The sequence below is a fragment of the Meles meles genome, chromosome 1 (genome assembly GCF_922984935.1).
Source record: "Meles meles chromosome 1, mMelMel3.1 paternal haplotype, whole genome shotgun sequence".
Lineage (NCBI taxonomy): Eukaryota > Metazoa > Chordata > Mammalia > Carnivora > Mustelidae > Meles > Meles meles.
In genome coordinates, this window is record NC_060066.1 from 199,529,763 (window position 1) to 199,813,887 (window position 284,125).

The following is a 284,125-nucleotide window of genomic DNA, read 5'->3' on the forward strand; positions in this document are numbered from 1 at the left end:
CTCTCTCTGCCTGCCTCTCCACCTACTTGTGATCTCTGTCTGTCAAAGAAATAAATAAAATCTTTAAAAAAAAAAAAAAAGAACTACATTTTTTTAAAAAGTGGGATAGAGGTTACTAAAAGTAGGATAGAGAATGGGAGGAGAAAGGAATGGGAAGGTATTGTTTACGGGTGTAGAGTTTCTATCTGGGATGATGAAAAAGTTCCAGAAATAGAGGTGACGGTTATATATAACATTGTGAATGCACAATGCTACTGAGCTATACACTTAGAAGTGGTGGGAGTGGTAGATTTCATGTTACACAGATTTCACCACAATAAAAAAAAAAATCAATTTAAAACCCAACCATTTCAGACAGCAGCATGTGAACAAGGTGAGGCCGTAAGAGACCAGGACTGAGAAGGGAGTTATTCTAGGTCGCGTGTCAAGGCAAACCTCTAGAGGGTGACATTTGAACTGAGACTTGAAACGTGAGAGGTGTCAGCCCTGTAGAGAATGTCCCAGGGGAAGGATCCTGCAGGCAGAGGCAACAGCAGAATGAGGTTCTCTGGCAGCTGAAGGAGCCAAGGGCAGCAGGGACATTGGCAAACAAGGGGTGAGTCCTAGGAGCTGTGGAGAGGTCAAGAGCCCTGAGGCCAGGAGACTGGGTAAGAGGCCACTCCACTGTCCAAGATCTTCTCTTTCCTATCCATGCCCTCAGCCCAGATTATTCTCCCAAGTTCTGTGGCCTTAAGGTCCATTTAGCTGCTCATCTTATCCCACTTACAATCTCCCCATTTGTAAACCAAGTTCGCAAGTTCGCATGCATCATAGATCCCACTCAGGACCAAACCCTGCTACGTCAAAGCATACAGCAACCAAAGGACATGCACAAAACATTCCTTCCTTGGGGAAGTCTGAGACCATCAACGTAGCTCCCATTAGTACTTCCCCACCCACATAGGAGACATTGTGATTTGGATTTAACATGTAAGTCTTAAGCAATTAAATGTGCCATCACTTAAGTGAGGCAGCCATATTGGTTATGGGGCACCTTCTTTTTATGCCCCATGAAGTACACAGCATGTGTAACATTTTCCAACAAGCAATGCCCCATAAATTCATAAACTCTGAGTTTATTTATAATAAACAACCCAGGCAGATCAAATATATACTGATAAATGCATTTTACAGATAAAGCCTATTATCTTTCTACTAGTACATACCATTTATTTGCTTATCAGGAGCTCTGGGTTTGTTTGTTTGTTTTTTAAAGATTTTATTTATTTATTTGACAGAGAGAGATCACAAGTAGGCAGAGAAGCAGGCAGAGAGAGAGAGGGAAGCAGGCTCCCCGCTGAGCAGAGAGCCCGATGCGGGGCTCGATCCCAGGACCCTGAGATCCTGACCTGAACCAAAGGCAGAGGATTAACCCACTGAGCCACCCAGGTGCCCCCAGGAGCTCTGGTTTGAATACAGAATATTTGCAAGGGGATCTGAGTGGAGATCCTTTTTTGTCCCCCCAAAGGGTCCTTGGTAAAAAAGAATAGGTTACAGGTCTGCTGCTATAACTGTAAATGGAAAGTAACTATGTTCTCACTGTAAAAAAAAAAAAAATGTAAACAGAACAAAATACCTAAAATAAAAAGCAGATGTCTCCCATTCCCCTCTCCGATGTCATACACTCAAGACCTCCCTTCCCAGAGATAACTACTGTTAGCAGTTTGGAGTGTATCCTTCTAATCCTTGTTCATACATTCATATACATACAGGTATATATATAAAATATATAAAAATATAACCACCTGTGCATTTCTTTTCATATAAACAGAATCATACTATTCATATTTTTCTACTTGCTTTTTGAACATAAGGGTTGAAGAGTTTTAATGACCATTCCTCATCCTTTTTAACCAATGTATAGTATTTTTTAAAGATTTTATTTATTTATTTGACAGAGATTACAAGTAGGCAGAGAGACAGGCAGAGAGAAAGAGAGGGGGAAGCAGGCTCCCTGCTGAGCAGAGAGGCCGAGGTGGGGCTCCATCCCAGGACCCTGAGATCAGGACCTGAGCCAAAGACAGAGGCTTAACCCACTGAGCCACCCAGGCACCCCAGTATTTTATTTTATATCCGGAACTAAATAGTGTTTAGCCATTCTTCCATCAGTAGACATTTAGGCGGTTTCCTATTTTTTCATGGTTACAAACAATGACAACAGGCATTGTATGTGACCCTTATTCACACGCCATTGGGCCAGGTGCCATATTTCTAAAGAATAGAATATTTCTGTAGGATAAAGTATTTCTGTGGGATTAAGTAACTAGAATTGGAACTGCTATGTTGAATGGGAGGCATATTTAAGTTTTTGATAGATATTGTCACGTCTTTCTGGCCTCCAAGAAAGTTGATGCTAATCTATGCCCCAGACAGCAGGGCAAAATATACCTATATCCCAGCACCAGTAACCAATCCTTGCTATTACCAAACTCTATAATAGTTTAGTAGTCTAATGGGCTTAAAACAACAATCTCAATTACTCATGGATTTGTCCTACAAGTATTTTTCATACCTACTGTGTGCTAGTCTCCAGGGAGCTGTGTCCAGCAGGACAGAGAAGAGAGCGAATACCAGCAGGTCATTAATTAAAAGGCATCCCTCAGGGGGAAAGAGAAAGCTCTAGCACAGAGATGGGCATATGCACAGCACGGGTAGGGATCAATGGCTGAACTAGAGAATGGGATAGGGGAGAGTTGGGAGCGACAATACGTGGCCAATTACAGATGGCATCCAACCAGGGAGCAGAGTCTGGACTCTACTCAGTGGATGGCAAGGAGCCAATGCAGCTTTTTGAGTGGCAGAATGGAAAGACTGAAACAGGTGAGTTCCCCCAAAGGCAGTCCCCAAGACAAGGATTTGAGTATGAGTGGTTTATTTGAGAGATGATCACAGGAAGCACCAGTAGGGGAGTGGACAAGTGAGATAGGGAAGGGAGGAAGACAAGAAAGAGGGGGAACCTGGGTGGCTCAGTGGGTTAAGCCTCTGCTTTTGGCTCAGGTCACAATCTCAGGGTCCTGGGATCGAGCCCCACCTCGGGCTCTCTGCTCAGCAGGGAGCCTGCTTCCCCCTCTCTTTCTCTCTGCCTGTCTCTCTGCCTACTTGTGATCTCTGCCTATCATATAAGTAAATAAAAGCTTTAAAAGAAAAAAAAAAGAAAGGGTGTGTTGATGAGCAGGCTACTGCTGTGGCTAGGTGGGGCCCAATCCCACTGCGAATCCTCTGAGAGACTGTGTGGAACAAAGAATTGTCCACTCAAAGGGCACGGGGGCTGGGGTATTTATCCCCAACTCCACCCCTTATTAACTGGGGCATCCATCATCTGGGGCACTAACTCCCCAACATTTCTAGTATTCCTATGCAGGAGACAAGCAAATTCCTGCAGCCTGCGGACATCTTCAGGCAGGGAGAAACAGGAAGCCATCATCACACAGTGATGATCTACAAGTCATCTCCAGGGTGGGCCTAGGCAATGTGAGCTGGGCACTCGTGGTATCTACGACCGAGTTCTAGGACAACTGACTGGCCCTAGTACCATGACCACAGAAGAACCTTGAGAAAGAGCAAGTCTTGTGTTAAAAGAAATCTGATGAGAATGTTTTATAACTTAACCTACCAGCACCTTTATATCCAAAGTCTAATCTAATAATCCTAACTGTAGTAGTTAAGACAAATATGGAAAAGTAAGTCAGATGATCTCTCCATAAAACACAATGAACTACAAGTAATTAGCTATTTCCAAAAAGTCACTTACAACTGTCCCTTAATAATTTTCCCTGTGCCTCATGAGATCCCACACGCCATGTAAATAACTTCAGATTCTTTATGAAGACATAAAGTTTCTTCCTGACTTCACCAACCACCATCTACCAACTACCTTCTAGTTCCAAAGAGGATTTCAATGAAATCTAGCAAGCATATTGGCAAGAAAACCTTGATGATCATCCGAAGGTTCATGGTAAGCTTAGTATCATTGTTACTAAGGCTAGACTCTTTTTTTTTTAGTAGAGTAGCAAGACAATGTTAGAAAGTCACCTTGCCAGGTCACCTGGTAGCTCAGTCAGTTAAGGGTCTGCCTTTGGCTCAGGGCATGATCTCAGCAGGGAGTCTGCCTCTCCTTCTGCCTCCCCCCAGGCTCAAGCTCACTCTATCTTCCGTGCTCTCTCTCTCTCTCAAATAAATAAATAAAGTCTTGAAAGAAAGAAAGAAGAAAAAGAAAAGAGAAGAGAGGAGAAAAGAAAGGAAACGAAACGAAACAAATTCACCTGGCCTTTGCAGTTTCCTAGAAAATTTTCCCCAGCTAGGAGGGCAATGAGGGCCTCAGAACAAATCATGGTGACAGGGGTAAGGCTTGTAAAAGCTATACTGGGACTTAAAGTCCGAAGTCCTAGATCTTAAGGCCCCATTACTTATTTGTTGCAAGTCCCCCAATTTATTCAGCTAATACTTAATTACTTCATCCAAAAATCATTTTTCTGAGCATCTATTTTGTGCTAGGCCCTCTATTAGGCACTAAAAATACAAAAAGTAACAAATGGGGGGATCATATGATCACCTCAACAGGTGCACGAAATGTATTTGGTAAAAGTCATTATCCTTTCACAGTAAAAATTTTCAGTACACTCGGATAGAAGGCAAATCATTTAATCTGATCGTTGATATCTATTTTAAAATAAAACCCACAGCATACATCATGCAATGGTGAGATGTCTTACATTAGGAATAAGACCAAGATGCCCAGCATCACCGTTTCTTCTCAACATGTACCGAAGGTCCTAGTTAACACGATAGGCCAATTAGGCAAAACAGAAAAACAAGAGTTACAAGGACTGGAAGTTGTCAACTCTGTCATATATCAAGGGTCCATAGAAGTTTTGGTCTGTTTCTTGGATCTCTAATCTGTTTCGTTGGTCTATTTACCTACATGTTATATACATAGAAAACTCAGAACAACTTCCAATAAACTATTAAAGTTAATCAGAAAGTTTAGCAAGGCTCCTGAATATAAAATATATATACAAAAATCAATTTTATTTCTTTGCACAGTTACAAATAGAAAATGAAAATTTGGGGTCCCTGATTGGCTCAGTCACAGCATGTGACTCTCCATCTCAGGGTTGTGAGTTCAAGCCCCACACAGGATGTAGAGCATACTTTTTTTTTTTAAACATTTTATTTATTTATTTGACAGACAGAGACCACAAGTAGGCAGAGAGGCAGGCAGAGAGAGAGAGGGAAGCAGGCTCCCTGCCGAGCAGAGAGCCCAACGCAGGACTCGATCCCAGGACCCTGAGATCATGACCTGAGCCGAAGGCAGCGGCCCAACCCACTGAGCCACCCAGGCGCCCCTGTAGAGCATACTTAAAAAAAAAAAAGGGGGGGCGCCTGGGTGGCTCAGTGGGTTAAAGCCTCTGCCTTTCGCTCGGGTCATGATCCCGGGGTCCTGGGATCGAGCCCCGCATCGGGCTCTCTGCTCGGCAGGGAGCCTGCTTTCTCCTCTCTCTCTCTCTGCCTGCCTCTCTCCCTACTTGTGATCTCTATCTGTCAAATAAATAAATAAAAAATTAAAAAAAAGATCAGAAAATGAAAATTCATAAAAAGATGCCACGTGAATAGACACAGTGACCACAGGAACATTATAGAGCCTGGAAACATACTTGAACTTCTAAATAGCCTTGAGAGATGATAGAGTGACATTATCCACCAGTCAGAGGACAGTCTTTCAATAAATGGTGCTAGACACTTGACTATCCATTCAGCATTCATCAAAAACCTAAATACGAAAAATAAAAAGTATAAAAATTTTAGAAAGAGTGTTCCTGGCTGGCTCAGTCAGTACAGCATGGGACTCTTGATCTCAGGATCATGAGTTCAAGCCCCACATTGGATGTAGAGATTACTTAAAAAAAAAATTTTTTTAGAAAGAATACCTTCATGACCTCAGGGTAGGGAAGGATTTCTTTAAACAACATAGGAAGAGCAATAATCATAAGAAAAAGATTGATAAAGCTGACAACCCTAAAATGTAAAGCTTCTGTTTGTCAAATGGTATAACATAGAGTGAGAAGACAAGCCACAGAGTGAAAAAGATATTTGAAATACAAAATACCTACCAAAGACAAGTAGGACATAGAATAAATTAAGACCTCCTACAAATCAGTATGAAAATGACAGACAATCCAGGAGAAAAATAGATAAGAGACTTCAATATAATGTCACCAAAAAAGGCAACACCAATGGCCACGTTTTAAATGCCAGTTAAAATCATGAGATACCATTACACATCCTCCAAATTAGCCAAAAATGTATTCATAATAATAATAATAAATTTTGGTCTGGTAATGACAAGTATTGGGTGCGACCGTAGAGCAAGAGAAATGGCATCCCTATTTGGATGGAAATGTAATTTGGTGCAACCACTGCGGGAAACAGTTAGGAATTCTCTAATGAGGTTGAAGATACCTAAATCCTTTGACCTAGCCATCGCACTTCTAAGTATGTGCTGTAGAAAAACTTGCCCAGTCATGACTGGACACCAATTCAAAACTATTCATAGTCACATGGTTCCTCATAGCTAAAAACTATGGAAAACTCTGTTGTCCTCCACTAGTAAAACAGAGACACTCTGTGTCACAAATTCCCACAATGAAATACTATACAACAATCTAAAAGCAAGGATAGTGTCATTATAAAAGCCAGGCTAGTTATCTGGAGTGGGAAGAAGGGAACTGAAGATCGAATTGTGAATGGGGAGGGCGCACGCTGAGAAATTTCAGGGTGCTTACAGTGCTGTACTTCTTGACTTAGGGTGGGAAGATACGGAAGTGTTGTCTTTATCATTAAAAATTCAGGATGGCTAGGTGGCTCAGTCAGTTAAACATCAGCCTTCGGCTCAGGTCATGATCTTGAGGTCCTGGGACAGAGCCGTGCTTTCCGCTTCTCCCTTTCCCTATGTCCCTCCCCCCAACTTTTGTACTCACTCTCTCTCTCTCAAATAAATAAAATCTTTTTTAAAAATTAACTTATACACATGTAGGGGTCCAGTCGGTTAAGCATCTGCCTTCGACTCAGGTCACAATCCCAGGGTCTTGGGATCCCTGCTTAGTGGGGAGCCTGCTTCTCCCTTTCCCTCTGCCTCTCCCCTTGCTTGTGTTCTCTCTCTCTCTCTCTCTCTCTCTGTGTGTGTCAGATAAATAAAATCTATTTTTTTAAAAAATTGCACGTGTGACGGGGCACCTGGGTGGCTCAGTGGGTTAAGCCTCTGCCTTCAGCTCAGGTCATGATCCCAGGGTCCTGGGATCAAGTCCCGCATCGGGCTCTCTGCTCAGTGGAGAGCCTGCTTCCCTTCCTCTCTCTCTGCCTGCCTCTCTGCCTACTTGTGATCTCTGTCTGTCAAATAAATAAAATCTTTTTTTAAAAATTGCACGTGTGTACTTTTTTATATAAGTGAGAGTCTGGGGAAAGAGATGTGACAAATACATAACATAGTATTAAGATTCAGAATATACAAAAAAATTACTAAAAATCAATAGGAAAAAGACAAATGTGTTAGTCCGGGTCTAGTCAGGAGACAGGAACCACACAGTAATTTGAACAGGGAAAGCTCAAGAGCTAAGAACAGGGGGTTAATTACTAACGCTGACCTTGGGCGCCACCCCCTTCCCAGCCTTTGCCCCAGCACGCACTGGAAAGAACAAATGTGAAAGAGCTTCAGACCTCATCGCAGGAGGTGAGTCATGGCCCACTAGATGGCAGAGAAGTTTGCCGAGATGACACAGGCCAGGGCTGGCCGGCAGAAAACTGCCCCCTTGAGCATCAACCAGACTCACTAGGACACCACTTGTCCAGAAAGCCGCCCACTAGGGGCCAGGAGCACTCACTTAAGAAGATGCTCACGGGAGGCCCTTAACACTCAACCAGGAAGCCCACGGGGGTGACTCTAAAACTCACTAGGCATAGCAGCCCTCGTCCCACGTGCAAGTGGTCACTACGCATCACAGGAGCGAGAAAAGAAGAATACAGGCATAGGGAAGGGAAGTGTCCCTCCAGTGTGCCCTACACACAAGGCCTAACATCATGGCGGCCGCACAGGAGAACTACCTGCAGGGTTCCAGCTTCCGTAACACAAAGCAGGGCATTAAAGGGTGGCTTTAGGGCCAAGATGCAAGGAATGGGTGACTGGCATCACAAACAGTAACCCAGACTGTCCTTAGAGGAATAGAAAAGAAGCTGGTAAAGGATTTATCGCCAGGGAGAGAAATTTAATCTACAGCAGGGTAAAGGCTCATGCTTTCCAATGGCAGACCCACAAGGTTTGAGGCCCCAAAAAGAAATCTGATGGAGAAAGTTTCCTGCCAGGTGCCATCAGCAGAAAGAGGCTGGATACTGGACCACCAAACCCTAAAGCCAAACTGGGGTGGCCAGCCGGAAGAGGCATTCTCCTCTCCATGGAACTATAAGTGGAAGTCCACAAAAAAATGTGAGAGGACCTCAAAAAAACCCCACAAAATCAGTTCACAAGAGAGTCATCCTTGGACTTCCATCCAGAGACACCAACACCAGATTCCTACTAAAACCACCAAGAAAAACCTTTCCCTCCCCCTATTCCCACCCTCAAGGAACTCAAACCAGCAGCTGGTGAGTGGGGGAGGAAGTGGAAGGAGAAAGAGAAGATGCCTACCAGACATCACACCCACCCTGAAACATTCCAAGCCTCGGGAAAGAGGACCTTTTTTTTTTCCTGGAGAGAAAGAGAGAAAGCGAGCACTCTCGCGGGTGCACGGGAGCGAGCAGGTGCGTGAGCAGGCTGTGGGGTGGAAGGCAGAGGGAGAGGGAAAGAGAGACTCTCCAGCAGGCTCCACACCCAGCGCAAAGCCTGACCCAGGGCTCAATCTCACAACCTTGGGATCATGACCTGAGCCAAAATCAGGAGTAGAACACTTAACTGACTGAACCACCCAGGTGCCCTAGAATGAGAAACTTTAAATTGGACAAGAGTCTTAAGTTTTAAGTCTGGTCTTTTTACTACTCCATGTGTTATACCCACAATGAGGGTAAACCCATCGAGATGGTGTCTCTTGGTCCCTTCCTGCACCTCCAAATGACATTCATTCAATTCATTCAATTTCTTAAGGTTGATTCTTTTTTTTTTTAAGATTTTATTTATTTATTTGACAGAGATCACAAGAAAGCAGAGAGGCAGGCAGAGAGAGAGGGAGAAGTAGGCTCTCTGCTGAGCAGAGAGCACGACGAGGGACCCAGTCCCAGGACCGTGGGATCATGACCGAGCGAGCAGAAGACAGAGGCTTAACCCACTGAGCCACCCAGGTGTCCCTTAAGGTTGATTTCTATCAATCCCTTTCACAATTAAATGAGGTGGCTTGTTTTTTATTTCCCCTCCTACGCATAAATATTATCTGTCTTTGTTGCTAAGAAACTTAATGATATTAGTCCCCACTGGAGACCAATCCTCTCCACTTCAAGCAATAGAGGTGCTCATTTCACTTGAAAGATCATTTTTTTAGGGGCGCCTGGGTGGCTCAGTGGGTTAGAGCCTCTGCCTTCCGCTCAGGTCATGATTCCAGGGTCCTGGGATCAAGCCCCGCATCAGGCTCTCTGCTCAGCGGGGAGCCTGCTTCCTCCTCTCTCTCTGCCTGCCTCTCTGCCTACTTGTGATCTCTGCCTGTCAAATAAATAAATTTAAAAAAAAAAGATTAAAAAAAAAAGATCATTTTTTTAAATATCAAAATTCTTCCTGATTCAACATAGCGTATACAGTCCCTGTGCACCTCAGACTTCCGAAGAAATGGAAAATTTTTTCCCAAAACACAAGTTTAGCTAAAATATGAGCCACAACAAATAGTAAGTGGCCTAAGTCATGCTGCTTTGGTTAATAAACATTGCAGAAACCCAACATGTAAATTAATCCGAATTTGTCAGAAGACATGTAAAAAAATAATCCTGGTTTACCCCAATTATTCTGAATGAAAGAAAGAACACAAACAAACAAACAAAAAAAGACCTTCAAAAGCACTCATGGGCCACCCAGGTGCCTCAGTGGGTTAAAGCCTCTGCCCTCAGCTCAGGTCATGATCTCAGGGTCCTGGGATCGAGCCCTGCATCAGGCTCTCTTTTTTCTTTTTTTTTTTTTTTCTTTTTTGAGATTTATTTTTTTGACAGATAGAGATTACAAGTAGGCAGAGAGGCAGGCAGAGAGAGAGAGAGGAGGAAGCAGGCTCCCAGACAAGCAGAGAGCCCGATGCAGGGCTCGATCCCAGGACCCTGGGATCATGACCTGAGCCGAATGCAGAGGCTTTAACCCGCTGAACCACCCAGGCGCCCCTGCATCAGGCTCTCTGCTCAGCGGGGAGCCTGCTTCCTCCCTCTCTCTCTGCCTGCCTCTCTGCCTGCTTGTGATCCCTCTCTCTGTGTGCGTCAAATAAATAAATTAATTAAATCTTAAAAAAAAAAAAAAAAAAAGTACTCGTAAAGTTGTAAGCTCCTGCCAAGTTCTTATGGGGTTTGTGCAAATCAAGTCACAGCACCACAAAACATTTCCACACATCCTTCCCTACTTCAGCCATTGGTTTATACCCTGGATGACAGATCCGTTTTCTTTTTTTTTTTTTTTTAAGATTTTATTTATTTATTTGACACAGAGAAAGAGAGAGAGACAGTGAGAAATGGAACACAAGCAGGGGGAGTGGGAGAGAGAGAAGAAGGCTTCCCGCTGAGCAGGGAGCCCAATGTAGGGCTAGATCCCAGGAACCTGGCATCATGACCTGAGCAGAAGGCAGAGGCTTTAACCCACTGAGCCACCCAGGCACCCTGATAGATACATTTTCAAGACTACCAAAGGAAAAGTTCAGATGCATTCCAGAAAAGACCATACCTTGTTCTCCTGAGCCCATAAACTGCAGCAGAGCTCCAGAACTTTCTGGCATAGCTGTATGAGTCACTCTATACAAAGATACCTACTTCGTGCAAAGACCCAGCAGACCAGACTCTTTTCTTGAAGCATTTAATGGACATAATCACACTAATGATGACAGACGACAGCCAACATCCATGCGATCTCCCTATAAGTTAAAATACCACCCCCCCAAAAAAAAACCTGACCCAAATTTCTTCCATCATCCCAATTTTCCTTGGGAAGCCAAAACTTAAGGCTCTATGATCTGTGCTGCTGGTAAGTAATACATTTTCAGACTGAACTGTCCCTGAGGTCCATGACAGTGTTTACGATGCTGTAAAAGTAGACAGTAAAATCTTAAAAAGAATTTTTGGAGGTGCAAACCAAAAGTCAGACTCCACCTGAGACTAGCAAAAAGACTAGTGAAAAAATTATTTCCACAAACAGTGACTTTCTGAGTGTCCCTTCAAGACACTGTTGGATCCTGGCCACTCACTTGTTCTCTGATCCCAAGGAAGACCCTGCAATCGTTCTGCTGATTGGACCAAGTGCCACCGTGACTTCATGCGGTCTTGGTGTTTCTTGCTGGAGAGACTGATCTCTATTCCTGTCCCCGTCTCTAAGGTTTCCAACAGCAATCCTGCCCTGACAGTAAAACACTAGATTCCAATGATTGCCTTAAATATATTCTGTTCAATGTACTGATGCCTGAGTGGACCACTCATTGGAGTACTACTCTGCTGTCCCTATCGTCGGCAGCCTTATCCTGCTTTTTCACCTCCCAATCCATGGGGCTCCTCAAAACTTCACTAGATGAAATTTAGGTCGAAATACCCAGGTTCTGGGGACTGCTCATATCTCCAAAAAGAACATGCCACTCTCTCCTACTCAAACCTCCTTTTACAATTAATCTGGACTCAGACCTAACAAAAACCTAAATAGAAAACCCCGTCAAACAAATAATTCAAATAAAATCGCAAACCAACAACCATCCACCTACCCGTTCATGCAGTCCAGTAACATCGTTGGAGCACTTACAAAGTGTCAGGCAGTTTATTAGTTTTAGAGTAGCTCAGTGAAGGAAAAGACAAACTCCCTTCCCTTAGGAAGCTTCTATGGGGGAGGGGGCAGACAACAAACAATACACTGACTGTTTCAAGAGACAGAAAACACACCAGATATTGAAAGAGAAGTTAGGGGGCGTCTGGGTGGCTCAGTTGGTTAAGCGACTGCCTTCAGCTCAGGTCATGATCCCAGAGTCCTGGGATTGAGTCCTGCATGGGGCTCCTAGCTCTGCGAGGAGTCTGCTTCTCCCTCTGACCTTCTCCCCCTCATGTTCTCTCTCTCTCTCTCTCTCTCTCAAATAAGTAAAATTTTTGTTAGGGTCCGTGATCAAAGGAACGAGACTGACACAAAGCGAAAATCAAGCAAAGTTTTATTTCGCGCCATGCATCAGAAACCAAACTACATTAGAAACCAAACTGCATTAGAAACCAAACTACATTAGAAACCAAACTGCATTAGAAACCAAACTACATTAGAAACCAAACTGCATTAGAAACCAAACCGACTGGTAGGTGCCCGAGTCTTGCTGGGGACCACCACCTCCCAGTCGCTGGGGTCCCCCCTGGAGGCTCCCTGCCTCACCCTCACTGTACCACAGACCCACTCCCGGCATGGCTGCACCGTTGGCTCTTGAGAGGCTGCTCCTGATGGCAGCGCTGCCTGAGGCGGCGTGGCTGCTTGCGGTGGTGCTGCTGCTGATACTCTGGCTCAGGGTGGCGTCGCTCGTGGCATCGCAGTGGCGCGGCTGCCACTGCTGCTCTGGTGCAGTGCTGCTTGCGGTGGTGCTGCTGCCGCTGCTGCTCTGGGCGGTGCACGGGGCGATGCCGCTCGCTGTGGCGCCGCTGCCGCTGCTGCTCTGGGCAGTGCACGGGGCGATGCCGCTCGCTGTGGCGCCGCTGCCGCTCGCAGTGGTGCACGGGGCGATGCCGCTCGCTGTGGCGCCGCTGCCGCTGCTGCTCTGGGCGGTGCACGGGGCGATGCCGCTCGCTGTGCGCCGCTGCCGCTGCTGCTCTGGGCGGTGCACGGGGCGATGCCGCTCGCTGTGGCGCCGCTGCCGCTGCTGCTCTTGGCGGTGCATGGGGCGATGCCGCTGGAGTTGGCGCCGCTGCTGCTGCTGCTCTGGGCGGTGCAGTGCAGGGGGCTATGCCGCTTGAGGTGGCGCCGCTGCTGCTGCTGCTCTGGGCGGTGCGGTGCAGGGGGCGATGCCGCTTGAGGTGGCGCCGCCACCGCTGCTGCTCTGGGCGGTGCACGGGGCGATGCCGCTCGCTGTGGCGCCGCTGCCGCTGCTGCTCTTGGCGGTGCATGGGGCGATGCCGCTGGAGTTGGCGCCGCTGCTGCTGCTGCTCTGGGCGGTGCAGTGCAGGGGGCTATGCCACTTGAGGTGGCGCCGCTGCTGCTGCTGCTCTGGGCGGTGCGGTGCAGGGGGCGATGCCGCTTGAGGTGGCCACCGCTGCTGCTCTGGGCGGTGCACGGGGCGATGCCGCTCGCTGTGGCGCCGCTGCCGCTGCTGCTCTTGGCGGTGCATGGGGCGATGCCGCTGGAGTTGGCGCCGCTGCTGCTGCTGCTCTGGGCGGTGCGGTGCAGGGGGCGACGCCGCTTGAAGTGGCGCCGCCACCGCTGCTGCTCTGGGCGGTGCACGGGGCGATGCCGCTGCCGCTGCTGCTCGCAGTGGTGCACGGGGCGGCGCCGCTCGTGTTACAGTTCAAGGCGGCGCCGCTGGAACTGCTGCTCTGGTGCACGAGGCGGTGCCGCGTGCTGTGGCGCCGCTGCCGCGGCTGCTCTGGGCGGTGCATGGGACGATGCCGCTGGCTGTGGCGCCGCTGCCGCTCGCGGTGGTGCACCGGGTGGTGCCGCTACCGCTTCTGCTCTGGGCGGTGCACGAGCGATGCCGCTCGCTATGGCGCCGCTACTGCTGCCGCTCGCGGTGGTGCCGCTACCGCTTCTGCTCTGGTGCACGGGCGATGCCGCTCGCTATGGCGCCGCTACTGCTGCCGCTCGCGGTGGTGCACCGGGTGGTGCCGCTACCGCTTCTGCTCTGGGCGGTGCACGAGCGATGCCGCTCGCTATGGCGCCGCTACTGCTGCCGCTCGCGGTGGTGCACCGGGTGGTGCCGCTACCGCTTCTGCTCTGGGCGGTGCACGGGCGATGCCGCTCGCTATGGCGCCGCTACTGCTGCCGCTCGCGGTGGTGCACCGGGTGGTGCCGCTACCGCTTCTGCTCTGGTGCACGGGCGATGCCGCTCGCTATGGCGCCGCTACTGCTGCCGCTCGCGGTGGTGCCGCTACCGCTTCTGCTCTGGTGCACGGGCGATGCCGCTCGCTATGGCGCCGCTACCGCTTCTGCTCTGGGCGGTGCACGGGGCGATGCCGCTGCCGCTGCTGCTCGCAGTGGTGCACGGGGCGGCGCCGCTCGTGTTACAGTTCAAGGCGGCGCCGCTGGAACTGCTGCTCTGGTGCACGAGGCGGTGCCGCGTGCTGTGGCGCCGCTGCCGCGGCTGCTCTGGGCGGTGCATGGGACGATGCCGCTGGCTGTGGCGCCGCTGCCGCTCGCGGTGGTGCACCGGGTGGTGCCGCTACCGCTTCTGCTCTGGGCGGTGCACGAGCGATGCCGCTCGCTATGGCGCCGCTACTGCTGCCGCTCGCGGTGGTGCCGCTACCGCTTCTGCTCTGGTGCACGGGCGATGCCGCTCGCTATGGCGCCGCTACTGCTGCCGCTCGCGGTGGTGCACCGGGTGGTGCCGCTACCGCTTCTGCTCTGGGCGGTGCACGAGCGATGCCGCTCGCTATGGCGCCGCTACTGCTGCCGCTCGCGGTGGTGCACCGGGTGGTGCCGCTACCGCTTCTGCTCTGGGCGGTGCACGAGCGATGCCGCTCGCTATGGCGCCGCTACTGCTGCCGCTCGCGGTGGTGCACCGGGTGGTGCCGCTACCGCTTCTGCTCTGGGCGGTGCACGAGCGATGCCGCTCGCTATGGCGCCGCTACTGCTGCCGCTCGCGGTGGTGCACCGGGTGGTGCCGCTACCGCTTCTGCTCTGGGCGGTGCACGGGCGATGCCGCTCGCTATGGCGCCGCTACTGCTGCCGCTCGCGGTGGTGCACCGGGTGGTGCCGCTACCGCTTCTGCTCTGGTGCACGGGCGATGCCGCTCGCTATGGCGCCGCTACTGCTGCCGCTCGCGGTGGTGCCGCTACCGCTTCTGCTCTGGTGCACGGGCGATGCCGCTCGCTATGGCGCCGCTACCGCTGCCGCTCGCGGTGCTGCACGGGGTGGTGCAGGGCTCTTGCTAAAAAGAAAAAAAAAACCCTATCCAGTCTTACAGACCATCTTTTATAGAGGTGGCTGAGCCCCGCCCATACACAGGTGGCCAATCGGATTTCAACCTACCACAGTTAATATATGCACACCCCTCTGATTGAATACGGCTATCTGGCCTGGCCCGCCCCTATATCCGGGGTTTACAGTTCCTCTGCCTAATCAGGCCCCTACAATTTTAATTAAAAAGAGAGAGAGAGGGGCGCCTGGGTGGCTCAGTGGGTTAAACCTCTGCCTTCGGCTCAGGTCATGATCTCAGGGTCCTGGGATCGAGCCCCGCATCGGGCTCTCTGCTCAGCAGGGAGCCTGCTTCCCCCCCCCCCCCCGCTTGCCTCTCTACTTGTGATCTCCCTATATATACCAAATAAATAAAATCTTTTAAAAAAAGAGAGAGAGAGAGAGAAGTAAATAAAGCTGTTCGCCAGGTAAGTAAAGGGTTAACATGCTAAAAGACTTTCAAGATATCCTGGAGGTTGCCACTGCGGGAAGCAGCTCCCACCCCTAGGGCAGCTGGAACACAGGGTGGAGGTTAGGCCCACAGAAAGAAAACTCAGACGTCTGAGGAGGAGGTGCTGCCTGGCGGCTGCTGGAACCTCAACAAGGTGCAGGGAACCTGCTTCTGGAAGGTTTACAAACACCGCAAAGGACCTGCCACACTGGGGTTATGATCTGTTACTAGGGAGAAGCTCAGGAAATCAGGAAACAAACCGGAGGCAGCAAGTCCCCCCTCCGTCCCCCTCCCCTCTCCCCCTCCCCCTTCTCCTTGGCCGCCCCCTTCCTCCAGCTTCCGCAGAGTCTAACCAAGACCAGCTGGCAAAGCGGGAAGGAAGGTCCTAATTCAGAGTCCCAGCACCGGCAGCGGAAAGAATACGGGAAGGTGGATTAGGCAGAATAATATATAAATTAAACTATGTTCCAAGATGGTAAGGGCTATGAGGGAAAATAGAATAAGATAAAAAGGATCAGGAATGTGGGGAGGAGGAGGATGTTACATTTTGAGTAGGGTAATCAGGGTGGGCCTCACTGAGAAGGTGACTTTTGACTTGTAATTGAGAGTAATGAGATTTACTACTAATCTAACGTTGATGTCCTCGAGGTAGCTGTTGCACTGCCAGTAACTGACCCGGACCAGTGAAATTCATCCTTCCTAGGTTTCTATTTAAATCAGAGCTGCTCCCATGTCTCCCTTGTCCCTTCTCCATCCTATATAACAGGCTCTGGACAGCGTAGAATGTGAGCTTACAAAGTCCTTTCCTGAAACTGAAAAGATATTTAATCTGAAGAGTTTATTACAGGTGAAATCCCCTGGGATGACTCCATCTGCCAAGAACATTCTAGAGAAAGCTTGTTCTCAGAAACAGACACCTACGAGATATAAACACACACACGTACACATGCACGCACACACACACACACATACATTCTTCAGGCTATGAAAATACTGATGGCCAGGCTGGGAATAATCAAATTGGTAAAAGCACTCTCATCATCTCAGAAACCCTCTTAAACAATTGGACTATTCCACTACACAAAATGTAAGGGCTTTCAGACAAAAAGTCAAACCCTGAATAGAGTGACCCACAGACTCAAATAGCCTAGAACTACAAATGAAAATCACAAGGATATACCACAAAATACCCATCAGAATGATTCCATTAGAAAGATTGAAAATGACAAGTGGTAGCAGCTCATCCAGAGCCACCAGAACGCCCCTATCTTGCCAGTAGGAATATAAAATGCTACCGGCTCTCTGGGAACCTGTTTAGCAAATTTTTCTAAAGTTAAATACATGCCTACCTTCACATTCTGCAATTCTAACCCTAAGTATACACCCAGGGGAAGTGAGTGCACAGAAGGACCTACAAAAGAATGTTCGCCAGCAGCCTGAGTGGAACTAACCAATGACCAGAAATAATTCAAAGGCATCCAGAGATAAACGGATAACAAACTGGCGTGGTCACGGGGTAGGCACCACCCAACAGCAACAAACAGCCATTGCACACTCACCAACACAGGCAAATCTCAAAAATGTGGAATATTAAGCAAAAGGAGCCACACCCAAGAGCACATACTATGTAGACAAGAACAGGCAAAACAGAGGACAGAAGTCAGAACTGTAGTTACCTCCAGGAGGGGGCTGGCGTGGACTGGGAAAGCACGCAGGATGCTGAGTGGGTTGCTGGAAACCTTCTCCCTCTTCATGTGGGTGGTGGTCACATGGATGTGTCCATAGGTAAAAAATGTAAGGAGAGGGAAGGGGAAGAGCCCGGGACCAGGAGCCATGGGTTAACTGTGGATCTTCTGGTTGCCCACCAGCCCACCAAGCTGTTCCACTGCTCGGGGGTTCTATGCACGTCAGCTCCTTACAGAGAAACCATGAAGGGGGCTGATTCCCCAGTCCTGGGGGTTGTAGAAAGAGGGAAGAGTAAATGATGCTCCCGCTTGCACGCTAGCCCTTGCAGGGTTTTCGCACCTGTGCGGGAGGAACCTGAAGATTTGTTCTAAGCCACTCAAGGGACAGGCGAGGTAGACCCATAAACCAAACCAAGTTAAGTCCTGGTCACAAAGGCAGTCATCCAAATAAGTCCCGAAAAGGAAGCAAATTGTTTTCCTCTAGATGTCCCCTCGCCCCATGGCAGGCCTGCCTCCCCCACCCCACCCCCATCCCAGCAGGCACCTCCCTCCCTCCCACGTGCAGGTTCAAGGCAGCCTCCATCCCTGGCTGGCTGGCCTCCATCCAGGGCTGGCTGGCGGAAGGGGAGGGAAGCCTCGTTATTTTCCACTGGTTCTGGCTTTGACTTGCATAGTTTCTCCAGGGTTGATTTTAAGGAAGGGAGCTCACAAAACTGGTCACCAAGGAGTGACCGGGAGAGGTAAGCGCAACAAGCTTTTTCCCATTTCTGTCTCTTCTCAGAATGCCATCTGCCACCACGTCCCTCTAAGATAATATTCTTGCCTGATGCCATGATAACCAAATGTTAATGGAATTATTTTGTAGGAAATCAAGCTCTCATCAAGAAGCCACAATGGGGTGGGGGGCTGGTGGCCACGGGAGAAGCCACATTGGGGGCCACTTGGCTGGCTCAGTCCTGGAGCATGTGACTTTTGATTTCAGGGTTGTGAGTTCCAAGCTCCATCTTGGGGGTAGAGCGTACTTTAAAAAAATAAAAGCAGGGGCGCCTGGGTGGCTCAGTGGGTTAAAGCCTCTGACTTTGGCTCAGGTCATGATCTCAGGGTCCTGGGGGAGCCTGCTTCCTCCTCTCTCTCTGCCTGCCTCTCTGCCTAGTTGTGATTTCTCTCTGTCAAATAAATAAAATATTAAAAAATAAATAAATAAATAAAAGCAGCAGCAGCAGCCAGACTGAATTGAACCAGTCAGGACCACTGACCTCCCCTTTGAGCTCAACAAAAGAAGATAACCCTCTTCTACTTACTGACTTCTTTTATCTGATCTTAAATCACGTAGCTCCTCTCCCCTTTACCCAGACCCTCTTCCACTTGCCCTTAAAAAATCTCTGACTCTGCTCTTTGGGGAGATGGATTTGAGGTTTGTGCCTCCCTTACCCATCTCCTCTCCTTTCTCGGCTTTTCGAGTAAATTTTTCCTTGCCTCACCCTCAGCATCTCTGCAATGAGCTTTGCTGCGTTTCCGGCACAAAAGAACGTGGACTAGCAACCCAAACCAGTTTATCATTTAAAATTTGGAAGCTTACAGCATCTTTTAAGGTTTTTAAAAAATTATTGTTGAAGTATAATTTGCACACAGAAAAATGCACAGGTCTTTTTTTTTTTTTAAGATTTTATTTATTTATTTAACAGAGAGAGAGATCACAAGTAGACAGAGAGGCAGGCAGAGAGAGAGGAGGAAGGAGGCTCCCAGCTGAGCAGAGAGCCCGATACAGGGCTCGATCTGAGGACCCTGAGACCATGACCTGGGCCAAAGGCAGAGGCTTAACCCACTGAGCCACCCAGCGCCCCTAAAATGCACAGGTCTTAAGTGACGAGTTTGGACAAATACATAAAACACTTAATACCAATACCTAAAATGAGTATAAAGAGTTAGGAGTCCCCAGAAAAAGAAAGATGAGACATAGCTTTCTTGACATAAGAAAAGTCGTGTTAGGCCTCTGGACATCTTGCATGATCTATGCGTAACCCACACTACTTGCCCAAAGCACATTTCTTGCAGAAATTCCTGGGATATGTTGAAATTGCAGAATAATCAACCCCAACAGTCAGTGATTTTAAGGGACAAAAGAATATAAGAATAGCCACTATCCGGCCAGGAGATAACCTAATAATATCAAGGACAGTAAGTCAGTGGTAAAACTCCCAGTGCTGGTTCAAAAGTAAAGATTGACCTGATCCACATTCTTGAGTTATCTCTGCAGAATTTGAACCCCTTTGAATGCTCAGATACCGGCCCAACGAAAGCCAGGGAACAAATGGTGCTGACCCTTGCTGGCCTCATGAGTTCGATCTACTAAGACCTGGACTCTGTCATGTGAAGATGACTTTTGCCCCAAAGCCAGGCTGCATTCCCCATCGTGCAAGTCCTTTCATGAATCTGTGTGCTTTTGTGCTCCCTTGGCTTCCCTCTTCCCCAGCCTTGGTGTTGGAGACACAGCTCCGTGGTATTCTCCTTTACTCACTGCAACTAAAACCCCTCCTTTTGTTTTTGTTTTTTATTTTATTTTATTTGACAGAAAGAGACAGAACGAGAGAGGGGAACACAAGCAGGGGGAGTGGGCGAGGGAGAATCGGGCTTCCCGCAGAGCAGGGAGCCTAATGCGGGGCTCGATCCTAGGACCCTGGGATCATGACCTGAGCTGAAGGTAGACGCTTAACATCTGAGCCATCCAGGTGCCCCAAAACCCCTCCTTTTGCTATTCTTTAGCTCAGTTGTGTCTTTGGCTCAACATCCACCAAGAGGTAAGCCCAGGTCTGGGTAACAGTAGGAACTTTTTCTCAACCATGAACCCTCGTGAACCTTTGCCGGACAAGCCCCTTCAGAGGTGACCCCTGTTCTGACTTTTACAGCCGTATATTAGTTTCTACCTGCTCACGAACTACAGAGCAAGTGCAATATTATATTATCTTGCTTATTTCCTTCAACCCTAAATATATTTTTAAATCTAAAAAAAAGTTTATTTTTGATTCTGGTTGAGAGGGTGGCTGAAGTTACCCAGCACCTCTTGTGTCAGCCAAGTCACCCCTTCTTTGGGGTCCCCCCCTTCACTCAGCATGTGCCTGGCTCCACTTACCTAGGACTAAAATCTGGAACGACACTTCATCTCAACACAAAAATATAGAAGGAAACATCGTCAACTGCAGGTAATATCACAAACATTAAGTCCACACATACATATTGAATATTACTCAAAATCCAGGTTTGAAATCCAGTTGGGGCAACTGGGTGGCTCAGTGGGTTAAGCTTCTGACTCTTGATTTTGGCTCTGGTCATGATAATCAGGATTGTGAGACCAAGACCCCACACTGGGCTCTGCGCTCAGCAGAGAGTCTGCTTGGGATTCTCTCTCTCCCTTTCCCGCTGCCCCTCCCACCCCACCTCTCTAAAATAAATAAATGGTGGAAAAAATAATAATAAGTAAAGAAAAAGAAATTATCACTCTTGGTCCCCACGAGGCAGGTGGGAACCTCTCCCATCTATAGAACAAGGCAAAAGGCCCCACAGTGACCACAGACCCAGATGCAAACAGGCTCATTAAATGACCCACTTCAAAATAGCCATAGGCCCTAGCTGACCAATTACAATCAAGAACAGGTCCTAAGATTACCAAAAAAGGGAAAAGTCCATACTTCCTCACTCACTGCACCCTGTTAACTGTTGGTCCCTCACCACTGCCTCCGGGCTGGACAGTCTCTCCTTTGCCTTCCTACCTGCCACTCCCTGGTTGTGTGTTCAGTAAACTTTGGTATCTTTTGTTCTGCCTGGGGTGAATTCTTTCACAAACACAGAGCCAGCCTCTGCTGGACCCAAGCCTCCCCCCTCCCCCAATCCCAGATGAGCTGCCACATTGTCCTGGGTTCTGGGCTTCCTACCCTGTTTTTCTTTTTCTTTTTTTAAGATTTTATTCATTTATTTGACAGACACAGCGAGAGAGGGAATACAAGTGGGAGGTATGGGAGAGGGAGAAGCAGGCTTCCCGCTGAGCAGGGAGACCAACCCATGTCTCAATCCCAGGACCCTAAGATTAGGACCTGAGCCGAAGACAGCTGCTTAACGTCTGAGCCACCCAGGCACCCTCCCATACTGTTTCCAGCTCTCTTTCCCCGACCCTCAATGGAGCTTCCTTAATTTCCCAAAAGTCTGACCTCACCCTGAGAGCCCCCTTATATTTGCCAAGTGCAGGCAAAGCCTTCCAAATCATTTTCCATTTACTAGAATGTTCTTTTCACCAATTTTTTTTCTCCTCAAAAGGAACTTGTCTCTCCTGCTGGAAAAAAGAAAAATTCTTTCAGTTAAAAGGTCAGTGACCATGACCCTCAGAAACTGTACGCAACAAAGAGATTCATGAGTGAACAGGAATGTCCCAGAATTGCCACAGTGACACATGGGACAGGGGGTGTGTCGTTTGCTTCTGTGGTTTGTGTGCACAGATGAAGTCCCATCAACAGATAGAAAGATTGTGGGTTTCACCAGCTGACACGTGGAAGGGCAGGAAACCAACTGCCTCCTCCCTGGGGCTCCTGGCCCCTTCTGGATCTCTCCAGGGGGGCTGCCAGGAGGTATCTCCCATGCTCTCTGCCCTCGCCGACCCACTCCCACTACACACCTTGCAGCTCCCCCTAGGACCAAGGCCCCCGTGTACCGCTGGAATGGCCTCTAATGTAATTGCCAACACTGCCCAAACCACTTCTGCCCTCAGACACCCATCCCAGTGGTCACCTCCCTCATGCCACCAGCATCACACTGACTTGGACACCCAACTCAGCTCTGATTGCCCGGCATCTGGCCTGCAGCTTTGATTTCCCAGAAGCTGTTGCCACCTCCTTAGCAACTGTCAAGCAAAGCTGGACAGGAGTGAAAGCAGTAAAAACAGATTCTGTTCCGTGACTACTGACGGTTGGGAAAATTGCTGAGCTCTGTTCCAATTTGTGCAAAGGTGACTGGGTGTTTTAAAAGGAAAGATGAGGGAGGAGGAAGGGGAGAGGCTGGGAGATTATCCTTCCTGACAGTGACTTTGCAAAAGGAATGGCTCTTAGGACCCTGGGAAAGCCACCCCTGACTTGTAGCAGATAATGTGAACATCGGAAAAGGACAGAAGAAGGAATTCTAACCCCCTTTAAGTAAATGGTCTAAAAAAGAGAGGTCAGAGCCTATGCCAGGTTCCGGCTAGAACAGTGTAAGTTCGTTTGACAGTTGAGTTTTTCCAGGAAGGACCTCAAAAGGGGGCTGGGTCAACCCAGAGACTCCTCCATAGGCTTCTAGAAGCCCTGCTGGTGTTGGTCAGGTCTCTTAGTGCTGGGCAGGGTAGGGGATGTGGGGGTTGGACAGAGTCATCATGTGCCAAAACATCTTGCAATTCTCACTACCCATTGCCCTCATCCTCCCCCTTAAGCTACTGACCTTGCCTTTGCTACTTGCCTACGTGACTCCAATCTCCATTCCTGCCCATAAGCTGCCAACACCACCACCAACTGCCACTCATGTGTCTGTCTCTGCTATGGCCTATGTGCTGCTGGCAGGGGAAGAACTCCACTTTCTCTGTTGCCTGGGCTCCTGCGGCTACAACCCTCCCAGCTTTCCCGCCCAGAGCACTAACCTTGCCCAGTGTCACCAGGAGGCACCGCCAGCTACAGACTCACCCTGGGCAGAGAGCCACTGCTCCTATCCCACCCAAGGCCCCATGTCTGAGTTCAGAGAGGCCCAATTCCTTCTTCCCCATTATCACCTTTCTCCCTGGAATTTAATCCACCTACAGTTGGGATTATGAGAATCCATTCATCCCACCATCGCTCCACCCCACCCCACCCCCACCAAATATGCTCGAATAAATTCTATCCCAAGTGAGAGCAGAGTTCAAATTATTTCCCCTGGTGCTCTCAGGCTTATGTAGATAAACAGCTCTAATGCAGCGGGTTCTTTTTTTTTTTTTTTTTCTATTTTACAGTGTAATCCGATGTGGATTTTATCTTTGAATCCTTCCCCTCATCAAGAGGCAGCTAAGGCATTTGAAGCTCTCCCTCTGGGAAGTGATGGAGGATATAGCGGAACAAAGAGTCCATTCTTAGCTTTTGAGTTTCAAAATAGACCTTGAAATTCATGGCCAAGGCCATATTTGAGGTGGTGGGGTGGGGGAAACAGGGGGAGGAAGGCAAGGGTAGAAGGATGTTGAATTTTAAAATCTAAGTCATGAAAGATTCAGTGCATAAAATTTATGTCTCAATAAATTCAGAAGAATGTACAATAAATTAAGAGGAGTTTTTCCAGCCCCAGGATTTCGAGGAGAGCAGGGAAGCTTAGTGCTGGTGTGGCTCTGAGAAGGGGCTCTTCTCCCTGCCACCCTCACCTGTCCCTTCCCAAGAACAGGAATAACAGTGGAATCCATAAAGGCTCACAGAGGGCACTGTAAGGACCTATTTTATATTTTTATATTTTAGCCAGAGGTTTCCATTGAGGTTAAACAATAACCTTGTTGTTTAACCCTTAAACTATCCCTGCTCCCCTTCCCCCAGGGGACTTACTTAAAAACAAGTCCCAGAAACCCGCCTCAGGTAACAAAGCTCAAATACAAGGGTGAGTCAGGCCAGGTGGAGACATCAGATCAGTGGGGGGATGCATACTGTCTCCCTAGTTACCAAGGAGTATGGGCCCCACCCTTTGGGCACATTTTGGGTGCCAATTCTGACCAAGGTGATAGGCTGGTTCAAGGTAAATTGTAATTCAGTTGGTCACCTAGCATGACTGCGCAGCTTCCTCTGTGTGTTACAGTTTTAGTGGCCACCTGTGTGTCCAGGTCCAACCACATGGCCTTTGCCCTTAAAAGGTAGTCTGTGAAACAGAGAAAGGTTGTCCTCTCTGTAAGGGGCGGCCCCGACCGGTCTATTTGACGGTCAGTCTGATTCTTAATGCTTGGCGCGAAATAAAGCTTTGCGTGACCTTCGCTTTGTATCAGTCTCGCTCCTTTAATCGCAGACCCATTATTAGGGCATAACAGGCACAAGAGCAGAGAAGACCCGAAGTGGACGCCCTAGGGGACTCATGAAGCTCAAGGTGCTGACTTCCAAGGTGCTATACCTGATTTTAGAGTAGCAAAATCTACTGAGAGGGCCCCTGGAACTGTATATGCTCCAGGATCTGCCCCTGAAGGGCCATGAGCCTCACTTCTGAGCAGAGCCAGGGAAAGCAGCAGGCCTGGGAGGACCTGACCCTGCCATCCAAAGAAACCCAGGCAGCCTATTTGAAGACAAAACCACAAGGAGCAGAGTGACTCATCCTCACTGAGGCCCCAAGCAACCCACCAGCCAACTGAAGTTGTAGAGTGATCCCAGCATAGACCAGCAGAAGAACTGCCCTGCCCGGCCCACAGAAGTCTGCGCAAATAAAATGGTGGTTGTTATAAGCCACAAAGCTTGAGTGTGGTCTATTACACAGCAATAGATAGCTGATAAAGGGAATTTGGACAGAACATTTATTGGTAAAAAGAAATTTAAAAAAAATAATAGTTTCTGTAGCATGAGCCTTCTGTTTTTGAAGATGTGTATACCCGTGTATTCTGAGGATATGCAGAAAAATTGTCTGGAAGATCACACAAGAGACTGACCAGTGGTTGGAAAAGGGGGCTGTGGGAGAAGAGAGGACACTTTCCATAGGTTTAGGCATTTACAAATGTGAGTTACATTTAAATAAAAGGAAATTCACTGAATACTTGGCTATGTACCAGGCACTGCACTAGACATTAGGCTCCAAAATGAGCTAGACATTGTCCCTGCCCTCAGGAAATTCCCAGTCTGAGTGTGGCAACATGCAAACAGTGGAGCCATGCAGACATTATGATAGCAATTTGGGAGTTGGGGGGCAGGCAAAAGAAGCAAATGACCAATGCCATGGGGCAGGGTGGGAAATGATAACACTGGGACAGGCTGAAAAAGTTCACAGGGGAGACTAAAAAATGGCTAAAGTCTGGTTGAACAAACTCAAAGAAGGCCTGAGCATTGGGCAAGAGGTGGGGGTGGCACTTTCAGATCTTCATTCCAAAATGAGGGAATTAGGCTAAATTATCTCAGGCCCATTTCTAGTTCTGAAGCTATAGACCTTCACCTTCTCTCTCTCTGCACAAGTAGCATACAGTACAAATTACAAAACTAATACCATTTTTAGCGGGGGCTCAACATGCGGACAGAGCTAGAAATCAGGTCTCAGGGATGTGAGCAAATACTAGTTTGTGCTTCCATGAATCAGATGACATATGTGTGGATTTCCAGTGTCAGGTATAGTCCAGGAAAAGTTTTCCCTCTGCCATCCCTCTCATCTCAAGTTCTCAGCTAAGACTCTGTAACAAAAGACAAATTAACAAGAGAAAAACAAACAGAACTTTATTAACATGCATATCTCAGGCATACATGGGAGAAACTCAGGGCTGAATAACTCGAAGAGGTCGCTTAGAACTCAGGCTTATGTAGCATCTTCAACAAAGAACAATACATTTCTAGAGAAATGGCAGCACACAGGAAAGTGGTTTCAGGTTTCCAAGGTTAGAAAACTGTGTGAAAACAAATAAATGAGGGAAATTAATGGAGTAAGGTTTGTTTGAAGATTACTCTGGTGCCATCTCTGGGCTGATAAGAGTCTAAAGCAAAGGAAAATTTATATCCTGTCTTTAGGCAGAAAGGGGGAAGGTATAGAGACCTTTCCCTGCATTTCCATTTTCTTTTTTTTTTTTTTAAGATTTTATTTATTTATTTGAGAAAGAGAGAATGAGTGAGAGATAGAAAGACAGCATGAGAAGGGGCAGGGTCAGAGGGAGAAGTAGACTCCCTGCCAAGCAGGGAGCCTAATGCTGGACTCAATCCTGGGACTCCAGGATCATGACCTGAGCCAAAGGCAGTCGCTTAACCAACTGAGCCACTCAGGCACCTGCATTTCCATTTTCTTAGTTGCCTTCGGCTCAAAATAATTCTTACATTAAAAAGGCATCTTTTAGGATTACATATTCTGGTGTCCATCACAAGTTATATGAACCAGGCATCCATCTGCAGATGGAATCACTGAAAAAGTTGGGATTTACAAAACAAAAGATGATGTATCCAAGTAAGTTCCTAGAAATTGTTCAACCCTTGAATTTGGCTCAGGTCATGGTCTCAAGATCATGAGATAGACCCCTGTGTTGGGCTCCATGCTCAGCAGGGAGTCTGCTTGAGTTTCTCTTCCTCTCCTTCTTCCACCCTCCCCCCAGCTCTCACTATCTCTCTAGAAAAAAACAAATAAGTTAAAAATAAATTAAAATTTTTTAAAAATCTGGATCCAGATGTGTGATCTTGGGTAAATTATTCTCTCTCAAATCAACTGTTCTCTGTTTCTCCATTTACATGTAACTCAAATGTAACTAAGCCTCCTTGGACCTACCCAACACTTAAAATCAATCTCACACATAATCACATTAATATATGCACACACATACAACATGCATACAACACACACGCAACTGCAAAGGCAAAGATGAGTAACGTGTGTTTTTCCTTAAAGTTTGGAGGAGGGAATTATAGTGTATATCATGGAGAAAACTTCCCAAAAATCTTGGCTCTGTAGGGGAGGGAAAAAATTTTTCCCTTTACACTTCTGAGTTCCTGGCTGAGATCCCTAAATGAAAGATTAACCAGAGGAAAAAGCCACCAAAGAGTTAGCTGTAGACTTCAGGATTAAATACCATCTTAACAGGGAAAGGGGAGAGGGGATGTAGGTCTCTTAGGGGAGAATGAGTGATTTTCACTAAAGCTGAATGGGCCCTTAGAGGAATACAGGGAGATGGGATAGCTTTTTCGGTATGGAGGTGTTACTTCCAGTCTCCTCTCCTGTGGTAAGAGTCTGGTTCATCTTTCAAGTGCCTACAGTTCAAAATAATCACTCTGCCAAAGCAGCGTATTTGGGGGCAGCAGGTCCTGAACTCCTACCGTCATATATTGGGGTAGCACATTATGCTGGCCTTCAGCTCCTTTCTCAAACTTCTCCCCTTCCGCAGACCACGAGTTTCCTCTCTCCACCTCTTTCTTTCTCTCCCTCTCTCTCTCTCTCTCTCTCTCTCTCTCTCTCTGTCTCATCTCCCAGCCTCCCTCCATCCTCTCAGCTACTGATACCCCTCAAGCCTTACCCCCCAGGCTATCCCTTTGCTCAGAATAACAGTGACTCCACCTGGCACCCTCCTTGGAGGATTCTCTGTAACCAATTGTTGAAATACTTTGGTTTCAAAAACCAGAGGATGAACACAGCCTCTACCCAGTCATTGAGAGGATTAAATGAGATAAGTATGTCAAGCACCCTGCATGGAGTGGCAAATGCATGGTTTTGCCTTCCTTTCTCCTGGACAGTAACCAAGAGATAAAGTAGAAAATGGGACAATAAAGCAAGCTGCCCTAAAGAGAATTGTTAATCACTGAAAACCAGAATTCATGCTGAGATTTTGGTGTATGTGACCTTGAGCCTCCCTCTCTCTACCACATCTTTCTAAAGTCCCCACTATCTCCCTTCACCCAGTCATCCCATTGTCTTCAGATGTTACTTCTTGTGGCCACTTCCCTACCTGACTCTTACCCTGTTCTCAGCTACCTCCCAGTAGGTGTCCACGGACTTCCCTAAGTAAGCAGGTGAGTTATGGATAAAGGACCCACTCTCCCTCCTGCTGCTTGGAATGCCTTCTACATTCTACTCGGGAGCCATAGATTGTTCTAGTCCCGGGCAGCAAAACCCAACTGCCCCCAGGTCTGCCTCCAAACATGCAGTTTGGCAACTTTTTAAAAAGTGAAGCATTCCTCTATTACCATGTGACCCAGCCCTTCCACTCAGAGTGTTACCCAAGAGAAATGAGAGGATCTGTTCACACAAAGACTTATACACAAATGTACATAGCAACTTGATTTGTGGTAACCAAAATCTGAGAATAACCTAAATGCCTACCAACAAGAGAAAGGACAGACTACAGTCACTCCACACAATGGAACCGGCAATGGAAAGGAACGAAGGGCCAGGCTGAGGAGCTGCTCAGATGAAGCTCAGAGAAAAGAAGGCCACCCCAAAAGTATACATGCCAGACGCATCCATTTATATGAACTTCTAGAAAAGGCAAAAGTAATCTGTGGGGACAGATGAGGGATCAGCAGGGGCCAGGGACCAGCGGTGGGGGAGGGGGCCTGGGGGAGGGGGGATGACTGCAAAGCATCAGGAAGAAATTTTGGGGGGTTGACAGAAAAGTTTCATAACTTGATCACAGTGGTCCTTCCCCGCATGTATACACTGTCAAAACTCATCACACTGTACGCTTGAAGTGAGTGCATTTTGTCATGTGCAAACTGTCCTCAGTGAAGCTGAGCTCTTAAAAAACATTCTGTTTCAGGGGTGCCTGGGTGGCTCAGTGGGTTAAGCCTCTGCCTTCGGCTCAGGTCATGATCCCAGGGTCCTGGGATCGAGCCCCGCATCGGGCTCTCTGCTGGGAAGGGAGCCTGCTTCCCCCTCTCTCTGTGTCTGCCTCTCTGCCTACTTGTGATCTCTGCCTGTCAAATAAATAAATAAAATCTTTAAAAAACAAAACAAACAAAAAAAAAAAACAACATTCTGTTTCAGCAGGGCTCTCAGTGGCAGGCTCTGAAGAGAACAACCGAAATGTAACAGCTGGGAGAAGGAGCCATCCCTGTAACCTAAGGAAAGCCATTCCCAATTCTAAAGGGGGCGGGTACTGCAGTACCCTCCCCAGAAGGCTTTGTCACCTAGGGTCCAGTTTTTCCTAATTCGGTTCACCATGCCAAAGTTCATCCTGCTGTGGGCTGAGAGCAGGCCCGAACTATTTCAGGTCCAAGGGCAACATCCTTGAGAAGTTCTATCTGGAAAGAGTGGGAGATCACCATGGCAACCTGTCCGAGGCCCAGCCCTGGCTGGGCTCCAAGGCACACAAATAAAGCCATAGGAATGTGGAGCAGGGCTGGGGCTGGGGCAGGGCAACTAGGAAGTTGCCAAGTTTCCATGAAAATCAACTGTGGGAGGCCTCAGCCTCTAGAAGGTGTCAGTAGGGAATCTTGGGTCCAGATAGGATCAGCCCAGGGAAATGTAACACATTCATACATATATGCATGCATGCGTGCGCACGCGCACACACAAACACACACACACACACACACACACACACACACACACACCCTGCTTGGAGGGCAGCAGTGCTGTTTCTTTTTGGTTTTTTTCTTTTTTTAAAGAATTTATGTATTTGACAGAGAGTGAGAGAAGGAGAGAGAGAACAAGCAGGGGGAGCGGCAGAGGGAGAGGGGGAAGCAGGCTCCCTGCTCAGCAGAGAGCCCAATGCGGGACTCAATCCCAGGACCCTGAGATCATGACCTAAGCCGCAGGCAGAGGCTTAACCCACTGAGCCACCCAGATGCCCCAGCAGTACTGTTTCTGGAAAAAGAGACCTGATAAATAAGACCACTGACTTCTGAGCCTGACCACAGTGATTCCAGTGCCCTGGGTCACTTCCTGGTAATCTCAGCGAGTTTCTGAACTAGTTACCCACACAGCCCACTCCCTGCCCCAGGCCTCCTTGGCTCACCTCCTCCACAAGACCTCCCCTGATCACCTTAAATCAAACTGCAGCTTCCCTTCCATCCCCTACTCCTGTTCTGCTTTATTTTTCTCCAGGGCACTAAGCACCACTTGACATAACCATGGTTTACTTTATCTGGTTTGTTGCCTTGTTAATGTCAGCTCTGTGAGGGTGGGGATTGTCTGTTTGGTCTATGGCCTCTCTAATGCCCAGAACGGGGCCTGGCACGTGGCAGGTGCACAAGGAATATTAGAGAGTAAATGTGTGCAGTTCTCTGAAGATGAGTTTTCTCATCAGCAAAACGGAGATAGTTCTACCTCCAAGGCGTTCACGTGAAGGTAAAAGGGTTTCAGGCTGTAGGTCAAATACCCAGCCCTTAGCAGGGGCACTAGTATGGTTCACAGTTACAGCTTTCCTTCGGTGAGATGTCATCATGAACCGGCTTCTCATTATCACCCCTTAGCCTTTGGTCTTTATTTAAGAACACGTTTCACTGGGTCTTACCTTGCCTCCCTGAACCCTGAGCCCAAGCGCTTACCTCTGTCCTAGTTCTACCAAACCGCTCATTGGTAAGGACAAGGGAACCAGAGATTGGGTCCTGTCTCCAGATATTGGTTAGGAAACTGAGTGAATGAACTAATCCATTCCTTTTAAAAATAGAAAGGCAATTTGAACAGGCAGGCAATGTGTCACCTATAAAAAAAGAGAACAGGTATTTCTCGTATCTGTAACACGTGCCGGATGGCGAGTTAGGCACCTGACATGTCTTATGTTATTTTACCCTTGGGTCAACCTTACCAGGAAGGTATCTAAGGAAGAAAGAAATTGAGGCTAAGAGGCTATGACACCAGCCTGAGACCTCACAGCACTCAGCAGTGGGGCAGGAACTAAAACCAGAGTTGCTCAAGCCCCAGAACCTGGGTTCTTCCTATAGCCTACGCCACCTTCTTTGAAACTTCCCTTGGTAAGAGGTCTCTCCGCCAAGCTAGGGAGTTTGGATATATTCTGCAGGCAATTCTAAAAATAAAAAAGCTACTGAGTAGAGATATACAAGAACTCCTAGGAAGGAAGAATTAATTTTGCCTGCAATAAATCAGAGAAGTTACAGAGCGGAGCTGCCAAGGACTTGTATTTCTGGTTCATTAACTCCTCTTTGTGGGGGCTATCACTGGCGTTGGGTTCCAACACATGACAATGAACAGCCCTCTCTTTTCACACGAGTCTTCCATCTTGTCCTATTTTCAGCAGATCATTCTTTTGGGATTTTTATCTACAGCCTTGTGCATCATTTCATTGCCAGAATTCAGCACGTTCTGGCAACAGCTACTTTCTGAGGGGCTGGGACCACCCGCGTTACAAACCTGGAAGAAAAAGCAGAAAGCAGAGACTCTGAAGCCTGCTGGAACCAGCTCTTCATGTTCAACAACTTCAGGCAGGAAGCTTGAAGTCAGCCATGGTGAGAGTCTTTACTCCCCAGAAACTGACAAATTCTACAAATTGAGGGGGTTTTTTCCCCCTGCTCTAGAGTGCCAGTTGTGAAACACAGCACCAACAGGTGACTGGCGCAGCTATTGTCAAAGGAGTCCGAAAACTTGAGTTTTAGCTTCGTGTCATTCACTAACTCACTGGAAAGCTTACAAAGTCATTTCACTTCTCTCAACCTCAATTTCTTTATCAATTAAGTAAATGCAGGGAGATTGAGCAGATTAAAAAAACAGACCTCCTTAGCAATCTGTCAAGCAATTTTCAGTAATAAAAAAAAAAAAAAAAGGTGGGAGGACACCAAGGTGGCTCAATCAGTTAAGCATCTGCCTTCGGCTCAGGTCATGATGCTGAGATCGTGGAATCAAGTTCCACAGGCTCCCTGCTTCTCCCCCTGCCTCTGCTCCTCCCCCAGCTCATGCTCGCTGTCTCTCTCTCTCTCTCTGTGTCTCTCAAATAAATTTTAAAAATATATAAAAAGAGAGAAGAGAAGAGAACCATTCATTAATCCCCCGAAAAGCCCAAACAAGTTAATGTAATAAATAAATTGTGTCTAGCGGTGAAAATCTTTCAAAATCTGAAATCGGGGGGAAGAGCAATTAAAACAGTCAGCCCTCCGTTGCCTTCAGCCAAATGTGCGGAGCATCTGAAATGGGGCAGTCACTGCGAGACACTGACACTATCATGAAGAAGCCCCAGTCTGCCAACCCCCACCCCCACCTCGGGAACTTACAGGGGAGGCAGGCAGAGAGACAAGCAGGCATGCATCGTAATAAATGGAATCTGGGACTCTGATGGGGTCGGAACCAGGCTTTACGACGGCATACAGCAGGGGCACTATCCAAGTTGGAGAGCTGAGCGTGGCTTGGGAGAAGGAACATCTAATGGAAATTAGGTCCAGAGGTCAAACACCTTAGGAACGTTAGGGATTTGCAAGTCATCAAGACTAGCTGGAAAGCTTGGTACAAGTCATTCCTGGAACATTGCGTAGAGCCTTTGGTATCAGGTAGAAGAGTTCAGAATTTATCTTTAAGTGGAGTAACTTGAGCTTTAAAAAGCTCATTCATGCTGTTATGTGGAAAATAAATGGAAAGGAGGCAACGTTGGAAGCTGGGAGACCTCTTGTAGCAAATGAGAGTCTGGGGACCTAAGGCAGAAAATGAATGGATTAGGGCCTCGAGATACTGTGATTTATAGTAAGAAATCAGTATTTGGTCTTTGTCCCCAGTCCCTGACACAGGGCTCCCAAAACCCTCGTAAATTCCTAAGTGAGAAGAGTGCTAGGAGCATCTTTTATTTTATTGAAGGGACTCTAAGTGAGCTCCTGATGGTTCTGGGTAGGGGTTGCTCACCAAAAAGACCAAGCCATCATTCAAAGCTTAGAATTTCCAGCTACCCACCTCAGCTACCACTTCTCCAGACAAGGGATAGGGGCTGAAAATGGAGTTATAATTGATCGTGGTGTGCCTGGGTGGTTCAGTGGGTTAAAGCCTCTGCCTTTGGCTCAGGTCATGATCCCAGGGTCCTGGGATCCAGCCCTGCATCGGGGCTCTCTGCTCAGCAGGGAGCCTGCTTCCTCCTCTCTCTGCCTGCCTCTCTGCCTATGTGTGATCTCCATCTGTCAAATAAATAAATAAAACCTTTATAAAAATAATAATAATAATAATTGATGATGTCCGTGTGTGGAAGCCTCCATGAGACCCCAGTAGCACAGGATTTGGAGAGCTTCCAAGTGGGTGAACGCTCCTCACCTCCACAGGGACAGATGCTCCAGTGCTCAGGATCCTCCCAGACCTCACCCTACGTATCTTTTCATGTGGCTGTTCATCTGTATCCTTTATCATATCCTTTAATAAACTGGTAAGTGTTTCCTTCACTTCTGTGAGGTATTCTAGCAAAAAATCAAATCCAAGGAGGAAGAAGTCATGCAAACATCCAATCTGTAGCCAAGTCAGACAGAAGATGTAGGTAACTTGGGGACTTACACTTTGGGGTGGCATTTGAAGGGGGGGGTAGTCCCTTGGGACTGAACTCTTAACCTGTGGGATCTGACACTATCTCTAGGCAGACGGTCTCAGAAGTGAGGTAAACTGTAGGATGCCCACCTCGTGTCACAGAATTGCTTGGTGTTGGAAAAAAACCCACACATTCTTGACCAGAAGTGTCAGAAGTGTTCTCTGCGAAAGCAAAGGATAAGACACTCAGGTTTTTCCAATACAGGGCTTTCTGCTTTTTGGGTCTTCATTTTCTTCGGGGGTCTCTCATGTCTACGTAAACATCTGTGTGCTTTTCTTGTTCGTCTGTCTTGGTCAGTTTTATTCTCAGATCCAGTCAGAAACCCAAATAGAATGGAGCAAAGCTTTGTCTCCCCTACAGAGCCTTTACAGCTCCAGACCTGATTTTTTTTTAAAGATTTTATTTATTTATTTGTCAGAGAGAGCAAGCACAGGCAGACAGAGTGGCAGGCAGAGACAGAGAGAGAAGCAGGCTCCCCGCCAAGCACAGAGACCAATGTGGGACTCAGTCCCAGGACGCTGGGATCATGACCCGAGCCGAAGGCAGCCGCTTAACCAACCGAGACACCCAGGCGTCCCCAGACCTGATTTTTATTTATTTATTTTTTAAAATGGGTTCCACACTCAATGTGGGACTCAAACTTGGGACCCCGAGATCAAGAGGCAGATGCTCTACTGACTGAGCCAGCCAGAGGCCCCGCTGATTTTTCCTCTGGATTCTGCCAATCGTCTTCTCAATTTAAAGGTCTTTGTCTTGAGACACCCAAAATAATAGGTGGGGAGGATTGGGGTAAGGAAGGAATTATCATTAATGCCCTCCTTGCTGGTAGACTTACTCCCTTGAACTGTCAGGTAATTCTTAGAGAAAATCCTCTTGAAAGACCTGACCCTTTCTTGAAGGACTTTGCTAAAAAGGGCAAGAAATCACAGAAATTCAGCAGAAAATAAGAGCACTAAAATGACATCAAGAGCCCACAGAATCTGTGTGAAGCTTAAAAAAAAATTATTCAAGATTAAGCATCCAAGATAAATATGTAAAACCAAAACCCTGGCCTCAGGAAGAAACTGCCGCCATGTTGCCTCATGCCGTCATTGGCGCTGTGGCCAGCATCTCTGCTTGATGCCAGCCACTACTGGGCCAGTTAATGTTGTCCCTTCCAGTCAAGAACTCAAGTCAGCTTGCAACTCCGGCAGCCCTGAAAGCCATTCACCTCTGCCGCCACCCTTGCCAGGAACATGGTGTCCACTCCAAGCCTTCTTCCTCAGATCCCTCCGTCCTGAATCAAAGTCTCACATGACTGGGTCTCACTGGCACAGAATAGTTCACGGGCTTGAAGCCTTACCACAAAAAGACAAGGGAAATACCTTTCTGGGTGCCCCCTTGGGGAAATGGGACTCATGGGGGCTGGAAATTCCCCACACAGTGAAAAGTGCTGAGAAGCCAGAAAACAAAGCGTCTAATACAAGGTTTACATGGGGCACTCAAGGGAGCAATCCCGTAGATGATGTACATGCGTATCTGTAGTTCAGGAGAGCCAGGGAACATAGAGATGGTGTCACCGGTTCAACTGTGTCCCTTACCCCCATATTCATATGTTGATGTCCTAACCTCTAATACCTCCTTACAAATGTGTCCTTATTTGAAGATGGGGTGATCAAGTTAAAATGAGATAATTAGGGTGGCCCTAATCTAATATGACTGGTGTCCTTATAAAAAGGGAAAATTTCAACACAGGAAGAAGACCATATAAAATGAAGGCAGAGATCTATAAGCCAAGAGCAACAAAGATCACCAGGGAGCCACCAGAAGCTGGGAGAGAAGGATAGAACAGACTTTTCCTCGCAGCTCTCAGAAGGAACCAACCCCTTAGAACTTCCAGAATACGAGACAACAAATTTCTGTTGTTTGATTCACGCAGTCTGGTGTTTTGTTACCGCAGCCCTAGGAAACGAATACAGATTGTAGTGATGCAAAAGCATAGAACAGGGAAGGCCAGGGAGGACCAGTATCTGGGGGACATGGTGAAGAGAAACCAGCTCTTCTTGGTGATAAGAGGAGGAAAAGCTGGGCATGGATTGTCTGAGACTGGATTCCTCCGAAGAGGATGCCTGTCCAGGGATTTACTAGGAAACATTCCCAGGAATAATCTGTAGGAAAGTGGGAAGAAGGAGCAGGAAGGAAAGGGATAGAGCAAAAATGCCAGGACAGCAAAGGGCCCGAAGGGCAACTCGATGTGGGTTCAGCCCCCAGGGGAGCTCACGCCTTAGCGTTGTCCCAGTCTGAGGGTAAGCTTGCTGGAGTAGCTATCCTCCCAGGCCGCAAGTCAGAGGTTAAGGGCTGCCCCTTGGAAGTGGGGGGTGAGGTTAAATTTCTAGCCACTCTGGTTCTCTGCCTCAAAGGACTTCGGGTAGCCCGAGGGCAGTCCTCAGCCAGAGACAGGGGAGCTGGCTGGGCAGCGGAAGCACAGGGAGAGTTGGTGTGCCCCCAGGCTGTGAAAGAGTCCAAGGCTACACAGATATGGGTTGGGAGACCATTAAGACGTTGACACACGAGAGGTTCTAGATCCCCTTCTGCTCTAATGAAGGGGGTTTAAAGTATAAAAAGAGAAAACGGATCAGGAAACCACAGAAAGATCACCAGGCAACACTGAAGACCCAGCTGCGAGAGACCATGTCCTTGTTATAGCAACAAACACCAACAGCAAGCAGGTGTGACAGGATAACCCGGAAAAGAGGAACTTAGAACAGAGAAAGCGAATAGAGACCCAGAGGGGACCGGTGTCTGGCAGTTTTAACCAATTTGAAGAACAGGTCTAATGGGAACAACTGGGTGGGAAAACAGGGAGGGGGTGAAGGCGTGGCCCGCATTTGAGAGTTAAGAAAGGAGTGCTGCAATGGAATACTACGCAGCCATCAAAAGAAATGAAATCTTGCCATTTGCGACGACGTGGATGGAACTAGAGGGCATCATGCTTAGTGAAATAAGTCAATCGGAGAAAGACAACTATCATATGATCTCCCTGATATGACGACATGGAGAAGCAACATGGGGGGTTAGTGCGATAGGAGAAGAATAAATGAAACAAGATGGGATTGGGAGGGAGACAAACCATAAATGACTCTTAATCTCACAAAACAAACTGGGGGTTGCGGGGGGGAGGTGGGGTTGGGAGAGAGGGAGGGGGTTATGGACATTGGGGAGGGTATGCGCTATCGTGAGTGCTGTGAAGTGTGTAAACCTGGCGATTCACAGACCTGTACCCCTGGGGATAAAAATACATAATATGTTTATAAAAAAAAAAAAACATATTTTCTTGGGGCGCCTGGGTGGCTCAGTGGTTTAAGCCTCTGCCTTCAGCTCAGGTCATGATCTCAGGGTCCTGGGATCGAGCCCCGCATCAGGCTCTCTGCTTGGCGGGGAGCCTGCTTCCCCCTCTCTCTCTGCCTGCCTCTCTGCCTACTTGTGACCTCTCTCTCTGTCAAATAAATTAAAAAAACAAAAAAAAAAAAAAAGAAAGGAGTGCTGGGTGAGTCAAGGCCCAGCGTGTGGCCACAGCGGGGGAGGGGGGGTCCCTTAGGTGGAGCAGAAGTGAAGGTCACTGGCGTTGAGGAGGTCAAAGAACTAACGGGCCACCCTTGCCACGTCACTGGCTGCCTGTGCTGCTCACTCCTCCTCATCTCTCCTCCCCCTGCAGAAGCCCGGGACCAGAACAAGAACCCAGGACCGGGTCACAACCATGTCACAACCAGGCCAGCCTCAGCGGCAGCAAAGATGACACGTAACTTAGAAACTTCATTATGTAACTCAAAGACTTTATTATATAGCTTTACTATTTAGCTCACAGGAACTCAGACTCTGCAAGACTGAAGACAGAAGTAATTTAAGAAACATCCACAGCAGTGATGGGTCCAGTTTCTTTGAAAAGTATCCCAGAGATGTTAACCGTCCTTTCAAGATTCAAGATGGGCAAGAGTCAACAGACTGTCTCCTTGGTTTAGCCATTGGAATTGAGGATGGAGAGAATGTTGAAAACTACAAGGACTTGGTACCAGATAATGCAAAACATATCGACAGTGAATGAAAAATGCAGAACCAGGGGCGCCTGGATGGCTCAGTGGGTTAAAGCCTCTGCCTTTGGCTCAGGTCATGATCCCAGGGTCCTGGGATCAAGCCCCGCATCGGGCTCTCTGCTCGGTGGGGAGCCTGCTTCTCTCTCTCTCTCTCTCTCTGCCTGCCTCTCTGCCTATTTGTGATCTCTGTCTGTCAAATAAATAAATAAATAAAATCTTAAAAAAAATAAAAATGCAGAATCATCGATCAGTCTGGATGTAAATAACCCGGGTTTTCAGGCTGATGTGATGGTTTTGGCTAAGCTTCTTCAGGAAGTCATGGTGAGGACTCGGTCATGCTTAAGGCAATTTGCGTTTTTGTCCAAGAGCTCCTGGAGCATCTTGGAGGTCCTGGAGGGAGGATGCAGTTGCCAAAGCAAATCAAACAATAGGAGGGCTTTGTCTGGTGCCTTCATCAAGAATATCTCAGGACAGGAGATCCAGTCTTAAAGAAGCGGCTCAAATTCCACCACTGCCACACATTAAGGAGCTCAGGCCAAGGGCGGGGGCAGGGGGACAGACCAAGACTGGGGAGACTGGGGAAAGCCAGAGGATGAACACTGTTAGGAGTTCAACTTCTCGCCTGCTTCATACAACTGGGAATCATGTACGCTCTGGCATATGCCTAGAAATCAAATGCCACATTTTCAAGGGAGGTTACCCGAAAGATTGATGATGTTCTAGGGATTTACCGTCATTGCTTTTAATTTAATAAAGTTCAGGAAAGCGTGGAAAAGTAAAAGGAACAGGAGCCCCTGAGGGGCTCAGTTGGTTAGGTGTCTGACTCTTGATTTCAGCTCAGGTCATGCTCTCAGGGTCCCACGTTCCAGCCCCATATCTCCCTCTCTCTCTGCCCCTCCCCAAGCTCACACTCTCACACTCTCTAAAATAAGTCAATAAATCCTAAAAAGAAAAAGGAACGAACAGATGGATATGGGGTGGGTCATTGGCATGAACACTGAAGACTCGGCGGAAGGTTGAGACCAGGTGCACAGCACAGCAACACTAAGGGGAATAATCATCACTAACATTTGCTGAGTGCTCCCCATGGGCCAGCGCTGTGCTGAGTGCCCCCACATGTCTCTATCCCATATCGCCTTTCTTCTCTTCCGTCAGGTCTCAGCTTAAGTGGTCCCTCCCGTCTAGGCCCCCTCCCCAACATATGCCCTCTTTATTCTCTACCTCAAGCCCTTCATAGAATATACATCAATTTATAATTACTTCAGGCTGTTTACTTTCTAGCCGAATGAGTGTTGGATGCCAATAACCCCTCGACAAGGCGGTTGCTATTACTATCCCATTTTACACCTAAGAAAATCGAAGCTCAGGGGCGCCTGGGTGGTTCAATCAGTTGAGCGTCCGCCTTCAGCTCAGGTCATGATCTTGGGGTCCTGGGATATGGTCCTGCATCGGGCTCCCTGCTCGGTGGGGTGGTCTCCTTCTCCCTCTCCCTCTGCAGCTCCCTCTGCTTGTGCTCTCTCTCTCTCTCTTGCTCTCTCAAATAATTGAATAAAATCTTAAAAAAAGAAAGAAAGACAATTGAAGCTCAGATATTAAGTTGCCCACAATCACATAGCTACAAAGTGGCATGCCTGAGGCTGGAGCCCAGGAATACATGACTTCGTAAGCCACATTCTTGATGATTCCAGCTCCACAAGATCAGCAGTGAGCAAGAGGAGATAACCAGGAAGTGGGGAGAGGACGGGGCCGAGCTGGGCATAGTGGGTGATACAGTAGTTATAGGAACAAGGCCTTCATGCTAGAAATGGTTCAGAAGTAGCCCTCGGGAGGAAAGAGTTCTCCTAACCCACCTCCTGCCCCCCGGGTGTTGGAGAAGCCGGCAATGAGGATGATCCTTTGGAAAGAGCTGCAGGGAAAACTTTTAGAGGAACAGTCAAAACCCCACAGCTTAAAGGTTAAGGAAATGCCAAGCTAGACCAGGCTTCCTTTCATGATTTCACAATACTCCACTGGGAGCAATCCATATTTTATTTCCCAAATGCATCTTGTATATTTCTCCCTCCAAGACTCGGAAGCTTGTCATTCTTCCCACCCCCCCAAATATATTCCCCATCTCTTCTTCACTCCCTCCTCGGCTGCAAGTCTACCTAATTTTCAAGTCATAGTCCAGGTTCAATTCCTCCACTCGCCCTCTTGTAAAGGCACCAGCCTCAATTGGCCTTGTGACTCTTTCTATTCTGAGAATGCCACTAACCTGTGCCACTGACAGGGACCAACTAGCCTTCCTGGCGTCCCTGCAGTGCCGAGCGGCATATTGCTTCCCACAGATCCATTTCCTGGCTGATACCTGGCTGTGGAGGAAGGGAAAATGAATTGGCAGTGCATAGCTGGCTATTAATTGGAAAAGGCACTTACCGCCCCATATCTGGCTTCTAGCAGTCTCCCATAGGCCCCACTAAGTTTCTGCCTATTTGTTTCTGAATTATAATTTGAAGCCATTTATCAGTTTTGCACAGCAAACTTCAAAGGAGTTCAGCTGGCCTCCAGAGACACTGTTCTCAGATTAATACCAAGCTAACAACCTAGCGGGGTGTATTAGTAAACTGTGTAGTTTGCCAGCTAATATCAAGTCAAAAACAGAAGCAAGCAGAGATCAGGGGCTGTTGCTCAACAGGGACCATTTCCCGAGAAAACTTCCAAGACACTGAAGTGCAAAGATCCAGAGCTAAATAAATTTCTGCTTAGCCATCCTGAGTCTGTTCCTGACAAAGTTTAGAAGAAGGAAAGCAGCTATAAATCTTTCTCTGTGGAAGTTTTAAGACACGGTGCAGCATGGTAACTCCTATTCACAAAGAAAATAATTCATAAACACAAAGGGCAATTAGTAAAGAACGTGGAGACATGATTCTTGTTCCAGTTCTGCCCTGGATGATGCTCGTTCCTTTCCCTCTCTGGATCTCAGTTTCCACACCTGAAAAATGAGGAAGTTGAGCAATATATCTCTAAGGGACCTGCCAACCATAAAATCCTTTAACTGCTTTCTGTTCTCCTTATTACAAAATGTCCAATTATTCATTGAAAATCATCAATCATAGGCTATCCTCAGGGCCACCACATATAACTGTCCAGGTTGTACACTGAAAAATTCCAGAGGTCACCATTCACATTATAGTCTGTGTAAGCTATACCCTTGTGTTGGGTGGTGCACAACCTAAACACCCATACATCACGACCTTGATTACGCTCTTCAATCTTGTAAATATTTAATGTTTCACTTTTTATTTTCTTAATACCCATCATTTCCCAACCTTGAATTCCTAGCAGCAGAGATAAAACTACGTTAATATCTGGTACTAAGCAAAGTACTCCCTCACAGATTAACTCTTTCTTATGGACAGGAATTGAGGACAGTAACATTAATACACTCTATTTATTGATCCCGTACCATGTGCAAGACACTTAACATCTATTACTACATATACATATTTAATCCTTATGAAATCCTATGAAGTATAAATTATCATCTCGATCCTTGGATTAAGTAAAGGAGATTAAGTAAGCTTCCCAGGGTTCATAACCATAGCTAGAAAGGGGCTGGGACAAGGATTTGAACCCACCTCTGAGTCCAAAGTTCATCCTCTTTTGATTCCACCATCCATCTCACCTGCTACATGCTTTGGAACCCTGCCCCGCCCCCCGCCACAAACCTGATGGTGTTGTGACATCAGTGAACAAGTGCAAGTAATTAGAATATTCGGTTAACTGGAAACAGCAGTAACGGAGCATAACCACACTAGAAAGAAAGCCGGCGCTCTCCAATTTCCATCGTGATGTTGTCACTAACTAGCGATGTATTCATTCGGTTCTCTCGGAACCTCAGTGTTCTCATCCGCCAAATAGGGGTGATGGCTTGGGTCCTTTTAAGGCTATTGAAGTACCAGCAATTCCTATAGCCACAACAACTTAATTATTTGCATTCTCTGACTTTTAAAGTTTATCAGTCTTTTTGGCCCCAATTAAACTCTTGACTCTCTCAATCTATGACCACTTTAGCCACTGGAGAATTCCTCGTGGTCCTTGTTTCTTTGGGCGTCCCTAAGGGCAGTGGTTCCTGTACTTCCCCCCGCCTTGCTCTCAAGACCCCAGATCTGAGAGTTTATTCCATATAATTGTAGCCTTTTAGACACTTGCTTATTACCATCACTGCCCTTGTTTGCTTCCCTCTCAGGTCTCTAGCTTTTAGGGGATCTTCCTAGTGAGTCATACACTGCATTCCTAAAGAGGGTTGGTGTGAGAGTTGTGGTCAAGCAGGGGTGAAAGGCAAGAATGGAAACTGTTTGCTCTTCACAGACCCTGTCTTTTGACTCAACATCACCCAACAGAACTAGAAGACATCTGAATGAAGAAATGCACAAACTTCGGATGCAGACCGGTTTTCCCAGTCACTCCAAATAGTCGGGTCACTGTGATGCTGATTAGGAGGGTGGACGAAAGCAGAGATTTAAACAAAATTATAACCTGTGCATTATTTTCCAGGTATAGCTAACATTTTATGCTTCATAATACTTAGATGCAAGATATACTCTTTTCTTACTTTTCTATGCCAAATTCTATCTGGCTCTGAACTCTTACCTGTCTGGATAGAAAAATTGTAATCCTAATTGGAGAGAGGCCTGCATCCTTTCCAGAACTGTGCTTGGGTATCAGGGCCTTTAGGCAATCCTGAAATTTGGGGGAAGATTCTCTGATCTTCAGTCTATCCAAGTTGATGATGAGATGCTCGCTACCCAAAACCATATGGCCCATTAAAAGATGACAGCCCATAGCACCCACTGCTTCCATGTCCAGCCCAGCCATGGAGACCCCACTCACCCCCAAAACTCCCATGATACTTAGGGTCTGAACCTCAGGGCAGAGTTGCTGTCTGTCCTGAAGTGCCGAATGATGGCTGGCAGGCACTGGTTTCTGCCACTCTTGGGACCACCACAGCCACCAGGGAGAGTTCTCTGTGGTCCCTGCTTCTTTGTGGCTCCAGCCCATGCTATCCAAGTCTTGAAAAGAAGGGTATGATGGGTGAAGCCTAGAGCACAGTTTCACACTTTAGCTGCAAGGAATGCTGGGAAAACAAGTGTTAGGCTTTATAGTAACTAAACTGAGAGGCAGGCTTTGCCTCTGGCTGAGACACATGAAGTGGGGAATCCCCTGAACAGGGCATGGGCAGGAAATAAGAACAGCAAATGTCTACACAGCTTCAACCTGTGGATCCTGGGGAAATCCCTGTCCTCTCTTAGCCTCAACTCCGTCCGCCAGAAATAAAGACAACAGCACCTACTTCACAGGGCAAAAGCCCAGGAGACAAGGCAAACCTAGGGGATCTGGCCTCCCCGTCTTATGGGTATGGCAAGACTGGGGAAAAGGAGACTGGATCCCAGGAGAGGGATGAGCCAGCCATAAGGAACATAACTAGAGGTGATTGTGTTTTGATCATCAGGGCAAGGAACTAAGCCAAAATGCCCATTAAAAGTGGGTATGGTATGGGCCAGGGGCACCTGGCTGGTTCAGTCAGTAGAATATGCAACTCTTTATCTAGGGGTTGTGAATTCGACCCCCTTCTGGGTGTAAAGCCTACTAAAAAAAAAAAAAATTTTTTCTTTTTTTTTTTTTTTTAAAGAAAGAGAGATCACAAATAGGCAGAGAGGCAGTCAGAGAGAGCGGGGAGAAGCAGGCTCCCTGCTGAACAGAGAGCCCTATGTGGGGCTCGATCCCAAGACCCTGAGGATCATGCCCTGAGCCGAAGGCAGAGGCTTAACCCACTGAGCCACCCAGGCGCCCCTAAAAAAAAAAAATTTTTTTTTAAGATTTTTTTATTTGAGAGAGAGGGTGAGAGAAAAAGAGCTGGGGAAGGGGCAGAAGGAGAAGAAGCAGACTCCCCGCTGAGCAGGTGAGCAGGGATCCCAACTCAACCTGGGGCTCAATTCCTGGACCTGGGGATCAAGACCTAAACCAAAAGCATATGCCCAATCGACGATCACCCAGATGCCCTCCCCCCAATTTTTTTTCAATAAATAAAAGTGGAAAGGGTCCAGAAGTCATTCCTTTCCAGCAGTTACCAGTGAGCAAAGAGAACTCTAGAAAGAGCCAGACTTAAAGAAAGGAAAAAGAGAAAAAAAGAGATGCTCCAAAGTGGGACACACTGTGCACAGGAGTCAGGACAGAGAGGAAAGTCAAAAGATGGGGCAGAGGTCATCTTGCCCTAAATCAGAACGGGGTAACACCTTCAACTTCTCATCAAGGGCTCCAAGTCACCGGATCCTCCCCCAGGCCAGCAGGCTATGAGGTAACCAAGTCATGCAGCTGTGAGTACAATGAGAATAAATAATTAAATCTCTGTGTCTTTGCTTTTTGTGTGTAAGGTCTCCCCGTGTGTCGGAACTAATGCGATTTTTTTCCCCATAACTGTGTGCCTCCTCCCATGTTCCAGGTACGAACATAAATAACAATGGATTATGAAATACAGTTCCAAAAAGAATAACAAACTTGTTTACTAGTATTTTTTGAACCTCTACCATAGCTTGAACCTAAAAGTAATAAAAAAACTATGAATACATACAATGAGTGTCTTTATGTTGTATTTAAAAAAAACTCTGCACAATTCTCTGCTGCCATATATTTATATGCCATACTGAGAACATATGCAAACACATACAAACACATACGTGTATTATGTATGCATATACACGTACATATATAAATACTTGTGTATACATATACATACATGCATATGTATAAACAAACTGTACGTTTTAAATCACTGAATTGTATATTTGTAATGGGCATTATTTTATAATATGTAGATTAAACCTCAATAAAGCTGTTTTAAAAAACCACCATGCATGAGATCTGAAAGCAAACCACAAACTAGCTGAATATATTTGCCATGAAAATAACTGGAATAAAGGCATCCTTACAATAAAAAACCCCTCAGGGGCGCCTGGGTGGCTCAGTCAGTTAAGCAACTAACTTTGGCTCAGGTCTTGATCCCAGGGTCCTAGGATCAAACCCCGAATCAGGCTCCCTGCTCAGCGAGGAGCCTGTTTCTCCCTTTCCCTCTGCCTGCTGTTCTCCTTACTTGCACACACTCTCTCTCTCTCTGTCAAATAAATAAACAAGATCCAGAAAAAAAAAAAAAGATCCCCTCAAAATACTAAGAAAAAATCTTTATATCTCAGTAGGGGAATGGGCCAAAGAAGAAATACAAATGATCAATAAATATGAGAAAAACCATCTTCTCTAGCAATCAAATGTGTAGGTTTTTTTTTAAAAGATTTATTTTTAAATGACATTAATGTTCTTCTAAAAAAGAGAAAAAATAAAAAAGATTTATTTTAGACAGAGAGAGAGAGAGAGTGCCCACATGAGCACAAGTGTGAGTGGGGGGAAGGGCAGAAGTAGAGAATTTCAAGCAGACTCCTTGCTGAGTTCAAGCCAGAAGTAAGGCCTGATCCCAGGACTCATACGATCATGACCGGAGCCAAAATCACCAGCTGGATGCTTAATGGACTGGACCCAGGTGCCCCTCAAATAAACATGGTTTTAAGAAGCAAAAATTTGGAGACACCTGGCTGGCTCAGTGCGAAGAGCATGCGACTCTTGATCTCAGGATTGTGAGTTCAAGCCCCACGTTGGGTGTAGAAATTACTTAAATAAGTAAATAAACTTTTTAAAGATATTTCATTTCTTTGAGAGAGAGAGTGAGAGAGCGCATGAGTGGCGGGGAGAGGCAGAGGAATGGAGAGAAGCAGACTCCCTGCTGAGCAGGGAGCCCCATGTGGGGCTCGATCCCAGGACCCCAAGATCACTATCTGAGCCAAAGGCAGACTCTTAACCAACTGAGCCACCCAGGTGTTCCATTAAACTATTTTTTTAATGTTAAAAAAAAAAGAAGCAAAAGTTTTAATTTGTAAAAATGGCAACTTCTTTTTTAAGGTTCTATCCAGAACTGGGGAGGGTAACTGGCCCAGGCTGACAAAACTCCTGGGTCTACCAGATATTCACCTCCCTTCCCAACTAAGACTGAATTAAATTCTCCAGCTCACACTTTCGTGTCACCCGAAATTTGTATCTATTATGCCTTCTCGTTACTGGCTGTTTACATGACCGCGTCACCTAGTTAGATTTCAAAACCCTGAGACTGTGGCTTATTCTTCATTTTATCCCCGGGCACAGAACATAAACCCCATATATATTCATTGTATATTTATTGAATAAGGAGGATAAGGGAGGGTGAACTGGTATAAGTTTTCCAAAGGGTATTTCAATCAAATATATTAAGTCCTTAAAATTCATATTCTTTGACTCACCAGTTCAACACTTAGGAACATGTCCTAACCAAAATGTACACAGAAAGTTGTATATACAATGATGTTCCTCTCAGGGTGAGTTTTAATCATGAAAATTTGGAAAAATGCGAGTGTCCAGCATTCAATAATGGATTAAATTCTTTTCTATCTTTATAGTCTGTTTTTTAATCATGGTGAAATGTACATAATATAACAATTTATCATTTTAACCACTTTAAAGCGTACCATTCAATGACATTTAGCACATTCGCAGTGTGTAACCATTACCACCATTTAGTTCCAGAATATTGTTATCACCCCCAAAAATCTTGGACCTGTTGAGTAGTCACTCCTCATTTCCCCTTCCCCATTCCCTGGCAACCACTATCTCCTTTCTGTATAGATTAACTATGCTGGATATTTCATATAAATGGAATTATACAACATGCGGTCTTTTGCATCTGGCTTCTTTCCCTTAACATGTTTTCGAGGTTCACCAATGTTAAAGCATGGATTGGTACTATACTTCTTTTCACGGCTGAATAATATCCACTGTGTGAATATACCATATTTTATTTTTCATTCATCAGTCGATGGATATTTACATTGTTTCCACTTTGGAGTACTGGGAATAGTGCCGCTATGAACATCCATGTCCAAGTTTTTGGTTGAACACCTGTTCTCGGTGCTTTGGGGTATATACCCAGGAGTGGACTTACTGGCTCATATGATAATTCTATGTTTAATTTATTGAGAAATTTCCATACTGTTTCCCACAGTGGCTGCACCATTTTACATTCCCATCAGCCATGCACAAGGATTCCATAGACTAAAATTTTAGTTCACAGTTTTGCAGTGCAAGACCCTCCTGCCATGAATAAAAGAAAAGTCTCTGCTTTTAAGAAACTGACATTTGGCCTAGGGAGTCAGGGAATAAACTAGAAAATCAATATTAATCTTCTTCTGATTTTTTTTTTCAGCCACTTAAAAATGTAAAACCCAGGGCGCCTGGGTGGCTCAGTGGGTTAAAGCCTCTGACCAGCTCAAGTCATGATCCCAGAGTCCTGGGATCGAGGCCCACATGAGCTCTCTGCTCAGCAGGGAGTCTGCTTCCTCCTCTCTCTCTGCCTGCTTTTCTGCCTACTTGTGATCTCTATCTGTCAAATAAATAAATAAAATCTTAAAAAAAAATGTAAAACCCATTCTTAGTATGCAGGTCACACAAAAACAGGCTGCAAGCCCAATTTGGCCCAAGGTGCTATGGTTTTCTGACCTGTGGCACAGATTCCCACTTACCAAGGCTGATTTGGCTGCTGCCAACCTGCCAGGTACAAAGATCAAAGCTGACCCCTGACATGATTCCTCACCATTGGTTACAATCGACACTATCAGTAGGAAGAGGTAGGATTATTGTTCCGCCATGGGGTTTGGGAAGAATATGTACGGAACCCAGATGATCTGGTAGATGCCTCTGGATATCCCTGGACAGTTGTATTGTGAAGGGGCAAGGGCTGTAACCCTGGCCTGAGAAGGGCATGGTGACCAGGGGCTCAGACCACCACTGGGTAAGCTATCGGGATTTGACGAAATGCTAGTGAGGATGAGGATAGAGGAGGAGGGAGAGGATGGTACCAGCTGTGACTACAGGGGCCCTCGTTCATTCCAAAAGCCTGCCTCCTCCAATTTTTCCCCTTAGTAAGAGACACCCGTGGGACCTATGAAGGAGCTGCGACTCAGTGATGTACAGAGAAGGGGATGTGCTTAAGGCTTGAACTTTGGCCACCACGGAAGGGTACCACTCAGATCTTCCATCGGGGTGATCCTATCCAAAGGGTGTAGTTAGCTGGCAGTCTCGGCCACAGTGCCTTCAGGATCCACTGCAATGTTTGATCTGAGGCTGTGCTCTTCCTAGGCAGACCCAACCAAAGACTGAGCACAGGGGGGATCCTAGGGTCTGACCATTTCTATCCAACAAAGGACTCCTCAGTGCGCAATGAGTTGGCAAAACTCTCTGAGCTGTACTGCAGTACGAGCTTCTTCCTAGCCATCTCTCTTCCCTTCCCCTTTCTTCTCACAGGTTGAGATCTGGTCTCAAGACCTTCCCTGCCCTCTCCGGCTCCGTTTCCTCCTTTTATTTCATAGACATTAGCCTCAAGAAATCACTTGCATTTTTCACCCCATCTTGGTATCTGCTTCCTGGAGGACAAAACATATAACCTAGCAATTCCCTTTCTAGATATTTACTCATGAGAACTGAAAACATATATCCAAAAAAAGACTTGTGCACAAATGTTCATGCAAGTTTCATCCCAAAACCAGAAACAACCCAAATGTCCAGCAACAGGTGAATGGATAAACAAATTAGAGTATAGCCATGCATATTAGTCAGGGTTCTCCAGAGAAATAGAACCAACAGGACGTGTGTATGTGTATTTATCCATTCATTCATTTATTCATTCATATAAAGAGATTTATTGTAAAGAATTGACTCATCTGATCATGGAGGGTGAGAAGTTTCAAAATCTGCAGTTAGTAAACAGGAGACTGATGAGAGCCAATGGTGTAAGTTCCAATCTAAGAGCGAGAGAAGACCAATGTCCTAGCTCAATCAGACAGACAGCAAAATTCCCTCTTTTCCAACTTTTTGTTCTATTTCAGTCTTCCACTGAGTGGATTCCATTGTTCTATTTCAGTCTTCCATTGACCCACATTAGGGAGGATAATCTGCTTTACTCAGTCTACCAATTCAAATATTGGATGAGAGGGTCCAAAACACCTTCACAGACATACCCAGAGTAACGTTTGACCAAATGTCTGGCATCCAATGGCCCAGTCAAGTTGACTGTGTTTGCTTTCTTTGTGTGTTTCAGTGTCTGACTATAGCTTGGTGATACTCAGTGATACTCAGTGTGGAGTCTCCTTAAGATTCTCTCCCTCTCCCTCCTCCTCTGTCCTTCCCCCTGCTTGTGCGCGCGCACGCACTCTCTCTCTCAAATACATCTTTTTTTTTTTAATCTATATTTATTAAAACTATTTAATGGCCAGGGAAAATATTCTTTATAAAATATTTGATGGGTTGGGACGCCTGGGTAGCTCAGTGGGTTAAGCCTCTGCCTTCAGCTCAGGTCATGACCTCAGGGTCCTGGGATCGAGCCCCACATCTGGGCTCTCTGCTCAGCAGGGAGCCTGCTTCCCCACTCTCTCTCTGCCTCCCTCTCTCTCTCTGCCTCCCTCTCTGCCTGCTTGTGATCTCTCTCTCTGTGTCAAATAAATAAATAAAATTTTTTAAAAAAATAAAATAAAATATTTGATGGGGAAAGAACACATTATAAAACTATATGTACAGTATTATTCCAATTTTAACAATTACACAAAGGCATAGAAATACATAAAGGTTTAATAGTAATTAGTTCTGAGTAGTAGGATCACAGGTGATATTTGTTTTCTTTATAGTTTTATTTCCAAAATTTTAGAAATAAACACTGGACATTTATAACTAAGGAAAATGTTATTTTAAGACATTAAAATGAGGCCAAGATAGAACAAGTGATTTTACCTTAAGCAAATTCAAGATAGCAATTTTTGTGCTAATAGATCATCTAAGGAATATAATGAACAAATGTGTGCATTCACAGTGAATTTACCCACTGAGCAGGACTAGCAAGAGCCAGAGTTTAAAAGAAACTTGAACACAAGTAAATGTGTATATTATGTTTGTGCTGCAAAATTTCCAACCCACAAGCAAGAAATATCTAAGCTAAGTCCTCCTCAGTCCAGAGAACTTGGCCTGTTGCCTACTCATTAGTGAAAAGCCTTATAGGAAACATCAGGCGTGTCTTATTAAATAAACTTAAAAAGCATGCTCCTAAATTGATTGTTTGCCCATGGAGACAGAGACACAGTGCTGAGCACTGTCTGTGACAACTGCCTGAATTAAACGGTCGTACCAGAAAAATTAATCTTGATATATAGCTCAAGGTTTTGGTTCTGCTTATGGAGACAGGCTCAGAAGTCCAAGGTTTTAACGCACAGAATTCGCACCAGTGAGTCTCCCTCTAGCAAGTAGCACAGCTCACTCAGGCACGATGTCTGTGCTATGGCATATAAATTACAAAAAAAAAAATCTGTTTCAGAATCAAGGAAATTCATAGTTATGTGTTTTACATTTTGGTCTTCGTGCGGTTCTGAGAATACTATCCAAGGAAAGTGGTTTTCTGACATAAATGCCAATGAAACATAATTTCTTTAAGAGGAGATGCAGTACCAACAGACCATTCTCAGAGATGAACATGTGGCCTTGGGGAAAATTACCAGCCCTGGTATTGTGTTCAGGGTGAAATGTACCTCTCTTAACCACAATGGGCAGCACTTTGATGAGGGAGTGTTGTGCTTCCATGGTTCCTCTGTGTAGCTTCCTGCTCTCCCACCTACACCACTTCTATAGTTTGGTAAAGCTGCAGCTGGCTACAAGGGGCTCACTCTTTCTATTTTCCCCAATATCATCTTTTTCAAGGCTCTGGGATCCTAAAGCACAAAAGATCATAGGAGCATTTGGTATGTGAAGCAGAAAGCAATTCCAGTTAGTAAATATTTGTGCCTCACTTTTTCCTTTTATTTCTCAATCATTATGAGTAAGAACAGTAATTGCTAACATTTAGAACGGACTTCATGAGCATGCCACCTGTGCAGGTTACGCGGGGCACCAGACTCCAAACAACCCTGCACTTGGCTTAGTGTTTCGTTACTGCCATCTTCATAATTTTTCCTTTTGCCCTGGGCCCCAGAGATTATGTAACCAATCCTATTAACATTTGGAGGGCAGACTCTATTTATAAACCTTTACACACACTAAACTGAGTGGCTGGAGTACCCCCTGTGTAAATTTCCTCCATCTCTTAAAGTAATCTACAGAAGGCTGTTTTCCAGTCACTAAAAAATGTCTAACTCAAGAGGAGGGAGTGCTCAGCAAGTTCCTCTTATGCAACCTACACAAACTTCTGGTTTTGTTTGTTTGTTTGTTTTAAAGATTTTTATTTATTTACTTATTTGACAGAGAGAGATCACAAGTAGACAGAGAGGCAGGCAGAAAGAGAGGGAGAAGCAGGCTCCATGCTGAGCAGAGAGCCGGATGCAGGGCTCCAGATCCCAGGACCCTGAGATCATGATCTGAGCCGAAGGCAGAGGCTGAACACACTGAGCCACCCAGGCACCCTACAACCTCTGTTTAAAAAAAAAAAAAAAAAAAAAAAATTGTACTTTTTGCATTACTGTCTTATATACACAAATCCACAATTACTTCAGTTGTTATTTGCTAATTTTTCTATGAAAACCTAAGTTTCATGCTTTTCATCACTGAATTTCCAGCATCTAGCACAATGTCTGACACATAATGGGTAATTAATAAATGTTTTTATAAATTGTGTGCAAAGCTTCTTGGAAAACATAAACATAGAAAAACAACAGCTCTGGGGGCGCCTGGGTGGCTCAGTGGGCTAAAGCCTCTGCCTTCGGCTCCCGTCATGATCCCAGGGTCCTGGGATAGAGCCCCCGCATCAGGCTCTCTGCTGCGCAGGGAGCCTGCTTCCTCCTCTCTCTCTACCTGCCTCTCTGCCTACTTGTGATCTCTGTCAAATAAATAAATAAAAATCTTAAAAAAAAAAAAAAAAGCTCTGCTATAGAGCACAACAGACCATCACCACCCATGTCAAGTCATGTAATTGCTTGATGCTGACCAATGCAAAATAATGCTTTTATGGCCCTTTGTAAAATAAAAGCTCATTTAAATAAACAGTGCTTGGGTCCTGCTGTCTGTTTGGTATTGTGCTATATGCCAGAGGCATTTCAGTAGGTGATCCCTCATCTCCAAAAGTTGAATCTGATAGAGCAGGGAAAGATTCTTAATCTGTGGTCTGGTTAGGGTCCCTAGGACCCTTTCAAGGAGTCAAAACCATAGTAAACATTATTTGCATTTTTCACGGGTAGTCTCCCACAAATATAGAGTGGAGCTTCCCAGAGGCCACATGACGTGTGATGAAGGATAGTGGAATGTGTGCCTGTGTGTCATTACGACCTAAAACTTTCTCCGTTTTAAATTCTAGTTCAGTAAGTATTAACAGCTGTAACCCACATAAGCAGAACTCTTTGGAGTCTTCCATAATTTGTAAGAGCTTTAAGAGGGTCTGAGACCCAAATATTGGAAGTACCCTTTGCTACATAGGCCTTTGACAACAAAGAACAGCTGTGGATGACTATGGAAACGAAAACGTGAGGTCTGGGTTCCAATCGAAAGATTGAGAGCGGCCTTTAATCAGGAGGAAATAGGATTGACAGGTGGAGAAAATGACCGAGAAGGGTTTGAGCGCGGGCAGCCCCCGCACAGGTCCTCAGGGAGTGCTTCCACGACGCGCACAAAGCCCTGGGGAGGCAGGCCCACCCCTCGGCAAGGACACACGCCTCCTTTCCTTTCACACTCAATACCAGAGGCTGCAAATTCTTCCCTTACTGGTCAGCGATCTAATAAAAGCCAGAGCATAACTTGGCCGAGACAGGAAATCATATGGCAGTCTCTAACGTTTAAAACTCTGGGTAGCAATAACTGTAAAGTTCGGCGTAAGGGTTAAAACGTCTGCTTCCTCTCTTGGAGGGGTAGCAAGGGGAATACCCCGGCAAGGCAGAAAAGGGCGGGAAAATAAAGCACTAAAGAAAGAAAGCGCAGGCTTGGGGGAGGGGAAGAGGCCGCGCAAAAAGCCAATGAATGAGAACGAGGCTGCGGCAAGTAGCCCCCACCGCCCGCCTGCGCAGGCGCACGCCCGGCGATCTCGCGGGAAAGAACCGTTGCCGGTCTCGGCGTTGAGCCCAGCTAGGAGGGGGTGGAGGCGGGAGTGAAGTCTCGCGAGAAGAGGCGGTTTCGTAGCGGAGCCCTCTGGCTGAGAGTGTCTGAGGATCCGCCGCCGCATTCGCGGACGGTTTACTGAGCCCGTTAGTGCCCCTGTCGAGCGAGACTCCCGTCGCCGTCATGTCCCGCTACCTGCGCCCTCCCAACACGTCTCTGTTCGTAAGGAATGTGGCCGACGACACCAGGTGTGTACAGACGAGGGACCCTGGGCCTATCCGGGGAGGCCGCAAGCTCTTGGGGAGGACCCGTGCGGCGGCGGCGGCGGCGGCGGCGGCGGCGGCGGCGGCGGCGGCGCGCTGGGCCGGGGGAGGGGAAGGCGAAGATGGCGGGTCCCGCGCGGGCTTTCCGGCCCCAGCTAGGCCGCGCCGCCGGCTCAACCGCCGCGGGGGAGCGAGGGCGGCTCCCCTGGTCTTCCCAGGCCGCCGCGGGGAACGCGGGCCGCGTGGCTGGGCCTCGGTCCCCCTCCCCCTCCGCACTTCCGAACCCCGTCCTTCGCGTTTCCTCTCGGCGCGTCCAGCCCCCGCCGAGGCCGAACATCCGTTCCCCATTGATTTGAAGTTCACGTTTTTTGGGGTACACGCCCCCTCGGCCCAGGGTTTTTGTGTTTTGGGGTTTTTTGGTTTTTTGGGGGTTTTTTGCTAGGTAAAGAATTGCAAGGAAATAACGGGATCGGGGGAGGGGCGTGTATGGAGAAGCATTCGCAACTCTATTTTTTTGTTGTTGTGTTATAGTTCTGATTTTTGAAACGTTGGAGATGTTTGGGGAGAAGGAATGTCAAAAATTGGTAGATAAAATTATTCCAGTTAGACGGTGCGAACTAGTTCCTCTCATTTCCCGGAAATAACTGGTCACCCTTTGAGAAATGAGGCTTAGGAAGTCGCTACCATTTGGATGTTAATCTAAATTGGATTAATCCAGACCGTGCCTTTGTTCTCACCAATTGTCTTAATTGCTTGTAGTTGCCGTCAGAATTTCTTGGAAGAGATCATATCACTAGAAGAGACGTTCTGTTTCACACAATCACTCTAACCCCCCAACAGTCAAATTTATTTTGGTAGCCTTGTGTGATTTACATTTTACCGTCCTTACTTTTCCTAAGTAGGAAAGTAATTCGTGTTCTAGCATCTAGAAAATTTTTCCCTTGTCTTTTTGACCTTCCATTTAAGGAATTATATATATTTGTGACTTCTGTTTTTCAAACCTTTATCTACCTTCTACTAGGTGTCTAAACCTGTCGCTAAAATTTTAGGATGAAAGTGCTTGGTATTCAGAGTACTAATGTTGGTTTGATCCTTTAAAAGTAAAACATTCGTATATGCAACCTAATACTATTATGCCTTTTATGAAAAATTAAAGGTGTGATTAGAAACTAGATAAATTTGTGATCAAATTTCCTTAGATGTCCTTAACTGTTAATGTAAAGTAATAGATTTTATTACAAACTGCATTATCTTCCAAAAATCGTGGATCTTAGCATTTCTTTTTCAAAAAGATAGGTTGCCTGGTTATTTTTCCTGTGCTCTTAAAGTTGGCTCTTGATGTTGAGATTTAGAAAGCTTGTCTGTTTCTGGTCACCCAGGGATACAGCACATTACCTGTCATTAATTGACAGATTACAGAAAGTTGCCTGTTTCTTACAAAGAAATTCTTTTAAAGAAGTGAATGTAAAAATTGGGGGTTTTTTTTATGATGTTTTAGGTCCGAAGATTTACGACGAGAATTTGGTCGTTATGGTCCTATAGTTGATGTGTATGTTCCACTTGATTTCTACACGCGCCGTCCAAGAGGATTTGCTTATGTTCAATATCCTTTCTTCAGATGGCTGATTAGTGAGGGGTGTTGAAGTTTGAAATTCAAGTTTATGTAAGAGGTAACATCTAAAAAGTAGTTTACTTTTGTCCTCTAATGTTTAATGTCTTCAGATTTTTGAAAATTAATTGACTCACACATTGCTCTTAACTATTTCTTAAAGTTAATCCAAAAATAGTAAAATATTTAAATTCCCATTCATGATGCTGAAACTCAAATCAATGATGATAAAATGTGATTTAAATTTGAATACACTCTGGTTGCTACCACCTTTAATGTAAGTCAAATTAAAAGTTAATATGTTCTTGTGCTTAGCAATTAAAGTTTGGTATTGTCTGTTAATTTGAATCACTTGATCAAAAACAAATTGTATAACAATGAGGTAAACTTCTTTAATATTGTCCCCTAATTTGCTGTCCTCTGTTGTTACCTCAGAGAATGTAAAGCTGTACAGTTATGGCGACCCCAAAGAGAAAGCATGAAAGAACCTTTAGAGTAGAGTTCAACACTTAAGGCAAGTAGACAAGCCAAAGACCTCTTAAGGATCAGGCTTGAAGAGAAGGGAGAGTTTGGGAAAAGAAAAATTAAAGAAAAGCTGGAAGAAGGACAAGCCTAATGGGAGACAAAGCCTCGCTTTATCTACAAAAGGGGGAAAAGGTTGTTTTTCAAAGTTAAAGATAAAGCCATCTGTCATATTTGGCCAAGCATCTCATGACAAGTCCTTCTGACAAGCACTTAAAGAGTTAAAGGTCAAGATGAAGTTGAATGATGGCCAAGATTAAAGGAGTCATACCTGATGTATCCTACAGAATAACTATTTTCCTTTTTTTTATTTTTTTTTTAATGTTTTCTAAGCAGTTAATTTTCAAAACTATTCTGGTTTGGTCTAGTGACAAAACCTGTAAGTTGATTTATGTGGGCCTTTGATGTTGTGATTGTGGTCTTGTATAAATGCACTCTCTCAGCTTGTCAAGTTAAAGTGTACCAGGATATAATGTTGTTAAGCTTAAACTCGGCATATTTCTGTTTCGGACCAGATGGTCAGATCCCATAGGGTAGAAGGCAGTGTGCTTTGGAATAGCATGAGGTTCTGGGGTCAAGCTGACTCCGCATGAGCCATGCTTAAACGGGAGAGAGGTGCTAGCACTGGGAACTACCTAGAAACAATCTCTGGTGGTCTTGTAAGGTCAAATCCACTGGACATAACTACCTGTTTATAGATTTTAAAGTGGCTGTGGGGGGTGGGGGCGCACACATACTCCAGACTTCTAAACTTAGCTCTGTGAAGCCTGCTGGTCCTTGCACTGCTTTAGCACATACCATCAGTTAGCCCTGAGTGGATTGCAGAAGGCCTTATCCCTTGTATGGGTGCCTAATCAGGATCTACAGAAAGTCATTCCCTGACCCAGAATTTTAGGTGACATTACTTCTTCAGTGAGACAGCAAAGGTTTGGGCTGTGGGCATCGGGGGAGGAAAAATTGTTACTGATTAAATTCAGTGGGTCTCTTGAAACTTAGGAGGGGTCCTAGTGAGATCTAGGGGAAATGTTGAAAGCTGGTACTTCAGCAAAGGTAGTGATCAAGGACAGTTGGGGGAATTGGTTGCAAAGCTCTGTTAAAGAGAGGATAAGAGCTATATTTGGCTTGCTTTAAAAAAAAAAAAAAAAAGTGATGCTTTCTGGCTTACAACGTTGACCTGATTTTACCTGGTTTGGGGTGGCCTGGGAATCAAGATCAACAGTAGTTTGACTCAAAAGCATGTAGTACTTCGGCCAGAGGAGAGTTGTCATCTAAAGGAGACTCATATACTTCTTATACACAGTCTTTCCGTGGTCTTAAAATAGTTGAAAATGAGTAGGTCTCAGGATTTTGCAAAAATACCGAATACTATTTTCTCTATAACTAGCATCCAAGTGATACTTGACCCTATTCCCGGTTAACCTTCTCTTAACACGTGTAGTAGAACTTTGCCGTAATTCCGTAATTCATCCAGCCCAGGTCTGTTTTTGAGGGTAGAGCCAAGAATGAGTTAATCTCAGTAATTTTTACACCTTTTAATTTTAATCCTCTAAAAAGTAAATTATATTCTGTCTTCTGGCATAGTAAGTAGTATACCATTAAGTGAACTTTTAATATTTTAAAGCCCATCTACATTAACCTTGAGGGGTGTTCAGTTTATAGCACTCAAGGTTCTAAACTCCCCATCAGCCTTTGCCTTTTCATGTTGAAAAACGCCCCATGATTTAGGACTTGGGGAAACCTGTCTTTCATTAACATATACATAGTAGCTTCAGGAAGAGAGAGCTGGGAACTTGCTATTGTCTTTAATTCCTTTCAAAACAAAAAATAAGAAATCTGGTGAGGCAGACCTTTTAATATCTGGAATAAACCGTGGTATCAGTCTTGAAGGAAGTGTGTCTCTTCAGGGGTGTTTTTTAATCCGCTCAAGATCTGTACTCTTGTCTCTCAAATTTGAGAAAAAAATGGATAAGTTGCAAGAGTGATTTTTAGGATAGAATGAAAAATCTACACTCAAACTTAACCCAGTTCCCTTTCCAAAGCTTTTATATCAACCACTGCTCTGAACATTTGCTTGGCTTCATCAGAATGGTGGTTTTAGGAGAGGAGCTAAATTTGGGCAGAATAACTTTGTGAAGCCTAGAGTTCTCATACTTAATTGCTGACAGTGAGGGAAGAGGGCAGGCAAGACAATCGCCTCTCCAATCAGAAACCGGTACCAGTAGTTCCTGTGTCAGATTTACAGATGTTATCTTGAAATTCTCAAGTTGAAAACCAGTGCCAGACCCACTTCTTTGTGGAGAGCTGTATGTTTAGTACATATGGTTAGGGCTTTCCAGTCCAGGAATCTTTAGAAATAGTCTGTTATTTCTTGACCGCATGCTTCTATAATCTGTGCATGGGCGTAATATGCTTTTGGTATAGTGATATCTTCAGTATTTAATGCTTGATTCTGTTTGGATGTCCACAAGTGGATAGCATACCTGTATGGTATAAGGAAGACAACTACATGAAATAATAGTTTAGATACATATAGCAGAGCATAACAGCAAAATAAACTTGAAGTTAATGTTTTATCTCTTGTAAGGTAAGGTATATTCTGCTTGCTTACACAAGAACTATTGGCATTTTCTTTTTTTCCTTTGAAACAAAAATATGAAAAACAGTTTTTGGTTTTATTTTCAGAAATTTTTGTTTTAGTACACAACATAGAACTGACATTTGTTTTTCTTTTTTGCTTCTGTAAAACTTGAAACTCAGGAAGAAAATTTTTGATAGGATTACTTGGTAGTTCAGCTATAACCAGTCCTATTTTAATAACTTTATAATATGTAGTTATATGTGTTTTCACATGTATACTGTAGGAAATCAAAGTGCTTTAATGCTGTGAAGTGTCTATAGCTGAATCCACCAACCTGAGTAAGTGAGGTCTGGATGATTTTCTGGAATAATGAGAGACTGTGAATTGTTCCAGACCTACCAACCAAACGTTCATTTGTTATGAAAATATGCAAAACTTCCCAAGCCCCTTAACATTTAGCACATTTGAGGATGTCCGTGATGCTGAAGACGCTTTACATAATTTGGACAGAAAATGGATTTGCGGACGCCAAATTGAAATACAGTTTGCACAGGGGGATCGAAAGAGTAAGTACTCTTATGCTCAATACATATTTACGTATAGTATGTCATTTTTAAACAGTGCATTGATACCTCTTTTTGGAAGTATTCGCAATTTGTCTATCTGTTCAAAATCTAAAAAGAGTTCTCACATACTTTGCAAAAAGTTAGAACGTGAAGATTAGAATGCCTGAAATGTGTTTGGACTTAAAAGAATGTGGATTGATACAGTCTGCTGTGCCATGTTTTTAATAATTGGGGGTGGAATTAAAAGGGAAATAATTTGGAAACTGTTGGGTCTTTTCAGCCATTTCTCTTTATAAAGATCTTCAAGGTATAATTGGGTATTTGACTGCTTGGCTGTGGAAATGAACAGAAAGAATTAAACTGAGAAAGATTACAGGCTAAACCTAGAATTGGTTTTATATTAGTCTGTGGTTTTTATTATGTGAGTAAACACCAGGTGTTAGCCACATACTAATGACGCAAGGGTATAGGCTTTGGAGTCAGATAGACCTGGGCTCAACCATTTTGTTACCTTGGGCAAGATACTAAAAGATAGAGATGAAAACAGTTGCTGAAGAGAGGAGGAACATAGAGGTTGACGCTAGCTGCCAGTAATTCTCTGGTTCTTGGGTATTTGCTGTGGTATTTATATAAGCATGCATACTTCCAGTATCGCTTTGTAGACTTGATAAGATAACAGGAATTCAGGACTGTCCAGGGATGCAGCTATGTCTAAGGCATCCAATAAGTGCTCTTTTCCACTTTTATTGTGATCTCTCAGAACCGTTTAACCATATAGCCCTGCATTTTAATACTAAAATATTGTTCGTAGGCTACCAGTAAGTGTTTTGTCATTGTTAATTATGTTCCTAATAAATGAAAACCACACAGAATAATTCCAAGTTAGCATATGGTTCAGTGGTTCATATTTTAATTTGGAAATCTTAAAAATGTGAATTTTTTTAATGTTGAAATAGTTGGCATATTTTTGGACAACAAGCTAGATGGTGAAAAAGTCTCTGACAAAAAATAGTTGGGAAGATGATTGAGAGTATCATTTTTAACATAAAACGGTATTCTGATAGACACCCTAGAAAACAAATACCTTTTCCAAGACTAATAGTCACAATTAACCTTGACACAATTTGGGGGTATAAGGGAAGAGAATATAGAAATTTTTCCTGTAATTTAAAGACTTAAAATACTAGGTTTTAATGTTTCTAAATATTTGTTCTATGTATTTTATTAGCTCCAAATCAAATGAAAGCCAAGGAAGGGAGGAATGTATACAGCTCTTCACGCTATGATGATTATGACAGATACAGACGTTCTAGAAGCCGGAGTTATGAAAGAAGAAGATCAAGAAGCCGGTCCTTTGATTACAACTATAGAAGATCTTATAGTCCGAGAAAGTAAGTGTGATGTGTAGTACAGTAATCCGTCAGAAAAGATAAATGTTTGTTAGCATTTAATTTTCTTTCTGTACACTTTAATTATATACATTGTGTGCTTCATTGAAACTAAAAATATTTTAGTGCTTCATTTAAAAAGTTTTATGGCTCACGTTTTTTTAATTAGAAACTTTAGAAGACCGTAAATAGACATTTGTTACTGTTTGCTCTTTCTGATGTACTTTTTAGCAGTAGACCGGCTGGAAGACCACGGCGTAGCAGAAGCCATTCCGACAATGATAGGTAAATAACTTTGCTTTGAAAAAGACTTCTATGTTTTTCAATTTCAGAGTGAACTTTTGCTCTAAAAATAACAAATTTGATTAATATAGAATCTAATTTTTACTCTAATTGTATCTCTCCTCTGTTTTGAAAGATTCAAACACCGAAATCGATCTTTTTCAAGATCTAAATCCAATTCAAGATCACGGTCCAAGTCCCAGCCCAAGAAAGAAATGAAGGCTAAATCACGTTCTAGGTCTGCATCTCACACCAAAACTAGAGGCACCTCTAAAACAGATTCCAAAACACATTATAAGTCTGGCTCAAGATATGAAAAGGAATCAAGGAAAAAAGAACCACCTAGATCCAAATCTCAGTCAAGATCACAATCTAGGTCTAGGTCAAAATCTAGATCAAGGTCTTGGACTAGTCCTAAGTCCAGTGGCCACTGATACTATAAACCTTGATATTTTTAGGCATGTATCATTCATTTACTCATAGTTTGGTTTACTTAAATTATCAGGAATACAATGTTGCAATGATGCTTAAAAAACACTTGTCAGTTTTCCCTGTACCAGGCAAATGGTTATAATTAAAATGATATGCTGTTGAGAAGCCACTCTTAAGAGTCCAGTTTGTTTAATGTTACGGGCAGCTACCAATTTGTGGTGTCTCTGTATATTTTTGTAAAGATTCTCATTTTTTATGCTTGAAGTATTGGTGAAAAGATGTTGGTTGACCATAATTTGCAACATTGTCTTATTAAAAATAAACTTTCATATCCATATTTGGTAGAACTGTTAACCTAGAAATGTAGCTTGCTAATAAGATAGAATGATACAAAAGTGAAGTTGTAGCCACAGTACAGCACTGACTGATCAGACACATTTAGGTTCAGGGTGGACCTTTTTGTCTTGTTAAGGTGTCTAGGCCCGTGATAATAGTTAATTTATGACAGAGCGTGGAATAGTTCTTTTGTTAACCCCACCGTCTTGGGGAATGATGCCAACTGGGTTAAGTAGCATTTGGGGGAAGATTGAGTTTCTGACTGAAACATGGAGCCTTCACTGCTTTTTTCTGGTTTCTGTGAAGATTTGAAACATATAAAAACATCAGAAGAACTCACCTTAAAATTTAAGCAGGTCAATAATGGCAGAAATAATTTTAAGGGAAAAAAATGCTCTCAAGTAGTTACTCTCAACTTTAAGGAGCATTGTTGGTGATAACTGCTTAGTTTTCTTACTGCTGTTAAAAAGCAGCAAGTAAATTGTTTCAGAGTAGATTTTGTTTATGCATATGCGTAGTGTAAACTGAATTTTGATGCTTATAGCACTTGGTCTGTGCATTTGTATCAAAATTTGCCTCCCACTTTATGAAGGAGGCTTGTTCTTCACACGTCAGCTTATTTCATGTGAGGCAAGTTGAAAGAGAACACTCCCATTCTAGGTGATTCTGTGGTGCCATGAAATTTAAAATATTTTGGAAAAAGAATTTAGAGTCCCATCTCTGAGTTTGATTGATTATCAATGTAGTACCTGGCAGTACCTGACTAAAAAAAAAAAAAAAAAAGACCCTAACCGTTTATAATTTCTAGCATTTCTCTGAGAGATTGTTTGGGGGGGGGCAATAAAAGGGACTTGTCCAATCTCATTTCAGAATAAAAGCTAGCATCTTTAAAATTTTTAGATTGCTTGCTTGCAGGTATAAGTAAGAAATATTGTGGGGAAACGATTCCTTTTAGAGGATTACTTTTTTCCAATTTTGGTTTTAGTAATATAGGCCTTGCCTGTAAAGAACAAAAAAGATGGTTTTTAAATACTGTTGTGGAATGTGTTTAAAGGATTGATTCTAGAACCTTTGTATATTTGATAGTATTTCTAACTTTCATTTCTTTACTGTTTGCAGTTAATGTTCATGTTCTGCTATGCAATCATTTATATGCACGTTTCTTTAATTTTTTAGATTTTCCTGGATGTATAGTTTAAACAACAAAAAGTCTATTTAAAACTGTAGCAGTAGTTTGCAGTTCTAGCAAAGAGGAAAGTTGTGGGGTTAAACTTTGTATTTTCTTTCTTATAGAAGCTTCTAAAAAGGTATTTTTATATGTTCTTTTTAACAAATATTGTGTACAACCTTTAAAACATCAATGTTTGGATCAAAACAAGACCCAGCTTATTTTCTGCTTGCTGTAAATTAAGCAAACATGCTATAATAAAAACAAAATGAAGGAAATAATGATTAACTGGAATTATTATAGTTTTGGATGAGATTCTAAAATAACAATGGAAACAATTCTTTGTAGATTTAGGAATATTTTAAATCAGTGTTGCACTAGGCACAACTTTTCTTTGAAATGATAGAATTTGCCAGAGAGGTACATCTTTTATATACTACTTTAAAATTCCTTATGTGATGTCAGAGTTGTTTCATGATTGCTTATTAAGACCCTTGGGGTTAAATAACATAGAAATTACTGGTAGAATTAAGATAAGCATTAAAATGAAATCTGAGTCCGCTAATTGTAAATTTATATTTTCATTATTGGATGGACCAATAATTCTGCTCTTCCCGTCCTAAACAAGATGAATTGGGCCTTATATTTATGGCTTGATTTAAAATACTTTTGAATTGAATGTCAGTGAGCAGTTTAATATACTAAGTGATAACCACTTCGGGGAACTGGTTTAGGTATTTTATGGTTTGAATTCTAGCTGTTTTATAATGACAACAATTATAGCTGATACTTAGTATTTATGATGTGCCAGACACAGTCCTAAAACTTAATGTGTTAACTCGTTTACTTTTCACAAAACCCTAGGAGAGAGAGATACTTTGGTTTACCCCATATCATAGGTGAGGAAATTGAGACATAAAGAAAAGGCTATAAAAGGCAGATCTAAAATTTGAGCTCAGGCCTGGTCCTTATTGATTTTTTTTTTTTTGTAATGGACTGTGTTTTGATGAAAGTATACTGAGGAGATAGCCCATTGAAATTGTTCTCAGTCTTTGTGTAGAAACAGAAGGCCTGATGATTTCATTTTTATATTTATGTCACTTAATATGACTCACCCTATTTTCTTGAGAACTTTATAGTTATTTCTAAAGTGACATACCTAACCGCTTCGAAAGGACTAAACTATAGTTGAACCATGATAGGATCCTATTCATACTTGATGAGGATCCTTAAACAGTGCTTTAATTTTGGGCTACGTAGTTCACAACTGTGGATATCTGCTATGTGTCTGGCACTGTTGTCAGTAGTAGAGCAGATCATACGAAGACTCAAGTGAAGACTGACACTTCACCTCTCTTTTACTTAAGATCTCTGCGTTTTGTTTTGTTTTGTTTTGTTTTGTTTTGAAGCCAAGTAAGCAAGAAGAAAAATGACAGATAATGCTTCAGTGAGAAAGGAAAGGTGCTACATAGAGTATGAGCTGTTAAGTTTACAACCCAGGGAAAAGACCTGGGAAATTGTACTATTCTCTTGAAAATTTGGCCCAGTAAGCTGCTACATCCAGTTCAACTAACAAAATCCTGTATACCACAGAGAAGAATAAAGAAAACCAAACTGACAAACATCCTTCTTTTATTTAAGACCAAACTGCAGCTGGAATACCCAGTACAGTTCTGCTTACTACACTTCAAGAAAGATCTGAGAAAGCGGAAAAAGAACCAAAGAAGGGCAGTTCAAGCGACCAAAGGGTGGGTGGAAGGTGCTGCAGTATGAATACTGTACGAATATTTTGACTCTGGTCTGAAAAGATAAAAGAATGTTATCGAAACTACATGGAATAATTGAAGTCCCTTCAAGTTTGAAAGTAAGCATTTTAGGACAAATAAAAGGAAATTCAACTTTGTTCTTGTGGAAAACTAATCCCTAAATCTGAATAGGTTTATATTGATTCATGGGTAACAGGTCCGTAATAAATACTGGAAACTAGGATGTCTGAATATCAAGGAAGACAGCCATAGTCTCTTACAGTGCCTCTATTGGTCTGTCTCAAACTGAATTGGTGAGAAAAGGTATGGTCCAATATAAACTTTTTCTTGGTTATCTCTTAAAGTCAGTTCCATTTTTGCTGTTGGCAGATCTTGCCATTGTTTATTGCAGTGCCAGTGTTTTTCTGCTTAATGATTTGCTCTGTTGGCATCTGAGTTTATTTACTTGTATGCCATGTGCAGTTTACATCTTCCTTACACTCTCCCAGATAAATTCCGATTATAATACTTGACATCTAGCTAAGAGGGTCCATCTCTTCTCACCTCGGTCCTAAGTCAGTATATTCAGCAAACATTTATTTACGGAGCCCTTACTGTGGGCAAAAATTGTACTGGGTAATTGGGGAGAAAATTCACTTACTGAATAAATGTCTACTGAGCACAATCTAGTGAATCATTACAGTGTGGCCTCATTGTTTGAGGCGTATTCGTAACTCTTTTACACCATTCGTATCTTAATGTGATTAGAAAACCCAGAATACTATCAAAGATAATTTTGTGGTTATCTGCCATTTAAAAGTATCCAGTATTTCTGTTTGCATCCCATTAATACAAATAATGAAAAAATGTTTTAATCTGTAATAAACTGATTTATTGTGCAGTGACTGTAATATACTAGAGTCATATTAAATTGTTAACTCTGCCTCCTCAAACACATACTAGGAAATAATCCCCAAAATAAGTATTTAACTTTGCAATAGGTATAAAGGAGACTCTGGGTGCTATAATTAGATTATTTTGAGGCAGACAGAGAGCTGTTATCCCAGCTGATTTAGTATGTTCTGTAATTGAGAAAATGTTCACCAGATTATACTTTTTAGTGATTTACATGTACATTTTATAGGGGACATGTTCTGTGTATAGTGAATAAATAACTTTTATAGTATCACAAAAATGTTTTGGATTCCTTAGTTCCTTATTAGGATATGAAGTTTGTTTATCTATACGTTGATTCTTCCATCACTCACATTTGATTTTTGTCAAATTTCTGCCGCATATTTTAAGCCTTTTATGTAAAGTTATTCATCTAAAAATATGGAAGTGTTTAAGCCTTTATAAAAAATTTTGAAAATACTGCAGAATACACAACTGGGAGAAAGAAAGGGAGGTATTTTTACCCCCATTTGATTAAAAAAATGTTTTCAAACTTGCTTGACATCACACAGCAAGTAAGTGGCAGATCCCAGGTTAGAGTTCATGGTTTTTTCATTTGATGGTTCCTCTTTACTGTTTTGTGCCCTTTTTTTAAAAAATAAAATGGGAAATTTTTTATAACAATAAAAGTAATATAATGGAATATAGAGTTCGCATGGAAGGAAGAATTAATAGATTTATGAAAAAAGATTTAGTATCAAAAAATATTTTGTTTGTAATCTTTCTGGATGAAAAAGAGGTTAAATACAACATGAGATGTCACAGCTATTGTGACTTGGGCTTTCTATCCTGGCTTTCCAAATTTCAGTCTTGTATTGGTTTTTGACCATATTCTTGTTTACAAAATCCTGAGATACTTTGAAAAAGGGAGGCTATGACTTAAGACAGCACAGTGACAGCTGAGGAATATCTTAACAGCATTTCTACCAGGAGGTCAGAGCTTTTTAGGAGTAAACTGCTCTCATTGATAAATGAAGTAAGCAGCCTATTTGTTGTCATTTAACTACTGACTACACATGTCAGTAGTTGCTATAGAGAAGTTTCCTTCTCTTGGTTTCTTTTTCCTCTGCCCACACCCCCAACAGTGTTGGTTATGTTTATTGCATTGTATTTATGTATTCCTAACAGTTGTTTCACCCTATTGAAGTTGGGACTCTTTATTTGGAATAAAAAGCAAGGCATGTAAATTCCTTTCATTGATAACTGACAGAGTAGTTTGTAATGAAGTAAAAGCCTTTGTGTCTAGTATTTTGTAGATCCCATCTCTTTGAATGCTAGAGTGAAATAAACTGGTCTAGGAGCCAAAAAATTTGGGGTTTTTTTTGTTTTGGTTTTTGGGGTTTTGTTTTTTGTTTGTTTTGTTTTGTTTCTCCTTGGGTTTAGCTCTGCCTTCCATGTTTGTGCTGGGTAGGCTTTCCTCATTTGTGTAAGAGGCTTTAGAGATGTACTCTTCCTCCTGTTTTACAGAGTAATTGCCAATGAGAATGCAATTAAAGAAACTAGAAAACTTAACCCAAAACCCTTTGTGCTTGCTTTGGGGAAGAATAGATCTTAACCAGAAATTAAATGTTAAGAATAGGTGATGTACCCAGATTCCCATCATACTATATACTGCCATCAAAAAGATAATGACAAATTAAAATTCTAACACTGACTAAAGGCTCACGCTGTGGCTGACTTCAGCCTTAGAGGATAGAAGTTGGTTCCCTTTAATAACTTTTTGGTTCTCACAAGTAAAAGTAGTTTGGGAAAATCTTGTAGACTAACCAGAACTATTTATTAGTTGTTGAGGAATGAGATGTTGTTCTGATCGTTATCCTTAGCTATTGAAAACTTTATGGTTAGGTAAAAGCCTTTGGTACTTCCATCCTCAAGTCTGAACACTGGCCACGTGACTCAATCCCAAACCAAAACCTCATACATAACGAAGTCCAAAACTAACATGCCTGGGCTGCAAACTGTGAAATTCCAGTGCAGTTAAATAAATTAACAATCCTTGGCATTGTTCATAGACTTTACACTGGGAATAGAAAACTCAAATTTTGATTTCCTCCAAATTATCTCCTGATTTGCATGCTAAAGTAATGGCCTTGCCCTGGGGTTCACCTATTGAACTAGTTGAAGCTACCCCTCACTTAGCAAATATAAATATGGCTCTTGTGATGCCCTCCCCCACCCCCCAAAGATCCCTGGTGTAAATTATGCTTTTATATACAGCAGACAAATGCAAGGGTCTTACAACTCAGAGGAATTTTTGTTTTCTCTAAACCTCAATCACCTTAGAATGTAGAAAAAGAGAGGCAGGTAATTAGTCCTGAATTTGACTTGATAATGAATCAGAAGTTTAGTTTCCGTTAAGTATTCTGTGGCCTTTTAGAGTTAAATCTGCTGGGGGTGGGTGGATCATAACCCAGTGTTGTCAGTCAGCACATTGATTGCCTCTTAAAAACCAATAGTCCTTCCATTTCTCAGTTGGGTTAATTTACATGCATTCTAAGAATCAATGTTAAAGATAGTCATAACAGTTCTTTATGAAATACAATTAAGCCACTGGGGGGGGGAAGAAGCAATTTTATTTTTTAATTTCATGCTAAATTCACATGTACATTAAGTACTATGTAAACTTGAATTTAGGTTAGCATTATTTGACTTGAGCAGTTATTACCTCATCTCAGTTCACTTGGGAGAACTACAGCTTGGCCCTTCTGCTTTAGAAGGTCAAAAAGTTGCCAAATTGGAATAGGGCACTTATAATCAAATTTTAAATTGACTCTCCCACACACATTTGTAATTTACTGTGTTAGCTGTTATATTTAGGTAAAACGTGTTATCAAGGTTACTGTGCAAGAAACTACATCTTTTGCATAAATGGTCCCCTGGGTTGCACTTAGACTAGTAACAAAAAATATATATACTGACAAACACTCTATTTATAGATTACAAAAGTTATTGAAAGCCAGAATGAATCTTCAAGGTTGGAGGGACCCTTTAATAGTTAATCTTTGGGCTTAAGGAAGAAAAAAATTAAACAGTCCCATACTGCATTTCACATCTCTTTAAAAATAGGAAGTGTTTTAGCAGCTTAAAACCTTTACAGTTATATAAAACTTATTACATTAGGATTTACTTTGAAATATAGTTTACAACCAGATCAATTATACATACACTGGCACTTTAGCACAAGGGCAAACTTTAAAAACAAATTATTCTGGACCTTTAAAATCAGGCCATAGTATAAAAAAAGAGTCCATGGTCTTACATTCAGCAAATTCATACTAAAATATTCTATTTTTGTAGGATAAATGCCAACAAAGCTTTACATATGCTACAAGTTTATTACATATATTTACATGGCTCTTTCCTAGGTACTTAAAACTTTCACATTATACAGCTTTTAAGTTTTATAGGGAATGATTTTGAGACCAGATCACTGTCAGAATAGCTTATGCAGTGCTATAGTATAAAAATGTATTCTGAAAGCTACTCAGTAACCACCAAATACTGTTACCGTAAAAACTGGTTTTGGTGCATTAGTTAGCAGACCTACTGCATGAAAGAAATGGCCACTGGGTATATGGTCTCATTCTAAACTGGAAAGCCTCTGGTGCCCTTTCCACATTCACCAGCATACAGTTCACTAAAATGCAACTATTCACTAAGAAAAATTCACATTTTTTGGCAGTGCATCAGGTTGTTGGCATATTACTGGTCTGGATGTTTCTAGGACTTCAAACTGTCAAATACTCAACTACCTTTCAACCCCTACATGTATTTTTACTTGGATGCTCATAAGCAGATTGACTAGCTTTCAACAAGTAAATCTGATCCATGAACAATACTCTTAAATTAGTATTTCTGCCCAACAAACAACAGGAAAAGTTGATTACCATTCCCCAAATCTGAATTTGACAGGTTTAAGAGTTACGCAGTTGAGAACACAGTATGAACGTACAATTATCAATAATTTAGTTAAAGTTGCACTGATACTACCATTACGTCACAGTGCACACAACACGTAAAATAGGTAAGATGAAGTCCAATTATATTTTCTACATTAGCAGTTTTACAAATAGATTAATTCCCTAGTGAATTTGGCCTGAAACAATGGACAACTACCCTGAAATATAACTAAATTTAAACATTAGTATTTTATCTTATTTTATACCTGTACTTTAAGTAAGGTTTTAAGTTGAAATGTCATTATCTCCTTATCAGAAGGATTAAAGGAAACTGGAACCCAGTGGCTTGGTGGTTTAGGAAGAACACTTGGTGATGGTGGCTCACTAAACTTGGCTCCAGCATAGTTCTGATTAGTTTGAGACTTAAAAAGTAAGCTAGGACTTGATAAGCTAGAGTTCCAGTTTTGATTATTTGGAAAATTTTTGTTCTTCCCCCCATTTTGCATGGCCTGCCGTGCAGCTGCTGATGAGGTGTAAGTATGTCCTCTTTCTTTTTTCTTATGAACAATCTTCATTTGGGAATTCTGATCCTTGGTCTTCTGTCTGTTAAGCTGTTGCTGGTTCTTACTAACGTTTCTTGACTGAGGGGCTGGAATGTTGTATCTCTCTCCGCCACCCATCTTCAGCTTCTTTGTCACCTACAAGTAAAGGGAAATAAAATACTTAGCAAAATAACATAAGAAGAGTTCAAAATTTTAAGAAAGTTCTGTAGCCCCAACTTGTAACTCCAGAAATCATTTTGGAAAGACTCAAAACTGCTATCCAACTGCTTTAATAACTTCACTGTATGTTCACAATTATGTGCATAGCCTTTATTACCTTAAGAAAACTTATCTGCAAATGTGAATAATCACGTGAAAAATAAAGACAATCGGTTGTTAAAAGGATAAGACATACTTATAAAATTGTAAAAATAATTTTATACCTTTCAGTCTGTTTTTCGGATTGCAGGATTTCCACTACCTGTCCCCTCCCTTGCTGCCAAGCCCAGGATGATAGATGTTGCTTTCTGCTGGATCCTTTCCTTTGTCTCAATACAGAAGTTTTCATGGGCCGATCTGCTGAGTTCAGCCTAGGAGCTGAGGCCAACATCTGAGTCTCCTCAGCACACAAGTTTGAGAGAAGTCCTAGCTAGGAAAGAAAAGATTACTTCAATTCAAAAGCACGGGGAAAGTGGTCGCTTATATTTACTACGGAAATACAGTTAAGAATGGCTACTTCCTGAACTAATAAGTAAGATGGGAAATAATCTGGTAACTGTCGTCTTTAAGAAGTCTTCTCGGCTCTGCGATCCAGGAATGGGGGGGAGGGGACACGGGAGTCTGCAAGTGCCACAACGAGTTCTTTTTTTTCCCCGGAGGAAGTTTTGTTTTCAAAGTCTCACACGGATTTTATCACTAAAACGTTCAAACCGGGGAACCATTAGCTTTTACAGCCATCCCAAGAAACGGGCTAAAAATGAGTTTCCTAAAGAGACGTTTTAAAAATCTTTTTCGAAATTTCCAATCTTGCGACACAGCACGTATCCTTTTCCGAAAAGCCTCCTCTCCCAACACGTCTACGTCATAAAAAGTGTCTCCTTCAGTTATGAACTCTCGACTCCTCCCCATTTTGAAGTTTTCACAGGCCATAACCTAAGCCGATTTTCATCTAAAATATACCCAAGAATGCCTTACAGTGAGCATTATACACCCCAGGTTTCATTTACTATCCCAAGAAGTCATTTACCAAACAAATACGCCCTCTTTTTGGAAGGGTTAAGGGCCTGGCACACTTAACAGGCCCTGAGTCATTCACCGCGCGAGCCCAGAAAGTTCGGGTCTTCCGACGGGGCCTGGCTTCCGAAAAGCCCACGGTTCTCGAGCCCGGCCCGGGTGCTCCCCGGTCCCCCGCGCCCGACGCGGTTTCCGGGATCTCGCCTCCTTCCCCCAACAATGGGGAGTGCGGCCACCAACATGGCCGCTCCCGCGGCGCCGCTGCCACTCACCGACTTCAAGCTCGGACGGCGGCGGCTCCTGCTCGGCGTCGAAGCCCCCCTCCCTTTCCAGGGAGAGACGAGGCACGGAACGAACAAAGCCCACGGGCACCGAGGAGCTAGCTGCTGACCACCTCTGCGTCCAGACCCGACCTCCTCCTTCCGCCTCTACCGACAAAATGGAGGTGGCGACGGGCGCCGAAGCGGGGCCGGGAGGCACGGCGGCCAATCAACAGCGGCCGACGCGCCGCCCGGCCAATGATACGCGCGCCACCGCCTGTTGCTGGGGCCGGCGGGGGCGAGGGAGGCGAGCTTGTGGCCCGGGGTTTGAAATCCTCCCCGAGAGGAGCATGTCGGGAACAACTGCTGCGGTCTTGCCCACGGCGCCAGGTCCCCGGACGCGCCCGCCCCGCTGCCCCCGGCCCCGCAGGGTGCGGTGGCGCCAGCGACCCCCGGGGCCCGTCTTGCCCACGCGCCCTCGGTGCCCGGGAAGGGGCCGTCAGCCCGGGAGCTCTGCGCGCGGGTCCTGCGGCACCGAGACCCCGACTGGTCCCCAGCCCCCCGGGGGCTTTACCGAAGCGGCTTCGGTTCCCGACTTGGGTTCGTTGGGCCGCGTGACCAGTTTTTAAGGCCGAAAGACGTGCACCAAAGTTGCCTCCTGAGGCCTGGCCTCTGCGCACTTTGCTCCTGACGCCCCTCTCATTCTCCTCGGTCGCGGGAACTTCTTTGCAACCCCCAAAGCTTGCGATTCCCTCTCGTGTCCCCGACCCCAGCCCCCAGACTTTCCGAAGTGGCCTCCCCTGTGAAGGCGTTTCCCACACATGCGCGGATCCGGTCAGTCAGTCCCCACGGGTCCTTAACTTCAGTGAGAGCCCTTCATCGTCTCGCATGGCAGCTGCTGGTGTCCCTATTTGTCTCCCCTCTTCCCCACCAGGACCACCACACCCTCAAGGGGGCGAGGCCGGGTTTTATTTTTCTGAACACAGTGTCTCGTACATTGTAAGTGCGCAAGAAGAGTTTGCTGAAAGAACCGGGGCTCCCTGCCTCCCCTTTCCGCCCAGTTGTAAGTGCGGAGGGGAGTAAAGCTGTAGCTCCGTTGATGATGCCGGCGAGGTGTAGGGAAGACGGAGAGGGCAACTTCGCTGAGGTAAACGGATAAGCGACCCAACGTGCGTGTTTTAAAAGAGAACGCCAAATCCCATGAACGTGGAACGTGGTCACTGCAGAATTTATATATACTGTTAATAGGTCCCGAATAATTCGTTATTTAACCTTCAGTTTTTTGTTTCCATCATCCCCCACCCTTGTGTCTTTCTGGCCACGGACCTTGTGTTTTCTTAAAAAAAAACCTTCTTTAAGCTACTGAATTTTAAAAGAGAAGTTTGTTAATCAAATTAATTTGATGAAATATATAGCAGAGATATTTTTGAGCATGGGGCTTTCTGGTGCTAATCATATTATAGTCAAATAAGATGTGTATAATAAGCATCTGCTAGCTTACTGAAAATGTAATGTGTTTCCTAAAAACTCCAGAAGCTGGCTTAGACGTCAGATAGTAGCCAGGCTGTATTCAATTAATGAGTTCAAGACTTGAACTTCGGAAAAGACCCTTACTGTGATTTTTTTTTTTTTAATATAACGGTGTGGTTTCAGTCTGAGCACTTTTTTTCTAGTTCTTTTTTTAATAGCCAAGATTTATGAAGTGCCAAGTGTTTATCGCTGCATTTTACATATTCTATCTGGTTGGATACTTGTATGAAAGTGTATTTTATATCTCTAAATGTTTCTTTTTTACTCAAATTCAATTAGCCAACATATAGTACCTCATTAGTTTAGATGCAGAGTTCAGTTACTCATCAGTTTCATATAACATCCAGTGCTCATCACATCTTGTGACCTCCTGAATACCCGTCACCCAGTTGCCCCATTCCCCCACCCAACCTCCCCTCCAACAACCCTGTTGGTTTCCTATAGTTAAGAGTCTCTCATGGTTTGTCTCCCTCTCTGATTTCTTCCCATTCCATTTTCCCTCCCTTCCCCTATGATCCTCTGTGCTGTTTCTTATATTCCACGTAGGAATGAAACCATATGAAATTGTCTTTCTCTGATTGACTTATTTTGCTCAGCATAATACCCTCTAGTTCCACCCACAACGATGTAAATGGTAAGATTTCATCCTTTTTGATGGCTGAGTAATATTTCATCACACACACAGCCCACATCTTCTTACCAGTCATCTTTCTCTGAGTATCTGGGCCCTTTCCACAGTTTAGCTATCAGGGACATTGCTGCTGTAAACATTGGGGTGCACGTGCCCCTTCAGATCACCACATTTATATCTTTGTGGTATCTAGTAGTGATTGCTGAGTCATATGGGATCTTTATTTTTAACTTCTTTTTTTTTAAAGATTTTATTTATTTATTTGACAGAAACCACAAGTAGGCAGAGAGGCAGGCAGAGAGAGAGGGGAGGCTGAGCAGAGAGCCCAACGTGGGGCTCAATCCCAGGACTGAAATCATGACCTGAGCGAAAGGCAGAAGCTTTAGCCCTCTGAGCTACCCAGGCGCCCCTATTTTTAATTTCTTAAGGAATCTCCACACCGTTCTCCAAAGTGGCTGCACCAGCTTGCGTTCCCACCGGCAGGATAGGAGGGTTCCTCTTTCTCTGCATCCTCACCAACATTTGTTGTTTCCTGACTTGTTAATTTTAGCCATTCTGATTAGTGTGAGGTGGTATCTCATTGTGGTTTTGATTTGTATTTCCATGATGCTGAGTGATACTGAGCATTTGTCATGTGTTTGATGGCCCTTTGTATGTCCTCTTTGGAGAAATGTCTGTTCTTGTCTTCTTGTCCATTTTTGAACTAGATTATTTGTTTTTGGGGTGTTGAGTTTGGTAAGTTCTTTCTAGATCTTGGACACTAGCTCTTTATTTGATATGTCGTTTGCAAATATCTTCTCCCATTTGGTAGGTCTAATTCTTTTTTATTCATATCATCCAAATACCATCATCTCCACCATCAAATTCAGTCAAATTCATCTCCACCACACTCCGTCCCCATCCTCCTTCCTCTCTACACCAATTTGATTGTGTTACTATTTATTTATTTTAGAGAGGCAGAGGGAGAGGGAGAAAGAAACCTAAGAGCAGTCTCCACACCCAGTGTGAGCCCGACACGGGGCTTGATCTCACGACCGTGAGATCATGACCTGAGCCCAAATCAGGAGGCTGACACTTAACAGACTGAGCCACACAGGCACCCAAAACAAAAAACAAAAACAACAAACAAACAGAACCCACTTCACTGGCTCCAAATTGTATTACAGAATTCAGTCACCCTGCTCTCTGATTCTTACCTGTGTAAACACACAGGTAGTATTTTGGACACTTATCAACACACACAACATAGTGGGTACTTTCTCTGCCTTCCCCTTCCCTGTACCACGTTGTTTTTTGCTTATCTGCACCAATTATGGGGTAGTTGCGATTTTGATCCCTACTGTGCAGATGAAAAATGTGAGGCCCATAAAATTTAAAGCTGAGAGCTACAAGCTAAGTCTTCAGAGCTCGTGCTCTGTGTCCCCCTGAAGCGTTTGTGTCTGAGTGCCCTCTGTCTTCCCCAGTGCCTGAAAGGTGCTCTGCCCAGAGCCCATGCTGAATGGCTGTAGACTGGACTGGTAGAACTGCTAGGGTGGTATGAAACCTCCATTTCTGCCCGGTCAGAGTCCGGCTGTTCTCAGGAGAGCCCTCTTAAAGCCTTTACTATGTCCCAGACTCCCAGCAGCCTCCCAATAGAGCTCCAACCTCAACCTTCATTAATATTTACCAAGCGCTGGTAACAATCAGAACTGGAGAGCAGGAGCCAAAAACACTCCCTCTTCAGAACGTCTAATGCAGCCTCTCCCTAGCCCCTCCCTGCCCGTCTGTAAAGTCAGGGCCACCAACACAATGCAATTAGTGGTTCTCAGTTCAAAAAGGAAAGTGGTGATACAAAGAAACAACTCTCGGGATATAAATCAGCTACCCATGCTGGGAGCCAAACTCATAATAAATGTGTGGGTGTTTAATACAAAACATTTATTTAACCAAGATTTATCTGGTGCCTTCTTTAAGGCAGGCACTCTGCCAAGCCCTGGGGCTACAGCAGTGAAAGAGGCTCCATCCCAGCCCTAAAAGAACTCAAAGACTTCCCTTGACAATTTATCAGAGAATAAAGTGGTGTGTCTGGAGAGATTCATTTCCTCAGTTATCCCCGAGAGTCAAGGTCAGACAATGCCAACTGTAAACACAAAAATTAACCTGCTGACATTGCTACAGAGTTCAGGTTACAAGCATTGAACCTGGGCTCCGTGGAATGGAGGGAAAAAGGAAAGGGATTTGCACACTCACTAAAATCCTCCCCCAGGAGGATGCATTTTGAATTACATACCAGTGGGAGCCAAAATCAACAGAATCTTTTACATCAAGTTTACCTACCTAATGTGTAAGTACAAGTGGGACAAAAAGGTGTTTCAGAGAGTCTGGCTTTGCAGGATTGGCAAGTTGCAGGCTGATACTCGTACTTTAAACTCCACGAGTGGCAAGGTAGTGAGGCAATCATACAGGTTTGCCACACCTTTCAAGCATGTCTCTTTAGTCGGACCCACTGGCTTTCAGGCTGGATCATGCACCTCCCAGTTTGTTTAACTCAGACTGGTTTGGTTATTGGATCATGCACCTCGCAGTTTGTCTACTCAAGCTGTTTGGTTATTGATCTGTGAATTCAGAGTACAACTTTGAATGCTGGCAAGCCGGTCAGTTGCTGGCTAATTTCAGTTAGGAGAAGCAAGTTCTTGGAACTTGCCAAGAAAGCAAAGTAGAACACCTGTCTGATGTTTTGATGTGCCTTGTGGCTCTAATCTTGTTGCCAGACTGGTATCGAAACACACACACACACACCCCCTCCAACACACCCTGAATGTGTTTCCTGGGGAAGCATCTGCCCCGCGTTCCCCAGTTGCTCATACATTCCCAAGCCTTTGCAAATCAGTCCTCGGCCATTACAGCCAATTCGGTGCAATCACTAAATGGGGTACAGGAAGTCAATGCTAAACTCCCACACTTCCTGTGACTCTGACCCAGGGCTTCTTAACCTCCGGGAACTTTAAAGGATTCTGAAGCATGGACTGCCACCCCAGAATCAGGATCTTTGAGGATGGCTGCTTGAGTGCTCCAACCCCAGCTAAAGGGTGGCAGAAGGCTTATTTTGAACTAAAGACACTTGAAAAACAGCAGGTACAAAGGTCACTCTGACCTCCCCTCCCTTTTTCTTCCTGAAAACAAAAAAGAATATTCCCATGTGAAAGACATCCTCCTAGGCCAGGAGGAGAGAAACATTCTTACCATCAGAGATGGGGGCAGAGGCCAAGAGAATTCCCTACAAACAGACCTGATTAAAATAACTCTTATCTTACTTTAAACTCCCCACATATTTTAGTTACTTTTCCGCAATTGTATCTCTTGTTCAACCTATTATAAAAGCATTTAGGCTTTGCCACGTCTTTGGGTCTTTAGGTCCTTATCACTTAAAATTTAGAAATATATCTGTATGCTTGGGGCATCTGGGTGAATCAATGGGTTAAAGCCTCTGCCTTCAGCTCAGGTCATGATGCTCAGGTGGTGGGGTCAAGCCCTGCATCGGGGCTCTCTGCTCAGCGGGGAGCCTGCTTCCCCCTCTCTCTCTGCCTGCCTCTACAGTACCTACTTGTGATCTCTGTCAAATTAAGTGGAATCTTTAAAAAATAATATCTTTATATTATATATATTATATAAATAAAATCTTTTTTTTTAAATCTTTTAAAAAAGAAAAAGAAATATATCTGTGTGCTTTTCTCCTGTTAATATCTTCTGTCATTTTAATTCTCAGGCCAGAGACCCTAAGAAGGTAGAAATAAGGTTTTGCTTCCCCTACACAGCTCACTCTGTGTTGAGAACTAGAGGACCCTGTGTGTCCTCTGTAATCCTCAAAGGTAGTGATTATACCAAACAACCAGCAAAAAAATGAGCACCCAGAGTTATTTTAGATCAGTTTTTAAAGTGTTCATCACCCAGGTGGACACCCAGGGTCTACCCTCAGTTTCCTTGCTAGTCTGTTGATCCAAGCTCTCCATATCTTGGCCCGCTCCAATGTCTGAGCTCTCAGTACTTCAGGCCAGAAGCTGTGTGGACAGTAAGATGGGCAGCAGCCTTGAGAAGAACAACCCAAACAGGTTCATGCTGGCAACCAGATTGATAACCAAAGGAAATCTGGAACACTCAATACTCACTGAAAAAAATAGTGGAACATGGGAGCCATCTAATTCTATTAAGACCATGACTATACCTGTCTCCCAACTATTCACACTCATGGCACAAAGAAGAAACGCACTATCTTTAGGAATCATGGAAGGCTCTAAAGAGAATCCAATGAGATAAGAAGCCAACTCAAACTCCCACTGTGTTTCCTCACAATCGCTGAATTCCTGTAGACATTTTTCTCTTACTCTGCCTTCTATTGCAACACCTCACATTTTTAACATATTCCAAATCTACAATAGGGTTTTTCCACATCCATTATCACACTCAATCTTGGCTCTAGTTCTACAGGATCAGCATTATTACCATTCTGTAGGTGGAGAAACTGAGGCTCAGAGAGACTTGTCCGGTTAAGATTTTTTTTTTTTTTTTTTTTAAGATTTTATTTATTTATTTGACAGACAGAACTCACAAGTAGGCAGAGAGGCAGGCAGAGAGAGAGGAGGTAGCAGGCTCCCCGCTGGGCAGAGATCCTGATGTGGGGCTCGATCCCAGGACTCTGGGATCATGACCCAAGCCGAAGGCAGAGGCTTAACCCACTGAGCCACTCAGGCGCCCCAAGATCTTCTATCTTAAACATTTTTTTTTAAAGATTTTATTTATTTATTTGACAGAGAGAGATCACAAGTAGGCAGAGAGGCAGGCAGAGAGAGTGAGAGGGAAGCAGGCTCCCTGCCAAGCAGAGAGCCCGATGCGGGACTCGATCCCAGGACCCTGAGATCATGACCTGAGTCGAAGGCAGCGGCTTAAACCACTGAGCCACCCAGGTGCCCCTATCTTAAACATTTTTATTAGAGTGTGTCTTTTACATATGTGCATGTATTAACCGTAGAAAAGGCAGGTCAACAACAACCCCAAAAACAACAACAACAAAAAATCACTCCATGTCTTACCTCCCAGAGACGAGGTTTTGAGGGAATGTCCTTCTAGTCTTTTTTCCATACCGAGAGGCAATGTGTGGTGGGAAGAGCACAGACCCCAGAGCCTGCCCTGGGTCTAAAGCTCTGCAGCTCGCTAGCATATGATATCGGCAGGCTTTTCAACCTCTCAGCATGTTAATTTCTTCATCTGTCAAATGGGGATAATACCAGTGCCTAACAGCGTAAGGATTAAACAAATCAACGTCTTTGAAGTCCTTAGAGCAAGTACTAAGAAAGCCCTCAATTACTGAGTTTTGGGGGTTTTATTTTCATAAAAATGGTAATGATAATAAATGATACATATTCTTTTGTTCCCTGGCTCTTATTTTTCATGTTTTAAACTCAATATACTGTGAACCTGTTTCTGTGTATATATACCTATATACCTACATCACTAATGGTATTTTTTAAAAGATTTTGTTTATTTGACACACAGAAAGAGATCACAAGTAGGCAGTGAGGCAGGCAGAGAGAGAGGGGAAAGCAGGCTCCCCACCAAGCAGAGAGCCTGATGCAGGACTTGATCCCAGGACCCTGAGACCATGATCTGAGGCGAAGGCAGAGGCTTAAACCACTAAGCCACCCAGGTGCTCCCACTAACGGTATTTTATGTTATGGCTTATCTGTCATTAATTTCACCATCCCCAACTGTTGTTGCCAGTTCTTTGCTATTACACGCTGAGCTGAATATCCTTAGATAAATCTTCCTTTTCTTAAATAAATTTCCCTTAAATAAATTCCTAGAGGTATAACTACCACGGAAACATTATAGGTTAGGACTTTCGATTTACACCCCCATCATTAGGGCATCAAAGTCAAGTCTCTGGCTTCTGGATCTACAGACACTATTCTCCCTCCTAGTTATTTATAGCTGCTTCTCTGACATTGGATCTGTCAGAGAGAAGGGTGAATTAATGTAGGAATGAATTAGTCAAAAGAATTTTAAAAGTTTTGTGGTTTTTTTGTTGTTTTTTTTTAAAAGATTTTATTTATTTATTTGATAGAGAGAGATCACAAGTAGATAGAGAGGCAGGCAGAGAGAGAGAGAGGGAAGCAGGCTCTCTGCGAGCAGAGAGCCCGATGTGGGACTCAATCCCAGGACCCTGAGATCATGACCTGAGCCGAAGGCAGCGGCTTAACCCACTGAGCCACCCAGGCGCCCTTTAAAAGTTTTGTTTTATGGACCACAAGTTATGTATTGCCCCCAGTTTTAAGAAATATGTCTGTGGGCCGGCTCTTTTTCAGGGAAACTTGATGCTAGTAAGATCTACTTACTTGGGGCGCCTGGGTGGCTCAGTGGGTTAAAGCCTCTGCCTTTGGCTCAGGTCATGATCCCAGGGTCCTGGGATCGAGCCCTGCATCGGATTATCTGCTCAGCAGGGAGCCTGCTCCCCCCACCCCCACCTCTCTGCCTACTTGTGATCTCTGTTTGTCAAATAAATAAATAATCTTTAAAAAAAAAGATCTACTTACTCATCACAGCTAACAATCTCCATAGCTATCCACTTGACAAACATCTGGACTTTTCCACTGACTCACACAGGCCAGTGTTTGTCCTCTGGTTGACTGCTTGGGTCTGGGAAGAAACCTTGAATTAAGCTTCTGTGGCACAAGAGACTGGGTTTTGCCACAACAGAAAAAAATGCACAGATTGGCATAGTTTTCGTAGATGATTAAAAGTGCTTGGCCTAACGGACTCCATGGAGCAACTCCCCCTCATGAGAACAGCAGGCTACAAGGGTGTGTCTGTGAAAACCATAGCTTCTAGGCCATGGTGAGAAGGAACCTGCCCAAGGAAAGCCTCATCTCTTGACTCTGGTTCCCCAGGGCTGAATTTTTATGTCATCTCCTTGCCTCTAACTGATATCTCTTTATCTTATTTTGTTATAACCATTACCTTGTAGGATCCAAAGATACGATCTTTGGCATACTCTAAATGCACCCCTCATTAGATAATAGTATTACCTATCGAACACTTTGTTAAGGGCAAGATACTATGTTACACAATTTATATGCATTACCTTTTTTTTAAAGATTTTTATTTGTTTGAGAGAGAGTGATCAAGAGAGAGAGGGAGAGAGAGCATGAGTAGGGGGAGGGGCAGAGGGAGAATCAGGCTCCCCGCTGAGTGGGGAGCCCGAGGCGGGGCCTGATCCCAGGAACCTGGGATCATGATCTGAGCCAAAGGTAGACGCTTGACCAACTGAGCCACCCAGATGCCCTATATGCATTAATCTTATTAAATTCTCACCATAACCCTACAGAGGTCAGTACTATTTCTATCCACATTTAACAGATGATAAAACCAAGGCTCAGAGAAATAGGTTAAGTGATTTGCCCAAAGTCATACACAGAGAACTCCAACCTGCGTCAGTGTGATACCAGAACCTCTGCTTGTGGCCCCTCTGCTGGACTCTCCAGGGCCCATATTCCTAGGGAGGGCTCAGAATATGGCTTTCTGTGGGATGGGAGGTAGCCATGTTTCCAGGCTGTAGCAGCCAGGCTATTAGCAGCCCAGTAAACTTGCAATATGTTCTTAATGCCTTCTGGGGGGGGGGGGGGGGGGGAGGAAAGAAAACCCAGAGCATTTATATTCCTCCCTATATGGTATTTTTTTAAAGGCATCCTACCCACAAAGATGCCTGCCTACAAGTGGGGATCCTGCCATAAAAGGATACTGCGAAGAGGCAGAAGCTGAAGGAGGTCCTACAGCAGTGAGCCTAAAGGGGGAACACTGCCCCCTGGGAAGAAATTGCAACCAGGTGAACTCATGAGGAGGGGTTACTGAAGAACCCCCCAAAGTGCCCATGGTAGAAAGAGGCAGCTAGGAAAACACGAAGCCATCTGACAAGATTTGGGGTCCAGAAGAAACTTATTTACTCTCCTTCACCCTTCTTCCCTGACTACAATCCCAGAGATGTCAAAAAAGAGCCAGCTGTGGAAGGCAGAATAAGGAAGAGCAGAGCATTCAACTGTCAACTTCAGAGTCGTGATTACTACCTGGGCTGACCCAGTTTAATCACCGAATCAAAATTGAGTTTAAGATTTAAAATGATGTGGGGCACCTGGGTCCTGAGATTGAGCCCCGAATCAGGCTTCCTGCTCAGTGAGGAGTCTGCTTCTCCCTCTCCCTCTGGCCCTCCCCCTCCATTCATGCTCTGTCTCTCACTTTCTCTCTCTCAAATACATAAAATCTTTTTAAAAATTAAATAAAATAAAAATAAAAATAAAATTTAAAGTGACATATCCAAAATCTATTAAGAACTTATCGAACTCAACACCCAAAAAACAAATAATCCAGTCAAGAAATGGGCAGAAGACATGAACAGGCATTTCTCTGAAGAAGACATACAAATGGCCAACAGACACATGAAAAAATGCTCAATACCACTCGGCCTCAGAGAAATACAAATCAAAACCACAACGAGATACCACCTCACACCAGTCAGAATGGCTGAAATTAACAAGTCAGGAAACAACAAAAGTCATCAAGGATGCAATGAAAGGGGACCCTTTCTACACTGTCAGTGGGAATGCAAACTGGTGCAGTCACTCTGGAAAACAGTATGGGGTTTCTTCAAAAAGTTAAAAATACAACTACCCTACAACCCAGCAATTGCTCTACTAGGTATTTATCCAAAGGACACAAACATAGTGGTATGAAGGGGCACATGCACACCAATGTTTATAGCAGCAATGTCCACAACTGCCAAAATATACAAAGAGCCCAGATCTCCATCAATGGATAAATGGATAAAAAAAAAAGATATGGTACACACACACACACATACACACACACTGGACTATTACTCAGCCTTCAAAAAGAATGAAATCTTGCCATTTGCAACAAAGTGGATGGAAATAGAGGGTATAATGCTAAGCGAAATAAGTCAGAGAAAGACACATACCATATGACTTCACTCATACCTGGAATTTAAGAAATAAAACAGATGAATGTAGGGGAAGGGAAGGAAAAATAAGATAAAAAACATAGGAGACAAACCATAAGACTCTTAACTCTAGGGAACAAACTGAGGGTTGCTGGAGGTGGGGTGGGGGGATGGGATAATTGGGTGACGGGAATTAAGGAGGACACTTGATGTAATGAGCTCTGGGTGTTACATACAACTGATGAATCACTAAATTCTACCCCCGAAACTAATACTACACTGTTAATTAACTGAAATTTAAATAATTTTTTTAAAGATTTTATTTATTTATTTGACAGACAGAGATCACAAGTAGGCAGAGAGGCAGGCAGAGAGAGGGGAAGCAGGTTCCCTGCTGAGCAGAGAGCCCGATGCGGGGCTTGATCCCAGCACCCTGAGATCATGACCTGAGCGGAAGGGAGAGGCTTTAACCCACTGAGCCACCCAGGTGCCCCTAAATAATTTTTTTTAATTTAAAATGACCACAGGATTTTATCACTCCAGAAAAGGGTGGTAATGAAAATATCAACTAGTTTATTATACACAACATCCAATCAGACATTTGATTAATCAACATTCTACAGCCAGTAGGGCCATCAGAAATATACTGGTTAAGGGGCACCTGGGTGGCTCAGTGGGTTAAAGTCTCTGCCTTCGGCTCAGGTCATGATCCCAGTGTCCTGGGATCAAGCCCCACATCGGGCTCTCTGCTCCGCAGGGAGCCTGCTTCCTCTCTCTCTGCCTGCCTCTCTGCCTAGTTGTGATTTCTCTCTGTCAAATAAATAAAATAAAATAAAAAAGAAATATACTGGTTAAATGTCACCCTTCCTTAGGAATAAGCAAAAGGTCATCTCACCATGAAAATGAATGTTTTGTCCATTGGCTGGAGAAGAATTATCAACCTTAAGTGTATGTAAGAGAAGGATAAGGGCACCTGGGTGGCTCAGTCAGTTAAAAATCTGATTCTTGGTTTCAGCTCAAGTTGTGATCTCATGGGTCATGAGATTGAGGCCCCCCCCCCAGTGTGGGTCTGCGTGAGATTCTCTCCCTATGGCCCTCCCCCTACTCTCTCTCTCTCTCTCTCAAATAAAAAAATAAATCTTTAAAAAGAAGAAGTTTGTGGCACCTGGCTGGCTCAGTCAGTAAAACATGTAACTCTAGATGTCTGGGTTGTGAGTTCAAGACCCTTGGTGGGTATAGAGATGACTTAAAAAATAAAATCTTGACAAAGAAGAAGGAAATGGAAGAAGAGGAGGAGGAAGAGGAGGAGGGGAAGTTGTTTATGAAACTAGTAACAGATCATTAAATGTGTGAACCAAAAATTGATAGAACTGAGGGGAAAAAGACATTTCAATAATAATCATTTGAGACTTAATACCATACTCTCAATAATGGGTAGAACAACCAGATAGAAGATGAGTAAAGAAATAGAGGATTTGAACAATATAGTAAACGAACCAGATCTAACAAATATGTAGAGGATACTCTACCCAACTACATATATTTTCTTCCCAAATGTACATGGGACATTCTCTGGGATAGACTATCTTTTAGGTCACAAGTTAAATCTCAGTTTTTCAATACACTTAATAATATAGGCATTATTCAAAGTATCTTCTCTGACCACAGCAGGATGAGTTTAGAAGTCCATAACAGAAGGAAAACTGGAAAATTATCCAAACTGTAGAAATTAAACAACACACTTTTTTAGCAAATGCAAAATTTATTTCAATTGCACATAACAGATTTTTAAAAAATAAACTCTTCATTGCCATAAACAACTACTAGCAATAATACACATACAGTACAATATGGTGCAAGATTTAGCTATACATCCAACTGAGTCTTCAAATGGCAGTCACCCACTAAAAGTGGCTTTCCCATACACAGAGGAAAAGCACAATATATAGATTTTTTTTTCAAGGTCCTATACCATCATACACCATCACTGTGTTTTGGCAATTTTATGCAAAACACATAATTAATATAGTTTATATACAATGGCAAGTTTAAATTCAGTGTTAATAACATGTAGACTTCTTGCAAAAGGTCTGGAGATGGTTTATAACTTCTGGTTCAGGGTCTTCACCTTCCCACTACAACACTAACTATACACATGGCCATGACAGATGAACAACACACTCTTAAACAACAAGTGGGTATATATCATATGGGAAATTTAAAAATACTTAAAGTTGAATGACTATGAAAGTACAACTTACCAAAACTTTTCGGACCCAGTGAAAGTGGTGCTAAGGGGGAAAGGTTTATATACAAACACATTAAAAAAACAAGACAGATCTCAAAACAACCATGTAACTTGACAACTTAAGAAAATAAAGAAGAACAAACTAAACCCACACCTAGCAGAAGAAAGGAAATAATAGAGATTAGAGCAGAGATAAGAGAAATAGAGAATTTAAAAAAAAAAGAGGGAGAGAAAGAAAATCAACGAAACCAAAAGTTATTTCTTTGAAAAGAAAAATCAATGAAATTGACAAACTTCTAACAGATTGACTAAACAAAGAATACTCAAATGACTAAAATCAGGAATGAAAGTGAGGACCTCACTAACCAATTTTACAAAAATAAAAAGATTATGAGAGAACTATGAACACTTGTACTCCAAGAAATTGTATTACCTAGATGAAATGGAAACATCCCTCGAAGTAGAAAACCTACCAAGACTAAATCATGAAGAAATAGAAAATCTGATTAGATTTATAACTAGTAAGGAGATTTAATCAGGAGACTGAATCTCTTGAGAAAGGAAAGCCCTCCACCTAATGGCTTCACTGGTAAATTCTACCAATATTCAAAAACTAACACCAATCATTCTCAAACTTTTCCAAAAAAAAAAAAAAAAAGAAAAGGAAAGGAGGGAACAAATCCTAACTCATCCTTTACTATCCTGATTTCAAATCCAGAAAAAGACACTGCAGGAAAGGAAAATGGCAGACCAATTTTCCTTATGAACATTTCTACAAAAGCCTTCAACAAAATACTATCAAATTGAATCCAATAGCATAGTGAACCAATTATATACCATGACCAAGTGGCATTTATTCCGGGAATGCAAGGATGGTTCAATATACAAAAATCAATCAATGTAATACAGCATATTAACAGAATGAAAGAAAAACACATGATCATCTCAATTGATGCAGAAAAAACGTTTGACAGAATTCAACAATTTTTCATGATAAAAACACTCAACAAACTAGGAATAGAAGTAAACTATTTTTAACATAATGACAGTCATATCTGAAAAACCCACAGCAAACATCACATTCAATGTGAAAGACTAAAAACTTTTCCTCTAAAAGCAAGAACAAGGCAAGGATGTTCACTTTCACCATTTCTATTAAGCATAGTCCTACAAGTCCTAGGCAGAGCAATTAGGCAATATAAATAAATAACATCTAAATTGAAAAGGAAGAAGTAAAATTACCTCTGCTCACAGATGATATGATCTTATATATAGAAAATCCTAGGGTTGCCTGGGTGGCTCTGTCGGTTGATTGGCTGCCTTCGGCTCAAGTCATGATCCCAGGGTCCTGGAATTGAGTCCCCCATTGGGCTCCCTGCTCAGTGGGGAGCCTGCTTCTCCCTCTCCCTCTTCCTCTGCCTGACTCTCTGCCTACTTGTGCTCTGTATCTTTGTCAAATAAATAAATAAGTAAGTAAATAAATAAATATTTAAGAAAACCCTGAGGTTTCCATCAAATGTCTACTGGAACTAATAAATGAATTTGAAAAAGTAGCAGAATACAAAGGCAGCCCTCAAAAATCAATTGCATTTCTCTACAGTAACAATGAAAATATGAAAAGGAAATTAAGAAAACAACTCCATTTATAATAGCACTAAAAAGAATGAAATACTTAGTAATTAAGTTAATCAAGGAGGTGAAAGACTTGTATAATGAAAACTACAAAACATTGCTAGAAGAAATTAAAGAAGACATAAATGAGTGGAAAGATATCATGTTCATAGATTGAAAGATTTAATATTGTTAAAATGTTAATACTGCCCAAAGTGATCTACAGACTCAATGCAATTGTTATCAAACTCCCAATGACTATTTTTTTTTTCAGAAATAGAAAGATCCTTCCTAAAACTTATAAGGAATTTCAAAAAACCCCAAACAGCTAAAACAATCTTTCAATAAAAGCAGAAGAACAAAGTTGGAGGTCTCATACTTTCTGATTTCAACACTTACTACAAATCTATAGGATTCAAAACAATATGACACCAACATAGAGAGAGATCTACACATCAATGGAATAGAATAGGGAGCCCAGTAATAATCTTCAGGGGCACCTGGGTGGCTCAGTGGATTAAAAGCCTCTGCCTTCAGCTCGGATCATGGTCCCAGGGTCCTGGGATCAAGCCCCACATCGGGCTCTCTGCTCGGCAGGGAGCCTGCTTCCCCCTCCCTTTCTGCCAGCCTCTCTGCCTACTTGTGATCTCTGTCTGTCAAATAAATAAATAAAATCTTTAAAAAAATGTTTAAAAAATAAACAAATAAAAAATCTTTTAAAAAAGAAAGAAAGAAATTCTCATGTGTAAGGTCAACTGATTTTCAACAAGGGTGCCAAGACCACTTAGCAGGGGAAGGACAATCTTTTCCACACATGGTTCTGGGAAAACTGGAGATCCACATACAAGAGAATGAAGTTGGACTCTCATCCTATACCATAGACAAAAAATAACCCCATAGATAGATAGAGTTAAACAAAAGAGCAAAAATTCTTGGGAAAACTGGGAATAAAATCTCACCACATTAGATTTGGCAATGATTTGTTGGATTCTGACATCAAAGGCTCAGTGAGTTGAGCTTCTGACTCTTGATGTCAGCTCCGGTCATGATCTCTGAGTCATGGGCTTGAGCCCCATGTGGGGCTCCATGCTCGGCGTGGAATCTGCTTGAGATTCTCTCTCTCCCTCTGCCCCTTCCCCCACTCACTCTCTCTAAATAAACAAATAAAGTCTTTAGAAAAAAGGCACAGATAACAAAAGAAAAAATAGGCAAACTGGACTTCATGAAAACTAAAAGCTTCTGTGCATCAAAGGACACTATCAGTAGAGTGAAAAGGCAACCTATGGAACAGGAGGAAATATTTGCAAATCATATATCGGATAAGGGCTTCATATCCAGAATATATAAAGAACTCTCATAAATCAACAGAACAACCTAGTTCAGAAATGGGCAAAGGACATGAATAGATATTTCTCCAAAGAATACAGATGGCTGATGAACACTTGAAAAGATATTCATCATAACTGATCGTTAGGGAAATACACATCAAAACCACAATGAGATATCACTTGACAACCATTAGGATGACTATTATAAAAACAAAAACAAAAAGCAGAAAATAAGTTTTGGCAAGGATGTGGTAACATTGGAAACTTTGTGCATTGTTGGTGGGAAAGTAAATTGATATGGCCACTGTGGGAAATAACACAGTGGTTCTGGAAAAAATTAAAAATATAATTACCATATGAACCATCAATGTCACTGTTAGGTAGACACGCAAGCAAATTGAAAGTGGGGTCTTGTACAGATATTCGTTCTCAGCAACATTATTCACAACAGCTTATTTGTGGAAACAACCAAGTATACATTGACGAACGGATAAACAAAATGTGGTGTATATAAATATATAATGTAATATTATTCAGCCTTAAAAATGCAGGAAGTCTCAACATGGAGAAAACTTGAGGACATGATGCTAAGTGAAATACACCAATCACCAAAAGATAAATACTGCTTGATTCCACTTACATGAAGTTCCATGAGTCATCAACATCAGGGAGAGAAAATAGAATGGTTCTATATTCCTACCTTGGCAAATGGACAATCATAATGACAAAAATCAACCTCTCTGGTCTGAAATAAGAGATGATGTATCTGCTTACCTATCCCTAAAATCTAGTAGAAATGCAATCGGGATCTACAGGATATCCCACAGTCCTGTGGCCGCTATGTCCATCAGAAGGACCCTGGAGCAGGCAGCGAGCACCTAAGGGCCTTGCATCGCCTTTCATCCTATCGATAGTGTCATTTGATGTACGGAATTTTTTAGTTTTTATGAAGTCCAATTCGTCTATTTTTTTTTTGCATTGTTTGCGCCTTTGGTGTCAGAATCCAACAAATCATTGCCAAATCTAACATGGTAAAGCCCTTATTCCAAGTTTTCCTAAGAGTTTTAGCTCTTATATTGAGGTCTCTATCCATTTGTGGTTCTTTTTCGTCTGTGGTATAGGACGAGAGTCCAACTTCATCCTCCTGTGTGTGGATCTCCCGTTTTCCCAGCACCATGTGTGGAAAAGATTGCACCTCCCCCGCTGAGTGGTCTTGGCACTCTTGTTGAAAATCAGTTGACATTACACATGAAGATTTATTTCTGGACTCTCTATTCGATTCCACTGATGTGCAGATCTGTCTTTATGCTGGTATCACATCGTTTTGAATCCCATAGATTGGTAGCAAGTGTTGAAATCAGGAAGTTTGAGACCTCTAACTCTGCTCTTTTGTTTTCAAGTTTGTTTTGGCTCTTCTGAGTGCCTAACACCTCAACGCTTTTCGCTATATTCTGTTTGTTAGAAGCTAGTCACTGAATCTGGCCCACAGTCAAGAGGAGATCACATAAAGGTTGGGAATACCAGGAGGCAAAGATTACTGGGAGCCCTTTTAGGGGCTGCCTACTACAATAGCTGACATTTATTGAGGACTTCATACTTAAGTGATATGTATACATACTCATTTCATCCTGACAATAACCCTGGGAATCTGGAACTCTTATTATACCTAATTTTTACTAGAAAGGATTGAAGTTGAGAGAGATTAAATCATTTTGCCTGCGGGTCCAAGGCTACAAATGGTGGAGCTAGGATTCAGACCCAACCTGTCCAAATCCAATGCTATGCTCATAAGTGTTGTCCTTACTACTCACGCACACTCGGCCGCTTCAATATTTCAGATGAATATAAAATGTTATTAGTTATAATTAGAGCTTACGTTTACGACTGGCTAAATCTCAGATGACTGCTCATGAGTAGAATGAACTCTTTTAGCTGCATTTAGCACTAGTCAAATGAATTTGAGAAATCTTTCCATTTTGGTTCAGTGTTAGCGTGTTATGGAAATTTACTACCCATTGTGGAAAAGTGGGTAAAAAACTCAACACAGACATGCTGAAGAATTTCCCATCTTGCTACCCTGGAAAACTTTAGATTCTCTAGGCTTCTAGAAGTAGGACCTCAGCTTGAGGGAAGCTTCTGGAACTGATTTCATGGGCAGCTGCTTCAAAACATCAAATTTCGCCTGAACTTCCCCAGAATTTCTGGGTCAGGCCACACACAAGAGAACTCTGTGAAAACAAGTTTCCACAGAACTTCTTGGCCTGAGAGAATTCTGCTTTCAAATAACCTCACCTCCCGCTCCTCCCTAGTCAGATTCTGCCTCTTGTGATGGAAGGCCTCCTTCCCAGTCTGGGAAATGTGTCAGGGGGTGTCTGATGGAGTCACAAAGACTCTTTGCTTCTCATTCTCCCCTTCTTTTGTGACCACATTTGCAAACTCTCAGAAGGAAAACACTGGGTTGTGTTTTAAAGCCCAGGATAGAAAGCTTGGGTTAAAAGTGTTTCAGAAATGTCAAGAATGTTTTTAAACTTGGTCTTAAAAGATGTTCTTGTTTTCGTTGTTTTTAGAAATAGGTGTAAAAAGGGAACCCACGCTGTCCCCATTTTTATCCCGGAGGCCCAGTAAGGTGCCTGGAGCTGGGCTGGATGCAGCGCAGGGGCAGAGACAAATAAAGACATTGGGTCTTGCCTTTAAGGAACTTTGACAATAGTATCCAGACTTTGAGCGACTAGTCCTGTCTACTGCCAACATGTCAAGGAGCCTCAGACCTTGCATACACCTTCCTAACCTCAAGTCACACCTCTTTTCACCCAGGAGGATACCCAGACGTGAGCAGGGCGAGGATTTTTGTCTATTTGGGTTACTGGTGTATCCCCAGCACCTAAAACAGGGCCCAACAGGAATTAGAACCTCAGTAAACAGTCTTGGAATGAATGAGGCAGTTACGGGATAGAGGTTAAGAGGGCTGAGTCCAAGGTGGTCTGGGTTCTGGGTCTGAATCTCAGTGCTGCCCCTTGCTGGGTGGATTACACTGGGTAACTTATTTAACCTCCCTCCGACTCAGCTAATTCATTCATTCATTTCTTCATTCAGCAAATGTTAGCTGAACACCTATTACGTACCAAACACTGTTCTCGGCACCAGGGATGTTGTAGTGACCAAAACAGACACAGATCCCTGCCCTGGACTTGGGGGGGAGGGGGGTGGTATTTCAAGGAGGAGAAACAGACAAATGTACCAATAAGTGAAATATATAGTGGGTTTCAGATGATAAGTGCTCTGGAAAGACCGGAAGACGGGGAATTCTGGGATGAGGTGGGAGAAGCTTTGCCTCCTGGCCTATGGAACCATCCAAAGGCAAAAGGCCAGGGCACAAAGGGCTTACCCAAAGTACCCAGAGCAAAAGATACAGAATAGAATACTATGCTATGTTTCCATGTATAACATCGCACACATAAAAAAGATCCTGACTGCTAAGTGTTGTGAAGATGAGATGAGAAAACATCTGTGATGAGTCTAGCTCTGTGCCTGGTACACAGCTCACCATGGGGGGATTATTATAATTTTCCTCTCTACACTCCATGCGCATTTAAGTACCGACAGAAAGTCAGACCTGAATTGTCCATTCCATTCTCTAATTTTACGGAAAGAGGGAGCTAAGGCCTAGACTTGTCCAAGTCTAGGACAAGGCCAAGCCAGAACTAGAACTTGGTCCCTCGTGCCATGCACTGTTCCTTCCTCTTCCAGCCAAGGATTCCACACACCCCCTGCTTGTTGACTGTCTTGCAAGCTCTTGTTAAAGAAAATTATTCACAACACTTATTGAAGGTGATAAGGGGCTGCAGGGTTGGGGCCCACGGATAAAAAATAACAAAGAAACAGCAGGAGTGAGGAGGGATTCTGGTTATCCTGATCTAAGGAGATTCTTGCTACAACTGGACAATGCAGGAATGAGCACAGAAATCCCAAAGTTGAGGGCCTAAGACCTTCAGGGGAGCCTGAGGAGAGCTTGGTCAAGGGGAGAGTATTTGCCACTGTTCAGCTGACAATTTAATACCATGAAATAACTTTGTTTTCCTGGAAGGCTCACGATAAACCGATCCATACTTCTTGAGCCAACTCTGGGTCAGGAGTATTCAGCCAACTGGATGATTTGGCCTCCATCCAGAGTGGAAACAGCAGCTGCTGACCCCCCCGGTTGCTTAATCATCAGCCACACAGCCAGCCAGGCGGCAGGAAGTGCCTCCCTCTGACCCATTTCCCTTGACCCCTGCACTGGGACCTTGGATGCAGGCCCCTCTTTGTTCAGGGGACAGTTCTTCCTGCTCCTCCCCCAGCCTAGTGGTTCATTTTGTCCCCAACCCTCTGTCTCCTGTTCCTCCACTCCCCTGAATTCTTTCAGGCAGGGGTGCAGTTGGAGAGTGCAAAGAGGTAGCCCCCTCCCGGGGGTTGTCACCCTGTTTTCCCATGGTCTCTATTCGCTGCATCGTGCTCTCTCCAACTCAACACCTGGACCCTGAATGTGTCTTTGGCCTTTTTGACTCCTCCCCTGTCCCAAGCACAGGTGGAAACACCTGAGTATGCAATTGGTAGATAAGACCCTTTATGAAAAATGAACCAGACTGAGAAGTGGGACTGGTGCTGTGGCACAGAAGACTCCCTGTGGGAGGAAGGACTTGGGTTAGGCCTGGAGGAGTCAAGATCAAACAGGTCAGCAGGAGGGATGGGCCTGTCACTGGCAGAACAGCAGAATCCAGATGCGGAGGCAGGAATACATGGGCAGCCTCGAGTTCAGACGGAGACGGGAGGCCCTCTAACGAGTGGTTTGCAAATTTCAGATTGTGACCCAGCAGTGGGTGATGAAAATTATTTCTTTGGCTACAAAGAGCATTTTTTTTTTTTTAGTATATGTGCTGCCGAAGCGAGCACCAAAGAGCATTTTTTATTTTTTTTAAAGATTTTATTTATTTATTTGACACAAACAGAGATCACAAGTAGGCAAAGAGGCAGGCAGAGAGAGAGAGGAGGAAGCAGGCTCCCTGCGAGCAGAGAGCCCGATGTGGGGCTCGATCCCAGGACCCTGAGATCATGACCTGAGCCAAAGGCAGAGGCTTTAACCCACTGAGCCACCCAGGCGCCCCCAAAGAGCATTTTTTAAAAATGAGGTAGAATAGAGTAGAAGTAAGATAGAAATGAAACTGTCAGAGGGTATCCCACATCGTAAGGATTATTACCATTTCCTGAAACTGACATTGCGATTTTATGTACAGTATGTAAGTGACCGAAGCGGACTGGGTCATGATGTAAAATGAATTTGTCACCGGTTACACTTAAAAAGAGTTAAAAACAAAAACAAAAACAAAACCTCTACCCTGTTCATTTTACAGCTGAGGACACTGGGGCTCAGAGAGCCAGCTCGGGCAGAGGTAGGGCCTGGACATGGACCTCCTGCCCACGGGCTCCTTCTCTACACACCGTCCCACCTTCCCAGGCTGAAGGAACAGACAGAACTCGACTCTTTGACACTCTGGCCTCTATTAGTTTTACCCTCCCAAGGACATTCACTTTTTTTTTTTTTTTTTTAGATTTTTCTATTTAAAACCCAGGTAGTTATCATACAGCATAATGTTGTTTCAGGTGTACAACACAGTAATTGCTACATCACTTCCCTACATCAGCCTGTGCTCACCACAAGTACCCCCTTAATCCTCATCTCCTGTTTCCCTGTCCCTCAACCCACCTCCCCTCTAGTCTGTTCCCTAGAGTTAAGAGTCTATTTGCCGCTCCCTCTCTCTCTGTCTCTGCCTCTCTCTTTTTTACCCCTTCTTATTTGTTTTGTTTCTGAAATTCCATATAAGTGAATTCCATATAAGTGGAATTCCATATAAGTTCCATATAAGTGAAATTATATTTAAATTCCATATAAGTGAACGAGTGAAATGACACTTGTTTTTCTCTGATTTATTCTGCTTAGTGTAATACTCTAGCTCCATCCACATCACTGCACATGGCAAGACTTCATTCTTTTTCATGGCTGAGTAATATTCCATTGTCTATCTACTATCCATTCCTCAGACATTTGACCTATTCCCATAGTTTGGCTACTGTAGATAATGCTGCTGTAATATCGGGGTGCATGTATCCCTTTGAATCAGTATTTTTGTATTCTTGTATTCTATGTATTCTATGTGTATTCTATGCACTAGGGTAAACATCTCCTAGTGCAATTGATGGATCATGTGGCAATTCTATTTTTAACTTTTTGAGGAACCTCCATACTATTCTCCAGAGTGGCTGTACCAGGGCTCTCATGCTTGTGTTCTCTCTCTCTCTCAAGCATAAATAAAATATTTTTGAAAAGTAAAAAATAAACAATATGGAAGACTTTTTTTTTTAATTTATTTGTCAGAGAGAGTGCACGAAGCAGGGAGAGCATCAGGCAGAGAGGGAGAAACAGACTTCCCACTGAGCAGTGAGCCCACTGTGGGACTCGATCCCAGGACCTGGGGATCATGACCTGAGCTTAAGGGACTGAGCCACCCGGGCATCCCAGTAGGGAAGACTTTACTGAAGAATACTGCAATAGGGGAGAGACATGGGGCTCTGCTCCCAGCATAGCACAGACAGCTAGGAATTCACAGCCAAGGAGCAAGGTAAAGGGTCAGTGGACAGAAAGTCACTCATGGGAGACCTCCACCATAGGGGCACTCTAAGCCAACATAACAAGGTTCTTGTTGAAGGCAGGCCAAGGTCTTGGACATCGGAGGTGAGAGATGAGGAACTTAATGTGTTTCAGAGGTCGGGGTACAATTTAGTGGGATTTTTTGCTAAGACCTGGGTGGGCAGACCTCAGACAGGATAGGGACCAAGGTCAAGGCTGACTTGGAAAAAGGGGCTCAGAGGAGCCCAAAGAAAGTTCCATCAGAGTCTTTGTCAGCAACAATATCTCTCTCTATCTTATAGATCCTCTGTTTCCACTTGTCCCTGATATTTATATGATACTTTCCAATTTTTGCATATAAATGCTAGGTAGTATTAGTAGTTGGGAAAACCAAGATTTAAGGAAACCAAGTCCCTTGTCCAAGGTCACACAGCTGTTCGCAGGCAGAACTGGGAATAGAGGCCCAGGTCCATCTGTGTTTAGACCCCAGATGCCTATTATCCTGCTTCTCAAAAATCCAAAGCCAGCGTTCTGTTACTGAAGATGCCCCAGCAGAGTGCTATCTTGGAGCTGGGGTGCTGCCCCGCCTGTGTTTGAGCAGTTGTCTGAACCCGGTCATGAGAGCCCGGGCTATTAATGAATGCTTCAAGTCTCAGATCTGAGCTCACCCCAGCCCACAGTGCTATTTATAGCATATGGGTTGTTTACTGCTGGGGCTGAGCAGGCCACAAGGAGAAAGAACAGACTGAAATACTCCCTTGCAGTGGCTGGGCACCCAAACCCAAAGTTTGGCTCCAAAGTCCAGTTTTGTTGATCACCCCATAAGGTATCTTTTCAACTATCCTCTGTCCTCTGTTCCCAGGGCCCCAATGGGCATGCTGAGTCCCTCAAACACCTCTGGCCTGGATGCATGGCAGCCTAGAGGGAAACACCGTGAAAGGTCAGTGATGGCCACCTCCTCCCTGCAGCAGGTTCTGGGGGCAATTTTTGTATTTTCCTGAATTTCAAAAATGTCTTTCTTGAAAATTATTGCTTGCTCTGGGGGACCCTTGGGTGAGTTTAGTCCTAAGCAGACCCCTTCGGTCTGTAGCTCAGCATTATTGCACTCTGGGCCCCTCTCCTGCATCAATTTACTAATGTACTGAGTTTCTTTTCTCCGCTTTCCTCCCTCCCCACCACAGGTAGCCCCTCTGCTTTACCTCTTGGATCCCTAAGTCTCCTTGACTTTAATGTATCCTTGCAAACTACGATGCACTGCTTTCTAGGAGTGGGTGTTCTTAATCTACAAAAATAGTGGATTAGATAGTAGAATAGATCCTCGCTCCCTGTCTCATTCCGGGTCTTCTCTTTTGTAATTGACATCTCCCTCTGTGGACATCCTCCATTACTGCTATTTACTTTCATAATCAGAGAAAAACCCTCACAACTAACCAAGGCTGAGTCTGAGGGATTTCAAGGGGAGCTGGGGAGATACGTGAAGTCACACGTTTCCATCTTCTGAAACACAAAGGCTATGCCTTGGAAAAGAGGAGGTACCCCTGTGGAGGGGATGTGTGGGTATTCATCTAGAACTTTCCAGCTATCCTCACTGGGAGGGGCAGGAGGGGGAAGCAAATGGGTCCCAAGGGAAACGCCAGAGCCTCACTGTATTCGATTACAAAATCAAGGAATTCCACTTCTTTTGAGAAGTCCTATAGTTTGGCCACTTGAGCCCATTCCCACAAGGAGCAGTGAGCAGAGCTGAGAGAGGCCGGGGCTCGACTGCCAGCCTCGGCTCTGAAGTTACAACCAGCTCTCCACCTGCCCCTGCACAAAGCTGTGTTTGCAATACTGGCCTTAAATTTTAGCAGATCCTTCAGCCTCTTCAAGGGTTTAAACACTGACACCTAAGAATTACATTCCAAGGATGCCAAAACCTGGCCTGCAGACTACCGCGACGTCTTAGCCACCGCAGACCGCCTTAATGGATCAGAGACATTTTCCTACTGAGCTCATACTCAGCTTCAGAATTCTTCTTGACCCTATGGTCGGGTCAACACACCGGACTTGGCACTAAAGCTAAAATCTAACTGCCACTACTAGAAACCCAATCAGCTCATCTTTTAGAGGAGATTAAGACCCAGCGAGGGGAAAGGACTTGCCCAAGGTCTGTAGAGCTGGAGGACAGCCTAAGGATTAACATGATGCTGACCAAGTCTCCTGATTCCAATTGGCTTCCAAATAAAACTTGAGTGACTTCACCTAAGTCGACTTGGTCACAAAATTTTATTGAGCACGTCCTAGGTGCCGGGCATGACAGTCAGGTGCGGAGGATACAGCAGTGACTATGATAGGGAGACCTGTGCTGTGATGGGGTGGACGGTCATCTGAAAGGGAAGGACAAGAACTATAATGTAAGACGTGTTTATGACGGTGGGGCTTGACCTTGCCTGGGTAGTCAGGGAGGGCCTCCCAGGGGAGACAATGGCACTGCAGCTGACATCTGAATGATGAATTAAGAGGGAAGCGATTTCTAGTTGAAGGAACAGCAAAAGACTCTGAGGATGGAGAAAGTAGGGCATCTTTGAGGAACCGAAATAAGGCCCCAGACCCTAATGGCTCAAATATAGAGGGGAGAGGGGATGAGGCATAACCCCCTACCCCAAATCCCTACCTCCCACCCCTACCCCTGTTGAGCACCTCTTCATTTATTTAACATGTGGATATCGTCTCATAATATCCAAGCCTTTTTCTCTTTTCTCTTAATATTATATTGTGAGCATTTTCCAAAGTGATTGTGATTTTTTTTAAAGATTTTATTTATTTGACGGGCAGATCACAAGCAGGCAGAGAGGCAGGCAGAGAGAGAGGAGGAAGCAGGTTCCCTGCTGAGCAGAGAGCCCGATGTGGGGCTCGATCCCAGCACCCTGGGATCATGACCTGAGCTGAAGGCAGAGGCTTTAACCCACTGAGCCACCCAGGCGCCCCTGATTGTGATTTTTTTTTTAAACTCCCTTTCTAATAGCTACCTTACATTTCAGCGCATCAATTACCATAATTTGTTAAATAACACCTCTATTATTGGATGCTTAGAAGGCTTCCTGGTTCTTACTATCATAAATAATACCAAGGTAGCCATCTTTGATCACCTTTGATCATATGATTAATTTCTTAAAATAGATTTCTACAAGTTAATTACTGTTTCAAATGCTGTGAGCATGTTTAAGATTCACGAGAGCAGCAGCCGAAATAGCTCAGTTGGAAAAGCGTTAGACTGAAGATTCACGAGAGCAACGGCAGCTTTGTGCAGTGCTCTCTCGCCTAACTAACTAACACCTGCGATCACCCTTTGAAGATTCTCAGGTGAGGAAGCTAAGGCTTGCATGACCCAGCGGTCACACAGGTGACAAGGGAGCTGGTTAAGAAACGTGGACTGTGAAGCCCGCCTGGACCTGTCAAATCAGCATCTCTGGACTGTGAGCTCTTCCAGCTGTCCTGCTGATTCTGATGAAGTTAAAGTTTCAGAATCATCAGGCGCCTGGGTGGCTCAGTCGGTTAAGCGTCTGACCTCAGCTCAGGTCAGGTCATGACCCCGGGGCCCAGGGATCGAGCTTCTTCCGGGGGCTCCGCACTCAGCAGGAAGTCTGCCTCTCCCTCTACCCCTCCCCCCACTTATGCTTTTTCTCTCTCAAATAAATAAATAAAAATCTTTTTTAAAAAATTAACAGTAAGAAAAAAATAAAGCTTGAGAAATATCCACCATATTCAAGATCCTCATTTCCGGTTGAGAAAATTAAGACCAGAAAAAGAAAGTGCTTTGTCCCATGTAACATAGCTTCTGCCTGGGCCAACGATGAAGCCTTGGTCTAGACGACTTCCAGAACCTGTACTCAAACCTCCATCCTACACTGGAAAACCCGGTGCCGGCTTCCTTCCTTTCAGGCCACGCTCCCACTAAATATATGCGCGTTTCTGTGTCAGCACACGCTTGCCGATGTGCTATTGGTCTGGGTTTATTTTCTTAGTTTGATAAGTGAATCACCACAATTTAAACGTGCCTTATGCAACCCCCCAGAAGAGTACTTGTAGTAAAACTTTGTAAAGATAATACGATCTTTTTTCATATAAACATCACCACCAATATTTTTGTTTAGTAAATTAAAGGAACTGGACGTCAGGCCTTTAAAAGCTGAAATGAGTAACAGTTTGGTGAAAACTTACCCACAGGCTTGCAAGCGAACGCTGTTTTCACGTTCCTAGGTTAATTCAGGCACCAGCGTCTATATGGGAAACAGAGTCACCTGAGGGAGTCAGATGACCCAGATGTTAATGATTGCTTCCCCATGGCCTGCTGGGAGAGATGCCATCTGAATATTTCTCCCTCGGTTGGGCGCTGGATACAGCCCTGCCTGAGGCCCAGCATGGGATTGATGCCTCCAGTAGATGGCGGAGTCTCACAGGACACGGGCTGGTGAGGCTGGCTGTGCCACTGGGAAAACCAGCTGGAGAAAATCAGCTGCACCCTCCCTCTCTGGGGAAAGGGAAAAAAGACTTCCTGTGTGGGTGGCATCAGCCCTGCCCAGGGTACCTGGGGAATCCGGAGATCCTGGACCAACCCAGCAAGAAGAGCCTTTACCCACCATCTCATCCAGACCACCCAGGGTGTGTCCAAGGACCAACAACATCCCCTGGGAACTTGTTAGGAAGGCAGATTCTCAGGCCCCCCTCCCCCCACCAAGCCGACTTCAGTCGGGAACCTAGGGTGGGAGGAGCAGCAATCTGTGTGTTAACAAGCACCCTAGTTGATTCCAATACATAAGGAAGTTATAGAAACACCAATTAACTCCAACTTCCTCATTTTAGGAATGGGGAAATACGGGCTAGACAAAGGAAGTGACGACCCACAGCCGGGAAGTGGCTGAGACCCCACTAGCACCCAGATTCCTGGTGTTTGGTGCCCCTTCGTCTTTGTTGTCTAGCATCCTCTGCCTCCACTCCCTGGAGGTCAGTAGAACCATCCCGGCTGTGCCATCTTCAGACGTTGCCCTCTGTGTAAGTTTGCTGGAGAAAAAACAGAATGCTCAGTTAAATGTCAATTTCAGAGAAACAACAAATAATGTTTCAGCCTGCGTATGTCAGATATTGTCATCCCATATTTTTACTTGCTGAATCTGGCAGCTCTCTGCCTCAGGGGCAGAATCTCCCTTCCTGAGAACCACTGGCCCAGGTCCATTCCTTGGGGTCTGGGATGTGGGGGTCGTAAGTAAAAATATCAGATGAAATGATCAATTGCCATTCACTGGGAGGGCAGAAACTTTATCAGACTCATCTCTGTACCCCTAGGAAGAAGTAGATTCTCATTTTACCTATCTGATAAACTATAAAACAGACTCTTAACTACAGAGGACACACTGAGGGTTGCTGGAGGGGACGTGGGCGAGGATATGGGTTACATGGGTGACGGGTAGTCAGAAGGGAACTCGTAATGATGAGCACTGGCTGTTCACCTGAAACTAATATGACACTGTAGGTTAACTAGCTAGAATTTAAGTAAAAACTTGAATCGATCAATCAATCAATCTTCTCCCTGATAACAGGATTGAAAACACTTTTCTCGGTACCAGGTACCTGAGTACTTACTAAGCCCGGGACTGGGCATTAGGGGCACAATGCCTGCCTTCAGGCAGCCTGTGGCCTGGCAAATAGAAATGAAAAATGGGGTTGGTTTTGACCCACATAGCATTGTTTAAGAGATTTGACTTTGTGGTCAACATTCTAAAATTGGAAGCCATTACATAAAAGTCAGGATTTCTATTCTCTCTTGGAAAATGGGGCACATGTTCCAAATGCTTGGGACAACTGGCCCTTGGGCCTGCATTCCCATGCAGCAAGGCCAGAGAGGCCAGCTGCCTTTGACTGGGTCATGTGTCCCCGTCCCCCCCCACAGTCCCCCACCACTCTATCACCCCATACCTGCACCCTTCACCCATTTCTGTTATCTGGCGGGCGCGTATAGGCCCTGGATTTCAAAGCTCTGATCTGATAGGCGGGAGGGATTGGAATGGAATGTCCTTCCAGGTGATCTGTGTAAGGCTGATGCCGTACCTCCATTTCGCAGAGGAAGAAACTAAGGTTTAGGAAGATTGAGTGAATTGCTCAAGGTCCTAACAGCTGCGTTGGATTAGAACCCAAGTCCCTTGACTCCAGGCCCTATACCTATAGCCCACCCTGGCCAGAGTTCCTTGTGAGAAATAGCTCAATTACAGGGACAAAAATGCTGTGGCACCAGGGACCCAGAGGGGAAGTGGTGACGGGGACGGAAGGCCAGACCTCCTCATGCTCACTCATCTGTGAGAAAGAGTAAAAGCGAGAGAAAGCCGACTTGGGTGGCTGAGAACAGGAGTTCTGACTGGTACCCAGGGCAGCTCCCAGACACAACCACCAGGACTCCTCAGTACCCAGCAGGGTCTGGGAGCTCAGCCACAGACCACGGTGAGTAACTTTCTGTTGTTATTTTATGTGGGGCCTCTTCCTCATTTCAGAGAACCTGTGTGTTTTGTGAAACCTGTGTTCCTACTTTACCCTTCCCCCCAGGGATGTCAGAAGCTGGGGGGAGTCTGTCCAGGGGCGGGAAACGGATCCCTATGGGGAGGACTCCTAAGGTGTGTGAGGACCACTCACAGGAAGGCTCGGGGCTGTGTGGTCCTCACCCTTGGACAGGACCACGAATCAGCACTCACGGAAGGAGGTAGTCACCTACATGCCGAAAGCCGGAGCAGAGCGGCTCAGGAGTGTGTTAGTGCCACACTAGACCCGGGGGAGGCCAGGGGTCCGCTCCCTGGAGGGTCCCGCTCCCTGGAGGGTCCCGCTCCCTGGAGGTCCTCTCAGCAAGCCAGCACCCAGGTGACTCTCGGCGCTGGTAACTCCATGGACTCAGGAAAATCCGTCCCCCTCCTTCCCGCTTAGCTCGCCCTTCTGAGAACTTTGGGCCCAAGACCAGCACTCATGGGCCCGTGGGGAGGCCTGGCTGTGGTGACACCAGCTGAGAACCCCGGGCTGAGCAAATGGCTTTAAGGCGGCAATTCTGATCTTCACGCCATCTGCCGCTCCTTCGGAGTAGAGATAAGGAGGAGGGGGCTGCAGGCGGTTTTTCCCTCGAATGGGTGGCAGGTAGACACCTTGAGGACCCAAAGGCCAGGACTGAGGCAGAGAAGGGGCACAGGAGGAATTGGGGCAGGCCCTGGGAGGCAGGACCCCAACGACGCTGGCCCCAGCATCAATTTCTACCAAAGAACCACTTCCTTCACCTTTGGGTGGGTCGAGAGCAGGTAGCTACGGTGGGCAAAATGGGAGCATGGCTCAGCTGAGCAGAGCCCTCCGGTGTGTCTCCTGTCTTCCCTCCCCGTCTTTGTTGCACCTGCTACTCTTACCCTGAGCTCTCAGATGTACATGGAACGTTCTTTGGGTCTTTCTCATGAAAACACGTTCAGTAGGACTCTGAGCTCTCTCGCTCTGCTGGACTGGTCAGAAAAGGAGTCTCAGTGTGTAGTTAGCTTCTCTCCCTTGCCAGCATTGCCCGCTGAATCCTAGGGGCTCATACAGAGCACAGAACAAGGGGGGCACCTGGCCTTCATGCCGCCCTGGCTTCTCCTATGATGGAAGCCTGTTGTCCAAAGGGGTTGGATCCCCTGAAGTCCAGCCCTCTCCGCTTCCCTCATGTGCCTGGAGTCCAGATTCTTTGCCACGATTTGAAACCACTGTGCCTTGCGTTTAACCTCAGGATTGGGTTACCACCCGGTAACTTCACCCAGAGGCCCCACCATCTCCCCAAGACAGCAGAGTCCAGGATGTGAAAACTCAAGGGACGCGGGACCCTGGGACCACCTCTCCTGTGTCCTTGGCTTTGGATCACAGATAAAGGCTCTTCTCCCCACCCACCTGGGACCCCAGCTTCACCTTCTCACTGAACTCAGGCTTTCACAAAGAACAGAAAAAAGGGCTCTCTTCAGACAGTTTCTGCTTTCTACCTCAACCCCTGTAAAACGTCCCTTGGCCGGGAGACACCAAGGCTGCTTTTTGAAGGGAGACAGGCAGCTGTACCCAAGTCCTCCTCACTGATAGGTCAGGTGGCCTGGGATGAGCCGCATCACCCCCCCCTTTTTTTTTAAGATTTTATTTATTTGAGAGAGAGAGAGAGCACGAGTGAGGTGAGAGGCAGAGGAAGAAGCAGACTCCCCTGTTGAGCGGGGAGCCAGATGCAGGACTCGATCACAGGACCCCGGGATCACGACCTGAGCCGAAGACAGACACTTAACTGACTGAGCCACCCAGGTGCCCCTCATGTCACCTTTCTACCCCGTAGTTTCTTCAGCTCCAAAAATGAAGCCCAACATTACCAACCTGTCTCAAAGGGAAGCTCATTTATTTTCTGAAGTTCAGGTTTACGGAGTGTTCACTGTGTGCCGTAGCTCTGTTACTCTGCTGCCTTCTCTTGCCTGGTGCTCGCAACAGCCCTGAGAGAGGCGCACAGTCAGCACCCACATCTGAGAGGTGAGAAACTGAAGCTCATGCAGGATTAAGACCTTGCCCAAGGTCACAGAGCTGGTGGAAACCCCGGGATGTCTGAATGCAAAACCGGCTCTATTGTCCTAAGAACCAGCTAGCGACCCGGCTATGGAGAGCTCCTTGAAAGCACAATGGCCCAACGCAAGCTCGAGGAACCATCAGCTCCCTTCCAGCTGAGCTCAGAAAAGAATTTAAGACCCATTATTCCCTGTTCCCTCCATCTCCTCTGGAGAGAGAGGGTCCACAGAGCATGGGGTGTATCCTGTCCCACCCCCATGCAGTGAAGACCCCAAAGGTCAAGGAAAGAAAAGGACAGATGAGTGGGGTAGACCAGAGGGGCAGGATCCCCCCGGGGTCATTAAAGCCAAGTGTGGGAAAGAAGGCTGCAGGGATCCCATCCAAATTGGAAGCATGTAGGTGAGACCTCTGGGCAGAAATGGGTTGGTCAGATGTCTTATGGGGTTTGCTGCCTCTCCTCTCCTCCCCCACCCACTCCTACCCCTACAGGGAGCCCCTCAGTCTTCTGCTCACATAGTGAATCAGAGGCAGCCCCTCCCACCATAACTCCCCTCTCCCCTCTGCCCTTCTCTCCCTGGGGGGTTGGGGCCACCCCAAAGTTCCTCTGAGAACCACAGCTGCATTCACGGTGTTGCCTCTGCTAGACAGCAGATCCACACTCTGTGGGTCTCCGTGGATCTGTCTGGGTCCTGGGGGGATCTGACGGAGCTAAAAACAGGGGACGGGAGCCTGCTGAGAACCGGGAGGTGGTGCAAGGTGCTTTATGGACCTTCTTCAAGACTTCACATGGGTCCTATCTTAATGGTACCTACTTGGCAGATGAGATCACCAAGGCTCAGTCACATTAGGTAAATGGCAGAGACAAGCCACAAACCCAGGTCTGTGTTTTCATTACTTTCCACCAGCTTTGCCTAACAGGAAGAGAGGTGTTCCAGAAGGTTCACACCATTAGAAGGTCATGGAGCTTGGTTCCATTTTTTTAAAAAAATTAGTGAGTAATTATTTTGCTACTTAAAAGGTATTTTTCTCAGTGTGAGAGCTTCTTAAGATAAACAGAAGAATCAAAAGCAGAAGTTAGCAGTGATCAAACAAATGATGATCTAATTTCTTCCAACCAGGATGTTTATCATTTGGCCACTGATACACGGTTTTAGGTTGCCCTTATTCTTCATCATTTATTATTTAATTTCTACCTTTAATGAACCAGATTCAAGACAGGATGCAAAAGGAACGCTGATATCAGAAACACGAGGAAATAAGGAGACGGAAGTTGATCTCTTCCCTGAAAATTTACCTCAAGCTTCATAAATCGTGTTTATCTGATCACATTTCTTATATAGCTTATCAGGGAAATTACTGCACATCCCAAAATTTCAAAGAGTGTTAAAAAGAGAAGGGCGCTTGGGTGGCTCAGTGGGTTAAGCCTCTGCCTTCCGCTCAGGTCATGATCTCAGGGTCCTGGGATCGAGTCCCACATCAGACTCCCTGCTCAGCCTACTTCCCCGTCTCTCTCTCTCTCTGCCTCCCTCTCTGCCTACTTGTGATCTCTGTCTGTCAAATAAATGAATAAAATCTTTTAAAAAGAGAGAGAAAATAACATGCACTCTGTCTTCGCCTGTGTCGGGCATACAGGCAATCTCCACTTGCAGGGGGCATGCAGGGAGACGCTTGCCAACAGGAACCTGAGATCTATTTTCTCTTGCTTAAGATTCTTCTAAAAATGTCCAAATCGGCTGTCTAAGCGTCAAATGCCAGAATTTTAACGCTCCGTTCCCAAAAGTGATTTCCCTTCTCTTGTTATATTTCAGCCTATTTTTTTAAAAGATTTTATTTCTTTATTTGACAGAGATCACAAGTAGGCAGAGAGGCAGCCAGAGAGAGAGTTAGCAGGCTCTCCGTGGAACAGAGAGCCTGATGTGGGGTTCGATCCCAGGACCCTGAAATCATGACCTGAGCCGAAGGCAGAGGCTTTAACCCACTGAGCCACCCAGGCGCCCCATATTTCAGCCTATTTTAATGTCCATTTGGTCCCCCAATAAAACACCACTTCAAAATGTGTCCACCCACCAGGCTGTCTCTTCTGTCCTGAATGTACAGAGATCAAGAACAGGTGCCCCTTGGAAAGTGAAGAGAAGTCAGAATTGCTCTTCACAGATCATGCACGTATTATAAATGGTTTAAAATAAATGCAAGGGAAAATTTTGAACAGATTCTCTTATTGAAAATAGTACATTTGACTTAAAATCTCTTCCTTCTTCACGGGCCATACAAAATCATGAAATGGCCCAACTAATTGCCACTGGGGTTTCTAACATGATATATTACTATGAAACAGTTCCTGAGTCGCAAGAGACTGGACACATTCCAGTCTGACCCCCTCATTCTATTGTATTTTACTCTTTCCGTTTGGGGCACGATCCTCAGAGAGCCCTGCACATAGACAAGAACCATAATGGTTAACATTTACTGAGGGTAGACAGTGCCAGCGAGGCACTGTCCTACGCATCTGCAACATGCCGCCTTCCCCATTTACTCCTCACAATAGCTCTGAGTGGAGAAACTCTCATTATCCCCATTTTACAGATGAGGACACTGAGGCTCAGGGAGGTGAGGCCGTTTGCCTAAGAGACCACAGATCTAATAAGAGAGGCAGCAGCAGAACTCACAGCTGTGACTTGGGGCTGCCTTTTAAACCTCTGTCTATACATTCCTTTTTTTTTTTTTTAGATTTTATTTATTTATCTGAGAGAGAGAGAGAGAGAGAGAATGAGCAAGGGAGGGGCTGGGGGAGAGGGAGAAACAAACTCCATACTGAGGACAGAGCCCGACACCAGGTTTGATCCCAGGACCCTCAGATCATGACCTGAGCCGAAGTCAGACACTGAACTGAGTGAGCCACCCAGGTGCCCCTGTAAGTTTCCTTCTTAGCCTCCGTTGGTCCTGATCTGTTTATCACCTCTCTTTACGGAAGCAGGAGATGGAAACCCAGGTCTCCTTGCACGTTATGTACCAAGGGAATCAGTACACTGGGTCTGATCCCAAATTCCAGGCCAGAAATGAGAACATGCCTTCCTTCCTCTTCACCGCCCCCGGCCCCAAAGCAAGCAGATACACACGTGCACATTATTCGCTCTGTCACAAAGAGGCAGGTGGAGTGAGTGTGAACATCACCTCCCCCGACGTCTGGCTCGTCTCCGGCTTCTCCCCATCTCTCCGTGGCCTGACGGCCCACTCCAGACTCAACTCACTCATCAGCCTGCCTTCAGCTTCTCTGTGACCTCTAGCCACTCTGTCACCACCCAGACGTCAGTGGCCTCAAGCCTGTGCATCCGCCCCCTCGCAGGTCCCAGTTTCCTCAATTATAAAATGGGGCTGCTCCCAGGGCCCTGGTTGGCTTCTCTTGCAGAATGTTGAGTTAATATGTCAAGTGCACAGAATGGTGTCTAGCACATGGTATACAACAAGCGCTCATTCGGTGCTATTTCCTATTACTGTCATGCTTACCGCTGTTTCAGGAACTGGCCCACTCTGTCACCCCACCACTCCCACCTGCTGGGAGAACCAGTCCCAATCGCAAACCCCACCACGGCAACTAGAAAGAACCAGAATCAAGGTTAGGGCAGGGACCCTGCCCTTTAGGATCCAGGGAGCCAGGAAGAAGTCGAGGAGGCTGGGGGAACGGCACATGATTCCCAGTGTCCGCCACTCGTTTAAGCCTTGCCTACTCTCTGCTGTATAGAGAAGCCCCATAAAAAGTCCTCATCATCATGGTTTTAAGGCCTTGTTTGCCCTATAGAGAGCACTTCATGGTCAGAAGTGGTGACCAGCCATCTCTAGGTATGATTTTAGCAATGCTCCCTAACTGGGGCGCCTGGGTGGCTCAGTCAGTTAAGTGTCTGCCTTCGGCTCAGGTCCTGAACTCAGGGTCCTGGGATCCAGCCCTGCACTGGGCTCTCCGCTCGGCGGGGAGTCTGCTTCTCCCTCTCTCTTTGCCCCCCCTCACCTCCCACTTGCACTCTCTTTCTCTCTCTCTCAAATAAATATCTTTAAACACACACGCCCGCGCACACACACAGACACACACACACACCCCACACACCTTTCCCAATGACCGATAACCAAGCTTTCACTCGCAGCAGGCCACCCGCAGGGTCAAGGAGATCTACGCGCTGTGATCAGTCATTTAGACTTTACTGTGACTGAACCTTCAAAGTTTTCTGTAGCAGGTATTCTTTGAAAGAGAGGTAGAGACCTTTTAATTCCTATTGTAAAGATGAAGGTGAAGGGCAGAGAATTGGAGCGACATGCCCTGAATCACAGGGGAGCTCCCTGTTGGGACAGAACTAAGACACACGTCATCAGACAGCCCATCCTGAGACCCTGAACCCTGGGATCTGATGAGGCAGGAAGCAGGGGACCTTATGCTACTCACAGAATTTCAAGGAAACCACCAGAAAGGACAGAAGTCCCCAGGAGAAGGCTGCAGGAGCCGGCTGAGCAACCGGGAGCAGAAGGTCTGATGATTACAGGTCTGAGCCTGGGTTCAAATTGGGCTCTGCCCTTCTGTAGGACCTCAGGCAAGTCACTTAATCTCTATGTGCTTCGATCGCCTTTGTCTGCAAAACAGAGGCAAGGATAACAGTACTGCCTTCCCTCGCTTCTTGTGAGGATTAGCCAAGTTCACAGGCAACGCCATGCTTGGCACACAGCAAGCGGCGTGTATTAAGGTGCAGTGGCCCACGATCCCACCCTCCCCCGTTTACAGCAGGGCAGGTGAAGCCCTGAAAGACTTGTCCTAAGTCCTCTTGCCATCGAGCCTTTGGGAATCACTTCTGAAATGCTAAGCCTGGGATGACCTTCTTGCTGATACATCCTCCATCAGCCTTCTTTCCCCCTGTAAAGTGATCCGTTGCGTCCCCTTTGGAAATCTTGAGGAAGGTCACCCTCCTTGAGGATTTTCACAAGTATCGGTAAGAAGTCCTTCAACCAATTCATTCGGCAAATATTTACCGAGTAGCTACCGTGTGCCAGGCTGGGTGCCAGGCACTTGAGACACAGTAGTGACCGAAACAGACGACGAGCACCTGCTCTCTTGGCGCTGAGATCCTGGCAGCTAACAGAGGCACTGGAGTCCCTGGATGGAGCAAACAGTCCAAGGAGGAAAGGAGGAAAAGGAGAGGGAAGAGATTGTTGCCCAAAGTAGGGGGAAAATGCCCCTCCCTCCAGGCCGGCCACCAGCATCACGGCCTAGGTCTGAGTTCTGACTCTGCCACCTGCAAGCTGTGCGACCTTGGCTAAATCCATCTAGCTAAGCCTCAGCTTCCTCATCTCAAAATAGGGAAAGCGGTGCCTGGGTGGCTCAGCGGGTTCAGCGTCTGGCTCTTGATTTTGGCTCAGGTCATGATCGCAGGGTCATGAGATTGAGCCCTGTGTCAGGCTCTGTGCTGGAAATGGAGCCTGCTTGGGATTCGCTCCCTCCGCCCCAGCCCTCTGCCCCTCCCACCCACCTCTCCCTTTTAGAAAAAAGTTGGGGGGGGGGGGTGGATGAGACAATCTATCCGAAAGTGCAATTTACAAGATAAAGGAGACTGTGTAGGTAAAAAGCCTCTTAGAGTGCCTGCCACAAAGCAAGTATGACAGGACAGTTACGAATTCATTTTCTTCACCTACTTTAACCACAGTGACATATGGCCACAGGCTGAACGCAGAAGCAGAGATGAAAATCCAGCTGCCAGACCGTTAAGAGGTTCCCCCAAAGAAATTCTCATGAGAAATATGTTATCTCTATTAGCATGTAATAGGTGCCTTCAACACATTTTTTTAAGTTTTCAATTTTATTTTCTAATACAGTACATAGTAAAAGATGGAACCTACCTCAACAAGAGCCCTTTAGGGTCTGGGTAACTTTTAGGAGGGTGAAGGGGTGCTGAGATGGCAGAGTTTGAGAACCGCTGCTCCCGGCTTTCATGCCAGCTCGTCTGCAACCTAACAACGCCCCCTCCCCCACTGCGTCCCGTGGGGTTAATTGCACAGCTTCCAAGCTCGAAGGACCCTTTGAGGTGTCATCAAAAACCCATTGGTGGTGCAGATGGGTGTACAGAGAAGAGGACGGTTTGGTCTGAGGTTACCCAGCCTTCAGTTCCATCCCAGACTGGAACCTGTCTCCTTGGCCCAGGGCTCTTGTCTGGACTGCAGGCTGAGAGGTTCCGACTTCCTTAGCCCAGCCTGGTTAATAATCTGTCAGATTCCTGGCACTCTCCCTTTCACTCCCATTCACTCAACACCAAACATCCTGAGTGGAAACGTGATCTTCTCCCTCTGTTCTCCTAACATTGTCCCAACCCCCTTCCTGACTCTCAACCTTTCTCCCTGACCCCCTTCACCAGCCCAAGGGCATGACAGAGAAGCTGTTGTCACTCTCTTTCAGTGCCAGTTAGCAAAGAACCTGGGGAAGTCAGAAGAAAGTTGTAATATGCATGTGTATTTTATATATATTGTCTGCTACTGCATATTATATATATATAATCTGCCATCAATGGAGGGCTCACTGCGTGCCAGGCACCGTATTAAGCATGATGCTATCTCAATTAATTCTTGTGCCTTACCACTACCGACGAAGTGTGTACTGTTTGTTACTCCCATCTTACAGATGCGGAAACTGAGGAAAACAAGTGAATAAAGTAGTGACTTCATCTGAGGACATAGAGCTAACGTTTGGCGGTGCCAGGACTGGAAGTCAGGTCTGTCTGACTCCAAAGCCCAAGAGCCTGACTGGCAAACCCTTGGGGGTGAGGAGATGAGGACTCCACCAGGTTGGAGGGGATAAGACTAAAATCTAGACCCACTAATGTAGCCAGGGAGGCGTTACTGAGTGAAATTGGTCAACAGAGGAAAAAGCCAGAAAGAGAAATAATGCAATTTGCCTCTGGGGCTAAAGACCAAAGATGGCCTGTGTCTGTTGTTAGAACCATCACCCTCGGCAGGGTCCTGCATTAGATCCTATCCCATTACCAACCTGACTTTGTCAAAGCACACGGGCTCAAGTCCTAGTTCTGCCCATCACTTGCTGCGAATTTTGGGTGACGTGCCTTCTCTGAACTTGTTTGCTCAAGAAATGCTAACTGCCGCAGATAACAGTGGGGAAAATTATGCAAACTGTCAAAGACGATATGGGCATTAGTAGTTGTTGCTGAAGTATAAGGTAGCTGAAAAAAAGGAAGAAGCCATTTGAAAAGACTCCACAAAACTGTCCTGTGGGGAGATTTCAGATCAGTTAGTTGATTACCAAGAATTAAAGAACGTAAAACAACAGGATGGACCCTGGGGCTTCAGAGGAATGAACAAGACTGCAGGTTCCCGGGGCCCCCAGCAAGTTTCTTAAATCTCTGGGCCCCAATTTCCTCATCTGTAAAATATGGAAACTAATTATACCAGCTTTGCAGGGTTGTTTGGAGGTTTAAATGAGATAATGTGTGGCAAGTGCTAGTCCGGTGCCAAGCCTCATCATCCTTATCCCCCGATCCTCTTTTCAGACGGCAGTGCAGGGGAGAGGGAGAGAAAGTGACTTCGTGCTAGAACTAACTGGTGTCAGAGCCAGGCTCCAATCCTGAGCATTCGATTCCTAACCTGGGACCCTTTTCTTTCCACCGCGTCACACACAAACACACTACAGCTCACTCAGACACCCACGCGATTGCTTAATTGTTTTAAATCATTATGTAATCTGCACATCAACAATGCAGGTAGTAATCGTGTCCCCAGCCACAGATGAAGAAGGCTCAGAGAGTCTTCTTCATCTGTGATGAGGCTCAGAGAGTTTGAGGAATTGGCCCCCAGGTCACACAGCCCACACGCAGGGCTGGGATGTGAAGCTAGCAATGTTTCATTCCAAAACCTTGGCCCTTAACCTTTGCTGCAGCGCAAAGAGACCTCAGGCACCATTTAGCTTAATTCCTCCCAGGAGAGAGGCTGGAGCTGATACAGATAGATGAGGAAGGGAGGCCCAGGGAGAATGAGTGTTGAGACAACAGGCCGTGGCCACAGACTCCTGGATGGGAATGGCGAATGGTGGGTGGACAGCCGACTTGGGATGGAATCGTCTAGCTCTACACATGGGGCATGAGTTTCTTTGCCAACCACTAGACATTTAAGAACGGCCTTAATGATGATCCTTTGTGCCAATTCTATAAATTACAAATTTTTTCCTTAAAGGACTGGAGGTGGCCTATATTATGAATTAGGGCAGTGGAAATAAAAGCAAAACATTAGAAACCACTTTTTTAAAAAAAAGAAGAAGAAGAAGAAGAAATGAATCAGGAACCAACCTTGAATGACCCAGGATGGCAGGTTTACATCAGATTTAGTTCTGAGCTTCCTGGCAGCTGAGGGAAAAGAAAACACAGAGTCTCTCTGTAAAAGACTGCTTTTTTCCCCAGTTTACATTTGTTCGTTCATTCACTCATTCATTTATTCAATAAGTTGATTTTTAAATATCTAAGTGCCTGCTTTATGCCAGGCCCTGTGCTCCAGGGCTGGAAATCCAAAGAGAAAGTACTAAAGAAATCAACCTTGGGGGTGCCTGGGTGGCTCAGTGGTTTAAGCCGCTGCCTTCAGCTCAGGTCATGATCTCAGGGTCCTGGGATTGAGCCCCGCGTCGGCCTCCCTGCTCAGTGAAGAGTGTGCTTCTCCCATTCCCTCTGCTGCTCCCCCTGTTTGCTCGCTTGTTCTCTCTCTCTGTCAAATAAATACAAATCTTAGAAATCAATCAATCAGTCAGTCGGTCTGGGCAGCCCTTTGCTTCTCTCCCCTAGGACAATTTCCGTATTTTGCCTTGCATCAATAAACTTCTCCTGGACTTATACCACAGAAGGGATTTTAGGTTCCTTCACCTACATGCGGTCCCCCCACCCCTCGGATGACTACCATAGTTGGCTGTTTACAAGGTCAAGAGTACAAGGTCAAGAGCAAGGACAGTTGCCAATCTTTCGGTTCACTTTCTGCTTTTGACCTGCTGTTTGCAGTTCCCAGTCTTTTTTTTTTTAAGATTTTTATTTATTTATTTGACAGACAGAGATCACAAGTAGGCAGAGAGGCAGGCAGAGAGAGAGAGGAGGAAGCAGGCTTCCCACTGAGCAGAGAGCCCGATGCGGGGCTTGATCCCGGGACCCCGGGATCATGACCTGAGCTGAAGGCAGAGGCTTAACCCACTGAGCCACCCAGGCACCCCTGGTTCCCAGTCTTTCCAGAAGTCTGGTTCCCTGGGCAAGCAGTGCTATGGTGAGGAGCTCATGGTGAGGCTCAAGATGAGAGGGACTGGGACCAATGGGCAATGTCTGTCATGGTTTGGGAACAGGGAGTGGAGGCTCAGAGGGCCATCTAATTGTCTCCCTTCTCAGGGCTGACTTCCACCTCCATAAGGGCTGCTTAGCTTAGCTTGGAACCTGTCATTAAAAGAATTTTGTTTCAGTGTGAGGGGAACTAGAATACAAAGATATCATCACTCCTTCACCCAGATTCTACTCTCAAAACTAGAAGCTCACAGTCCAGGAAGCAAGATGAGACTTATATTATTGATACAAAGAATAGAAGGTAGACAGTGATCCATGCAGCAGGACTCAATGAGTTTCATCCACCTGGAGGGACTGGGATAAATCCAGATAAATCCAGATAAAGCCAGAGAAGGCTTCCTGGAGAAGGTGGCCTTGATTTAGGACCTGAAAAAAATAGATAAGATTTGGGCAAAGGACAATAGCCTACAGCCCGAAACTCCAGAGAACTTCCTTACAATTTGCAACCAAGTGCTGTCAAACACCAAGGGGAACTGGGAGAAGGATTGTGGAAGGAAACCCCCATGATTCCCTTCCTACAGCTGGACACAGCACCAAGAGCCCAGCCTGCTGGGAAGCAGGTCCAGAAATTCATGCAGGTCAAAAAAATTTTTATTTTTATTTATTTTTTAAAAAGTTTTATTTATTTAAGTAATTTCTATACCTGATGTGGGGTTCAGACTCACTACCCCAAGATCAAAAGTAACACACTGTTGCATCTGAGCCAGCCAGGCCCCTCCAAATAAGTTTTTAAAAAACGTGATGGCTTGGACTTCATGGTAGCAAAGTGTCAGCTGAGAATAAATGGAGAGATTTCTATCTGCCTCAATTTTCAGGTGTGGGTCAGACAAGACTCAAGCACAGAATCCTGTAAAATCCTATAAACTAACTCAACGAAGCCACTTCCTGCCTTTCACTGGACACGTGCTGGGAGCCAGGCACAGTGCCACAAATTTAGTAAACTTCTGTCACTTGATCTGCACAACAATGTGATAAGGGTGGTATTTCTCCCAGTTTACAGATGAATGAGACAGAGGCCCAAAAAGGTGAAGTAACTTGCCCAATCACACAGCCCATAAAGTAGAGAGCTGGATTCGAATCCAGAGAAGTCTGGTTGCAAAACCTGCAGCACTGGGATTCGATTTGGTGAATATCCGGGAGGAGGCCTAAAAAAAATCACCCAGTCTACCCACCTGCTTTAAAGATGAGAAAAGAGGGGCGCCTGGGTGGTTCAGTCAGTTAAGCATCTGCTTTCAGCTCAGGTCATGATCCCAGGGTCCTAGGATCGAGCCCCACGTTGAGCTCCCTGTTGAGCAGGGAGCCTGCCTCTCCCTCTCCCTCTGCCTGCCTCTCCCCTTGCTTGTGATCTCTCTCTCTCTGTGCCAAATAAATCAATAAAATCTTTTTTAAAAAATAATGAAAGAAAGAAAGAAGAAAGGAAGAAAGAAAGGAAGGTAGGTGAAAAAAGAAAGACCCAAAAAGGAGAAGGGAGCTATCCAAAGACACTCAGTAGCAGAACAGGAACTGGACCCCAAGACCGCACCCACCCACCCCACCCCCCACTCCCAGTCAGAGAGAAAAATGCTGGCTCTTGGCCTCTAATCTCAGCTTTTCACTGTAGGTGTAGTGACCACAGTCAGAGAGTCACGTTCTTTTCACCTCACAGGTTGTCCCTGGCTTTAAACACTAGGAACGCGGGGGCAGTTGTTACTGTGGCATTCATTTTCACTTCATACTTTCAGTTCAGGTGGAAAAACCCCCCAGGGGCAACCCCCTGCACCTTCCCACCACCACCCCCTCACCTGAAGGTTCCCTTCCCACCCACTCAGCCTAAGTCCGGCTGCAGGCTGCAGGCTGCGGCTTAGCTGCCGAGCACCAACATGCTGTCTGACCAAAGCGTGTCAGGTAGTTCTGGGGCTTTGGCTTGTTCTAAGGCGGGGTGGCACTTGGTTGGTGGGTCGGTTCTCTTTCAATCGTCCTTTTGTACAGAGTCAGTCACGAAATGAATTTGTCTGCCTCTGTCCTTCTTACTATTTGGAACTCCCCGGACACAGGATAAAAAACAGGAGCGCTTTCCCCTGACAAATGCACAGGTGTGAAGTCTTACACACACCTGGAAAAGATGGAGACCCCATCACAGTGGATCCAGTGAAAAAGCCTCGGTAGAGGCCATCCGCCAATAGCTTTTTCCAAAGAGACTGGGACAGGTATTGGCCTTGTCATTTCATATGTGAGAAAAGGGGTTCAGAAAGTTGAAGGGACTTGCCCAGGGTCACATGACCAGCCATGGCAGAGGGTGGAACTAGTGGACCCACAGAGTCTCCCTCTGTGCCGGGCACTCAGACTTCCATCCTTGCCCATCTAGATGGGAAGGAGGCCCATCTAGGAGTCAGACACTCTGATTCCAGAAGGATTTTCTATCTGCCCACAGGCGAACCAGGCAGGGAACTGGGTTTCCTGTTGCTCTCCGCATCCTGTTGCAGTCGGATGTTGTCTCGTTAGGCCCTCCATCCAAAGGCCTGCGTTTCCTGCCCTTATCTAATTTGGACGATACCACAGGTCAGTGGCCAGACCAGACCTGGGTGAAGCTCAGCATGCCGACGGCCACCACACTGGCATCCCTCTTCTAGGCTGGACTCTGCGTGGGGTAAGCCATTCTCTGATGAGAGGGGACAGTTTCCTAAGGGAAATATGGGGACAGGGGTGTTTGGCTGGGGCAGCAGCATGCAGGGAGGAAGCTTCCCAAAGTGACAGGGTGGGGACATGGGAACTGAGAAAGCCTTGCACTGTCACTCATTCGTGACCAGTGCCGAGAACGAAGCTGGCACCGTTTCCTGTCTCAGCTCTCTGGTGTGGTTCTGGCAACACTTAGCACCTGCTCTCTGTCCCAGGCAAATGCCCCTTCCCAGCTTCTGTGCACAGGGTCATCTCAGCGCCTCCAGACCAAGGGTCTCGTCTTGTGATTTCAGATATGAAATCTAGTTCCAGCTCCGCTGCCCTTTTGTTGGGTGACCTCAAGACATTATATCCCTACCCCTGGACTGTTTTCTCAATGCTGAAATGATGGAGCTGAATTAGATGAGAGGTTTTTGATCTCTTCAGACTGCCTTGAAGAGAGGGCAAAGGTGATATGAACACAGATTTTACCTGAAGGAACAGGGGTTCCAACAATTGTAAAAATTGTTCTGCTCTCTTAAAATTTTTAAAACAGGGGCCTGGGTGGCTCAGTCAGTTAAGTGTTTGCCTTCAGCTCGGGTCATGATTCCAGGGACCTGGGATCAGGCCCAACATTTGGGCTCCCTGCTCAGTGGGAAGCCTGCTTCTCCTCCTCCCTCTGCTTGTGGACTCACTCTCTCGATCTCTCTGTCAAATAAATAAATACAATCTTTTTTTAAGATTTTATTTATTTATTTGACAGAGATCACAAGTAGGCGGGGGTGGGGGTGGGGAGCAGGCTCCCTGCTGAGCAGAGAGCCCCACGCAGGGCTCCATCCCAGGACCCTGGGATCATGACCCAAGCCGAAGGCAGAGGCTTTAACCCACTGAGCCACCCAGGCGCCCCTACAATCTTTTTTTTTTTTTTAATTTTAAAATACCAGATTATAATAAGCGCTGCCATTTACCGAGCCCTTCGGATGTGTCAGGCGTATTATTCTTAACAACCACACACAGTAGGTGAATTATCCTCATTTGAAGATGCTCAGAATCATAATAATAAGCACAGGTATCATATTAATTTACTTAAACCCTCACAAAACCCATCTTACAGATAAGAAATGGGAAACCTGAGGCATTTATTATCTTGAACAAGACGACCAGGCTGGAATTTCAAGCCATAAGGTGTACTGCTCTCCCCCTTACACTCCTACTTGGGGTCCACTCCATTTGAGGCAGCTCCTTTCCATCCAAATGGGTTCATTCCATAGGGAGTTTTTGAGCACCTACTGTGTGTAGGCATGTGCAAGGCACTGAAGACCCAGAAATAATGAAGACCCAGTCTCTGACCTTGACAAGCCGTGGGGCCTCTGGCAAATGGTTTAATGTCTCTGAGCCTGCTTTGTCTGTGAAATAACAATACCCATAATTTTAATTTTATTTTATTTATTTAGAGAAAGAGAACATGACTCAGGGTGGGGAGAGGCAGAGAGAGAGGGAGCAAGAGAATCTCAAGCAGACTGTGCTGAGCGAGAAGCCGGACCTGGAGCTAGATCCTAGGACCGTAAGATCATGACCTGAGCTGAAGTCAAGATCTGCTGCTTAACCAACTGAACCACGCAGGCACCCTTTATTTTTGAGCTCCGTGCCCCATGTGGGGCTCGAACTTCCAACCCTGAGATCGAGTCACAGGCTATACTGACTGAACCAGCCAGGCACTCCAATAACCATTAGTTTCGTATTATAAAGTTATACGGATTATATTAAATTGTGGCTGTGGAAATTATTCTGTAGAATTTAAATTCCTTGCAAACGTTGGTTAGTTCCGTTATTAATTTGGTTGGAGGAAAGCCGAGTGCGGGACTGGTTACAAACTAAGCAGAGTAGGGTTGGGAGCTTCCTGTGTGACGGGGCATCAGGGAAACCTTCACAGGTTGAAGATGAGTTCAGAAGTAGGGGAAAGAAGGAGGGTCAGCCAGAGAAAGGAACCTGGGCGGGAAGGTGTGGGCAAAAGTGCAAGAAAGTAGAAGGATCTGGGAAATGGCGGAGGATCCGGGGGAGTAGGGGAGCAGGGAGGGGCTTCTGGCAATGGCTGCTAAGCAGGGCGCCCTGCCCCGGCTCTCCTGGAGCAGTACACCACCTTGGCTTGGGCTAGCGCTGTTCCCCTGAGGACACGACGGGAGACACCTGTCATTTACAATTTCCTAGTTGCCACATTATTAAATAAATAAATAAGGAACAAGAGAAGGAAATGTATACTCTTGTAGCCCTGTGTCATCGGCGACACGTGTCAGGGTCCCTCGGGAGCACATTCCCAGGAGCTGATGCCTCCGAGGGCGGGGTCACATGGACCAGACCAGATTTCGCTGAGCTGCTCTCCAACGTGGTTGTGCCAACTTGCCCCCCTCTCCTGGAGGCGCTGAAAGTCCTTGTTGGTCCGCGCCTTCTCCAACACTCTGTCATATAAAGGTTGAATTTTTTACCAGTCTGGTAGGAGTGAAACTTGCATTTCTGTGGTTGCTACTGAGGTCTTTGCAAAGGATTATCAACCATTTCTCTTTCATGTCTTTATTCTTCTTCCGTATGGGTTCTCTTTTTTCTTCAGAAATCTAATGTGAGGTTTGCCTCTTTTATTACCTTTTGAAAAAACTGGCTTCAGTCTTTCCAGTTTTTTCTAGTCTCCTTTGCTTTCCTATGTCATTAATTTCTGGTCTTATTACTTCTGTCTTCTGCCTTCTTTGTATTTACACTGTTGTTCTTTTTCTAATTTCATGATGTTTAGGACATTTGTCTTTTTTCTTCTCTAATATGAGCACAAAGGGCTATACATTTCCTTTTTGGTGCTGCGCAGATAGAGCCCACAGGCTTTAATGTTACAATTCTAAGTATTTCCTAATTCCCTTTAGGATCCTTTGACCCAAGAATTATTCAGGAGTCTATTTTTAATGCTTTCTACTTATGAAGTTTGTTAGTTATATGTTTAAGTTCTTGATTTTTTTAAAAAAGATTTTATTTTTTGACAGAGAGAGAGAGATCACAAGTAGACAGAGAGGCAGGCAGAGAGAGAGGAGGAAGCAGGCTCCCTGCTGAGCAGAGAGCCCGATTCGGGGCTCCATCCCAGGACCCTGGGATCATGACCTGAGCTGAAGGCAGAGGCTTTAACCCACTGAGCCACCCAGGTGCCCCTATTATTATTGTTTTATACAGACATTTGTTATTTGCTCATGCGTTTAGAAACCTATCTATTCACAATTCCTTCTTGCCTTTCTGTTCTTCCCTCTGTGAAGAATTTCCTTCTGCTGATGGCATACCTTTTAGATGTTTCTTCAGGAAAGGTCTGTTCGTCGACAACTTGACTTGTATTTCTTTAGTTTGAGTTAAAGTTTAGCCCCCCTCCTTTCTTCTGGGTTTTGTTGTTATTGAAAAATCTGCATTTAAGTTTCATTATGATTCATTTGCTGGTATTGTGTCCTTTCTCTCTGATTGCTTTTAATTTTTTCTCTTTGTCTTTCGTGTTCTGAAGTTTTTTTTATGATATATGTGAATATGGAATTAATTTGTTTTTAAAATCCTGCTTGTAGGGGCCCTTGGTGGCTCAGTTGGTTAGCATCTGCCTTGTACTCAGGTCATGATCTGAGTAAAATCTTGATCCCATCTTGTCATGGGATCAAGCCCTGGGACAGCTCCCTGCAAGCAAGGAGCCTGCTTCTTCCTCTCCCTCTCTGCCCCTCTCCCCAGCTTGTGTTCTCTCTCTCTCAAGTAAACAAAAACTTTAAAAAAAATAAATAATAGGAGCACCTGGATGGCTCAGCCAGTTAAGTGGCTGCCTTCAGCTCAGGTCGTGGTCCCTGGGTCCTGGGATTGAGCCCAGCATCAGGCTCCCTGCTGCATATGCAGCCTGCTTCTCCCTCTCCCTGCTTGTAGTTTCTCATGTTTTCTCTCTTGCTCTCTCTCAAATAAATAAATGAAATTCATAAATAAATAAATAAATAAATTCTGCTTGTAGTGCACTGTGATTTCTGAATCTGAGGAGGATAAGGAGAATTCTAGACAAGTCTCCACTCTCCGCAGCCCCTTCTATGGCTTCCCCAATGCCCACCCCCACTTCTATTCTTCCCTTCTGAGACTCCAGTTAGATATAATTTAGGACTTTTCATTCAGTCCTTAACCTCTCTTTCATCTGCCCCATCTCTTTGTCTCTTTGTGCTGCGTTTTCCAAAATATCCAGATCTACCTTTGGGATCAATGCTTTCCAACTAATCTGGTCTGTTCTTTCAGCTACTTTTAAGGGTTCTTATTTCAAAGACTTTGTTTTTCACTTCCAGAATTCCAGATATTCTACTTGATTCATTTTCAAATCTGCCGAGGCAGTCTTCCGTTATGTACTCATCGTTTTGATTCCTTATGGTTTAATTATATTAAACATATTCCCAAGAATGACATGAAATCCTTGAAAGTCTCATTCTACTGTCTGACATTTCTGCGAACTCTTATTCACATGTCCTTACATATTTTGTTATTTTACATTGGGAGTTCAAATCCCATGGGTCCCTTCATGTGGGAAACTCATGTGCCGGCTAGAAGGTATATTCCTCCAGAGAAATTTCAAGTTTGCTTTCTAATAGTATCTAATGATGTCCCATATGATATTTGAGTGCTCTGGTTTGGTGTTTCTCAATATTTAAAACATACGTATACAAAAAAAAGATTAATTATCTGACATTCAGGTTTATCTGGATTCTTATATTTTATCTGGCAACGCTGCTGATGTGAAGACAAAGTTTTGTCTTTGTTGTTAAAACCTCAGCATCCTACTTACCAAAACAAGCAAACAAAACAAAACAGAACAGAAAACCAATGGAAAAATCCGCTCCATCTTAGTATTCTGGATTCCACTTTTTCTTGGTTTTGATTTCTTAGTTATTGGCCCTTGAAGATTTCTCTTTTAAAGGGAAGTCTCAGGATTGGTCTTTTTGGAAACAAAAGACTGAAAACCTCACAGGCCACTTCTGCATCTTGAATTCCCGCATACCTCTCCTAAGGCAACCGGTACAGATCTAGTGACCCAATAGAATGGAAAGAGGGCAAAATATAAAGGAACAAAATATAAATTGCTATTTCAACATGTGATTCCTCAACACAGGTAAAGGGTTGGTCTAGAGCTATATTGACTGTGTGAAGTCATTATTGCCTGATTGAAAACGATTCCTTCTTCTCATTGTACTACAGCAAAGGCTTCTTGACAAGCCCAGCGGGAGCCAAGGGACCCACCTCATGGAGAGACGCTGGGTGATGGAGGCAGCCAATGGCTGTAAGGATGGCTTGGATTTCGACCCCATGAAAGAGTACATGGTCCTGAACAGTTCCCAAAGGATAGCTGTTGCCGTGCTGTGCACCTCTCTTGCCCTGCTAAGTGCCCTGGAGAACCTGGCTGTACTCTGCCTGATCCTGTCCTCCCACCGGCTCCGCAGGAAGCCCTCATACCTGTTCATTAGCAGCTTGGCTGTGGCTGACTTCCTTGCCAGTGTGATCTTTGCTTGCAACTTTGTGGAATTCCATGTCTTCCATGGCATGGATTCCAAGGCTGTCTTCCTACTGAAGATTGGCAGCGTGACTATGAACTTCACAGCCTCTGTAGGCAGTCTACTACTGACTGCCATTGACCGCTACCTCTGTCTGTGTCACCCACCCACATACAAAGTCCTACTCACCCGTGGGAGGGCACTGGCAACCCTGGGCATCATGTGGGTCCTCTCAGCATTGGTCTCCTACCTGCCCCTTATGGGATGGACTTGCTGTCCCAGTCCCTGTTCTGAGCTATTCCCCCTGATCCCCAATGACTATCTGCTGGGCTGGCTTCTGTTCATTGCCTCCCTCTTCTCTGGCATCATCTACACATATGGGCATGTCCTCTGGAAGGCCCATCAGCATGTAGCCAGCTTGGCTGAACACCGGGACAGGCAGATGCCAGGAATGGTGCGAATGAGGCTTGATGTGAGGTTGGCCAAGACCCTGGGGGTGGTGCTGGCCGTGCTTTTCATATGCTGGCTCCCGGTACTGGCCCTCATGGTCTACAGCCTGACCACCACCCTAAGCGACCAGGTCAAGAAGGTCTTTGCCTTCTTCTCCTTGCTCTGCCTTGTCAACTCCATGATCAACCCCATCATCTATGCCCTGCGGAGTGGGGAGATCCGCTCCTCTGCCCACCACTGGCTGGCCCACTGGAGGAAACATCTGAGGAGACTTGGTCTTGAAGGAAACAAAGAAGTCCCAAGGTCCTCAGTCACTGAGACAGAGGCTGATGTGAAAATCACCCCATGGTCAGATTCCAGAGGACTAAACTGCTCTGAATGCTGATGAGTTTTCACAGTTTTAAACAAGCTGAGTCAGAGTCATTTCACTCCCTGGAGGAGCAGCCTTCACCCTATTGTCTTACTTGAGCCAGGCCCCAGAGGCTTGGACTCTTACCCCTTTTCGCTGATGACTGATGGCCCTGACCCTGGCAGGTAGCCTGGCCATGCATGTTTGCATGCAGACTGTTGGATACCTAAGCCCTATGAGGAATGGCAAAGTGTGCAAGAGGCTTGAGGAGGCTCAGTGCACGTTCAGGTTAGGAGAACCTCTCCTAACAAGAGGGCTCAGTGCCTGCATCCTCCAGAGAGCACGGGAGCCAGATGGAGCCTTCAGGCTCAGCAGTGAGGGACTCAAAGGACATCTGAGAAGATGAATGGATTTTTTTCCCGGGATCTCAAGATGTCAGAGGGGATGGCTGGCCAACCCCGTTCTTGCTTGATTGTTGGGACCTCCTTGGTTCTAAGGCTATAAAAGACCCCACTCTCTTTCCTACTGAGGACCAAAAAATTTGATACAATGAGGATCAAGGGTGTTGATCCTACCTCTTTCATAGGTAATTGACAAGCCTCTAGTTCAAGGAATCTTGTTATTAGGGCAATGGCCCCACTAAACTCCCTGATAATCTCTACTCACAGCCACTGTGACTTCCTAGGTCCCTGGGGAACACAAGGGAGGCTGGGACTGGCTGACACAGAATTTTCAGAGACTTTTGTGACCCCTTTGAAGTCCTTCCACTGGAAGCAAGCAATGGCTCAGTCTAACTCCAAGAAAAAGGAAGACATTCACTAAGATTTTATAAACCCCCAAATCGTTCCCGGTTGCCCCTCAGTTCAGCTCCATTGTCTGTTTGCAAGACAAGGTGCCCGCTGTCCATTCACTCATGCACCCATCTCACAAATACATGCCAGCCTTTGTGCTAAGTCCTGGTTGTGTGCCATAAATGAGACTCTGCCCCTGTCTAATGGGGTTTACATTCTACGTTTTGGTGGGAAGACAGCCACTAAATAAAATAATTACTGTTGGTACAATGAAGGAAATCATCAAGGTCATGTGACAGGGATTAATTGAGGCAACTTTAGGTAGGGTAGACCTACTATGTGCTCTGATCATAAATGCCAGCTGGTTTTTATTGAATCTTTACTATGTGCCACACACTGGGATAAGTGCTTTCAAATGAAGTATTTTATTTAGTCTCCAGAATAACCTGACCGAGAGGGTCTTGGTACCTTCATTTTTTTTTAATAAGGAAACATTCAAGAGGCAAAAATCACTTGCCTGAGATCACGCTGCTGATATGTACCCAAAGCTGGAGTTTCCAAAGCCTGCCCCCCTTTACCACTAACGTCTTGGCCTAGTTCAGTCAAATTCTGCTTGATTAGGAATAATACTCGATTTCTATAACATCAGATTGCTGCAATCTTAACTCAATGTTATTTCTCAATATACTTCATTTTATGTCCTGTATTAATTTCTTGGGGTTCCTGGCTGCCTCTTTCGGTGGAACGTGCCATTTTTTACCTCGGGTTTATGAGTTCGAGCCCCACGTTGGGTGGAGAGAGTACTTAAAAATAAAAAAATTTTTTTTAAATTTTTTTCCACCAAGTGGCTTTAAACAACAGAAACTTACTCTTTCATGGAAGCTTCTGGAAGCTAGAAGTCCAAAATCAAGGCATCGCCAGGGCCATGTTCCCTGCAAAGGTTTAAGGAAGTATCTTTCCTTGCTTCTTCCAACCTTTGGCAGCTCCTGAAGTTCTTTGGTTTGTAGCAACATAACTCCAATCTCTGCCTCCATCTTCATATGACCCTCCTCTCCTCACCTTATCTCTTGGTGTCTTCTTTCAAGGATGTTAATCTTTGGATTAAGGCACATTCTAATCCTGTATGACCTCATCCTAATTGAACAAATTATATCTACAAAGACTATTTCCAAATAAGGAAACATTCACTGGTTCTGTGAGTGTACCTGAAATCTGGGGGGACATTATTCAACTCAGTACAGCCCCTCCAGGACAAAGTCAACCCCTCAATTACAGCCCATATCATGGACTGTATTAAGTGGCAGTCACTGGCTAGTCTTTCCCCATGAGATGACCTTCATGTTCACGTCTTGGTCCCCAGTTCTCCAGACAATCTAGCATAGAGACTTTTTTCCCCCTAAATTTTTATTTAAATTCTAGTTAATTCTAGTGTTCAACGTGACAAGTGCCCTCCTTAATATCCATCACCCATTTAGCCCTTCCCCAACCCACTTCCCTCCATCAACCCTGTTTGTTCTCTTTTGTTAAGAATCTCTTATGGTTTGCTTCCATCCCACTTTTTTTTTCCCTTCCCATATGTTCTTCTAGTTTGTTCCCTAATCATACCATATATGTGTGTGTGTGTGTGTGTGTGTGTGTGTGTGTGTGTGTATATCTATATCTATCTATCTATCTATCTATATATATATATATTCCCCCCCACACATCTGTATCCATTCATCAGTCAATGGGACACTTGGGCTCTTTCCATAATTTGGCTATTCTTGATAACAGCCTAAAGTCTTTTTTTTTAAGATTTTTTTTTTCTTTGAGAGCAAGAGAGAGAGAGAGAGAGTGAGCGCCGGTGCACAAGTGGGCAGGGGAGTGGGGAGGGGCAGAGGGAGAAGTAGACTCCCCACTGAGCAGGGAGCCCCTTACAGGACTGGATCCAGGACTCCAACCCAGGACCCAGTGATCATGACCTGAGCCCAGTGCAGACACTTAACCAACCAAGCCACCCAGGTGCCCAAAAGCACAGAGTCTTAAGAGCGCTGGTCAACATCTGTGGAACAAAACTGCTCCTGAAAAGCACTTTGGAACATCAAATTTCATTTTAATCCAGATACGTATCTTTTTGTAAGGCAAAGACATGGCATGAGGGTTTTTTTTTTTTAATGTCAATTACACTTTTTTTTTAGATTTTATTTATTTATTTAACAGAGAGGTCACAAGTAGACAGAGAGGCAGGCAGAGAGAGACAGAGAAGCAGGCTCCCCACTGAGCAGAGAGCCCGATGTGGGGCTCGATCCCATGACCCTGAGATCGTGACCTGAGCCAAAGGCAGAGGCTTAACCCACTGAGCCACCGAGGCACCCCTGGCATGAGTTTTTTAAGGTAAATTTGTGACTCCTTAAAGTTTGGACATAACCTTTCTTTATTCGTCGGTGGGGTCTTTCTCCCTTTAGCAAATAAAATGCTTAAGTTCCTAGAATAAATCAGTAAATATTTAATGTTTAAGGAATAAAACTAGAGTTTAAAAATGATTGAATTAAATGCCTTCATCACTTTCTACCTTTCTCTTTTCACATTCATGCTTCATTTCTGCCCTAAGTAAAGCACTAGGTTATGGAGGAGGAGAGCAAGCAGAGAAGGAGGGCCCTGGATGGGAGAGAGCTGCCCTCATTGTTTGGATGATGGAACAGGCCCATTCAGTGGACAAGACTTGCCCAAGAAGACCCAACAAGATGGTATCCAGTGCTAGAAAGGCAGGTTTCCCAACTTCCAGCTTTGTCCACTCTGTCGTCATGTCTCTTGCATGTCCCTGCAGATTTACATGTTGATTATGAGGATAAGGAGATGTGAAGGCCACAGTGTCCCATTTTATCTTCCCCATGATGAGTTCTCTAACACCAAAGACCATTACTCACTCTGATCACGAGAAGATGTGTGCAAACAAAATGGGTTTTGTTTTAGTTTGTTTTTTTGAGGTGTCAGTGCTTACGGTTCTGGGGACTATTTCAACATAATCTTGCAGAGAAAACACTAGAGATAAAACAGCTCAGCGAAAGCTACTGGGTTTCCTTGCGGCTCCTAGAATGAGGAAGTGCTTGGTTCTGTCAACACAGGTCCCAGCCCCTCCCAGGGTGTGAGAGAGGAGCAGCTTGTTCAGAGATACAGATTCCCCACCAGGAGACCTGGATTCTTGTCCCATCCCTGCTCAAACGAGCAGTGTGATCTTGGGCGACTCCAGTCCCTTCTCTGGGCCTCAGTTTCCTCCTCTGTAAAATGGGAATAGGGAAAGGGATAGCATCCACGATCTCCAAAGTCCCTTCAAACTCTGATATGCTGCAGTTCTCTCACTGATAGGCGGGGACTGACTGTGTGCCACGTGGGGTCATTAGACATTCCCCACCTGATGACCTCACCTCCTGTTTGAGCACACAGCATATAAATTGTAGGGCAACCGGTGACCTCCCTGCCAGAGAAGGTTGACACAGGCACTTCTTCGGCCTGCGGCTCTCAATTTCTCACCCTGCTACTCTAAAAACGTTCCTTTGGAGCAGCCAAAGGGTCTTATTTTCCCAGTTAGACATTAAGCTCTCTGTATTGCCTCAGAATTCCCAAAGCAAGCTCAATAAATATAAGACAGACAAAATGATCACAGAGGCTCTTCCTCATTCAATGCTCACGCTTCTCTCTCCTCTCCCCTGGTAATACTTCCTCTCCCCATACCTCCACCCCATATTTCTGCTAGGGCTATCACGATGCCTTCCCATCTGGTATTCCTGCCTCCTGGCTTGCTCTTCGTTTTACTACAGTTCAAGAAGTCCTCTATGGCTCCCAATGCCAAAATGGACTACTCTCAGCTCTCGGCTCTCACTGGGGCTTCCATACCCTCACGACTGAACCCTGCGGTGATGTCCCTTCGCCAGCATTCATTCCTCCGTCCGCGGAGCGCGGTCAACGACACTTTGCGTTTTTCTCCGTTTGAACGCCAGGGGGCGCTGCAGGATCCGGAGGGGAGGATAGTCTCCAAGCAGCCTGGGTTGGCACGCCCCTTTTCCCTTCCGAGCCAATCATTAGTGAGGGTGGGCGGAACCGCGCGCCGCGTACCTGCGCGTTAAGAGGCGGCCGCGTAGGCTTGGAGGCAGCGACCTGGCTTCCGACATGAAGTCGAGGCCGGTGCCCGGGCCGCTGCTGGTGCTGCTGGTGCTGCTGCTCCGAGCGGCGTCCGTGCGCGGGATCCAGCGTCCGCGCCGCTACACCCCGGACTGGCAGAGTCTGGACTCCCGGCCGCTGCCGGACTGGTTCGACAAGGCCAAGTTCGGGGTGTTCGTGCACTGGGGCGTGTTCTCGGTGCCGGCCTGGGGCAGCGAGTGGTTCTGGTGGCACTGGAAGGGCGAGGGGCTGCCGCAGTACGAGCAGTTCATGAGCGACAACTACCCGCCCGGCTTCAGCTACGCGGACTTCGGGCCGCAGTTCACGGCGCGCTTCTTCCACCCGGAAACCTGGACCGACCTCTTCCAGGCGTCCGGGGCCAAGTGAGTGTCGCCACGGAGCCCCCCTTCCCGGCTCCGGCTGACGTTAGGCAGGTGGGAACCGAGCAGGGGCGGGGGGGGGGGGTGCGCGCCGGCTCGCCCGGGGTCGCTCAGCTGCCCGTCTGACTTCCGGAGCCCCCGGGTCCAGTGATTTGCCTCCTGAAGGATGCAGAACTGAATGTGGCACGCCAGGTCACGCGGAGGAGGCGTGTCTGCTTGAGGGTTAGAAGGAAATAAAGGTTTTCGGAAAGGCGGTGGGCTGGACAGGTGTCTACGCCTGTATATCGAGACGATCGAGCTGGGTGATACCTAATGTCCCTTCCAGGTCATCAAGACAATCAGGATTCCAGAATTTTCATCCAGTAGTTTGGCATTTTGTCACCTCCCTGAAGCCTCCTTCCATGGTGATAGAAAGGGATTGTGTTCGTTCCTTTCAGCTTTAACATCTCCCAGAGGAACAGGGAGGGAAAGAGAGTTCTGGTGCACAGTGTATTTGGACAACGGGACTGATTCTCACTCACCTGCTCTTCTCAGTGCCTTGCACACAGAGAGTGCTCAAGAGATGTTTCAGCTATTTTGAGAGCTGTCGGAGCTTGGAGTGTGGAGAAGTGAAAGTGTGGCCTGCTGAAATGGGGAAGGGAGAGGCTGTTGAAGGCTGAGGCCAGTCCGGAAGGACTAATCCTGGAGGGTGGTATGTTGCCAGGCGTGAAGTCAAAGAATGGTTGCCCGCAGCTTCTAGAAGAGTTAGCTTGACGGCCAGGAAGGAAGTGGGTTGGAGGAGGGTAAGAATGGAGGCAAGGAGGTTTTCCAGCTCCTGGCTTAGAGCAGCCTTCCATCCTTACCTTGTCTCCTCAGTCATCTCCCTGGTTTCCGTTTCCCTTGGACCTTGTACTGAAGAAAATTTACAGCTGACGTTTAGTGTTTGCCGATAAATATATGGAAATATAAGGCTCAAATAAACACATGTGGTGGTCACTGTCTAACAGGAGCCTTAGAGATCCCTCGTTTACAAATAAAAATTGAAATCTTGGGAGACCTTTGTCCAGACCCCTTATTTTGGGGCCCAGGTGACAAGCCCAGATGGAGGAAGGGAACTAAAGTCCTACGCCCAAATCTCATGACTCCAAGCCAAAGGTTCCTTTCACCATACCAGGGGTCTGCAAACCGTGGCCAGAGAGAGAGGTCCTCTGCCGTTCCTGTAACTTCCATGAGATGAGAACAATTTTTACATTTTAAAAAGGTGAAAAAAGAAAAAGAATATGCCACAGAGAGGGATGGAGCCCTCGAAGGCTAAAATACTGTCTGGCCCTTGAAGTCTTGGAGCTCCCCACACCAGCCAGTGACTAAATGATCACGTGCAGGTGTCATCAGTTTCTCTGCTGTACAAGCAGATGCAATGTTGAGTGTTATCTCAACACCGCACTTTTCTCCCCAGCTCTTTTGGTCTCTGGTCACCTCTGTAAATGAGAGGCAGTTCATGTGACCTTTTCTTTTACTTTTCTGTCATCTGCTATTTCCAGAACAAGAGAGCTAAGGGGCACTTCTTTTTCTTATCTACTCCTTCCTTCCCTCTGGGCCTCCTCCTTGGCTGGGGACCAAGGATTCTGGCTTTCTTAAGTTTGCTTCCATCCCTAGAGCAGTATCCACGGGGAGATATGCCCTTAGCATCTCCCTGTGGATCACCAGCACAGTCACTCATGCAAGTACATTTCCTGTGGTCAAGTTCTCCCAGCCTTTTTTAAAAGCCTGGGGCAGGGGCACCTGGGTGGCTCAGTGGGTTAAAGCCTCTGCCTTCGGCTCAGGTCATGATCCCAGAGTCCTGGGATGGAGCCCCACATTAGGCTCTCTGCTCCGCGGGGAGCCTGCTTCCTCTTCTCTCTCTCTGCCTGCCTCTCTGCCTACTTGTGATCTCTGTCTGTCAAATAAATAAATAAAATATTTAAAAAAAAAAAAAGCCTGGGGCATGCTGGGTAAGTTCATGCTTGTGGCCCACCACCTCCTTTCTTTGCTGTCCACAGGTATGTCGTCCTGACGACAAAACACCACGAAGGCTTCACAAACTGGCCAAGCCCTGTGTCTTGGAACTGGAACTCTAAGGATGTGGGTCCCCATCGTGATTTGGTTGGTGAGTTGGGAAAAGCCCTCCGGAAGAGGTAAGGATCTACAGATGGTTAGTCTGTCATCTCTTTTCACCTATCATTCCTCTTTGCTCTTGTGTGTTTTCTAAGTTTGCCTGTAGTGAGTAAACCTAAAAGGCCCTGGCCTTTGAATTAGCAGTGTTTGATGCTCGGCACTTTACAGGTGACCAAAGGTGACATCATCAGAGAAATTCATGGTCCTGTTTAGGTGAGGGATACCCAATGTAGCCCACAGTGCTTCGTTTGCATTCTGCGAAGGATTCTTTCTGGAAGGCCTTCCAACCCGGAGCCTTTTCCAGGGTCTGTTGAAGGACTGGTTCTGTCATCTTTGTGTCCCCCTTAGCTGTCAACCTGCAGCTAGAAGGTTTGGATGAATGCTAGGTCAAGAGGGAGCTGACAAGGGCAGCAGTTAAAGGAGCCAGAAAGTGAGGTGAGGAGCCGCTTAGTTGATTCTAAGTAAAGTTCCCTAATATTTGCCACTTAATAAGAAGTAACTTCCCAAGATCAAATAGCTTAGAAGTGGCAGAGGTAGGATTTGAACCCAGTTATTCTGGTTTTGGCCCCTACAGTTCTGGGTATGATTGTCTATAGAGAGGAAAAGTGGTGTTTGTACCTTACCCCATCTCAGCTCTGTTGTGATTTGGTAAACTTGATGCCCTGTTTAAGGGGTAGGCCAGCTACCTGTTTGTATAGATAACATTTGACTGGAACACAGTTATGCCCACTTAGTTATGTGTTGTGTCTATGGGTGCTTTCAAGTTACAGTTTCAGAGTTGGACTAGAGACCGCAAGGCCTGCAAAGCCTAAAATGCTACATGGCCCATAAAGAAAGTGTTTGCTGTCTTTGGAGACCTGCTCAGTATTCAGTTTCCCAGTGCGGTGCACAAAGTCCTTCAAAGAAAACAGTCCTGCTGTAAAAGTCAGATGTTGATCAGGCTGGACTTTACCATCCTTGATTTTTACCTTCTTTGTATCTATTTAGTCCCCAAGTCATATGATGAAATAGCTAACTCTGATTCTTTCCATCTTATCTGTGCTGTTGCAATGTGATCCTTATTTCCCGCTGCACTAAGGTGTTTCTGTGACACTCACCATTCATAACTCAAAACAAGTTTCATTGTGTACGAGAATAGGTCACTTGGACTCTTTCTCATTTTGGTTGGGAATTCTTAACATTTTAATGTTAAGAACTGTTAGCAAATCTTAAATAAATGAAACAATAAACCCATGTTCATTAATTTCAGCTACATAGAAAATGTTGTGATTTTCTAAAATGTTGTGATTAAGATTTGGGATGTTGTAGTCTTTATACTTTTTTCTATTTTCCAGTATCTCTACAATATGTATTTTTACAACTGACAGAAAACAGTTTTTTAAAAGGACTGTGTGTCATTACTGAGATAACTGGCATAGATTTAAAAAAATGGTTTAAATGACATTTGAGGGGCACCTGGGTGACTCAGTCGGTTAAGTGTCTGCTTTTGGCTCAGGTCATGATTTCAAGGTCCTGGGAAGGAGTCCTGAATCAGGTTTTCTGCTCAGTGGGGAGTCTGCTTCCCCCTTTTTTCCTCCCCCACTGCTTGTGCTCTCTCCCGCTCTCTCTTTCTCAAATAAATAAAATTTTTCCAAAAAATGACATTTGGTGCTAAGGCACTCACATATAAAAAGTAGTCCTGCGTGTGATCAAAAACCCAGCAACTTTGTTTAAGTTAATGATAAGAGGTAATATAAGGAAATGGTTTGTGGTCCCACTTGCCCTTGCATGCCCTTACTGGTAAGTTTCACTGAGATGTAAACATGCTGCCACTGATTTTTCTTAAACGACATTATTTTTTCTTTGTTTGATGGACATTTGCTGTTCTGTTTTTCTATTTAAGGAATATACGTTATGGACTCTACCACTCACTTTTAGAATGGTTCCACCCACTCTACCTACTTGATAAGAAAAATGGCTTCAAAACGCAGTATTTTGTCCGTGCAAAAACAATGCCAGAACTATATGACCTTGTTAACAGGTAAAAAAAAAAAAAAGTTTTTGTCCTTACGACTTTTACTAATGAAATCAGAACTTCCTATAGGATACTGTTAAGTTAGGGGAAAAGGAAGGAATGTGGAAAAAAAAAATCTATAAGACGTCAAAATGAAAATAGTGGTTTGCATTATGACAGAAAATATTTTTTCTTCCTACTATTCAAAACTCCCATAATGTGGTCATATTGCTTTTATAGATTGAAACAGACCAAAGATGGGGGTTTTTAAGTTTTAAAGTCAAGACTTCAGTCCCGGGCACCTGGGTGGCTCAGTGGGTTAAGCCGCTGCCTTCGGCTCAGGTCATGATCTCAGAATCCTGGGATCGAGTCCCACATCGGGCTCTCTGCTCAGCAGGGAGCCTGCTTCCCTCTCTCTCTCTCTGCCTGCCTCTCTGTCTACTTGTGATCTCTCTCTGTCAAATAAATAAATAAAATCTTTAAAAAAAAAAAAAAAAGACTTCAGTCCCTCCTTGCATGCTGGTTTCTTTGTCAGGACCTTGGAGAGAGGCAACATGACCCCAAGGACCTTGCACTGGATTTGGGATCTGGCAGATTTGCATGTGAACCCTGGCTTTTGTTACTCACCGGCCTTAAAGGAAATGCCTTCAATACAGGGCTCAGAATGACATGTGAAAAATACTTGTCACCTTGCCTGGTACAGAATAAGGGTGTTGTTACCATTATTTTTCTTAAAATGCTCACTTTCACATTGGGACTCATCGCCAGTCTTCACCATGCTTTATTTCTGGTTTGCCCTTCTTGCACCTGGTGGATCTTAAAAGCTCTAGGGACAGCCACCTCAGTCTGGACTCTCATTTTAGACCAAAACCAAACAAAGTTCCTTGCATCCAGATGACTTCCCTAAGGAAACAGTAGGTCCTAAGAGACCAGCAGAGGCTTGGAGTCAGACAGAACTGGATCCGAAATCCACTTCTTTTTCTTGCTGGCTGTGTGGCCTTGAATACACTCCCCAATCTTTCGAGATCACAGTTTCTTTATCTGTGAAATGGGGATAACATAGACCGCAGTGATGCTGTGAAGACTAGGGAGGTGCTGAGTATAGAGGGCCTCGCACAGTGTCTCGTTCACAGTAAAACACAGACCGTCTGCATATACTTGCCTCTTAGACAGGCAGTCTTTTCCTTAGAATCTGCGTGCCGTCCAGATTACAGAGGACAGCCTAGGACCAGGCATCGGCCGATGTGCATTTGAGTTCCAGCTCCTATTACTTGGAAGTTTTGTCACCTAAAACAGATTGCCCTGCTGAGCATCCAGTTCTCACTCTCTAAATGGGAATAATCATGCTTGCCTTATAGGTGTGTATGAATGCACGTGCGTGCACACGCACACACACACACGCCACGTAGAGGTCAGAGTGGAGTATGTGGAAGGTGCGGCTGTGTGGCTCAGGGGGACTCTAAAGATCCTTTGTAGTGGAAGCTTTGGGCAGTTGTCCAAAACAGTGCATTTCCTGGATTAGTTCAAGCTCTTAAAGCTTTTTTTTTTTTTTAATGAAAAACAGATAATTTTTTTAATTTAAATTGATCTTAGTAACTAATGTATTATTAGGTTCACGGTAGAGTTTAGTGATTCATCAGTTGCATAGAACACCCAGTGCTCATCACATCACGTGCCCTCCTTCATGCCCCTCACCCAGTGACCCCATTCCCCCACCCATCTCCCCTCTGGCCCCCCTCAGTTTGTTCCCTAGAGTTAAGAGTCTCTTACAGTTTGCCTCTCTTTCTGTTTTGATTTCATTTTATTTTTGCTTTCCTTCCCCTATGTTCTTAGTGTTTTGTTTCTTAAATTCCACATATGAGTGAAATCATCTGGTATTTGTCTCTCTCTGACTGATTTATTTCACTTAGCATAATATACTCTAGTTCCATCTGCATCTTCGCAAATGGAAATATTTCATTGTTTTTGTTAGCTGAGTAACAGTCCTGTGTGTGTGTGTGCCTGTGCTCACGTGTGTGCTCAACATCTTCTTTATTTTCCGTAGTTTGGCTACTGTGGACATTGCTGCTATAAACATTCGGGTGCACATGCCCCTTCGGATCACTACATTTGTATCTTTAGGCTAAATACCCAGTAGTGTGATTGCTGGGTCATAGGGTCGCTCTATTTTTAACTTTTTGAGGAACCTCCATCCTGTTTTCCAGAGTGGCTACACCAGCTTGCATTCCCACCAACAGTGTAGGAGGGTTCCCCCTTCTCCACATCCTCGCCAGCATCTGTCATTTCCTGACTTGTTAATACATCTTAAATGCAGAAACCTTAAGTCTCTAGTTCCGGAGCACAGAAAAGAGTTCTGGACTCTTTTCATTGGAATTAGTTGCTGCAAGGGGACCAAATTACTTATGTGCTGATTACAACCCTGTTTTTTTCAAAAGACACTGAGAAAAGATTAGGAGGAAATGTTCCAAAATACTGTGTACTAAACAGTGGTTCTGTGAGTGACATTAACAGAGCTATGGTTGTTGTTTTGTCTCTTTACTTTTCTGCATTGTCTGGACCATGGTAATTATATGGCACTTTCAGAATGAGAAAATCTCAAAGTATTGGTTACAAAATAGATCCATGACACTTTACTGTGAATAGATTCAGATAACAGACATTGTCCTAATCGCGTGTCTTTCAGATATCAACCTGACTTGATTTGGTCTGATGGAGAGTGGGAATGTCCTGATACTTACTGGAACTCTACGGAGTTTCTTTCTTGGCTCTACAATGATAGCCCAGTCAAGGCACGTGATTGTACGACTTCTCTCTTATGAACCTATTATGAGAAAAGAAAGAGTAAGGAGCCAAGATCCAGAGTAATAACAGTGATAACAGCGACGATAATAAATACTAGTAGCAACATGGAGGTGGTAGGGACCAGGGGATTTCATGGATGTTAAAGGTTTCTCCTTTAATTCTTTTCCACACCTTCCTTAGTATAAGCTTTCTTTCTCTCCTTTAATTCTTGATTTCAACAACAGAGGTTTAAAGCTTGTTAAATTTAAGTAATAGAATAGAAGCAGTACATAGAAGTCCAAGAGAGTTAGAGAAAGTAAAATAAATATTAAGCATGCAAACATTATAAATGAGAAAAACATCCCAAAAAATTAATATGCAAAACTATACAATTAAATGATGGCAATAAGATGCAACTATTTATGCCCTCATCTATCTGTGCTGGTAATGCAGCTTAACTCTTAAGAGGGAATTTCATTTCTCTTACATCCACAGTAGATTAGGTGATGTCACACCTCGGTCCTACCCACCGGGATCAGTGTTCCCCACTTAAGTTAGATAAATAACTCTGATGTGATGCCGTATTGTCCATATACCTGTCTACTCAGCCAGTCTCTGCTGGATCTCTAAGGGCAAGAGCGGTTTTATTCCCCTTGGATATACCAGTACAAGAATCATAGAAGTGTTAATCATTAACCTTAAGATATTATGTGGGGCCCCTGTGTGGCTCAGTTGACTACGTGTCTGCCTTAGCCTTGGGTCACAATCCCAGGATCCTGGGATCAAGCCCCACATGGGGCTCCCTGCTCAGCGGAGGGTCCGCTGCTCCCTCTGCCTACTGCTCCCCCTGCTTGTGTTCTGTCTCAAGTTTTTAAAAATCTTCAAAAAAAAAAAAAAAAAAAGATACTTTGCATTATGATTTCCCATAGTTCAGCCAAGATTTGAAGGAAAGAAAATATTTGCTGACTTTTCTTTACCTGGGAAAAAGTCAGGGCCATGCAGTGGAAAGCAGTCAGGTTCACATACCTGATTGACAGTCCCAGCTTCCTGAAACTCTGCCCAGGGGTGTGACCTTGGGCATGTCTTCTCCTCCCCATTTCTCCTTTAATAGAAGAAATAGTTTACCAGATGATCTTGCAAAGAGGCTCTTCCAGCTCTCACATTACATGTGGCTTGACCAAGGTTTCTCAGCCTCAGCGCAGTGGACATTTGGGGCTGGATATTTTGCTGTGACGGGGCCGTCTTGTTTGTCCTAAGACATTTAACAGCATGCCTGGCCTCTACCACTAGATGGCAGCAGCACCCCCACCGTGGCGACCAAAGTGTCTCTAGACTTTGCCAAAAGTCTCTTGAGCACAATAGCCCTCAATTGAGAATGGTTCTAGACCAAGTCCATTCCTTATGTTCCCAAACACAACTTACCAACCTGCATTACATAAGGAAATGAAGTGGTTTTACCCCAGATGACCCAGTACTCTCTTCTTTTAGGAACAGGTAGTGGTAAATGACCGGTGGGGTCAGAACTCTTCCTGTCACCATGGAGGATACTACAACTGTCAAGATAAATTCAAGCCAGAGAGCTTGCCAGATCACAAGTGGGAAATGTGTACCTCCATAGACAAGATCTCCTGGGGCTTTCGTCGGAACATGGTGATGGGGGACATTGCAAGTGAATGTGAAATCATTTCGGTAAGAGTACCTGTGAGTTACTTGTTAACTACTGTCTCAAATTACCCTTCTAACTGAGCACTCTGAATGGAAGTGCAGGTAGATAGAACCCCCTAGGGTCATTGAACATAACCACAGACACCTGTCCTGGGGCATCTGGGTGGCTTAGTTGGTTAAACATCCAACTCTTGGTTTCGGCTCAGATCGTGATCTTGGAGTTGTGAGATTGAACCCCACATCAGGATCCACGCTCAGCGTGGAATCTACTCGGGGTTCTCTCTCTCTCTCTCCCCCACTATCCATCCCCCTCAACTAAATAAATCTTAAATATAAAAAAAAAACCTGTCATAAGGAAATAATTATAATTACAGAAGAAAGTCTTACATATAGAGATGTTCTTCCCAGAATTTTTTGCAGTTGGATATGTGGGTTGTTTTAATTTCTTGCAGCCATAAAGGGATATTTAAGTAGATCTAGGGATTTTCCTTAACCATTAAAATTTTTATGAATGCAGTATAGGTCAATGCATAGGGTTTGAGTAAAAAAGTAAGTTACAAATTATCACAACTGTATAAAATATATTTCCATCGCACAGGGAAAAGACCAGAGGGAATATCAAAAGTTGATGGTGTGGTGTCTTTGGGGTACTCCAATCCATTCTTTTTTAAATTTTCTGAATGCAATTTTTCTGGGTCCATTTGAAGCATACCTATTCGAGGTCACAGTAAACACACGCACGCGCACACACACGCACATACACACCAGGCACACCAGAAGCCTTGAAGAATATATCCCTTTATAGCATGTTTTCCCAAAGGGACAGCATATACATTTATGTCGCCCATTTTGTACAGAGTGTTCCAAATCCTGCATTCTCTTCTGTGTCCCCCAAGTCTCCCTGGCACCCACTCACAACCTCTCTCCTCTGTTCCCCATACTCTTTCCTCCTACTTCTCAGCTTCCCTGATCACACTCTGTGCCGCCGCCGCCTGGCCCATCCCACTGCATGCCGCACTGGGGGAAGTGTAGGCCAGGCATCAGTCCATGGAATTCAAATTAGTATATTCCTCCACTTTGTAGCAGGATTTTCAGTTTTCTCATTAAGCCCGTCTTGCTTTCATGATAACAAAAAAATGGACTTTTCAGAAGGATAAAGGCTATTCACCAAAGGAGAGAATGTGCCCTAGATTCTTTTTCTTCTCTTCATACCTGTGTGCTCAAAGCATCCTGCGGGACTTGGCACCCGACGCTAGGATTCCGTTGTTCTGCTCTCTCCAGGAACTGGTGCAGACCGTGAGCCTGGGAGGCAACTACCTTCTTAACGTTGGAGCAACTAAAGATGGACTGATCGTTCCCATCTTCCAAGAAAGGCTTTTAGCTGTGGGGAAGTGGCTGAGCATCAATGGGGAGGCGATCTATTCCTCCAAACCATGGAGGGTACAACTGGAAAAGAACACGACGTCTGTGTGGTGAGCTCGTCCTGTCGCGTACGGGACCAGGACGGCAGCCCCTCCCCGGCTGGCGTCTCCTCAGGTCCACAGTGTTACAAGCCAGGGTAGAAGCCATCGGGAGGAAACCCCAAAGCTGTGCTTTTGCTAGTAAATTTGTGCCCCAATTTATGTCTTAAGCCACCAGGGTATCTTTGACTAGTAAGAGGTGTGGTGGCTTGGTGAAAGGAGGAGCTACCAAGTGTCTGAATATACTTGACCTTGTTACCCTGCCTCCCCAAAATAGTACTAGCCGATGCTTGCACAGCACCTCCAGTGTTTAAGGCTCCAGTCAGATTCTTTCCACTCACTGAATCCCCTCAACAGTCCCACAAATGGATACCGTTAATTATCCCCATGTTCCAAGTGAGAAGGGGGACCCAGCGCAGTGCTCTGCGTCACCTGGGATCACAAACCCAACTCACGGAGAAGTCGTGATTCAAACTTGGCTTTGTGGATCTAGTGATTTGACCTTGGGCCTGTGTGTTTCAGTCTGAAATGGGGTGATGATTCTTAGCTTCCTGTGGTGGTTATGAAGTGTGGTAATTTACATAAAGCGCCAAGCAGAGCACCAGGCACGTGCAAAGTGCTCGGTGAAAGGCCTCTGTGCCTGTGATAACCAGCGGACGGAGCTCTTTGCATCCAGGGAAACAAGTTCATCCTTCCGTTTGGGCTGAATTCCTGTTTAGGGTTTTTCACCCTCTTGTCTGTGCACGGCGAACTCCTGGAACAAATCCCTCTTCACTGCACATCTTATTGGAGCCTCTGCCGTTTTCCCATGGATTTGGAGTTGAAAAAAAGATTTGAATAAAAAGGCAAATGGCTTCAGTGTGCAATAACTAGTGTAAGCATTAAAGATATTTAAAGAAAACTGAAGCGGTCCCCAGAAAGAGTCTTACCGGGCTGCCTTCTTCCCACAGAGCTCCAGAGGTAGTGAGTTAGCGCACTTCCTAGGGCACTGACAGACTCAAGGCGTTGGGGTCGGTAGCTAATTGAAAAGGGCTACGTGAGGCTTTGTGTCAGGGTCTCAAGCCAGGTATTTCCAACACTGACGTTTCTTTTTTCCCAGGTACACCTCAAGAGAGACAGCCATTTATGCCATTTTCCTGCACTGGCCAGAAAATGGAGTCTTAAATCTTGCATCCCCTGTAACTACCTCAACTACACAGGTGAGGAGCCTCAGCCAGTCTGTTCCGAGAGGCACCTTTCCTAAAGGAACTGGAGGTCTTCTCTACTTCTTCCTTCCTGCCCCAGGTCTCCCCTATAAGGTCTCCCCTATATTGCACCACCCACCCCCCGCTTCTGGACTATCCACCCTGCCCCAGTGTGACTGCCTCCCATCACGTTCAAGCCATATTCCGTTCTCAGTGCGCTGATGTCTTCTCCGTTCCCTTTTGCTTTCTGCAGATAACGATGCTGGGGATCCAGAAAGATCTGAAGTGGTCCACAGATCCAGAAGAAGGTCTGCTCATTTACCTGCCCCAGCTGCCACTCTTCACACTGCCAATTGAGTTTGGCTGGACTATAAAGCTGACAGGAGTGCATTGATCGTTGGGAGTTGAGGCAGAACTGCCTCCTCTTTGCTGCTTTGGTTTTCCTCTTATAGCACCAGCATTGTAATAAACTACTTCTCTACTCAGAGATGGCTTTTCCAACACATTTTAATCAAAGGAACTGAGCGCATTATACTGATGTCTCAGTGGATCAGAGATCTGAGATCCATTGCTAGCATACCTCTCCCTGACCAGCAGGAGGCACTAACCTGTTAAGCTCTGAATTCATTCCTCTGTTCCTAACCGGGGAAATTATCTACCCCAGAAACTTCATTCCACTCTCTGTTTGAAACTTGTCTCCTTAATCAATGACTTCAGATTAAGGAATGAGCCAAGTCACCCTACTGCCTATGGAAGGAGGTGGAAAGGATTTGGCAAGCTCAGCCATATGCTGTGTACTTAGCGTCAGTTGTCCCAGCACCCCTCAGAGGAGGAGAGCCTAGAAGGGAAGGAAAAGGCTTGGTAGGACTGCTAGTGGTCAGCCCTTTGGAAGTTTCCAAAGCAAAGTAGGGGGCTCAGAAAATCAGTCTGTTTACAGTGGTATTTTGAAGAAAATGAATGTGATTCTGCCCTGCTTTTTAAAATATGATCCAATAAATAAATTTTTATGTCAAATCATTTCTACCAAAAAACATGTTGTAGTTTTCTTCTCCCAGTTTCTTAAGGACTGCTTATGAAAAGTTTTGTTTCTGTTAAAAACAAAAAACAAAACCCAAAGGACTTGTCAAGTCTCCTTAATGCCTAACAAAGAACATAATTCCTTTGGTTTTTCTGCTTCTCACTTCTAGTACCATTCTTTTAGTTGGCTACCAGTTCGGCCCCTTTGATTATTATAGATATAATCAGATTTTCTCTTTCTTTTTTATTTAATAGATATAAATATTTACCCAACATTTGAGGAATATTTGTTTTTCTCAAGCACATGGAATATTTACAAATGTAAATACCAAAGGAGCACTATCATACAGATGTGTATGTCTGCAACATAATTAAAGGACCATAAAAAAATAAAAACTTGAAGGAAAAAAATCTATATATTTGGAAATTTTAAAACACACTTCAGAATAACTCACTGATCAATGTCACCATACAAGGAATTAGGAAATACTTAGGATAATAATGAGACCACAGTGTACTGAACTTTGTGAGATGAAGTCTTTAGGGAGGATTCTGGAAAGATGGCAGTGAGTAGGCACCAGGAATCTGTCTCCTGACCTCAACAACAATTACACTGGCAGAATTTGGTGGAACTCTTGTACAAGTCCAGAGTCTACCAAGGCTCCAGTTCCAGAGGAAGATTCAGACGGTAAATTGTGGTTTGGGTCAATCCACCTACCTATCCCCTAGCCACAGCCATGTAGCCGGCAGTGATGAACATGTTCCTGGAGCAACTTGCACATAGCCTGTGGGAGTCAACATGGGCAAAAAGGATGCTGTCCAAATATCTGGGATTCGAGCTCTGATCTCTGATTGCTGCTTCCGATCACAGAGGTACAGGCAAAGGGATGGGCAGCCATTGTTGGACCTCTCCCATGGCTGCAAACCCTGCCGCTGGCTGAAGTGACTTCCAGTGGATTTGGAATGCCCCACCCCATTCAAATATTCCCCCTTTTGGGAGCCAGACATTAAAAATTAGGACATTCAAAAACAACTGCATGTATGAGGAAAATTAGAAAACAACCACACAGGCCCATGGAAAGGCTCAGAAAAGAGCCTCAGTTTACACTTCTGGCTCATCTGCAGCCCAGAGACAGCTGACAACAATCAATATGCAAAAATAAAAAACCCAGCAAGCCCTGGGGAGTGGGTAGAGAGAGGGGGTATCTGATTTCCAGAGTTACCACATTATTAGAGTCCAATGTCCAGATGTCCACAAAGAAATCACAAGGCACAAAGAGAAACAGGAAAACACGGCCCATTCAAAAGAAAAAAAGTGAATCAACAGAAACTGAAACAAGCCCCCGAAAAAGACCTTGTGGCAGATAAACTAGACCTTAAAACACTGCCTTAAAGGGGCACCTGGGTGGCTCAGTGGGTTAAAGCCTCTGCCTTCAGCTCAGGTCATGATCTCAGGGTCCTGGGATGGAGCCCCACATCGGGCTCTCTGCTCAGCAGGGAGCCTGCTTCTCTCTCTGCCTGCCTCTCTGTCTACTTGTGGTCTCTCTCTGTCAAATAAATAAATAAAAATCTAAAAAAAAAAAAAAAATTTAAGATCTCCTGACAAAGAATAGCCCTGGAACCAATAGCTTCTTTGGTGAATTCTACCAAACATTTAAAGAACTAACGTTTCCAGAAAAGTAAAGAGAAGAGAAAACTTCCTAACTTACTCCATGAGGCCAGCATTAGCCTGGCACCCAATCCAGACAAAGACACTACCAGAAGACTACAGACCAACATCCCTTATGATCATTGATGCAGAACTCTTCCACAAAATACTAGCAAACCAAAAGCAGCAAATATTCAAAGTATTACACGCCATCACCAAGTGGGATTTATTCATGGGATGCGAGGACGGTTCAGGATACAGAAATCAATCATTGTAATAAACCACATTAACAAAATGAAGGGAAAAAAACCATGATTGTCTCAACTGAAGCAGAAACACATTTGACAAAATTCAACACCTTTTTGTGATAAATATGCGCAAGAAACTAGGAATAGAGTGGCACTTAGCTGGCTCAGTCAGAAGAGCAATGCGACTCTTGATTTCAGGGTCGTAAGTTCCAGTCCCACACTGGGTGCAGAGATATTTAAAAATCTCCCTTAGGGAGGCCTGGGTAGCTCAGTTAGTTAAGCATCTGCCTTCGGCTTGGGTTATGATCCCAGGGTCCTGTCAGAGAGAGAGGGTGCGCTCCAGCAGCGAGGGGGAGGAACACAGGCAGAGGGAGAAGCAGACTCCCCGCTAGGCAGGGAGCCCAATGTAGGGCTCCATCCCAGGACCCCAAGATCATGACTTGAGCCAAAGGCAGACACTTAACTGACTGAGCCCCCCAGCTGCCCCTAATTCCTGTCTTCTTTAATTTCAGGAAGTGTTTGTAGTTTTCACTATGCAATTCTTGAAAGTCAAAAATAATAGTCATGAACATCACACACAAATATTTTGAAATAAATGTCATGCTAGTAGTTTTGGGTCGTGTTCAGTCCTCTAGCTGCAGGTTTGAGAATTCTGTGAGTACAGGTCTGTTACGACGGAGGGAATTTTGGGTGCTGCAGAAGCAAAACAGAACACTTATCAGGTCTTGTTCTCTCTGTAGCTAAAATCTGAGCCCCCTGGAGGCAGGGACAGTTACCCTCTTTGCTCCCCTAAGAATGCCAGTCAGTGTACTTAACATTTGGATATCCACCCACCCAGTAGCCACAGTGACTAATCACGAAATGAAAATTTGATCATCTCTTTGCTTAAAATCCATTAAATGAATTGCTATGTGTTCTCCAAAGTCGGTGGTATGGTCCCTGTCAATCTCTCCCATCTTAATGGGAAGTCTGTCCCTACTCCCTCGCAGCTCTGCAATCATTCTGGCCTTCTTTCCATCTTCCTAAAACAATTTTTCCCCCAAACATTTCTAATTGCAGCCTACAGTAAGCCTACATTGCAATCTGGTTGACAAATAAAACAACAAACAAGATTTGCAAAGCAATACTTAACTTTATTACTTACGCAGTACACTCCAATGCTTTTTTTTTTTTTTAAGTTGGCACCCATTAGATTAATGTTATAACCAGTTAATGAGGTACAACATGGCTGAAAAACACGCTCTAAGCATTCAATTGCTTTGCCTCAGGGTCTTGACATATGTTATGTTCTCTGGAAAGCTTTTCTTGTGTCTTCTTTACCTGGATAAATCTTACCCATTTTAAAAAGGATGAAATCAAAGGATGTTTCTCGCTCACTAGAGCGCGCGCGCGCTCTGTCTCTCCCTCCCGTCGACTGCCTGCGTTTGAATCCTGGTGATCGTGATGGAAGAGTTAACACGGCCGAAGAGCTCAGAACAGCGCATGGCAAATAGTAATGCTCCGTCTTTTATTGCGAAAGGTGGTAATTATGCAACTAATTGTGTGATTATTAATGTCTTCCCAGAGCTCCCAAACTCTAAACCACTTGATTATTTTTTGTTCATTTTCATAGTCCTCGCTTCACTTTGCCATGGCAAGTAGAAAGCACTCAGAAAAAACATAATGGATGAAAAAAAAAACCTGCCCAAAAGGAATGAAAACCTAGAAGCAGGAAACGGCCCTCGTAGGGCGTCATCTTGTTGCTCCAGAAGCACCGCCCCCAAACGCGGGGCACGCCCACCCGGCTGTCGGCGGTCACGTGGGACTCAGCTGGGGGCGGTGGGGGAAGCTGGGTCAAGATGGCGACAATGAGGAACGCGCTGCCGCGGAGACTGGTGGGCTTAGCGTCTCTCCGGGCTGTAAGTGCCCCGGCCCGCCGAGGGGTGGCCCTGCAGGCACCGTGACAGTCGGGGTCGGGGCCCTGCCTGTGGCGGCAGCTCTCTGAGAGGCGAAGCCGGACAGTTGCCCAGGCCACTGTCGGGAGGGCCTCGGAGTCTCGGATCTTTGTCCCGCCCACATCTCTTGAGGGTCATGGGGAGAGTGAGGCTCAGAGATGGGGAAAGACTTGCTCGGGTCGTGGAGACCTGGGGCGCCACCCGAGGTGTCTTGATTCCGTCTAAGTCTCTTCGCGGCGACCCTGGCACCTTCTTCCTCTGAGTTCCGAGCTCTCCAAGCTCCTCAGTAGTGACACGTACAATCTTCCAGTTCCGAGTGGAAAAAGCGAGGCCCTCCCCCTCCCTAGGCCTGCATTTCCAGCTCTTGCTGCGTTTGGGGACTTAGGACCATGTGCGACTGATTGCCTTGGAATTGTTCTTTGGGCATGTTGGATCCTGATGTTTCCCCCACAGCTGCTCAGTGACTGGAGGGAAAGTGTAGGAGACCTAGTTGAACGAGGGGTTGAAGAAATGGTTTTGGCTAACGCTGAAGCTGTGGTGTCCCCGTGGTTCTGCCACTTTCTAGGTCGCATGACTGTTGTTTGCTCTCTAAACCTCAGTTTTCTCGTTTATAACATGGGTAAACATTACCTGAGTTCTTTGGAGGTTAAGGGAAGTGGAGGTAAAGCATCTGACATTGCTTTAGCTCATAGTAAGTGATAAATGAGGTGCGTTATTTTTGCTTTAATTTAGGAGGCGTTGTTAAGTGTGTAGTGGGGAGATCACAGTATCTTGGCAAGTGGGCCCTCAGAAAACCACTTTAATATCTACTAGGCCACCCCCCCTACCAAACATCCATTGCGCCACTGGCCCTCCTTCCCCCTACCAACCATTAATGTGTAAAATAAAGATCGTACTTCCAACTTGGAAGACTTAGAAAATTACATGAGATGGTGGATATTAATATGCTTTGAAAAAATTCCTGGTGTAATGAGGTGGTGGTCACAGACTCTCCGTGGAGTTCCTAGCAGAGGCTTGGTGTCAGAAACAGGTGGTTCAAGGCCAGACGTCACTTGCTAGCTGTGTGATTTTGGAGAATCTTTTGGAGGCTGTTTCTTCCTGTATGAAGTTGAGATAATAATAGTCCCTGCCATGTAGGTACTAAATGAGGTCCAGATCCTGAAGTTAGCACTGGGCTTTAGTTGGTATTAGCTATTGGTGTAGATAGGCCATAGCTCAGGAGGCTTGGCCCTGGACTTCTGTGGTAGAGGAGATCATCTGTGAGCAGGGCTGTACGGAGGGAATGAACTGGGTGTTTAACCAAGACAAGAGAATACTGGTGGTGGGGAGGAGGGTGCGGAGGGCAGAAAGGTGGCAAAGAGGCAACGTGGCCCAGGGGTTAAGAGCCAGCGCTGTAGATCAACACTGCCAGGTTCAGATAATGACTCGTGACCCAGCTAACCATGTGATCTTGGGAAAGTTACTTAATCTCTGGGCTTCATATTTTTCACAGTAAATGAAAGGAGATTGTATATGGAGATTGTAATAGTTCCTACCAAATAAGGTTGAGAGGTTGATGAAGGTTAATGTATAAAAGGCTCTTACGAGTGCCTGGCTTAATAAGTGCTTAATAAATGTGATTGTTTTATTATTATGTGAAGAGTTGTTATGGGGAAGGATGTGGAATTTTTTTTTTTAAGATTTTATTTATTTATTTGACAGAGACACAGTGAGAGAGGGAACAGAAGCAGGGGGAGTGGAAGAGGGAGAAGCAGGCTTCCTGCCAAGCAGGGAGCTCGATGCGGGGCTTAGTCCCAGGACTCTGGGATCATGACCGGAGCTGAAGGCAGACGCTTAAGGAACCTAGCCACCCAGGTGCCCCATAGGACATGGAATTAAGTTTGTTCCGTTTTCGTAAAAGGAGCTTGGAAGCAGGTCTTGCGTGCTTTTGACAACATCCAACAGTTAACTCTCAAGCCCCTGTTACGTCCCAGGGCCTTAGAATTACAGCAATGGATAAAACAAAGTCCCTGCCTCACGCAGATTACATTCCAGTGGGATCGACTTAGGGCAGTGTATCAGCAAAGGCTGAACAACCCTGTTATAGGGACATTCAACTGGCAGGGACCTACAGCCTAGCCTGTTGACTTCATGCAATTTAATGGCTCATCATTTTAGTCTCTAGGAAGTTTTGCTGGCTGAAGGCAAGGCCAGTTCAGGTGAGTTGTTCAAGTTCCAACTGATCTGTAGCAGGGAGCGCTTCCTTAAGGGTTTCAGGAGTTTGGGATCCTTAGTAGATTACCGAGTGCACTTCTCCCCTTGTCCCACTGCAGTATGTTTATCCTGCCAGATTTACCGGATTAAATCTGGTAAAGCAAAGTTAATTTGAAGAGTTACAATATTAAGAACAGAGAAAAGAGGGAAAAGAAGCTTCATATTGCTTGGGGGTAAGGTGGAGAGGATTTGGGGCAGACTTTTTTTTTTTTTTTTAAAGATTTTATTTATTTATTTGTCAGAGAGAGAGACAGAGAAAGATCACAAGTAGGCAGAGGCAGAGGGAGAAGCAGGCTCCCCGCCGAGCAAGGAGCTGGATATGGGACTCGATCCCAGGACGCTAGGATCATGACCTGAGCCGAAGGCAGCCGCTTAACCAACTGAGCCACCCAGGCGTCCCTTGGGGCAGACTTTAAATGGAAAAGCCTTTTTTTTTACTGTCTGCAGCTGTTGGTGTCCTCTCTCCCCAGACGCACTCCTTGTCATCACCCAGCCTGTGACTGTAACAGAACAAGTCCTCCTCCTTCCCCCAAGCTCCACAAAGTCCAAGACTAACTACTGCTTCCCATACCTAGGAATTGCCCTTCCCCCGGGGTGGCTATGCCCTTCATGCATTTATTTGCTATTCCTGGACAGGGCATCTCAAGCAGGCTCCATACCCAGAGCGGAGCCTGATGCAGGGCTCAGTCTCACAACCCTGAGACCATGACCTGAGCTGAAAGCCCCGGGAATTAGAGTTTTGAAATAGAAAATGTTGAGGGTCAGGGAATCGGCAGCTTTACAAAGGGCAGTCAGAGGAGGCCCATCTGGCTGAAAGATGAGAAGGAGCCAGATGTGGAAGAGCATTCTGGGCAGAGGGAGCAGTAAGCCTTGGGGCCCTGCTGTGGGAGAAAGGCCACTGGGGCTACAGTATAGGGACCCTCAACTGGCGGGGGGCGGATTGTGAGGGAGTCAGGACAAGTAAGGAGTTCACTGGGAGATGTGGGACAGTAGAAACAAGTCATGAGTTCACTGAGATCAGCAGGAACCAAATGATAAGAACCTTCCAGCCCACGGGGAGTGGGGTAAGGGGATGAGTCAGGTTCTGGCTTAAGCAATAGAATACATGTGTGGCTTTTTACTGAGAAAGCATGAAGCCAGACGGGCTTTAGAATTTAAACAGTTCTCTTTGGGGAGGTGCAAATAGGTTTGTGGAAGAAACAACCTACATGCTCAGCTGGCAGACGGGCCTTTGGAAATGAGCCGGTACTAGGATCAGGAATCTCCTGCCCATTCCTCAGTGAACCCTTTTGTTCTTTATGTTTTTCCTTCTAAAACTGACCAAATGTGAGAGATATGTCGTGCTTACAGTGAGAGATACTGCGTCCTGTCTCAACGAAGATGGATCCGTCCTTTTAGATTTGTCTCCTTGGAGAATTGTGACAATCTTCTCCCGTCCCTTTTTGTTTCCTCTTTTAAACCAAAGGTCAGCACCTCTTCTCTGGGTACTTTCCCAAAGCGAGTGAAAATTGTGGAAGTTGGTGCCCGAGATGGACTACAGAATGAAAAGGTAAAGATGGGAATCAACCAAAAGAGGTTTTTCGAGCAGTGAGCGTTGCCTGTGGTGGGCGCAGAGGGAGGGACAGAGCTGTGCCAGATCAGATCGCCCCAGCTGACGCCAAGCAAAGTCGAGAAGTCGAGGAGGCCAGGCGGGGCAGGGTGACAGACAGTACAGCAATCTAAGACGGTGGCACATCAGGTGTGGTGTTGCCCCGTCCGTCTCAGGCCCCGTGCGGCAGGCCAGATGGGAAAGGCCGCAGGAGAGTAGACAGAAGGTGAGGGGATGCCCTTCATCTGGCAATTCCAGTTCCACATGAGGGGACTTATCCAAAGGACGTCATAAAGGCCACATGCAAAGACTTAGCCTTAGAGATGCTCCTCACAACTCGTTGTAATAAAACAGTTGGAAACCACCTCAGTGCTCAGTGTGGAGAAAGTTAGCTCAAATGTACTTTAATGACTTCATTAAATGGCTTAGGAAGCTGTACTAATATAAGAGTATGTTAAATGACTGAACAGATTATAAAATCATAGGCATTTTCTTTCTCTTGCACTTTTATGTAAAACAAAAAGCTTATACATCTGTGGGAACATCTGCCTAGAGAAGGATCTAGAACAGTGCTTTCCGGTAGCACTTTCTGTGAGGATGGAAACGTTCTAGATGTGAGCTGTCTTGGACACGTGGGTTTTGAGCACTTGAAATGTGACTACTGTAGCTGGGGAACTGAAATTTTGTTTTTGGGGGGTTTTTTGGTTTTTTTTTTGTTTTTTAAGATTTTATTTATTTATTTGACAGAGAAAGAGATCACAAGTAGGCTGAGAGGCAGACAGAGAGAGAGAGGGGGAAGCAGTGAGCAGAGAGCCTGATGCAGGGCTCGATCCCAGGACCCTGAGAACATGACCTGAGCCAAAGGCAGAGGCTTTAACCACTGAGCCACCCAGGTGCCCCTGAAATTTTGTTTTTATGTAATTTAAATTAATGTAAATTTAAATAACCACTTATGGCAAGTGTCTAATATATTGGACTGCACAGATCTAGAAAGTCACATTATCATGATGTAACTAGTTTTATCTCTGGGAGATTTTAAGGATGTTTTTATTTGTTTTGGGCATGTTTTCTGAAATAATTGTGCATTATTTTTTCAATCAGAAAAACTTTTTCTTTTTTTGGAAGGCGTAGCTTCCATAGTAATAACTTATTGATAACAATAAACTAAAAGTTCTGTGAGGGCTGAATTGTGTCTGTTCTGCCCACTGCTGTATCCCTAGCACCTAGCACCATGCCTGGAACATGAAGGGCTCTCAGAAATTACTTATGGGATGGATTAAGGTGAAGTAATGGGAGAGAAATTGATGGGGTTGGTGTGAAAGGGCCTGGTGAGAAAGACTTTGAGTTCTTGGAATTTTTTTACCTAATCCTGTAAGCACTAGGGAGCCATGGAAGGCTTTTGAGCAGGAGACTGAAACAATGGAGACTGTTTTAGAAAGACTCCTGTGTGAGATGAATTGGTAGAGTGAGACCATGCCATAACATACAGGGAGGAATGGTAGTAGATTTGGAAAGAGAGAACGGTAGAATCTAATGAGCAACTAGGCATGGTGGGGGAGGGAGAGAAAGAAACCGGAGGCCAACCATGGGAGGATAAGGTCTGGTGCCAGTTCGGAGACGGAAAAGGGGACCCAGACAGAGGGTTAGTCATCACTGCCCTTTCAGGCCACGGCACATGGCTCTCGGTTTGTTTATGATGGGGTCATAAATCAAGAAACAGTTAAGAAAAAGGCTTTATGATAGAAAACTATTGTTTACATATACACATTTAGTCCTCTCCAGGCGAGAAGCTGCCTCCACTGCAAAATGCTATCTGTAGAACTTGAAGCTGTCCCCCACCTGTTGGCCTGAATTTCACGTGGATTCGTGCTTGTCTGGAAGTCGAGATAGCGAAGTGCACACTGTAGCCAAGCTTTGGACTAACAGGCACTGTGGCTGAGACCATTTGATTCCCACTTCACTGACCTACCTTTTCTGGTGTTTGTTTCTCCATCACAGAATATCGTATCTACTTCTACAAAAATCAAGCTGATAGACATGCTTTCTGAAGCAGGACTCCCCGTTATAGAAGCCACCAGCTTTGTATCCCCCAAGTGGGTTCCCCAGGTGAGCCCCAGCCCTCAGTAATAAGCCTTTCTCAGATGAGACAGATGTGAAGTTTTGCATTTGCATTTTGCATTTGCCCTGGAAGTAAGTAGGCGTTGGGAAGCCAGACCTCTGGCTTGCTCTCGTGACTTCTGTAAGCATGGGGCAGCAGAAGACCATCACCCAGAAGGCAGGAGGCTTGGATTCCGTCTTGGCTTTGGCCCTGACTTGCTTGGGGACCTTGGTGAGGTCTTCCCCTCTCCAAGCTTAGGGTGGCCTCTCAAGCCTCTTCTGGCTCTGGAAGTCTAGAATCTCTAGCCCTGTCTAGAGATGTGGTGTCTGTGTTTGTAAAAGGGAAAGACAGATGATTCCTGGTTCACAGAAACAATCAGGTGGGAAGAGAGATCCTGTTTCAGCTGAGCCTTAAGTAACACAGAGTTTCTCAGTAAATGGCTGGTAGTGGTGTCGCCGCTTGTGAGAAGCTATCAGTATTAGCCGTAGAGAGAAATTGGGGGGCTTGCTGCACCAAGGAGCCTTGGGCCCATCAGCGGTCAAAGAAAGAGTAAAAGCACTGGAGAGAGACAGCTCTGCAAAAAGGACTCCTTCTCCAAGGGTTCTAGACAACAGAGATTGTGTGATAAAAACGTTTTTTCTACCTGAGCGCTCTGCCTGCCTTGGCAGTGACCTGGTGATGTCTCCTTTGGCTCCCAGATGGCTGACAATGCTGAAGTTTTGAAGGGCATCCAGAAATTTCCTGGCATCAACTACCCAGTCCTGACCCCGAATATCAAAGGCTTCCAGGCAGCGGTAAGAGACTCGCTTGATGGCAGGGGGCCCCTGAAATGAGATTGATGATGTTGGTCCCTGTCTTGTTGCTGGGCCTAGTCCCTGTCCTGGGCCGTCTGTCTGAAGGGCTTGCCTCCAGTAATGATGAGCACTGTCAGACAGACCCAAGGCAGTCCTGGCCCTGCCACCCCCAGCTCTCTGACCTTGACCAGCTGTTTAACCTCTCTGAGCCTCAGATTATGCCTATAAATTAGGGCTGATCATAGTACCTAATGCTGGAAGGATTTCAGAGGCTAGAATGCACCTGTATTACTCACCGAGAAGCTTGGAGAAAGTAAGTGCCCAGTAAATATTAGCTCTTGTTGTTGTTATCCATTTCCTCTTTAGAGAAGATTGTGCTCCCCATAGTGGTTGCTAGTATCTGCCATCTTTCCTGGAGTGTTGCACCAGAACGTCCCTGGGGATGCTGATTCTGAATTTAGGCAGAAAGCTGTTCTATATATATATATATATACATACATGTGTATATATATATATATATATATATATATATATATATATATATATAATTTTTTAAAAGATTTTATTATTTATTTATTTATTTGACAGAGAGAGAGATTTATCACAAGTAGCCAGAGGCAGGCAGAGAGAGACGGGGAAGCAGGCTCCCCACTGAGCAGAGAGCCCAATGCGGAGCTCGATCCCAGGACCCTGGGATCATGACCCAAGCCGAAGGCAGAAGCTTTAACCCATTGAGCCACCCAGGCGCCCCAGAAAGCTGTTCGTAAGAGTGACACCCAGGACGGTGAGGACAGCAGCAGTGCCGGGCCCTGGAGGAAGGCGGAGGGTGGTTGTGTTCTTCGATGGGACTAGAATTCACTGTGTTCATTCCTAGGGCTGCCATGAGAAAATACCAAAAGCTTAGGTGCCTTAAGACAACAGAAATGTATTCTCTCACAGCTCTGGAGGCAAAAAGTCTGAAACCCCGGGGGTACTTGGTTCCTCCAAATACCACTGGTCCCTCCGGAGGGCTGAGAGGACGTGGCTGTCCTAGCTTCTGGTGAAGACTGGCAGCCCTCACTCACCTCACTCCCGTCCCGCCTCTGTCTTCACTGGCCTCCATCGTAGAAGGATGCCAGTCCTACTGGAGTCAGAACCGCTATGACCTCATTTTAACTAGTTACTTCTGCACCTCCCCTGTTTCCAAATAAGGCCACATTCGGAGGTACTGGGGATTAGGACTTGTACAGACCTTTTTTTGGCGGTGGGGGGTGGCGCACAGTTCAACTCATGATATTTGTGTGTTATAAAATTCACTGTAAGACAAGGGTTTTTGCCACTTTGCCAACGCTGGTGTTCCTCAAAGAGAAAAAAGCTGAAAGGAATTCACCCGGCTATTGGCAGATTGCGGCTGGAGCCAAGGAGGTGACCATCTTTGGAGCTGCCTCAGAGCTGTTCACCAAGAAGAACACCAATTGCTCCATTGAGGAGAGTTTACAGCGATCTGACGAGATCCTGAGGGCGGCTCGGGCCGCCGGTATCCCCGTGCGCGGGTGAGTCAGCCCCTGTCAGTGCCGCCTGCCTTCTCCTCAGAACCATTCTGGAGAAGTGGCCAGGCTCTGACTCAAGCCACCTTCCCCCTACAAACTCCTTATCCTGAGCACAGGCTGCCTACACTCCACACCTTGACTTCTCTCCTCGAGTAGATGTGGTCAGAAGAAATCCTGGCAAGTGCTTTCTCCAAACCTGGTTTTGGGGTCTGTTCCCCAGAGGAATCCAGCAGGACAGGACACTCCCCGGAGTCTGTGGAGGTCAGATGAATCCCGGCTCCAGCACCCCCATCCACACAGGTCTGAGGAACCCTCTCGGCTTCTAGGTCTCCAGCATCACATCTTTCACACCAGGAGTGCTAGGCATCGTCCCTGTGTTATCTGACTGTGACCCCATGGTCACCCAGCAAGCAGGGCTGTACCTGCTTCCAGAGGACAGAACTGGCTCAGGAAGGCCGAAGAGTCGGCTGTGAGGTCGTACACCGTCCACACTGCAGCCAGCGTGCTCTTTCAGAAAGTGCACGTGTGATCACCTCACTCCCTGGTTAAAACCTGTCAGTGATGCCCCGACTCTGGACTTCCCACCTGGCTTCCGAGACACTGCCTTTGTCTGCAGCCTCGTCCGCTGCTGCTAACCGTCCAGCCCTGCTTCCTCAGCTCACTGCATTCCACCCTGACTGGAACTTCAGTCCTTACTTCCATGCTCCCACTCTCTTGCCTCTGGGCCTTTGCACGTGCTTTCCATAGACTCAGTGCTCTCCTATCCTACATCCTACTTGTCCAGGCTAACTCTCCTCATCCTCTGGCTTCTCCAGGAAGCTTTTTCTGGCCCTCAGCTGTTGTTAGTACCCCTCGTTGGGCTCTCAGGGCCCTCTGGATGTCCTCTGACAGAGCGTTTGGCTTCATGTTAACGTCTTCCCTGCCTCCCACTCCCGGTGGACCCTGCGCCCTGTGAGGGCAGAGCCCACGTGCGACAGTTCATGGTGGGTTCCCTCCTGCAGTGCAGGGCCAGCCCGCCAGGGTGCTGGGGAAGCAAGGGGTGGGTGGCTGGGGAGGGGGGTGGTACATGGAGAAGCAGGGGCCCGTGGGGTCTGCCTGACTGAAGCCTGTGCTCGTTATCAGCATCTCCCTTCTCCTTGCTCAGCAGTGACTGGAGAACAAGGAGGAAAAGGAAGTTGGGAAAACACTCAGATCTTTGGGCCCGAGATGATGTATCCAGCCAACATTTGTGATGCTTCTCACATGCTGAACAGTTTGCCAAACTCTAAGAGGTCTCAGTGGGGCCTTAGCTCCAACAGGGCAGGTGGGAACAGAAGCCCACCAAGATCCAAAGATCCTAACTCCTTCCCATAGCCGGCAGGGCGCCGTGATCGGCCTGCGTCCACCTGTCCAGCCACGTGCTGTGTTCTCTGTCGCTGGTTGTCTGTGCCCAGCTCTTCCGTCCTTCTGAGGCTTGAGCACATCCTCTCTACCATCCCGGCTCCACACTGCTCTGCTCTCTGCCTGGGATGCTCTCCTAGTGGCTCCTGCCACCTGCTCCCCTCCTCCGCTCCCGTGTCACGGCCTGGAGGTCTTCACCGGCCACCCTGGCTACGGCCAGCCTCCTCTCCTTGCTCCCGCCGCACTGCCATTCTTCCCTTCATGGCGCATCTCTCTGAGATCATCTCACCCGTTCGTTCTTTCGTTTGCCCTTCCATCAGCTCGCTCTCTAACTGGAAATAACCTCCATGAGCGTAGGGACCTTGTCCGTCTTTTCACTGCATGGCCCAGTGCCGGGCACATAGTGGGCAGCTCTCTCAGTATCCGTCGAATAAATGAGTGTGAATCCTCGGGCAGCTCACTGGAGCAGCCGATCCTTGGCCCTCAGGCCAGCCCAGCCCTTTTGTTCCTGCTTGGTTTCATCTGTCCTCCGTGCCCTCCTGGGAGTAGGGGCCACAGCTACCCTGTGGCACATGTTCTGCTTTATCTCAATGCCTTACGGCTCGGATGGCTGCTCACTGTCCTCTCCGGCTTGCTTCTCTACTCAGGCCTGTGCAGCCCCAGCTTCCCCAGCAAGCAGCTGAGGCGGCCCATCCCTTCCCTGCCCTGGCTCTCCGCGGCCCCCTCCTGGCCCTGTGTGCGCTCCTTGTGTGTTCTGCCCTGCCTCCCCCCACTAAGGGATCTGCCTTTCCCCCAGGCATTTGAACTTGCCGGGCTTCAGAGATGACTGTCAGACAGCTACCCGGGTCAGCCCTGCGGGCCTGGGAGCTCAGGGGCCCTGACACCATCCCTCCCCTGTCCTCCCGCAGGTATGTTTCCTGTGTGCTTGGATGCCCCTATGAAGGGAAGATCTCCCCGGCCAAAGTAGCTGAGGTGTGTGTATATCGGGCCAGGGGTTTTCCAAGGGCTGTCTGCCTTGCCTGCTTGTGAGGTTCCCCTCACCACCCTTTCCCGGTGGGTCACTGATGTCATTCGTTCCCGCAGCTCCTTCATCGCACCCCTCTGGGAGCACCGCCCAGCACTTGCTCCTGGAGGCCCACCTCCTAGCACGCTTGAAGCCCTACCCTCTGCCCCAGCCCGGAACGCCTCTGACTCAGTTTGCGGTCTGGTCAGTGGACAGGATAGTTGAGGTGGTCCGTGGAGGGGCTCCCTGCCCAGGCTCCCAGAAGTTCCTTGCCCTCGCTGTCCTCCGAGCAGGAACCAAGTCAGCACTGAGGAGAGCGCAGTGTGGGAATCGGCTCTGAGCAACCCAAGGGCATATGCCCCTTAGTTGTCAAAGTCACCGTGCAAATTTGGTGTTATTGTTAGTCCGTTTCTCAAGCGAGGAAACAGACCCCCTCCCCCCGCCCTTCCTGCATAGCAAGGAGAGAGCGGTGCTCACAAGGAGTGGGTGCTCCCTGAGAGTGGCCCCTGTGCCCTGTCCCAGCCTCCTGTTCCGCCTGCCCTCCCTGCCGTCCCGCAAAGCCTCGCCACTGCTTCTTGGAAGGAGAGATGGAAGCTCCAAAAGGATCAGCCCTTTGCGGGCACTCCCCAAGCCAGGAAGCAGCCAAACTGGGATGGGGCCCCAGCGTGTGTCGCTCCCGAGTCGGCCCCTTCCCTGTGGCTTCTGCCTCCACCCGCTGTCCTCAGTCTGCTGCCCGGGCAGTGGGGTGCTTGCCAGTCCATGTGCCTGGCAGGCCTGTGCTGAGTGTCCTCTGCATCCCTGCCCTGTCACACCGTCCACCTGTGGCAGCGCTGTGTGGGGCAACATCTCCTCAAGAGGGGCACACGTTGCACTGGTTTCTGAGTGATTTCAGGGATTTGCAGATGACCTTCTGAAAGTTTAAAGAGTTAGGTACTTCTGTTGAAAATAGCTGCTCAGACCCACGAGGTCGCAGATCTTACTGAAGACAGTTCTGTGAGAGGAGTGCACTTTCCCGATTCTGGTTGTTGGCTTGACGCAGGGTGTGGAGGTGACATGTGAAGTCAGAGGCCACGGGGGTCGGGGAGGGTGGGAGGAAAGCTCGGGCTTGCAGGCCAGGCTTGCTCTAGGGGCCAGCTCTGTTCCTTCCATCTCTGCTTCCTAGTGAGTAGAGTGGGGGTTTTCGTCCCCATTCAGAGTTGTAAGGAGCCTACGATCAGACAGGAATTTAGCGTTTCAGACAGGGAGATGTCCTGCACAGGCCCAGGACCCCTGCTTCTGAGGTCTTGGACTCCTGGCTTGAGGAATCTGATGTCCTCCAAGTGCTTGCTTGCTTGCTCCCCCAGGTCACCAAGAAGATGTACTCGATGGGCTGCTATGAGATCTCCCTGGGGGACACCATCGGTGTGGGCACTCCTGGGGTCATGAAGGACATGCTGTCTGCGGTCATGCACGAGGTGCCTGTGGCTGCCCTAGCTGTCCACTGCCATGACACCTACGGCCAGGCCCTGGCCAACACCTTGATGGCCCTGCAGGTAAGGTGGGTCCGAGGAGAAAGGCGCGTGTCCATCCTCCGGGAGGACATAGTGGCAGTCCAGCTAGGGTTCTTTCAGTGAGCGCTCACGGATACCTGTGTGCCGGGCCCTGGGCAGCCACAGAGGACACAGACACGTGACCCCGGCCTGTATAAGTGTGTGAGGGGGACAGTCAAGGGAGTTTCGTGGTAGTCCTCATGCGTTAGGACAGGTCACTTGCAGGGAGGAAGCACGTGACTAAGGAAGGCCTCCGTCCCAGCTGGGGTGGTCACAGTGGATTTGCCACGAGAGACCCGAATGAGGCCTGGAGGATGTGAGGAAGTGAAGCAGTTGGAAAAGGGGAAACAGGAAGCTGACTGGGCAGCCTGGGCTGAAAGGCTGAGGTGGGGTTTGGGGAGGACACACCCCCAGGCCCAGCGAGTGCTGTGACTGCACATGGGCTTAGGGAGCGGGCAGGGGAGGCAGAGAGGCAGCCAGAGGTCACTCCAGGGGTGCTGCTCCCCAAAGACTGAACTGAGGCTTCAGATTGGGTTTCCCTCGAGTTTTGCTCCTTGTGGGCTAGGAAGGAGGATTCTGTGAACTGGCCACCCCTTAGAAGGAAAGTTCTGTGTCTGACCACAGGCTGTGTCTGTCTTGTATCTGACCTTCCTGTCACATTGGTTGAAGTCTGGCCTGTTGCCTTGAGGTTTGCTAAAGCAATCCTGGGTCGTCTTTGTTCTTAAGGTTTTTTTTCCCCCCCTTTTTTGGTTGTTTGTTGTTTTTTTTTAATATTAAGTTATTTCCTAGAGGCTCAGGTCTCTAAGCCACATGATTCTGTAACTTTGTTTTCTCCATTGTAGCTGTCCAGGTTAAGGTCTGTGAGAGGTTTGAGGGGAGAGGAGGAAGGGAAACGTCATTAGGAAAGTGGGCGGCGCTGGCCAGGGAAGTGGGATAGGCCGCCTGGGGTTAGAGGCCCAACTTGAAGTGAGAGCAGCCTTACTTAGGTGGGGGTGGTGGGGAGTAAATGAATCACAGGCAACAACAGAGGCCTGAAATCTGAACCGTGGGTAGTGCTTCCTTTAGGTTTGTGATCAGGAAGGGCCTGGGGAGACCTTTCAGGGTGAGGAGTTGAGCATGAAAGGAACCAGGGAAGATAACCCTGACAGAAGAAACTGTGTCCACAAAGAAGACTCACATTATTCCAGGAACTAAAAAGAACCATTGAGGGGCACCTGGGTGACTCAGTCGTTAAGTATCTGCCTTCGGCTCAGGTCATGATCCCAGGGTCCTTAGGACAGAGCCCCATGTCAGGCTCCCTGTTCAGCAAGAAGCCTGTTTCTCCCTCTCCCACTCTCCCTGCCTGTGTTCCTTCTCTCGCTGTGTCTCTCTCTGTCAAAGAAATATAATCTTAAAATTAATTAATTTGAAAAAACCAACATTGACAGACTCCTTAACCAAAGGAAGGAGTAACTCTCAGTGGAATTTCAGGCAGTGATTGATTGGGAGGTTTGCAAGGACCTCCTGGCTTTGTAGACTCTTGTCCCCACAATGACACCCATGTTTCACCATCCTTGTGATTCCAGATGGGAGTGAGTGTCGTGGACTCTTCTGTGGCAGGACTCGGAGGCTGTCCCTATGCACAGGGGGCATCCGGAAACTTGGCCACTGAGGACCTCGTCTACATGCTGTCTGGCTTGGGCATTCACACGGTAAGCGCACCTGCCCCCTGGTGGCAACAGCCCTGAAATGACTAGAACTCTCCTTGAAGCCGGAGGACAGAAGCGGATTGTTTTGTTGACTGGTTTTTTTGGTGATAGCGAGGAGAGTTAAGAGGTAGCAGAGGCGGCACCAAGGTGTAGGGAAAGGGCCACATCCGTGACCTGAATCAGTTCCCTCTGGACCTCTGTTTCATTCCATGTAAAATGAGGGCCGGAGAAGGAGACAGCCCTCCCCAGGGCTCTGTCAGGGTCAGTGAGGACCCTCCGTGGTGGGTTGGAAGCAGTATCGCGTCTGAGCTTTGGGACCAGATGGAACTTGGTTTAAAACCTAGTCCTGCCACTCACGAGCTGTGTGACTGACAAATGACTTCACCTCCCCGGACCTAAGAAGCGGGAATGCCGGCGGCATCTCTCTCACGGGGCTGCGATGACTAGGTAGCAAAGTGCAGAGTGCCCAGCCCAGAGCTGAGCGCACGGTACACACCAGTACATGTGAGCTCCTGGCACGAACAGGTTTTCGGGATGGTCCTTTTGGTTGGGGCTTCCCTCCTGGCTCGCTCTGCCTGGCAGTCTTCATCACTTCAGTCCGCACTTGCTGACTGCTGCAGGCCGGGCCCTGCGCTGGGTGCTGGAGACGGGGACGGAACAAGACTGGCGAGATCCCTGCCCTGGTGGCAGCAGTAGAAACCATTCCACAGACGGAAGCATCTTACATCGGGGAACCTGGGGGGTCACCCCAGATGGCAGAAGGCTGCAGCCTTGCAGGCAGGGGCTGTCCCAGCACAAGAAGAACAAGAACCCATCTGTCTTCACCATTACTCTCTCAGGACTGGGTTTGGGTCCAGTCCAAGGTCTCCCTGGATATTGCCGGCATGGCATAACCTAGAGCATCCTCTTGTTTCTCGAAGGGTGTGAACCTCCAGAAGCTCCTGGAAGCTGGGACCTTTATCTGCCAAGCCCTGAACAGAAAAACCAGCTCCAAAGTGGCTCAGGCTACCTGTAAGCTGTAAGCCCCTTTGGGGGACTCATTGGGAATAGGGGCACTCGTGAATGATTCAGGAAAGGGCATGTGGAAATGGGAATGAAATCGACTGGAGCGGGCACCTCCCTAGCATGTCCACACACAGGTCTCCTGCAAAAGGGAGGTAAGGGACAGGAACTGCTTGGCCTCTGGCCCTCCCTGCTAGACTCTAGTCTGAGTGAGAAGCCTGGAGGGCTGTGGGTCTCCCTTCCCCATGAACCCACCCGCCCAGGAGTTGAATGCCCAGTTCCCTGGTGCTCAGGCCCCATCTCTGGGTGAGGTCCGTCAGCAAGCTACACAGCCTGGCCCTGCTGTGGCTCTGGGGCCATCGCTGACTCCGTAGGGCAGAGGGGCCTGGAGGAGTTTTTCCCCAAGGTGGCAGAGGACATTTGCAGAAGGGGTGAAGGTTGAGCTGCGCTGGTGACCACCTGCCAACGCCAGCGTCTTTGGAAAATGCCCTCTCTGAACATGATTTCTGAACACAGCTTGTGTAATTAAAGGTCTAATGACATAAAAGCGTGTGCCAGTCTGTGTTGTGCAGCTGTGTGTGCAGGAACGGGGGAGACCGGTGGGGAACAAAACCTCTCCACAGCAGGGCATTCTGAAAGGAACGTGTACACCTGGAACTAGTCCGCACGTCTCTGGATCTTCTCTGATTCCGGAATTCCTAATGACTGCAAACCCATGGCTTTGGGCCCGCTCCGGCCTGGCCAGAACACCCTGGAGAGGTGGTTGCCTCGGGCCCTGGCTCTGTGGACAGGGAGGTGCGGGTATGGGCGCTGCCGTCTGTCCCTGCTGGACTCCGGGCCGGGCTCGCAGGCTCCGGGCTCATCAGGATGCCATCACTTGGCCCCACCTTTCCTTTAAACCAAAGCACCGCCTCATTTTCTAGCCGACTCTGGGAGGCGGGGTGCGGACACACCGACCATCCCCGGCGGTTCGCGTGGGGGCTGAGCGCAGTCGGCAGCGCGATCTCTACCTTGGCCGCAGAGCTTCCCCGGCCCCGCGAGGAGGAGGCCAGGGGAAGGTGCACGACCTCCCAGAACCAGCTTCCTTCGGTCAGCGCCGCCCCTGACGGCCTCTGGGGCCCGCGGTCGCTGATTTCCGGCGGAGCAGGGCTCGTCTGCCCCGCCCCTCGCCCCTGTACTGAGCCGCGCAGGCGCCTTAACGCCACAGCGCCCTTGGTCCTCCCGGCGCCCGATAGCAAGCTCCCAGGTGACACGTTTCCTTGGGGGCGTGAAGGGGGCGGGGCCAGGGGGCAGTCGGCTCTTAAAGGGACCCAGACGCGGGGCGCAGGAGGCGGCGCCGCTGGAGGCAGCGCGGGGCGCGCGCGATCTGGAGCAGGTTCGCGAGGCGAATGGGTGGGAGGCCTGGCGGGCTCGCGAAGGACTGGGTGCACCGCGGAGAGCGAGGGAGGGTTTCAGGGATCCACGCCGCGTCCTGGGTAGAGTCCCACTAGGGCAGGCTCCTGCAGCTTTCAGTTCCCGCTGCCTTGGCTAGGGCGGCCCGGGTTCATTCATTCCCGACCCGGGGACTCCGAGTTCGGCCCCCTCGGAGCCACGGCCCAAATCCCAGCCCGAAGCTCACCGCCTCCTCCCCTCCATTTTGCGGACTGGGAAAGCCGAGGTGGCGGTAGCCGTCCGAGGTCACCCCGTTGGTCCGGGGCGAGGCTGGCCTCACCAGTCTTTCCGCCTCCTGGGACCCCATCCGTGACCACTTCTAGGGCTTCCGCACGGGGCTGGGGGTAGGGGCGGCCTCTGCGTCCGGAACAAAGTCCCTCTGAAAGCAGTGGTGAGGGGGAAGGGTGAACGGATTGGCGCGAGATTAGCGAGCTGTGAGCCTGGAGATCCGGATTCTAGCCGGACTATCACATCTGTGTGTCCTCGGGCAAATTACTTAACCTTTCTGACCTTAGTGTCCTTCTTGGTGAAGTGCCAGCCATAACACCTGGCCCATCAAGATGTTGAGAGAATCCGGGAAAATAATACAGAAGTGACGGGTACAGAGTCTGGCACGCAGCAGCAGCTCAGTTAAGTGGGTGGGAGTGGATAAGCTCAGAGGGGGTATTGAGGCAGCCAGGAGGAAGGCGGCTGCCGGCCAGGCCACACCGAATGAAAGACCTGAATGTCTGGAACCTCCTCCCCCCACACCCTCCCACCCGCCCGCAGAGTTTGTTCAGGGCGGAGGTGCACACCTGGCAGTGGAATCGGAACCAGGGCCACGTCTACACTGCCTGTCTCTGTGCGGCCCAAAGTTGGGTGGGATCCTTAGCTCCTAGTGGGCAGTGACCCAGCTGGCCCTGGCATGCATTGGTAGAGGCTGAGCCAGCCTGATTGACCTGGGGTGGAGCCCATTCCAGGACCTTGGTGCTGCAGCCCCAGAGTTGGGCTTTGCCTGCCTGGCAAAGCACCCACCCTGGGGCCATTTGGTATATTTCCTGCTTCCTCCCAGCTGACTGTTGAGGGAGAGGGAGTCCTGGACTCTGCCTAGAGCAGGAGGTATTAATCACTGGCCAGTTTGCACCTAGTGATGGCAGAAGGACTGGAAGGTCTGAATCGGAGCAGGCAGAACCTCTTGCTGGGCTCTTGGGAGGCCCTGTGCTGCTGCGATGTTTACTTCTGGCCAGGACTGCCTAGTCCCCGGACACTTTGGAGGCTTTGGGTTTCATCTCAGTCCCAGGAAAATTGGGAGTAGAAATTGTGGTGCCCACACATCAGTCTCCCCACCTGTGCGGCGTGCCAGGCCTTTCAAGGCACCTACCACATCACGTTTGTACAATTACAAGCTCCAGCCTTTAGAGCTAGAAAGTGAGGTCAGGAGAGAATAAGTGATCTCCAAGGCCTACAGCCAGAGATGGCCTCCAGACATGGAGCGGGGCCGATTCCAGAGCCACGCTGTTCACCAGGACACACTACCACTGCCCTCCGCTGTGAGCCAGAGGCCCCGAGCGGGCAGTCTCGGCCCCCTCTGACACTGTGTGTTCTGGGCCAGGTACAATGGCAGAGAAGGTGCTGGTGACGGGCGGGGCTGGCTACATTGGCAGTCACACCGTGCTGGAGCTGCTTGAAGCCGGCTATTTGCCCGTGGTCATCGACAACTTCCACAACGCCATCCGTGGTGAGCACGGGGGTGGGGGCTCAGGCTTCAGGCGGGGATGGAAGGAAAACTGGGTTCCACACTTCCTATGGGTGTGGGTCTCCCTCATCACTGGGGAGCCCAGGACCCACGTCCTCCTTTGATGGCCTCCTGTGCTCAACCAGGAAGGGGCTCCATGCCTGAGAGCCTGCAGCGGGTTCAAGAGCTTACAGGCCGCTCTGTGGAGTTTGAGGAGATGGACATCTTGGACCAGGCAGCCCTACAGTGTCTCTTTAAGAAGGTAGGTGCTTGGCAGGCAGGGAGAGGGCACTGCCAAGGGCCAGGCCTATACAGCAACCTCTGACCCTGGCTTCACCCCTGCAGCACAGCTTTACGGCAGTCATCCACTTCGCGGGCCTCAAGGCAGTGGGAGAGTCCGTGCAGAAGCCTCTCGATTATTACAAAGTTAACCTGACCGGAAGCATCCAGCTGCTGGAGGTGAGACAAGCGGCAAGGTCACACACCGAGAGGCCCGGGCTCCCACCCGGGCCCCCACCCGGGCCGGCAGGACCAGACACTGGATGAGGGCCTAGAGGGGGCAGTCAGGCGGGGCCCAAGCTGTACCATTCTAGACACAGGTCTCTCCACCTCTCCCTACCTTTCCGCCCCAGCCTCACCGTCTGTAAACAGGAATGCCCCAACCTCAGCCCCTCTCCCCTGTGGAGGAGGAACAGGGGTGGAAATAATGTGCCAGGCAAAGGCCACTGACACCTCCCCTCCGTGGCCAGATCATGAGGGCCCACGGGGTGAAGAACCTGGTGTTCAGCAGCTCGGCCACTGTGTATGGGAACCCACAGTACCTGCCCCTGGATGAGGCCCACCCCACGGGTGGCTGTACCAACCCCTACGGCAAGTCTAAGTTCTTCATCGAGGAAATGATCCGGGACCTGTGCCGGGCAGACAAGGTGAGGGCCCTCCTTGACCCGGCCCTGGTTCCACTTCAAGGGCTCAAGGCTTCCTGTGAACCTGAGGGTGGGATCCTGAGCACCACCCACCCCGGAGGAAGGATGACTCTGGAAGCTGCAGTGACTCGCCCCATGTCCTGGCCCTGGGTGGGTGGACCCAGCTACTTTCCAGGGATAGAGATCAGGCATGGCTGGGGAGCTGGGGGTGCAGGTAAAGAGCTCAGGATTGCGCCTGCGTGGGGCCTGCACCCTCACCCCACCCCCACACGTCCCCTGACCTGCGTCCCACAGACCTGGAACGCGGTGCTGCTGCGGTACTTCAACCCCATAGGTGCCCATGCCTCGGGCTGCATTGGCGAGGATCCCCAGGGCATCCCCAACAACCTCATGCCCTATGTCTCCCAGGTAAGGGGAAAGGGCGGGGGCGGGGCAGGGCTAGGATTGAAGGGTGCAGCTGGTGCCAAGGGCCTGGGAAGAGCTGACTTGATCTCCGCTCCAGGTGGCGATCGGGCGCCGGGAGGTACTGAATGTCTTCGGCAGCGACTATGACACAGAGGATGGCACAGGTGAGCCGAGGACCAGGAGGACCCAGGAGTGGGAGCCGGGGGAGAGTGAGGGCTGACAGACACGGTACTGAACGTCTCCCATACCCAACACCTCTCTGCAGGTGTCCGGGATTATATCCATGTTGTGGATCTGGCCAAGGGCCACATCGCGGCCTTAAGGAAGCTGAAGGAGCAGTGTGGCTGTCGGGTAGGGAGAGAAGGGAGAAGCGAGTCTGGAGAGGGAGACGGGGTCCAGAGAGGGCAGTTAGTCCAACCCGCTCCACCAACCGTCCTCCTCTCCTGGGCAGATCTACAACCTGGGCACAGGCACGGGCTATTCAGTGCTACAGATGGTCCAGGCCATGGAGAAGGCTTCTGGCCAGAAGGTAGGCTGGCTGTACTCCAGCCCCATGTCGGCCCCCCCTGCCCTGGCTTCCACAGTGACCCCGGCCCTTCCCAGGGCCAGCTCAGCTAAGCTATAGCTGCTTCCTCTCTCCCAGATCCCATACAAGGTGGTGGCACGGCGGGAAGGCGATGTGGCTGCCTGTTACGCCAACCCCAGCCTGGCCCTCAAGGAGCTGGGCTGGACAGCAGTCTTGGGGCTGGACAGGATGTGTGAGTTTTTGCCTTGATGCCTGACTCTGGGTGCTGGCTTGACCCCTGGGAGGGAGACAGGGGCAGGGCAGGGGCTGCCTGGGTCTGAGCAGGCCCACCCTGGGCTGCCCAAGATGGTGGGGTCCTGCATTCCAGTATGGACCCTCACTCCACCTCCCCCATCACAGGTGAAGATCTGTGGCGCTGGCAGAAGCAGAATCCTTCAGGCTTCGGTGCGCAGGCCTGAGACCCTCCCCTACCATGCACCGGGAAAGGAAAGGACAACTGCCTGCTCTCCAGCCTCTGGTGGGAACCCAGGGCCTCAGCCTCCCCTACCTCAAACCCCAGCTGGGCCTTCTCAGCCTACCAGGCATGAGGCCAAGGGTTCCACTGATCAGGAGCTGGGGGGACCCGTAACTCTTCTCTACAGCAGGGTCCAGGAACCCATCGGGACCACGAGACGTGAATGGGGGAGCAAGGGGCCCGAGACAGGCACTAATTTATACTGCTCTGAAAGAACTTTCCGAAGTATTTAAAATAAAAGTTTTCTAACACTGAGATTCTTGCACACAATCAGTCTCTACCCCTTGAATAGAATCATCCAGCCTGAGAGTTGAAGCAATTTAATTTTATCGGAATCCAGGACACAACAAGAAAAACACCCAAAACCACATGGAGACAGAAGACGAGACACAACTCCTCCCCCACCAACCCCCCTGGCGCTAGAGTGGGGACAACGTGTGGGGTAGGACAGCTGGGGGAGACCTTGAGCCTCAGTCCAGCCCTGCAGGCTCCAGGCCTGCGGGGGAGCAGGTTAAGGGGAGGCAGGGCCCAGCCCCCACATTGGGGAGGCTAAGGGAAGGCCCCCTTCAAAGGACTCTGCCCCCCCACCAATACCCCTGCCCAGGGGCAGGTAGCCCACAGGAGCACAGGGGCCCAGGGCCATGGACACATTCATGATTGAGAAGCAGCTGGAGAGAAGGAGGAGAGACACACGATTATCTGGGCAGAATCACTTGGGGGTGAAGTGGTAGGTGGGGCCTGGGAGGGCCCCATGGGCCAAACCCTGAGGTCACAGGAGGGGGCCCAAAGCGGGGCTAGTGAGTGAGGTCCTGAGTGAGTGGGTCAGCGGCTGGGCCCCTTTCTCCCGCTGCCTACAGCCCTGCCCAATACTGCTGCCAGGGGGGCCTGCCTCCAGGGACACGGGAGAAGAGGACACCCCACCCCTTGCTGCAGAGAGCCAGGAGGCTGAGGCCAGGAAGGAAGGCCTGGCCAGGCCTCAGCCCACCTGCCCCGGAGGCCTATGGAAAGAGGATAGGTCAGGGATGGTGGGGACGGGCTCGACCGGCTCAGATCCAAGATGGTGCCGCGCGTGCTGGGCCCCCCAGGAGCTGGGGGACTGCGCTGGAGGCCAGCGCCTCTGGTTAGACAGGAGGCAGCAGCTTCTCAAGAAATTCCTTCACAGCTGCCATCTCCTGGGGGTGAGGAGGGATTGTGAGAGGCTCCCAGCTGGAGGGAGGGGAGAGAGGGCTCAGAGCAGGAAGGGGCCCCTCATCACTGACCTGAGGACAAGAGCTGTGCATGACACCTGGGTAAGTCTTGAACTGGACCCTGGCAGGTGTGACAACAGACCGGAGCTTCTCAGCCGTCAGGGCCCCGAACCGTACTGGAACCATGGGGTCCAGCTCCCCATGGCACTGAAGGATGGCCAGGTCCTTGGCACTGCCATTGGCTGCCTGTGGGCCAGATAGGACCTCCAGGGCAAAGCCAATGCTTCGGCACAACTCCCAAGCCACCGGAGCCTCAAAGGGCAGGAGTAGGGTCGCAGAGACACTCACCTGGGGGAAGGCCCGGTGCAGAGGCAGCCAACAGCTCAATGCCACGATGCCAGCCAGAGGGTGGGGACAGGTAAGGGCCGTGTAGAGGGACAGGGCCCCACCCTGGAGGGAGGAGAGATTGAAAGGTCATGAGGGCACAGCTCACCTCCCACCTCCCACCCCCTCTGTCTCCCCTCACCTGTGAAAAGCCTCCCAGGACGATTCGATTGGCAGGAATCCCATTCTTCATCTCGTGCTCAATCAAGGCCTTGACTGGGGGAGGGGACATGACTGGGTAGGGGAAAAGCCGCTGGGGGGCCCAAGGAAGGGAGCCAGACACTGCCCAAAGCTTTCTTGGGGGGGGGGGGGGTTGTGGAGAGAGGAGGGTGGGTGCTGAGGAGGAGCTGGGTGGGGACTTACTGTTCTCTGCTGCCTTCTTGATGCCAGCCTCGTCCTCGGGGGCATCTGGACTCAGCCCCATCAGGTCAAACCTGGGGGAGGAGAGAGGTGTTGGCTCCTGGAAGGCCCTGGCCAGCCCCCTGCAGCTCTCTCCATTCCCATCCTTTCTCCCCGGCCCCCCGCACAACACACCCACCAACTCACCAAGAGGGCATCACCATCTTCATGTTGAGGGTCACAGGGATCCGGGGTCTGGGGAGGGGCAGCAAGAAGGGTTATCATGTGCAGAAGGGACGAGAAAGCCACAGCAGAGAGCCAGGAGGGGGCAGAGTAGCCCCTGGGGGCCCCTCCCAGCAGGCAAGGCCTGTGTTTAAGGTGTTGCCAGGCAACCTGCCACGTGGGGCTGGAGGCTGTGGCTGGGGCACCAGCAGAGCAGCAGAGCCTGACACTCGGTGCGACGGGGTTCCAGCTCAGTGGGTGAGTACTTGGGGAAGGGGCCCAGGATCTCCTGGGTCTAGGAGATCCCTCTAGGAGGACCTAGGGCTGGGGGCTGGGGCTCCAGGCTCCACGGGAGTGAAGGCTGAGAATGGCACCTCTTACTGCTCTGGGCCCAGACTGCAGGATGCAGCTGGCAGGAGAGAACAGGCCTGAGACCACAGGACCACCCCCCGCCCCCAGCTGATCCCCAGCCTCAGCACCTCCCTTGCTGGGGTGACACTCACGCATGGGGACAGATGTACTTGACGTGAGGGAGCCGGATGGTGGAGAGGGCGTCAGCCCAGCTGTGCCTGTAGGAAGGGGAAAACAGCACCGATGTGGGGAGGGAGAGAGGAAGGGCGCGGACCCCCCCCAATCCTGCCCATTGGGCCCTTCCCCACCTTCCCAAGGAAGTACCCCCTCCCTCTCCAGGTCACTCACCCTGTGTCTCCAAGTCCATGTAAAAAAATAACCTGAAAAAGGGTCAGATGGGGAGGTGGGAAGAGGGCAGTCACCACCCTGCTCTCATTTCCCTTCAGTCCTCCAACTTCGGGCCACCCCCTGCGCCCCCAAGGACCTGGGGGGAACTGTGGCAGCAGCCAAAGAAGCTATTAACCCATCACCCCCGGCTTCAGTTTGCTCCCTTCTCAACCGCATCACCTCCATTTTTCCCCACACTCCTTCCAGCCAGTTTCCCCGGCCGGGCTGGGGGCCAGGATGGGGGCCGGGCTGGGGGCTGCTGAGGGCGGTTGCAGGTGGGGGGCCTTACCGCGGCCGTTTCCCGCTCAGCTCCAGACACGGTGGCAGCATCGGTGAGCAGGGGCACAGACATGGTGTTACCACACATACACTGCAGGCTCCACGGCTGGGGCCTGTGCAAATTCAGGGGGAGCGGTCAAGAGCAGGACCAGGCAGTGGGGAAAGACTCCTGATACAGGAGAAGAGCCTCAAACTGAGGGCCCAGACTGTCAGTGCCCCGTAACACCCTAGGTTCTGTCCCAAGGTGCACCAAGAAAAGACAGGCAAGGCAAGGCAAGCAAAAAGTCTCAGGCCAGAGCAGGTAGGAAGTTTGCCTCCCTTCCAGGGCTGAAAAGCAGAGGAAGCCACCCTAGTGCCCCTGGTTCTGGCCCACCACATAGCCTGAGCTTGCTGGGGATCCAGAGGGGCAGAGGGAGGGCTGAGGGGCTGTGGGGGAGGGGAGCCAGGGCATCCCCTGCTGTTCTGGTCCCCCCACTAACTGCCTCCTTCCTGCTCTCTGATCATCGTGCCTCTAACAGAGCCCCGGGTTCCCTCCTCCCCAACTCCCAGCCCTACTGGGAAATGAAGGGGAGAAAAATGCCAGAAAGTGTGCTTTCAGACCCTAACCCCAACACCCCCCCCCCACATACACATTTTCTCCAACCTCCCCCTGCCCCGACATACAGCCCCCACCCGGCCTTCACAAGCAGTTTCTGGCTCAGCCATTCCTAGAGCCCCCGGGGCTGCTCATGTCCCCAGAACGAGGCAGAGACTCCCATCCACTACCCACCCCATAACTGGCACCCCACACCCCACTGAATGCCCCATGCCCCACTGCTACTGCTAGTGCCCACTGAATCCAACCAGGTCCCCCCGTTTGACCATGCTCTGGGACTCCCAAGCGCACAAAAGAATGTGAGGCTGGCTGGCTTCTCCACATATTCAGCATCCTCCAAAGTCCCCAGAAGCTACCTGCCCCTAGGTGCCTAACTTCCCAGTGGTGTCCACCCCCCCCAACCCTTCCCACAGCTTCAACCTTCCATCCCTGACCCCGAATGTGCCTCTCCATGTGGGATCCCTCACCTCGGACCCTGGGGTCCTTCTTCCCACACAGGGATGCACCTTTCGCCCCAAGCTGGGATTCCCTTCCTTCCTTGCTGGGAGACTTCCACCTCTCACCCCGGTTCCCCCTTCTCAAAGTGATGCCTTCCCCCCTGAACAGGGAAGGGAGCTCCCCACAGTAACTACTTCCACCCTAAGCCAAGGGCTCCCACTCTCCACACTAGGAACGTCTGTTCTGACCGAGGGTCGCTCCCTCCCTACAGTGACATTTTCTACCCTGAGCCAGGACCCTCTCTTCTGCCCACAAAGGGGTGTTCTACTTTTGACCCCGGGGAGCCCCAGCCCCACAATGGGATCTTCCAGTTCCGACCCTAAGTCCCTCCCATCCTAGCCGGACGCCTTCTTGCCCCTCTCTACCCGCAAAGTCCCCAAGACCGGCCAGCGCCTCTTCGCACATCACTCCCCACCCCCATCCCTCACAACCGCGGTCGCCTCCCCACTCGCCGGGACCCCCGCGGAGATCCGGTCTCCTCCCCCCACCCTCCCTCTGTCGGCTGGCCCCGGACAAGGGTACCTCCACTCCCTGGGGGTTTCGAGACCTCTCGGGCGATTCTCCTCTTTCTCCTGCACAGACACACTCTCTTCCCCCTCGGCCGCCCCCGCCGGAACTTCCGTTCGAGTCCCGGGAACCCAGCCATCGCGCTGCCGGAAGTAGCCTGGCCAGCGGTACGGAACCCGGAAGTGGGCGTCGGCGATCCGCCAGATAGGAGCTGCCATGTTGGGTACGGTAGGGCCACTCCCCATAATGAAGCCACCGAGTCCCCGGCAGGTTCTAGGCAGCGCGTCGGTAATTCCCGCCTGCTACCACTGCCCATGCGCCTCCTGAAGGAGAGCTATGCAGAAGAGCCAGCGCTTACACTAGCATAGTTTCGGATGGATCATACACTGGATGGAGGGCATCATGCACTGAAGACATCCTTAGTGGCCATCTCGGCCTCCAGTCTTATTCTAAAGATGAGCAAACCAACGCTCAGGGAGGGTAAGGAAACAGCAATTTCAGGATGACACTGTACTGCTGCCTCTCTGCACCTGCTTCCTGACCTGTAACACGGTGATAAACACCACCCTGCCTACTTCACAGCTTTACTGTTAGGCTCAAATGAGGCCGTGTGGAAATGCTTTATACACTGTAAAATTACAGCGTGAGGACTTAATGACTAAAAAGAACCCTGGGAAAACAACACATATCACATCAGGACAGCTGGAAGGAAGCGTTGTCTTAGCTCTGCCCTTAACAAGCAATGCCTTGTGGACAGGGCACAGAATACCATCAATGAGCTCCCGTTGTTAAGAACAAAAGGGCTTCATTTTGTCCCTTGCTACACTGACAAAGTGGAAATGGGCTCCAGGACCACAGAAAGGCTGGAAAGGGAAGCTAACTGGGTTGAAGGGCTATGTCCCTAAGAGAACATGTGGGCATCTACAAACAGGAAATGAGTGATGCTGCTACCTCAGCAGCTTAGGACTCATTCTCCCAGTATAACCTACAGTAGTTCTCTTGAACTGAAAGAAAACAGCAAACTTGGTACTTTTCCAGACTGAGAGGCAGTTTGTCTGAAGTGCTCAACAGGTCACAAAAACAGAGCCTAAAATACCAGGATTCTGAACAGGAAATCTTTTGAGTCCTGAGGACTGCAACAAGCCGAAGAACCGGACTGGATGTCAGAAAGGGATGAGTGTGCCCAGACTACGTAATTGCCAGCCACCCACCCCCTGCTCCGGGAGCTCTGCTAGGTCTGCTTATAGAAGAGTAAACAATTCCTCCTGTACCCCCAATTGCCTGGGACCCTGGGGCACTTCAAGTTCTTGTACAAATTCTTCAGAGTGAAGTTTCAAATTCAGAAGCCCAGTCCCAGGGCCTGCCTGCAATTAGGCTTTAATTAGTGGAACTAATGAAGGGATAGTCTGCTCTAAGATTTCCTCCTACTCCAAATTTTAAAACATAGCCTTTATTTTTTTATCTCCAATATGATCCAACTGAAATAAAGAGGCTGTGGCTGAGGAGTGGGACCTTTAGAGCATCAAGAATTGCATTTGCACCCTGGTTGATTTCAGGTTACATTTTAGAAATCTTGAGGCTTGACAAAGCTTGGTGGTGGCAGGCTTTCCCTTGGACAGGCTGGAGAAATAGTATGGGCCAACACTTCAGAGGAATTTTCTCAAGAGGATGAGATTCAACACTAATTCCCATTATTCACTGTTTCTTTTTCTGCGAAGGAAGAGAATACTGACCATCTCAAATCCCCTCATTTTAGATACTTAAACTGTCTCCAGTTGTTGTCTTGACTTACAAAATTTAAGTCCAGTCTTGGGTCCGCATACGCTGCTCACTTACTTTCTTTGCTCTCATTTCTTCTGGTGAGCTCCGGAATCTGTTCTCCCTTGTTTTGTAAATGTCACTCCACAAGTTACTTCCTCTCATGAGAATTGGACCATGGTTTGTAACCTCACCTTCCTCTTTACAAAGTGTGTGTGGGGGGGGGGGGGGGCGGTGCAGGGGTGTAGGAGTGTTTTTAGTCCACTGTACCTTTCCTGGAGAAAATGATCTAGTCTTAAATTGTGGCACTATGACCTACTTAGTACAAAACAACAGAAAATGTCAAAGTTCCATACAGTTCCCAGTAAAGTAAAAGTTTCATCAGTACTACCGAGAAATCAAAAGAATATACAAACATTAAGTCTGGCAAAGATTTATTAGGAAGCTTATTGGTTACGGTGAATAAAAACCCATGAACAGAAGAACTGAGATCTCCAATATTGGGCATTGCGCTTACGACACTAGTTAGAAGCTAATAAACATTAAGGATGTCCCAAGGGGAATCTTACATAAGTCCCAATCTTATCCAACCAGGATAACTCACAAACACTGAAACGATGCCCATGCTCTCCCCAGACTGCTTACCTAGGCAGTAAGAAAAAAGACCTCCTCAAGCTATTAAGCATCATCAGGTGATTCCTGCTCTTCTAGCTCTAACCATGGGACACTAGTACATGACAGACAACTCCAAGCTGGGCAACTTGACAAGAATGCTGAACGCTGACAGGAAGAAGGAGCAAGCAGGGACAAGTATTTCTAGCTGGAGACCCTCGTGATGGCTAACAGAAACACAATGCTGAGGGCTTCAGAAAGTTTACTGGAGCCCAGGAAATAGTTTCCATTTTTTTAAAAAAACAAGTCACACAAAAATCCTGCCACAAAGCAACAAGACACTTGGGATCCCATGGCCACACTGACTGGAAAGACAGACATTACCCAATGACTGCCAGGTGCTGACCAGCCCAAGATAACAATTTCTAGGCCCTAGAGAACCATGATTGTCCTCAGCACCCACACTACCCTCAGATACCCCACGGTGGCGTGGTATCTTCCATAGGCCAGGTTTCTGCAGCAAGCCCCAAAGACAAAGCTTGGCAGAGGCTGTGGCACCAACTCTCTCTGGAACCCTATCTCTCTGTCCTCCCCAACAGGATGCTGTACATCTTCATCGACACAGCGCCTCTGTGGGAGCCCTGGCCAGTCTTAGGAAATGAAGTGTGTCTGTGGGGTAACCTGATGGACCCTGTGGTCTGCTGGGTTGGCTGATGCTTCGTAATTGCAGATGGTCACCTCATGTCGGCGAAGCTGGAAGAAAAGTGAGAGTCTGGGTCAGCTGGTCATTTCCCAGACCACACACTGGAGTAGTCCTTATTCAGGTTCATTTCTGGAAGTCATCACCTTCCCCCTTCTGAAACTTTTATCCTAGGAAGACTGCAAAGATCACTATCAATGATTCACCCCTAACTCAAAAGATTTATTCCCCCACTATTATGGTGCCATCATGAAGAAGAGGACCTTATCTATCTTGTTGATTGTCTTATCTCTGGGTACCTGGAACAAGAAAAGTTATCAAAAATGTCAATGAAGAAAAGAATCTCAAAGTGAAAAAAATGAACTGATATCAACTGTATTATTTTAATTCCCTTAAAAATACCTATGGCCTGTCAAAAAAGAGATGGACTGTTTACAGAAACGAAACCAAGAAAAATTATACACAGATTGAAAGCAAGTGGTATCTCACTTGCTCTTTTTTCCTTTTCTTAGAGCATCCGTATCACAGCAAACAGATGTAATCAACTATATGTACGTATGTAGGAGGCGGTGGGGGGGAGGTTAGGTATGCTTCCTGCCCCTTCTTACCTCAGTCCATTCTCCTCTCAGACCAATATAGAAGACCTTGGTGGTATCAGCTCCAAAGTTTTTTGAAATATGAATTGAGAGATGATAGACGTTTGAAAAACGAGAAATTCTAGACAATGAAAGGAATGGAGAGAGAAGACACAGGTTAAAATTCAATGACTATCTCACCACCAGGACAAAAATAACAATTTCAGCTCCAATTTGTGGTTAAAACCCAGGTAAATGTTGGAGAACATTTGGACTCTTATATATCATTCTTCTCTTCTGGACAAGAATTGATTCAGTGGAAACTGCCTGAGTATCTACCAGGTCCTGCTCCAAGCAATAGGAATAGAAAAATGAGTCAACGCTGCCCTGCCCTCAAGGAGCAGGAATGAGAAATGCTGTCTGACCAGGCAAGGATTCTAACCCAAGTTTGGTGTTGATCTCACCAATCTTTCCGTTAGGAAAAAGAACCAGGTGGTCTTGGGTAATGTGGCCTACTGTAAACCCACTATGCAAAGAGGAATTCTGAAACCATCTTTCCCAAGACCCGAGGAGATCACTCAGAGCCGTCAGCTTACAGGTTTAACAACTATGGATAGCACTCCTATCTCTGCCAAAAATTAACCAAGCTAAGGATCAAGTTTCCTCCACTGTTTGAACTCATTTCTCATGCTAAGAAAGCAGGAAATGGGCCAAAATTAAACTGCAAGCTCAGTAAGTGCTAATGCATGTATGTTCACTGCAAATGAACACCTGCTGTTCCTCAGGAGACGCCAGAGAGTGGAGACAGGCCAAGTGCTTACTTTGTAGCATACTCTAATTCTCCCGTAAGATCCCGATTCAGACTAAAGGTCTGATCTGGCTCCCTGTCTGTATCATCAAAGGACATCTGTGGAATGTTTTTGTACCTGAGAAAGAAAAGGGAAAAAAAATCAAGAAATGTGCCTTATCACACTGTGCATATTTTTCAGCTTTTCAAAACTCCTTATTGACTCAACTGCCTTCAGTTTTATCAAAAGGAGATCAAATTTTAGGAATGTCATTTTACTGGCATTTATACACAAATATCTTTAAACCAACAAGAAAAGAGCTGAGAAATGCAACATAAGCCAGTGGCATCTTTGAGTGGGTTAAGATCACATGAGAAGCAACACACAAAGAGGAGGCTCAAACCAGGTCACGTGCAGCAAATGCATGGAGAGAATCAGCAACTCAGCACATTCAGACCAAGCTGAGGAGGTTAAATAAAACAGCTTACTCATGGGAGAAAAAATACTTTTGGCGGAAATCTATTAAACAAAGTTAAGAGGTAAGAGCAGGTAACTTAACCCTTGAGCAATTTTTGTGTTCAAAATTACCCTATATATTGAGTCCTCTTACAGTTCTTTAAAAAATAAAATAAAATTTGGGGGTTTCCATTCTGAAAAGAGCACAAAAGTCTGCCAACTCACAACGAGCTTTGGAAAGTCAAGTAAAACTGCTAGTGAAGAAAAAGTTTTTCAAAGAAATATCTAAGAAACAGCTGTCTCCTCCATAACTCACAGTTTCTAAAGACCTAAGCCACACCCCCACCATCTCTACAGTGTTTTATTAACACACCCACACAGGAGGGGCCTAGACATTAGGGGCAACAAAACACATGTAATTTAAGAAACCAAATGTTTGCTTCAAAGTGTTTCTAAGAATGATGCACAGAATAATAACAGTGAGCATTTATGAGTAGCATTACGACAGGCAGTGTAGCACTGTAGTTAAAAGCAGTGTCTCCGGAGCCAGACTTCTAGGTTTGAAGCATGGCTCTGTCACTTACCAGCTGTGTAATTTTGGGCAAGTGATTTAACCTCTTTGTATCTGTTTCCTCACTTATAAAGTGGGAATAGTGATAGTATATATCCCATAGAATGATGAGATTAAACTGAATCAATTCTAAGATATGTATACTTTAAAATTTTATGATGGAAATTTTCAAATATATACAGAAGCAGAGAGAAAAGTACAATGAATACCCATTTATTTATCACTCAGCTTCAATAATCAATATTATCCCTATTTCCTATCACCCCCATTTTGTGCTTGATATTTTAAAGCAATCCCAAACATTTCATTCATACTTTAGTATTTCTTTTTTTTTCTCTTAAAAGATTTTATTTATTATTTATTTGGCAGAAAGAAACACAGCAGGGGCTCCTGGGTGCCTCAATGGGTTGAGCCTCTGCCGTTGGCTCAGGTCATGATCTCGGGGTCCTGGCATCGAGCCCCACATCGGGATCTCTGCTCGACAGAGAACCTGCTTCCCCCGTGCCCTCTCTGCCTGCTGCTCTGCCTACTTGTGATCTCTCTTTGTCAAATAAATAAATAAAATCTTTAAAAAAAGAGAGAGAGAGAGAAATACAGCGAGAGAGGGAACACAAGCAGGGGGAGAGGGAGAAGCAGCCTTCCCACCGAGTAGGGAGCCCAATGTGAGGCTCGATCCCAGGACCCTGGGACCACGACCCAAGCCAATTTTAGTATATGTGCTGCCGAAGCGAGCACACCACGACCCAAGCCAAAGGCAGACACTCAACGACTGAGCCACCCGGGCGCCCCTTTAGTATTTATTTCTTAAAAGTAAGGATTTCTTAAAATACCACTCTTAAAATGATACCATTTTACAAAAATTAACAATGGACAATAATTCCTTAAAATCATCAAACACCTAGTCTGTGTTCAAATTTCATTAAGTACCAACTTAACCTTTCTAGATGTGTCAGCGGCATGTCACAGTTGAATAAGCAAATTTTTTAAAATTAATGGCGTATAAGAGAATTACAATGAATGACACCTGAGATCTGATAAAGTGTAATATACGTAAAGGACCGAGGTCTCAGAACCAAGGACTATTTAAGTATTTGTACCTGCCCTACCATAACTGGACATTTACTATATTCCAGACTTACTGTAAACTCTTTACATGTTATGTATCATTCAATCATCTCCACCGTCTTAAGAGGTTCACAGTATTACTATTGTCATTTTACAAATGAGAGCACTGAGATAAAGAGAAGGAATGCCCCAAAGTCATGCAGCTCACTGGTGGTACAGCCAGACTTTGAACCCAAGCTGTTTATTCCAGAACCCACTCTTCACCACAAGGCAACACAGACTTCTAGTTTTCTCAAGTCTGTCCATCTCCCCAGTAAACAAGTCTCCACAAGCATTAATTCAAACGTACTGTTTCCTTAAAATGATTAAATATGTGGGTTTGGTTTCAAATTCATGTTTCTAACTTTCAAAGACAGTATCAATTGCTTAAATTTCTCACTTAAATTGACCAATTTTTCAGGAAGAAATTTTTTTTAAGTATAAAGTTCTTCTGGTATTTCTTTCTCTACCACTCGAAAAAGTTACCCCCTTCTTTTGGGAAGGCTATGCTGGACTGAGGCAAGCTGTCAAAAATGGAGTACGAACCCTGGCAGCAGCAGATCCAGTGTTACAAGAGGTTTACAGAACTTTGCTAACTAAAGGACATGCACATGCAGATGGAGAGGTAATTCCGTGTCAATGAAACACATGCTAAGATTTTAACCGTGTGAAATAACAAAGTAAATTTGGAAACTAACCCTGAGAGTAGAAACCATAAAGATCATTGAGATCTGCAGCTGGGTTACTAAGAAAACAGCAAAGTCATCAACAATTGGCATTTATAAGATGCTCTCTCGATGAATGGTGTCACAGCAAGTATTTTGAAAAGACACAAGCTACTGGCCCTCAAGATGCCTTAATCTAAAAAAAAATCGTTAAATCAGGAAGAGAGAAGTGTATTCTGATGCAGAACAAGACCAAGATTTGAACGTAGGGGGATATTTCACCCAGTAAAAAGGAAGAAGTGTATCATTCTGGAATAAAGTGCTACCAGAGAAAAGAGAACTAGGAGCTTCCTGAGGGCCTCAGCCTCGCCACTTACAGTCTCATCTCAGAGGGGTGTGAGTCATCGTCTTCTCCCATTATAATGATGCCTTTGAGCTTGACATTGCCTGTGAATCTGCCAGAATGCAAAAGAAGTTGTCAACCTGGGTATGAACTTTTGAATAGCTATGGGACCCTGGACAAGACCCTTCCCCTTTCTGGGCTTCAGTTTAACGCATGTGTCAGACTTGTACGAGAATATTTCTAAGATCCTGTCTGCCTCTGGCATTCTGCAGTTCTAAGATATTTACCTTGACTCCACGGTTATCTTTCAACAGATACATCTTTATGCTTTCCTCCTCAAACCCACCACTGTAATTTCTCCCATTTCTAGAAACAGATGTGTGGCCTCGACACAACCAATGAATGAATCCTAAGAAGACAACTGGGTATAGCCTATCTAGCCTGAGGCAAACACCAAGGAGATACTTACGGAATATTAAACAGAAGCTCTTCATCTGCATCACTTTCAACAAACTGGAGGGGACGGGGAGTGGGGAGGAGAAAGCAACAAATATTTGCTGAGAGCCTACAATTTCAGGCGTCTTCCACCCTGTTCTATGACTGGAGTTCAAGGCCAATAGTCAACCTCCCTGGCTGACCTCTCTCTGGGAGGGTTCTTCAATGGGGAGCCCCTGAATGAACTTCCAGACCCAACTGCTGAAATTGTGTGTAAAAATCCGTGCCAGAGCGTTCAAACAGCTCCGTGACCCCACAGTGGTAAATGCTCTAGAAAGGGTAACACGCTTCTTCCGCCTCGCCTGTCTTTGGTCTGCATCAGGTGATATGATTAGGCAGTCATTGGGACTAGCAGTTAAACAGTAGGGAAAACGCCCTCACGGCCAGCCTCCGCTACCTCCTGAAGCTCTGGAAGAGAATACTGACTGTGTAAAGCCAAAGCGCCCCTTCCCCTCTCTGGGCCTCAGTTCCTCTATCTGCAAAACGGGAAGACTCGACCCTGTTTTCTTCCCAGGGGCAGGGCAGGTGACGGGCACGGGAAAGCGCTTGGCAAGCGGGCTGTCGTTATTTTTAACAGCAGCACTGAGGCCGACAGAGGAGACGGGAGGCCCCGCGCGGGTCCCCGCCTCGCCCGCCCGCCCCAGGCCCCGGAAGGCCCACCTTGGAGCGGTCGGTCCGCTCCTCCCACGGCTTGAAGACGCCGCGGCCGCTGCCCTCCCGACTCTCGTTGAGGCACTGCAGCCGCTCCAGGTCGATGCGCAGGTAGAGGCCGTAGGCCAGGCCGCGCTGTTCGGGCGGCTCCTCCCGCTCGGCGGCGCAGCGACAGCCGCCCCCGCCGTGGCTGTGGCCGTGCGACATGGCGACGCCGCCGCCCGCGCGTCCCCTCAGCCTCGCCGCCGCCGCCGCCGCCACCCGCACTGCGTTCAGCCCGCTCCGCTCTAGCCGCCAAGCGCGCCGCGGCCGCCGCGTCGTAAAAGGCGCCCCTGTGCGGCGCATGCGCCCGGAGAGAAAGGGGGCGGGGCTCGGAGAGGGTTTGACGCTTGACAAGCGCTTGCAGGTGCCAGGGCGTCAGACCTGGAGGGGGATGGTATGGCTCTCCCCGCTACTCAGGTGTGGAAACTGCAGCTCAGAGAGATTAGTCTCCCGTTCCGAGTAAATGATGGGGTTGGGATTAGAATCCTCCTCCTCATTAGGCTAAAGTCTGTGCTCTTTTGCCACCAAAGTTTTTTGGGAGTTGGTCGAGGAAAGCGTGAGCAGTGATAAGGCACGGAGGGTTGGGAGCATAACGTTATCGCCGCTTCACATGTGCACCAGCAGGCCTGTAGACTCACAAACTCACTTTCATAACCACTCTCTTCATAGTGGGCTTAGCGGTCGAGAGCAGGCTTCACGGACGACCGGATCTGGAGACAAGTCCTGGGTCTGCTGCTAACACTGTGACGCTCTCAAGTCATTTTCCCCATCTCGAGACTTCGTTTCCTCGTCTGTAAAGTGGGAACGATAACATGTTTCATAGGATCACAGTGAGTATTACATGAGATAATGAACTTAAAGAACTCTTCACAGTGGCTGACACATGGTAAAATTTCAATAGCTGAGTCAGATCTTGGTTCAAATCTAAGAACCGTGGACTTTCTAGCCATGTGGGCTTGGGCAAGTGACTTAACGTCTCTGAGTCTCAGTTTACCACTGTAAAGTGCAAGGATCGGACTAGATGACCTTTAAGTCCCCTTGCCATGTGACATGTCAGCGCAGTTTTTTCAAATGGCTGTTTGTGACCCATTAATGGGTCTTAAAACCCATTTAGACGGTTGTGACTAACATTAAAAAAAATAAAATAGTGTATGATTTTAAAATTCAGAATATATCACACAATTTATAGAATTTTGGTTCCAGTTTGGGGTTTGTGTACTCAGGTGCAATGTAAAGTGTTTTTCATATTGTGGGTTGAAGTCAAAAGAATTGGAAGCCAGTGTTTAGAGTTGAAATGATTTTGGATTCAGAGGAGAGAGCAAGGAAGAAACCTCAACGTGTTTTATGTGCTAGCTTAGAAATCACATATTGTCAATTCCCGGATATCCCATGGTTCCACAGGTCAGCCATATTCAAAGTGTGAAGAACCTGTGTCAGGGTACAAATAGCAGGAGACAGAACTCATTAAAGGTTGGCCACCACACTACCATCCATGCTAAGTGACCATGGACAATGTCTTTCATTTTCTGTTATACTTAATTGGTAATTTAAGTGAAGATAAAATTCATCTCGGATTTTGAAGATATTGCTGTTTTCTTCTAGCTTTGAGAAGTACACTGCCATTCTGATTCCTGATTCTTTGCATGGGTGTCCCCCTGTTCCCTTTCTGGAAGCTTTAAAGCTTTTCTCTTGGTCCCTGGTACTCTGAAATGTGATGATGTTGTGCTTTGTTGTGGCTTTTCTGTGAGTCACTGTGCTGGAGACCTGATGGACCCTTTCAGTTTTGGAATCTTAGAACAAACAGAACGTGAGCATACAGGTTAGGACATCTGCACACAGGTGCACAAGGCCCTTGCAGAAGAACGCACTTAGGGGTATGAAGGAAAGGGGGCATGGGGCTACCGTCCTGCTTTTCTACCTTCTACCACCCTCTAGAGCAGAGCTCTGAGAAGCCAAGAAATTTGAATGTGGCCTTCCAGGTCATTGTGAAGGTTTATTTTTCAAGGTAGCCCAATAGACTGTATTTCATTTAACAGTTCATGAAACCCATTTGCAACTTTTTAAAAAGATTTTATTTATTTGGGAGAGAGACCGAGAGCACCATTGGGGGGAGGGGTAGAAGGAGAGGGAGAAGCAGACTCCTCACTGAGGAGGGAGCGCCCTGGGATCATGACCTGAGCTGAAGGCAGACGCTTAATTGACGAGCCACCCAGGCGCCCCTCATTTATAACTTTTTTTTTAATATATATATTTTTTAATTTGACAGAGAGGGAGAGAGATCACAAGTAGGCAGAAAGGCAGGCAGAGAGGGGGAAGCAGGCTCCCTGCTGAGCAGAGAGCCCTATGCGGGGCTTGATCCCAGGACCCTGAGATCATGACTTGAGTCGAAGGCAGGGCTTAACCCACTGAGCCACCCAGATGCCCCCATTTATAGCTTTTTAAGTATGCCTCCAAGGTGTGTACTTTTACCCCAGTCCTGCAAATACTAGGTATGGCTTGCTGGGCAAGTTGCTTAGTTACTTAGTTGCAAGTTACTTAGTTATTATTGCCATTTGTCATACCTAAAATGGCAATAATAATAATAATAATAATAATAATAATAATAATAAATTCTGTAGGGTTTTACTATCAGAGTAATGTGAGATCATGCATGGAAAATGTTTGGAACAACGTCTGTAGGAAAAAAGTTAAAAAGTAACTCACGGTTGCTAAGAGCAAGACTTTGGCTTAACGCCCCCTTCTGGTTGAGTGGGAAAACTGCAATTGCTTCAAAGGGCCGGATTTGGCGGAAACCAGGAGTTGCAGAGTAATTCAGCTCTGATTTGGGAATAAGGCCCTTTTGCCTCTGCTTACTGGGCTTACTCTGCCTGTCCCTTCCCTTGAACGCCTATGCTGCAGGGGTGACTGAGAACAAATGGAAATTCTCACTAACTTCTAGGACTCTGTGGGATAGGTAGGAAAAGTTTCCAATTTTTTTTTCTTTCATTCTCCGATTCATTGGGGATATTTCTGTGGTTCAAGGACTGCTAAATTTGTATCTTCTCACCCGTCTTAATTAGGCTGGGAGGAGAGAACCGTTTTCTTTTGGTTGCCTCTGTGTGGCAAGCTGAGAATGTGGTAAAATAATCTCTAATAACCACATGGCACTGATAATATGCCAAACACTTGGCCACAAGGTCCCTAGGGCTTTACTTATATTGTGTTTTAAACTTCATAATTGCGGGTGTCCTATTATGATCCTCACATAAAACTGGATAAAACTGGAGCACAGAGAGGCTTAGTGACTTGCCCAAGGTCACACGGCTGATGAATATTGGAACCAGGACTTAAACCCAGGCTGTCGGTACTCTTAACCACACTGAACCTTTTCCAAATAGTAATTACCATTATTGAGTATTTCTGAGTGCCAAGGTGAGACCCCAGAACTCAAGCTCTTAACCACCAGGCTATACTTACCAGCTGGGTTACCTTGGATATTCATTTCCCTCAAAGCTTCAGTCGTAACAACAGTCCTTTACTAAACGCCCATTCCATGTGGGGTACGTCAACTTATTCATCATCAACATCCTGGCTAACATGTCCTGAGCGCCTTCTATGTGCCAGGCACTGTCTTTGGCATCTTTATACGTTTTAACTCATTACATCATTGTATAATAGTTCTGCAGGGCTGATGTATTTTCCTCATTTTTGGAGGAAGAAACAGACACAGAGAGGTCAAGGGACTTGCTTAAGGACACACAGCTAAGTGTGTGATTTGAATCTGAGTGGCTTTGTAGATTACCTGGGGGTCCAGGCTGTTGTAATTGCTTTGGGAGTCTTTGATGCTGTTAGCAAATATTTCCAGTTCTCTGTGTCCAGGCACATGGAGGGGTTGTACTTCCTTATCTCCTTGAATTTCGGCGCAGTCAGTGAAACATGGTAGAAATGACGGCTGTCACTTCTGGACGTAGCTTAGCGGCCCCTGCAATATTCTTCACACGTCCTGAAAAACATAGCAGCACAGGTAGTGCCCCCCTTTGCCTGGGTCCCTGAGAAAGGATAAAGCAGAGCCCCATCAGACCCACAAAGAACATGTAATGTGAGAAATAGACCCTGTCATTTGGGGCCACTGAAATTGGGAGTTGTTACTACAACACGACCAAGTCCAGGGTTCCCCATCCTCGGTACTATGGACATTTTGGGGCCGATAATATGTTGCTTTGGGAGGCTGTTCTGGTGCTGTGGGATATTTAACATTTTTTTGCCAAGTGTCTTGTTAGGGGCAAAAGTCAGGAATGACCTCCAGCCTAGCCTAACAGTCTGAGTATCCTGCCAGTCCTAAGCAGACCCCATTTAGGCATGATTTCTTTGTTTTATTTGTTTATTTATTTAGAAGATTTTATTTATTTATTTGAGAGAGAGAGAGAATGAGCATGAGAGAAAGGGAGACTCTGAAGCAGAGTCCACACTGAGTGCAGAGCCCGACGTGGGGCTGGATCCGTGTGATCACCACCTGAGCTGAAGCTAAGGGTCAGACGCTTAACTGAATGAGCCACCTGGGGGCCCCTATTTATTTTAATATGCTGTTAGATTCTGCTAGTACTTAGGATAGTCACGTCAATATTCCTAAATAAGATTGGTCTGTAATTTTTGTTGTTGTTCAGTCTTTATCCAGTTTCGATGTCGGTGTTATACTAACTTCAATAGCATTTTCCTTCCTTTGGTTTGCCTTGGAATAGTTTAAGTGGCCTTGGTATTATCTGACTTTAAAGTGGGAAGAATTTCTCTATGAAACCGGCCATCAGGAGGCTCTACAATTACTTCCCTGTTTCTTCTGTAACGACTCTGTTTCTACTTGACATCTCTATAGGAGTCAATTTTGGCAAGTTTACACACACACACCCACCCACCCACCCACCCCCCGGAGCATTATCCACTTCATATAGGTTTCCTGATCTGTTTCATGTATTTGTGGCCCAGGACTTTAAAAGCTGGGAAATTTTACAAAGACGTGTAGATTTCCGGGGGCACTTGGGTGGCCCAGTCATTTTCACATCTGCCTTCGGCTCAGGTCACCATCCCAGGGTCCTGGGATAGAACCCCTAGTTGGGCTCTCTGCTCAGTGGGGAGCCTGCTTCTCCCTCTGCCCCTCCCCCTGCTTACACTCTCCTGTCTCATACAAGTGAATAAAATCTTTATTATTTTTAAAATTTAATTCTTTTTATTTGAGAGAGAGAGAAAGTGAGAAGGGAACACAAGCGGTGGGAGAGGGAGAAGCAAGTTTCCCACCAAGCAGGGAGCCCGATGTGGGGCTCGATCCTAGGAAACTGGTATCATGACCTCAGAAGGCAGACACTTAATGACTGAGCCACGCAGGCACCCCAATAAATAAAATCTTAAAAAAAAAAAAGAATTCTATATTTCTGTCTTTTAAAAAAAAATTCTAAAGATGTGGCAGCACTGGGCCCTGCCTTCCTTCCACCTTGAGACAATGGGAGATCTAGATAAATAGCTTTCATTTCCTGTTTCCGTCCACCCCCACTATTATCTTGTACCAAACTCCTGGCATATGAGTTTGTGATTCCTGAGATAAGAAGGAATTAGGAAGAGTCTGCTGTTTCTGTGGTTGTTAGGGACTATAGTGTAAGGGACCTGAACGAACAGATAGGAGTCCAAAAATAGAAAAGTTGAATGACCCTGTCTGGGGCAGCACAGGCTAGGATTTCAGTTATCAGGAAGGACTTGCTGACCTCAAAGTTAGTGCTCAGCTTGTGACCCTAAAGCTTCAGTTTCTATCAATAGGAAATAAAGCTTTTCCTTTCATTCCGCATTTCAAGGGAATAAAGGAAGGACATTTAAAAATAATATTGAGGGGCACCTGGGTGGCTCAGTCATTAAGCAGCTGCCTTCAGCTCCGGTCGTGATCCCAAGGTCCTGGGATCAAGCCCCACATAGGGCTCCCTGCTTGGCGGGAAGCCTGCTTCTCCCTCTCCCACTGCTTGTGTTCCCTCTCTCACTGTGTCTCTGTCAAATAAATAAACAAAATCTTCAAAAAAACAAACAAACCAAACCAGTTCTTATTAAAAAATAATAATAATTAGGGGCACCTGGGTGGCTCAGTGGGTTAAAGCCTCTGCCTTGGGCTCAGGTCATGATACCAGGGTCCTGGGATTGAGCCCCAAGTCGGGCTCTCTGCTCAGTGGGGAGCCTGCTTCCCTTCCTCTCTCTCTGCCAGCTTCTCTGCCTACTTGGGATCTCTGTCTGTCAAATAAATAAATAAAATCTTTAAAAAATAATAATAATAATTAAAAAAATAATACTGAGTTCCCTTTCTCTCATTGAATCCTTAACAAGAATTCCCGTGGGTTGTCATTATGCCCATTTTACAGGCGAGGAAACAAAGTCAAAGAGGTGTCACAAAGCTAAAGGATGGTGGAGCTGGGGTTCGAACCTGGACCTCTCTTCAAAGCTCATGCATAGTTTTTCCACTATGCTAGGCATTTCCAAACCAGGCTGCTCATCACTGGGGAAGGCCCTTGAAAAGTATACTTCCAGATCCGACCTCTGATCTATGTGAAGATTTCTGCAGTGGGGCCCCCCAAAAATCTGTATCTTAAATGATGATTGGTGCAGTCATCTGATTACTGTCTCCTCTACTAGATGGAAGCTCCAGGAATGCAGGGACCGTGTCTGTCTGATTCAGTGACACAGGATGGGGGCAAAGTGTGGACTGTGTGACGGAATGTGCAAACTTCCCAGCTCTGACCCATGGGTCAGCTGCAAAGAGCTTGTAAACTATCTGCGGCCAATGAGCCAGAGCAGTTCTCGAACTTTTTAATGTACATTTTAAGAATTGCTTGGGTTTTTTTTTTTTTTAATTTTTCATCTTTTTCAATGTGCACATTAGGGCCCCATCTCCAGAAATTCTGCACTTGAGAAACACAGGTGTAGCTATATAAAATTTTCAGTGGCTTGCCCTTTCCACAGAGGATTTTGAAAGAGGTTGAGACAGTAGGCATCACAGAAAGAGAAGTCTGGGGGCCTGTGAAGACAGACTGCCCATTTCACCATTTGGGCAAAGAATCAAGAGAACCGAGTGGATGTGGAACCCTAGGGGAGAGTGTCTGTGAAGGGGGCATCTTGTCAAGGTGATACACCAGCCAGAGCGTTGTTATGGGCATTAGTTACGTGCAGCAGAGAGATCACTGTTCGCAACGATTAGGGTGTTTTTTGGCATTGGGGTTTGGCCTAACGCGGGTGCGTGTGATTGTAGAGATGGTTAAATGTGACTGACAACCTATGCTTGGGAGTCCGGCCAGCACACAGCACCTTGCTCACCGACTGTGTGAGCTGGCACGCATTCTTAATTCATGCTTCAGTTTTCTCGTTTTAAAAATGGGGCCCTGACCACCTACCTGGAAAGATCACTATGATCACTGAGACAATGTGGGTGAGTCCGAGGGTGTCTGCCACGTGCTGGGTGGTTACTCTTACCTAACTGCCTGCCGGACGTGTGTGCTTCTCTGTATCCCAAGGTCTCATCCAGGTTCTGGCTCAGCAAATGTTGAATTAATGAGTAAAGAACAAGGTGCTGACTTACAAACTCCGGGAAAATCATCCATCAGATACCATGTTCTATAATTTACTTCAAATGCATGGTAACTTCTTAACAGTGAGCATTCGATCCAGTAAAGGTTGGGGAAAGTTAAGGCCATACACCAAGAATGCCCTTTAGAAGAGAAGGGTAATAAAAATGTGCTTCTGGGAGATGATGTAGGTTTGATGGAAGATCCAGTCCAACACAGGGGCACCTGGGTGGCTGAGTTGGTTGAGCGTCTACTCTTGGTTATGGCTCAGGTTCTGATTTCAAGGTGGTGAGATCGAGCCCCGTGTTGGGCTCCCTGCTCAGCGCGGAGTCGGCTTAAGATCCTCCCTCTCGCACTGCCACCCCTCCCCAGCTAGTGATCTCACTCTTCCAAAAAAAAAAAAAAAAGGTAACAATGCAATGTATGCAGGGGCTGCAACCAAGCCCCGGCCTCCACTAGCCAGCGGCTGAAGCTCCTGCCAGCCAGGGCCTGAAGTTCTTGCTGATGTGGCCTTTCTGCATCAGTTGTCATTATGCTCTCACTGGGAAGTCCCTGAAGACATAGGAGACTCACCTGGGTCCTTCACACGCCCGAGGCACTGACAGGTGGAGTGGTACCCACTCTGCAGCCAGAGAACCTGGGTTTCTCCCCTTTTCCTTTGCTGCAGGTGGGCTGCATGATCTCCCCCGAGCCCCAGCTTCTGTTGTAATACGGGGTTAATGTCTCAATCCCAGGAGGTACTTGTCATCTGAGGTTCCTCCCTTTGCTCAGGGGTTCTCCCCCGCGCCCCCCCCCACCCCGGAATTCCCATCCCCAGTCCCACTTCGCTACAGAAATCCAACATCCTTTACAGAGCCCCGTCCAGGGAATAAGCTCTCTGCCCCAACAGCCCAGGAACCAGACACTTGGTGACCAACTATTCTCAGACATAGTAAGGGAGAAAGGACAGAAACCACAGTATATGGGGGTTTTTTTTTTTTTTTTTTTTTATTTAGACATGGAATTTTCCTTCCTTTTCATATAACTTATCTAATTAAAATATTCATCTTGGTAGTTACCACAAAAAAGTAACATAGAAAATTGTATTTACATTTTGGGACCAAAATACAAATGAAGAGCAGGATGATACCTTGCTCCTTTCCCTCCCACTTCCCAGAAAGAGAAAGCCCCAAAGAAACTGCTCATTTACCAAGGATCACAAAGGGTTAATTTGTAATTTGGTGATCTGTATGTAGTGTAGCACAGGAAAACAATTGCACACGTTTTCACAAATGAGACCAAAGGTTCGACATCGTCCTGTGTGTCTGCTCTGCAGCCACTTCGATAACCAGGTGAGAAGGTTGCTCAGAAATTCGGCTTTTCCTCTGCCCTCCTCACTCTTCTCACCAAGTCACATCCCTGATGCAGACACGCTCGGAGGGGGAGGAGGGAAAGATCTGGCTCTAGGCAAACAGGGCAGATCAAAAAACCTGTATGTGCTAAAAATGGGCAGCGACGGTGGCAGGAGCAAATGTGTCCTTCCTTCCCTCCCTGCCTACAAACTCCTACGAAGGGACGAGATCCCGCACAACTGAATCTGCAGTAGGAGAAACTGGTTTCAACGACAAAGACTTGAACACACAGCTGAGAGACAAATCCGAGCTGGTGGACACCCGCAGGGAGCTATTCCAGGCCGCAGCTGTCTGGCCCCGACCCAGATGTTCATTTGGCTTTAGGGAAGAGGCTTCCGGATGCCAGTTTTGCACAGCGGGCCAGGGCTGGGGGTGGAATGGTAAGACAGACAAGCAGGAGAGAGAGTGTTTCACCCAATTCAGAAACACAGCAGATGGAAACACGGCACTACTTGTGTCCTGCTGGAACAGGCAGCCTGCGCACCACGCACACCGTCTCTGCTCGCTCTGGAGTCTTCAGTCAGCCTGAAGTCTGCGGGACGGTTCAAAGCAGTGGACTTCCTGTTCTGGGCTGTGAGGGAGCTGGTCAAAGGGACTCACTGCCGAGCTCCTGAGGCTGTCCTGTGAACCATGCCCCCCGCCTAGTGCTTAGGCATCTTAAAGACGGGCACCTCAAGTGTCTACAGCACGTCTTTCCCCCTGGGTCACAACCAAGTGGGTTCCTGCAAGATCGGTGCTGTCCGCAGCCGAGAGGGGCACTGACGCTGCCCTCCTGAGGACTGATCTCTCCTGTGTCAGCTTCAAAGTGAGACTCCCTTCCCAAACCTAGTGGGTGTCCTTGCGGTTCTCCCCCATCCTGACACTACAGCTCAGACACTTTCCCTAAGTTGGCCATTCCCCCGCCTCAAGTTCTGGCTTAAACACTTAAAAAGTAGAGAGCGCTTCATCTGCAAAGTTCTCTGCAAAACATAGTGAATTCTTGTGCTCTTTCAATCACATGATCTTAGCTTTTAAAGAAAGGCAAAACAAAACCAATTTTGAACACAGCATTACAACTTTTAAAACCACTCACTTCTGCTAGCAGTGAAACAGGGAACAGGAGATTAAAGTGCTGGCTTCTTAGACTTAGTTGAATGGGGGGTGGGGGCACAGAAAGCCCTGCCATGTGTGCTCCCCCTGCTGGGGGGAGAAGGAAAAACAGGGGAGGAAAAAAAGTCCCTAAAGTTTTGAATCAGAAATTGTAAATCGTAAAAACGCTGGGGTTCTGTGCAAATCGATCCCCCAAGGCTCTGTGTCCTCTAGTGAGCCTCTAAAAAGTGGGAACTGGCAAAAAGGATGGGGAAAAAACTCTAGACCTTTACAAATAACCTCCTTTAATAAATACTATTTAATGAAGAAGAAAGAGATGCACCTGCATAGGAACTCAAAGCAACACTGAGAAGGGCCTCAGAGGCGAGGGGTCTGCCTTGAACACTTCCGGTCTCTATATCGAGGCGCCCCTCCAGGACAGGCAGCCCAGGACCCACTCTTGGCCCTCTGTGCAGCAGGTACCACACAGGCTCTGAGGACGCCCAGCCCTCCCTCTGGACCACAGTCCACTCAGGGAGGCTGATCTGGGACAGGGGATGGCTTTCACTAGGTTTTTATCTAACTTTAATAAAGGACCCTGAAAATAAAAGGCTAAGTGTATGGTAGAGGACCTAAAAAAAAAAAAAAGAAAAGAAAAAAAGAAAAAAAAATACTGGGGTAATATAAATACAATCTGGGGGCAATATTTATTAATTAAAACTATGTCTTATAGTTTACAAAGAAGCTAATTAACAACAAAAGTATAATTGACCTTAAAATCCTCAGTAAGACTGAGGCTTCACATCTTCTTCAGAATTCTGAAGTGTTCTCCAGGCCGGGAGGCAGTGGCTGCAGCGCACACAGGCTCACAGGGGCAACACCTGCGGGCCGGGCGGGGTTCCGAGACCAAAAGGTGCCTCCAAGCAAAGGATCCTGGTCTCCTTTGGAAGTTCCATTCCCCAACCCCCACTGTCCTCGTACTCCCCACCAGTTTCATCTCCCAGGCAAGTCCTCAGTTTATCGTCGGGAGAACCTGTTCTTGAAAGCTTTAATCGTCTTGGCCATCATTGGGGCAATTTCTGTGAGAAGAGAAATAGTTTAGACACACACTGTCAAGGCCAAGCCCTGCCGCGCTCTGCTCCGCACCAGCAGACAAAGGGTACGCGGTTCTCCTCTCCCAGCACAGCAGAAGAACAGCACAGAGCTCTGCTTCCACAGCGCCCACTGGACCCAAAACCATCCCCAGCTCTACCTGCGACCACCCCAGCAAGCCCCTGGTTGCGCAGCAGGCGGCAGAACTGGGATTCACTGCCTCCCGACTCTTGCCACCATTCTCAGACACAATTTCACTCTGCCTCACCAACACCCAAACCAGCAAAAAGCAGCCCTCTTAGTCGTCTCCGCCCAGGGTAGCAACAGGTCCACGAAGAGCTCAAGGTAGACCCCACTTAAGGATGCTGGCCTGCCCTCCTAAGTGATTCACCTGAGCACAGCCAAAGCTCAAGCCAGGACCTCTACCCGCCCAGGGACCCTGGTGTGCACACACAAGCCTGCTTTTAGGGAGGAAACCCCCTTAGAATACTGGACACAGTCTATGGTAATAACACACTTAATAAAATACAAAATACATGCAACTAGATATAAAAAATAAATATTTGGAAGCTGGGGGTTATAGGCCATACACCTTCCAGATGGAGAGTCACTCAGCAGTTAACAGTACTAGTTATGAACCCCACGTTATTGCCTGGTGAAACAGGCTTATGTTCAGGTTAAAAAAAAAAAAAAAGGAATGCCAAAATGAATATTCACTACAATCGCTATCGGGAAGATATTCGTGCACCAGGCACAGAACAGGGGAAGGAGGCACCGGCATTTAGAGAAGCTGCGGCCAGAGCCTCGGACACAAGCCTACTTGAGCACACAGAGCAGGATGCAGCGGCCGGGACCCCAAAGGCCTCAAACACCAGTTCTGAGATCCCTGAGCAGGAAGGCCGAGTTACTTACTCTTCACAGTCGGTTTCCTAGGATCGTAGGAAACAGTGCTGAGCACGGGAGCCAAGTGGGCCCCGCTGGTGCTCGGGCCGTCGTAGGCCGGCTCCTCCGGGCTGGTGCTAAAGCTGCTGCCGCTGCCGCTGGCTGACGGGGCGTGGCTGTTCCCGGAGGGGTACGGGGCCGGCTTGATCCTGCAACACAGCGCCAGCGGGTTAGGCCCGAGCGTGAGAAAACTGCCCTCTGCACCAGCGGCCCGTGGCTGGCCTGTCTGAGGAAGACCCCGTCCTGGCTTAGCGCGGCCAACCCGCGCGCCCCAGATTCTGACGGTGGCACTTAGAGGACGGAGTCAATCTGAAAATGCTAGTGCGACTGAGCTTATGCAGTCCTCGCAGCAGCATGCTTTACTCTTGTTATTTTTGGTTTCAAGTAATCTCTACCCAATTCATGACCCCGAGATCCGGAGTCACATGCTCCAATGACTGAGCCAGCCAGGTGCCCCAGGAACGTGGTTTGTTTAAATGGAGAAAGGGAAAGCCCAAGGGCGTGTCTCCCAGAAGCCAGGTCCTGATCTCCATTTCATCTTAACCCTCCCGGCGGCAGGAATAATTATCGGCCAACACTGCAGTCATGGAAGTGGAGGCCTGGGGCGGGCTGAGGTTGGGGGGAAGGCGGGGAAGGCAGGCAGTGTCAAGGGCTGAGCTGGCCAAGATCGGCCTCCAAAATCCACTCTGCAAGGCCAGGCTCTCACCCCCAAAATGAATTGCTTCCTGCCCCTGGGCTGCCTTGTAGGGCTGAATGACAGGCTCCTGGGGCTCTTTTCCCCTAGCACACAGAAACCCTAAAGCTGCCAAGAGCTTACCTAATTTTCTCAGGCACAGCTGCTCCTCCGGTTCCAAACTTCTCCTGTCTCCGTCGAACATCACGAGGCGGTTTGGCCACAGAGTTGACAAAGGCCATCTTTGCTTGTCGGCCTGATGAGAAATAGAGACATCAGGACCTCCTTTTTGAGCGGAGATGCTACTGTGATTTTACTAATCTATGCTATTAAGAGCTAAAGGCTCTTCAGGTGCCCCCAAAGCCAGGGGATTATTAACCCTGAAAATCCCTCTAGACAGTATGTGTGGTGGCAGAAGATACAGCTCGTCCCTGCCCCATTTCTGCACAAGCAAGACAGATTTAGGACCTGGAGGCTACCTCAGCCCAGCCTGCTAAGGCCCCGCAGTCAAGAGGAGCCTAGGGCTCCGTGTTTCACCAGCCTGCCCCATCCTGCCGGGCTCCCCTTGCCCATCACCTTTGGGCTTATTGGCATGTGCAGATCTGATATTCTTGGTCAGCACTCGCAGCCGCTGCTCCCGGGCATCCTGAAGCCGCAGGTACATCTCCCGCCACGACTCATACTCTTCAGGCCTTTCTTCCTTAAAGTCTCGGTGACAATGAACTTTCCATAATTGATCTGTTTCTTCAATTAATACCTAAAATCAGAACCAGGGCATCATTTATACGCAAGCCCTCTGACAGAGCTCTTTTCCATCTTTATCACCTTCCTCATGGTATTTTGGTCCTCACAGTAGTAGTGTTACATTAAGATACCACAGTTCTAGAAAAAAAAAATCACCATATTAAAGAACTGTTAAACGTGAAGTGCTATACTGGCTGCTTTTGGCGGGCTGTGGGGTGAGAGAAGACAACCCAGAAACCAGCTGAGACCAGGCTCTTCCTTTAGGAAACCAGTGACAGGGAGGACTGAAATGATGACACATCCAGAATGAACCCCCAGAATTGGAGACAGCTCCCTCATGCAACCAAATGACTGTGTCCCAGCACTGTCAGAAAGACATTTGGTTACACTGGGATGTCTCTAGGGGACTCCTAGCAGATCTGTGTTTTCTTTCTTCTTTTTTTTTTAAAGTGGGGAGGGAAGGGGACAGAGGCAGAGAGAGAATCTCAAGCAGGCTCCATGCGTAGCACAGAGCCCAACATGGGGCTCGAGCTCACATCCCTGAGATCATGACATGAGCTGCAATTAAGAGTCGGCCGCTCAACCGACTGAGGCACCAGGTGTCCCTGTGCTCTTTTATATTCCCTGGCTCACAAAGCTCTGTCCCTGCCCTGGCTCCCAAGGCTGTGCTGCCCAAATTCTCCCCTGCCCTCTGTGACTGATTCTCTGCTCCTTTTGAAGCCCATCTTGATTGGATGCCAGGAGCAGGTGCTAAAAATATGCATGTTTCAAGGCCCGCAGGCAAACCAGCCTGCCCAGGACAGTGAAGCAACCACTGCTGCCTGCCCTTCACCCACTGCAGACTCAGAGGCGAAGCTATTTCTGGAGACACGGGCCAGAAAATGGCCTTCCCTGCCCCAAACAGGATACTCACGTGGTTGTACTCCTCTATGCGGTACAGCTGATCAGGCGTACACCTCTCCAAAACGGGTTCAAGAACAGAATACGGGACACCACCCACTTCAAAGATTGCTGCAGAGAATCAAAGGTGCAAAGTGCTGAATGTTGGCCAAGCCACCCAATGGTGAGGCCCCAGTGCCACAATGTGTTTAAGAGCAGGAGAAAAGCATGCGACTTACAATCGATGTTGTTCTTAAGTACCCGGATGCACTGCTGGTGCAAGGTCATCATTTTGGGGAGACAGGCACATTTGGAGCCAGAGTACACCTGCATCTTAGAATTCATTCTTCGTCCAGTGAATCCAGCTTCCTCCTCTTCCTGGGGTGAAGACAGCGCTACAGGGCAAGGAAGACAGGACTGCACGTTACAAAGGGCACTGATTCCTGCAGGGAGCGCTCTCTTTCTCTCGCCCTTCCATGGCTTCCCAGTGGCCTTTCTCAAAGGCAACCAATGCTACCAGTTCTGTGTATTCCTCCAAGTCTGTGCAAAAATAAACAAATGTGCATTTTATTCCATTTTCACCAAGAACACCCACTGTCCTTGTTCTTTCATTTACCATATTCTAGAAATCTTCCTGTATCAGACAGACTTTCCACACTTATCACAGCTGTACAGGAGGCCACTGTGCGGATGAACTACAGTTTAGTGATTGTCTCTTGCCGAGGGACACTTACTTACGTGGCTTCTAATTCTTGTGCTATTAAGAACAGAACTTTTTTTTTTTTTTTTTAAGATAAAAAGTTCATGCAGAACGTAATAGAATAAAGGGCAGCTAGTAACAGTGCAGCTAAGATTTACCAAACACTCCCTATGTGGGAAAACCCAAGTTAAGAGCTTTACCAGCATCATCACTTTTAATCCGCTGAACAGACTTGTGAGGCAGATACCATTACCATGCCCACTTCTAGCACATGAAAACTGGCGCGTCTAAGGAAATTATTACCCCAGTTCACAGAACCTATAGAAGCCAGAGCTGGGATTTAAACCCAAGCCATCAAACTCCAGAGCCGGGAAGGCTATTAAGTGCACCAAAATCTCAGGATACTGTGAATAAATTGTTAAAATCTTTTCCCAGTTAAAAAAGGATGCAGAAAATTACCTTTTCGCTTTGGTGGGAAGGAGGACATCAATTCCAGGGTAGGAAGTGGCCGGTAATTGGCCTGTATCATGGGTAATGGGAGGTCTGGCAACACTGGCAAGGCGTCCATGGGGACCTGCAAAGACAAGACCAGTGAGTGGACAGCCCCTGTACAAGAGCACAGCTCTCTGCCTTACAGCCCATTCCCAGCAGTGCGGACAAGGCAGACAACTTCACAAGCAGACCCAGGCTGGAGAGGGGCTGCCAGCTAGGTCCGATACCATGGAAGGCAGGAAATGGAGAGACAGGCCCAGCATGATAGAACAAATGCAGGAAATACGCACCTTAGCGGCTAGCTGCCCTGCCAGAGAGGCCTGGAAACTGAAATTCAACAAGCCACGTAAAAGCCAGCCAAGCTGAACAGAGGCGAGGTAGGTCCTGGGAGCTCTGTGGGGCCAGATGCTCCAGCTGGGAAGCCACCAAGTGGCTGAAGGGCTTACCTTTTTCAGCTTGGCTGAATTGGCTCCAGCTGGCTGAAGTTTCTCTGACTTGTTTTCATCCACTTTAGGTAATTTCTGAACTGAGTCCAAGTTTTTATTCGTGCTTTTTGAATCATTTTTTTTTAGTCCTTTTTCTCCAGGAGTGGTGGCTGAAGTTTTCACAACCTTTTTCTTTTTCTTCCGGGGCTGGTCATAGCTGAGGTATGACTCAAAAGACATAGTGGGCTGCTCAAATTCATCGTCCATCTCTGCCTCCTCGACCTTAGCAAGGGAGCCCACAGACTTTCTGTCTGAATGAGAAGATTTTATTTTCCCTTCTGAAGTCTTTAGGTTGTTAGAAACCCGGTCTTTCATCTTGGGCAACGAGTCTCCCGCCCCCTTTCCTATGTCTAAGCTGTCGAGACTCTGCTTGTTTTTGTCCGTTTTGGTTTTCTCTGCATCTTTGTGCTTTGGCTTGTTTTTAAGGTGGTTGTCTGAAGCAACTTCCAAGGGTGGTAAAAACTTCTTCTTGGAGCTGCCCTCTTTCTCCTTCTCTTTCTTGACACCACTGGAGGGCAGCTTCTCCTTTGTGCTGTCCCCTGAGAGTGGCCTTCTGTTTTCCTCTTTGGAGATGGCCTTGTGTGATTTCTCTCTGCTCAAAGACAACTTCCCATCTCCCTTAGCCTCCACTGGACGTTTTTCCTTGTAAGATCTGTGCTCCTTGTTCTGACTCACAGCCCCTTTCCCCTGGGGATCCCCCACGTGTCGGTCCTGACTAATCCCCAGTCTGTCCTGAAAGGCATTACTATGGCCTTTCCCAGGTTTCTGGTGTGGAACAAAGGGCTCATGGTCCTCCTCCAAGGATCTGTAATGGTCCATGGTCATCTGATGGGGACTGGCAGACGATGGAGGGGACTGAACATGGCCATAATCAGAAGATTCGTGGTCTGAAGAATAAACTGGTGAAACTCTATGGCACCTCTTTCTCTCATCTCTCCTCTCTGGAACATGGGACACTTTGTGAGTTCTCTCGGGTTCTGAGAGTTTTCTGTGTTTTTTCTGCCTGTGATCAGGGCTATAGGACTGGCTACTGGAGGCTTTCCAGTTTTCCTGGTAGTCTCCCTCTATCTCCTCCTCCTTCTGAACCGCATCCCTGGGGCGCTTTCGGGAATTGCTCTTCTCAAAGTCCTGTTCATCAGGCTCAGTGTTTCTACAATTAAAAAAAAAAAAAAAAAAAAAAAGTAGATAGAGCAGATATAAATCTCAGTGTAATCTTTGTTCAGAGGACAAAGTCACAGAACCTGAACTCACAAAAAGAGATGTAAAGGATGCAGTGTTAGAAACAAGGTCTTGGGAAGAGGATGAATGGATCCTGCTCAAAGATACTCAACTAAGGTTTGAGATTGGGAAAACTCAAATAATTCAAAAAACAGAAAATGATGCATTTAACTGCAGGACAAAAAGATCAAGTATCTTTTTTTTTTCCCTTAAGATTTTATTTATTTGACAGAGACAGACACAGCGAGAAAGGGAACACAAGCAGTGGGAGTGGGAGAGGGGGAAGCAGGCTTCCCGATGAGCAGGGAGCCCAATGCGGAGCTCGATCCCAGGACCCTGGGACCATGACTTGAGCCTAAGGCAGATGCTTAATGACTGAGCCACCCAGGCGCCCCAAGATCAAATATCTTGAGGACATGAAAAATGTTTTAAAAATTTTCAACACAGAGGAGCCTGGGTGGCTCAGTTAGTTAAACGTCTGCCTTGGGCTGAGATCATGATCCCAGGGTCCTGGGATCAAGCTCTGTATGGGGCTCTCTGCTCAGTAGAAGTCTGCTTATCCCTCTGCCCCGCCCCTGCTCATGCTCTCTCAAGTAAATAAAATCTTTTAAAAAATTGGAAAAAGAAAATTTCAACATGGGGACATATTTAACTTGTTACCTAAAAAAAGGAGTGGTTGTTATATAGTTTGTTCACAACTATATGAAAATGTCTTTTACAAAGAGGGTAGGGGGCCTGAGTGGCTCAGTAGATTTAGCGCCTACCTTCAGCTCAGGTCATGATCCCTGGGGTTCTGGATCAAACACCAAATCCAGCTCCCTGCTTTCTCAAATAAATAAAAATCTTAAAAAATAAATTTAATTAAAAATAAATAAAAAGAGGGTAGAAAGAAACATATCAAAATGTTAATAATGCTTATGTTTGGATGGCAGAACTGTAAGAAATTTTTATTCTATTTTTTAGTATTTTTTAAAATCCTGTAATGATCACTGATTATTTTTATAATCAAGGCAAAATATGTATTTTATTTATTTGTTTTTAAAGATTTTATTTATTTTAGAGAGAGTGAGAGAGCATGAGCAGCGGTGGAGCAGAGGGAGGAGAGGGAGAAAGATAATCTCCAGCAGACTCGTGCTGAACACAGAGCTGGAAAGATGCAGGGCTCAATCCCGGGACCCTGAGAGCATGACCTGAGCCGAAACCAAGAGTCAGACACTTAACGGACTGAGCCACCCAGACACCCCCAAAATAAATATTTTAAATAAGAAGGGTCTATAAACACTCCAAGTACCAGATTTAATCATGAAGTTGAACAAACCCACAGAATAATATTCTTACCGTTCCACAGGAACCAGTTTCTTCCACTGCGCCACCAGGTCCCTGGCAAAACTTCCAACATGCTCGTGTTTTCGCAAGCTATTTACTGTTTTCCCAACTCCGGTCTCCTACAGATTTGACAAAAGAATTGTTACAGGGTTGTACAACTTCGCTCAACAACTTTCTAAGGAAATAAGACCCCTTGCTTGGAGACACTCCTTTCTAAAACATACCTTGCAAGTCTCAGTACAAAATTACTTTGTGTTTATGCCTCAAACCTCTAATGACACACAGTAGCAAAGCACACCAACCTCAGAAGTGGAAAACAGTGTATTAAAACACTTCTACAACTATAACAATAAATAACAAGAGTGATTCCAGCAGGTGTCAGGCACTGAGCAGAGAGTGTCTGCATACAAATCTCAGTGAGTCCTCACAATAACTCTGTGAGGCAGGAATCTGGTCTGTTTGACATGGAAGAACAGCCTAAAGTCATAGAACTTGGATCTGAATCCAGGACTAGTGATGCCAAAGCTGATTTTTTTTTTTAATTTTAAGATAAAATTCATCATTTTTACCATTTTATTTTCAATTAGCAGTAATCACACCTTGGATAAACCTCATTGGCTATAATACGTCACTGCGCAAAGCTCATTTTAACCTTTTATTGGTTTCCAAGACACTCACAATATTGCACAACGATCACTACTAGTTCCAGAACATTTCCATAACCCTAAAAAGAAATGCCGCTCCTCCCCATTTCCCCCACCCCTTACCGTCTGTCTATGGATCTGCCTATTCTGGACATTTCACCTAAATAGAACCATACAATACATGGCCTTGTGTCTGGTTTCTTTCACTTTCAAAGCCCATGCTTTAAACTTATTGTACAATCTCTCCAGTGGGAAGGGGATGGAATATAATTATACAATATCTAACACTTCTTACCGCAAGAATGTCTACTGTAATAGGCAAGGTGGAGAGTTTCTTCAAATATTTCAAGAGCTGCAGAGAGAATAAGATAAATGTTAATTTCTATAACCTCATAATCATTCACTGGAACAAATAATAATATGATGGTTAAATGCTTACTGAGTTCTATATGTTGTACAGTAATAAGTATGCTTATTATCTCTATTTTACAAGCATGAAAACAGGCTCAGAAAAGTTAAGTTACTTGCCCCAGGATGCAAGAAGGGCCAGATGTACTCAGGTCTGGGACTTTAGATTCCCTGCTTTCAACTACTATGTAACATCGGGGAGGGGATGGAGGGTGGAGGGTGGGGGGTGTGGCGGGGGTTAAGACTTAGAGAACCCAACCTACCAACTCTAATAAAAGTCATCAACAACTATCATTGCTCCAGTTGAGACAGAATTTCTGAGAAAGATGTTAATTTAGGGAAATCACCCGTGGACCCACCACAGAGGAAAGTGAAAAGGAGAAGAGGTTTCTCTAGGAAAAGAGTATCCTGTTTCCAGGAAGAATCACAGTTTAACAGAATTGGGTGTTTGTTTTGTTTTGTTTTTTTGATACAAGTGGGAATTTCAAGACCAATTTCTAGTTGGCAGAATCAGAGGTTTGCTGGTACAAATTGTGAACACAAAATGTCTGGGTAGATTAGAAAAGTGATCTGGGATTGGCCACATTTCCTTTCTAGAGTCCTAAAACTAGGTCAAAATCAGGAGAGCAGAGCTGTTGAGACAGAGTTCCGGAGTCAGAGACAGGCTTCAGTTTGGTCCTGTCATCTCCCTGCTGGGTGATCTTGTGCAAGTCATTAACCAGCTTGAACCTCAGTTATTTCATCTGCAAAATCGGAACTGATCCTGTCTCTTTACAACTTTACAAGCTGTGAGGATTCAGAGACAAACCACGTGCAGTCCTTAGCCATAGTGCCTGGAACACTAGAAAAGCTCACTGAAGTTGTTTTTTTAAATAAATGATTATTTTCATTTCATTCATCAACTGTGAGCTCTTCAAATGTCTACCCTTGATCATCACCCAGACAGTCCCCAGCTAATTCCTACTTACTCCATTCCTACCCAAAGTCCTGACAGGCTATGACTCTTTTCAGGAAATGTTTACATGTGTAGAAACATACTTACCATTCAAGGAGTGGTGCAAAGTACAAATAGTTCAAAATAGATTAACTGTGACTACTTTCACATTTAAAGCACCAGATAACAAGATCTGTTCTTTTTCCATGTGCAGCCCGGGCTATAATTAGTATGCCATATTGCTATTACGTGGAGTAGCAAATATGTTTTTCTGGTCATTCTACTTCAATAATTACTGAACTTCATCTCTAGGCAGAGCAATTGGATCACAAGTGATAATCTCATTTGGTTGGGAACAAATGAGAAGCCAAGTAGTATATCCAGGGAGTTTCACCTTCATAGTTGAATGAAAATTATCCTCCACTTCAAATGTGATCACCACCACCACCAACCAACTCAGGATAAAATTTATGTGTTTGTCACTCGAGCTATGGGTGCAAAAATGAATGCTAATTCCTTTTCTTAGAGGAAAATTAAGGATCATTGTAAAGGTTAAAAATGGCTGATTTCACTAATGCCATTCCCTGGAAGGCATTTATAGACCACCTACTGTGTGTCTGTGACTACGCTAAGTTCTTACATGCGTTACCTTATTTCATCCTCATTAGCCAACTCGATAAAGTGGATATTTTTCTCCCCACTTCAGATATTGAAAAAGCCCAGTAAGGTTAGGTAACATGACATATGAGTTAGTAAGTCAGGTGTGTCCACAACAGCATGAACTACAATGACGGGAGAACCATCCAGCACAACACTATCCTTAGAAAACAGGAAAAGAAAATAGAACAGGAGCTCATATGCCTGGAAACAAAGCAGAGGAGCTCTTCCTCAGTATTACACTGCTGGATGGTTTAGAGTCCAGAGTAAAGGAGGTCACCATGGGACAGAGAGTCCCAGGACCTCTACAAAGCCAGCATATAAGGAGGGGCCAGAAGTCATGGAGGGAGTGTTCATCTCAAAGACTAACACTAATTGGAAGTATAAATGCTGCCTTTCTGCTTTGCTTTGGGTTAGTGAGGGGGACTTGAAAGCAGACAAAACTAAAACCCTGGAGATTTCAAAGTGACTTAGCACAACATAAGAGAAAAAGGGCTTCAGAGCCCCTCTATTTTCAAAGAGGCTCAAGAAAGTACAAAGCAGTAACAAGGTAAAAGCACTGTGGGCATCTTCAGGTAGGTCGGAACTTGCTGTTATCAAACCAAGGGACCAACTGCAGAGTTTACAAGAACTGGTAACAGCTCATTGAGAAAAGCCAAACATTCGCATGGTATACGCTCAGGAATCTCAGTAGTCCTTTGCACTCCTTCAACCCAGAGAGCAAAAGATGTCCATAATGTTGACCCCTTGTTCTCCACTTGCTATCCAACTGTGTTCCTGGTAGTTTTCACATTCAGAATGTACCAGAGGGCAAGTAACTCTACCACCCATAAAAACTGGTTTCCAATTAAATAGTAGGAGCCAAGTGACCCTGGTCTGATACCTTTTCCCCAAGTAAGTCCAGATCACTGATGGACTTAGAGCTAAACAGTTAAATGCCCACACTTAATGCAAGGAAATCCACGAACATAGGTCTGGAATCAACCCTTTGGCTAATAATGGTTTGAAATCACGAGTTAGTTGCAAATTCATTACTGCCATATAATCATCTTGTAATTTCAAGAACAACCTGTGGGAGCTTGTTGGGTTAAAACAAGGCTGAGGAGAAAGCCAGTGTGCCAGCTTGCAGTTTTCCCTCTGCAGTTAGCTCACTTCTGAATGTCAACTACTGTACTCTTTGCAAAAACGATCTCCCAGCATTTTCTCATCTTCATAATGCAAAACCACAAGTTTAGCATGATTTGCTACCTGGCAAGTGAAAGGCCAAGTAGTCATAATGATCACTAATAATTCAAGTAGGATGAAATCCCAACAAACCTTTTCCTAATTTGAAATTTCATGCACATCAATTACTAGAAAGACTACTTCAAAATTTAAACTGTAATGGGAAAATGACTATGGATTCTACCTGATCCTTTTTCTTTTTTTTTTTTAACCTCATAGTATTAAAGACCAGACTGGTAGGGGAGGGAGTAGAACATAATACTGCTTTAAGGCTTTAAAAATCAGTCATAAACCTACAAATGTTAAGGAAAACCAACCAGTGCTCAAAAATAATGACCACTGGGATGCTGGGTGGCTCAGTCGTTTAAGTGACTGCTTTCAGCTCAGGTCATGATCCTAGGGTCCTGGGATCAAGTCCCGAATCCGGCTCCTCACTCTCCAGGGAGCCTGCCTCTCCCTCTGCCTGCTCTGCCTGCTCTGCCTGCTCTGCATGCTGTTCTCCCTGCTTGTGCTCTCTCTCTCTCACTTTCTCTCTGATAAATAAAATCTTTTAGAAAAAAAAAATAATGACCATTTATTAGATTCCACAAAGGGTTATTGTAAAAAGAAACATGTAAATGCGTCTGGCCACTAGGTACTGCAGCTGCAATGAAATATATAACAAAGAATGAAGTATTTAAGTTTTCAGATTTAAAACTAAAATGGCTTCCTGAAGAAGTGGCTCTAGTTATACACGAAAGAGTTAAAAAGTGGCCTGATGGTGAGATGCTTTGCACAGCCTTTAGAAGTAGAAGGGGAAAACCTCATCTATGGCAGGCTGGGAACAAGGTGAAGGGAGAAAGGAGCCCTTTAGGAAACAAACAAACAAGCAAACAAACAAAAAACCCTGTGAAGATTGGTGATTAATATCAACGGAGCACTTCCTATAAGCCTGGCCTTCCCCCTCTGACTTGGGTTCTAGGAAGAGGCGAGTGAGCTGTTTAAACAGACAGAGCAAAAAACGTCCATGTCTGGTAAATGGATGAGAACTCAGATCTCACCGCCACTTCACCTAGTCTGGCTCCCTCCATTACTTCCTCTTCAGAAGGCACGCTGGGGCTCAGAGATCCAACTCTCCCAAGTGCACACTGAGCCAGAGTGCTCCCAGAGAATGTCTAACACCTAAGTGTTTTCATCAGGGTATTCCGGTAAAAGAAAAAATTCTTAACATCCAGACACTCTCCCAGACACCGAGAAGCTGGATAAAACAAAGTGGGGAGGGGAGAGGAATGCGTTCAACTTAACAAAAACAGTTAAAAAAAAAAAGCGGAGTACAATTAAAAATGGTTGCCCATCACTCGCAGCAACGAGAAAAGGTAGCTCTTACCTGTCTATCAAGGCCGAAAGGAAATCGAACTGCAACTTCTAACCTTTTTTGTTTTGGTTGTTCCGACTGCAACCCAAGTTTTTAGGTGTACGTACAGCTAGGGGACGTAAGGTTTATTCTGTTTTGTTCTGAAAGGGATCTACTGAGAAAGCGAAAAGGTCCACGTTCTGCGATCAAGTCGAAAGCCCTAAAAACGTCCCTCGGAGACGCAGGACCGCACACCGAGCCTAGACTCCACCGGAGCGCAGCACAACCGGCTCCCTCTCCCTCGGACGAACGTCCGAAGACACGCAGCAAGCAGGCGCGTCTCGCAGGGCTCGGACCAGCTCCAGCGGGCTGGCCCGCGGGAAGCAGCGGGCCCGGGACGCCGAGGGAGCGGCTCCGGGGGCCCGGGAGGCCCGCCGCGTCCGCACGGAGCGCGCCCCAGCCGCCGGGAGCCCGCGGGCGCCCCCGTCCCGGGCCCGCCGAAGCCCCGCGCCCGCCGGGAGCCCCCCGCCCCCCTGCCCCACGCGGGCAGCGGCCCATGGCCGCGAACTTGCCGACCCAGGCCGCAGCCCGGCGGGGCCTGGCTCCGGGTCCGAGCCCCCGCGGCCCCGGTCGGTCGGGAAGGGGCCGCGCCCGGGCCCGCGACCGTTACGGGGCCGCACCGCGGCCAACGCCCGTCCCGCTCCGCGCCGCGCACTCTCTCACCTTCTTCGGGTCCGGGTTCGCGGCCAGGCGCGCCTGCAGCTTCTCCACAACTTGGAGCGCCGACTCCGCCGCCATCGCTGTCACTGGCGCGGCCTCCTCGCCGGAACTGGGCTCGCGTCGCGTCCTCGGGCCGCAGCTCCGCCCTCCGTGCATCCCCGGCGGAGACGGAAGCGACTGGCCCCTTCCGGGCCTCGGCGGCGGCGGCGGCGGCGGCGGCGGCGGCGGCGGGGCGGGGCGGGGCGGGGCGCGGGGCGCAGGAGGAGGGAGGGGGCGGCCGGCTGCAGGCCCCGCCCCCAGGGCCGCGGGATGGGGGTGTCGGAGGGTGGGGGGCCGGGTTCTCGGCGGCCGCTCGCGAGGAGCTTGGACGCGTGGTGCGGGCGCCCGGGCTCCGCGCTAGCCGCCGCCGGGCCGCGCAGCTTCGGTCCTCGGCCCTCAGAGCCCAAGCCGAGCGGACCTCGCCGCGGTCCGGTCAAGACCGAATGCTGCCCCCGCGCCGGACACTGGCTGTATCAGTCCTACTACCCTCGCCACGCCCTGCCTCCCACCTGTCAGCAGGTCTGGGGTCTGCCCGCCCGCAGGGAGTGGGCCGAGGGGAACCGCAGCGACCACCCGGGCTGAGCGCACGGAGCGCCAGTGGCTGGGCTGTCTTTATCTCACCCTGAGCGCAGCCCGATGAGACGAGTTCTGTTGTCCCCATTTTACAGATGAGGAAACAGGCTCGGGAGCCCAAATTAACCTGTATGTGGTCACCCAACGGGAAAGAGATGAACTTGGAATTTGAATCTAAATGGTTTAGGTCCACTGTGAGGGCTCATCTCTGAATAGGCCCATCTTTGATATTGAGGGCCAGAGGGAGAAAGGGATTTGTCAAAAATCAAACAGCCTAGCTGCGTGAGATAATAGTGAGCCTGTGTCTGTGTGTCTCACTTTCCCCCAGAATAGTGTCGGTACATAGGCGCCAAATAAAAACATCTTGAGTGAACGGATGAATGAATGGCTGTTTCCTTGGAAGCACTAGGGCCTGAATCACACCAGCCCAAGACATCATCCTAGAAGCACTAATTCTGTAATACTAGTAAAAGAACAAGGAAACAATCGAAAACTAAAATGTCACTAAATGTCACTAAAAATGACAGCATTGATTACATCTGGATTGATTAGATCAGATTAGAGCCCAATCCAATCTCCAGCAGCAACTTGGCAATGTACTTAGCCTGACCTGTCACCCTCTCGCCCAATGAGGGAAAAAGCCCAGAGATTCTTCCAGATCCCAGTTATGGGCAAAGGAGGGGGGAAATATATATATATTTATTTATATATTTATATATATAATATATATATATGTAATATATATATATATTTAGTAGGCATTCTCTCTCTGTCTCTCTCTCTCTCTCTTTCTCTCTCTCTAGTTTCTTCGAATGAGCTTTCATTCACTCACTATGCTGAGAAGCCCTCCCGCCCCTCAGCCTGGAGTGCCTCCCTCTGCAACTGACCCCTTTCAGTGCATAGTCAACTGATTCTTCTGTTTCTCAAGTGCAGAGACCAACCTGTTCAGTTTTAAATCTGCTGCACAGCACAATAGAGATGACATAATCAATACTGGATAAAAAGTCCATACAAGATTAATGACCACCCACTTGGTGCCCTAAGACTCAACCGTGGGGTGTAACAGAAAAGACATCAACTTGGGTGTGAGGAGACTTGGATTCTGGTCCTGGTCCTTGAGTATCCCTCTTCTCCACAGCAAATGTTTTTACATTTTAAATTCCTTCCATTTTGAAAATGTACCATTGGTGTAATGGAAAACAGGCCGATTCTTGAAGCAGAATTGCTGACTAACCGACCTGGCATATACTCGGGGCACATGGAACATTTTGCGCATGTTACCTAGGGAGATCTCAACAACCAGACTGAAAAGAAACAATGCATGCAGCTAGGGATGACTGGGGAGGATGCACCCCACTCCTCTGGCCCGTCTGTGTCAGCCCAGGCCAGGCTTACCTGCAAAGTAAAGAACTCTTACGCTTGAATATATGAACACTTCTCTGGTTGTAAATTATGTGTCATTCTGATTAAAAAGAGAAAGTTTTGAACCCCTCCTAAAAATGGTATTCTGCATATGTTCACTAGGGATTACCATTGCAATCCTTGGTTTACACAGGGTGTTGAACAGCAGAATGAGGGGCACCTGGGTGGCTCACTGGGTTAAAGCCTCTGCCTTCAGCTCGGGTCATGATCCCAGGGTCCTGGGATCAAGCCCCGCATCGGGCTCTCTGCTCAGCGGGGAGCTTGCTTCCTCCTCTCTCTCTGCCTGCCTCTCTGCCTACTTGTGATCTCTGTCAAATAAATAAATAAAATCTTTAAAAACAAAACAAAACACCAGAATGAGTTCCCTAAAGTCAGAGACTATTTTGTCCATCTTAGATCAGGAACACCTAACACACAGCTGACATTCCATGAAGGTTTGTTGAAAACTGAACTAATTATTATTAAACTAAGGCCAGCCCAGATTATCATCTGAAAACTTTCGGGGGACTCCCTAGCTCTCTTACCTACCCTATAGATCCCCCGTGAGAGAAATTAAAAGACCCATCTTATTCTGCCCAGAAGGCAATTTAAGGCTATACTGTGGGAGAAAGATGGGAATCTTCTGCGAGGCACACTTTGAGTTTTTGCAATAAGTAGGGTCTGCTTTTATAATGAAAATAGATTTTTAAAAAGATTTTATTATGTTTAAGTCATCTGTACACTCAATGTGGGGCTCAAACTTACAACCCCAATATCCAGAGTCATATGCTCTACCAACTGAGCCCCTATCATGAAAATAACTTAAAGGTATTTTAATTTTGGAAAAGAGCAATTTCGGGCTGACGGTACTTGAGTCATTTAAAACACTGAAAAACAAACAAACACACAAACAAAAAAACCAACCATCTTGTTTTCAACAGCGGAGAGGAGTCCTTGCCTTTCATGGAACGGTTAGGGGAGGTTCTGTGGGCTGAACTGCATGTTGAGGGAGGACGACTGATGGATGGAGGGCCTCCCCCTTGCAGCGCTCCTGGTCTGGGTCCTGCCACTCTATCTTATCAGGGAAGCAGCATCTGAGGTTGGTTAGATGGTGAGTGTAAAGGATGGAGGATTGACACTCAGTGACAACCTGAGCCCCAGTCCCCAACTCTAGAAGTGGTAACAGTGGCTCCTGGTCAGGTTCCCTACACTGGCTGAGACGGTTTCCTCCTACTTTATATATTTCTTGTGAAGCTTATTAATATGTTATGTTAAGCAACTGGTATAGAGTAGGGCTTCCCCCCCCCCTTTTAAAGCAGCAATTATTGGGGGAAATTCATTGCTTTGGTTAAGAGAATATTGTGTTCTGCTGTAAAGGAAAATATAAAACCCTCCATCTGGGCAGTTTCATTCTGTACAGCTGTAGCCACTGTTTCTTCCCCAATGGCTCATTTTTTTCTGAATTGACTACATTCATCTTTGTTCCACATCCTTCAAACATGCTCAGTTGGTTATCTACTTAGGGATGGCATCTTTCTTGGTTTCACAGGCTAGATTTGCCTTCCTCAAATACAGCAATGCAAGCGGAGAGGGCCCCCTCCAGGAAATGGTCCAGGATTCGAAATCCACATCTCTCACAGACTGCCGTGAAGGTGGATTAAACCCTCCACTAATAATGTAAGAATACCAGGCCCAGAAACTCTCTGAGGCCCTCTGTCTACCCGGCTGAGCAGCATTCTGTAATGGCCTTGGAGAACAGTCCGCGGAGACTCTGTATTTCCCAGGAAAAGAAACAACCCTAAAAAATTTAAAGTAACATGTATACACTTTGATATTTTTATACAGTATGAATTTTTATAAACTGTATCTAGGTAGTAGCCTAAATGCCTCTTCTTAAGTCTTGGTTTTTGTTAGAGCATTTATCACAATTTGAAATTACCTAATTTAGGGCTTCATGTTTTTATAATCTCTTCCCATTGTGTACATGCCATGAGGCATTGCTGTGGCTGAAACAGTACTTAGAGCACAGTAGGCACTCAGTGAATACTGACAGAGCTCTGCCTCCCAGCAACACCGTCTTGTAGATTAAGTGAGATTGTGTATGAACATACCTGGCAGAGAACTATCGACCAATGATGTCATCTTTATTAATCCTCATGATACATTTCACAGCTGAGGACACTGGTGCTTAGGAAATGTAAGTGCGCCTGTGCCCTCAGCCCCTGGAAGTCAGAATGGGGTTGCAGTCCTTGCTGAAAATGCCCTTGGAAAAAATTTGTTCAAAAACATGTACACCAAAGGCAGTGAGCCTGGAACTGCCAGGGCCGGACACTACAGAGAGAAAGTGGAGGAGGGCAGGCGGTGAGGAAGGAGGTACACTGACTGGATTAAGTCTGGATTGATTACATTATAAATAAATAAAACCCACTGGGTTAAGTAGAGATTAAGAAGGCAGCGCCATGGCAGGGTGGGGCTGGGAGATCCCCTCCTGGCATTCTAGGTGGGTGGGCCCAGCTCTGTGTCACTCTTACACCTGTCGTCTCTCCACCCGCCAGCAATCTTGTGAGGCTTTTTAAGGAGGGAGAAGGCAAGGCTCCAAGAGGCTGAGCAACTAGCTCAAACGTGGTAAGTGACAAATCCCAAATGGGCTCTGCTTAGCTCCAAAGCCTACCCTGGCCTGCCCACGTGTCCGAATACCTAAAGCTGGTCACCTCTCCTCCACCCCTGACTCACTCCCTGCCCCTGGCCAGCCCTGGTTCCTTATCAGTTAACTGAGGAGAGCTGATCAAAGCGACAGCAATGATGATGATAATAATCCAAATTCTTGACACTTGCGATATGCCAGGCATTATGCTAAACAATTTGCCTGAACTATCAACTTTATCCTTATTCCTACAACAGATCTCATGCACTCTCCATTTCACAGATGAGAAAACTAAGGATTTAGACCTATGCAAGGTCACAGAACCTGTAAGCAGCACTGTCAGGCGTCAAAGCCATGTTTGTCCGGCAATAAGGCTCAAGCTCTTTGACCTCACTGCCTGTTGTGAGAGAAGCCACCTGGGAGGACACCATCCAACTGACACACTTCATTCATTCAATCCATCATTCATTCAATCAATCAATTTAGATTTGGTAAGTATGTGGGAGTGGAATGGGAAGGAGAAGATGAACTTGATGAGGAAGGCAGATTAGGAAGGGTCTTAGAGGCCATGGCAAGGAATTTGTATTTTACTGTAACCTTTCATGGATTTGAGGTAGGAGAGTGTTAAAACCTATAAACTAAGTACTTTAACACTGTAGACAATGTGCCAATTAATCTGATACTGTCCTTTAAAACAAAATCATCAATCCCTTTTAAAAGTCACTCAAGGGGCACTTGGGTGGCTCAGTGGGTTAAGGCCTCTGCTTTTGGCTCGGGTCATGGTCCTGGAGTCCTGGGATGGAGCCCCACATCGGGCTCTCAGCTCAGCAGGGAGCCTGCTTCCCACCCCCCCCTGCCTGCCTCTCTGCCTACCTGCGATCTCTGTTTGTCAAATAAACAAATAAAATATTTTTTTTAAAAGTCACTCAAAAAAATAAATAAAGTCACTCGATTGGGGCACCGGGGTGGCTCAGTTGGTTAAGTCTCTGCCTTTGGCTCAGGTCATGATCCCCGGGTCCTGAGATCAAGATCAAGCCCCACATCAGGCTCCCTGTTCAGCGGGGAGTTTGCTTCTCCTTATCCCTTTGCCTGCTGTTCCCCCTGCTTGTGGTCTCTCTCTCTCTCTCTCTCTGCCAAATAAATAAATAAATAAAATCTTTAGGGTAAAAAAGCCCCTCAACCAGAGACCTTATCTAATCACCCCATATAAAATGGCACATGTGCACATGTACACACATCTGTCACTGTTTTCAAAAAACTTACATCCGCCTGGTGTACTTGTCCATAGTGTCTCTCTTTCTCTACCCTTAGAATGTAAGTTCCATAAAAGCAGGGACTTGTATTCACTGCTTTACTCGTTACCACCTAGAGTAGTGCCTGGCACACAGGAGTCAATAAATACTGAGTGAGTAAGTAAGAAAGTTACATTATACCTCCCCCAAAATACAGTCTACATTTGTCCATGCTTGTTCATCTCCTCAATGCTGTATGAATGCTGGTTTCTATTCTCACCACTCTGCTGGAGACAACTTTTCTAAGGTCACCAGTAAAATCCCAGTTGCAAGCTGTTTTTATGGTGGCAGACCTCTCTGCTACATACAGCTGACACCAGGGATGTCTCCTCTCTGGGAAACTCCAGGCTTTGGGCTCCCGTGACACTTCTCTCTCCTGATTCTGTTCCTTCTGTCTCCTTAATGGTCTCCTTTCCCACCACTTCTGTCCCTTAAATAATGTAGTTCCTCTGGGTGTAGTACTGGGCCTGCTTCTTTGTTCATACTACAGTCTGGGTGTTCTCAACCTCTCTCATGGTTTCTACCACTTTCTATAGGCTAGTCACTCTCAAATCTATAGGTTTAGTCTCAAACTTTAGAGTGCCCGGATGGAATTCTGAATTTGTTGGGATGGACATTTCCTCCTGGATGTCCCCCCGCAACCCCCATGGCCCTATGACTCAACAGATTCAAGATGGAACTTGCCATCTTCTCCTTAAACCTCCCCTCCTCGCCCTTCTCCTCCTAGGAGCTCTTGAGGCAGAGATGACTAAGAACACCGTTGCCCTCTGGAAACTCCAACACTCCTCTGTAGGGGAGGGCAGAGACCTGTTCTCAGGCTGGGGGATTTGTAGCAAAGCACAGCCACCCTAGCTACTCTACCAGAGGGCTTACACTGTCAGCTTCCAGGACTGTCTGTACCCAATAGTTCTGTTCCAAAACCTCACCCTGCTGTTTGTTGGGTATCTCAACTGCAAGATGTGCAGAAGTGACCTTATCCACCCACCCCCCCCCCCCTTCTAAATTTGTGTTTCACCACATCTATAGCTGAAACCACCATCTACCCTCAGCCTTCCAGGCTAGATATTTGAAAGCCATTTTTTTTTAAAGATTTTATTTATTTACTTGACAGACAAAGATCACAAGTAGGCAGAGAAGCTGGCAGAGAGAGAGGAACGGAAGCAGGCTCCCCACCGAGCAGAGAGGCCGATGCGGGGCTCCATCCCAGGACTCTGAGATCATGACCTGAGCCGAAGGCGAGGCTTTAACCCACTGAGCCACCCAGGTGCCCCTGAAAGCCATTCTTGATTCCCCTTTTCTCTCCTACCACATCTCATTAAACACAGTGATTTTCATTCCCAAATATTTCTCGATTCCGTCCTCTCCTCAAAATCCCTGCCATGATCTTTCTTGGGTTCTTAAATGATGTCCACTCTCTCAAGACTTTCCAGCGGCAAACTTCTCTAACAGTTGTAGAGACCTCTCCTGGAGGCACAATTTTTAGGCAGAGCATGGCGGCAAAAGGATCTAGCAAGAGTTTTGTTTTCAGAGCTTTTTTTTCTGTCAAATGATTTATATTTTTTCCATCTTGACATAAAGTTTCCTTTTTTTCTTTTTAAAGATTTTATTTATTTATTTGAGAGAGAGAGGATGAGCAGAGGGAGGGAAAGAGAGAAGCAGACTCCCCACTGAGCAGGGAGCCCGACGTGGGGCTTGATCCCAGGACCCTGCTTACCTTTGTTCTGTTCACACCACATTACTTCTTTTCTCTGTGCCTTTGCCTGAGCCAGTCCCTCTATTTGTACACCCACACCCTCTTAAGACTCAGGCCACCACCTTCAGGAAACCTCCCTGCCATCTGTCCCCCAAGGCTGGTGTGGTGCTCCTCATCAGTCCTTCCCTAACACAGTCAGCTTCTCTGTCCCCATGTTTGCGTCAGTCTCTCCTGCTGGCCTGTGAACTTCTTTAGGACAAGGACTGGGGTTCTTCTTATTTTTTTGTTTTTTAGTGAATCCAATAGCTTCTCCCTGCCACACAATAGACCCTCAACTAAGTGAGGGAATGAATGAATATGGACCAGGAAGAGAGGCCTAACTGCACTGGAGGACCAAAGGAGGCTTCAGAGAGGGATCATTTAATCTAGCTCTTGAAGGATGAGATGGAAGGAATCTGCCAGGGGGAGAAGTGAGTGGAAGAACACTCCCGCAGAGACAACGGCAGGTATAAAGGCACTGGGGTTCTGACAGAATCTGCAGTAGTGGAGGAAATGGAAGCATGGCTTGCCTGGAGGGTAAATGAAGGAGAGCCAAGGGAAAAAGCAGTGCTCACGGGGTACTTGCCCTTTGCCTCAATCTTGGCCAAGACACCCTGAAATCGATAAACACATCCATGGCTACTTCCAGTGGTATCGCGAGAGGGCCTATTCTTCTACCTTAAAAGTAGAAAGCAGGTCATCTGAGCACAGGTGCAAAACCAGCCACACAGAACACAGAACCACCGTGTTCAAACCAGCGTGACCTCCAGCCATACAGAACCACTGTGTTCAGACCAGCGTGACCGCCCTGCAGCCCTCAAGGAACGTACTCTCTAGAGAAGATGTTGTGTAACCAAGAATCAGAGAAACTGCCACCACAGAGACCAGGCTTGATCAGCAAATCAAATACTGGAAGACCACTCAGGGGACCAGAGATGCCTAAGACAGGTTGGCTGATTCAGATTCCTAGATTCCTCCCTGCCAGGTAAGAGGCCCCTCTGACCTGGAATGAGGGAATGCTAGTTACAGTAACAACAACGGCAAAAATCAAATGGGAGACATAGTATTTTTTTTTAAGATTTATTTATTTATTTATTTATTTATTTATTTGACAGAGATCACAAGTAGGCAGAGAGGCAGGCAGAGAGAGGAGGAAGCAGGTTTCCCAGTGAGCAGAGAGCCCGATGCAGGGCTCGATTCCAGGACCCTGGGATCATGACCTGAGCCGAAGGCAGAGGCTTTAAACCCACTGAGCCACCCAGGCTAATAAAACATAGTATTATTAACATAAGTGAATGCTTTATATGCTTTCTCTTTTGTTGTTGTTGTTTTGTTTTCTCATTCAAAGGACAGCCTCATGAGTCAGGTTATTACTGTCCCCATTTTACAGAAAAAGAAACTGAGGCTTGATGAGTTAACAGAAACCACTGGCAATGGAACCCAGGTCTCTGGCTGTGAAAACAATGTCTTTTCTACTTCACCACAGAAAAGGCTTCACTCTGTGCCTGAGCAATGAAGGAGGAAGGACCCTCTGTGTGGTGGGGAAAGAAGCACATTCAATTCCCGTTATTAATGGGATATACCAACTCCTGAGGGAGCACTCACCTCTCAGCCTTATTATCCTCAGGCTCCTGTTAGGACAGTTTCTATGCTGATGATTATCAGAGATCCAATCTTGTCCTCTCTCAACTGCCAATACTCCTTTCAAAAGATACTTCCCTAATCACCTAAAAGAATCACAGCTCCCTTAGCATCAGCCAGTTCCTCTTTTTACTTTCGGGTCTTAACCAGGCAAGATAAGTCTTTCTCAGTCCGTCTTCTCCTCAAAGCAGGGGAGTAATACTTGTTGAATAAGTTGATAACTAACACAATAATACTTGTGTCAAGAACAGCAAAATAAATAAAGAAATATCATGCTCTTGAAATAGCCCTTGAGGGCGCCTGGGTGGGTTAGTCCATTAGGCAGCTGCCTTCTGCTCAGGTCATGATCCCAGGGTCCTAGGATCAAGTCCCACATCAGGCTCCTTGCTCAGCAGGGAGCCTGCTTCTCCCTCTGCCTCTGCGGCTCCTGTTTGTGCTCTCTCACTCTCTGCCTGACAAATAAATAAAATCTTAAAAAACAAACAAACAAACAAAAAAAGAAATAGCACTTGATTCATTCAACTCTTTAGTGAGCTCTGAAAGCACTGAAGTGTGTGCTCTCCCTTGACTGGAGATTTAATGGGATCCACTCTCGGGGACAGAATCCAGAGACTGGGATTACCAATTCTGCAACGGGGCCAGGAATTGGAGCCAGAGACAACTTCTTCAGCAAGATATTTACATACTAATCCCAAACCTTACAACCTTGTGGGAAACTAAGGCTCAGAGAAGTGAAGAAACTTGCTCAATGAATGGCAAAGCTGGAATGCAAACTCAGGAATCTGATTTGGCAAATTCATAGGCTTTAAACACTGTTAGGAGTTGTGCACGAATTACATCATTTAATTCTCACTTCAACTCTGTAAGATGGGGACAATCATGATCTTCATTTGACTTAAGAGAAAATGAAGCCACAGAAGGGCAATGACTTGTCAAAGGTCACATAGCTAGTAAGAAGAACGGGGGCTGAGGGGCGCCTGGGTGGCTCAGTGGGTTAAAGCCTCTGCCTTCGGCTCAGGTCATGATCTCAGGGTCCTGGGATTGAGCCCCACATCGGGCTCTCTGCTCAGCAGGGAGCCTGCTTCCCCATCTCTCTCTGATTGCCTCTCTGCCTACTTGTGGTCTCTGTCTGTCAAATAAATAAATAAATAAAATCTTTTTTTAAAAAAAAGAAGAAGAACGGGGGCTGAGCCACATGGCCTCCCTGTAGAGCCCGAATCTCCGGGCTACATGAGCAGGTTTCTGGAGCTTCAGGGGATCACGTCCCTGCCTCCCAAGTCTCACCAGTTCAGTCCTCGGGGGTCACCACTGCTCACAGGTCAGTGCCTCCCTTTCAAGACAGAAACACTTTGTGTTTGCCTTTAATACTAAAAGGGGACACTGCATACCAACCTGCAGCGGGCTGTGTGCCATAACAACACACCACGGAACACTTTCCATATCGGCATCGGTCCATCTCAATGGAAATATGGTAAATTATTTAACTTAGCTCCTTATGAACACTTAGGTTGTCTCCCGTTTCTTCTTATTTTATTAAATGATATAGTAAACACCCTGTTCACCTAAATTTGTGTACCTTGAACATTTATTTCTGTAGGATAATTCCAAGTAGAATTATGGGGTAAAGGTCATGCCTATATAAGATTTTGGTAGATGTTGTCAAGTTTCCCTCCAGAAAGGCTATCAACGTACGTTCATTCCCACCAACAACGTATGAGAGCCTGCTTCCCACGCTCTTGCCTCCACCGGGTATAGCTCTCCGTTGCTTTCTCTGCACCACACTCAAGCTGCCTCCCTACAGCTGCCTTGTCATTTTTGTAATCAGCTCAGTTTCACCAGTATGATTACAACTATAAAAGGAGCAAAACAGAATCATCTATGTGTAGTGAAATGGGGGAGGGGTGCAGGAAACACACCAGAACAAGGGCAGCGACTGGATTCCATGGGTCTGAACGGATTAGACTTTTTCCCCAGTATTTCCCAAATGTTCTTACATGAGTGTTGCTTAGATGACAATAGGGGGAAAACTTCTCCCTTGCTTCCCCCCTATTATTTTTTTAAAGGAAAGAGGCCCAGAGTGTGTCTTTGGGATGGCATGGAGGAGAGGAGCTAGGGACTGCTACCTGTGAGCAGGATTTTGTGGAAGAAGTGTCATCCCCTCGCCTCAAGTGGACAGAATGGGTAGGGACAGTGGTGAAGAAGAAGAGGAAGTGGCTGGAGCTATACTCAGGGCCTGAGGCAAGAGGAAAGAGATTAGGAAAAGCCTAGAGCGTAACAGTCACTCAGTTAATGTTAAGTCACACTTAACATTATTCCCCTAAATTGCCCAAGCCTGATGTCAGTGGCCTGTGCTAGATTCTTACCCAACCACCCCCAGTCACCAGATCCTGCTGACTCTATATTCCTAGACTCTCTCCAAATCCACTTGCTTCTCCATCTCCTTGGGTTGAGGCTCTTGTCTTCTCTCATCTGGATCACCAAAATAACCTCTCAACAACCACCACCTTGGCCCCCAGCCCCATTCATTTCCCACAGAGCTGTCATTTCAGAGCATTTCTAACATGCAAATCTGATTTTGGGTAAAACCCTTCCCATGGCCTCCTATGGCCTGCAGCCCTGATTCTCGGTCCTGGCTGTACATTAGAAACACCTAGGGAGTTTTTCAGATGATCCCAAGGAAACAACTCCCCATATGCTGAGACTCAGACTAAACTGGTTTAGGGTAGGCCCAGATTTTTAGTTTTTAAAACCTCCCCCCAGGTGATTCTAACGTGCAGCCAGGGTTGAGAACCACCGGGCTCCAGGGTATAGATCACAGCTTCCTTCCCATGGTTTTCAGGGACTCCATGTCACTCAGTCTTTCAGCAAATATGTATTTTTTTTTAAAGATTTTATTTATGGGGCATCTGGATGGCTCAGTCGGTTAAGCGTCTGCCTTTGGCTCAGTTTATGATCCCAGGGTCCGGGGACTGAGCCCCATATCTGGCTCCCTGCTTGGTGGGGAGCCTGCTTCTCCCTCCCCCTCTGCCGCTCCCCCTGCTTGTGCACTCTCACTCACTCTCTCAAATAAATAAATAAAAAATATATATAAAAGATTTTATTTATTTATTTGTCAGAGAGCACAGAAAGAGGGAGTGGCAGGCAGAGGGAGAAGCAGACTCCCCCACCCCGAGCAAGGAGCCCCATGCGGGACTTGATCAGACTCTGGGATCATGACCTGAGCCCAAAGCAGACACTTAACTGACTGAACCACCCAGGCAGCCCTCAGCAAATATTTATTAAGCACCTGCCATGTACCAGAGAATCTGCTGGCACAGATGCTAAGCAAAGAGTAACACTTAGGCCTATGGTTTATCGGGGCAATCCAGCTCTTAGTATTCTGAGCCTTATTTCTGCCTCCTCTTACCTCCCACTCTGTTCCATGATCATGACCTGAAACTTGCCCTTCTGCGGCCAATGAACATGCCATTGTCTCAACCCAAATTCCACCCCTCAGCCTCCTGGCCTAGTTAAGACTCAGCCTGAGAACCACTTTCTCTGAAAAGGCTTGACCTAACCCCAGCCCTGGATCTGCCCTGATGATCATCACACTTGTCACTGTAGCTACTGTCATCATTGTCCATTTCGTTTCGTTGTCTGGTGCCCTCACTAGCCTGAGAGCTCCTGAGGGACAGGGAGAGTGACTAAACCATCTGCCCATCCCCAGTGGAGTTGCCAACTGTTGGGTCTGTAGAAGAGGTACTCACACGGGGGCAGTAAATGGGATGAGCAGAATGGAAATGAGTTTGAGGAGAACTGCAGCCTCAGAAGGTTCCTGAAGCCAAATTCGGGATGGGAGTTTCAAAAACAGGCAGACCTGTGACCACCAGGGAGGCAGAGAGAGAAACACAGTATTACAACTGAGAAAAACAGGCGCACCTGGGTGGCTCAGTTGGTGAAGCATCTCCCTTTGGCTCAGGTCATGATTCCACGGTCCTGGAATTGAGAGCTCCCCGCTCAGTGGGGAGTCTGCTTCTCCCTCTCCCACTCCCCTTGCTCGTGCTCTCTCTCTCAAATAAATACACTGTTAAAAAACAAACAAACAACTGAGTAGAACAGTGGTAGCAACCTGTTGCCTTCCTTCTTGCTGGTGAAGTCTGTGTTCTAACTGGTACACTTGTCATGTGACTTTGGGTTAGGTCTCCCCTCCTATATGCAGGGCTGGCGGCAGGAGTACAAACGGAGGCCCATACTCCATATGTCCAAAGAGCTAAAAATCATAAACTAACAAACCATTACAGATAGCTTCTATTCTATTCTCCTACTTTAATAAATTCACCTTCATAATGACCTGGAAGGCTAGGTTTAAATTTGGACTTCTCAGATTTGTTGGGATTATGGTGGCCCAAAGAAAGTTAGTCCCTAACCTAGCCACTTCTCTTCCGCACCTGTGGTAGGCAGGATAACGTCCCCTTTGCCCAAGGCATCCACAGCCAAAGCCCTGAGGACTATGAATCTGTTATTTCACCCAGCAGAGGGGAATTAAGATTGCTAATCACCCAACCTGGAGATCGGGAGATGAACCTGGATTATCCGGGTGGGCCCAATGCCATCACAAGGATCCTAACAAGGGAGAGAGGGAGGCAAAAGAAATCAGTGAAGGTGTGATACACTGGCTGAAGCCGGAGTGATGAGATTACTACTGACTTTGAGGAAAAGGGCCACAAGCCAAAACACAGAGGTGGCCTCTAGACACTGGAAAAGGCAAGTAAATGGACTCTTCTATAGAGCCTCCAGGAAGGGGTAGAGCTCTGCCAGCACCTGGATGATAGCCCACTGAGCCCCACGTCAGACTGCTGACCCCCAGAAATGTGGATACGTCTGTGATAATTTTTTACAGTAGTACTAGGAGACTAGTACACTGCCCGAGGCTCTGCCCTACACGAGGGCCTCAGGTTCACCTGTGGGGCCATTTCAGCCACAAAACCAAAGTCACACTCCCCCAAACAACTGCCCCTTTGATACCCCTTGGGCCCAGGGGTACACATACTAGTGTTCTTGGGAGGAGAGACACATAGAAGAGACTCTGGGAGAGGGCTGAGGCTATTTGAGCAAGGAAAGGTGGGGTTTTGGCACTTAGAGTATGGTCTGGAAGAGGTATGGGCTCTGGATTGGTACAATTTCTGGGCCACTTGGCTTTCTCACCCTGTAGGGAGGTACCCAGCAACTAAAGGGGGTCCAGGGAAGGACCCTGTAATGCACATAGCCCAAGATCTCACACACGGCACTGTCATGGGTCAAATGGCTTTGCCTCCCCGAGCCTCATCTGTAAAGCCAACCATTCAGATCATTACCGAGTACCTCCTCTGTGCCACGTGTTATGCTTAGTGACAGCTGAATGGTAGGTAAAGCAGCTAGCCGATACGGAGGAATCCCTTGATAACATTAATTTGCTTCCCTTCCTGCTTAATCTCAACTGAGTCAGTGGGCTTGCAAATTAGAAATAGAAACCCCATGCTCAAACTTTTTGGGGGACTTCATCTGCTCCTGGGAGGAACCTAAAATCCTTTGCAAGGCCCTGCAACCCCAATCTGCCCTCCCCACTCCACCTCCTCCCGTGCTCCCCTGCACAGACCTTGAGAGTCCCCAGCTGCACCAAGGGTCTTCCCTGCTTCTGCCTGGCCTTCCCTTGCTGTTTCTTCTGTCTGCAAGGTTGTGTCCTCCACACATACCCACCCCTCTACCACTAACCTCTTTTAGGGCTTAGTTTAAATACCATTCTCTTGAGGAAGCCCTTCTGTTTCCCCCACCCCACTAACTAGAGCAGCTTTACCTGCTATCTTCTCTTCCAGGGCCAGAGAACCTTCTCTGGCCCTTATCATGATGACCATTGTATGACCATCTGGGTGACTTTTTGTGGTTAATAGAAGAACCTATTTTTGTAACTTTTCATTTTTTTCAAGGCAGAGTCCCAAATGTATTACTTTTTTTTTTTTTTTACTGTGGCAAAATAGACACAACATAAAATTAACCATTTTTAAGGGTCCAGTTCAGTGGCATTAAGTACATTCATGGTCAAGGGACCAGCACTTCTAGCCATCTCCAGGACTTTTCCACCATCCCAAACTGAAACTCAACACCCATTAGACAGTAACTCGCCATTGTCTCCTCCCCTCAGTTCCTGGGGACCACTGTCCTACTGTCTCTGTGAATCTGACTAGGGACCTCATATACATGGAATCATACAATACTTGTCCTTTTGTCACCAGCTTATTTCACTTGGCACAATGCCTTCAATGTTCCTCCAACTTGTAACGTGTCAGAATTTTGCTTTATCTTATTTTCTCGCTCCCTTTTAAGGCTGAATACTGTTCTGTCACTGTGGATGCGTGGCATGTGTTTATATACTCATCCGTCAATGGGTCCTTGGGCTGCTTCCACCTGCTAACGACTGCGGATAGTGCTGCCACGACATGGGCATGAAGTGTTCTGTTCCCTTGCTTTCAATTTTTCTGTGTCTATGTCTGGAAGTGGAATTGCTGGATCAAATGGTAATTCTATGATTAATATAGGTTGTTTTTTATCTGTTCTTCTACTCTCCCGGCTCCCTCCCTCCACCACAGCCTTTAGCCCCGTGAGGGGAGGAACCGTGTCTGTCTTCTGGGACCAGCACGAGCCGGTGCTTCAATCAGTGTTTGTTCGGTGAATGAACAAAAGGCAACTTAGCTGATTTGGGGGCAGGGGAAGCCTGAAGCGGATGGAAACAGAAGATAAGGGACAGCGGTCCCTGACAGGTTTTCTGTCCCAGAGGGCGCCACACCACGGAGGGTGCCCACAGGGGGGTCCGTTTTGTTCCGGTTTTGTTTTTTTTTTTATGTTTCCATGCCTTTTTGTGGGGGCTCACCCTCCCTCTGGTCTTATACTTAAAGCTTTTAGAAGGAATCATATAAAAGGGAGTTCAAGTATCTTTGCCTCTCTTTTCTTCTTGAGCCAACAGGGCATAATGTGAAAGCTGTTTTTGAGTCAGAGGAATGAGGTTAGAATATAAGCTCCCCCACTTCCTGGTAGTGACTCTAAGCCTGTCTTTCATCATCTGTAAAATGGGAATATTATACAATTCATAGTGCAATTTTAAGATTATCTCAAGTATGTAAATGGCCTGGAACAAAGGAGGTGCTGTTGATTCTGGTTCTCCCTTATCTCCTTTTCTAAGCAACACTACACATACAGTGTGTGCTCAGCTGGCCGGCATGATAAGCCCTATTTGAAAGCCTTTATGGTTTTGATCACCATGAGGCAACTTCTAAAACAGAGACCAAAGGAACGTATGCTGGAGCACAGAGGAGCGCATTATACACCATGCGTTCTCTCCACAGAGGCTGAGCCCACAATTAGAGGTGAACAGGTCCTTACTATTCTCAGGTCAGAAATGTTAGGCACGTTGACAAACACTGAACACATCTGAAATGATGATGACGAGAACACCTCTCAAGGATGCGCCGTGCTGGACTCCGCATGGCACTTCCTCATAGGTTCTCTCTTTCAAGCCTGGGAGGAAACAGATGGAGAGCTGGAGTTGTTGTCTCAGGTTACAAAGGCTGCATATGGCAGTGGGGTATAATGAAAAGCATTCAAAAGATCTGGGTTCAAATTCTGACTCTGCCCTTCATTCATGTTGCGATTTTAGGCAAGATAAAGCAAATGAGACCCAGCTCAGAAATGATTATTACTGAGGCATATGACTTTCAGTCATTTGTCCTTTAAGCAAAAAGTATTTTGCTTCTTTGAGAGACAGGAAGGAAAAACTGAATACACAGGGGGAAAGGACAGCAAGTTCTATTCAAAGTATGTTTGGAAGACCAGCAGCATGAGCATCACCTGTGAAACGCAAATTCTCAAAACCACCGCAAATCTACTGAATCAGAATCCTTGGGAAGTCCAGGGATCCATGTTTTCATAAGCTCTAGGAAATTTGCAAGCCTGCTAATGGTGTGAGAAGCGCTTTGCTATGCACAATGCATAAATGAATTCATTTTGTATCCTGGTAACTCCCAACTTTATACTTACTTCCTCCACTTGTAACTGCTTACCTGACATCTTCATATAGACGTCTCAAATATAATGTGTCTAAAACCAAACTCTTGATTTCTCTCTTTACACCTGCTCCTTTTGTAGGCCTTCTCCCCTGGGAACTGGCTTGGCAGTCACCCAGCTGTTTAAACCAAGAACCTAGGTGCCAACCTTGATGTCATCCTCTCTCCAGGGTCCCTTTATCCAATCTGATTCATCAATAAATCCTGTCAATCATCTTCAGGTAGATGCAGAATGAAACATCTAGAATCCTTCCCTGCTCACCACGGCTGCACCACTACCAAGCTGAAGTCACTCACACTCACTGAAGGGTCTCCAATCCATCCTCTGCCCTCAGAGCCTGCGATCCTCACTGTTCATCTTGGAAAAACATGCACGATGATGTTGGCTCAATCTAGAGACCCTGAGATCCTGACCCGAGCCGAAATCAAGAGTCGGACGCTTAACCAACTCAATCAGCCAGTCGCACTGCTCTCTACTATTTTTTTTTTTTTTATTTGACAGAGAGAGAGAGAGAGATCACAAGTGGGCAGAGAGGCAGGCAGAGAAGGAGGGGGAAGCAGGCTTCCCACTGAGCAGAGAGTCTGATGCGGGGCTTGATCCCAGGACCCTGGAATCATTACCTGATCTTAAAGCAGAGGCTTTAACCCACTGAGCCACCCAGGCACCCCTCTACTATTTTTTAATCGAAAATTTTATGGAGATAATTGCAGACTCACACACAGTCATAAGAAAATAATAGAGATCCCTTTTATATTTTGCCCAGCTTTCCCGAGTGGTAATAGTTTGCAAAATTATAGTATAACATCACATCAGGATTCTAACATTGATACAATCTACCATCTTCCTCATTTCTGTCGAACTTATTTGTATGTGTATGACTTCTACTTTTTGCAACTCTGTAAGTCTAAAATTATTCCAAAATAAAAAGTTAAAGGGGTGCCTGGCAGACTCAAGACAAAGGAGCATGCAGCTCTTGGTCTCGGGTTGTGAGTTCAAGGTCCCCCTTGGGGGAAGAGCTTGCTAAAATAAATAAACTTAAAACATAATAAAAAGTTAAAGAAAAAAGGTAGTTGATGAAACGCCACTGCGGGGGTCCCTACATCAGACTTCTTCAATCCCCTTTCCAGACCCACCTTCTGCCACCCTTCCACCAACAAACCCAAAGTCTTGTCTTTTCTATTTTTTTTTTTTAAGATTTTATTTATTTACTTGACAGGCAGCACAAGCAGGAGGAGCGGCAGGCAGAGGCAGAGGGAGAAGTAGGTTCTCTGCTGAGCAGGGAGCCTGACATAGTGCTCAATCCCAAGATCCCAGCATCATGACCTGAGCTGAAGGCAGACGCTTAACTGACTGAGTCACCCCAGTGCCCTCTGAAGTCTTTTCAATCACAGCCTCTTTTCCTTCCATTCTCTCTCACTCTCTTGCTGTGCTTAGGATATTGGCCTTCGTGCTGTTTCTCAAAGCAGCCAAGTCCTTTCTCATGTCAAGATCTCTGTTAGTTATCCAATCGAGAATTAGTGCTGCCCTTGGATATTCACAAGGCTGCCTCCTTCATGGCCTTCCTCCAGTGGAATGTAACTCCCCTAACTTCCAAACACCTTCCATCATTCTCTATCGAGTTACCTTTCATATCTCTTCATTGTTGTTTGATGTTATAATTTGTTTACTAAACATAAGCTCCACAAGAGTATGTACACCCAGAGATTAAACAGTGCCTGAAACATAGCAGACTTTGACAAACATTTGTGAGATGAGTAACGAGACTGATGGCTATCTGCTTGGTTCTATTTGATTGAATTCGATTCTAAACAAAGGCTGTTTAGAAGTTCCTGATGCAGGGCGCCTGGGTGGCTCAGTCTGTTAACTGTCTGCCTTTGGCTCAGGTCATGATCTGGGGGTTCTGGGATGGAGCGCTACATAAGGCTCCCTGCTCAGCAGGGAGTCTGCTTCTCCCTCTCCCTTCTCCCCCTCCCCTTTACTCGTGTGTGCCTGTTCTCTCAAATACATACATACATACACACATAAAATCTAGTTGCTGATACTTGTTGTGGACCTACTATATGGCAGACACTATACAGGAATGGTCTTATTTAGTTCTCAATGATCTTGTGCAACAGTATTTTCTCCATTTTTGGGACAACGAAACAAGCTCAAAGAGGTCAATGCATAAGCTCAAGTTCAACAGTACATGGCAGGTCTGAATTTAAGGTCCCTTTATCTTAGTTCTAACTGCTATTATAGCCCAATAGGAGTCAGTCTTGGCAGAAGCCACCAGTCCGTACAATTATGTGTCTCTAGTTTAGATGAATGAGGCATATTTAAGATTTCAGATGGTCTAGACACTTTTTATACTTTTTACCTGGAGACCCTCCTTGGATCTTACTCTAATATGTCAACGTCTCTCTTAAAATATAAACCCTCAAACTGACTCGTCCTCCAAATATTCTCTAATCAGTGGCAAATGCTTTGAAAGACTGGACCAGGGTACTAGGTTAATGTGTCTCAAGCTAAGCTCCCTGGCCTGTAACTGCCTTTCAGACCTACACTCGATGACTTCATTTGTTGTCGCCACTTTGATAACATGAGAAAAATATAGCCTTAAAAATTATAGATCAAAGCCTATCATATCTATAGACAACTCCTGATATTCTGGAGGGATAGAAGACTTTTGAGAATTCTCCAAATTTATACTTCCATGTAAGTGCCTCCAAAACATGAAATAAAGTGTACTGGGAAAAAGGACCATCAGATAACTGCTGATCATGTAAATCCAGGGCTATGGTGCTTTGTAAAGCTATGAAACTCTCCAACTTTCGCTTGACCTGTTCCATCTCCTCAGATGTGTGATTTTTACACTGGATGAAAATTTTTTTTAAGATTTTATTTATTTATTTGACAGCGAGAGACACAGCGAGAGAGGGAACACAAGCAGAGGGAGTGGGAGAGGTAGGCTTCCTGCAGAGCAGGGAGCCCCATGCAGGGCTTGATCCCAGGGCCCTGGGATCATGACCTGAGCCAAAAGCAGCTGCTTAACAACTGAGCCACCCAGGCACCCCTACACTGGATGAAAATCTTGAAAACAAATGGCTTTCCCTTTGCTGCAGGGTACACAGCGCTGCCTACACAGAGGCTGAGCCACATGGCAACCCAGCTCTGCTGAATCTGACCTTCACTCTTCATTGCCAATTGGTTTCTGTGTCAGAAACCATTTTCCTGGGGTGCCTGGGTGGCTCAGTGGGTTAAAGCCTCTGCCTTCAGCTCAGGTCATGATCTCAGGGTCCTGGGATCAAGCCCCGCGTCAGGCTCTCTGCTCAGCAGGGAGCCTGCCTTCCCCTGCTCCCTGCCTGCCTCTCTGCCTACTTGTGATTTCTGTCTGTCAAATAAATAAATAAAATCTTTAAAAAAAAAAAAAAAAGAAACCATTTTCCTGAGACCGCAGCATTTTCTGTTCACCTCCATCACCTTCACCAGCAAATGACTTTAAAAAAACACCTCATAGGAGATCTCAGCAAAATTACAAATTAGAATTTGCTATGGACTGGGGTGCCTGGGTGGCTCAGTGGGTTAAAGCCTCTGCTTTTGGCTCAGGTCATGATCCCAGGGTCCTGGGATCGAGTCCCACATCGGGCTCTCTGCTCCACAGGGAGCCTGCTTCCTCCTCTCTCTCTGCCTGTCTCTCTACCTAGTTGTGATTTCTCTGTCAAATAAATAAAATATTAAAAAAAAAAAAGAATTTGCTACGGACTTTCAGGGTTACTTGCAAACAGCAGTAATTGTGACTAAAATTTGCTGACACAAAGTATCACTCAGCTGTCCCTACTTACCATCCCCGCTCCAACAGTAATTCAGGCTTCATGGTCTTCCATCAGCAGTGTGACAAAATACTCTGCTTCTGCCCAGTCTTTTTTTTTGTTTTTTTAAGATTTTATTTATTTGACAGAGAGAGAGCGAAAAAGCACAAGCAGCGGGAGTGGCAGAGGGAGATGGAGAAGCAAACTTCCTGCTGAGCAAGGAGCTTGACACGGGGTTTGATCTCAGGAATCCAGGAACATGACCTGAGCTGAAGTCAGACACCTAACCGACTGAGCCACCCAGGACCCCTGCTTCTGCCCAGTTTTGATGCACCCTGTACAATGCTGCCAGCATGAGATCCTAAACACAGAGATAACATATAATGATCATTCATGCCACAATAACTTTAAAAAAAAAAGATTTATTTATTTGTTGGACAGAGAGGGAGAGCGCACAAGCAGAGGGAGCAGCAGAGGGAGAGGGAGAAGCAGGCTTCCCGCTGAGCAGGGAGTCTGATGGGGCTGGAACCCAGGACCCCAGGATCATGATCTGAGCTGAAGGCAGATGCTTAAGTGACTGAGCTTCCCAGGCACCCCATGGCGTAATAACTTCTTATATTATTTTTATTCCTCATAGTAACCAAGTCAGATAGGAATAATCATCCCCATTTACCAGACAAAGAAGAAACTGAATTCAGGGAAATTAAGAAACCCACCAAGATTAGATTATTAAGAGCCAGATCTCTGTGGGCCCAGAGCCCATGTCCCCCTCATTAGAGCCGTCTTCCCGAAGCCTTCCTGTCATGCCCGCAACACGTCTCTCAGCTCCAGACATGCCAAATAACAGCTTCCTTTGTCTTGCGTCCTTAGACCACAGAACAGCCTAAACAAACCTCTGGCCCACCACACAGCAGTCTTCTGATCTGCTGTATCTGCAAGTGTGGGGTGGGCTCTGCAGCGGCATACAGGATTTCAGATGGCACACGGACATACTGCTAATTAACACTGAATCACAAGGTGAGGACGTCATTCCAACGCTCTCTCAATCCCAGACTACAAGCCGGAAGCTGCAGTGTGGTGGTAGTGACAGGCGGTGCTTGAGAACATGGCCTCTGGAGCTAGGCCACCTAGGTTCAACCCCTGCTGTGCGCATGGCCAGTGGGAGGTATTCCTAACACACAACAGAGGACAGATGCCTTCCAGGCTCACAAACTTAAACCCCACGGAGCAGCACACCGTCCAGCTTGTGGTTCTCAAAGAATGGCTCTTGAATCAGTAGCTTCAGCATCATTTGGGAATTTGTTAGAAATGCAAATTCTCAGAGACGCCTGGACGGCTCAGTTGGTTGGGCGTCTGCCTGCAGCAGGGGTCACGATCTCAGGGTCCCAGGTTTGAGCCCCACGTCAGGCTCCCTGCTCAGTGGGGAGTCTGCTTCTCCCTCCCCACTGCTCGTGTACTCGCTCTCTCTCCCCCTCTCAAATAAATAAATAAAATCTTTAAAAAGATGCAAATTCTCAGACATCACCCAGATGTACTGAATCAGACTCAGGGTGAGGTCCCAGCAGTGTAGGTTTTACAAATCTTATGGGAGACTCTGATGCACTCTTAAGTTTGATCATCACTGATCCAGAGGACAAAGATACAGAGCAGGACTAGAGACAACCAAGACAGAAATAGAGACTAAGAGCAGAAATGAGAGAAAGCTGCTCAAAGGGCAGCTCTCTCTCTCTATTATCAGAACAGTCCCACAGGTTGAGATGCTACTAGGAAGAGCCAAGAGAATCCTATCTTGGAAAAGAGATTAGTTCCATGTGGATCTATCAAGTACCAAGCCAGGAAGCTAGGCAATTTGGGTTAGGTTTGGCTCTGCCATTACCAGCTGTGTGATCCTGAACACAGCCCTTCGCCTCTCCAACCTGTTTCTTCACCTGTGCGTGCTCCATTGTGAGTCTCCTGCCCTTTGATAGTGTCCCCATACCTGGTGGAGTCTCCCACGTGGCCTTACCCTCCTTCTCTAATCCCTAACACCTCTTCCTCCATCCTTTCTCTCCCACTTGACTGTGAAAATCAGAAGAGAACTTTCACAGATCTCCATCCCACACCTACTACCCAGTAACATCTACATGCAGAGATTCAGCCTCTCAGCTTACTACCATACCCCAGACACACTGCCATACAAATCTAAGCCCTCCCACTTATTCAAGGATGTTGCTACAAGTCTCCCCCCTCTCACATCAATTCTCTCTAGTGGATTTTCCCAATCACCAGAAACACCTGTTTCTCCCATCTTTGTCCCCTTTGGCAGAACTTCTCGTAAGAGTTATTTCTATGAGCTGTCTCCAGTCACTGTCCTCCCGCCCTCCCTCAGCCCGCTTGGGCCTTCATGCCTGTTACCCTCCAGCACCACTCGCCTGGGTCACTAGGGAAAACCAATGGCCGATTCTCAGGCCTTGTTTTACCTGCTGCATCAGCAGCACCCCTGGATTATTATCCCTCCTCCACCACACATGCTCACCTGACTCCCAGGAGACCAACTGCTTACCTTTTCTCCTACTTTCCCGGTCCCTCCTCCCTGGTCTCCTTTGCCAATTCCTTTTCTTTTCCCAGGTGTCCTCATGCTGTAAGACCCAGTCCCAGGCCTCTTCATCATGCTCACTCTTAAGATTCTACCCAGTCTCGAGATTTTAAATATGGGTTGCTCCCAACACATATTTGTAGCCCGAACTCCAGACTCCAGGCGGCCTACAAAGCATCTCCCCTTAGATGATTAGTAGCCATCTTAAACACGTTCAAAATGCAATTCCTAGTTGTCTGTCAAATCTGCCTTATCTGAATTAACAGCATTCAGAATTTCCTAATGCTTAGGCTAGAAATTGCAGTCATTCTTGACTTTTCTTTCTCTCCTAAGTCTTCAACAATTCATTCAGAGACATCCTAATGGTTTACCTCTAAAACACAGCCATTACGTGACCATTTCTCACTACTTCCAATGCTGTCACCCTGTCAGTCAGTAAGACTGCCTGGATTACCACAGGACTTTTTAAGAGGTTTTCCTGCTTCTACCCAGGTCCCCCAAATTTCAGTTGCAACACAGCACAGTTAGTTTTATTTAAACATTTTATCTATCCATTTGAGAGAGAGAGAGACCGCGCACAAGCAGGGGGAGCAGTAGGCAGAGGGAAAGGGAGAAGCAGGCTCCCTGCCAAGCAAGGAGCCCAACTCGGGACTCGATCCCAGGACCCTGGGATCATGACCCAAGCCAAAGGCTGATGCTCAACTGAGTGAGTGACCCAGGAGCCCCAGAGATAGTTTTAAATGGAAGTCAGATCATGTGATGCCTCTGCTCAAAATTCTGTGAAGGGTGATTCATCTCATAAGGTGAGGGTCTTTATAATGGCCTACAAAGCCCTACACAAACAGCTCCTCATCTCCCTCTTACCTCTGACCTCATCCCCTCTCACTCTGCCTAACCATACTGGCCTCTGGGCCGCATGCTCCCAGCTGGCGGAGGGCCTTTGCACTAGTAGCTGATCCCGCTCTGGAGAGCTCTTCCTCATGGATCCATCTGGCCAACCCTTACCTCCCTCAAGTCATCTCAGATCTCACTTTCTCAGCGAGGCCTACCATGACCAGCCCTTACCCTGCTCCTTCTCTTCTCCACAGCACACATCATCTTGATGTGTACTTGACAATTTACTCATGTCTTGTTTATTGTCCATCTCTCCTTTAGAATGTAAGCATGAAGGCAGGGATCTTTGTCTCTGTTCACTGATGTATCCTAAGAACCTTTAACAGTGCCGAGCATAGAGCAGGCACTCAAAATTATTCAATAAATGACTTTAGCAGGACACGGTTTTTTAGACAGTTACCGATTTATTTTAGCACACTAGAAAGTAATACAGTAAGCGTGCAAGCCTGTAAGTTCAGTAGCAACAGGTTCTTTCGGGACCTGTATTAAATAGTATTTCCTTTAAAAAAAAATGATTTTATTAGAGAGAGAGAAGAGAGAGAACGCATGAACCAGTTGGGGAGGTGGCCTGGGAGGGGCAGAGGGAGCAGCCAACTCTCCACTGAGCAAGGAGCCTGACCTGGGGCTTGATCCCAGACCCTGGATCATGACCTGAGCCGAAGGCAGACACCTAACCAACCTGAGCCTTAACTGGTCCTGAGCCACCCAAGAGTCCCAAATAAGAGAATTTCCTAAGTAACCTGAAGGTACTATATACAGCAGAGACAGGCAAATTTGCTCTCTATACAGCACAGACAGGCAAATTCAAATCCTTTGCCACACCAGAGGGACTTCGAGAACAAGGATTGTATTCTAGAATCTTCAAATCTGGCTGTGCATACAAATCATCTAGGAAACTTGCTAAAAATAGATTCTTGTGTTCTCTAAGCTTTCTGGGGTTGGGGTCCAGACTCTATACTTTAAATGAACGTCTTAGGTGATTGTAACAGTCCAGTACCGGGGAAGGATTAAGTCTTAGGGACTACTAGATCAGATGACCTGAGGGCTCCTTTTTTTTTCCCCCAATATTTCATTTATTTATTTGACAAAGAGAAAGAGATCACAAGTAGGCAGAGAGGCAAGCAGAGAGAGAGGGGGAAGCAGGCTCCCCACTGAGCAGAGAGCCTGATGGGGAGCTTGATCCCAGGACCCTGAGATCATGACCTGAGCAGAAGGCAGAGGCTTAACCCACTGAGCCACCCAGATGCCCCTCTGAGGGCTCTTCTAAGAAGTTCTGCCTTTGTTATTGAGATATGACTGACTACACCATAGAAAAATGTTTTTCAGACTGCAGATTTAATGGGTTAGAACCAGCATTAGGAAAAAATTACACATAGACTATAAAATGCAGATGCATGGCCTACAGGAAGGGTTATCATTCCTTAAACCATTTTTTCAATGATGAGTATATGTACAGTGGTAACACAAAATACATTACTTTTTTTTTTTAAGATTTTTATTTATTTATTTGACAGAGAGATCACAAGTAGACAGAGAGGTAGGCAGAGAGAAAGAGAGGGAAGCAGGCTCCCTGCTGAGCAGAGAACCTGATGCGGGACTCGATCCCAGGACCCTGAGATTATGACCTGAGCCGAAGGCTGCGGCTTAACCCACTGAGCCACCCAAGCGCCCCAAAATACATTTAGTTCTTAAGGGGCCTGTGGTTACAAAATATTTGCAAGCGGCGCCTGGGTGGCTCAGTGGGTTTAAAGCCTCTGCCTTCGGCTCAGGTCATGATCCCAGAGTCCTGGGATGGAGCCCCACATGGGCTCTATGCTCAGCAGGGAGCCTGCTTCCCTCTCTCTGCCTGCTTGTGATCTCTGTCAAATAAATAAATAAAATCTTTAATAAAAAAAAATTTGCAAGCCACTGCTGTTGAGAGAAAAATGAGCCTTAACTTTCTATGTAGTAAAAATGTGAATTTCTGAGCCCCACTAAGTTCAAGTTTCTGAGTGGAGTGCAGGAATATGTATTTTTAACAGGTAACTGATTCAGATGGCCCTAGACCACATGTGGACTACTGTCCCCAGGACCCGACTCACCCAGTGCTTTTCAATACTGGGGGCTAGGGTGCAGTATGGAATGCCCTCAGGAGGAACAAATCCAACCCCTCCTTTTTGTGGTGGCAGTAGGGGATGACCTGGAAAAGCACAGTTAGTATCACTCTGTTATACTGGGCAGGAATCCTATTTTGCTATTTATAACAGGGCAGTAGAGTTCTTTTCTACCTGAAAAGTGGGGGAGGTAGGAGGGACATGGGACTTTTTGTCCACTGAGCAGAGGACTGTATCTGTTTGGTTCAAGGCTGTGCTTTTTTAGGTAAGCACTCAAGCACCTGTTGAATGAATGTCAAGAGACAGAAATCCTGAACTGAGCAGACAAGAAGCTGTAAATGGTCCCTCTCCAAGTTGCTATCACTCCCAAAACCCAGTTCTTCTTTTTTTTAATTTTTCTTTTTAAAGTAACACCCAACATGGGGCTCGAACCCATAGCCCTACCTTTGAAGAATGGCTCCATTACCACCACTGTGACTTTGGACAATTCATTTCCTCCTCTGTGCCTCTCTGTCTTAATCACTGTTAGCACCTCACAGTGCCATGAAAATGAAATAAGTTCATCGGTGCCTGTCAGAAAAAAATCCTGACTGACATCCAAGAAAGCAGAACCCTCCCCTGGAGTTTGCCTCCATGACCAGTCTGGGCCCAACAACCATTGTGTGAACTATCTGCTATCAGTAGAGGTAGAGGAGGGGCTGGCTGGCAGCTAGTGGGGCTCTTCATGAAAAAGCCTATGCTATCCGTCAGGGACCTACACGGTATCGGAGATGCTTAGGGGCACCCGGGTGGCTCAGTTTGTTAAGCGTCTGCCTGTGGCTCGGGTCACGATCCCAGGAGGGAGTCTGCTTCTCCCTCTGCCACTCCACCCACTTATGCTTGCTTTCTCTCTCAAATAAATACAAATCTAAAAACAAAACCAAAAACAACAGTTGAGATGCTTTAATTCCAAATTCTGTGCACTTACACACCATGATGTACCACATGTTTAAGCAGAACCAATCTCTAAAAGCAAAAAACCAGAAATACACTATAGGAAAACACTTTCAGAGGCAGTCACCATGGTACTAAAGGGCTAAAAGTTTTGCTATCAAAGGCATTCAGCAGGGTAACTGGGGGGTCTAGAACAGCACTTCTGCTTGAAGTTGCTGAATGCCTTTGCCTTCCAAACTACTTGCAGACCCCAGGTTAACGGCAGACATATTTATCTAAAAGCAAATTAAATTAATAGTGATACATACAATTATGTAACACCTTAAAATCAAATTATATAAAGTCCTCAACTGATACAATCACAACTCCTCATTTTTGTTCAGATTTGTGAAAACACAAACCTCTGCATCTGCTTCCTGAGCCTTCCTGCACCTGGAGCAGAGTGAAGTTCTGTCCTCCTGGTGGTGCCCCGGTGAGTTGCTCTGGACAACCACACACTGTGGTTTCCATAACAAGCTGCTTACAAGTGGTTCTGTACCCCCAGGCACCAGTTAGGTCCCTAGTGAATGGCAGCTTAAACTATCTGTGGGTGGTTCCTGGGCCCTGACCTGGCCACTCACCTGGAAAGCCTGGGCCTTAACCCTTTAGGACTCAGCCACCGACAGCCTACTCACTGCTGTCCTTACCCACCAGTTGGCTGGAGCACCTCAACCTACATGTGGACTTTAACAGACTGCGCCTAGCAGGTGGTTAAACTGCACAAAAAGGGAAAAGCACAAAATCAGAAGATAAAAAGTCATAAAGTCATAGACAAAATCTAGCAGGTCAGTCTGCTCTGGAGGGCCAGATGGCTTGCAATTTGCTTTGTTACTTGTCTTTGGGTCATGATGTTAACAGGGCAAGCAAAGCAGAAAACAGAACACAGGTGACCTCTCTTCAGCTTAGTGTTCTTTAAAACACCACCACACCCTCAGATAACTTGAAGATACTATGCAAGGACCTCACAGATACTACACAGAGGGCCAAAACAAGAGAGCCTGTACTGGGGCACAGGGCAGTCCTACAGAACACTCGGATATTCAGTGCTGGCTGCATAGATAAGGCAGTATATCCCATACCTCTAAAAGATGGCATATTATAAAGCCGCCATAATGATATGAGAATATACTTCAGGAAAAAAACAAATTAAAATTATATCTTGGGGGCACCTGGGTGGCTCAATGGGTTAAAGACTCTGCCTTCAGCTCGGGTCATGATCCCAGGGTCCTGGGATCGAGCCCCACATCAGGCTCTCTGCTCAGCGGGGAGCCTGCTTCCTCCTCTCTCTCTGCCTGCCTCTCAGCCTAATTGTGATCTGTCAAATAAATAAAATCTTTAAAAAAAATTGTATCTTGTTTCTCAATTATGTTAAAAAAAAAAAAAAAAAAAGCCAGGGCGCCTGGGTGGCTCAGTGGATTAAAGCTTCTGCCTTCAGCTCAGGTCATGATCCCAGGGTCCCGGGATCGAGTCCCACGTCAGGCTCTCTGCTTGGTAGGGAGTTTGCTTCCCTTCCTCTCTCTACCTGCCTTTCTACCTACTTGTACTCTGTCAAATAAATAAATAAATCTTTAAAAAAAAAAAAAAAGCCTACAAAGTACAGCTCTGTTTGCCAACAGTGTTTCTAATAGAGGAAGAGCACCTACTGTCCCTAGACCTGGGATCATCATGCATCTCTTAGTTACTGGGCATACAGTCCTATGGATTGGTATTTCCTACCAACCAGCTCAAAATAGTAACATATCCATGTACACACACTATTCTGAAAAATATTTGATCCCATCTTTAAAAAGAACCCTAGGCTACTCCTACCTGGATTGATCTCCCCTTTGCCCATCCTCTGTGGGTGAAAATGCCAAGCACTCTGGTACAACTTAAGCAGGTTCCCCATTTCCTTTAAAAATCTATCTTACTGCAGCAGCAGTAATGGTAGGCTGTGATATGGCCTCTCACTAGCCTGATCTGATCTACTCCGGACTTCCTCCCTTGCTCTCTAGTTACAATCTCCCGGCCGTTTGCCAAACAGACTGGTTACCTCCGAGCCTTTGCACAGCTAGCTGGCCCGGCCATTTGTCAAACAGACTGGTTACCTCCGAGCCTTTGCACAGCTAGCTGGCCCCATCACATTACCTGCTCAAGTATCAGTGCCCATCCTGTACCCATGCCACTCACTACTTCCGTCATTAACCTGAATCGTAGAATATTTGACATCCCTGACCTACAGGCACTAATACGAACAGCAGCCCTAGTTAAAGAGAAAATTGAAAGACATCCCACAACAATTTTTAAATACCCCAGGATAGGGACAGATTATTGCCCCAGACTGAGAACACTGTCATAGAAGATAGTTGAGAAACTAGAACATTCACTCAGCAAAGTAGCATCCGGTATTTTCTGGGCCTGGTACTGGAATACAGATGCCTGCTGGAGCACTACTGTATTCTGAAGACCACAACAACATGACTTGGGGGCAGAGGGTCACCTAACACTGATCTAAGTTTTTTCATGGATAGCGCTGAAGTAATGAGAAAAACAACCACACAGCAAGAACTTCACAAAACTAAATTTATTAAAGAAATCTCCGTGGGTATTAGGTCTTCCCTCCCTGTTTTGGCACTAGTACGTAGGTAGTTTTTAGGCATTAGTGTGTGCACACGAATTACCTATGGATCTCATTAGAAAGGCAGATTCTAATTCAGTAGACCTGAGGTGAGGCCCAAGAGTTTTAACCAAACCCCAGGTGACTGTATCCACTTAGTAGCAGGTGAATGGATGTAAACTCAAAACAAATATACTTTAGACACCAATGTGACATGTTTGGAAGTCATGCTTCTAACCAGGACAGGAGGCAAGCTTTCCTGGCCCTGACCCCTCTCAAGTGGTTAGGGAAGTCTCTCCATTTGCTCCAGGCTCCAACATGTTTCAGGACTCACCCAAACTATCACTGAGAGGTAGGGCTGAAACCCAGTCAGATCACCAAACTCCCAAGAGTCCTTTTTCTACTAGGCCAGGAGCCCGGGGAGTTTTATTTTAAAAATGGGGAGTCAGGGGCACCTGGGTGGCTCAGTCTTTAAGCATCTGCCTTCAGCTCAGGTCATGATCCCAGGGTCCTGGGATCGAGCCACACATTGGGCTCCCTGCTCTGCAGGAAGCCTGCTTTCCCTCTTCCACTCACCCTGCTTGTACTCTTGTTCTTGCTGTCTCTGTCAAATAAATAAATAAAGGGCCATTCACTATCTACACTTATTTCTGAAATGCTTTAAACAAAATGAGCATAATGCTATCTGCTCTGTACAATATACTGAATCCCCAAGGCAGCTAGCACCTGCTGGCAGAAGTTAGATATATTCACCATCCATTTGTTCTTACGTGTATATTCCAGTTGTAGTGGTTACTGTAATTACAGAGGTTAAGTCAAGTCCCCCCTCCCGCCATGAAGCTGAACCACAAGAATCACTCCCACACAAGTTTCACTGTTTATGTGATAGCCCTGGCCCTACAGTCAGACTGGAAAGTGAATGCATGCTAATATTTTAAGTCAAACACAAAGCATATGGTAATACATTTTATAATTCTTCCCTTTAACCAACTGTATCTGACCTCTCTGGGTAAGACTTCATTATCACAAAGACAGAAATGTCATATTTCCATAACAATGAAGGCACACCAAAGAGATTTCTGGGTTTTAAAATAACTACAAAGGCAGGTAACAAATTAGAGAACCATTTAATGGCAGTGAAAAGGCCGCCTGAGAAAAAGTGAACTCATTAGTCACAAGTGAGTAAATTACTGAACTGAATTAACGTGTGCTCAAAATGTAAACCCTAAATGGAAAACTGAACCATCGGTCAAGCATTGTGTCCAATGGCCAGAGAAATGGTGACTTCTGAATGTCACTGGTTCAGTGACAAGGAAAAGACAAGGAAGTTCTACTTTCACACCAAAGGAAGAGCTAACTGATAAGGGTAACATTTCTCATATACCAAAACACAGAATTAGCCCCTTTTGAGCCCTATATGCCTGGCACAAGTCTAAGAATTCTGTAAGTATTAAACTATTTAACCTTCTGAGGGCTATCACTTGCCTCCATGATACAGATGAGAAACTGGGGCAGAGATGAACTTGCTTAAGGTAGCACAGCAGATAGAGGAGGACAGGGAATACAAATCCAGGAAATCTGCCTCAAACAGCATGCTCTTCTAGGTTTATTTTTGCTTCAACAATACTATACATTCTCATTTTAAAGGAAAAACTCAATCTGAACAGTTAAATCAAAATTTAATGCCAAACATGACACCGCGAAGCCTGTAAAATTCCCTTCCTCAGGCACGAGTGCTGGTATAATCTCTGAATTACTGAATAGAAGGGAGCTTCCTGCAACGTGGGAACACTGTACCCCACCTTTAACCAAAGCGCGATATTCAAACCCCAGCGCTATATTCATACCCTCCCCTCTACAATCAGTTTCCATGTGACGACTGCACCGCCACAGCCTAACAAGAGTGTGGGGAGCACAGGCAACGCTGCGAAGCTCACGCTTCAATCTGCCAGGAAACACTGGCATCCAGAGGACGACAGGGTCGTTACCAGCTATTCCCATCGAAGCTTTAAGTGGCTTGAGGTCCAGGGACTCGAATATGGCCAGGCTCCTTTCACAGAACACACAACAGTAATATACATTTCACTGAAAAGTTTTTATTGGCCTTTTGGACAGAAACGGGAATTTATTTGCCAGGAAGGATGATCCCATCATACTGAAAGAGAAGAGATTTTATTTTTTCACAACAGGAGGCAACAGCAAAGATGGCAGCAATGGCTAACATTTGAGAACTCACATCTGATACATAAATTCAGTTCTGAACCCCACATCCCTTCTGGACTAAACAGGAAACTGGCCAGTTTTAACAACTGCTACACCGTGCTAAACTGCACCACACCTTGAGGAAAGGGGGCTCCTATTAAAGACCTATTTCTCCCCTGTATATGTGGGGGTGGGGAGAAACCCTGATTTTGGGTGTCCGAACCACCAACCCTGGAAGCCCACATTTGCCAAGGTGCCCAAATACTCTATCTTTAAAGAGACTACCCACCAAATGGTGCTGGATTTTGTACCCCCAAATCCCAACTCCATTCACGAACACCACATTCCACCAGTTCACCTGAGATAAATTAGCTTTACCTTCTGCTGGAACCAGCGCATGGCCTCCTCTTTGCTGATTCTGTGTTTGGCCCCAATGCAGCCTGTCCTGCGCTTCTTGTCTGCGATGCTGAAACCTGGCCTACCCAGCACCTGTCCCAGGAATAACCAAGAGTCACCTAGCCAGCTCACAGTCAAGAGTAGACAGACAAGACTCACACATTGGAGACTGATCTTCAAGAGTCACCTGGTGGCCCAATGATTTCCGGAACAGGAGACCCATGATCTCAGGGTCTAATAAACCAGTTACTGGCATCCTGAACGACATACGACACTGGAGGTCTGCTTTGGAAGCTGGAACTTGCAGTACCTCCCACTTCCCTGCCCAACTTCCAACAGTAGCTAAGGATTCTCCATCACTGCTCCCCAGTCTCCAAAGCACATTTTAAAAGTAACATTAAAAAAAAAAAAAAAAACAACTTACTGTAATATATGCATTACAGAAAACTTAGGATTCTGAGAAGCACAAAGAAATAGTTATTCTTCTCTTCTGCTTCAGTTCAAAAGTGCTCCTTAAAGGCTTGCTGTTCTCAAACCCTATGTGAGGATGCTGCCATGACTCGGTTCCACACTAACCAGGACTTCCGGTTTTTGCTGTGTGGTTTTATAATTGGACAAACATGTTGCGGTAACACAAATGGTCATTTCTACATTGAAATCCCTATCCTGACTGAGCAAACAGACACCTCACCCAACTCACATCTATGTCCTCTGGATGGAAGACACGCTATCCCCAAGGTCGAAGGGAAGGAGCTGGGAATGGAGCGGCCTCCGTACAGCCAACCCACACATCACATACAGCACCAAACTCTCCAATTTTCAATTCAGTGGGTGGAACAGTTCTTCTTTCCACCTATTAGCCACACTGGTGCTTGCTAGATCCTAGACATAAGCTTCGTGATAGCAGGATCTTGCCTATCTACTCAGTGCTGCATCCTGCCTCCTGCCACAAACAAGGCACATCTTCCCAAGGGGCGGAACACAAAGGCAGACAACACTCCAGGCTTTGATCCAACATCAAGGCAGCACACACAAAATAAAGGAGTAGCAGATCCCACTCTCCTCACAGATCAGGAGTAGAGAAGACTAAATATTCGTACCACGTAGAAGTCCAGGCCGTAGATCCCGATGCTTGGGTCATACTTGATACCCAGATCGATGTGCTCCTGGATCCCAAAGCCGAAGTTTCCAGTATCAGAGAAGTTATTTTTTCTTAACTCATACTCTCGAACCTAAGGAGAAAAATACAACAATCAGACTCCTTGTCAACTCAAATCACCCCCACATTACTAGCTTAGACTGCAACACTCAGCACCCCAGAAGTGCAATTCGATATAATGTGATCCTAAACAGAATCTCATCATTTCCCCAAGACACCAAATCACATCCCAAGGATGGATGTCATAGTTTTCCCAACATCTAAAAGGCATGGAAAAACCCAGAGAAATCATGAAGAACAGTTTAAACCTTGCTGAGTACAGGAAACACCCTTTAGAGATTAAAAAATAATAAAATAAAAATTACAAAGCCAAGGCACCGAAGACAGTACATGAAGTATAACCACCACCACCATAACTATGTACTTGTGTTAAGTCGGCACTCTATTATTATCCCAGTATGAGATCAGCCTCACCTTTAGACCTTTCTCCAGGATTTCTTCTGCCTTGGCCCCACGGACTGTGCAGTGGACAGCAATCTTTTCGTTTCTCCTGATACCAAAGGATCGAACCGTGTATCTAGCTGCATGCAGGGGGAAACAAGGAGTCAGGTATCACACTCCCACTGCACTCACCTCTTCCCCGGAACATCATCTCCACAACTCCTAAGAAACATTAAATATCTACCCACATCCCAAGTGATGGCATTCCAACCAATGTCACCTACATCTCGTTTCTTCCATAACACAGAAAACATATTTTTCAACTCCTAAGTCCACAGTCATACTTAAGCAATTAAGAGCTCGAAGGGGACGCTTGGGTGTCTCAGTCAGTCAAGCATCTACCTTTGGCTCAGGTCATGATCCCAGGGTCCTGGGATAGAGCCCCGCTTCCGGCTCCCTGCTGGGTGGGGAGCCTGCTTCTCCCTCTCCCTGCACTCCCCCTGCTTGTGCTCTGTCAAATAAATAAATAAAATCTTAAAAAAAACAAACAAAAAAAAAAAAAACCAAAAAATGCTCGAAGGCATAATGTCTAAGTCTCAGGATGGGCCAAGTTCACAGCCAGAATAGGCCACTAGAAAGAAATAGGATCACTGTGTTCTAAAGAAAATAAAACATTATTGAAAACACCTAAGTCCCTCTAAAGCATTACTGTAATGTTGTCCTCGTATTACAGATGAAGTTCTGGGTGGTTAACTTGCCCCAAATCACAGTCGGTAATAAAAGACAGCATCTGAACCCAAGAACTTGCCATATTCCACTACCGTAAAGCAATGGAACTTCAGAAACAAAAAAAGCAACAAAACAACGGTAACGTCGACACTGAGTTTGTATATGGCAAGCACTTCAGAGAATCCGTTTGATCCTTCACAATCTTTATTATGTTATCATCCCCTTTAGATAAATAAGGAAGCTAAAACCCAGAAAGGCCAAAGTCAGACCAGCAAATGATGGAGCCAGGATCTGAACGCAACCGGTCCAGGTACACAGCTCTGTCCTTAATGGAGCCTATAAATTACAAATATGTATCAAGCCAAATATCATTTACAACATTCCTAACATTTCTAACTTTTCCAACTTTCCCTGGAAAAATCTCTACTTGGGACTAGTCCTAGAAAATCTCTGCTAACTTAAAAACCCGGTATTCCAACACCAAACACAATCTTGAAAATTAGATACTTCTTGGGTAGCTCAGGAAAGTAATGCTTTGAAGGGACACCAACTGTCACTTTCAAAATGGGCACTAAAGAGGCTGGACGCCAGGTCAATCAGTAAACATGCAGGCATACCGCGCCTCTGGTCCTCTCCCCGGACTGTCACCACTCACCTTTGGAGAACACGGGGGTCTGGCCTGTGAGCTGCTCCAGCACCTTGGCTGCCCGGGTCAATCTGTCTCCACTCTCCCCCACACAGATGTTGAGGCAGAGCTTGCGGATGCGAAGTTCCCGCATGGGGTTCTCCTTTTCACCTTGATCCTGCTGCAAAAGGGAAGCGGAGCAGTCAACACACAACCCGACCCCAGACAGCCGCGAGCCCAGCATCTGTATACACAGCAAACCTACTTCTAAAGCCCTAAGGGTTTAGAAAGTATCACGGCATCCGTGTGGGAGGCACCAAGGCAGAAGACAGCTCGGGACTGGTTTCCCTCCTCCATGCACGGAACGGGTTAACAGAAACTCAGGACAGGCATCGGGAGTTAATGTTACAGGGAGAAGAGGAACCCCAAGGAGCTCAGCGTGTAGGGTGTCGGAGCGCGTCTGCACTATCCAGCCGACGGGGGAGCAAACAGAATTTTAAACGCCGGGGAAACAGGAAACACGTGGTTGTGCGACCTCCCCCATTTCATACCGAAGCAGCCCGCTGGCCGCCGCAGGAGGCTAGCGCCTTCCCCAAGCTGAGGCTCCCTAGCACCCGGCAAGTCTCAAGTTCCCGGGACGGTTAACAGGTCTGGACACCGTGTGCCAGCCACTTCGTTCGCTCCCTCGCCCTTCGTGCAGCCGACGGGCCGAGCTTCTGAGCCCTCCCGGTGGCTGCCGTGAGCCCGCTCCTAAGAGGGCGGGAGGGGAGACCACAGGGTTCAGCTCCGCGCCCTCGGCCCGCACCGCTCTGCCAGTTTCGGCACGGCCAGCCCTACGGGCTCCCTTCTTCTCAGGCCACGGACAAGGCAGCTCCCGCGGCCTCCGCCCTCCGCGGATGAAGGCGGATGAAAGGAAGCAAACCCGGGCCTCAGCTACTCACCGCCATGGTGGAGAACAGGAAGAGAAAGTGAAGCTTCCGGCCCAGGGCCTTATGGGTCGGGAGGCGGGCTCTTTCCCCCGGATACTCGGAGAGCTGCGGTGGAGGAAGAGGTTTGGGAGCGGTGCGGCCTAGCGTGGGACTTAGTCTGGTGGCAGCCGCCCACGACCACGAGCCACCCTCGCGGACCAGCGGGACCCGGGCTTTCCAAAAATTCTGTTTTAAAGCTCCTCGAACCGGCTTTTCCTTGAACTTCCGGTCTCGTGGGCGCCCGCCCTTCCCGCAGTCTCCGGACCTGGTGGTTCTTGGAGTGATGAGACTTAAGGACTACGTAAAGTCAGTTGTGCAAACTGTAATGCATATACTTTATTCGGTAACATTGTAAATAAATGGAATTTATACTGTGAGAACAGGGATGGCTTAAGAGTCCTGAGCTGTGGAGACAGTTTGCTCTTGTCTTGGCTACACGACCCAGAGCAGATTACTAATTAGACCTTGTTCAGCCTCGGTTTTTCTCAGCTTTAATATGGGTACCTATATCATAGAAGATTGTTGTGAAAATTGTGTAGAGCACAAAGTTAAGCTCGCAAGAAGGGTAACTCTTTTTTTTTTTTTAAGATTTTTATTTATTTATTGGACAGAGAAATCCCAAGTAGGCAGAGAGGCAGGCAGAGAGAGAGGAGGAAGCAGGCTCCCTGCTGAGCAGAGAGCCTAATGCGGGGCTCGATCCAGGACCCTGGGATCATGACCTGAGCCGAAGGCAGAGGCTTTAACCCACTGAGCCACCCAGGCGCCCACAAGAAGGGTTACTCAATATAAACTCACAATATCCAAGCAACCCTTTACCCTCCACCCTGTCAAAAAGTGTTAGATATGGTTTATAATCAATAGTCATCCTGCACGCACAAAAATGGCTTGCAGATTAGTCTCTGACAGGCCCCAGTGGCAAACAATAATAGGGCTTTCTGGTTTATGCTAATCCTTAGCAGCAGGACTCACATCCCGGGGAGAACTTGGTCTTGAATCTGCCAGTTTCTCTAACAAGAATAAATGGGCAAAGGGCTTTGGTGGAAAAGGAGGCAAGCCTCTAGCTTCTGCCATAATTCCCTTCTCCCACTGCTGGGGGGGGGCGGGGGGGGGGGGTAAAAGCCCCCAGGCTCTTCTGATTTCGTCCAGTAGGGATGCAAGGGCCTTCTGGAAAGCTGGGCTGATGGAGGAGAGCAAAGAGATATCCCCCTCCTCCCAACCTGCACCTTTGAGCTTCCTCCATCAGGCAGCCAGTAGCTAGCCCTGGTTGAGATCCCAGGCCTCAAGCAAACCTCTGGGAGGAACAGAGCCAAGGGAGGGGCCAAAACTTGGAATAAAGAGACAAGACTGCTGAATACAACACATGATCCTGGATTTTCTTTTGCTATAAAGCATGTTTTTGGAATAATTGACAAAGTCTGAATCAAGTCTGCAGATTTCAGAGGTGTACCCATGTTAATTCTGTATCTTCGTTCTGATTACTTGATGTTGGTTATATCAGAGAATATTTTTGGATTTACAGTGTTTGGTGTAAATGGCCATCATGTCTGCAGCTTACTTTCAAATCAGGGGAAAAGCGGTAAATAAGATTCGGGGAATCTGGGTGAAATGGCCTCTTGCAAATTTGTGACTCAAATTGTCAAACTGAAGTTAAAGTAACCTGAGGGAAACATGGACCTAGGAAATATAAAACAGCCCATCCTACAAATCTCAGGCTCATTCCCTTCCTCTCAACTCTTCTGCAATGGAACTTCCCTGTAATAGCGCTCACTTGCCGCCAGTGTCCACACGATGTGAACAAGAGTAGCTGATTACCATGCCCAGCAGGTACCAGCTCACTCAAACTCCAGGTCCCTGTGGAGGAAGATACGGTTGTTTTCCCGTTTTACAGATGAGCAAAGCACACAGAAGGATCAGTAACTTTTATAGACACTATTTAAATTAGGCAGTTTAGCACCAGAGTCTTGGTGTTCATCTAAGAACTGATGAACTTGGCCTGGGCCAAAAGCTGCCCTAGACTTTGCCCTTTACACCTTTTCCTTCCTGTGACCCTAGCTCTCTGGTTCTTGTACCAGTCAGGCACCAGAAGGAAGATGAGGGGTAGCATTAGACTGAGCACCCCACCTGTTTCCTCCTTGCTTGCAACATCAAGTCAGCAGAAGCAGAGGCAAAAAGGCTTGCTGTGCTTTATTCCCATGCCTCAAACTCATCAACAAAAAGAAAAGTGCATTAGCAAGGCAGATTTAAGACCATTCAGGCAAGAGAAGAGTAAGTCTAAGGCTTCTCCTTGAGCTGTTCTTTTCCAGCTGTGGCTCACTGCTCACTTCCTGGCCACTTTCATGGCAGACTTGGTGACTTTGCCACCGGTCACTGCTTTTTTCTCCACAGCCTTGATGACCCCAACAGCCACCGTTTGCCTCATGTCACGCACAGGGAAGTGACCTAGGACACAGGGCATGAAAAACAGGTGGAGAATGCTACCAGACACTGGCACAGGAGATCGAGTGAGTGATACTCTGAATTATACATAGGAGTGCATTAACTTCAGCAACTCATAGTAGATCTCATTATATCTGTTTTACAGTTGGGGAAACTAGGGCAAAGAAGTAGAAGGTCACTTTGCTGTGATGGTTGAAAACCCAGAAAGTCTCACACCAGCACTTAAATTTTTAGCCACTGGACTGTCCTACTTCCATAAGTAAAGGTCACAGGGAAAACTTTGCTTTTAGTGCACCCACCACATACTAATACTAATACTCCCAGCCTCCAAGCAGCTAGCACCTTCTCTGTGCCCATCACAACAACCCATAAGATGGATCTCATATACATTCAACTGTGAACCTGGCAATTGCTTCTCCTAGAGGTTCCTGAATGCTCCTATGACTTCAAGTTATGGAGGGCAAGGCATTGGCATCAGGCTTCAACCTCATAGTATTTTTGGCAGAGGTAGAGAGAACTAAACCAGCTTTGCAAGATTCATGTGGCAACTTCTGTGGCCCACCTCTAAAATTAGCCTTTTGAAATTCACCCCCTTCACCATTAACTGGGAGGCCCCGATGGCCAGGACTTGTTTGTTTACAAATATCATCTAGCACAGAGCAGACACTATATAAAAGTGCCTACTCCCTATATATTTGAGTTCAGAACATTCTAAGTTAATTGTTTAAACCTAGCCATCATAATATACTTGAAACAGACTCCTAGGCTGCAGCCTTGACCTGGTGAATCTCTCAGGGTCTGAGCCTCTGGATTTAATAGGGTCCATCAATGGTTCTGATTATCCAGGTTTGAAAACCACTACACTGAGGAATAAGAAGGAAGAAGAAAAATCCTTATTAATATCTGCTTTATTCATCTCCTCTAAATCAGGTTTTCTCAAATTGATGTGCATCCCAGTTACCTGGGGATCTTGTGAAGCTGCAGATTTGAGTTCAGCAGGTCTAGATGGTGCCTGAGGTTCTCCACTTCTAACCCCCTCCCAGGGGATGCCCTTGCTGCTGGTCCACAGACCACACTTTGAGTAACAAGGCTCTAAAGTGGCCCTGCCTTGTGTGTGACCCTAAGCAAGCCACTTTCCTTTTTTCTTTTTTTTTTTTTTTTTTGGCCCTTCTAATCTGGAACTCTGGTCCTTCCGACCAGGTTCTGCAACCTGGCTTGGGAGTGACACCTTGGCTTCCAGGCGCCGTGGAGCCAGGAGGAGGAGTGGGCAGCTTCTAGGAGCCAAGTGCTGTCCAAGGTACTTACCAAGGGGCAGGTACTCTGAGAAGCTTTCCGTACACATGGGCTTTCCTGGAATCATCTGAATGATGGCCGAGTCCCCAGACTTCAGGGCTTTGGGATTGTCTTCCAGCTTCTTGCCTGAGTGCTGGTCAGTCTTCTCCCTGAGGTCTGCAAATTTACAGGTGATATGGGCCATGTGGCAGTCCAGAACTGGTGAGCAGCCAGCTGCCATGCTGCCAGGGTAGTTGAGAATGATCATCTGGAACCCAGGGTGGGATAGGAGCCAGGAAGGGCATCAGCCCAGCATCCTCCAGGCGAGGTAGCCCTAACCAGCTAAGGGGTCAGGCACCTTGAACACTATGTATGTGTGTATGTATCTACCTATCTATCTATCTGTCTATGAGAAAGCGAACAAGTGCATCAGCAGGAGAAGAGGCAGGCAGAGGGAAAAGCAGGCTCCCTGCTGAGCAAGAAGCCCGACATGGGACTCTAGATCCCAGGACCCTGGGATCATGACGTGAGCTGAAGGCAGACATTCAACTGACTGAGCCACTCAGGTGTCCCATCTTGGACACACTTTAAATTATAGTGAGCGTTTCAACATTTGTAGAGCATACCAAGTTCTGTGCTAAGTGTGTCTCATGCATTCTAATTTAATTGGCATAGCACAGAGCCTGGATAATTTACCCATGATGAAATAGTAGGACGTGGCGGAGCTCGGGATGAGTAATACTAAAACCTACACACATACATGTTATTTATGTACTACTTTTCCTGGCCATTTAGAAAAATGCATTACAGTAGCAACTAACTAACTTGTTAGGTGACCTGTTGGCCCTTTTACCTATCATCACCTCGTGTAATGCTCCCAAACTCACTGAGAGATAGTGCCAGCCTCCACCTTCAGAAGCAAGAATGTGCCAGGCGTTGCATTCAGAACAGCCTCCACATTCTAACTCTGGGCCAAAGAAACACCCGAGAGCTCTAACATACAGATTCCCAGTTTCCACCCATGTCTACCAAATCACTCCCCAGAACCACTGGGAAAAATGTTAGGAATCTGCACTTTTGAGATGCATCCCAGGTGATTCTAATATACCTGATTTGAAACTGACTGCTTTAAGTCTTTAAGATCATACTGTGGAAATGAACAAGACCATTGAACTACATTGTTTTGTTTAAGGGCAAAGTGACAAAGAAGGTATAGTCAGGATTCTAACCCAGACAGTCTGACTCTACCTACACTACCGGTCAGTGCCCACTTCCTGAATGACCCAGTGAATCATTCTGCTCATAGGACAGCATGGCTGTCTCAGGAGACACCCCTTAAATGGGCCTCCTCACCTGGGAGATGAATCTTGCTACTTCCAAGGGTGGGTCGTTCTTACTGTCTCCCACAACATAGCCCCGCCCGATGTCCTTTACTGACACATTCCTCACCTTGAAGCCCACATTATCTCCAGGCAGGACCTCAGCCAGGGCTAAGGTGCATCTCTACACACTTGACCTCTGTGGTGCATCTCTACATACTTGACCTCTGTGGTGATGTTGCATAGGGCAAAGTCCACTACCATGCCTGGCTTGAGGAAGCCTGTTTCCACCCACACCATGGGCAGGGTGCTGATACCTGGGGGGACAAAGCAACCAGAGCTGTCAGCAGCCAGATTTCAGTGAGCTCCCAACCCCGAGTACCCCCATATAACATATACTCACCCCCAATCTTGTATACATCCTACAGAGGCAGCCCCGGGGGCTTGTCCGTAGGCCAGGCAGGGGGCATGATGGAGTCCAGTGCTTCTAGCAGTGTCATGCCCACCATGTTTCCTTCCTGCCTTTAAACCAGGACATCTGAAAGAGCCACCAAATGTGCAGCTTGCTTAGCTTGAGGGAGCCTGTCCCAGGAGCCAACGTGTATTGAACATGGGACCTCAAACAATTTTTTAATACATTCTGAGCCTCAGCTTCCTCATCTATGAAACAGATATCACCACCTACCTTGCAGGCTCAAGTAAAGGCACAAAAGACCACAAACAATCCACCAAGCACAATGTTTGACATGTACTATACACCCACTAAATGGTGGCCATTACTCTAAATCTTGCAGGTGTTGCTCCTCACTTGAGCCAATAATTTTAGGAAGCAGAGATTCCTTGAATCTGATTAGCCCTTAGGTCTCATTTCATCTGCTCATTATACAGGAGGAGCAGAGAAAACATGCAGTACAGTTAAGTAAGATTCAGGAATGAGAATGAAAACAAGACTCAGATACTCTAACATTTATACCTTCTAAAGACTAGATGGTCCCCAACATCTTAGGCAAGGGCAGCATTGTTGAGCATAAGGCCTTCTAGAAGGATGACCTTAAGGATAACAGTGCATTGTATACAGGCCTTTTAAGTAGATACCATATTTGCTTCCCTAAAAACCTTGGCCAAATCTCACCAGAGATATCATCTTTGCCTTCAGATATGGATCAGTTAACCAGGATTCCAGCTGACTCCTTTCTATGGGCCAACTTCCTGCTCAAACACTAGCCTCATTGATGAAGATAAGCTCTTCTGTTAGTTTGATGAACTTAGCAACGAACTTGGCTCTATGCCAGCTCAGAGGCCTAACTAAGCCTATGAGGTCAGCATTATCCCCATCTTAAAAATGGGGAAGCTGATGTCTCTGATGTCACAGGTATTTCTTGAAAGTGGAGGCTAAACCCTAAATCTACTATCCAGTCCACTGACTGCACGTTTTGTTCTTTTAGCATCTAGAACATACTAGATATGGCACCTGGGTGGCTCAGTTGGTTGAGTATCTGCCTTCAGTTCAGTCATGACCCTGGGATCAAGCCTGATGTGGGCATCAGGCTTCCTGTCCAAGGGGGAGCCTACATCTCCTTCTCTTTCTGCCTCTCCCCCTGCCTGAGCACGTACACTCTCTCTCTGTCAGATGAATAAATAAAATCCTTTAGAACATACTAGATGCCTAATAAATACCCAAAGGTACAAGAGAATGAAATCCCCTATTTCACCAGCTGAACTATGTGGTAATACTTAGGAAATGAGGAAATGGGCATCAGAGCTTCAGGTTTCTGTTCTACTGTCATTTAGAAGAGCCCCCCACTGCCCCCTTCACCACCCAATATAGAGGAACAGTATCATACCATGCCACCCTTACCTTTTTCTTAGCACTTGTCATCATCCACTATATTACCACCATCCCAGAAGACCGTTAGTGCACCAGCATGGTGTCATCTCCTTACCACACCTTCAGCACCAAGGACAGTACCCAGTAGGCAAATATCAACTACCACCCAAAGGAACACACTGCCCAGTGATAACTCTAATCTCTCCTAAGGACAATAGGGCAATATGTGTCAGAAGACTCCAAGATAACGCCTACCCTTTGTTTCACTAGAAACTTATTCTAATTAAGTTGAGGACACATGCAAGGATTTATTTATGAAGATGCTTATGGCAGTTTGTAATAAAACTAAAAATAATATTCTTAGAAGCTGGTGACCTTGGGCTATTAGTTAACTACACTGTGTCCAAGTTCTCTTATTCTACATGGGAATAAAATGCCTTCTTTACAGGATTGTGTGCATGTAAAATGTTTAGTCTGGTGTGTGGCACATAGTAATCTCCCAATACCATTTTCCCTTAATAAAGGGTATGACCACACAGTCTAATGCACCTCTGTGATCTACAACATAAAACACCCACTAAGTATTCAACATGTTTAAATGGCAAAGGAAATTTTAAAAATAAGGCATTTTATAGAAAATTACATATAGTTTTAGTCCAGCTGTGGATATCTAGAAAGAACTGCATGAAAACTAAAGGTTATCTATAAGCCATGAAGTTTATGCTTCACATCTGCATGAAAGGGTCATTGTAAAAATGTTAGACATTACTTTTATCTTCAGAAAAAGATTATGCTATGTAAACGTGGAAGAAAAAGCTAAGAACGCTCAAGACAGTTGTGGAAAAGGTAGGCTTTAGGCAGTAAAGTAGTAAAGGATAGCAGCTAGTATTTGAGCACTAACTGTATGCATGAGCTGATCTCATTTAATTCTCACAGTCCCATGAAGTGAGTCTATTAGGAATTAATATTAAAAATATTAATATTTTTAATATTAATTCCTTATTGTGGGCAAGGGGGAAAGCTGGGGTTTAACCCCAGGTCTGATGCCAGAGATAGACTTCCTTTGTAGGGAGACACTCATTTAAGAATTTTAAACCCTGGGGCTCCTGGGTGGCTCAGTGGGTTAAAGCCCCTGCCTTCGGCTCAGGTCATGATCCCCGGGGTCCTGGGATCGAGCCCCACATTGGGCTCTCTGCTCAGCAGGGAGCCTGCTTCCTCCTCTTTCTCTCTCTCTCTCTGCCTGCCTCTCTGCCTGCTTGTGATCTCTGTCAAATAAATAAATAAAATCTTTTAAAAAAAGGTTTTTAAACCCTGCTAGAATCTGGGATCCATGAGCACAGTGACTCTATCTTAAACACAGTTATACTGCCCCAACACTTCCTAACTTGCCTAGAAATGTAGATGCTGTGAGCATGGACTAAAATTCCATACTTTGCCAAGACTGCTCAACAGAACTTTCTTGCAATGATGGAAATATTTTGTATCTTCACTGTCCAATACGGCAGCCACATGTGGTTGTGGGGCTCTTGAAATATAGCTAATACAACTAAGGAACTGAAATGATTTTGTGCGACTTTAATTATTAAAGTTAATACTTGGGTGGCTCAGTTAATTGTCTGCTTTCAGCTCAGGTCATAATTCCAAGGTCCTGGGATCAAGCAGTGCATCAGGCTCCATGCTCAGTGGGGAGTCTGCTTCTCCCTCTCCTCCACCCCTCCCCTCCCCCACTTGTGTTCTCTCACTCACTCTCAAATAAATAAATAAAATCTTTAAAAAAATAAACTTAATAACCCCATGTAACTAAATGCTACATTGCACAATGCAGCTCTATGCTTACTGGTTGTATAGTCTTGAGTAACCTCTGTTCATCTGTAAAATGGGGATCATTCACAGTGATTGGCCCATTAGCATGCTATAAATTCTGGGTGTTATATTCTCAAAGACACTCAAAGATTTGAGGGGGAAGGTTGCATTTAATTAGCCCCATCCCAGTCGGTTCTTACCTTGGTGCTGGGTTCTATCATGTTGTCCCCATACCAGCCTGAGATGGGCACAAAGGCAACAGCTTCAGAGTTTAACCAATCTTCTTGATATAGGCCTTAACCTCCTTGCTGATCTCCCTAAAGCGTGAGCTACTGTAAGGAGGCTCCATGATGTCCATCTTATCGACTGCCACAATGAGCTGCTTCACACCCAGCGTGTAAGCCAGGAGTACCTGCTCATGGGTCTGCCCATTCCTGGAAATGTCAGACTCAAATTCACCTACACCGCTTGCCACAATCAGCACAGCGCAGTCTGCCTGGCCCAAGTGACAGAGGGGAGAAGGCCCAACTCAGACTTGGCCAGGGACACCCACTGCCCACCCCTGAAACAGAGCCAAGATGACTCTGGTGGGACACCCACTGCCCACCCCCAAAGCAGAGCCAAGACGACACTGCCCATCCCTGAAGCAGAGCCAAGACGACAGAGGTGCCTGTGATCATGTTCTTGATGAAGTCACAGTTACCTGGGGCATTGATGATGGTGATGTAGTATTTTCCGGTCTCAAACTTCCATGGGAGATGTCAATTCCCATGTCATTCCCACTCTGCCTTCAGCTTGTCCAGCACCCAGGCATACTTGAAAGAGCCTTTCCCACCTGGGCCTGGAATAAGAGGGTCACCCCTATATCCAAAGCTACCCTACCAACCAAGAAGGAAGTTCCAAAATGAGTTGAGAGTCAAAGGGATGGGAACAGGGCAGTGTATGGAGAGACCTTTGAATTTTTTTCAAACAATGGAATTTATTACTTGTATAATTAAGTTTCTCTTTCAGAGCTGGTTCGAGAGTCACAGTGACCCAGGGCCAAATGATAAAGTGCCTAGGCAGCCATGTGGACCTGGCACAAGGTCAGCAAGCCCTCCCCTCAGTAATCACAAACATGTAAGTAATCTTGACCCTGAACTTGGAGCTGTTTTAAAGCACTTAACGTGGTTTAGCTCATTTAATCTCACAACAACTTAGTGAAGTATTATCCTTATCTTGCAGACGAAGAAACAGAGAAATTAACTGACTCACCCAAGATCACAGGATTAATAAACAATGGCGTCAGGATTTGAACCGCAAAGCATCAAACTCAAGTTCAAAATCTTAATCCCTACCCTATGTTAGTTAAGTGGTATCTATGACTGATAATTAACCATGGCAGCCTGGGAAGTTGAGCTGCTTTCAGCCCTGGTAAAAGGCTACCAGAAGCTGGTAGCATATTCAAGTTAACATGATGGTCTCGGGTATACTCTACAACTTGCCAGCTCCGGGGTCCTGAGCATCTGTTCATTTCGGCTCTAATTAGAGGGAAGAGTGGAGAAAAGGAAAGACTGGAGACCAGGTGGCTTCCTCAAGAAAACTAATTAGTTTGAAAGATAGAAATAGAACCCACGTGTCCTAACTTTCGCTACTGTAGGAACTTCTATTTTATGAAGTGCATTAGAGTTTAGAATATTCATTAGATAAGCAGCTATCAAAGAGTGGTCGGGGACCCCGAAACCTTTTAGGATTTGCATGGTCAAAACTGTTTTCATAATGCTAAGACATTATTTGCCTTTCCCTCTCTCATTTTCTCATCATTGTGCAGTGGTGTTTTCTAGAGGCTACATGACAAGTGAAATCACAACAGGTTGATTGCAGAAACAGATGAGAATCCAGCTGTCTTCTATTAAGCCAGACATTAACGATATCAGCAAAAATGTCACCCTCCCAAGAGTCTTTGTTTTGGAAAATAGTTGTTTTTCATACATAAAAAAGTGTCACATTTACATTAATACAGGAAGAGTTTATTACTATTATTTTTAAGTGAATGAAGCATTTTTAAATCTCAGTTTTAATTTTGAATATCATAAATATATAAATCTAATTTACATAAAGTCATTGGGGTGCCTTTAAGAATGCAGAGGGTTCCTGAGACCAGAAAGTTTGAGAACCACATCAGTTCATTTGTTTTTCCATAGCAAATGGCTAGGCTTCTACCATATTGGCTATGGACCAGTCTCTTTCTCACGGTTCTAACGATTTCCTTGGCAGCCCCTGCCACATAAGTGCCCCCACCACAATTCTGACTGCACCCGAGGAAGCCAAGATGAGGAGAGTAGCTGATGGCACTGATTTATGACCTGTTGCTTTTTCTCCTCCGTCCTATTTCTATCTCTGCAGCAGCTTGTTCTACAGACTATTCCAGTCTTGGCTGATGCTTCATCAACTCTTAAGATCTCTCACTCCCCTCCCTGGCCCTCCCTTCTCCTTCCCCTGCATGGGCTCTTGCCCCGCCCATCCCAGGGCTCTGTCCCTCACCCTTTCCAGCTCACTCCCATGGTTTAGTCTCTAGCCTGGGTTTCCGTCTTGAGCTCCAGACTTCAATATTCAGCTGCCCTCCTGGATGTGAGCACAGAAAGCCCCGTGAACACCTCAGATTTCCCACGTCTCAAGCAGACCTGTTCGGACTCCAGATCAGCTCTGCCGCTGGTAGTCACTGACCTTCCAATTGCCAAAACTGGAAACCTGGGGGCCACCCTGAACTCTTCTTCCTCCCTTACCCCCTCGTCTACAGCTAACTCCTAAGTTCTGTGGATTCCCCACCTCCACATCCTTGGGCTCCACCCATTACTCTCCATCCCCACTGCTGCTGCCTGAGCCCAGGCCACCATCCTCACTCTCATGGTCGACGGCAACAACCTCCTAACCTGCTTCTCAGCCCCTAGCATTGGGCCCTTTAGCCTATTCTCCCCATGCTGCAGCAGGGTGCTCTTCCTAAAAAGATCTTGCCTGATTCCCATCACTCCCATGCCTGAAATCCTTTAGTTGCTGCAGGGAAAGTGGCGAGGCTCTTTGGCAGGGCACTCAATGCCCACGTTTCCTGTCCTACCAGGCAATGACTCTCCATCTCAGATGCTCTACACCTGCTGTTCCAATCTCCTTGTGGTCACAGACACCTACCCCATTTCCTCAAGGCCCAGAGGAGATCCCTTCCTTTGGGAGTCCTTCAAGGCTTCTCAGGACATACATGTTCATTGTCCATGACCTGGGCTCCTACAACACCCATGATGTTATGGAGCTTACTATGTGTGCATGGCCAGGATTTTCTGGGGAGCAAGGCTTGCTTGCCCTTTACCACTGTACCCATGGGGGCTACCCTAAGGTCCATGGTAGATGCATGGAAAATAAATCCTTTCCCCGCTTCTAAATGGCAGCTTTAGCTCCTGAGATATGGCATGACATCTGTGTCACACTGGGATTTAAATCTTGCCACCATCCTCAGGTAAGCTGTTTAGCCCTTCTGAGCCTCATTTGTCTCACCTGGAAAATGGCAGCCACAGCACCTGCCTGGCATGATTGAGAGGGAAAGCGCCTACCAGCCCAGCAGGTGCTCAGCAGAGGTGACCGGTCTCCTCCCCCACAAGGAGGCGTCCCTCCTAGGGAAATCCAAGGCTAGGAAAGGAGGGGTGGGGAGGCACAGGCAGAGCAGCCTCACCTCTGAAGTCTCCTTCTCAAACCTGTCAACGGTCCTCTTGTCAATGCCACCACATTTGCAGCTGAGATGCCCTGTCGTGGTGGACTTGCCCGAATCCATGTGGCCGATGACCACAAGGTTGATATGGGTCTTCTCTTTGCCCATGCCGGGAGTTGCTCAGAGAGAGCACAGGCATGCTCGGGGCATGAATTGGCCACCTCCTGTCCTGAGCGTCTCTTCCTTGGGACTGGGTCAGCCCAACCAACAGAGGGTGAGACAGGAGAAGAAAACAGGTGGCCAGCGAGCAGGGTCCCTTCAACATGTCCCTCCGATAGCCGCAAGGAGGATGTGCCTACTTTCAGAGCCAGGAGAAGCCCCTCTGTACCTCCTTTACCCAGAACAGACCAGCAGGGCACTGCGCCCCAGCCCCTTTTACAGACAAGTTCTCCAGCCCACCCCTTAGGTCCCTTGTTCCTGTTGGCCCGCTGGCCCTGGGATGCACGGGAAGAACCCAGCACCCATCTCACGGGGGGTGGACTCTCCCTCTCCAGGCTGGGATGAGTGTGAGCCTGCTGCTCACCGAAATGAGGCTCCTTTGGGCGTTCAGATGCTGATTGATACCCCCACACGCCACCCCTAGTACCAGGCTGGGCATTAGGAAGTGGCCCAAGGGTCAAAGACGGGCCTGGGGTGGGAGTTGGTCCCCGGACCTGCTGTCCCTGGGTATTCAGGCCTGTGTGTTTGTGGGAAGGAGGCAGGAAAAGTCTAGGAAAGAGTGGGGAGAGAAGGAGCAAAGGGGTCAGAGCTCTAGCCTTTCACATAGGTGTCTCTTGGTCCTGCCTGGGCATCACAAACCGCATGGACTTATCCCTGTCTCCAGCCGCCTGCATACGGCCTGACCCATGGCAAACCCTGGTGAATGATGCAGAATGACTGCTACTGCCTTCAGGGCCCGACTCCTGTACGTAATGTCACCTTTATGCGACTGCTAACTCCACCTGAGCGATGAGAGAGTTGAGGCTCTGGAGCAGGTCCGCTGGGGAGAAAGTAGCAGGACTCGAGTTGTCTGACCCCAGAGTCTCCACCAGAGCCCAGCGCTGCCTCTCAGTGAACTCATGCCTGAAGGAAGGCTGTAAGTCCGACCCTACTCATTTCTGCAGTCCCAACCTCCAGCCCTGGCTTGCTAAATGAATGTTTAGGGTAGGACCTGGAAAGAAGATGAGCAGGGACGGGGTGGGGGGGAGCAGTCTCCCACATGGAAGGGCTGGCCCCAGAATTGAGGACAAGCTACTGGACTGAGGCCAGTACAATGCTGGCAGCCTCCAGAGGTTCTGGAACCCTCCACACATCAGTTCCTGAGGACCAGGCCCTGTGCCTGGAGACCAGTTGGACGAAGGGGACAGTGGCGGAAAGAATGGGCTTCTGAGAAGGCTGACACAATCGGATCGGAGTCCTGGCCACGTCGCTCTCACTCAGTGGTCCTTTAGCCCCTCTCGGTGTGGATGTCCACCAGCTTCTTATTGTGGTGGTGATTCAAGAAGACAAGCCCCTCTACTCATAAATCTTGGTGATACTGATAAAGGCTTCTTTCAAGAACTTATGACACAGTGGAAACACACGGGGGCGCTCTAACCACAAAGCGCAGAGTAGCGGGCTCTTAGAACCTGGGCAACAGTTAGGTGGGAGCTGGAGGCAGCTGGGGGGCTCTTAGCACAGCACTGAGCTGATCCCACTGCCCTACCCTGGCCCTCCCTCTTCCGACACAGGTGGTGGCAGAGAAATGATCTGAGAGTGGTGGGATCCTGAAGCTAATTTCACCTTCGTCTAAGCTTTGTTTGTCACTCATTATTTGGCATCTGGGTGTGTTGACAGTTCCTTAGCTATAAGTCTCACAAGTTCATAAGAGGTAAAGTGAGGCCCTTTATCACCATCCCTGGACGTTCAGCTTCTGATTCGGAGTATCCGTGGAGCGTTGGGAAGGAAACTGGTTTCGGGATCCAAAGACCAGGAGGGTCAGCTCCGCCCCTTCATGGCTTTTTCCCCTTGCTTCTGCCTCCACTTCATTCTCACCAGGCCAGCCTCTTACAGGACGAAAGGGAGCTTCCTCCCCACACCAGCAGGTCCGCAGCAGCCGCCCCCTCCCCAGTGTGTATAGTCCAAGAAGTTCCCAATGCATGGAGGGGTGCTCGGGAGCTGGGTCCGGGGGACGACCAGAATCTAGAGACCCCACAGAGTCACCAGCATTCTACAGGCAGGGGAATAAGGAAGGGGTGGGGGGGGGGGCAGAAGGGAGAGTGCTAATGGATCCTGAGCCATGTAAAGAGACAGCCCAGAGGCAGGCTTCGGAGCCAGAGACACCCGAATGTGAATCCTGGCCTCAACCCTTAACAGGTGAGCAATTTGGAGCAAGTTGGTTGCCCTCTCTGAGCCCCATGTAGAATGGAGATAACAATCCCTGCTCACATGAACTGAGCACATATCACGTGCCAAGTACTGTGCTGAGCCCTCTGCATGCGGTTTTCCATTTGCCCCTAGAAAACACCCTCTCGTGTAGATAGTCATATTAATAACAGACAAGGAAATGAAGGCCAAGTTGTTTATTCAGGAGCACGCAGGTCATAAAGGGCAGAGGCACGATTGGCCCAAGCATTCTGAGAACACTCAAAATTATTATTTCACAAGGTTGTTGGGAGATTAAATGGTATAATTTACAGCTGTTAGTTATTTTCACCAGTGTGACAGGCAAAAAGGAGAGAGCTTAAGGCCATTTTGTTTTAGATTTCCATAATTACTAAATACTTTTACGAAGTAATGTATCTTCTCGCATGAATTCTCTGTTGTGATCTTTTGATTCTTCAGTTAGTGGGGATTTGATGTCTACTCCTTTCCCAAGAGATCAGAAGACTTCAGGTTGTAGGATTATCCTGTCCAATACAGGAGTCACTACCCACATGTGGTGATTTAAATCTAGATTAATTGAAATTAAGTAAAATTTAAAATTCAGTTCCTCAACTTCAATGTCCACAGGTGAAGAGCTCAAGAGCCGCCATTTTGAACAGCATGGATATGAAACATTTCCATCATCACAGAAAGTTCTACCAGACAGCACTGCTCTTGGAGAAATTGAGTCTGGTCTTCTGAAACCTAGAGATGGGGCCATAGTGCCAGGAGCTCTCTGGTTCCAGCTCAGTCACTGATTGGCTGGACTGCCTCAGACAAACACATACCTCTGGGCCTCATTCCTTCTCTATAAAATGTGGGCAGAGGTTAAACAAGGTAATGCATGAGGGTCTTTTAAGGTCTGACCTCCTTGGGTCAATTCTGGGAGCTCTGGATTCAATTTCTGGTCACCTCTCCCCTAATCCCTCTCAAAGCTTAAGCTTCTCAGCTGGCTCTGCTATAAAGAGGAACTTTGGTGAACTCATTGGCCCTCTGGCAGTCACTTACTATGTATTTAAGGGACAGCATCTGATTGGATGTGGCCAAATCTGGGCCAATCAAAATCTTTCTAACCAGATCCTGGTTCGGGGATCTAGAGTCAGTTAGTGAGTCTCTACGTGCAGTAGAGACTGTAACGGAGAGAAGCATTTGGTGATGGCTACAGTGGGGGAGAAAGCCAGTCTAGAGCAAGACAGGGAGACAAGGAGAGGGAAACACATCAGACCTTCAGGGAAAAACAGGGAGAAAAATTCCCATTTCAACTCTTGGAATCTTTGAGACACTGCTGAGTCTTTGTAAGAAATTCTCCCCACGGGGCGCCTGGGTGGCTCAGTGGTTTAAGTCTCTACCTTCGGCTCAGGTCATGATCTCAGGGTCCTGGGATCAAGCCCCGCATCGGGCTCTCTGCTCAGTGGGGAGCCTGTTTCTCCCTCTCTCTCTGCTTGCCTCTCTGCCTACTTGTGACCTCTCTCTCTGTCAAATAAATAAATAAAATATTAAAAAAAAAAGAAAAATAAAAAAAAAAGAAATTCTCCCCACTTCCTTCTTTTCTGCTTTTTTTTTTTTTAAGATTTTATTTATTTGACAGAGAGAGATCACTAGCAGGGGGAGTAGCAGAAGGAGAGGGAAAAGAGGGAAAAGCAGGCTCCCTGATCAGTGGGGAGCCTGATGTGGGGCTTGATCCCAGGATGCTGGGATCATGACCTGAGCTGAAGGCAGACACTTAACGACTGAGCCAACCAGGCGCCCCTCCTTCTTTTCTGTTAAGCTCTAGTTAATTTCTTTTTTTCTTTTTTTTTTCAAGATTTTATTTATTAATTGACAGAGAGAGACACAGTGAGAGAAGGAACACAAGCAGGGGGAGTGGGAGAGAGAGAAGCAGGCCCCCTGTCAAGCCAGTGATCCCAGTGAGGACCCAATCCCAGGACCATGAAAGCAGGACCTGAGCTGAAGGCAGATGCCCAACAACTGAGCCACCCAGGCACCCAAGCTCTAGTTAATTTCTATTGCTTGTCACCAAAGGCTTCAAACCCATAAGGCAAAAGGGCTTGGTTTATTGTTGCTCTGAAAAGTTGAGTGAGTTTTCAGCTGAAAGAAAGAGAAAGCCAAACAAGGACGCCCCTCACACAGAGACATCAATAACAAACAAACTGAAAGGAAAACCATCATCAGTTATTAGTGTGACAGATGCTTCTTGAGCACCTATACTGTGGCAGTGCCTTATAGAGATTACTTTATCTAATCTTCACAAAAACGCTTGAGAGGTAATGCTTTCCCCATTTCAGAGGGAGTTGAGGCACAGAGAAGTTAGGGGACTCATGCAAGGACACACAGCTGGTGAGTGGCAAAGACATGGTGCATCAGGGTTTGGTGAGATGACAATAAGTGGGGTCTTCTCTGCAGAAGCAACAGCTTGTGAGTGAGGAGATTTCCTGGGCGGGGGCCCACTTGGCCCAGAGAGTAAAGCAAGCCAGAAAGATCACATGAGGTATGACTCAGTTTTTCTGGCTACGAAGAACACAGCAACCTTTCTACAGCTCAGAGTGGGGAACGGTAGATTGGAGAGGAAAATTCTCTAAAATAAAAAGCCCTTGTAATCTCAGTATCTTTTGTTCTCTGTCTTAAGATTTCTCTTATAAAAAGCCTTTCCAGAATGAGTAAAAATCATTCCTCTCTTAACTCCGTGGAAAGCATTAAAGGGAATAGGAGAGGGAAAAACAGTCCCCAGACCCGTTCTGGAATCCAAATGTTTACTTTGCATTTCCATCACCTTCATATTCAAAGATCTATTATAAAACAGGAAAAAGAGGCCCTACCAATGCACAAATAGGCAAATAGCCAATAAACCAAGAAAGAATATTCAGCATTTTGAGGAATGAAAGAAAAGCACATTGAAACAATGTACCATTTTTTACCTTTCAGGTTTTTGAGCAAAAACAACAACAAAAACTACAATAAACATTGTTGGAGAAGACATGGGAAAATGGCCACTTTCATACTTTGTTGCTGGAAGTTTCAGTCAACATATACTTTCTACAGGGCATTTTGAAAATCTGAATCTAAAACCTTAGAACATGCATTCTTTTTTTTTTTAAGAGATTTTATTTATTTATTTGACAGACAGATCACAAGCAGGCAGAGAGGCAGGCAGAGAGAGGAGGAGGAACAGGCTCCCTGCTGAGCAGAGAGCCCAATGTGGGGGGGGGGGGGCTCAATCCCAGCACCCTGGGATCATGAACTGAGCCGAAGGCAGAGGCTTTAACCCACTGAGGCACCCAGGCGCCCCTAGAACATGCATTCTTTTTACTCAGTTCAGTTCTAGGTATTTACCAAAATCTAGGGGTATTCTTTCTAGAATTATTTATAACAATGAGAGGATCTCTGTGGTGGGCTGATCTACAGGGATGCTGGGGACACTCACAGGGTTTAGGGCGGCTGTTAACATATCAACTGAAGGAGAAATATTTCCACAGCTTCTCAGTTGTGCCACCATCCTGTCTATCTGTAATGCTGGTTTTATTTTATTTTTTATTTTTTAAAGATTTTTATTTATTTATTTGACAGAGAGAGACACAGCAAGAGAGAGAACATAAGCAGGGGCAGTAGGAGAGGGAGAAGCATGCTCCCCACCGAGCAGGGAGCCTGATGCGGGGCTCGATCCCAGGATTCTGGGATCATGACCTGAGCTGAAGGCAGAGGCTTAATGACTGAGCCACCCAGGCACTCCTGTAATGCTGGTTTAAAAAAATTTTTTTATATAATTTCTTTGCCTGCTGTGGGGCTTGAGTTACAACCCTAAGGTCAAGAGTCACAGCTCAAGGGTTGATGGAGGGGTGGGGGGTGGAGGGTGGGTGCAGTAACCAGGTGACTGGCATTAAGGAGGGCATGTGCGGTAATGAGCACTGGGTGTTATATATACCTGATGAGTCATGAACTCTACCTCTGAAACTAATAATATACTATATGTTAATTTAAGTAAAGTAAATTTTACATTTAAGTTAAATAAATTTAAGTAAAAAGAGACGCAGGCTCTACTGACTGAGCCAGCCAGGTGCCCCTAAAACAATTTATTTTTAAAGATTTGATTTATTTATTTGAAAGAGAGAGGGAGAAAGAGCACAACTGGGAGGAGGAGCAGAGGGAGAGGGACAAGCAGACTCCATGCTGAGCTCAGAGCCCTACTCAGAGCTCCATTTCAGAACCCTGAGACCATGAGCTGAGCTGAAATCAAGAGTTAGACACTCAAATGACACCCTCCCAGGCACCCCTCTAAAATTTTTTTTAAGATTTTATTTATTTGATAGAGATTACAAGTAGGCAGAGAGGCAGGCAGAGAGAGAGGAGGAAGCAGTCTCCCCGCTGAGCAGAGAGCCTGATGTAGGGCTCGATCCCAGGACCCTGAGACCATGACCTGAGCCGAAGGCAGAGGCTTAACCCACTGAGCCACCCAGGCGCCCCACCCCTCTAAAATTTTTTAAAGGTTGTTTCTGCTTCTTCATGCAGTTGGAGCTGGGATTTAGGATTTTGTTTCTCACTCTTCTGGTTGAGCACAAGTCCTCAAGATTATGTCATTACTCTGATGGGAAATAGAATGTATGTGTGTTCTCAGGTTTTTAGCATGTCTTTTTTTTTTTTTTTTGGTTTTTAGCATGTCTTAGTCCTCATTTCCAGTATGGTAAATACTGAAAGAAATAACGCACATAAGCAAAAGATCTGTAGGGGCTTCAATAATGCTTAACAGTGTACAGGGTTCTCAGGAAGTTTGAGAACTGCTCATCCATACAGGTGGATGTCAGGGTTTTTTAAAACCACACACTTTTTTTTTTTTTTAAGATTTTATTTATTTATTTGACAGACAGAGATCACAAGTAGGCAGAGAGGCAGGCAGAGAGAGAGAGAAGGAAGCAGTCTCCCTGCTGAGCAGAGAACCCGATGCGGGGCTCCATCCCAGGACTCTGGGATCATGACCTGAGCCGAAGGCAGAGGCTTTAACCCACTGAGCCACCCAGGCGCCCCGAGGGTCATTTTCAAGGTTAAAAAAAAAGTAGGGCATGTGGATTGCCCAGGGTTGCCAACTAATAAAGACTGAAGCCTGGATGCAAGTACAGGCTTGTGTGATCGGAGTCCTCTCTTTCTCCTGACTTGCCAGGGAGACCCTCTTTCAGTATAGTGTGATGTCTGTGTCTGTGTGTCTTCTGGTGGGAACCCAGGCACCTTCTCTGCAGCATCCAGCACCCCGCCTGGGGCCCCGCCCTACCTGGGAGAGCAATGGTTGTTTGTTGAGTGAGTAAACGAATGACCCATTCCAAAAAGACACAGTTGAAATTCTCCCTGGGAAGAGGGAGAGTGCAAAGTTAACCGAACTCTCTCCTGGCACCCTCGGCCCTGCTCCTTTGGCCCTGTTCTTTGGCCTCAAGGTTTCTGGAAGGACTGCCAGGGACAAGGAGCTGTGGGAACAGCAGTTGCTGGGGAATACGGTCCCTGTCCGTCCTCAAGGAGCTCCTGAACAACAGGTAAGAGAAGCCCAAAATATGCAGTGACCCGAGTAACAAGTGCAACAGACAAGATAGGGAGCCTGGAGGGGTTGTGGGGGCAGGGAAGAGGGGCCCTACCTTGATTGTGCAGGCATGGGGCATGTCAGGGAGGTTTCATTTCCAAGCTGGGGACTGGAGTTGGCCAGTTGAAGAGGTGGAGAGGACAATTCCCAAGCAGAAGAAGACCGTGTGGAAGAGCCAAGGGAGAGAGAGCTTGTGGAGCACCAGAGACAGGAAAGATGTTCTGGCAATAGCCAGAGAAGTAGGTCCCAACCACACAGGGCCACAAGGACCAGGGACAGAGTTCAGGGAGTGGGGAACAATATTGGTCTGCTCAGGCTGCTATAAGAAAATACCACCAGTTCCATAGCTTAAAGAACAGAAATTAATTTTCTTAGAGTTCTGGAGGCCAAAAGCCCAAGGTCAAGGTGGCAACAGATTCAGTTTCTGGTGATGGTCTCTTCCTGGCCTGTAGATGGCCACCTTTGTCCTGGGTCCTGGCATGGCATTGTTTCCTCTGTGACTGTGCTGGGCAGAGGGCGGGGCCAGGTCACTGTTTTTTCTTCCTATAGGGACACAAATCCAATCAGATCAGGCCCCACCCTGTGACCTCATTTAATCTCAATTACCTAATCAAGGCCCTATTTCCAAATGCAGTCACATTGGGGCTTAGGGCTTTACCACGTGAATTTGGGGGAAACAGTTCAATCCATTGCAGGTGCCATTGGGAGGTGGCTGGGAGGTGCCAGAGTCCGATTGGCCTGTAGGAAGCTCTGTCTGACTGCAAAGGGGAGGATGGGCGAGAGCAGGCAAGTCTGGAAGCTGTTTGGGTGGCTGCTGTTGTCCGGGGGTGAGAAGTGCTGCCTAGATCGGAGGCATGGCATTTAGGGTGAGAAAGGGGCAGTCATTTAATGAGTTTGAATCCACAGGACTCAATGTATGGGGTAGAGGGAAAGAAGAGGCAAAAGACAGGCTAAAGTCCGGTTTCCAGTGTGGATAATGGGTGGTTGTAGGGTCAGCTTTCTGGGCATGTGACCTGTCCCATTCCATACTCAGAAGGGCTCAGTGCCTGTTTAATGTCTTGTTGTCAGTGTCCTGAAGTTATTAATAACTTTTTTAAAAAGATTTTTAAAAAATTTATTTGGGAGACAGAAAGAGAGAGCAAGCAAGAGGAGTGGCAGACAAAGGGAGAAGCACCTGCTGCCCCTTCTCTCTGGAATGTTCTTTCTCCCTCTTTGCCTGTCAAACTCCTATTCATCCTTCAAGACCCTGCTCAGCTTGCAAACGTTCATTCTCTTTCAGCTGATCCTTCTGCTTTTGGTCATCCATTTTAGGGTTTACCTCTCCCTCTTCTGTGCTTCATGGAGGCCCTACCATAGAACCAATCACTTGCTAGGGTGGGTTTCCTTAAAGTGTCTATCCTCTGCCAGAACCAGACAGGGAGCTCTCTGTTGCCTCCTTTTCTATCCCAGCACAGGGTCTGGCACCAGTGAGTGAGCAGCAAATGCTGAACCGGACAAATAGCAACGAGGTGAGAATGATGATCCTTCCCAATGACAGAGTCACACGAAAACGGCTGATAGCCCGACAATACAAGTATGTGGCGGAGTGGCGAGGAACACCGACTCCAGAGCCAGACAGTCTGGGTCAAACCCCAGCTCCACCCCTTCCCAGCTGTGCACCCCGCTGTGCCTGAGACCCCCTATCTTTGTTCTCAAACAGGCACAAGTGTGTAGTAGGGCTTAAATGACTTAGTGCAGGTGAAGGGCTAAGAATGCTCTCTGGCATATAGTAAGTGCTCAGTAAACATGCGGTATAGATGTTAGCGAGGGATGAAATATGAAGGCAGTCTCTTCACTGTTTTGTACTGGTAGTGGTGGCATCTACCATTTCCTGGACGCTCAACTACGTTCCTCCAGCCACGTGGGACAGCAGTTGGGGGAGGTGGGGGAACACGTTGCCTGTCTTCTTCCTTCCTGTCCCCTCGGTCTGGGCTCAGTGCCCACCTCCCAGGAGATCCGGGAGAAGGGGACAGAAAACCAGACTTACCTCATTCCTGGCTGAACCAGGGCCACTAAGGGATGGTGAGGCAGGCCTGGACCAGTCTCTCCAGGGGCAGCTTCTCAGGGGAGGTGAATTCTCAGCCGAGTCAGGAAGGATGACTATGAGTCAACCCAGAAATGTGGGGCACAAGAAAGGCCCCTCACCAACCCTGGTCTGCTCAGCCACAGCCCAGCAATTCACCATGGCTGTTACCAGGACATGACAAGAGACTCTCAGACCCTCTCCCTCCCCATGACATGTATATATTCATACACTCAAGGACAAGGACCGCCCCCCCCAGCAGCAGGACCCCTTTGCTCTAGCCCCACACCCAGCCTGATCTCTGTTCCAATACCTTGTTGCCCCTTTCTCTCTGCTTTCCATCAGTCCCTCTCTCCTGGGAGTCTTGCTTCCTGGGTTTAGATGTCAGTTTCATATCTACTTGCATGTGACCTTGAGCACATTATTCAAACTCCCTCATATTGCTCCTCAACTGTAAATGAGAGTAACAATCCTTCCTGTCTGTTGGAGTCATCGAGATGATTAAGGGTCCTAGCCCTGTGAAGTACATGCCTCAGTGCCTGTCCCTCGGTGGTGGTGGCTCAGCTTAGGATCGTATCTGTCCTTATCACCCATCTTGGCCTTGCTCTGGCCCCACTTTCTCCCTTTCGCAGGGGTCCTGCCTCTCTGTCTCCTAGCTCATTGTCCTCCCTTCTCCCTGGCCCTCTTTTTTTTTTTTTTTTCCCTCCCCTCCCTCCTTCTTGAACCTGAGACTCACAATACCTGAGGGGTTATGGAAGGAGAAAGGGCAGTCATTTCTCCAAAAAGCAATGCTGCCCGACTTAGAGAGAGAGGGGACCAGTGGAGAGAGGTGGCCAGGCTTCTGCCCAACCTGAGAACCCAGGACACCGCCTGTCGATCCAGAAGTAACCTCTGTAAGCCAAACCCCCATACAGAGACACACCTTGATAGGTCAGGCCACTGCCTGAAGATGTCTTCCCATCAGTAAAGCAGGAAGAGAGGGACTTGACCTAGATGCCCCTGGGTCCCCTCGGGGACACTGTGGGCATCTCCACAGAATGTGGAGAGCATCTCATGGACAAGGACTTGAATCCTGGGTCCTCTACTTCTCTAGTCATCTTCTCCTCTCTAAGCCTTGGTGTCCCCATTGGTAAATTGAGGCCAGACATTAATCCCTGTCTACTGGCTCTCAAGCCTGGTGGAAGGAAGCAATGTTGAAGAGAGGGGAAGAAAAAGAATTGTGCCAAGTTGGGGAATGAGCACTGCCCATCGCCGGCCACGCTCCACATCTGGGCCAGCAGATGGCGCCATTGTAGCGCCAGTGTCTCGGCCCCAGGTCTCCTGGCAGTGGGCTCCCAGGATCCAGCCCCACTACCTGCCTCTTCTGGGATGGGGCATTTGTTCTATGTGGCGAAACTAGGTCCAGAGTTAATTAAAAGCCCAAACTTCGGAACCAACAGACCTGGACTGAACGGATTCTACTCCTTTAATAAAGGCAATGTGACTTTGTGTAACTTGCTTAACTTCTCTGAATCTTAGTTTCCCCAGCTGTAAAATGAGGATGGCATCATGTTTCTGGGGTTGTCCGGAGGATTGATTCAGTCTAAGAAGCAAAGGCTCCCGCACCACGTGCAGGGGGGCAGTGCTCAGTAGCCTGTGAGCAAGGCACTTCCTTCACAGCTGCCCAAATTCAGTCACACCATGTTACACCCCTCACCCCACCCAGCCCCATCCTGTCCCCAGGCCTTCCCTCCTGCCCTCTGCCTTCCCTCTGGAATGTTCACCCCATCCCTGTTTTCATGACTTTTTGAGACTTGTTGGGGTTTTTTCCTAGTCGCATTTTTGAACTTAATTGGGATATAATAATTCATGTCATAAGAATTAGCTCATTTTAAGTGTACAGATCAATGATGTTCAGTAAATTTAACAAGTTGTCCTCAAGACTTGATTTTCTAAACCCAGTATCTCAAATGTGCCTCTCTCCCGAGGCCCAGACCCTTATCCAATACACCCTTGGATGTTGTCCCATAGCTGTCCCCCACCCCTCCAACTTAGTACCTCCCCAACAAAACTCATCATTGTCTCCCCCCTCCCTTCTTCTCTTCTTGCATTTCCCCCCTCCCTTCTTGGCTTCCTACCAATTTCATCTTTTTCCTCTGGGTTCTCAGTACTTTGCTCTGAACCAGGCGCTTAGTAGGCGTTCAGTAAAAGTTTGCTCTATGCATGAATAAAATAGACAGCATCCTCCTGTGACCCAAGTTTGAATCTTCACCCCTCAAATCCTGCCGGCCAGCCACCCTGTCTGTCTGGAGTCCATCCCTGCTGCCCGGAGCCCCGCTGCTCGTCTCATGGCCTGCCCCTCACTGTTGCGGTGGCCCTTTCCCTGGGCGCCCCCATGCCCTGCCTCAGTCTCATCCCCTCTGGAATTCCATTCCCCCATCTGTTCTCCCTGGTCCCAGAGTGAGTTCTCCGAAAAAAGCCTACCTGACCTCATCACCTTCACCCTAAGAATGTGCTACCCATTCTGCCACAGCCGGGTCCAGACCCCCTAACCTGAGGGCAGCCCATCCATCAGTGTTCGGGGAACCCATCTCTCCAGCCTCCGCCTCACCCCTCCCCCTTTCCCAGCTCCTCCGGGCTCTTGTCACCGCAAACCACAAGAGCAGTATGACACCACCGCGAAAAGGCAGGACAGGGCTCAGCCTGGCTGGGGTTTGCCTCACAGCCTCCATGCCTCTTTGACCCTCAGTTTCCTCCTCTGTAAAATGGGAGTTGTAATAGCACCGATGTCCTAGGGTTGTTTGTGGGGATTAAGTCAGGCGACGAAGGTGCAGCCCTTGGAATAGGGCCTGGCACGCAGCCAGGACTCAACAAACCTGTTTCATTTCTCTGCGAGCTCCCCAGGCACACAGAGGACGGTCTTTGTGGAGGCTGGCCGCGGAGACTGTCTTTCCCCTTTGTCTCCACCGGGGGCGCTGCAGCCCCTTGCACAGCCCCGCAGCGATGCACCCCTCAAGTCAGCTTTAATCAGACCCTCCTTCACAGAACTCACCACACTGGCACCCCTCCTGCCACGTCCCCGGGGCGAATCCAATGCCAAATCTCCAAACAGCTCCCAAATCTCTCCCCGTCTCTGCCTTCCGCTGCCAACCCCTTACCTCAGCAGCACTGTGCCCTCCCTACCTCCATCCTGCCCCTTCAGCATTCGTCCCAGAATGAACTGTGCTCCCCTCCCCTCCCCTGCCACGGTTCATCGGTCGGAGCTTGGTCTGGCGGACCCAGCAGGCTGGGCCCCTGCCCCAGCCTTGTGGCAGACCGTCGCATTCCTTCTGCCTACGGGTTCCAGCCACACTGGCCTTAGGAGCACTCATCTGCCTCCCACCCAAGCTCTCTGTCCCCACCCCATCACCCCTATGAAGCCCCTTCAGAGCCTGCTCTCCTCAGAGACAGCATCTCTGACCCTCCCACTCCCATTAAACCAAGATGTCCCATGACATGTCTTCATAGCACTCTGCTTCCTCCCCATAACCCTTATCACAGTTTGTAATTATATATTTGAGCGGCTGTTTGATGAACAGCTGCCTCCTGGCTTCCTTTGGAAGCTTCCTGAGAGCAGAGGCTGTCTTGTTCCATTGTGTCCCTAGTGACCCAGCATATAGCAGTGGGACGGCCGAGTGGAGTTTGCCTGTTTCCTTATGTGACCCCTCTGCTCTCTTGCCAAGATCCCAAGGGGAGGATGGTAATCCAGGTCTGTATTTCCAGACAGAACCCCGATTCCCCCTTGACCTGGAGCAGACGTCTCATGCGTGGATGACTACATCCTCTTCTGGTCTTCCTAAGGTTGATATCTTTTTTTTTTTTTTTAAGATTTTATTTTTTTATTTGACAGAGAGAGATCACACATAGACTGAGAGGCAGGCACAGAGAGAGGGGAAGCAAGGTCCCAGCTGAGCAGAGAGCCCGATGCGGGGCTCGATCATGACCCGAGCCGAAGGCAGAGGCTCTAACCCACTGAGCCACCCAGGTGCCCCTATTTTTTATTTTTTTAAGATTTTATTTATTTGTCAGAGAGAGATTGAGAGAGAGCATGAGCAGGGAGAGTGGGAGGCAGAGGCAGAAGCAGGCTCCCTGCTGAGCAAGGGATCCCGATGTGGGACTCCATCCCAGGACCCTGGAATGATGACATGAGCCAAAGGCAGACGCTTAACCAAATGAGCCACCCAGGCGCCCCTAAGTTTGATACATTAACTATGCTTTAAGAATCCAAAATAATGTCTGTGGTAGGCACCCGACTGTCTGTCACTACCCAGTTGTTTCCCCAGGAAAGCACATTCTCTGGCCATGAACATCTCTGCCAGCCTTTGTAATGCGCGTTCCCAGCTCCGGTCAACACTGTGCTTCCACAGGGCAGTGTCACTCTTTTCTGGCTTCTATAGAAGAGAAGGTGAAGGCTTAGGGACATTATGTGCTGTGCCCCGAGGAGGCTGAGCTGGGGCACAAACCCAGGCAGGCCTCCATGTCCCAGCCCTGTGACTTTCCACTCCGAATCTCCCCGGCCGGTCCCACACCGTCTCCACAGGAGCAGACACATGTGTCATTGTCCCACTGTCCCCTGTGCTAGAGCGGTGCCTGGCCAGTAGAGGGAAGGCTCACAATGACTGCTGAATGAATGAATGTGTGAATGAATGCTTCCTTTGCGGCGGGGGTGGGGGGGGGACAGACCCCAAAACACCCTCCCCGCTTGCAGAGACCACCCGGAGATGCTGTCTCCAGCCAGGGCTCTATCTCAGAGCCCAGGAGGGAAGGGCGGAAAGGGGGCTGGATAAGAAGAATCACAGGTGGCAGCACTCCTGAGTACAGCACTTCACAGTTTGCAAAGCCCTGACACTCCGCGCCTCTTACCAGGATCTCCCAGGAGTTCTACAAGTAGCAGAATAAATAAACAAACAAGAAGAAAGAAAGAAAAGCTCTTTTTTTTCCCTCTTTGCAAAGCCACTGTGTGTTCTCTGTAAACAATTCAGAACCTCCATGCTCATGCAGTAACTACTTTGTACACACGGCCATTCACATTTATATTATAAACACGACTGGGGCGCCTGGGTGGCTCAGTCAGTTAAGCCTCTGCCTTCGGCTCAGGTCATGATCTCAGGGTCCTGGGATGGAGCCCCACATGGGGCTCTCTACTCAGCGGGGAGCCTGCTTCCCCGTCTCTGCCTGCTGCTCTGCCTACTTGTGATCTCTCTCCCTCTGTCAAATAAATAAATAAAATCTCAAAAAAAAAAAAAATTGGTTAAAAATAAATAAATAAACACGATTCAGTAAAATGTAAAATTCCACTCTTCAGACTCACTAGCCACATTGAAAGTGCTCAGGAGCCACACGTGGCTAGGCGCGGCCCTACGAGACAGAACAGATACAGACCATGTCCATCACTGCGGTGCGTTCTATCGGACATAACTGATTTATGACATACAAATAAGCAAAAGGAAGGGGGAAACCACCTGCAATGCCATTTCCCAAAGAAAACCACTGCTGACATTTTGGCGTGGATGTTTCCAGTTTTTTCTAGGGGCGGGAATTATATATATATATTTTTTCAAAAACAGGTTAATACTGTATAAACTGTTTTATGGCCTGTTTTTTAACTTATCAAAGTACTACAAATATCTTTTCTGTAACACCTTTTTAAACAGTAGCACAGTATTTGTATGACTACCACAATTAATTTACCCAATTCTCTATTCCCAGGTGTCTGCATTGCCTCCCCTGCCCTTTTTTATAATCTATCGGAGCGACTATTCTTTTTTGTTTTTTTTTTTAAGATTTTATTTATTTTATTTGAGAGAGAGAGAGAGCAGGAGTAGGGTGAGAGGGAGAGGGAGAAGCAGGTGCCCCGCTGAGCAGGGAGTCTGATGCGGAACTCGATCCCAGGACCCCAGGACCATGACCTGAGCCGAAGGCAGACACTTAATGACTGAGACACCCAGGTGCCCCAACAGAACTGATTTAAACATTTTGTGTAACAACGGCTCTATTTTATTTTGAAATCACTTAATTATTTTTGTAAAAGTGGTCGTTAGTGTGCCTGGCTCCGTCAGTTAGGCATCTGACTCTTGATCTCAGCTCAGGCCTTGATCTCAGGGTTGTGGGTTCAAGCCCCACCATGGGCTTCATGCTGGGCATAGAGCCTACTTAAAAAGAAAAAAGAAAAAAAAAAGTGGTAGAGGCTCATTATAGGAATTTAAATTAAATACATAAAGTACAAAGAAATTAAAAAAAAAAACTCTCCCCAAATTACTCTACTCAAAAATAACCACATTTTCTTTCAACTTTATATTGAAAGATTTTTTTTTTTCGAACAGACAAAAAGGTTGAAAGAGTAGCATGTAAACACCCATACACCCATCACCTCAATTCAGCAATTAAAACCACCACATTTTAAACATGTGGGGGCCCTATTTCTGAACTTCTTTGTGATCTGAACAGATACAAACGTGTATATATAAGAATGACGTCACCTTTACATGTTGTTCTGCAATCTGGTTTTTAAAAGTTTTTCACTTATAATGATCATATATTGCAAATATCTTTCCAAGTTCCACTAAATATTCTTGCACAGAATCATGTTTAATAGTCCCTTAGTATCAAAAAAAAAAATAGTCCCTTAGTATCAGCTAGATGAATCTATCATTCTTTTCATAACTAGCCTCCTATGGTTGGGCATTGGTGTTTCCAATTTCTCGCGATCATGGGGGAAAAAAAAAAGTGCAGTGACGATCCCTGTGTCTTTGTGTCTTTGTGTGGTAACATTCTGACAGTAAATTCCTAGATCAGAGATTCAGTAGCAAAAGGACAAGCCATCCATGAAGGTTGTGCCCATTCACAACGGATAAGACACCGGACTCTCCAATTACCGCATCCTCACCAATACTTCTACTCTTAGGGCAATTGTGTATTTAAGTTTACTTTCATGTCTCCAGAGACGATCTTATTTTGACCACACCTTTTTGAATTTTAGAACCTAGCACAATAGTTGACACATAATAGATGCTCAACAAACGAATGTGGAATGTATGACCGTTGCATCTTACCGCTGAGTCTAGGGAGGGGCACGGCACAGAGGATTTAGGGGAAATTCGTCTTAGCAGGGAGGGTAGGTTTTAAAGTGGGCACATAAATAATATACCCCATAAAATGTTTGTTAAATCAGCAAATGCTTGAAAATCCTTTAGGGAAGATGCCACCGTGGATACCAAAAAATACCTTTTCAGTTATTCGAACACTTGCATGCATTTCGTGTATATTTTCTCAGCACCTACTATGGTGCAGGAACTGTTCTGAGTAATACAGTAGAGGGTGAAACAAAGTCCCTGCCTTTGTGGAACTGACATTCTAATGGGGAGACATATGATAGGCAAATTTTTAAAAATGCTCAGAATGACCCTTTGATGGTGATGAACGCCAGGAAGTAAAGGAAAGCAGAAGAGGGGCTAGAAAGTGGCAGGGGTGACGGAGGGAGGATGGGGTGCTTCTTTATGGGGAGTGGCTAGGGAAACCTCCTTAATGATGAGCAAAAGTGAACCCTGCGGACAGATCCAGGGTAGTCTCCTTTAGCAGAGGGGAGAGCAAGTGCGAAAACCCTGAGGTGTGATTATACTTGGCTGCTCCAAGATCAGCAGGGATGCTAGAGTGGCTGAAGGGAGGGAAAGGAAAGCAAGAGGAGAGTAGGTGAGGAGGGGCATGCCCACTCAGGTAGGACCTCCTAGGTCATGGGAAGGTGCTCAGATGCTCTTCGAGTGACAAGGGAGCCATTGGAGCATTCATTTGAAAAGAGGATGGAACTAGTTTGACTCATATTTTTAAAAGATCCTGCTGGCTACTGCATGGAGAATAGAAGGTGGAGGGAGGAGCAAGGGCAAAAGAAAGGAATCCCACCAGAAGGCTTTACACAGATCCGGGCAAGAGAAGATGGTGGCTCAGTGCAAGTAGTAGCATCAAGGTGGTGAGCGTCAGATTCTGAACATCTTTTGAAGGTAGGACTGGAAGTATTTGTGCTGGGTCAGGTGAGAGCGTGAGAGAGATGACCCACCCCAAGCCATGGGAGGGATGGAGTTGCCTTTCACTGAGGTGGGAAGACCAAGAGAGGATCAGGTTTGGGGGTAAAAATTAAGACTTCCGTTGGGCTATATTGAGTTTGGGTTTCTTGTTAAATAGCTGAGCAGGGATGTGTGATTCCAGAGTTGATTGGGAAGGTCTGGGTTGGAGAAACAAATCTACAGACATCAGCATGTAGGATGTGTATAAAGCCTCAGGACCAGAGGGGAGCATCCCGGAGTGAGCAGGGGAAGTGGAGAGGTCCAAGGGCCAACTTCCAGGGAACGCCAGTTCATGGATGTTGGGAAGATGAAGGAGAAGGAGACTGGAAAGGGGTCCCATGAGCTGCCAGGGGGACTGAGAGAGGAAGGTCAAGATTCAGGGAGGATGTGTTCAAGTAGGAGAGCTCAGTCACCTGGTCAGATGCTGCTGCCGAGGACTGGGCTTTGACCATTGCGTTGGGCAGCATGAGGTCATCAATGACCTTGACAAGAGCACTTTCAATGGGTCAGAGTGGATGAAAGCCTAACGAAAAGGCACTGAAGAAAGAAGGGGACAAGCAATTAAGATTGTCAATCAGAAAACTCTTGGAGAACTTTTACTGTAGAGGGAAAGCCAAAGGGCCTGTGTGTGTGTGTGTGTGTGTGTGTGTGTGTGTGTGTGCGCGTGCATGTTAAGACTGCGAGAATGACAGCATGATTGTGCGTTGATGGGAAAGAGCCAGCAGGAGAGAAGGAAACCTGGTACTGCAGGAGATGCAGGAGGAATTGCTGGATGAGCCCTGGAGGCAAGAGAGGAGACAGTGTGGTGCCCTTGCGGTGGGGGTGGTCTTGGAAGCACACATAAGGGCTCCTTGCGGCAGGGAGAGGCAGAGAACTGGCCCAGACACTGGCAGGTGAGCAGAGGGTGAGGTGGGAGCCGGGGGAAGTTTCCTTCTGATTGCTTCTGTTTTCCCAATGCAACAGGAAGCAGGGTCATACTTCGGTGGACAGTGGATAGCACAGGTTCTTTCCCCGGGGTTGCATAGAGAGCCGTGGCTTCCGTAGACCACCAGATGATTAGGTTGGCTTGTATTTAGGGCCACACAGTCTGAAACACCTTTGAAAGCCTGGATCACACTGGGCATGGTGAGAACCCACACTGCTGGGGGTGGGGGACCTGGGGCCAACCTGGGGCAGGTCCCATGAGGTCACATCCCCTCAAGGTGGAGTGCCTACAGGGCAGGATGGGAGTGTAAATCTATAATAGTGATTCATGCTTACGGTGACATCACCTGGTGCAACACACTTATTTCACAAATTTATTTTACAACATCATTATTTCATCTTATTTCCCAGCTCGGGGTAGAGACATTCAATGACTCGCCCAAGATCATGCAGCAGAAACCCCATCGCCCCCGCCATCATCATCGTCGTAGCCACTGGCCTGCAACTGGCCTCTCTGTGCTGCCGAGCTACCCCTCACTTCCTCCTTCCAGCCTCTCTGAGTGGCCACTCTCATTGGACAGGTAGGCAAACATCATAGCACAGGTAAGATGCAACCTGGGGGACCATCCTCTCACCCCTTCTGTAAAACATCTTGAGCAGAGACCGACTGGGGCTGGTAACCCTATAAGACAAGGCAGAAGGGGGCTCCCCTTGAAACCTGAGAGCAGTAAATTTAAGACCAATAAGGGGAAGTTTTGCTTTGCACAGAGGGGGTACTGGCTAAAAATACTAATGGCTACAAGAATTATTTAGATGAATTCATAGATAGTTGATCTTCACACAACAGTCGGAGTAATCTTCTAAAAACATAAATCATAACACTTCACTGTTTAAAACCTCCCTCTATACTTAGAGTAAAATCCAGACTCTGCTCCTGGGTGGCTTTCCCGCCCTTTTCTCCTGCCCCTCAGCTCCCTGCTTACTTGGGTCCAGCCTTGCTGCTCTCCTTGCAGTCTCTTGAGCGCGCCAAGTGCTTTCTGCCTCAGGGCATTTGCATGTGCCCTTCCAACTGCTGGACTACTCTCCTCTCTGCTCTTTGCCTGGGTGACTTTCTTATCCTCCACGCTTCGTCCTAAGTGTTACCTCCTACAGGGGGCTTTCCCTGTATGACCTCTTTCTCATCCTCTGTGCCTCATCCTAAGTGTCACCTCCTACAGGGGGGCTTTCCCTGCATGACCACCCAGCTGACTCAGTACCTGGTCACTTGGTCTTGTCACCTTGTGGTTTTTCTTCCTTGCCCTTATCACAAGACACATTACGTTATTTATTTTGTGTCCATTTCCTTCTGCGGAATAGTGGGTTCCATGAGGGCAGGATCCTTGTCTGTCTTTTCACCCTCATGTCCCCAGAACAAGTACCCTGCTAGCATAATGCTGGCATGTGCTGGTTATTTATTTAGTACTGAGTGTGCTGGACATAGTCCTAAACCTTTTTTTTTTTTTTGAAGATTTTATTTATTTATTTGACAGACAGAGATCACAAGCAGGCAGAGAGACAGAGAAGAGGAAGTAGGCTCCCTGCCAAGCAGAGAGCCCAATGCGGGATTCGATCCCAGGACCCTGAGATCATGACCTGAGCTGAAGGCAGAGGCTTAATCCACTGAGCCACCCAGGCATCCCAATCCTAAACCTTTTATCTAAATTAATTCACTCAATCCCCACACATCAACCCTATAGGAGAGGTAGTATTAGTATCATTCTTATTTTATAGGTGAAGAAACTAAGGAACAGATTGGTTAGAAATTTACCCAAAGTCACAGTTAGTGAGTGGCAGAGAAAAGATTAAAATCCAGCCAGGGGGGCTCCAGAGTCTACACTCTGAACCACAACTCTGCTCCCTCTTCAGTATTTACTGAGAAGAGCATCAGTGGACATTTCAGGAATGAAGGAAGGAAGAAGAGGTAGAGGGATTGGTACAAAGGCCCTTAGAATATGGGTTTGGGACCTAGCTCTGTCTCCTGTGAACTTGGGTCACTGATCCTAACTCTATTATGAAATAAAAACACAGGTGCCTGGCTGACTCAGTCAGTACAGCATGCAACTCTTGATCTCAGGGTTGCGAGTTTGAGCCCCACATTGGGCATGGAGTTTACTAAAAAAAAAAAGAAAGAAAAAAGAAAAGAAACAGAAACAGAAAATCTCCCTGAGAATGCCTCAAAGTAAGAAAAAAAAAACCTAACAACCTAATAGGAAAGTGGGCAAAAGGCTTGAACAGGCAATTTACTGAAAAAGAAGCCAGGATGCAAAATGAACAAATAAAAAAATGTTTCATCTGATTAGGGAAATGCAAATGAAGACTGACTTATTAGGAACAATGAAGGAGTCTAATCATGGGTGTTGGTGAGGATGTGGAGCAACTGGAACTCTTCTTCCCTGTGGTAGACGAAGTGAAGAGTGTTCATTGGGACCAGCACTTAGGAAAACAATTTGGTAGCAGTTGTAAAGCTAATAACGTGCATACTTGATGACCCACGATTTAAATCTTAGGCATGAAGGTTAGAGAAACTCAGGTGTGCCTGCACCAGGAGACACGTATAAGAAAACAAGAGGCACCCTACATGCCCATTGACTAGAGAGTAGATGAAGTAATGGAGATCCATGTAGATGATGGAGTACTAGACAGTGGAGAAAATGAATGAATGACAGCTGAAATGCAAGGTCATATATCTAGAAACACAGTGACCTTGAAAAAAATCAAGCCACAGAGAAATGCCTATGGGTTGTACTATTGACATAAAGGTAAAAAATCAAACAAAACAGTATGTTGTATAGGATCCATCCCCATATGAGAACATTATTTTCTTTCAAAGCAAGTGAACTGTGACCACAAAATTCCATACTGTATTGATTTCTGGAGGGAGTCAGGGAACAGAACTAGGAGGCACACAGGAGGCCTCAATGGTGCTGGTGAAGTTCTAGTTCCTAAGTTGGGCAGTGGGTCCACAGATGCTTATATTCATAAACCAGACATTCAACACACATTTTTTTGTAATCATCAAATATTACATAGTAACAAAAATTGAGAACTTCCGTAGTTCCTAGAGTTGTTATATGGATCAAATGGGAATGTGGATAGAATTGTTCATTCATTCCACAAGCATCTGCTGTATGACAGGCACCTTCCCAGACACAAGAGAAGACACAAAAAGAGAGAACATGATCCAATTAGGAAGAGGTAGCTCAAGGCAGAGCAGTGAAGAGGACCAGCTCTTTGGAACCAGAGAGGCCTGGGTATGAATCCCAGCTGCTGACAAGTTGTGTAACTGGGGACAAGTTACCCAACCTCTCTTGTCCTCAGTTTTCTCATCTGTAAATCCAGGAATAACACTCTTGGCAATGCTATGAGGCTCAGTTAAAGCTCTAGAGATAACTGGCTCGCCGTGGTACTGAGCACTTAGCAAGAGCTCAGTAAATATCCCTGTTTGTATAAATCGCTGAATGGAGAGGAGTGGAGAGGAGTGTTTCACTCTGCCCGGGTGAACACTGAATGGGAGGAGAAGTTTGTACTGACTATTGACAGCTCCAGTGGGTGACAGAAAGTTGGAGGCAAGGCAGAGACCACATTCTTGTCTCTGAAAGATCCATCTGGGCTAAAGTGAGGGGCTTAGACCAGAACCAGGAAGTCTGTTTAAGAGGCTGTTAAAATAATCCAGGTGAGAGATTATTATAGAGTCCTGAACCAGCAGGTCTGGAGTGCCCACGGACAGGAGGAGTGGAAAGGACAGATTCTAGAACAACGGGGAAGGCAAACCTAATTGGACTGGAAGACCGGGTATGGGGGCAAAGGAGAGAACTCACCTGGGATAATATCCAGATGTGATACCCCAAGACTGGAACCCAGAATGCCAAGGAGGTTGGAGGGAAGAGCAAGATGATGCCTTCAGAGTTGGTTGAGTTGATTTGGGGTATAGAGGGAGGCACTAAGTGGAGACGCAAGGATATGTTGCATTTACACCCTGGGCGCTCAGGCAGAGCTCAGCGTGGAGAAGGTAACTGGGAGTGGGTGAGGTTGTCCAGGAAGGGTATGGAGGGCACGCAGTAGTGCAAGGTGCTCATGATCCCAGGGGCAGGAGGAGGAGGAGCTGGGAGAGGGCAGGAGAGCTGATGGTGAGGTGGGAGCACAATAGGAACACGGGGTTTTCCTGAAGAAGGGTGTGGCCAACCCTGAAGTCAGAGATCACAGAGAGGCACCGAAGAAGCCACCAGATCTAGCCATCAGGGGTTGTCAGTGCCCTCGGCAGGAACATTTTCCCAGCACGGTAGGATGCGACTTTGGAGGACCTCCACAATGAAGGGCTTTTCTTTCCCAAGGTACCTAGAGTGAATTATGGCCCTTCCCATGTCCCCTCTAGAGCTCCCGTTCTCCCTGCCCAGCCCCCAGGTCCTCAGCATATTTGATCAGTTTTTATTCCTGCTGGGACTCTAAACTTCAGGAACCACCACCAGAAATCCTGCAAAGCATAGTATCTCATTTGAGCCCGTTTCAGTCCAAGAAGTCGGTATTATTTTCATACCCACGTAACAGATGAGCAACAGAGGCCCTGGGGTCAGGGACTTCCTTAGCCAATATCGGGGATAGGCTCCATCCCTAACTTGTGGGCGGTAGTCAAGAAAAACAAACCCAGGACACGTGAACCTATGACATTGATCTGCGTGGGTCTCAGACTTGAGCCCGCATACAGATCACCAGAGATTGGCACGAATTCGCAGACTCTTGGGCCCTAACTGCAGAGATTCGGAATCAGCAGGTGCAAAGCAGTGTCTGGGGACCTGTATGGTGAACCAGCACCCCAGGTATTCTCCGGCAGGTGACCGAGGGCCTCTTTGGGGGCAACCCTTAACCCAACCGCGCAGCATTTCAGACAGCGGAGCGGTCCTGGACCCTAAAGCTACTGGTTTCTGGCCATCGGTTAGGGCCCTGGCTGCAGCTGGGAGCTGGGCTGGGGCTGGGGAAGGCAGAGGGTGGTAATAAAGAAACAACAGGAAGCTCAGCTTTTATTAGCGCGGGGTAGTCGCAGCTGCAGGTGAGTAATCTGATTTCTGCGGCGTCCTGTTTTCTCCGCTGCCTGGCGGTTCCTCGACACCCACTCACCTGCCACCAGCCACGGGAGAAAGGGCGGGCGGGAGGGAGGATGGGCGTGGGGCGCCACCCGCCCGGATCCCTCGCCCGCGCCCACGCGGGCACAGCCGTCGCGCGGCGGCCACCGGCGCGCACCTGGCGCGTTCCTCTGCGGGAAGCGGGCCCGCGCGGCCGTGGGGGAGGCGGCGCGCACGCACACTGGCGGCCCCGTCTCCCCTCCCCACCGCGCCCCTCCCCCGCGCCCCTCCCGCGCCAGCTGCGCCCCCCCACCCCCTGCGCTCAGGGGAGTCGGAAGGCCTGGAGCCCTCCTCCTGGCATCGGGCTGGTGAGGCGGGGAAAGTGATGTGAAAGTAAGTGCTGGACCAAATACCCAGACGTTAGGAAGACCCTAAGAGAGGCAACTCTCAACTGCTCCGTGCCTCAGTTTCCTCATTTGTAAAGTGAGAATGAACCCTTCCTCATGAGCCCATAATGCTAGCGAAGCGCCTAGAACACTCGTGCGCAATAAGGACAGTAGCTGTCGTCGTGGTCATTGGTGTTGCTGTTAGCCCTACCCAGAAGCCGCATTCTCTCTTCTTACCCAGGGACGCTGGCCTTCCGTGCTTCACAGCCCTCATCTGGGAAATGGGGAGGTTGGGGAGGGCTTGGGTTGGAAAAGTCAGAGGGTCTGAGAGACCCTGAGAGACCCTCAGACTTGCCCAAGACTGGGGGGTGGGTTCTGTCCTTAACTGAATCAAGTTTTCCACTGCGAAATGGGGTTAATAACACCTTCCCCGACACTCCATAGGGATGTAAAGACCAAATGAGAAACCCAGAAACACTTTGTAAATTCTGAAGTGCTGTCCACGTGAAAAGAACTGAAATTATGATTTTTTCCAGGTTCCTCTTTGTGCTAAAGGGTCAAGGATTAATCAAGAACCAAACTAGATTTAGCCAGTGAGCTTCCAAGAATCCCCATGAGAAGGGCCACCTGGCATTCACCTTCTCTGGCAGAGCGCACAGCATCCTGCTTCATCGGCGCCAGGGTGGAGGAGGAGGGAGATCCCATCCCACCCTCAGGCGGTTCATGGTCCAGTTAGCCAAGAGGTAAAGGAGTCATGGGGGCTCTGAAGGTGGGGGGAGTGGACCTCCCACCCCCGGGAAGGATACAGGGAAGAGGAACTTCTCAGGGGAGTCGGTCTTGAGAAGACTCTTTGAAGGATGGTTGTAGTTCCGGTGGGGAGAAGGGGAGGCACGTTCCAAGCAGAGACAGTTCCAGGAGAAAATCTGGGGACAAGAAAGGATGTAGTGTGTTCAGGGAAGGGCATGAAATGTGTCTGAAGTGCTGGGTGGGGAGAAGAGAGGGGTGCAGGGTGAGGATAATTGGGCAGGGCTCCAATGTCACCGTAGGGAGCTTGACTTTGTACTGGGGTTGATGGGGAGCCTTGCAGGGTTCGAAGCCGGGGAGCCGTGTGGTCAGCTGTGGGTTCTGTGGGTTCACAGTGAGATCACTGTGGCCACAAGGATGGAGGATGGATAAAATGAAGAGGAAAGAGAGGACCATTGAAGCTGTTGCAGTGAGTTGAAGATGGTGTGAACCAAGGCAAGGGCAAGGGGGCAGGAGAGGGGGACAGATGGGAGGGAACTTTGCGAAACAGAACAGCAGTACTTAAGGCAGAATAATTTGAAGGAGAGAAGGTAAGGACAACTGGATTTTCTGTCTCTGGAACCCAGGAAAGAGCAGGGGGAGGTCACCTTCAAGGTTCATGTGAGACATCCATTTCTTCAAGAGCCGTCTGTGCCAGACCCCCAGATGTGGGAGCAGATAAGATCCAACATCATCCATAGGAATCTAGAGAGAGAGAAGAGAATACTGTATTAAGAATCTTTGGTTCTAAGTGACCCAAACTCAATTCAAACCAAGTTAAGGGGGAAAATTTTAAAAGAAAAGGAGAGATTGAGAATGAAGTGGCTCCTTTACCTTTAAGTTTCAAAGCGTGTGTCGGCTTCAGGCACTGTTGGATCCTGGGTTCCTAATGATGTCCCCACCCCATCAGTCAGTTTTGTTTGTTTCTGCCTGTCTTGTTCCAATTTTAGTATATGTGCTGCCGAAGCGAGCACTTTCTGCCTGTCTTGAAGAATGGACCTCCTTCTCTCCCATGGCAGACGGGCCATCTCCAACCCCAGGAAAGATGCTCACATGTTCACATTCTGTCAACTCGCACTCCAGAAGGAAAGGCCAGTGGTCCCTACTAGCTGTATTGATGGCCCAGGAAGGGCTCTGATTGACTCAGCCAGCACCACGTGCCCCATCCCAGTCATTGTACCCAGGAGAATGTGGCACCCTGGTTGGCCTCCTTGCCCTTCCCAGCATGCGGGACCCCGTGATGGGTTAGCCCACATGGACGGGAAATGAGAGGGTTTGGAATTACGCCAGAGAGGCTCAATAAACTACAAGCCCATTCAGTTCAGTCCAAGGCTTGAGGGCGGAACTCGGACTCTAACGTCTATAAGTTGGCAGAACTTAAGAAGGCGACCGAGGAGTATGAGAGAGGTTCTGGGTCTTCCAGGGAGGAGAGAAGTTCTGCAAGGAGGGAGTGGGCAGAGGCAAATTCCAGAACGGGGGACAGTTTCCTACTGTTCTGGGCGCTACCTAGCTACCCTCACCTGGGTGGAAAGGCTGTGGACCTTGGACCAGCCAATATAGGTGCTCCCGCTCCTCCAGTAGATTCCTTATCTGTGAAATGGTGATTCCAACAGAACACCCACCCTAGAGGGTGACCGAGAGGTATGAGCAAGGTGGCGCTGGGAAATGCTTGTCTTGATGCCCGGCACATAGTAAGTGCTCAATAAATGGGAGCTGCGTACAGAGCTGGTGGAAGAAATCACAGCAGGAACAGCACCCGGATTCCTGCTGGCCTGATAGGGTGGAAAGTACAGCCAATAAATTCAGCAGGACAGAGGCATCATTCATTCATTCATTCATTCTCTTGTTCACCAGTCATTAACTGAGCACCTGATGTATAGCAGTCTCTGACAGGCACGGCAATGTCACAAAGGCTAGATAGAACACAAGAGTCTGTGGTAGTGTGGGACAGAGACATGGTGGCCGACAGTTAGGACCTAAGGTGATAAGCGCTGTAGGGACTGGGCCGTGGGAGCCCCGAGGAACTCAATCCAATGGAGGCACCCAGGCAGCCCCCTAGGAAGTCCGAATTTGAGCTGGGTGAAGACAAAGAGAGCTGACATTGCCTGTGTGTTCACAGTGGGTCAGGGACTGAATGTGGCAAGCATATGAGGTGGGAACTGTTGTCTCTGTTATGTGGATGAAGAAATGGGGGCCCAGAGAGGGTAGGTAGCTTGCTCAGAGTCACCATGCCTATAAATGGGGGCACTGGGGCTGGCCAGGGGCCTGACTCCCCTGGACAAGTTTAGCAGGTGGAGAGAAGAGAGCCAGGATGGCAGGCAGAGGGGGAAAAGACCATGTGACCCAGCCATCTGGGATGGCTGGATTCCCATCCCAGGGAGGGAGTCAGGATTCCCACACAGGAAAGGCCACACCTCTGAGAGTGTGGGGCAGCGACAGTAGGACAGCACAAGTCGGGACTGGGCACCTCCTGCAAGTCTGGTGCCTCTTGGAACCTAATTCTCCTTATCAGTAAAATGGGGGTAAGGAAGTCTGCTATCTTCATCCTCATTTCACAGATGAGGAAGCAGATTAGATCAAGGCCATCTGGCTGCAGGGCCCCCACACTGAGCCGCAAGACTGTGTTTCTGTTGGAGCAGATGAGATGTGGAAGTTCACTGCCAACCCTCCTCTCTGTCTCAAGGGTAGCCATGAAGAGCACCCCAAGGGCAGTGAGGAGACTCCACAGGAGCGGCCCTCAGAGGGCCCCAGAAGACAGTCCCGTGTTCATATACAAAAATCCAATCTCTTAATGCCCTTAGAGGCAATGTCATGCATGCACTGGGGTACAGTGCCTGTAACTTGCAAATGGAGAAACTGAGCCCAGAAAGAGGGAAGTGACTTGTCTAAGGCCACACAACCAGCTGGTGGGAGAGATCCATCTACAACGCAGGTTGCCTGACACCTGGTCCTGTGCTCTTTCTCCATTCCAAAATCCACTCCTCACAAACGACCTCTCCCCTGCCTAGATGCCCGCAGTCTCTGCCGGTGCTGAACATTTAGTATGGACCAGGCATTTCATCTGCCTTTATCTCTGGTCCTCCGAACTACCCTGAGAATATTATTATCTAGGGTAGCCATAAGGTCTAGAAATGGAGATAATGCATGGTTTACTGATAGTACGTTACAAAATGTGTAGAGTAACAGTCGGCCCAGACTCTGCCACCCTAGAAGTGATAAAATCCCATTTTACAGAAGACAGAACTGAGGCTAGAGATGTGACCAGACTGCCTCAGGGCCTCACAGCTAGGAAACAACAGGGTGAGGATTAGTGTGCGGGCATTTCTGACTCCAAAGCCAGGGTGTCCTGTCCCCACCCCAAGCAGCTGTCAGGTAAGGGATGAGAGGACCTGCCGAGGGGGGTGAGGAGTGCCGGTTGGAGGCGCTGATCCCTTGGGACGAGCGAGGTAACGGTTCTTATAGTGGCTCAACCAAGAATCCTCAAAGTCAAGCTGCCTGGGTTCAAGTCTCCTTCTGCTACTCCCTCGTGCTGCGCCACTCGGGTAAGCCACTGGGCCTCTCTGAACCTCAATTTCCTCATCTGTAAAATGGGGATGATAATAACGTTGCCTGCCTCAGCGGGCTGTTGGAGGGTTAAATTAGAAGAGTGTGTGGCACACACCGAGGGCAGTGGAAATCTGGCCTCTTGTTTGCTGCTACCCTGTATGTATGACATATGGTTGGGGCGTTTGTCCTATCTACCAGGAACAGTGCTCTCCCAGCACTTGTGTGTTCTGGAGCTGGCCGCCGGGGCTCTGCTGCGTGCTAGCTGTGTGGTCTAAAGCTTAGAGGGAGGGGCCCCTGGGTGGCTCAGTTGTTAAGCGTCTGCCTTTGGCTCAGGTCATGATCCCAGGGTCCAGGGATGGAGCCCTGCATCGCATCGGCCTCCTTTTTTGGTGGGAAGCCTGCCTCTCCCTCTCTCACGTCCCCTGCTTGTGTTTCCTCTCTCGCTGTGTCTCTCTCTGTCAAATAAATTTTTAAAAATCTTAAAAAAATAAAAAAGCTTAGAGGGAGACCAAAGGTCAGGCTCATGGAGTTTAAGCCCTGGGTCACTCACTTGCATGGCCTTACATGTCATTTTGTATTCATAATTTCATATAGTTTTCTTTTTTTAATATTTTTTTTATTTATTTGACAGAGAGAAATCACAACTAGGCAGAGAGGCAGGCAGAGAGAGAGGAGGAAGCAGGCTCCCCGCGGAGCAGAGAGCCCGATGTGGGGCTCGATCCCAGGACCCTGAGATCATGACCTGAGCCGAAGGCAGAGGCTTTAACCCACTGAGCCACCCAGGCGCCCCTCATATAGTTTTCTTAAGGGTGTTTCCCAATATCGCATAGCCTAACATCCTGCAGAATGTGGATCCGCCCCGTGAGTGCAACATACTTGGCCTCTCTGGTGCCTCAGTTTTCTCATCTGTTAAATGGAAAGACAGTTATTGTGCTGATTAGAGGCAGTCATACGTGTAGGCTGCTTGAAAAGGGACTGGCACATAGTCAATGCCCAAGAGCCTTTGGCTTCTCAAGTGAATCTCCAGCTAGTAAATATGCTAAGTGCTAGTGAATGTGTTACATGGTTTCCATTGGTCATGTTCTTTAATTATGTTTAATCGTCACAACCACCCTACCCATTTTATAGGTGAGAAAACAGAGGCTCAGAGAGGCGAGGTCACAGAGCTTGGAAGCCAAGTGGGTCTGATGCCAGAGCTATGCCCCTACCCATTGCCCTGATACCTCCCTGCACTTGATCTTAGCCCGAGAAGCAATGCCCTGATACCTCCCTGTTTATGAGGGGCTCCCTGGCAGCTGGACCTGGAAGACTGAGGTCACACTGTAGGCAGGCGCTGGCCCCTTGCAGGGAGTCCGTGAGACCTCTGCCGTGAGACCTCTGCCGGGGAAGAGCCCCCCCACCACCACCCGAGGCCAGCTGGGCCCCGGGCTCTGCCACACCTAGTACCCTTGTCCCTCCTGCTCCCCTAGAGCTTCCTCTTGAGCCCCTGTCACCAGAGGCCCTGGCCCAGGTGGGGCGGGGGCCAACGGGTGACAATGACCGATTTAGAAAGTAAAGTTGCTTCTCAAACAAATAAGAAAGAAGAGGAAAGAAAGAAATGGCCTGCCCGCTTCCTGCCCCACTCTCTCTCCCAGCACCTGGGGCCCAGCTGCGAGCTTTTCACTGCGTGTTTGTTCATCCTGCCTCGAGGAGCTTCTTCTTAAAGCTCCAGGGCCCCCTCCGCATGGGTGGAGGGATGATGGCGGAGCCAATGGAAATAAGCACCCTCCATGATTGCTGCATTGTCCCTGTCTAGAGGATTGTTTGGGACAACAATACCAATAATCCTAACAATCTGGGTTTCCTGCACTTGGCAGAGGGGGGTTATGGGCTTGCTTGGGTGTGGCCATCCTGGCTGTGATTTCTGAGGTGTGAAAGGCCTGGGCAGGTCATTATGTCTCTCTGGGCCTCAGTTTCCTTGCCTGCAAAGTGGGGACAGGGAGGGCTGGTGGAGGCAAGCATGAGCATCTGAGACGCAGTGCACGGCTGGGTGGCAGCCACTCGATGCATCACTAAAGCCGTGGTTGCCCAGGAGCACAATTTTAAGAGCCTCCCCAGACGTGGTGGGAGAGCTCAGTGGAATGGGAGGTGGAATGATAAGGTCTGGTACATTCTAGCCTCTGTTGTAAGGGCTTTATGTACAATCACTCCTTCCATCCTCACTGCGCCGTGTGGAGTAGGCACTGTCATCCCTGTTCACAGATGAGACTGAGACACCAAAAAGTGACCTGGCCAAGGTCATTACTTCCAGCAGGTGCAGAGCCAGGATGAACCCAGCCTGTCCGGGTCCAAAACCCGTGCTCTAAGCTGCATCCTCGGCCCTCGGGGCTGCTCTGGCTGCACGGCGTCTGCTCCGTCCGGTCTCCACGAACAAGCCATTTCCTTCTTGGACTCCGTTCTTGATCTGCAAACCTGTAATACCTGGCTACAAGACATTATGCAGTCCTAAGGGAGAGGCACGGTCAGATTAACTGAGCATGCAGAGAAAGACCTCGAGTGAAGGTACCATGGGCTCTGGAAGCTGTGGCCATCACTCCCACAGTTATTAGTTTCAGAGCCACAGGCGAGAACCAGCCGAGAGGATGCTGAGGGCCCTGCCCAGCTCTGAAAATCTAAATCCTGCGGTTGCAGCTGGGGAGGGACTCCAGGAGGCACCTGCTGAGAGGTGGCTCCACCCGTTGGGGCTAAATAAATCCCCAAGGCTGCCACCGTGCAATCTGCCAGTCATCTGCCGTAATTAATGGCAAAGTCACCAACCCTATTTCTCTGCCTCCCTCCCATCCCCCACGAGCTGTGTGGCCCTGGAGAAATCGCTCAACCTCTCTGAGATAGGAAAAGGACACGACCTTGCAGAGTTTTGATGGATTAGAGATAATGTAGACAAAGTGCTCAGCACAGCACAGGCGGCATGGCCGAGAAGTGGTGATGAGGACCCGAGCTCGGGGCCCAGCTGGGTCCCATTCCTGACTGTGCCATTTCCTGTTGTGTGCCTCTGGGCGGGTCACTTGGACTCTCTGAGCCTGGAAAACGGACAGGCACAGCACCTGGCATACGGTGGTTTACCTAAAGACTCTGCTTGGCTGTGGCCATATTTTGCACTTTATAAGGATGTCCAGAGGCCCTGAAAGATCCTGGGGGTATAATGTTCCCTCTGGCACTGGATTTCTCTGTTTGCCCCTCTGGAACTCCCCATGGTCCTTCTCCATCCTGTTCTGTTCCCTGGCAGGTGAATTTTATGGGTGACATCAAGAGCTTCCTTTGCCCTTTAGCTTCTGGTTGGGAAGCCAGAGGCCAGAGGGTGTAGTTACTCCCCCAGCCCTTCACCTAAGGACTCTGGTCCCTACAGGGGGCCCCGTGCGTGTCTACATCTCTGGCCCTGGGTCTGGGTAACTTCTCGCTCTCCATCCTTTGGGCTAGAGGTGGTAACAGCTTCTCTTTGTTGCCAGGCCTAGGATACTGCACCATCCCCCCTGATTACCTTGAATCCTGACCACGTCTTTGTTAATAGCCTCTTAATCAAACTCTCTGCAAATGACTCCACTCGAGCGCACCATCTGTTTCCTGCCAAGGCCCTGATCATGGTTTTAGCGTGACATGTATCCTGCGGTATTCGTCAAGGACTCCAGGTACGGCAGAATCATAAAAACCCACAGTGCTTTCCCATATACGTATTTATCTGCTCGATTAACTTTGGCTGAGCATCTGCTGTGTGTCAGGCTCTGTACAGGGAGCTGGGAGCAGAGATGACCACAATCTAGCTCCTGACCCCCAGGAGCTCCTGGACTAGCTGGGGAGACAGACACCTGAACAGATGACCACGATATTTGCCAAAAGCCATTACAGAAGCACATACAAAGCCTGAGGCTTGGCAGGGGAGCAACAGTCACACTCGGTGGAGGGGAGGAGGCTGGGAAGGCAGAGGGACTTTTGAGTGGCAGGGTGGCTCAGTGGGTTAAAGCCTCTGCTTTCCGCTTGGGTGGTGATCCCCGAGTCCTGGGATCGAGCCCCACATCGGGCTCTCTGCTCAGCGGGGAGCCTGCTTCTGCCTCTCTCTCTCTCTGCCTGTCTCTCTGCCTGCTTGTGATCTCTGTCAAATAAATAAATAAAATTTTTAAAAAAAAAAGATCATTAATAACATTTAACTGAGTATTTCAAGATATTATCAATGTATAATAATATCAATTAAAAGTGATATAAAAATTCTTAAGGATTTTTGCATTTTGGGGGCACCTGGGTGGCTCAGTCATTAAGCGTCTGCCTTCAATTCAGGTCCTGATCCCAGGGTCCTGGGTTTGAGCCCCGCATCGGGCTCTCTGCTCAGCGGGAAGCCTGCTTCTCCCTCTCCCACTCCTCCTGCTCATGTTCCTGCTCTCGCTGTCTCTCTCTCTGTCAAATAAATAAAATCTTTTTTTAAAAAAGTGGGGGTTGCATTTTTTCCAGGTCTTCAAAATCCAATGATGATTTTACACCTGAGCCATATCTCCATTGAGCCAGACCCCGTTTCCAGTGCTCAGCAGCCACACTGGTCTTGAAGGGCGTCTCATTGAGCAGCGTGGATCAGGGTCTGCGGAGCCTCACAACAGATCTGCCAGGCGAATGGTGCTGTTTCTCCCACTTTACAGATGAGGAAGCAGACTCAGAGTGAGGTCACACTCCCTGATGGGGCATGACTTGAACCTACATCTCTGGTGGTTCCAAAGCCTGTCTCTTCCTGCTGTTCTGTTCTGCCTCTGGGCCAATCCCCGCTCCCTAGAGTGAAGTAGCTGACAAGGGCTGAGAAGACAAAACTTCAACTGACATCCTCTGACCCCAAATCCTGTAAGGTTTCTGCATCAGTTGATTCTATGGGACAGATTGGGGGAAGGTAACAGGCCTCCAAACTGGGCTCTGACCTCTGACCTCTGTTCATCTAGTGTCCCTGAGGATAGGGCGGCTGAAGAGAACCAGGGACTCCTGGTAAGTTGTACAATTCTCTTTGGGGGGAGCTGTGATTTGGTGGAAGGCCTGGGCTGTGCCGGAGGGGAGGTCTGCGGTGGTAATGGACTAGTACGCTGGACAGCAGTCGGCAGATCACCTTGGCATCTTGGCCTCCACAGCCCAGCGGAAACACTGGATTGTCCAGAAACACCCACTACCGAGCCTAGTGGGGTACTTGGAGTTCACAGTAAATTGGTCACCGTCATTTTCACCCACATACAGGGAAATTTAGATGGGATGATAAGGGTGAGGCCTTCTGATGGGCAGCTTACCCAGGCTCCCATGTGCAGAGACCTGGGAGGATTCTTAGACCCACGTCCAGGCCTCGGAGGAGAAACCAGAGCCATGGAATAAAGGCTGGAAGCGGGTTGGGGGTGGGGGGTCCTTGGCAAGTCCAGAGTGTGTGTCTGGGGACTCCAGAGGTGTATGCGATACTAAAAATCATGATTAGTAGCTGAGCAGACACCCACCTGTTCACGGTCATCCACTGTCCATCTGCCTATGGAATCATCCCGCCATCCCACCCACCACCCATACCCCATCCACATGTCCACTCCTCCAACATCCCTCCCTCGATGCCTTCATTCTTCCCTTCAGCCGTTCACTCATCTCCCCCGATCCTGTCCTCCACCCAGTCCGGGCTGGATGCTGAGTGTGCAACAATGGGGAAGACTCCGATCTTCCTTCAAACCCAGTGACCAGGAAACACACTTCGTCTAAACGAGGGAGGTCAGTGTGGTGATGGAGGGTTCTAGGAGGGGCAGAGGGAGCTCTGAGGAGGAGGAGCTGCCCAGATGTCCCTGAGAGTGTCAGGGAAGGATTCCTGAGGAAGGAACAAGACCAAGTTGGTCTTGAAAG

General features: G+C 46.9%; 10 protein-coding genes, 1 non-coding gene and 1 pseudogene across 22 annotated transcripts; 5 read left to right on the forward strand and 7 right to left on the reverse strand.

Annotated features, from left to right (window-relative positions):
- The first annotated feature begins 52,867 nt into the window (after nt 1-52,867).
- SRSF10 (serine and arginine rich splicing factor 10) lies at nt 52,868-63,885 on the forward strand. 8 transcript variants are annotated; one of them, XM_046002235.1, is made up of 7 exons: nt 52,873-53,073; nt 54,587-54,691; nt 58,260-58,363; nt 59,592-59,754; nt 59,983-60,036; nt 60,170-60,271; nt 63,611-63,885. In XM_046002235.1, exons 1-7 carry the CDS (start codon nt 53,009-53,011, stop codon nt 63,669-63,671), a joined length of 654 nt encoding a protein of 217 aa, XP_045858191.1. In that variant the 5' UTR covers nt 52,873-53,008; the 3' UTR covers nt 63,672-63,885. The 8 variants fall into 8 exon arrangements, with proteins under 8 accessions (XP_045858131.1, XP_045858123.1, XP_045858172.1 ...); XM_046002175.1 differs by lacking the exon at nt 63,611-63,885 and having other exon boundaries at nt 52,868-53,073; nt 59,986-60,036; nt 60,170-60,968; XM_046002167.1 differs by lacking the exon at nt 63,611-63,885 and having other exon boundaries at nt 52,871-53,073; nt 60,170-60,968.
- Nucleotides 63,886-67,636: 3,751 nt separating this feature from the next.
- PNRC2 (proline rich nuclear receptor coactivator 2) lies at nt 67,637-70,771 on the reverse strand. Of its 2 annotated transcripts, none has more exons than XM_046002248.1 (3): nt 70,615-70,771; nt 69,553-69,758; nt 67,637-69,265 (listed from the first exon to the last, which is right to left on the reverse strand). In XM_046002248.1, the coding sequence occupies exon 3, from the start codon at nt 69,245-69,247 to the stop codon at nt 68,828-68,830; it is 420 nt and encodes a 139-aa protein (XP_045858204.1). In that variant the 5' UTR covers nt 69,248-69,265; nt 69,553-69,758; nt 70,615-70,771; the 3' UTR covers nt 67,637-68,827. The 2 variants fall into 2 exon arrangements, with proteins under 2 accessions (XP_045858204.1, XP_045858206.1); XM_046002250.1 differs by having other exon boundaries at nt 69,553-69,754; nt 70,615-70,766.
- A 29,178-nt stretch (nt 70,772-99,949) lies between these two features.
- Nucleotides 99,950-122,680, forward strand: CNR2 (cannabinoid receptor 2). Of its 2 annotated transcripts, XM_046018456.1 has the most exons (3): nt 99,950-100,065; nt 113,914-114,129; nt 119,367-122,680. In XM_046018456.1, the coding sequence occupies exon 3, from the start codon at nt 119,412-119,414 to the stop codon at nt 120,492-120,494; it is 1,083 nt and encodes a 360-aa protein (XP_045874412.1). In that variant the 5' UTR covers nt 99,950-100,065; nt 113,914-114,129; nt 119,367-119,411; the 3' UTR covers nt 120,495-122,680. The 2 variants fall into 2 exon arrangements, with proteins under 2 accessions (XP_045874412.1, XP_045874419.1); XM_046018463.1 differs by lacking the exon at nt 113,914-114,129 and having other exon boundaries at nt 99,982-100,065.
- A 2,665-nt stretch (nt 122,681-125,345) lies between these two features.
- FUCA1 (alpha-L-fucosidase 1) lies at nt 125,346-137,469 on the forward strand. The gene is made up of 8 exons (XM_046007778.1): nt 125,346-125,769; nt 127,785-127,919; nt 129,782-129,919; nt 132,576-132,681; nt 134,162-134,362; nt 135,620-135,810; nt 136,898-136,997; nt 137,236-137,469. Exons 1-8 carry the CDS (start codon nt 125,396-125,398, stop codon nt 137,374-137,376), a joined length of 1,386 nt encoding a protein of 461 aa, XP_045863734.1. The 5' UTR covers nt 125,346-125,395; the 3' UTR covers nt 137,377-137,469.
- A 4,230-nt stretch (nt 137,470-141,699) lies between these two features.
- On the forward strand, nt 141,700-157,245 carry HMGCL (3-hydroxy-3-methylglutaryl-CoA lyase). Of its 2 annotated transcripts, XM_046007794.1 has the most exons (10): nt 141,701-141,793; nt 143,987-144,027; nt 145,548-145,631; nt 147,669-147,776; nt 148,467-148,562; nt 149,946-150,094; nt 152,380-152,443; nt 153,818-154,006; nt 155,569-155,694; nt 156,612-157,245. In XM_046007794.1, the coding sequence occupies exons 4-10, from the start codon at nt 147,708-147,710 to the stop codon at nt 156,711-156,713; spliced, it is 795 nt and encodes a 264-aa protein (XP_045863750.1). In that variant the 5' UTR covers nt 141,701-141,793; nt 143,987-144,027; nt 145,548-145,631; nt 147,669-147,707; the 3' UTR covers nt 156,714-157,245. The 2 variants fall into 2 exon arrangements, with proteins under 2 accessions (XP_045863743.1, XP_045863750.1); XM_046007787.1 differs by lacking the exon at nt 143,987-144,027 and having other exon boundaries at nt 141,700-141,793.
- A 642-nt stretch (nt 157,246-157,887) lies between these two features.
- On the forward strand, nt 157,888-162,455 carry GALE (UDP-galactose-4-epimerase). Its single transcript, XM_045992752.1, has 11 exons — nt 157,888-158,068; nt 159,716-159,841; nt 159,985-160,100; nt 160,184-160,297; nt 160,588-160,764; nt 161,056-161,169; nt 161,264-161,330; nt 161,432-161,517; nt 161,618-161,695; nt 161,810-161,924; nt 162,092-162,455. Exons 2-11 carry the CDS (start codon nt 159,721-159,723, stop codon nt 162,148-162,150), a joined length of 1,047 nt encoding a protein of 348 aa, XP_045848708.1. The 5' UTR covers nt 157,888-158,068; nt 159,716-159,720; the 3' UTR covers nt 162,151-162,455.
- A 55-nt stretch (nt 162,456-162,510) lies between these two features.
- On the reverse strand, nt 162,511-167,109 carry LYPLA2 (lysophospholipase 2). 2 transcript variants are annotated; one of them, XM_045981485.1, is made up of 10 exons: nt 166,971-167,109; nt 165,366-165,468; nt 165,038-165,069; nt 164,842-164,907; nt 164,324-164,371; nt 164,141-164,211; nt 163,920-163,993; nt 163,742-163,843; nt 163,466-163,657; nt 162,511-163,378 (listed from the first exon to the last, which is right to left on the reverse strand). In XM_045981485.1, the coding sequence occupies exons 2-10, from the start codon at nt 165,441-165,443 to the stop codon at nt 163,328-163,330; spliced, it is 714 nt and encodes a 237-aa protein (XP_045837441.1). In that variant the 5' UTR covers nt 165,444-165,468; nt 166,971-167,109; the 3' UTR covers nt 162,511-163,327. The 2 variants fall into 2 exon arrangements, with proteins under 2 accessions (XP_045837441.1, XP_045837450.1); XM_045981494.1 differs by having other exon boundaries at nt 163,466-163,639; nt 166,971-167,108.
- A 2,021-nt stretch (nt 167,110-169,130) lies between these two features.
- On the reverse strand, nt 169,131-175,973 carry PITHD1 (PITH domain containing 1). Its single transcript, XM_045980290.1, has 6 exons — nt 175,683-175,973; nt 174,997-175,040; nt 174,562-174,639; nt 171,422-171,526; nt 170,634-170,742; nt 169,131-170,078 (listed from the first exon to the last, which is right to left on the reverse strand). Exons 1-6 carry the CDS (start codon nt 175,878-175,880, stop codon nt 169,977-169,979), a joined length of 636 nt encoding a protein of 211 aa, XP_045836246.1. The 5' UTR covers nt 175,881-175,973; the 3' UTR covers nt 169,131-169,976.
- Nucleotides 175,974-184,250: 8,277 nt separating this feature from the next.
- ELOA (elongin A) lies at nt 184,251-200,362 on the reverse strand. The gene is made up of 11 exons (XM_046005490.1): nt 200,214-200,362; nt 195,230-195,286; nt 194,303-194,409; nt 191,708-192,896; nt 191,229-191,343; nt 190,309-190,464; nt 190,104-190,201; nt 189,023-189,203; nt 188,591-188,702; nt 187,744-187,922; nt 184,251-186,818 (listed from the first exon to the last, which is right to left on the reverse strand). Exons 1-11 carry the CDS (start codon nt 200,286-200,288, stop codon nt 186,757-186,759), a joined length of 2,331 nt encoding a protein of 776 aa, XP_045861446.1. The 5' UTR covers nt 200,289-200,362; the 3' UTR covers nt 184,251-186,756.
- Nucleotides 194,794-194,933, reverse strand: LOC123928010. The gene has a single exon (XR_006815583.1). It is a non-coding gene; the product is annotated as a U4 spliceosomal RNA (small nuclear RNA).
- A 32,240-nt stretch (nt 200,363-232,602) lies between the features above and the next one.
- On the reverse strand, nt 232,603-256,755 carry RPL11 (ribosomal protein L11). Its single transcript, XM_046005512.1, has 7 exons — nt 256,746-256,755; nt 237,020-237,043; nt 236,109-236,259; nt 234,758-234,864; nt 234,225-234,356; nt 233,107-233,217; nt 232,603-232,681 (listed from the first exon to the last, which is right to left on the reverse strand). Exons 2-7 carry the CDS (start codon nt 237,023-237,025, stop codon nt 232,652-232,654), a joined length of 537 nt encoding a protein of 178 aa, XP_045861468.1. The 5' UTR covers nt 237,026-237,043; nt 256,746-256,755; the 3' UTR covers nt 232,603-232,651.
- Nucleotides 239,364-249,548, reverse strand: LOC123941783 (annotated as a pseudogene).
- Nucleotides 256,756-284,125: the final 27,370 nt, after the last annotated feature.

Bases quoted from the DNA above. Each gene is read 5' to 3' on its own strand.
- SRSF10 (XM_046002167.1), top strand. From the start codon at position 53,009: ATGTCCCGCTACCTGCGCCCTCCCAACACGTCTCTGTTCGTAAGGAAT. The intron at 54,692-58,259 runs ATATCCTTTCTT...AACATTTAGCAC, and splicing joins AGAGGATTTGCTTATGTTCA to ATTTGAGGATGTCCGTGATG. The intron at 58,364-59,591 runs GTAAGTACTCTT...GTATTTTATTAG, and splicing joins TGCACAGGGGGATCGAAAGA to CTCCAAATCAAATGAAAGCC.
- PNRC2 (XM_046002248.1), bottom strand. From the start codon at position 69,247: ATGGGTGGCGGAGAGAGATACAACATTCCAGCCCCTCAGTCAAGAAAC.
- CNR2 (XM_046018456.1), top strand. From the start codon at position 119,412: ATGGAGAGACGCTGGGTGATGGAGGCAGCCAATGGCTGTAAGGATGGC.
- FUCA1 (XM_046007778.1), top strand. From the start codon at position 125,396: ATGAAGTCGAGGCCGGTGCCCGGGCCGCTGCTGGTGCTGCTGGTGCTG. The intron at 129,920-132,575 runs GTAAAAAAAAAA...CGTGTCTTTCAG, and splicing joins CTATATGACCTTGTTAACAG to ATATCAACCTGACTTGATTT. The intron at 136,998-137,235 runs GTGAGGAGCCTC...TGCTTTCTGCAG, and splicing joins TAACTACCTCAACTACACAG to ATAACGATGCTGGGGATCCA.
- HMGCL (XM_046007787.1), top strand. From the start codon at position 141,734: ATGGCGACAATGAGGAACGCGCTGCCGCGGAGACTGGTGGGCTTAGCG. The intron at 154,007-155,568 runs GTAAGGTGGGTC...TTGTGATTCCAG, and splicing joins ACACCTTGATGGCCCTGCAG to ATGGGAGTGAGTGTCGTGGA. The intron at 155,695-156,611 runs GTAAGCGCACCT...TGTTTCTCGAAG, and splicing joins CTGGCTTGGGCATTCACACG to GGTGTGAACCTCCAGAAGCT.
- GALE (XM_045992752.1), top strand. From the start codon at position 159,721: ATGGCAGAGAAGGTGCTGGTGACGGGCGGGGCTGGCTACATTGGCAGT. The intron at 160,298-160,587 runs GTGAGACAAGCG...CTCCGTGGCCAG, and splicing joins GAAGCATCCAGCTGCTGGAG to ATCATGAGGGCCCACGGGGT. The intron at 161,518-161,617 runs GTAGGGAGAGAA...TCTCCTGGGCAG, and splicing joins AGGAGCAGTGTGGCTGTCGG to ATCTACAACCTGGGCACAGG.
- LYPLA2 (XM_045981485.1), bottom strand. From the start codon at position 165,443: ATGTGTGGTAACACCATGTCTGTGCCCCTGCTCACCGATGCTGCCACC. The intron at 164,908-165,037 runs GTGAGTGACCTG...CCCTTCCTACAG, and splicing joins CATGGACTTGGAGACACAGG to GCACAGCTGGGCTGACGCCC. The intron at 163,379-163,465 runs GTCAGTGATGAG...CCTCACCCCCAG, and splicing joins TGCACAGCTCTTGTCCTCAG to GAGATGGCAGCTGTGAAGGA.
- PITHD1 (XM_045980290.1), bottom strand. From the start codon at position 175,880: ATGTCGCACGGCCACAGCCACGGCGGGGGCGGCTGTCGCTGCGCCGCC. The intron at 175,041-175,682 runs GTGGGCCTTCCG...CGTCCCCTCCAG, and splicing joins AGCGGACCGACCGCTCCAAG to TTTGTTGAAAGTGATGCAGA. The intron at 170,079-170,633 runs GTAAGAAGGGGC...CTTTTCTTCCAG, and splicing joins TGAGAGGAGAATGGACTGAG to CTTCGCCGACATGAGGTGAC.
- ELOA (XM_046005490.1), bottom strand. From the start codon at position 200,288: ATGGCGGCGGAGTCGGCGCTCCAAGTTGTGGAGAAGCTGCAGGCGCGC. The intron at 188,703-189,022 runs GTGATGGGCAAG...ATTTCTCATCAG, and splicing joins ACATGCCAATAAGCCCAAAG to GCCGACAAGCAAAGATGGCC. The intron at 186,819-187,743 runs GTAAGTAACTCG...CTCTTCTCACAG, and splicing joins TAGGAAACCGACTGTGAAGA to AAATTGCCCCAATGATGGCC.
- RPL11 (XM_046005512.1), bottom strand. The intron at 234,357-234,757 runs GTGAGGCTGATC...TTTTCTCCTTAG, and splicing joins TCCTGGAGAAAGGTCTAAAG to GTTCGAGAGTATGAGTTAAG. The intron at 232,682-233,106 runs GTAAAGCTAATT...CTTCTCTTTCAG, and splicing joins TGCGCTGGTTCCAGCAGAAG to TATGATGGGATCATCCTTCC.